The sequence below is a fragment of the Sarcophilus harrisii genome, chromosome 3 (genome assembly GCF_902635505.1).
Source record: "Sarcophilus harrisii chromosome 3, mSarHar1.11, whole genome shotgun sequence".
Taxonomy (NCBI): Eukaryota; Metazoa; Chordata; class Mammalia; order Dasyuromorphia; family Dasyuridae; genus Sarcophilus; species Sarcophilus harrisii.
In genome coordinates, this window is record NC_045428.1 from 166,652,419 (window position 1) to 166,906,246 (window position 253,828).

Sequence of the window (253,828 nt, forward strand, 5' to 3'; positions counted from 1 at the left end):
GAAAGAGATGTGGGAATTATCTGCTCCATATAGGGAAACAAGATTGTCAACTATAGAATCATGATCAGTCTTTCATTTTGTCTAGAGGATTGTTTGTACAAAGAGGAATATCATAAAACAAGCCTGAGAAGATATAGACTGTAGAAGACCTTAATTAATAGGCTAAGGAGTTTGTATTATTTTATAAACAATGGGGAACCCCTGAAGGCTCTGAGAAGGAGAAGAATGTCATCAGAACTACACATTTGGAAGATTACTTTAGATGTGGAGTATAGGATAGAACTAGGCAAAAAAAAAACAGAAGAAGAAAGCTAATTAAATCCATTTTTACTTTCTAGGTGAAATTCTTGACCTTTCATGATTAGTATTTTCTTTTTGCTCTACAAAATAATACTTTGGTAATTTGACTGATATGGTACTAAGTAAATTAATTTAGTTAGTACTGACATGTAGGATTTTTTTTTTTTCAGGAGGTAGAGGAAGAGAAGATAAGTTCTTGTTAATTGAAAAAAAGTGTTTATTTTTAAAAAATCTATTTTAATAGTTTAGGTGAAAGGTAAATAGAGACTGAATGAGGGTATTAGCAATGTGAGCTTAAAGGAGAGCAGAAATTGGACAAGTAATGCTGAAGAATCTAAATGATCTATAGTAGAGGCTGAGTCAGGAGAAGGAATCAGATATGCATGACTAACATCCAGCTGCTAGTGCCATCAATGGAAATTGTTAAATGTATGAGGACTAGGTTTTTTGGGAGAAGATGTGGAATGCCTAGCATGTAGAATTGGTAAGACATTTAAGTAGAGATGCTGCTGGGGATCTGAAGTTTGAGACTGAAGGAAGCCATAGGACTGAATAAGTTTTCCAAGAGAAAGTATAGAGAGAGAATTAAAGAAGGCTAAAGATGCTCGTTGAAGAGCACAGAAACATGGATTTTAGAGCTGAATAGGAGTATGGGTGAAGTGGTAACTTTCTTAAACTTCAGTCTGTATATGTGTGAAATGATGATGATGATGAAGATGATATAGCATAGTGGAAATTTGCAGTCATGAGGATGGATTCAAGTTCTAGTTCTAGCATTTATTACCTGTGTGACTGAATGATCTCTCTGAACCTCAGGTAATTCTTTAAGACCATTTATAAAAAATAGGTTTTCATTACTTTTTCTTGCACAGACTTTCCCCCTATATCCCTATATCTCCTTATAACAAAAACCTTTTAAAAAAAGAAACAAGAAAAAAAATCCAGCAAAACTGATCAAAACAATGAAAAAAATGTGATATTATATCAATGTTCCACATCTATGGAACTACTAAATAATATGTGAGGAGGGAGGTATCTTTTCTTGTGTGTTTTGTTTTTATTTCTTATTTGTGGCCAGTTTTTATTGTGGTTGTTCTTTTTTTTTTTATGTAATCATTATGTATTTATTTTTCCACAACTCTGAATTCTTTATTTTGCATCAGTTTATCTGTCTCTCCATGTATTCATTACATATGTTGTTTCTTACAGCAAAGTAACATTCCATTTCATTCATCTACCACAATTCTACTAGTCATCTCCCAATTAAAGGGCATCTACTTTGTTTCCAATTCTTTGCTGCCACAAAAAAAAATGCTATTGTAAATATTTTGATGCGTGTGAGTCTTTTCTTTTTTTGTCAATATTCCTTGAGGTTTGTGACTAAATTGGAACCCCCAGTATTCTTGATGTAATATTTGTCTACCTATCTCATAGGATTGGCACTTATTAGTGTAAGAGCTGTAAATATGTTATGATAGTTGGAAAAGATGAAAGACAAGAACAGTCAGATGAGGCAGAAGAACCAGGAGAGGTCAAAGTCAATTCAAGAACAGAGCATATCAACAGGACAGTGGTCAACCCGGTCAATTATGTCACATGTTGAAGAGGGGTTAAGGAAGATGAGGAATGTGAAAAGGTCATTGGGTTTGTCGGTTAGCTGATAATTAATGACCTTGGAGAGAGAGGTTCCCGTAGAGTTGGGGAGGAAAGCCAAATTGTATTTTTTTCTGAAAGAGGAAAAGAAAATTATTTTGAGGAGACAATATAAAGAATGGAGGTATTCTTTTGTTTCTGAGATTTTGGGAGACCTGAACATGATTGTTAAATAAGGAAAAAAGCCAAAATAGAAGAGTTTGAAGTTAAATGAAAGAGGGAATTGATAAGGGATTGATAAAAATTCTGGAGGAGATGGTTGGGAAGGGAAAGAATCATGGACGCAAATTGACATTGGCTAGGAAAGCTATTACTTTATCCTATCAGGCAACCAGCTAACCAATACACTCAACAGCGAGAGAAAAACATTTTTTTTTACTATGCTTTGTCTTCTAAGAGTCTATTAAATTGTTTAATTTGTCCAATATAAGTCCAGAAATTTGAGGGAGGGGTCAGTGCTTGCTAGTAGGCCAAAAGAGATTGGTGTAATCAGCATAAAATGGTCAAATGGTGAAATCACACTGGTTAAGTGGGAGTGTAATGCAGTAATGATATGTTGCCTATTCCCGGAGCCTTTGGTCTAGGAACCTCAAAGTATTTTGCAAACGTTAATTATGCATCACAATACCCGTGAGGGGGCAGGTAAATTTTTTTTTTTTTAAATCCCCATTTTATTGAGGCAAGGAGGGTGAGATCACGCTGCTGCGACAACCGCTGCCCCGTCTGGAACTGGACTCTGCAAGCCAGCCCGGTTTCTCGGCGCACCCCTCCCCCACCCAGTGCCGCCCCCCCCCCCCGATGGTTCTTTAGAGAGGTGAGCACATGGCCGAGACTCGATCCAGGGACACTAACGGGCTCCAAGGGGCCACCGGCCGCGGCCTGCCGCTCTCCCGGGCTCCTTTTCGGAAAGGCCGGTCCTCGGACGCGCGGGTGATAGCTTGGGACGGCGGCGGCGCGCAGGCCGCGGGGGCCGAGCGTGGGAGCGGGACGCGGGGCACGCTTTGCGGCGGGGCGTCCGTCGGGGCGCCCCGCGGAGCGCTGGCTCACTGCGGTGTTTTTTTCTCCTTGTGTTTTTCTCCAGAGCGCACCGCTCCGTACGACACACGGGTGTGTTTAATTTCCCGACTTTGACGTTTTGGCGCCGCGCGCTTCCCGCGCTCTCCGCTCTCTCCCCGGCAGAGCCAGACGCACCAACACATGCAAGCACGCACACCGAGCCCTCCGCGGGAGCCCAGCGCGGGGGCGGAGCAGAACTGGCGGGAGCGAGGGAGGGAGCGAGCCAAAGGCGCGAAAAAGCCGCGCAGGCGCGCCCGGCTCCCCGAGGCGGAGCGCGCGGGGGTGAAACTGACACTTTGGGCCAGTCTCTATGGGGCCGCTCGTGGCCGCACGTCACCGCGTTGCCGGCACGTCACGCCGGCTTGACGCTCCCAGTACAAAGTGTAAGTTTCAATTTTTTTTATCCCCCCCTTGGCCAACTCTCCCAATATTGTGGGGAGAAGTGGGAGCGAAGTCGAGGGGGAGGGGGGTCGGGGGAAAGAGAGTCCGGCCCCCGAGCTGCCGGAATCTACTCCCCTCCCCCGTGATCTCTCCCCTCCTCGGGTGCGCGGGGGCTGCAGCGGCGGGGCCGCGAGCTGCCCCGCTCCCCATCTCCACCTCCCCCCCACTTCCAACGCGCCTTCCCCCCCGCGGCGCGGGCGCCAGGACCCGGGCGAGCCAGGTGTGGGGCACAGAGCCGGCCTCGCGGGTTGGGGGCGCGTGCGCAAGCCCGTGCGGGGCCCTAGGAAAAAAAAAAGGGGGGGGCTTGCAGACGGGGGTGGGGGTTGGGGCGCAAGGATGTGACTAGGTTTGAAGCCACATGCGGGAGGATGGGGGGGTTCCCCCTGGAGCTCGGGAAGGATGGAGCTGGGGGATGGTGGAGGTCAGCTGGAGACTTGAGTTGTTGGAGGGGTTAGTTGCAGAGTTTGCGCTGGCCTGGGATGGGGGGGGGCGGTCAGGGAGCGGAGGTTGGCCGGCAGGGCCAGCCGCGGGGGATGGGGAACCCGTGCGGCCGGTCTGGTCCCCTGGGCGGGCCCCCCTCTGCCCTGCCCCCCGCCTCGCCTGTGTGTGGGCGCCGTGCACACGGCTTGGTGTCTCCTCGGGTCTCTTTTCCTGGTGCTGTGTGTGTGGGGTGTGTGTGTATGTGTGTGAGTGTTGCACATGTGCAGTGGATAAACCTTGCCTTCCCCCCTTTCCCATCCTTATTGCCCCTCACCCCCCCCACTCCACGCTGCTGCTCCTCTTCATTGTAGCCGCTGCAGTTGGCGGTGGGCTCCGGGGCTACGCTGCGCTCCTGGCCTGGCTTGGGGGGGGGGGGAGGGCACGGAGGGAAGGAAGACGCCTTCAGGTGAACTGACCCCCGGCTTGAGACGTGGGGTTCCAGGGAGGGGGGAGACGAGAAGGGGCCAGCATGGATGGAGGCTCTAGGGTGTTCACTCCTCTTCTGCCTTTGCAGATGGGGAAAGGACCCCGGGATGGGACATAGGGGAGTGGGGGATTCCCAGCTGGTGGAGGGGTGGTAGGCCGCTTTCCAGTCCCCCATCACCCCATCAGCATCGCTGTGCTTCCTTTGGGGAGCTGGATCCGATCGGGGAGGGTCAGGATGGCGCCTGTTGCCAGGGTGGTGCCCGGGTCTGGAGGGAAGGGTTGGGGAGGGGGGAGGCACAGGCCGGCGAGGCCGGGCTGGCGGGCTGGCGGGCGGGCGGGCGGCTGAGCTGCAGCTGCAGCTGCTGCTTGTGTCTGTCCACGGGGCCTGAGACGCGCCACCAGCTCCCTGAGCCCCAACGGCCTGGAGCTGCTCCGGCCTGCTCCAGCCAGTACCCTGCGGGAGTTCTCGGGAGGGTAGGGGGCTGGGGTAGCCCCTCCACCAACCCGAGTGCAGGGTGGAGAGCTCACTGCTGAGTTCTGGTGCTGGGGGCGTGGGGGGAGGTGTGGGGGAGGCTCTCCTTCCTCAGCCTGCAGTTCCCGAGGCCTAGTGACAGGTCAGGAAGATCTAGATCCCAGATGGACATGGGGCTTATGGAGTAGATCCTGGACTGAGTGCTGCTTTGTGGTCTGAGAGCAGTTACTTTAACCCTAGAGCTCCCTTGGAAACACACCTGTCAGAGTTATCAGCATGCTTTCAGGGTAGAGCTGGCAAGTGACTAGAAAGTAGGGGCAAAGTCCCCCCAATTCTCTTTTTTCATCTTTGTTTTTTTTTTTTTGGGGGGGTAGGAGGAATTGCATATCTATTTTATATATTTTTGGGCTGGCAGTAATAAGGTTGAATCCCTTCTGGATGTATATGTATGGGATATAAGTTGGTATGTATGTGCATGGCTAGTGGTTAGAGCTTTTACTTGTATCCATCATAGTCTCTTATGATGAGGTTTTATGTACATCATAGTCTTATTCTAGATATCTGTGGAAGATGATTATTGCCCTATGTCAGTAGTTTGGACTGGGATAAGCTTTTGAGGTATTGTTAGTAGGTTGAGGGAATAAGAGGTTACATATCTTGTTTGAATTATAAGACATTAACATTTGTTTATTACATGTCACTGGTCCCCTAAATTAATTTTAAAATAAGTAGCCAAGTTGTTTTTGTAGGTTCCTTTCAGAATTGAATACATATATGCATTCAGAAGGGGGAGGTACCTGATATCCCAAAGTACATTTTGCTTTGGAAGGGAGTACATTGACTTTGGAAATAGAAATGTATCAGTTTAGACTTAAGATACAATATTTTACCAACCACTGGCTTTCTCTGAATTTATGTCGTCTTTTACCCTTTTATTTACTAGAAGATTATTGTTTCTTCTCTGGAGAGTGAACATCTAAAGAATTGATTTCAAGGATCTGGTAACATGGCAAAAGATGTAAGTATATTTGCTTAATGTTAAATATAAATGCAATATTAATGCTTAGCTTTTTTTAGTCAAAGTAAAAATACTGTTGAACTTTATGTGATCTTGTTTATTTTAGGTTGATAATAAATTACATCAGCTTATGTTTTTAAGACTTATAACATGAAGAAAACATAATTTAGCTTAAAATGATCTTAGGGATTTTGACAACTGTTCAGGATTATAAAAAATTCTGCATTTTTGGTTTATTGCTCTAATATGTCCTTAATGATTACTTTAAGTTGTGTTGAAATGTTATTATTTTTACTTTATGACAAGACTTTGGGGTCCTTTTAAATCTTTTAATTGGAATTCTGTGCAGCAAGAGACAGGTAACTTTGATGACTGACAATTTGGGGGATTTATATCAAATATAAATTAAATATCATTGAACATTTTTGGAAAAATTGCTCAATTTGTTTGGAACAAAATTGATTAAATTAAGCAGTTTAATCAATAGAAATTGTGTTAGTAAGATGGCTCTTTTAAGATTTGATCCTCTCCACAATCCTTTGAGATGGTACTGATATCCCCATTTTACAGCAATGTAGATAGGTTCAGAGAGATTAACATAATCAAATAGATAGTAGGATTGAATTTGGGATTGGAAGCCAAATCTCACTGCCTCTCAGCTTCATTACCACTGCTATCCACAATTGTGATGTTCTTGTTTTACCACCTTGTTTTCTCCTCCTGAGGAGTGAATTGGAGATAGAGCTGGTCTTTGAGCCAGGAAGACCTGGGTTTAAGTCTTGCCATTGACATGCACAGTCTTGGTATGGCTATCCATTTCCAAAAAGATACCAAGCTGCATTGGTGAAGGGAGTTTCCCCACTTAGAAGTTTCTTTCCTTGATGAGCTGGGCTCCATTCCTATACTAATTTTTTTATCTTGCCTGCCTCTCCAAGTGAAAGAAAGTCATTGTGTTGATTGAATTTTATATTCATAAAATGAAGGATGGCAGATGTTTATTTAAATCCCATGTTTATCATGAAACATTTTTATATTTTGTTTTCTCTATCCTATTACTACTTGGGATCCTAAATCATTGGACTGTAGACCTAGAATAGAAGGGACCCACTTATCACCTAGTTCTGTCCTCATTTTATAGATGAGGAAACTGAATAACTAAAGTGATTTGTCTAAAGTCATACTAGTATGCGCATCACTAATAGCCTCTGACTCCATAGTGGGTACTTTGTTCTGTATCAGGCACATGAAGACATATTTTCAGTCTTAAATATGACTATTTCATTAATGCCTTATTTTCTAGGGTCATCATCATAAATAATTTTGGTCCATGGTGTTATACTTGGTTTCCAAGTGAATATTTTATTTTGTTAGAACACAGTCAAAAGATGGTTATCATATAGGGCATGTGGCCCTGCACTTTTAGAAGTATCATTGGAGAAGTTTTCTTTCCCTCAACATAACAAATATACATATATTTAGAATAGTTATACTTTGTTGCTGAGTTAATTATCCCTGGCATTTTAATTTTTTTTTTTTTTTTTTGAGACAATTGGGTTAAGTGACTTGCCCAGGATCACAGAGCTAAGAAATGTTAAGTGTCTGAGACCAGATTTGAACTCGGGTGCTCCTGACTTCAGGGCTGTTGCTCTATCCACTGCACCACCTAGCTGCCCCTCGCATTTTGATTTGTTGAAAGTTCTTTAATAAAGAAATGATGCTTACCAGTGTGCATGGAGCCATGCTTGATTGAACATTGTGAGTTATTGAAAGATACACGGTTCCTTGACCTTGAGAAACTTACACACACAAGTTGGAATAAGACCCCTGCAGGATAATAAATACCTCACATGATCTAGATATATTTTAACTAATTTATTCCTTTTCTTGCCCCTGCTATAATCTCTCAAGGATACCAATTGTAAATTAGACTAAATTAACAAATACATGTTGTAAGACATTGGGAATTTTGGTAGATAAAACAATCTTTGAATAAAAGCTCCTTGCCTCTTTGGTTGAAGAAAAAAAAAGAATCCTATTTTTTATAATTCTTCATCTCTGTTTTTAAACTATGTTTAAACTTAATGTTAAAGTTTCTCTTTAACCAATTGCTATCTCAGGTACAGATGAGGAATGTAAATTTCATCAGTGTCCAACTCTCTTATGTTTGAGGCACTGTGGTGTATTAGAAATACTAGATGTAGTTGTATCCAGTACTTGTGTGATCTCAAGTCATTTTTATATTTCTGGGCCTCAGCTTCTCTCACTTGGAAAATGAATGTGCCAGACTTACTGATTTCTTAAGTTTCTTTCAGTTTTATATCCTCTGATCCATGAACAATATAAAAATTTCCATCAAGGGATCCTAATCTATGTAATTCTTTTGAGAATGCAAATGTCTTAGTTTAAATTATAGCATAGGCCTTCTTTACCCATCTCTGTGTTTTAGAAGTTGGCTTAAGAGAAAGAGAACAGTTTTTTTGTATAGTACATATTTTCCAGACCTAAGGAAAAAAAAAACAAAAAAACTTCATCAGGCTGTAGATGCAGCATAATTCAATTCCTTTAGTACAACATCAAAATAATGATTACTTATTTGGGACCACATTTTGCAATTTGCCACATTCCTTACTATCCTCTGGTTTAGATCCATTTCACTATCATAAAATGCTTTAAAAAATTGAATTAGAGGAAGTCTGATGTTGAAGCTTTTACTGGTGTGTTGATTTAAGAAACATTGAGTACCTGCTGTGGGGAAGGTACAAGATATACATCGTAAGCGATAACAAACATGAATTTGATAAGATCCCTATTCTTAAGGAATGCTCATTTTAGTGAGGAAGATAATGTATACAAATTACTATTGCTTTGTGTCATTATTAGCACCATGAAACTATATTAAGCCAAATAATGTTATAGAAGGTTTAGAGGAATGAACACTGCCAAGACTTTTATATAAGCTTGGATAATTGTTGACCATTTTGATTTGAGTTAATCATTTGATTTTGCTTCACATTTGGTCTTCATAATTCTCTCTCTGGATGTAGATGTCACTTTCCATTCCAATTATATTGGAATTAGTTGAAAATTAGTTGAAAAGAGTCAAGTCCATCATTGTTGATCCTCACATAATCCTGTTGGAGTATGCAGTGTTTTCTTGGTTCTGCTCATTACACTCAACATCAGTTCATGTAAGTCTTTCCAGGATTTTCTGAAATTAGTCTGCTTTTCATTCTTATAGAACAATAATATAGAATAAATCATACCATAACTTATTTAGTCATTCCCAACTGATGGGCATCCATTCAGTTTCCATTTCCTTGCCACTACAAAAAGAACTACTACATGTTGCACATGTGGATCCTTTTCCTTCATTTATGGATAATCATAAATTTAGACCCCAAAGGGACTTCAGAAGCCAACTAGTCTTCAAACCCCTCATTTTATGGATGAGGAAACTGAGGTAGGCACAGGTTAAGTAACTTTCCCAGGGTCACATGATTAGTAAGTAATTTAAAGGCAGTATATAATCTCAGTTCTCCGATTCCAAGCTCAGTCCAGTCTATGTAGTACGGGGAGGTGAAGGTTTTGAATTAATTGATTTAGAGATTGTTTTATGTGTCTATTGTATGTCAAGGAGTAGTGCTTAGGTACTGTAATTCAGAGACAAAAAAAAATGTAGTAGTTCATTACTCTTAAGAACTGAAATTACTTAAAAAATATTTTTAGATATTAAAAACCTGCTAAGGCTAGGTTTAACTAATGTGTTGGAAAGTTTCTATAATAGTTTGCCATGAAGAAAGATGTCCATAATGGCTATGAGATTTTAAAAGTAAAAGCCCTGTCTTGCCCTCATCAGATGGAGAAATGCTGTTGTAACTATCATTGGAAACTGGTTAGAGCCTGATGGTCTTTATGGTAGAGGCATCTATTTCCTCACCACTACTGATGGATTCTGAGTGTCAGGAAGATGTCATTCTTGTGCTTTTGAAATGGTGAATGCAAAAAGATCTTAAGTGAAGGGGGAAGAAAGTGTTCTCTCAGTGCTTCATATAGCATTTGTGTTTTTGCCAAGAAACAGTGAAAAGGTAGTGATTTGAAATGAAAGCGGTAGTTCTTTCCTTTTCTCAGCCTGATGGTTTGTGATGTTTCTGACTAGGAGGTAAGGAAGTTAGGCAATTGTGATGATAGTCTGTGTAAGGTGCTATTATGTTCTGTATTACTGCCTCATAGTTGTGAAAGCTGTTCCTGTGAGGACAGCTTTGTATACTGTGTGATGAAAAAAATCCACAAAAAATGTGTTTTTATGGCATTATTTGAGAGCTGAATGACAGCACAGTAAATATAGCATCATGCTGAAATTTTTGGATTATAATATGATGAAACCAAGTCTATACAAATAGAAGGCTAGTGAACATATTTTTAAAAATATGTATGTGTGTATATACATACATAATAGTTTCAGTTAAGTTTGACTCTGTGACTCCATTTGGGATTTTCTTGGAATGGTTTGCCATTTCCATCTCCAGATCATTTTATAGATGAGGAAACTGAGGCAAATGGGGTTAAGTGACTTGCATAGGATCACACAACTAATAAGTGAGCCCACATTTGAATTCAGGAAAAAGAGTCTTTCTGACTTCAGACTTAGCACTAAAACCACTATACCACATAGCTGCCTTATATGTATGTATATAGAATATTAAATATCATTTTACTAGCCTCCGTAAGAGTATTGTATTTCTAGTCCTTTTAGGTTTAAACATTGAAGAAATCTTTTTGCTTAGTAAATTTACCGATTAATAAAACTTAATTGTTTTGGTAATAAAAATAGCTAACATTTATACAGTGCTTTTACAAAGCACTTTACATCTGTTATTTGACTTCATGATGAACTGATTCTGAATTAACTTTGAATGTGTTTGAAGCCACCAATGAAATTTGAAACCTGAAGGTTTCTCACAACATTAAAAAGCTGAGAATTGGTGATCATTGAAAAGGAGAGGTATATGTTTACAGTACCGCTTACCTTAAACTATTCATTGTTGGTATTTATTTTCATTTATATTTTTTAGTCATTTGATACTTTAAAGATTGTTTGAAAGTACTTTTTTTTTTTTTAACTTCTTGTGAAGCAATTTGTGACTGATATTTAATGAAGGAGAATTATTTTTTCGTCAGAGAGCAGAATTAGGAAGCAGTTTTTGATTCAGTGTGAGGAAAAATTTTCTACATATTAGACCTGCCCAAACAAATTGGATATCCTTACAAAGCAGTAGGGAGATTTCTATTACTGAAAGTCAAGGAGAGACTGAATGCTTTTTTATTAGGAATGTCATAGAATACATTCTGTCATTGGTTGGGAGGTTGTACTAAATGACCTGTAAGATTTATTCCAATTCATAAAGTTCTAATTTTGGTAATAGCTTTAAAATGTTACTAATTCTTGAAATTCCCTTTTGATCCCAAATTTGCTTGGGGAAATTTGTATAAATGTGTTTATTTATTTATGGTGGTTTTTAAATGTGACATGCTGCTAATGTAAAATACAGCTTTCATACTTGAATAAATTCATGAATTAAATGAGGTGAAGATAATTTTGATACTTTTGTCTTCTCATTACCCTCATAGTCAGAGAACAATAAAGTTTTTAGTTTGTGTAGTTTTAGTTTTTTGAGTTTCAAAATTATATTTTTGCTAACCATCATTTTAATTAAATTTTTAAAACTTTGTTTGGAAAAACTGTTGAATTATCTGCTACTATGCTTTTGATATCTTAACTGAAAATAGTTTGTACTCTGAAAATCTTGTGGTGAGGTCTCTGTACTCTGGAATTAGGTCTCCTTTGGAATAATGAGTTTAATATTTAAGGTACTTTTTTTTTCAGAAGAATGTTGAAACACTAGAGAGTAACCAGGATGGTGCCGAATGGAGAGAATAGAGAAGAAAAACCTTAGACAAGATAACTATTTGCTGGTATTTGAGGAAGTGTTAAATTTGTCTATCTTGGTGCTAGAGAGAATGGAAGATATAGATAGAGAGGCAGATTGAGGCATGGTAGAAGAAAAAGATTTCTATCAAGTATAATTGTCTGAAAGCATAATGTTTTGCCCTTGTCTGTAGGTAGCAGCTTCCCTCTTACCATAGCCCGTTAATTGAAGAGTAATTGAAGAGGAATTTCTTGTACAAGACAGCTACTGTCAGACATTCTTTCAAACATTGATTCTGGGACTCTGGATTCTTATAGCTTTGAATTAGGTTGATGCCCAACACTTTCCAATACCTCAAAACTTTTGACAGTTACATTTTGATCTTTGAAGTTTTAAACTTTCATTGTATATTATTCTAGTTTTCTATTTAAGAATTTTGCAAATTTCATTCCCTTCCCATGGATCAAAAAAAATGAAATAAAAGGCCAATGGAAAAAAGCAGCATATGATGGAGAAATTCTGCAAGAAGTTAGCACAAATCTGTTGGATCCCAAACCTGATCTCTGAGACGCTTCTTTTAGTTTCAAAGAACTCTACACTATCAGCAAAACTGTACTAGTGGAAGATCTCAACCTTGCTCTCTCAGAACTAGATAAATCGAACCACAAAATAAATAAGAAGTTAAGAGGTAAATAAACAATGTTAGAAAACTTAGGTATGATAGATCTTTGGAGACAAAGGAGTTTATTTTTTTCCTTGGTGGTTCATGGAACTATATAAAAATTGACCATGTATTAGGGCATAAAAACCTCAAATCAAATGCAGAACTCTACATTATTATGATATTTGGAGAGCATTCATGGAGTCCACCATCATGCTGGACTCCATATGGAAAAATTATGGAGTTACTTTTTTCCTCAATACTTCCAATCCAGCTGAATAATGAAACTTCTTTTCTGCCTGACCAAGACATGGTTTCTCTATGATTTTATTTAGAATGTTAAGGATAGAAGTAACTCAACAAATCTTAGGGAAAGGTTTCAAAAGGTATAGAATAGTTTGTCAGTAATATTGGAAATTCTCAGTTTTCTCCTTTCCTTTTTCTTTTCTGTGTCCCACATAACCAGAGTTCAGAAGACTAAAAAACACAGAATCATTCAGATAGGAGATTAGCCTAAATGTTTTTCTAATTTGTGCAGTGAAGATAAAGATAAAAATGGATATAGTCCCTGCTTTTAAAGGGCTTGCATTTTGCTGGGAGATATATAAATACAGAGTAATTTCATGAAAGACAGCACTGACAAGTGAGGGGAATAAAGAAAGTCATTCCATCCAAAGTGGGACCTGAGCTGATCCTTGAAGGAAGCCAGGAATTCTAAGAGACACAGGTGAAGAGGGGTAGAGGCATGGAAACAGGAGATGGCGTATTGAATTTGAGGAATAGACCAGTCTAATTAAAACAAAGAATGTAGAAAGGAAAGTAATATGAAATAAATCAGCATTGTGAGATGGAAGCCAGGTTGCAGAATGCTTTAAATATTAGTTTGAGGAGTTTGTACTATGTCCAAGGAGCCACTCAGGTTATCTGAGTAGGGAAATGACATGGTCCTATCTGTGATTTAAAAATATTAATTTGGTAGCTATTTGGGTTTGAAAGAGGAGAGGCTGGATACTAGAAGAGCAGGAGGCCATTACAATGTTGGGCAAGAGAGGATGGGGGTTTCTGATCTAGGAGTGGCTGCATGCATAAGGAGGCTTGAATGGTTGGCTGGGCAAGACAGATGAGCCAGTGTATATATAGTTTGGGAGTCGGCTACATAATAAATAATTCCCCGAACTTTGGTGAACTGAAGAATTCAACCAGACAAGGGGCAGAGAATAAGAACGGAAGAAAACTTTAGTAGAATCTTGGGAGTTACCTATATTTAATGGGTGTGAGTGACCAGACATCTAGGAAAAACCAAGAGAGAGCTGTTACAGAAACCAAAGGAAAAGAGAAAATTAAGATAAACATTTACTAAGCACAAATGAAAAAAAAAAAAAGAGTCCCTGCCCTCAAGAAACCTACAGCTGAAAAGGCTGGGGGGGGGGGGGGGGGGGGGGGGGGGGGGGGATGAGGAGTGCCAAGGTTACCTGACACAAGGGCATGATTAAGATGATGATGATGACATTGAAATGAAATAGCTGGTAGTAACTGAAGAGAGATGGCTGGGATTTTGAGCCTTCTGCAAATAAAGGCTGTGGGAGAAGTTTTTTGCTCTGCCCTTCTGCCTTGCAATTTTTTAGACAGAAGCAAATTAATCTATTAATGAGGTTTGAGTGGCAAATCTAAATTAAACTTTAAGATGGAATTTTCTGGTTAAGTGGTTGGGTTTAGTAGAATTTGGCTAGGCCAACTACATAAAGCTAAAATCTGGTGTTGTAGGGTGTGATAATGCATATCATGAAATAGGAACAGTTGGAAAGCTTGGGCATTTTGAGAAGGAATCATGTCTAATCAAATCCAGTGTACCTTGTGAGGGGAATACATGATTGTTTGTAATCCATCGACAGAGTTTTAAAAAAAATGATCCTTTTTGTGTACTTTAGAGGAAATTATGTGAACATAAGCTCAATGTAAAATGTTAGCATCCTGGACAATTCTTTGGCAGGTTTGTTTACTCATTGGTATTGGTGGCTTTTCCTTGACAACTGTGGAATCCTGAAGAGAAAGCAAACTAGGATAGATCAGCCAAAAAGTTGTGTCAATCACTTTTGAACAAAGATGGTCAACATTATGAGACTTTTTCCTGAGTGTAGAAAAGTTTTTGACCTTTTAAGCTGGAAATTTATGTCCACAGGAGAGGAGGGATCCCCTTCAATTTTTGATAATCTTTACCATGCTCTGCAAATCTACAAATGAGGAGAAGGGTGAAATAGATTTAAATTTTTTCTCTCATAGCTATTAAGACTCCCAAACTTAGTTTCTACTTTACATATATTAAAAGGAAGAATAAGCAAAACTTGCAAGGCAAAACTCATAATTTCAGCACAAGAGATAGTGAGAGAGATACTCATTGCCAATGTTTTAGTGGTACCATGAGATGTTGAAATCAGATCATCCATCACAGACTGTTGTAGAAGTAAGTAAAGGAGCTACTGAAGTGGAATTCTCAGCTACTAGTGGGATTATCACCAATGAGGAGGAATGAAAACAGGTTTAGTTTAAAAAAAAAAAAAGTAGGAAAGGTAATATTTTCAAGTTGAGAGATGAATGATCAATCCCTAAAAGTTGGAAACAGATCAAACTTTGTCAAGTCCTTCCCCAAAGACTTCATTCTGTTTACCTACTTTTTTGGGGGGAGGGGTGTGTGGCTCTTTTCCTTTCTTCAGCTGGTATGGCAGATATTTTTTTCCCCTTTCCTGGGTGATCAGATTTCTTTCTGAGAAATTTAGGCATCTTCTAGGTTCTTACTGTCTTTTTCCTTTCTAATTTATTTATTGTAAATTGTCAACTTCTGTTTTCTAGAATGCCCTGGTTACCCTGACCTGTTTTGCAAAAATGGGATTTTCCTGTATAATCAACTCTTATTAGACACAACCTAAGTTTAATCCAAACTAATCTTGACAAGTCTTGTCATGCTAACACCATTATTCAGAAAGCTTTAGTCCTATCACATTGTCTTTTTTGTAGCCTCCTTTGGCATTGAAAGCCCTCCATGATCTGACACTCTTCCACCTATATAGCCGTATTTTGTACTAGCCTCCTTCACATGTTTTATATTCCTCTAAACCAGAAGTCCAGCTGTTTCCTGATCTCTTCTTGACCTCTGTATATTTTTTTATGCCACTCCCCATGGCTGGAAGGGATTCCTTCATTTTTTAGCTGGTTGAGATCCCTTCTTTCCTGCCAGGCTCAGCTCAGGTGTCTCTTTCTCCATTAAACCTTCTAAGCTCCAAGTTAGGTAATTACTTTCTCCTCAGTTTCTCTGCTCTTGATTTGACCTCTCCATAATACTTTCTGGAATCAGAAGAACTGATTAAGATTCCATTCCTGGTGATTACTGCCTATCTTGACTACATCCCACAGTCCCTGTGAACCTGTTTTTTCATTTGTCAAGTGAAAGTTTAGACTAGTGAAAAAGCTCTAGATCTTTGATCCAGTAGTCCTTTTTATTCATCTCATGGTAATTAAAAAAAAATTTCTCTATAATTTTCCCTCTTCTTTTCTACTCAATCCACATGAGAGATTATATTTTCATCTTTTCACCTTTAGTACCTACCTAGCATTGCATGTTGTATACATTTGGTGCTTAACGAATGCTTGTTGAAAGTTGGCTTCTTTTGTCTTTAGCATAGTACTGGTTTGTCCTCTCTATCTACCATCCTTGTATATGCAGGGGGGGAATATAAACATTAAATTTGTATTAATAGCTTGTATTTACATAATGCCTACTATGTGCCTGGCACATAAACTAAGCACTTTACAAATATAATCTTGATTCATACTGGTAGGTAGGTGTTATATCCCTATTTTACAATAGAGGAAATTGAGTCAAGCCAGAAGTTGTCACTTGCAAAGAATCACACAATTAACAAAAGACTCATTTTGTATTTATATAGTCTAGCAAAACAAACTCCCACATTAGCTGTGTGAAAATGTATGCCTCTTTGTGCATTTAAATTTAAGTTTACCACACTTCTTTCAGGAGGTTAGTGCCATCTTTCCTTTTTATTCTTTTGGACTCATGGTATATCAGTTAAAAGGCTTTAAAAGTTGTTTTTGGCTATGATATTGTTATTATATGAATTGTTCCTCTGATTCTATTCACTTTGCTCTGCATCAGTTCATCAGGGTCTTCCCAGGTTCCTCTAAAAATGCCTATTTAATTATATCTTTTGGCACAATAACACTTTACTATATTCATATGCTACAATTTTTTTAGCCATTTTCTAATAAAAGAATTTATTATTTCCTTTTTCTTTGATTTCTTTGGGGGTATAAACTGTAGTAGTAGTAGTAGTAGTAGTGGTGGTGGTGGTGGTGGTGGTATAACTGGAGTCAAAGAATATGAATACTTTGGTAACTTTCTAAGCACTATCCCAAATTGCTTTTGAGAATAGGTAGATCAGTTCACAGCTCTTATCACCAGGGTACCAGTATACTTGTTTTTTTATGTCCCTTCCAACATTTGTTATTTTCTTCTTTCACTTTGTCAGGTTTGAGGTAGAATCTTCAAGTTGTTTTGAATTCACATTTCTCTAATGAATAAGTTTTTTAATATGGTGGTTGTGATTAGATTTTTTTCCTTTGAAAACTACCTCTCATTCTTTGACTATTTATTGTGAAAATGGCTCTTAGTCTCAATGTCAGTTTCTTATATCTTTTGGAAATGAGACCATTAGCAGAGAAAGTTATTGAAAATTATTCCTCAGTTGTTTATGTAGTAACTTTTATACAATCAAAATTGGCCATTTTGCCTTTTACAATCCTTTCTATCACTTATTTAGTCATTCTTTCTCTAGCCATAGGTGTGAAACATTTCTTCTTAGCCCCTCTAATTTACTTATAATTTTTTTTTTTGGATTTGCTTTTTAATATCAAAGTCATGTATCCATTTGAAGCCTATTTTGGTGTATAATTGGAGATGTTGTGTTAAACACAATTTCTGTAAGTCTTCTGTCCAGTTTTCTCAGTGGTTTTTGTTAGATATTAATCCTTCTCCCAGTAAATGAGGGCTTTGCAGTTACCAAACACTATAGTGCTATTTGTATGATTGTGTATGTTGCATATCTTATCTGTCTAAAAGATCAGCTTTTTAAACCTATTTTTTAGAAGTTGATCCTATAATTGCTTATAGATTCAATTCTCATATAAAAGTAATGAAAAACTTATATCCCTCTATATCACATATGGATTTCCTGAGGTCTCATAAAGAAGGTTTGAAAAATGATAAATCTGCCTTGTTGGTGGAAAAAAAAAAATTATTGAATTTGGAGTCAGGAACTGTATTTGACATAACAGCCTCCACTTTCTGTAAAATGAGATGTTTGGATTAGAAGAATTCTGTGTTATTTTCTGGCTCCAACTTTGAGTCTGTAAGTCTAAAATAAATGATTCTACTTTGCTATGTAAGAAGTAACCCATGTGGTAAAGATGTTTTAATTATTGTGGAAAGCGGAAATCTTTATTCTTAAAGGCATCAAGGTGTACCTTAGCATCTAGGAAAAAAAATCATGACACTGTCTTGCTCCAAGTTCCTCCAAGTTCCTATAAAACCTTCCTATAAGCTCCCCTTTTAGGAAAGCTTATACTCGATTGAGGCTCCCTTCTTCACACTAGTAGTGGTGGAAGTGGTAGTGGTGGTGGTGGTAGTAGTAGTAGTAGTAGTAGTAGTAGTAGTAGTAGTAGTAGTAGTAGAAGATTATAAGCAGTCATTAATTCTCAATAGTTTAATACTTTTGAACTTATAAATCTAAATTTTTAAAAAGCACATTTATTTACCTGCATATTAAAATAACAGAATCATACTGCTGCAGAAGTGTCTTAAAAATTGCTTTTATAAAACATTGCTATCTTTTGTTTTTACATCACCTTCCTCCTTTCCTCACTCAGAGAACCATCTCTTCTAGCAAAGAATTTTTTAAAAGTGTGTGCGTGTGTGTGTGTGGGGGGTAGTTCAGTAAAATGAACAAAAAAAAATCAGCCCAGTTTTTTTCAGTTTGTGTAGCAGCCTACTTTTGCCACTGTTATTCCTCCTTTATTTTCAAAGAAGACCAAAGACATCACTGACTTGTTCGTGATTTGTATTTTTAAGTGAGGCAAAGTTGCACAGAGTTGTCACACACTATCTCCTGAGTCATGGAAGTCCAAGAAACTGGAGCATATTTAGCAGCCATAACCTGGTAAAAACTCAAAGGTTTTCTTTTCTTTCTTTCTTTCTTTCTTTCTTTCTTTCTTTCTTTCTTTCTTTCTTTCTTTCTTTCTTTCTTTCTCTCTTTCTTTCTTTCTCTCTTTCTCTCTTTCTCTCTTTCTTTCTTTCTTTCTTTCTTTCTTTCTTTCTTTCTTTCTTTCTTTCTTTCTTTCTTTCTTTCTCTCTTTCTCTCTTTCTCTCTTTCTCTCTTTCTCTCTTTCTCTCTTCTCTCTCTCTCTCTCTCTCTCTCTCTCTCTTTCTCTCTTTCTCTCTTTCTCTCTTTCTCTCTTCTTTCTCTCTCTCTCTCTCTCTCTTTCTTTCTTTCTTTCTTTCTTTCTTTCTTTCTTTCTTTCTTTCTAAACAAAACTGCAGAGAAAGGTATATTCTTCTTTGGGACTGAGTTTAGCTGTTATAACATGTATTTGTTTTTTCATTTACTTTGTTAGTGTCATTGTATCTTTTCTTATTCTGTTTAAGGCTTCCCCTGCCTTAGTTGTCTCTAGATTAATAATCATTTTGGGTACAGTAATATTCATCATCATAATTGTTTGAAGTTACTGAATCTGGGACTTGTCCTTTCTTTCGAACACAAAAAGTACTGCTGCAAATATTTTGTTATTTATTGGATATTTTTCTCTTTTTGGCTTCTTTGGTTTATATATCTAATAGTAACTTCTGTCTGTAAAAGTGTATGGGTAGGTAATGGAATATTGTTCAATAAAAAATGATGAACAAACTGATTTTAGAAAGGCCTAGAAAGATTTATGTGAACTGATGTTGAACAAAACAAGTGGAACCAAGAAAATGCTGTATATAATAATAATAATAGTAAAAACATGTGATGATGAACTATGAAAGACTTGGAACTAACTTCTCAGTGATTCAGTGATTCAAAGCAATCCCAAAAGACTTTGGGCAGAAAATGTCATCTGCATCCAGAAAAAAGAACTAGGGTAACTGAATGTAAAGCAACACATGCTATGTTTACTTCTTTTTTCTGTTTTTTTTTTTTTTTTTTTTTTTAATTTCTCCTATGATTTTTCCTTTTTGCTCTGATTTTTCTCTCCCAACGTGATTTATAAAGCAATATGTATTAAAATATATATTTACTGGGGGGAAAAAAAAGTATGGGTATTTGGTCATCTAATTAGTGAAATTCTAAATTGCTTTCCAATTTACAGCTCTACTGTATTAGTGGACCTGTTAGAGCAGGTGTTTTTAACCTTGGTTTTGTAACATCTTTCTTAAGATGTGTTGAGAAATCAGAAATAAAATTTGAAAGCAAAATTAATTTTAAATTTTAAAACTAGATTCTAAGTAGTACCTTAGGAAGGGCTGTCATGAACCATGATTATTATAACTGCAAAGGGGTTTGACAATACTTGTCTGAGAACTTAGTTATTGACAGTGATATATTAAAAAGAGGAGAAAGCTATATGAATTTCCTTATTCTGTGTAACTTTTTTTTTATTCTATGTAACTTTGATCTTCCTACCCATAACCATTTAGCAACATCCCTGAAAATATTTTTTGCCGAGATATAAAGCTACACCTTACATTGCTTTTAGAATCTCCTTATCCAGCTGTTGGCAACCTGTGGAGTATGTAGAAATTTTGGATGATAGCAAAGATTTGGATCAACTTAGGAGTTGTAGGTAAGATTTAATAGGAGAGGTGGTAACATCCAAGCTTGGGATGTAACCTTTGGTTTAAAATTGGTGACATGTCTCTGATGCCATATTTGCTGATGGCTGGTTGTATCTTTCTTCTTGGCTTCTATAAATTCCCTGAGTCAGGTCTTTGCAAAACAGATCCTCAGAGAAAGAGTTTTAGAAATTCTAACCTGGGGATTCACTCATTTTGTTATGTGAGGAAAATAAAGTGCAGAGAAAAATGACATAATCAAAGTCACTCAGCTAATTAGTGATAGAAGCAGAAAATTTTATAAAATGTTCCAATGTCTTAAGAATGCTTATTGTCAGGAAATTTTGCTTTCCTCTAATCCAAGGTCGTTTGATGCATTTGGCCTTTGTGGTAAAGCACTTGGAAGTTTATTAGAGTGATTCTCCCCATCCTGCTCTGCTGATTAGTGGGAGGGTAGTTTTCCTTGCTCTGTTAGCAACATCCTGCTTCAGGTCTAACATTTAACCCAATGATTATATGACACTCAAACCAACATATTTGCTGTGAGGTTAATGAAGGTCATAGTAGCATTGATCCAATCTAAAATCCTTCATCTAGCATTGTAAAGCTTCTATTGTAATTATTTGGTTTGTGGTGTTCTGCTAAATTGACCACACAAATGAGTTGGATTTGAGAAGAAAGCAACTTGAGGTGTTAGCAAAGTTTTCTCACCTGTGCTTTTGACCAAGTTCAGAGAGCCTCATTAGCAGGTGGTCACAGAGTGATAGATGTTTTGGCCACAAAAATTTATAAATATCTACTAAGGTATAGAGGATTTGTGGTCTGCATTAGTGGTAGAGTGCTTATACCAGAGAAATCATGGATCCCTGAAGTGTTCTCTGCCTAAATTTTAATTAAATTAAGAAGATCCCACACATATTAGGAACTGTTGCCTGAAGAAGAATGCATCATATATTAAAAATTTTTTAGAGAATAGTGTAAAACCTAATGCAGCTGTTCTTTCTTAAATTATTTAGTGACAAAAATAACACCTGGTATTTTACCAGGTACTAACTACATATACATGGCAGTTTGATGGAATAAAGATAAAGCATGGGGGTCTTTCTCTGGAGAGTGATGTAAAGGATCATACCCCAGTATAGAAGTTTGCAGGTTTCATTGATATTTAATGTTAACTTTGGAAGTTCTAAGTGAAGGACATATTGTAATAAGTCATTATAATCCCTCAAAGATGGAAGTATTTTGAATTAGCAATTTAACATTTTTTTTTGTAAAGAAAACCATCAAAAAAAAAAAAGTAAAGAAAACTGTCATTTCTGAATTTTTAAGACTGTACTAGTTTGTTAATTTGCTTTCAGAATTTTTTCTAACATTATTTGTTTTCTGCATTCTTCAGATGAAATGTGATGATGTAAGGGATGTTAGGTTCACCAAGTAAAATTATATTAAGTCATAATGAGGAAAGAAAAACAATTTGTATCTTCAATATAACAATTTATATCTTCTTATGTGTTTTGTACAACTATGATACTGTTCCACTTTAGTAATATTTAGGGCTTGATGAAGAGGGAAATTTAAAAATGTTTTTATTCCATTTTCTTTTGGGCCTCTATCAATGATTTCTCAATAAACAACTCCCTCCCCATTACATTTCCAAAAAAAGTTATGCAATATCACTCCCATAGTAGTTGGGCTTGGAAATATATGTTATTTTCAGTGTTTGTAACTGTAGTTTGTTAAAATTTAATTATATGGAATCAACATTGTTTCTTTGATCTGTCCTGTTTTTCTGCCCATTTGAATGAACTTTCTCATTCTCATTGGCTATTTCATCAAATATGGCGTGCTCCCTAACTGTGTATTTTCCCAAAGGCTCTGTCCTACTCCCCTCATCTCTTCTATTCCTATACTATTTCTCCTGGTGTGACCTCCTATCCTTGTGATTCAATTAAATCTTTTCTCTGCAGATGACTCACAGACCTACATGTCCAGTCCTAGTCTTTCTCCTGATCCTCAGACCCCAAATCACTGGACATTTCAAATTCAACATATTAAAAAACTGAAATCATCTTCTCCACACCCCTTGCCTTTCAGACTTGACTATTTCTGTTGAAGAGATCATCATTCTTTTAGTCTCCTAGGTTTATAACCTCAGCATTTTTCTTCATCCTCACTCGTCTTTGCCCCAAACATATAATCGATTAATTGCCAGATTTTTTTCCTGTCTCTGTCTCTCTCACTCACATTCTTTTTAACCTTAGTTTTCTTAATTATTCTTCCTGTTTCCTCCTATTTGTGGATAAAGCACAGAATTTGGAGTCCAGGAAAATCTGGATTTGTTTTCTACCTCAGTTACTAGCAGTCTGATCCTGGGCAGATCTCTATCCCTCAGTTTCTCAATAATGGCTGGACTCATTGGCCTTTGAAATCCCTTTCAACTCCAGAACTGTGATCTACTTTGAACAGAGAAGCCAGATTTTTTTGAGATGCTGATTGGACCATGTTACTCCCCAGTTCACTGAACTGCATTGGCTCCTTGTTGCCTTAGGATAAAATAAAAATTTTTCTTGTTTGACATTTAAAGCCCTTTGTACTTAAGTCCTAACCTATTCTCCCAGACTCATTATGCATTACTCCCAACAATCCTGCCAAACTGGTCTTCTCTCTGTTCCTCCCATTAGGCACTCCATCTCCTAATTCTGTATCTTTGTTTTGGCCATCCCCCTTCCCTGGAATGTATTTGCAACTCACTTCTACCTCAGGATCCTTTTCTGTAAGACACAGCTCATGTACCACTTTAAAAAAAAAAAAAAAAAAAAAAGGTTTTCAAAATTCTGATTTTAAACTCTAAACATGAGAATTTACATATATATAATATCAAAAAAAGATTGTATGGGAAACAGAATCTTTATTATGTATTGATTAATTTTCTTTGAAATTGTATATTAAATTCAACTTGTAACATTCAACAAGCTGTCCCAATTGTGCATTTCTAACAAAAGATCCTTTCTCTTTTTTGAACTCTCCTGTTTTTCCTATTCATTTTCAAGTTGAGGGGAGAAAAGGGGAAAAAAACCACCTTATGACAAATCCCACATTCTACTTTCCATGTGAAACATTCTTACTCCCCATTTTCCCACAAAACCTACTTTTCTCATTCCTTTGCATTTTAAGGGGGGGAAGTTGTATATGTGTATGTGTGCATACATGCTTATGAATATATATATGTTACCTCTGTCTATAGAGCGGAAGCTCTATGAGGGTAGGGATCATTTCATTCTTTGTTTTTGAATCCCCGAGATCTAGTACACTACCTAATACATACAGTAATAAGTACTTAATAAATACTTATTGATATATTTGCTAAATAGTATTCATTACTATTCAATCACTATTCATTACTAGGTAAGACAGTGGATAGAGTGTCCAAATGGATAGAGTGTCCGCCATGTTTTTGGTAAGGCTCATCTTTCTGAATTCAGTTATGGCTTCAGATACTTATCTGTGTGACCTTGCACAAGTCACTTAACCCTTTCGCCTCAGTTTCCTCATATGTAAAATGAACTGGAGAAGGAAAAGACAAAGCACTCCAATATCTTTGGGGAATTGTTCTCTTGATTGTGTCAATTTTTGTCACTTTAGAGGTTTTAGATGTCAAATATTTAGCAGAAATATTTGATGTCAGAATTCTGATCAGCTCTGTAACGAATCATGACTTTAGAAGGCTGAGAGTGAAGTATTCCTATTGTCTCTTGGCAGAAGTGGTGGAGTACTGGTGCAGAATGATACAAACATTTTCAGACATGGCCAATGTATTGATGTTTTCCTTGATTATATTTATCTGTTACAAGGGCAGACTTCTATTACAAGGGAACTGTGAATTAATAGCAGTGGCAAACATACAAAAACAAAGAAAAGAGTACCAACAAACTTTTTTTTTTTTTTTTTCAGAAAATCAGGGGCTTTTTATTTGTTGAGAAGATATTTATAGACTTTTAAATTATTATTATAATAATTTTTTATTGACAGAACCCATTCCAGGATAATTTTTTACAACATTATCCCTTGCACTCACTTCTGTTCCGATTTTTCCCCTTTCTCCCTCCACAACCTCCCCTAGATGGCAAGCAGTCCTATATATGTTGAATATGTCGCAGTATATCCTAGATACAATATATGTATGCAGAACCAAACAGTTCTTTTGTTGCACAGGGAGAATTGGATTCAGAAGGTAAAAATAACCTGGGAAGAAAAACAAAAATGAAAACAGTTTACATTCATTTCCCAGTGTTCTTTCTTTGGGTGTAGCTGCTTCTGTCCATCACTGATCAATTGAAACTGAATTAGGTCTCTTTGTCAAAGAAATCCACTTCCATCAGAATACATCTTCATACAGTATCGTTGTTGAAGTATAAAATGATCTCCTGGTTCTGCTCATTTCATTTAGCATCAGTTCATGTAAGTCTCTCCAAGCCTCTCTGTATTCATCCTGCTGGTCATTTTTTACAGAACAGTAATATTCCATAACATTCATATACCACAATTTACCCAATCATTCTCCAATTGATGGGCATCCATTCATTTTCCAGTTTCTAGCCACTACAAACGGTGCTGCTACAAACATTTTGGCACATACAGGTCCCTTTCCTTCTTTAGTATCTCCTTGGGGTACAAGCCCAGTAGTAGCACTGCTGGGTCAAAGGGTATGTACAATTTGATAACATTTTGGGCATAATTCCAGATTGCTCTCCAGAATGGTTGGATTCGTTCACAACTCCACCAACAATGCATCAGTGTCCCAGTTTTCCCGCATCCCCTCCAACATTTGTCATTATTTTTTCCTGTCATCTTAGCCAATCTGACAGGTGTGTAGTGGTATCTCAGAGTTGTCTTAATTTGCATTTCTCTGATTAATAGTGATTTGGAACACTTTCATATGAGTGGTAATAATTTCAGTTTCAATTTCTGAAAATTGTCTGTTCATATCCTTTGACCATTTATCAATTGGAGAATGGCTTGAATTCTTATAAATTAGAGTCAGTTCTCTATATATTTTGGAAATGAGGCCTTTATCAGAACCTTTAACTGTGAAGATGTTTTCCCAGTTTGTTGCTTCCCTTCTAATCTTGTCTGCATTGATTTTGTTTGTACAAAAGCTTTTTAATTTGATGTAATTAAAATTTTCTATTTTGTGATCAATAATAGTTTCTAGTTCATCTTTGGTAACAAATTTCTTCTTCCTCCACAGGTCTGAGAGATAAATTATTCTATGTTCCTCTAATTTATTTATAATCTCGTTCTTTATGCCTAAATCATGGACTCATTTTGATCTTATCTTGGTATATGGTGTTAAGTGTGGGTCCATGCCTAATTTCTGCCATATTAATTTCCAGTTATCCCAGCAGTTTTTGTGAAATAATGAATTCTTATCCCAAAAGTTAGGATCTTTGGGTTTGTCACAAAACTTTTTTTAAAATAGAGAAAGTCTTTTAGAAAGGAAACAAAGCCAATTCTTGCACTGCTTTGTTAAATTGTACATAGATTTTTGAAACAGATGCACATAACAAGGTCATGGCAGCAAGCGGGTGCAATTGAGAGACCACTGAATCTAGAGCCAAAGAGTTCAAAAGATACTTCTTAGCTGTATAATACTAGGCAAGTCATTTAACCTATCTATCATTTTTCTCATTGTAAAAATGGAGATTATAATAGCACCTATCTCTCAGGGTTGTTGTGAGCATAAGATGAGATATTTATAGAGCACTTTGCAAACTTAAAGTAGTATATAAATACTAGTTATTATTACTGCTATTTTTTTATATCACAGAAGTATTCCATTACATCCAATTCATGGACACCCCTTTGAGTGTATCTCTTTCCTTCTTGATTTGTGTTTAGGACACCATATATTATAAAGGCAATGAAATTTGGTAGAAAGAGCCACTATATTTGGACTTCTACAAGCTCTCACCAGTACAACTCCTTTCATTTTTATAGATGAGGAAATTAACATCCTTGAGGGTCTAGTGACTCATCTGAAGTTCTACAGATTTAATAACATCAGAAGGAGGATTTGAAACTAGGCCTTTTTAGACAACCAATACACTTTATCTAATTTACACACCAAGTAAAAGATGTGTGGTTACTAATTTTTAATGTTTGTCGTCTTGGTCTTTACTATTTAGATGTTCTGTAGGTAGCCTAGCATATTTTAACATACACTAAAATTCACAATAGGAGAGAGTGAGAGTGAAAATAGGAGATGTGAATACCTTCATTTTATCTTTAAGAAAAATTCACTTGGAAACATGAGTAAGTCCAAGGTATGATAAGAATTGGATTTTGATTCTAGATAGCAGCATCTTCTGGATGTAATATATACTTAAGGAAATGATAAATGCCATTGCTGAATCACTTAAATTTGGCACTTGGTATGTAATAGATTAACAAAAATAATATAATACCTCTCATTCGATGTTTATTTATTGAACATCTACTGTGTTCATAACAGATATGCTGAATATGAGTGGAAATTTAAAAAAAGTTTTCGCTCTTTTGGAGTCTACAATCTAGCATTAAGAAAAGGATGACTTTTGTTTACTGAGATTACTTTTCTGGTACCTTTTTAATGGAGCAAGCAACACTGGCTAACAACCAAAGCAAGGTGGGAAAGACTTTGGTTTAGGGACACTCAAAGCTATAGAGACTATGCTGGGAGCATCCCCACCCCCTTTCTTCAGCCAGATAATATTTATTGCTCAACCATGAGAAGGAAAAGAAGCTGGGGCTGGGGAGAGCCAAGACAAGAATGAGGATTGTTATCATTTTAGGATGCTGCAGCAGGCCTAGAGATAAGAGGACTGGAAGGGGCCTTTCTTAGTCTCAGAGGTTACTTAGGTCACTGAACTTTCTATCTCCTAATGTCAGAAGACTGGGGCAGTCTTTTGTGGAATATAGTCCCAAGGAAACTGTTCACCAACAGAGACTGAGCGGAAAAAAACAGCTTTCTTAACAAATGAAAAAGGAAAGTGAACCAGTGTCTGAAATACAGAATAATATGGACTCCTGTGTCTAGAATAAAAGAAATTTAAGGATTATTCAGAAGATAAATAAACCTATAAAAGAAAAAATTAGGAATGAGAATAGAGTAATAGCTAGAGCTTTAAAAAGTATCAATTAGATTAGAAAAGCAAATGAATCCATGATAGAAAATATCTAAAGAAAGAAATGAAAAAAAAATCAGATTTTAAATGCAAAAATTAAGAAATAGATAAAAGTCTAGCAGAAGGAAAACAAAAGGCAACAGTGTTAAAAAACAAACCAACTTATGGATCCTTTTATAAGCTAAAGTGATTGATCCTGAGAAGAGACAAGTTAATTTTCAGAGATATCAGAGATTATAATACTAAACATATATGCACCAAGTGGTATAGCATCTAACTTCCTAAAGGAGAAGTTAAGAGAGTTGCAAGAAGAAATAGACAGCAAAACTATAATAGTGGGTAATCTCAACCTTGCACTCTCAGAATTAGACGAATCAAACCACAAAACAAATACGAGATATCAGAGATTATTTTAAAAGATAGTTTTATATATACATGATGTGCTACTTTTCAGTTTATAGAAATTATGTGTTTTTGTGAGGCAGTTGGGCTTAGGCAACTTGCCCCAGATTCACATAACTATATGTTAAGTGTCCCAGGCTGAATTTTAACTCAGATTTTTCTGACTTCAGGGCCTGTACTCTGTGCCATCTAATTGCCCCAATTTTCAAGAGATTTCCTATAATAATAATAATAATAATAATAATAATAATATTTATGTAGTGCTTGGTATGTACCAATTACTATCCTAAGCACTTTCCAATTATTATCTCATTTGATCAGTCCTGAGAGTTAGGTGCCATTATTATCCCCATTTTATAGAAAGGAAATTGAAGCAAATAATTAAGTGGTTTGTCCTGAGTCACATAGCTATTTAAGTGTCTGAAGGTAGATTTGAACTCAGGTCTTCTCATTCTAGGCTTTAGCACTTTGTCCACTGGGCCACTTAGTTGCCCATGAAAGAACACAACAAATCCAAAAATAAGGATATAATATGAGAAAATTGTCCCAAACTTCTAAATAAAATGACAACAAAATAAAAACAAGAGAATCAATAGATCCGATGTTTCACCTTTAGGAGAAGAAACATTCACACTTCAACCTCATCCATAATGGTTAAATTTAATAATATCAATGAAAAACATTTTCTAAGAAACTTAACAGAAAGACTTTAAAGGAGAAGCAATTCAGGCAACACAAGATTGTTTTAGATCTACAAAAAATTACAAAAAGGAATAGAATATTGTGCAATTCACATTGCAACTCAGAATAGCATACTCCTACAAACCTGAAACCTTATTGTTGAACAACAGATATCCATAGTTAACAAAAACAGGCATTTGAGAAAGTTCTGTGAAGATACACACATAGACTCACAAACACACTCTTATATTGATTGAGTATATCATGATTTTTTTGTTGTGGGGTCTCAACTGGATCCTTCTATGCTTTCTTGATTGTCTCTTCGTCCAATTTCCTTCAGCTTCTTTTCCAGACCTTCTCTTCTCAAACTACCCACATAAAAAATTGATATTATCAATTCTGAACGCCTTTTTCCCAATTGTGCATGCCACATCGTTTTAACATTGCTCCAGTTTCAGAGGAAGAGTTGTTGTTTAATTTTTTTTTAAAATAATAGATTTTACTGATTTATTTTTATATCATCAAGATTTCCCCCTGTGTCCTCAACCTTCTATATCATAGAGCTTACAATGAAGGATTTTTAAAAAGAAAGAGGAAACACATCAACAAAAATGGCCAGCACATTGAAACAACCTGATGTCTTATAATGTTCCTTGCCTGTGAACTTTCCACCCTTGCAAAAGAACAGAGTGATGTTTATTTAATGCCTATTTCTGATGTTTTTGGACGAGCTCTACCTTATTCTTTAGGAAAGGTCTGGGTTGGTCCTTTTGCTGTTTTTTTGATAGATGATGTCAGAATGTCAGGGACAGGCTGGGGACTTACTTGCAAATTTTCAAGACTTCAGAAGGGGCTGATACAGGGCAAAGTCTAATTGCACCTCCCCATGGTCTGAATAAGACTAGACTGCTGCTGGATTCAGTTCCTATCAGCTATATGGCAAACTCTCTTGGTTCAGAGTGATTAGATTTTTTGGTCTGGGTTTCCCTCTTTGTTTCTTTTCTTTTCTTTTCTTTTTTTTTTTTTTGGCCAAGGCAATTGGGGTTAAGTGACTTGCCCAGGATCACACAGCTAAAAGTGTTAAATGTCAGAACAGATTTGAACTCAGATCCTCCTGATTTCAGGGCTGGTGCTAATCCACTGCACCAACTAGCTGCCCCTTTGGTTATTCTTGTTTAGCAAACTCTACCTGTCTTTGATCCTGTCTTATTTCATCTCATGTGTAATCTTGGAGTCAGGAATTCTCATTTTGCCAAATTCAAATCTGGACTCTTCATGTCTGGATACTTGCTAGCTGTTTGATTTTGTGTAAGTCATTATCCTTATTTTCCTTAATTTCCTTATCTGTGAAATGATCTTGAGATGGAAGTGGCAAACCATTGCAGTATTTTTGCCAAGAAAACCCCAAATAGGGTCATGGAAAGTTGTACAAGTCTGAAAAATGATAGAAACTTCAGCTATTTTCAGTGTCTATCTATCTGTCTGTAACATATATATGTGGAATGTATATTCCATACACATTGGCACCTCTACTATGTTGCCACATATGTCTTCCTATGCTTAAAAAACATTCCCCTAAACCACAACCTTCTACTTGACCATATTTACATTTCTCCTGTTTCACAGCTTAACTTTATTCAATTAAAATTTTTTTTTGTTATGAACTTAATTTAGCCACTATATAAAATAGAACAAAAAATGAGATTGTATATAAAATCATGATCTTATATTTGATTTGTCAAAAAGTCTATGTAAATTTAATAAGTGATTGAATTGGCTTTATTTCCTTTTCTGAAGTCTCTTTCTTTGATTTAAAAACGTTTTATTGGTGTACTCTTTTCTTTTTTTTTGTCTCTGTCCATTAACTGTTAGTTCCTTTGCAAATAGGAGTTTTCTGTTGTAACAAATGAATTTAGTCAAGCAGAACCTTAATATGTTGGCCATGTTTGAAAAAAAAATCATTCTGCACCTATAGTCTACCATGTCTTATTAAGGGGCAGCAGGCACTCTTTATTATCTCCCTGCTAGGCCGTCATGGTGATCAAAGTTCTGTTGTTTTTCAAAGTTGTTTATTTTTATTGTTATCATGTCAATCAATTTCCTTGTTTTGCTTAAATTTTTTTTCTTATATTAAGAAAATATAACTCTTTTCAAGTTTTTTCAAGAAAAGTGCTATTAGTTCACAAATCATAATCCAGCCATTTCCCATTTGATAGAAATCCACTTTATTTTATCACTGGACTCAGAAACAATTGAGCATAGTGACATAATGTTCCTTAAACAAAGACACCAATTATTGTTATAAAGATTACCTACTTAAATAAGCAAAAACTAAAAAGATTCTTTTTTAAAATTTTATTTAAGCTTTTTATTTTCAAAACATGCATGGATAATTTTTCAACATTGACCTTTAAAAAACTTTATGTTCTAATTTTTCTTCCCTTTCCCCCACCCCCTGCCCTAGATGACAAGTAATCCAATATATGTTAAAAATGTGCAATTCTTTTATACATGTTTCTACAATTATTATGCTGCACAAGAAAAATCAAATCAAAAAGGAAAAAGAAAACAAAGTGTAAGCAACAACAACAAAAAGAGTGAAAATGCTATGTTGTGATCCACACTCAATTCCTACAGTCCTCTCTCTAGGTGCAGATGGCTCTCTCCATCACAAGATCATTGGAACTGTCCTCAATCATCTCATCTGGAAAACATTCTTGGCAGAAATTATTATACACCAGCATAAATAAGTTCCTAATATATAATGTAAAAATGTAACTAAATTTATAACTAAAAAAGTGTTATCATAAGCCTAGTAGAGAAGAAAGCAAAGATTTACTTTTTACAACAATGGTTAATGGAATAATTCTTATAAGTATGGGATAGAGGTGATCCTAGAAAACAGTGGATACTTTTGATTACTTTATGTTGAAAACCGTTCACACAAACAATCAGAATTAGAAGAAAAATAGTTAATTTTTGATTGTGAGCTTTTTGAGGGCAGGGTCTATATTTTGTCTCTCGGGTCAACTCTTAACACAGTGCTTATTAAATACTTACTGGTTGGCCAACTGTTATAAACTTTGCATAGATATCTGTTAATAAATAGGGAATTGATACAAATATGTAATAAAAATAACCATTTCCCAAAAGATAATGACCAGAGTATTTAATAAACAGGCAGAGTGCAAACTGCAAAGAGACATGTTGAGGAGCTGACTCAATGCTTTGCATCCCCATCTCCAACTTAACCAAGATGCTTCTTGCTTTGGCAGGAGATAGAACATTCAAGCATAAATGTATGTGATTAATGTCATAAAAAACTCTTCTGCATGATTGAGCAAGGTGTAGAGCATTTTATAATTTTGGAAAAATTAAATTCAGAAATGGAGAATAGATTATAGCAGGTATTTTTTGATGTTTTAGACATGTCTAAGACATATAGTGTCTTTTTGATGTCTAAGACATATAGTAGGTACTTAATAATAAATGCTTGCTATCTTGACAGCAAGGTTTATATTTAGCTCATAGGATTGTAGATTTATCTTTATCCAAACCAGATCCTCTAACTCCATATCCTGGCTTCTCTTCATTGCCATAGTCTTAAAATGTCAAACTTCAGAGCCTCCCATATGTACCTCTTTTGTGATCATAGAGCACAAGGGTCATCATTTTGAAAACTAGGGATCAGTTATAGAATATAGGTTTTCCACTAAAATGAGAGCAAATTCATTTCTTGTTAGTAGTAGATCTTTTCATCTTGGTCTATGGGTAAAACATATTTGGTCACTTAAATTAAAGTTTGATTTCAACTCAAAATTTAGCTATCTTTTCCCTAATAGGCCACAAGTCCATTATCCAATAAAAATGTTGGATAAAAATGTTGTACTTTACAGATGTTCTTAACATTTTCTTGTAAAGCCAGTATCTCTGTTGCTATTGATAAGTGGAAGAATGCCAGATCTAGAAATGAATTATTTTAAGAGTTTTAGAACGTTTAGTACAATATGCTTTTATGCCTGAACTGGACACTTCTAAAAAGAAACATAGAACAACTCTATAGGATAAAAATTAGGCAGTAGAATAAAGTAAGTTCAAGCAGTTTAAAAGAACTCACCTATAGTGAGATTGTTCTGGACATGCTTTTCCAATATTATACATTCAGCAAATAGTATAGATTACAATTTTTTCCAGTAATCTTGGACTATAAGGGAAAAGCTGTTTTTTTTCCCCCCCTGTTGCAGCCCTCCTTCCTCTTCCGTTTTCACATAATCCATATTCTGATGCAAGAAAACAAGTTATGGAAGTTGTCAGTTCTCCAGTAGTCATTGACTGAGCACTTAACCATGTGCCAAGCACTGGACTAAGCTCTGTGGACAAGTACAAATAGAAAGACAGTTGGTTCCTTCAAGGGGGTTAGCATTGCAATAGAGAAGGGAAGACACATCAAAAGAGGCTGAAAAGTTGGGGTGAGGATGTGTGGGGACAAAGGGACTTGGAGTCTATTCTGGAGAGCCAGGAGACTTGCGTGGCCTGGGTATCCTTCTTAAAATGGGAATTCTGGGAAGGAGACACCACTGGGAAAGAAGAAATGTTCATTTGATATGTTAATTCCAAGCTTGGAGTCAGCATTCCCATTGAAGACCTGGGTCATGGTGGAGGTTATCCTCAGGGAGGGAACCAGATGAAGGTTGATCTATGAAGCCGAAAATACATACTCTACCTGCCTGATGTACTCATGCATACATCTCTTGTATGTCTCACTGGATTTAAGGACACAGTGATGAACATTGCTTCATGTTGGTCAACTCACATGATTTCAGTGTCTCAGACACCCACAATGATTATCCCTCTAAATGTTCTTCCCTAATGTAGAATAGAAGTTACTTGAGAGCAGAAACTTTGTATTTAGAGTTTCAGCTTTTAGCAGATTCTTGGTTCCAGGGAGGGGCTTCAGAAATTTTCCTTCTCAGATCATAAAAACAATAAGTAAATTATATTGAAATTTCCCAAGAGATTCCCAGTGTCCCAAGAGATTCCACCTTGCAAATCAAGTTTAATTGATTTTAATTAAAACAAGATATTTTACAGTTAATATCAATATCTGGAGGTATGAGATTGTTTACAAATCCCATGTATAATAGAGAGTGGTCCAAGTGTTTTTTTTTTTTTTAAATTAAGTTTTTTTTTTTCCATTTTGAATTTTTTTAAAATAACTTTTTATTTACAAGTTATATGTATGCATGGGTAATTTTACAGCATCGACAAATCTTTTGTTCTAATTTTTCCCCTCCCTATCCCTTCCCCCAATGGCAGGTTGACCAATACATGTTAAATATGTTAAAGTATAAATTAAATACAATATAAGTATACATGTCCTAACAGTTAGATCCTAGTGTCTTAATAAATATTTAAATGATTGTCTATCAATAACTATCCATGGCCCAGAAAAGTATCTAGGCCATAGAAAATAATTGCCCCCAATTGATCTATCAAACCCAATATAAATCTGAATTTACTTTTAGAATAATTCTGTTACTTTTGTAACTCTAAATTCTTTTACTTCTAAATCATGTTTTATATGTCTTGATGGTATTGATAGTTCTAAATTTCTCTTTTCTTTACCTGATTCCATTTAATTACTTAGATAATAACAGCTAAATCTGAACACAATATTTAAAATTTAGCAAATAATTGAATTAAAATTTTTTTTAGTCTGATTTATGTGGCAGTTGGAAACAAAACAAAAAAAAAGGTACATTCCTCTTCTGAAATATTTCCTTTTTCATTTCTATAGTAAATGCAAAAGACTTTAGTTCCCAGGAGGAAGGATATAATTTAAATAGCTTTTGTCAGTGATTTACCTTGAATATAATTTCTTTCTATCTTATAGAGTAAAATGCTTTCTAATTTTAACTTCTCATTTAAAAATTAATCTCATGTTTTTGTATATGTATTTCTCTCTCTGTATATATTTGTATTTCTATCTATTTATGTATCTATATCTGAAATGAGATAAAAACAAACTCGTCAACATTTATACTCATTAACAAATGTAAGTGATAGGTCAATAGCAGAATTCAGTACCTGTCAAACTCTCAGTGCTAACTTGTTTATTTTTTAAAAATTCCTGAAGTTTCTATAGCAGATTATTTCTTGCTTCTCTCTCTCCCTTCTCCCCTCCCCTTTACTTACAAAATTTCTAGAGTAATCCTGTTATAAAGATAAGTTTTTGAAACTTAATGGATTTGAGAGTACAAATAAGTGGAGAACAAAATAACTTTTTTAAATAATAGCTTTTTATTTTCAAAATACATGCAAAGATAGTTTTCAACATTCACTCCTGCAAAACCTTGTGTCCCAAATTTTCTCCCTCCCTTCCCTCCACCCTCTCCCCTAGACAGCAAGTAGTGTAATATGTTAAACATGTACAATTTCTCTATATACATTTTCACATTTATCATGCTGCAGAAGAAAAATCAGATCAAAAAGGAGAAAAAAATGAGAAAGAAAGCAAAAAGCAAACAACAAAAAAAAGGTGAAAGTACTATTCTGTGATCCATACTCAGTCTCCACAATCCTCTTTCTGGATGCAGATGGCTCTCTCCATCATCACAAGTCCATTGGAACTGGCCTGAATCACCTCATTGTTGAAAAGAGTCATGTCCATCAGAATTGATCATTGTATAATCTTATTATTTCTGTGTACAGTGTTCTCTTGGTGCTACTTACTTCATTTAGTTCATGTAAGTCTCTCCAGGACTTACTGAAATTACCCAGAACAAAAATAACTTTAAAAATTAAATTTTACTATTGAATATTCTTAGTGGGTGACAGAAGAACCACGGTATTGGGCCTTGATGCTATGAATGTAATACCATGTACTTTGTGAAGAAGTACAATAGATTTGCAGTCTGAGGAGCTGGAATCAAACTGGAATTGCCCTTGTAATTATGGGCAACACACTTTATTTCTCTGAGTATTAATTTCCTCATCTGTAAAATGAAGAAATTGAGTAAATCTAAGCTGCTTTCCATTGTTAAATTTTTAATCTTATAATCCTAAAAGAAAGCCAGGAGAAGTGACTGTCAAAGCTAATACACATTGAAAAAATATGTGCTAGAGGTTTCATAACGTTGAAAACTGATGTATTGCTTTACAAGATATCTTGGAGGATTCCAAAAGAAGAATAGAAAAAAAATATTTCAAAGGGAATATTGACTAAGGACAAAAATGCCTTTTTCTTCTTTGTAAAATCTTTGAGAATGATTTATTTACTTATGGATCTTTAATAAAGATGAGAAATAAGTAGTCAGACTTTTGCACAAAATCCTCTATAGCAGACACTTAAGAATCATACAATTTGTGCAGAGAGTGTATAGTTCTGTTGTTTGTTAATTATCACTCCCCTTTTCCCCCTCCCCCTCAAAATAAGGCTGAATAAAACAGCTTGTCCTACTGCTGGGAATCATGCATAAATGTTAGTTAGGCTTACACAAGATTCCTTGATGTAGAGGACTATTCAGCAGGCCTTTCATTGGTATTCTCACACAAAGAATGTTAAAGGTGATCGTCTAATGGGAAGATTTTTTTTCTAGTGTCCTCATGAAGGAGAGATTTCTGCAAAATAAATCCTGGAGATAGTCTTGTTTGGAGTTAAGTGACTTGCTGAGGTAGTAAATACCTGAGATTGAATTTGAACTGGGATCTTCCTGACCTACCAAGTTACCTACCTGCATCCCATTGAAACCTCTTTGAGCAATTAGAAGGGTTGCATGTAGTGCCAACAGATTCCTTTCAGAGCCTTGATCTCTTCAAAAGGCAAAAACAGCACCTGTTTCTGCAGGTTTTAAGGGAGTAATATACCAATATAGAATATGGGAGAGGTGTGTATGTGTGGAACTGGAGAGATGGGAGAGAACACAAACCAGAGGAAGGAATTAGGAAGAATGAGCATCAAAGGAACCTCACTCTTATTGGAGGGGTAAATACACTCCCATGGAATGGAATATAGGAACATCCAACTCGGTAGGAAAAGAAGTGAGAATATGGAGGAGATTAGGATTAGTAAGGGAAAGAATAGGAGATTAAAAGGAGAAAAAAAAAAGGTTAGCTTTAAAGGGGTTTTTCTCAACTGGGGAATGTGCAGAGAAATCATTTATATTAAAGAAATGAAATATTATTGCAACAGGAACAAACAATAGGAGATTTTTAGTGTGAATTTTTCTTTTTTTTTAGCTTAAAAAAAGTACAATACCTGCTTAGCTCTCCTGGTGCATCGATATTTTGTCTGCTTGTGCCTTTTGGCTTTTTTGGCTCCCTTACCTTTCATTACATTTATCTCATGCACATCTCTCTTCAATACAAAAAAAAAAAACTTATTGAGGTCAGAGACTATGCTAGCTTTATCTTTTGCCTCTTCAGTGTCTTGTGTGTGTTTGTAAATGTATTTTAAATAAGTGACTTGGGAAAAGTTTTCAGAGTTCATGGAACAACTTGGACTAAAAATGTACCCTATGTTGAACTTTTTAGAAAATTTTTTATTTATATCTTTATCTTTATATCACAATTTGATTTGATTTATCATAATTTATGATATGATTTATCTTTATATCACCTATGTTCTCCTTCCCTCCCTCAGTCATTCCTTTAAACAAAGAAGAGAAAATAAAAGCAGTAAAACCATTCAAAACATGGACATAGTCTGAAACTGTAAACAACATTCAATAGCTACAGATCCCTGACTCTGCAGAGGAGGGAGGAAAGGAGATCTTTCCTCTTATTTTTTCTGAAGCAAAGTGTGGCCATTATAATTAGATTGTTTTGTTGTGGCTGTTCTTATCATTTATTTTGTAAACATTTTATGCTTTGTTTTCCTGATTACTAAATTCAGTTCTTATCAGTTTGTCTTTCCATGCTTATTTATATTCACCATGTCTGTAGTTTTATTAGAATACAGTAATATTTCATTATATTCATGTGCTGCAATTTGTTAAGCTACTCTCTAGTTGATGGGCATCTACTTGTTTCTAATTTGATCACAAAAGAGAAATATTCTGAATTTTTAACATATTTTCTATAACAGCTTTAACATTTGTTTTACATAGGAGGGAGGAATTACAACTGGTCAAAGATACGTGTGGTTGTTCTATTTCATGAAGCAAAGTATTTACTATGTGCCAGGCTGTGTGCTAAGCCTTAGGCATAGTAGGAGATGAATTCTCAGGCACTGAGAAAAGTTTTTGGGTGAAATAGCAACTTCAGCAAAGCTGTGTCTTTCCACAAAATGGAGGCTTAGGGAGGACTTCTTCAATGGGAGAAAATATTCTGGGGTGAGAAGGCCTTGATAATAGTTGTGCATTGCAAGGTAAAGAGGCCCCAGGCATTGAGGGGAGTTATGAAAAGGCAGCCCAGTCCTGGTTTTACATGCCAAAAGATAGGAAGAGAGCAGGGAGGGGAATGATATAGCATGCTTATTACTTATTACTAGAATAATTACCTCCTTACTGGAGATTTTGTAAAACTTGTAATAACAACTTTACATTTAAGCACATTTAAAAAATGATAGTAACATGACATAAAAAAAAAATTCTGTTACATGCTCTTGGAATCTCATAACGTTTAATATCAGTGGTGTTGAAACTTGTACTAAAATAGGAAAGGAAATGGGGGAAGACTACTTTTAAAAAGCTGGATGTGTTCAAAGGAACAGACTTAATAGATTGTAACCTAGTATGTTTTAATTATTGACCCTTACTGCAGAATCATTGTTTTTGAGAGGATGCAATAGAAGCTTGTCTTTGAAAAGTGGTAAGGGGTAGAGCATAATCCTGAGAAATTTTTTCTTTTTCTTTTACTTTTTTTTGGGAGGAAGGGGCAATCATATTCCTTTCTCCTCTTCCTCTCTACATTGGAAAAAAAAAAAGAAAAACTAACTAAATATAACAAATTGTCACAATAGGTGGGTCAGAAAATATATGTCTTATTTTGAATCTTGAGTTGGAATTTTTGATCTAGTTATTCTCAGTTTAAAAAATTACTATCATTTTATTTTCTAAGTTTCATGATTAGCTATATTATTATAGGCTATTGGCTAGTCTAGTCTGAATTTTTTTGGGAGGGAGGGGGGAGGAGAGGACATTAAAGTCAAAATTTTTAAAAAGGCACAATCCCTGCATGTCCTAATGACTTACTATTTTCTCCATATATTCTCCCTGTCATCTAGGAATCTTTTTCAGGTTAGTGTTATTTAATATTTATATTAATGGAAATTTACTTAAAGATGTTAATTACATAAAGATGTGAGGTCCTAAGTACTTCCAAAGAAATAGAACAAAGAACTTGTTGAAATGAAGTCATCTTTTGAAAAACAGAGTGAGTTTCTGCAGGAATTATTACAAAGTATTACTTAAGAATTTTTTAAAATGACATAAATAAGGTATGTAAATGGTAAAGTAGGTAAAGTACTAATTTTAAAGCCCAGAAGGCATGGGTTCTCTCCCATGTCACATTCTGGCTTTTTGACTGTGAAGAAGTCTCTTAACTTAGTGTTGGAGAAAACTCTCTTAAGACTATAAAATTACAGAGAAAGTGTTAACTTGCTTTTTATACTCAGTTTCCTCATATGAGAATTTACTTGATCAGTGCTATTACAGGCTCAGTCCTTATATTCTCTTTAAAAAAGAGAAAGATTTGTTATGACTGGTTAAATCCAAGTGGAATAATAAAAGACTTAGAAATATGTAGCATAGTTGTCCACAGGCTGGATGTGAGTCAGCTATGTTGTGCTCTTAAAGGGGGGGGGGGGGGGGGGACAAGTTGATATTAGGATGTTTTTAAACAGGAAGTTGACATTAATTTAGAATTAATCTCCTTTTATACTTAAACTTGGTTAGATCCTATTAAAATATTGTGTTATGGGCGTGGGCTTAACTATTTTAAGTAAAATTTGGAAAAAATAATAGAACAGCTACTTTAAAAAGTAGGAAAACACGGACAAGGAGGATATATTTGAGCTTTAGGATTTTATATTAGAACCACATTTTAACATGGTCCTTAGAGCTCATATTCTAGGATTATTTTATCATTGATGCTGGCTTTATTGTTCTTTGGATATTTCAATAAAATATACTGCACAAGGACTGTGACTGTAACTTCTCTTTAATCTCATTGTTATAATATTGTCAGTCAGTCTAATAGTTATTGAGAGCCTCCTTTGTGTCAGGTCCTGTACTAAATACCTGCCCTCAAAGAGTTCCATTTAATGGGGAGAGAAAACAAGTAAATATATACAAACAAACTATATATAGGATAAATAGAAAGTAATCAAGAGGAAAGGTGCTAGAATTAAGAAGGGTGTGGGAAAGGCTTCCTGTAAAAATGGGATTTTAGTGAGACTTGGAGGAAGTCAGTAGAAATAATGCATTCCAGAGAAAATGCCTGGAGCTGAGATAAGGAGTTTTTTTTTTTTTTTTTTTGAGAACAGCCTGGAGACCTAAAGGTGTAAGAAAACTGGAAAGGTAGGAGGAGGTTAGGTTATGAAGGACTTTGTACACCAGAGGATTTTGCATTTGTTCCTGGTGGTGGAATTCTTTGAGTAGCAGGAGGTGATATGATTGGACCAGTGTTTTAAGAAAATCATTTTAGAGGTTCAAAGGTGAATAAATTGGAGTGGGGAGAGACTTGAGCTAGGCAGACTCAGCATTCAGCCGGATCCTATTGGAATAATTAAGGAATGAGGTGTTGAGGGCCCCTGTGGAGTGGTGACAGTGTCAGGAGAGGAGGACCTGTATAAATGTATTTGAGAGATATTGCAAAAGGTGAAATCGGCAGTCCTTTTTAGCAGCTTAGATATAGAGGGTGAGAGAGTGGAGACTTATTACTCCCAAATTGCAAGCTTGAGCTACTGTTAAGGATGGTGTTGTTCTTTACAGTAATGGGAGGGAGTGGGGAAGGAAATGAGTTCTATTTTGGATATAACTAAGTTTAAGATGTCTCTTGGACATCCAGTTTAAGATGTCTGAAAGGGAACTAGTTCCTCTTGGAGATCTGCAGAGTTTTGGGCAGGACCGGAAGATTTGAGAACCATCAGTCTAGAAATGTCAATTAAATCTGAGGGAGCTGATGAGGTTACCACGTGAAGCAGTATTTAGAGAAAAGAGAAGCTGAACAGGACAGAACCCTGTGAAACACCTACAATTAACAGATTGTGATCTAGATGAGGATCTAGCAAAGGCAACAGAAAAATGATCAGATGGGTGGTAGGAGAACCAGATGTCCCAAAAACCTAGAGAAAAGATGGCATCATACTATGAACCGCTACATAGAATTCCCAATCCCTCTACCCTTGTCCTGCTGCATTTTTAATTTCCTTCACAGGCTAATGGTACACTATTCCAAAGTCCGATTCTTTTTGAACAGCAAAATAACTGTTTGGACATGTATACTAATATTGTATTTAATTTATACTTTAACATATTTAACATGTATTGGTCAACCTGCCATCTGGTGGAGGGGGTAGGGGGAAGCGAGAGGAAAAATTGGAACAAAAGATTTGGCAATTGTCAATGCTGTAAAATTACCCATGCTTGTAAATAAAAAGCTATAATAAATTAAAAAAAAGAAAAGAAAGATGGTGTCATGTAGGAGAAGGTGATCAATAGTTTAAATGGTGTCAGAGGCTATAGAGAGGTCAAGGAGAATGAGGATTAAGAAAAGGCTGCTGAATTTGGCAAAAAAGAAATCATTGTTAACTTTGGGGAGAGAGTAGTTCAGTACAGTGATAAGGACAGAAGTCAGGTTGTAAGAGGGGGAGAAGAAAGAAAGTGGAGGCACCTTTTGTGGATGGCTTTCTTAAGGAGTTTAGCCACAGAGGGTAGAAGAGATATAAGATTATTGCGTGAATGAATGGATTAAGTAGGGATTTTGCAGTGGGAAATGAGCTAGTAGACAGAGAAAAGATAAATCAGAATGGGGATGACAGAAGGGACAGTCTGTTGGAAGAGATGAAAGGGAATTGCTTGCACATATAGAGGGGTTGGCCATGGTTAGGAGTAAGGCCATGTCATCAGGTGAGATTAAGGTAAAAGGAGGAAAGAGAGTGGCAGAAAGCACTTGAAGTAATGGGAGAAGTGATAGACTCAATGTTTTCTGTAAAATATGAGGCACAGTTCTTAGCCCAGAGGATGAGGGGCAGGGAAAGCCATAGGAGATTTGAGGAGGGCTGAGGTGCTTTGGAAGAGCTGTGGAGAATGGGATAGTGAGTTGATAAGGGAGATTTAAGTAGGATTGTCTAGCAGCAGTGGGGGCCCAGTTGTGAGAGTGTAACAAAAAGTTGGGTGAATTCAATTGAATGGCTGAATGATTTTCTCCCCTTTTATTGAAGATTGCTGATGGTGGGAGTGATTCAAGGTGGAAGCATGGGATAGGGATTTAAGAGAAGCGGACAATGTAGACTTAAATTCATTCACCAGGAGTCATGATGGGGAAAAGAGGAGAGAATAGTTAACGTAGGGAACATAGCCTGGGAAAGAATTGAGAGGTCAAGTGATTGGAGATCATGCCGTAGAAGAAAAGCACAGTTTGGTAAGAGAAGGCAAAAAAAAGTGTGGCTGGATAAGGAGATTTTGAAATCCTTGAATATGAAAGTGGTACATTATGAGTGAGGGCAAATGTGACCATCTTTATGTGGGGCTGAAATGGAGTGGGGAGTAATAGATCATAAAAAGTAAGTAGTTTGAGAAACTGAGTGATTAGGGCATTTGAGCTTCCAAGAAAGAAGCTGTATGGTTATAATGTAAAATGTTAGCTGGAAAATGATTATTTGTGAGCTTATGAAGAGGTATTATAAGAGAGCATACATCTGTTCTTATCTCCTTTAAGAACAGAATAAGAAGTATATTTAAATTATGAGGGATTTAATTTAGACACAGGAAAAACTTGGCAGGAGGTAGTAAAACACTAAAATGTACTTATTGGGGCAAGTTGTGCCAATCTTTTTGGATATTTAAAACTATTAAAACATGTAGTCATGCTTGGAGGTATGAAGGGGTTAGATTTGTTGATCTCTGAAAAGCAATTTCTGTTTTTGATTTTTATCATTCTAATTGAGGTCTAAGTAGTCTAATAACAATGATCTTTCACTGGCAAACTAATGCATTGTTGGCAGAGCAGCAGCTTAGTACAGACATTCTGGAAATCAGTTTGGAAGTAAGTAAATAAAGAGTTTTCGTGTCCATACCCTTTGACTCAGAATCTGTGTATCCTAAGGAAGTCATTGACAAAAAGAAAATATCCATATATGTCAACATATTTATAGCAGTACTTATTTTGTTGGCAAAGAAGTGTTAGGGAGAAAAAAAATGATGCCTGTTGCTTGGGGAATGGCCAAATTGTTGTACATGATTGTAATGAAATACTACTATGCTGGGACATGACAACACGTGATGAATATAGAAAAGCAGGGAGTGAAGCATAAATGAACTGATGAAAAGAAGAATAAGAAAGCCATGAAAGCAACATTCACAATGCCTACTTCAGTGCAAAAGAGCAATAACTGCAAAGCATAGATAAAGTGAAGAAACTTAGCTTTGTTTTACTTATCTCTTTTGCATAGTTGGGACAGGTGTGTATGTGTGGTTCATGAGTGTGGACCATTTATATATGATATCAAATTAAAAAAAATATTGATCTTGGGGGGCAGCTAGTTGGCGCAGTGGATAGAGCACCAGCCCTGAAGTCAGGAGGACCTGAGTTCAAATTTGACCTCAGATACTTAATACTACATAGCTGTGTGACCCTGGGTAAGTCACTTACCCCCAATTATCTCAGCAAAACAAACAAAAAACCAAAAAAAAAAAATCTTAATCTTTTTTCATTTCTGGAAGAAAAATCACTTAATTTTTAACAATATATTTTTTTTTTTTGCTCACTAAATTTCTTTTTTAAAAATTAGCTTTTATTTTTTTCTCTATTCTGCCCCACTCCTCTATTGGACAAAAGGGGAACAAAAAAGGAAACCTTGGTAAATATCCTGACTCTATCATGTTTCTAAGCCATTGTCAATGTACCAATTCACCAGTTTCTCATTCTACATTTTGAATTCGTCCATGCTCTGGCAGGAGATGGTTGTGGTGTCTTTATCTTCAGTTCTGTGGGCTCCTGCTTTATCATTTGCATTTTCTCTGAAACTGACCTCATGACATTGTATTTGTATATCATAGTTTGTTTAGCCATTCTCTAATAGGAGAACATTCCCTTAAGCTTCCAATTTTTGGCTACTACAAAAAGCGCTATTATAAATGTTCTTCTCTCTGTTGGAACATTTCTAATATATTGATTAATGTTAGCAATTTTTTTTTTTCTTTTTTTGAAAAATAACAATGGATAGTTCTGTATGGGAAGGGGAGAGGCAAAAAGAAATGTATTTTTTGTGAAAAAAGATATTGTTAAAAAGAAAATGATTTGCTGTTACTTATTCTATTTTTTGAAGAAACATTCTTTTTTTAATGAATTTACTATACATATCTATGTATATCTACTATAGATTTAACACATCAACAAAGAACAGGAAAAGGATCATCAATTCAATTCAGTAAACATTTATGAAGCACCTGCTATGTACTAGGCATTGTGGTAATTGCTGGGGATACAGATAAGCAAAAGAGGACTGTCCCTATCATTTTAAGGAACAACTTAGAAGCTGGAAAATGGGGGGGCACTCTGGGTGTCCTGTGGAATTGAAACCAAGCAGAACTGCAGATGGAAATTGAAGTGGACCTTATGTGAAATTGTCAGCTTCTCTCTTTCCTTTTTCTTTTCTTGCTCCTAGAAAAGTGAACATCTATCCTTGTTTCTCTTCCCTTCTGTTCCCCTCACTTTCTTCTTAGGCCTCTGCAATATTATCATGCAATTGATACTTCTCTCTCCGAAGTTGTCAGTGTTCACTTAATTGCTATTTAATTGCCAGAGGCCTTTCTCAGAGTTCTCTCCTTTCTAGACCTGTCTGCAGTCCATTACACTGTTGGGTCACACTTTACCTTATCTGTTCTTGGTTTTGTTCTCTTCTGGATCCCCTCCTGTCTCCTCTCTTTTTTTTTTTTTTTTTTGTATCCCAGTCCGGGTCATTCCCACTATCCTTGAATGTCCCTTTGCTTTCCTGATTTTCTTTAAGTCTTAGCTAAAGTTCTTCCCTCTGCAAAAAATACCGTTATTAATCTCAAGGGCCTCCCCTGTCTATAGCTTGTTTGTACATAGGATTTTTGCATGTTGTCTTCCCCATTCAACTGAGGTCTATGAGAGCTGTTATTGTGGTTTTTTTTTTTTTTTTTTTTTGCCTTTTCTTTGTCTTCCCAGCGATTTGTGCAGTTCTTGGAGCACAGTAGGCAGTTAGTAAATGGCCGTTGACTGACTTGAAACATATGTTGAATTTAATAATGTAGTAATAAAACCGATCTGCTTGTCCTCACTCTGAACTTCATTCTTTTCTCATTTGTGCATTTAAAAAATACACTTATTTTTCATTGACACCTTTTCCTTTCTTCTCTTTGTGCATTACTCTAAATACCCACCATCTTCCCCACCCTTTAAGAAACTCTCCCTTGCAACTAATAAACGTGGTGAAACAAAACGAATCAGCATATTGACTATCCATTAATACTTTTTGTGTCTCCAGCCCAGAGAAATCTCTGCCAAGAGGTGGGAAGCGTGATTCCTTCTTCTGACATCTTGATTGGTTACTGTTTAGTGTTCTGAAGTCTTTCAGAGTTACTTTCCATTCTGTTATTGTTGTTCTCTTAAGCAATCTCCTGATTATGATTATTTCATTTTATATTCACTTCATTCATGTCTTCCTAGGTTTACTATATTCATCATTTTTCACAGTGCAGGAATATTCCATTCTGTTCCTGTAGCACAGTATCATCTTTAGCCATTTCCCCAATTGTTGGTAAATGACTTTATTTCCAGTAATTTTATATTACCAAAAATACTGCTATATTCTGTATGTGTGGACAAGTTTTTCACCATTGCCATCTCTGGGTTAAAGTGTATGACCACTTTAGTAAATTTTGGCATATACTTAGCTCTACTCTTTAAATGATGTTATTTATAATATAATTATGTAGTTTTGGTGTTATAACTTGATAATCAGACATCACAGGACTATAGGAGTTAATGCTGGAAGTGACTTTTAGAAATCATTTTCAATTCCTTTGTATTATAGAAGAGAAAACTGAGGATCAGAGATACTAAGTGCCTTGTCCAATTCACTGTCATATCTTAAACATTAGAACTTGTATTGCCTAGCCCCCCCCCAAAAAAAGGTCAGTGAAGCTGAGGTTTTTGGAAATACCTATTTTTTTATATAAAAATTGTTCTGCATCTTTGGGGCTTCTTCTGAATCTATTCTTTCACATCACTACAGAAGAGACATTTTGGGGGGATTGGGGGGAGGCAGAGGTATTCAGATTGCCCAGGATCATACAGCTAATAAGTTTTCCTAACTCCAGGATTGGTGCTCTCTCTTCTATACTACCTAGTTCCCTCTCTTCAAGACTTTTGGGACAGATCTCTTCTATGCTGATCTGAAAGAATTAGACTCAAATCAAGCATTTCCAAAACCTTAAATTTATTGAATATATTGTTGGCCAGGCAATACTAGTTTAAATGGTTTTGTTTGACTATGGTCTTTCAGGAAAAATCTCATTTCAGAGAAGTGACTGTTTCTGTACCCTATCTAATAAATTAAAAAAAAAAAATAACAGAAATCCTGAACAATTACATTTTTGAAGTATTTTTAAATTCCCTTTATGGAAATGAGAGTTTGTATTTCCTTTGTGGTTATGGTACAAATTATGTTATGTCATCATTTCTATGTCAGTAATGCTTTCTGTAGTTTAAAATATTTTGTTTAAGGTATGATAGTTTAAAAAAAAGATTAAAAAAACTACAGAATTATTTACCTTTTAGATGAAATAATCTGTTTTATATGCCTTATAATTTAATTGAAAAATAGGATAAATTAATTCATTTAGTATTTCTTTACTGTATAATGCTTGGCCCAATATTTTAGAAAAGTTACTTAATACCATTATAGTTGGTGTGTGTGTGTATGTGTATATATATATATATATATATATATATATATATATATATATATATATAAAATTGTATGGATGAGATAGATGTCTTCCTAGAAACTCTATTTCATAGTAGCACTTTGGAAGACTCTTAGGCATTTCTCTTTGTCATTGGCAGAACTTTAAGAAATAGTCAAAGCAGTGAAACAACATATACCATTGAACTAATGAACAATAGTTGTTCCTTTTATTATGGCTTATGGAATAAAGATTCTGAACCACAAGACAAGAGGAAAGGAAAAGTTGAAAGAGTCTTAAGAGTTTGACGTTCTGAATGTCTACAGCAAGATTTTACAGTAATTTTTGTCAGTGCTTGCATCAAAACATTAAGAGAAGATTGCTTTTTGATGGCTACTTCCTCCAAAGAAGGTATCTCAGTGCAAGATGGGAAGTACTTCAAAACAGTTTTTCAGGACCTCCTAAAGACAGAGTGGGAGTGGACCTAGTAATAGTGGAGTAGATTCTGCTTTCCTGGGAGATTAGCAATGGGAGTAGATAGAAGAGTTATAAAGATATTTCATTCTCAGTGGGTATTGAGAGTGTAATAGCTTCTGTTACCTGCAAGGATTCTGCTGGACTTTTTTACTTTTTTCCTTGGGCTATCATCAAATTTGTATCACTAAATAGAAATAAATTGGTCTTCCTATTAGAAGCAAAGGGCTAAGTTAACCTCCTTGGTTTATCTGTAAATAATACCAACAGTGATTCCATCTCTTCAGTGTGAAAAGACATCATGAGGAGAGGCAAAGAGGAGTGCAAAAGAATGGGTAATATGGAAATGTAGCTTAAGTCAGAGAGAAGAAAAGACCTGAAATGTTGAAACATTATGGTAGACATAAAGTGTCAATCTTGGGAGAAAGAACCTGAATTTTAAGAGGGAAAAGAAGCTTCATGTGCTTCGGGGTCATTATGAGGATCTAATGCTACTAGCAGTGTGAACAATATCTGTTACTTGTTGCAGAAAGAAGAAATGTATGATGTACATTAACTCCTGCAGGGTACAAAGGTAGTATAGGAGTTCATTGTTGCCATGATTAATCAGAAAGTATGTTATCTTCCTAGGATTCATGTCCAGGATACAAAGCTAAGAGTGTGTAGTTTTTGGAATGTTTGGAGCCATCTCATACCTAAATTTTGCATTTGCTCGCATATCAAAGCATTAGCAGGAGATTATTCATTAGATGACCATTTTACCCAAGAAGATAGCTCTAGAGCAAGATGAGAAGCTTCTAAAAGCAAACTTGATAATTAGTATATACTTCTGATGATATATATGTAGGAACAACTGAGTTCTAAGAAGAATATGGGAATTTTTATATGAAATCTTGGGTAGGCAACTGAAGAATTTGGTGGCATAAGAGGTTAATTTTAGTCACTGCTGCCAATTGCAAAAGTAGGGATTTTAGAAGACCAAAAAGGAACATATGCAAAACAAAATATTAGGCTGTGGACTACAGCCTAATTAAGATATTAGAATAAATAGACTTTTGGCAAGGGATACAGTATGCCTAATGAGGATGGGAAGAATTTACTTGGCTAGAGATTTGTTCATCTGTTCTAGAAGGGTTTACATTGAAAAAGGAGGTTGAGAAAGTTGCCAGAACAATAATAAAATAAAACAATAGTAATTTGTAAGAGAAGATAACTATGTAGTAGAAAAATAACAGTAGAATAGATCCCAGATCTTAAAGACCAGTGTCAGTAGGCTATCAGCATGCATTTATTTTGGACCTTATGTTCCAGGTACATGTTAATCACATGAAGAAAGTCAAAAGATGGTCAAGGAGTATATATTCTAATGAGGGAGATAGTATGTAAATAACTGAGTTATATATACAAAATATGCAGAATAAATGGAAGTCGATTTGGGAGAGAAAAGCAATAGAAGCTGGTGGGATGATATGTCCCTTGCAGAAATTTGGTTTTGAGCTCAATATTGAAGGAAGCTGGGTGAGAATAAGAGATAAAGGGCAGAGCAATACTAATGTTTCAGTCAATGTGTGCAATGGAATGGAGACAGAGGTAGAGTATTGTGTGCAAAATGGGCCTACTTAGATTGTGGATAAGAGTAAAGATTTAAAACCTTTAAAAACTCAAAGATGGGAAAGGACTGAGAATAAAGAGTTTAGAGATAATTAGAGATAATAGAGCATATGGGGCTGATCTGGTCAAACCTAACCTATAGGAAAAAAAAAAATCACCTTGGAAGTGAATGGAAAAGAGATTAATGTGGAAAGATTTGAGGCTGGGAGACCATTCCAGATGAGAGGTGAGATGAGTATTGGAAGTAGGTTTGTAGTTTTGTGTAGAGAAAAGGGTTGATGGTGGGCAGTATTGTGAAGGTAGAAATGGTAAGATTTAGCGACAGATTGGATATGTGGAGCGAGTCTCATAGAGAGATGAGATGACAATATTTTGAGCATAGGTGGTTGGGATGATGTGTGAGTAGCTCAGGAGAGAAACTAAGGTTGGATGTATAGACTTGGGAAAGATCTGATGGGACCATCAAATGAAAAGAGTATTTAAATAAAGTGAGTTAGAAAGAAAGAAAATAGGATCTCATTGGTAATTGTCAAGACAGGGTAGCATATAATTTGTGAATGGACCAATCATGATAATGGAAGACTCTTTAATATTCAAAAGGAACAGATTAAATTAAAAAGTGTGGAGTAGTAAGTAATCTGCTGGCTGGGAGAGGGAATGCATTGAAGATTTAATGAGTGATTAAAGGAAGAAGAAAAAGAAATAATGTAGTTAAAATGATCTTGGTTCAAGAGGGATAAAAAAAATCCCATGAGGGATACAGATTTGTAAAAATAACAATAGAACACTAGATTAGGAAACTGAGGATTTGGGTTTCTTACCTTGGCTCTGCTAATTATCAGTTTGATCATGGTAAATCCACTTAAACTTTTGGATTTTAATTTATTCCTCTGTAAAACTGGGTAAGGAAAGTTGGACAAGAGGATTCAACTTTAAATATTTGTATAATGGTCTAGACTAAACTCTCAAACAGCTTGCTCAGGAATGAGAATTGGGTTAAATGTTCCTATAGTATATAGTAATTGGCAAACCTAGTTTCATGACAGGACCTAGTTGTAATGGGTGATTTCATCTACCCAGATATTTGCTGAAGGTTTCTCTTTGTTAAAAGCAGAGCAACTGAAAATCAGTAGGTAATATAGACTAAAGACTGAATTCAGAGAGCCTGGTTTCAAATTATGTTTCAAAAATTGCATCGGACAATAAAATCAGGTTCCAAAAAGAGCTTGACAAGCCAGAATAAATGAGATGAATTTTAATAGAGACGAATGTAATGGCCTACATTTGGATGTTGAAAAATCAGTTTCACAAATATAAGTAAAGTAGCTAGACAGCAGTTTTCATGAAAAAGATCACTTTAAAGAGCTGAAAGCTTATTATGAATAAACAATGATATGGCAACAACAACAACAAAAAAAACCCAATTTAGTCCTGGATTAAAATAAAAGAGAGGCATACTTAAATGAAGGGGATGACAGTCTTACTGCACTCTGTCAACCAATTTCTTTTATACTGTTCTGGCTGCCATGTTTTAATAAAAAAGCATTTCAGGAAATGGAGCATATAAAGAGGAGCAGTGGGCTTAAGAGTTCAAGACCTTTCAAGCCCTGGTTGGGAATGTTTTAATGCTGAGAAGTGACGGTGAAGATGTAGTTCAAATCTTTAAGTAAAGAACTGTTATAGGGAAGACAGATTAGAAGTGCTGTAGAGGGCAGAGTAAGGAACTGTAAGTACAGTAGAGAATGTACTCAGGCTTCTTCTTAAAAAAGCTTCCTAGTGATCAGAATACTCAAAATTGAATAATTTAGGCCAGTAGAGAGAGGGTGGTATCACTAATTCTGGTTGAAGGTGGTACTGCTTTCTGGTCTTCTGAGAGTTCATAATATTATCTTGACTCTCACCCTCCATATCTGATGCTTTGCCAAATCTTGCTGTTTTACCATCTTTGACTTAAGTAATCTTCCTAATGAGGCCTGACCATATATTTCTGTGATTCCCCCCATTTCCTCAATAGATTTTGGTCTTGGTCTTGTTATCTCCATGATCAAATTTGGCTTTTAAATTAAGCCCTTCACTGTTTGGCCCTTTAAGTCTTTTCCAGTCTTACACTAAATTCTTCTGCATATATTCTAGGGAGCTTCTTCCATAGGACATACCATCTCTGCCCTTGATGACTTTTCACTACCTTCATTCATGCCTGGCGTACTTTTTTCACTCTTACCCTTGGCTTCTTTCAAGGCTCATCAGGTAAAATCCACCTTTTGCAAAAGTTTTTCCCATGACTTCCCCTCCATTCTTCAGCTCCCTCAACACAGAAGTCCCTTAGAAATTATTTCTTATTTATACTGTATCTATCTTAAATGTACATAGTTGTTATAGTTCGAACATTGTATCTTCACTAGAATGTGAGCTCCCTGAGGATGGTGGATCTGTTTTTGTCTTTGTATTCTCAGTGGAGAGCACATCAAAAACATTTAAATGCTTATGGTTGATGATAATGATGGGGTTTTACCCAAGGGAGTCTGACAACATATGCAGCTTGAACTATAATCTCCTATGTCTTCAATGAAAGGAGAGCATTCCATTTTCTCATCTCTCTTCAAAGCCAAGTTGGTTATTATAATTACAGTTTTTGCTTTCTTTTTCATATACATTGTTGTAGTCATTGTATATATACATAAAACACGTTTGTGTATGTATATGTGTGTGTCTACATATATATGTGTGTGTGTGTATGTGTGTGTGTGTGTATATATATATATATATAATTTTAGTCAATTCAGTAGATGTGAGGTGGCATCTCAAAAGTTGTTTTAACTTAAATTGCTGTGATCAATAGTGATTTAGAGCATTTTAAAATATGACTTTTTGATACCTTTGATCTCTTCTGAAAACTGCCTGTTCATATCCTTTGACCATTTATTAACTGGGGAGTGACTGGTTATTTTTTGTAAATTTGCTCAGTACCCTATATATTTAGGAAATTAAGTCTTTATCAGAGAAATGTGTTACAAAATTTACCCTCCTCAGTTTCATGTTTTCCTTCTGATCTTGGCTGCATTAATTTTGTTTGTGCAAAAGTTTTCAAATTTCATGTAATCAGAATTATCCATTTTATTTCCTGTTATTCTCTCTATTTCTTGTTTGGTCATAAAGTTATCCTTTATTCATAGATCTGACATACATTTTTCTAGGCTCCCCACATTTATCTACTGTATCACTCTTTATGTCTAAATCATTTATCCATTTTGACTTTATTGTTGTATATGGTGTGAGATATTGGTTTATGCCTAGTTTCTGTCAAACTGCTTTCCAATTTTCCTAGTAGTTTTTGTCTCATGTTGAGTTTTTGTCTCCAAAACTTAGATCTCTGGATTTATCAAATACTAGATTACTTGGTCATTTACTATTGTTTAATTGTATACCTATTCTATTCCACTGATCTACCATTTTGTTTTTTTAGCCAGTGTCAGATTGTTTTGATAGGCATAGATAGGTAGGCAATTCCTTCACATTTTTTTCATTGAATCTTTTGACTTTTTGTTCTTTCAGATGAATTTTTTTATTATTATTTTTTCCTGCTCCATAAAATAATTCTTTGGTAGTTTGGTATAGTATTGAATAGTTATTAACTTAGGTAGAATTGTCATTTTTATTTTATTGACTTTACATGAGCAATGAATATTTCTCCATTTGTATGAAAAGTGTTTGTAATTATGTTTGCATAGTCCTTGGATTTGTCTTGGCAGATAACCCTCCCTCCCCCCAAAGTATTTTATATTGTCTTCAGTTGTTTTAAATGGAATTTCTCCTATCTTTTCCCGGAGTTCTCTAAGAATACAATCATATCATTAACAAAAAGTTATAATTTTGTTTCCTCACCTCTCATTGCCTATTTTTTTAAAATCTCTTTTTCTTATTGCATTTTTATAGCTGCCCTACCCCTCTCCCTCGCTCCCTCCCTCCCTCCCTCCCTCTCTCTTTCTCTCTCTCTCTCACCACACACACACACACACACACACACACACACACACACAGAGCTATTTATTAATTTTATTAAAACTCTTAGTTTACAAAACATACTTGGGTAATTTTTCAACATTGACTCTTGCAAAACCTTCTGTTCCAAATTATCCCCTCCTTCCCCCACCCCCTCCCCTAGATGGCAGGTAGTCCAATACATGTTAAATATGTTAAAATATATGTTAAATCCAATATATGTATACATATTTATACAATTATCTTGCTGCACAAGAAAAATCGGATCAAGAAGGAAGGAAAAAAACTGAGAAAATAAAATGGAAGCAAACAACAATAGAAAGAGTGAGAATATAGCTGGCATTTCTAATAAAATGTTGAAAAATAATGGTGATAATGACTACACTTGCTTCTCTTCTGATGTTATTGGAAAGACTTTAAGTGTACCCCACTTAAAATAATGCTTGTTCTTGATTTTAGATAGATATTATTTATTATTTTAAGAAAAGCTCCATTTATTATTTTTTTCTAGTGTTTCTGACAGGAATGGATATTGTATTTTGTTAAACTTTTTCTGTATCAGAAAATCATGATTTTTTTGTTGCTTTTATTAGTATGGTACATTATACTGATAGTTTTCCTAATATTGAACCCACCCTGCGTTTCTGTTTTACATTTAGCCTGGCTGATCTTTGTATTACATTGCTAAAATCTCTTTTACTTCATCTAAAAATTTTCCATCAATGTTAGGGAATTAAGAAATTTGGCCTGTAATTTCCTTTTTTATGTTTTTATTTTCTGGACTTAAGTATCAAGACTATATTTGTTTCATATTGCTAGGATTCCTTTTTGTAACTGACTTTTTCAAAGAATTTATATATATATATATATATATATAAATTATGTAATATTGGAATTTAAAAAAATGTTTAATATAATTTATTTGTTTTTTCCCTCTGGGAGAAGTCATTTATAGCTTTCTCCTTTCCTTTTTTTCTAAGACAAGGTTATTAAATGTCTGGGCAAGTTACATTTTTTTGGTAAATATTCATCCATATCATTAAGATTTTAAGCTTTATTGGTATAGAACTGGACAAAATAACTACTAATAATAGCTGTTATTTCATCTTAAGTGATAATTAGTTTATCTTTTTTAGTATTGAATACTGACAATTTTATTTTTTGGGGGGACAATTTAATCATTTTATTAACAAGAAAAAAGAATGGTCATTTGGTCATCTCTTTTAGACCAAAAGCAAACACTTTATTAGTAGTTTCTTGGGACTTGGGAGACAATGTGAAAAGTAAAAAAAGGAAAAATGGAAGACAAAATGGCTTGATGAAAATCAAAGGGGGAAATCCCCTTTAGTAACATCGACAAATTGATTTTATTTTTTAAAAATCAAATTAATTGTTTATTTTATTCCCTCTCTTCCCCCCCAATTAGCTCCTAGTTTTTTTCGAGTTCAATTTTATAACCTTTCAATTTTGCTAATTTATTCTTGATTTTTTGAATTTATATTTTGATGTCTAATTGGGGCATTTTGAATTTGTTGATTTTCTAAATTTTTGATTGCCTGACCAATTCATCTGTGTTTTTCTTTTTTTATTGATGTAAATGTTTAGAGATGTAAGTTTTACCCTAACTACTCTTAGGCTGCTTTTAGAAAATTTTGGTGTGTTGTCTCATTGTTTTCCTTATTTTTAATGAAATTATTGATTGTTTCTATGAAATATTATTTGATTTACTCATAATTTAGGTTAGGTTATTTGTCAATTAATTTTATTCTGTGCTTCAAAGACCCTTTGTTAAATGTGATTTTTATTGCATTATAAAAGGATGCATTTAACCTTTATGCTTTTCTGCAAGATTTAAAAAAAAATTTTTTTTGTTTGCTTTTTATTGACAAAACATGCATGGGTAATTTTTCAACATTGACCCTTGCAGAAACTTCTGTACCAACTTTTCCTCTCCTTCCCTCCACCCACTCCCCTAGAATGCCAGGTGGTCCCATACATATTAAATGTTAAAGTATATGTTACATATTTGTAAAATTTTTATGCCCTAATACATGTGTCAGTTTTTGTGAAGCTGTCATGTACAGCTCTGAAAGTTATACTCTTTCTATTTCCATTCAGTATTCTCTATCATTTTATCATTTTATAAAATTAAAATAAAAAGTATTATTTTATAAAATTCTATTCATCTACTTAACTTTTTTCTTTTTATTTTATAATTAGATATATCTGTGGCTGAGAGGGATAAATGAGGACCCTCATTGTTAGTTTTACTTTGTGTTTCCTTCTGTAATTTAATTTTTCCTTTAAGAATTTGAGTGTTATTCTATTTGGTACATACATGTTCAATGTTGATATTAATTCATTGTCTATGATATATTTTAGTAAAATATAGTCCTGTTTGTCTTTTTAAATTAGGTCTGTTTTTTCTTTCTCTTTTTTTCGTGGGGGGGGGCGAGGGGAGGAGGGAAGGGCGGGGAATCATGATTGTCATGTCCTTTTAAATTTCAGCTAAAGCTTTTAAAGGGGCTTCAGCCCCTTATTTTAAGTGTATTTATCTTTCTGTTTCAAGTGTCCTTATAAATAACACATTGTTGGATTCTGGTTTCTAATTCATGTTGTCCTCTTCCATCTTTTGGATGAACTCATTTCAATCCTCTTCACAGTTATGATGGCTAACTCTGCATTTTCCTTCATTCTGTTCTATTCTATCATCTTTTTACTATCCCCTTTCTAAGAGTCTATTTTACTTCTGATTGCTGTCTCCCTTGATCTACCCTCTCTCATATTTCTTTTTATTTTTTTTTTTACCCATTAATTTTCTGTCCACCTTTTAAATATTAATTTAAATGCTGCATTGTCTATTTTTCTTTGTTTTTTACTGCTCTAATTAGCTTATTTTCATATTTGTTCAGTTATTTTTATTTCTTAGAATTTTTACTCTTTGTTTTTTTTTAAGTCTTATCTGATTGTCACTTTTATAAACATTTGGTCATGTCCCTGTATGGAGTCACCTTTTGGGTTATTGAAAATGAGTATTTGCTGTTACCAACAAGTTATTTCTTTCCAACCAAAGATGGAGAAACACTATAAAGTCAGTTAAATCAAGATCTGGAGCTGATTATCACTCAGATCATGGGGTTCTTATTGCATAATTCAGACTTAAATTTGGTATGACCTAGGTAATATCCATTATGAATATGAAGCAGAAATGAGGAATAGGTTTAAGGGATTAAATCTGGTAGATGCCTCAAGAACCATGAGCAGAGGTTTGCAATATTGAAAGAAAGCAGCAGCAAAAACAAAATTTAAAAAAAAATATCAAGAAAGCAAAAAGGTCTTCTGACAAAGTCTTTACAAACAGTTGAGAAAAGAAGGAAAGTGATAGATAAAGTAGAAATGGAAAAATATTCCCCAAATTAATGCAGAGAGTAGAAAAGAAATAGGAAGGGTTTTCTTAAATGATCAATGAAAAGAAATAGAAGAAAATAATAGAATGGCAAGGACAAGAAAATTAGAGGTAGCAAAGAAATATGGGTATTTCTTGAAACGAGTATGATAAAAGACAAAAAAAGATAGTTCTTAACAGAGTAGAAGAGATTAAGAAGTGGTTGTAATGCACAGAAGAACTATAAAGAAAGATCTTAACATTGTTGATTTTGAGAGTTATGTGGTTACTGGTCTGGAGCCAGAAATCTGGGAGAATGAATCAATCAGGTGAGCTTTAGGAAGCATTGCTTACAAGCTAGTGGAGATGATGGCATTACAACTGAATGATTTAAAATCCTAAAATGATGTTATAGAGCTGCACTCAATATGCCAGCAGATTTGAAGAACTCTTCAGCAGTCACTGAATTGAAAAAGATCAGTTTATGTCTCAGTCCTAAAGAAGAGCAATAGCAAAGGATTTTTAAATTACTAAATTTACTTGCCAATGAGATTGTGTTTACAAGCTAGGCTTCAGCAGTATGTGAGCCAAGAATTAACAGAAGAGTAGGTTGGTTTTCAGAGGGGCAGAGGAACTAGAAACCAAATTGCCAGCATTCTTTGGATTTATGGAGAGAGAACAAGGGAGTTCCAAAAAAAAACTTTTTTTTTTTTTTTTGCTTTTGCTTTGTTGACTACACTAAAGCCTTTGACTGTATGATCACAACAAAAATATGGCAAGTCCTCAAAGATATGACAACACCAGGTCATCTTACATGTCTCCTCAGGAACTTATACAGGCCAAGAAGCAACAGTTAGAACTGAATATGGAACAACTGATTGCTTCTAACATTGGAAAAATAGTATGACAAAGCTATATATTGTCACTTTATTTAATTAAGAAGCAGAATATGTTACCTGAAAACTGGATGGACAAATTAAAAGCTGGAATTAAAATTGCCAGGAGAAATATCAGCAATCTCGTATATGCAGATGATACTACTTTGATTTCAAACAGTGAAATAGAATTAAGAAGTCTCTTGATGAGGGCAAAAGAGGAGAATGTAAAAAAAAAAAAAAAAAAACTAGCTAACATGGCATCTGGGCCCATCACGTCCTGGCAAATAGATGGAGAAGAAATGAAAGCGATGTCAAATGTAGTATTCATGGGTTCCAAGATCATTGCTTTTATAGCAGCTGCAGCCATGAAATTAAAAGATGCTTGATTCTTGGAAGTAAAGTTATAGCAAACCTGGACAGCATATTAAAAAACACCTTTGTTACCTTGCTGACAAAGGTTTGTGTAGTCAATGCTAGGGTTTTTCCAGAAGCAATGTATGATTTTGATTGTTGCACTATAAAGAAAATTGAATGCCTCAGAATTGGTGCTCTCAAATTATGGTGCTGAAGAAGACTTTTGAGAATCTCTTGGACAATAAGGAGATTGACAATAGTTAAAGAAGCTAATTCAGATTATTTACTGGAAGATTAAATACTACAACTAAAACTTAAACACTTTGGTCATATAATGAGAAAACAGGACTCAGAAAAGATGTTGATGTTAAGAACGATTGGAGACAAAAGGAAAAGATGATGGCAGAGGGTGAAATAAATAGAAAGTGTCACGAAAATAGTGAATATGAGCATCTAAGACTTGATGAGATAGTAGAAGATAAAAGGAATGGAATGCTATATGGTCAAGGGTGTCACAAAGAGTCTGACACAACTGAATTGAACAACTGAATAACCAAAATACCCTTAGTAATAATATATAAACCCTGTGAAAGCAAGTATCAGGTCTTATTTCAGTTCGTCATTTCTAGCAAGGTGCTATGTACAGAAGCATATAATAAATATTTGTCAAATTTGAACATAAAAAATATATTGTTTATTCCTTAAACTATTGAAATTCTCTTTAGTTGGTTATTAAAGACCATATTCTTAAAAATTAATTTTCAGATGGCATTATTTTGTTATTAATGATGTTCAACAAGCTGCATATTCTCCTAAATATAAGCATAATTCTGGAGATATATTAGATTTCCAATAAATATTGATTTTTTTTCTTACTTTGAGTTATCTAATGAGTTGTGTAAATTTAAGAAATATTTTTGCAAAATGATGATTCAGTGAAATTCTCTTAAAATCAAATGACTGTTGAATCTTACTATTTTTATGTTTATGTTGGTTTAGTAAGATTTCATGTACTTTAACTTTGTAGCTTTTGTAGACAGTAAAAATATGCTTTATCTTATTTTGTAGGCCGGCTTAATTGAAGCAAATGGAGAGCTAAAGGTTTTTATAGACCAAAACCTCAGTCCTGGAAAAGGTAAGAAGTCCATTTTGAAGAAAATTAACATTAAAAATTAATTTATTAAATAACCTTTAAACTTCTTTTAGAGTTTTATATCAATGGTAATTAAAAGTAATTTAACTTTTATGTAATAATAGATATTTTGTGTAATATTCATTAATAACTGTCCCTTCTGTCATTGTTTTACATGCTAGAAATACAGATTCATTGAAATTCAGAATCGACCATTTCATTTTTAACAAATAGCTGTTCAGTGTTATGGACTGATGTCATTTCATTTAGTACCCTTTGGTAATCCCATGTTAGAGTGCATTTGTGCCACTTTCCCTGGACTTATGCAATATGCAGTTGGAAATACTAGCCTTACCCTAATGTCAGTTTTCACCAAGATTAAAGCTATGCCACCTTGGAATTGTCACTGGTCCGATCAAAATAGCATAATTTATCACTAGTACATTCAGTGTTGGAATTTCCTATTTTCTCTTATTTAAAAGTTTAATGATTCTATAATGTCATTATAGCTTAATCTATAGCTTAATCAATCCATATTGATTCTGGAATTTTGATAAATATATTTCTGAAAATTACTTTTTTAGGGAAGTTCCATATGTGCTGGTATAATAATGAAAAATGTTGAACTTGGAGTCATGAGAGACTTGGCATAACTCTAGGGAAGTCACTTAATCTTTGGTTCACTTGTTAAGTGAGAATAATGATATTTGCATACTAAGGTTGTGAAATGTTTTATGAACTTTATAATTCCATGTAAGTTTAGTTTTTATAATATGCAAATATCATTTATATTATTGATTTCCAATTTACTTTTAAAAACAACTCGTCAAGGATTTTATCAATACAAATGAACAGCATGGTGTGCTTTTTGAATATTATCTCATTTTAATCTCACTAGAACCCTATGAAGTAGCTGCAATTATTACAGCTGAAGAAACTGAGGTACTTACATATGTCTTCAGTGCTTAAAAGATCTGCTATTTCATCCATTTTCATACTATTGTAATTTTTTAACTCTTAAACTTTAATCTTTTTGAGTTTCTTGTATTGAAGACATTTATTACCTGGTGACCTACTTACTGATGATTAAGCCTTTTCCAGCTTGTTTGATCCTTAGATCAAGACAACAAGACAGTTTGTTGCTGGGCCTACATAGAAACTTTAAATCTTAATAGGAAATAAGAGCCCTTATGCTGCAAATTCTTCAAAAATTCAGTTGCCTCCACAAAAATGAGACATCAGAGAAGAATTTTAGTAGATTTCTTTCCATTTGTCACTAGCTTATCTCTTATTAGACTGAGCTCCTTTCTTTATATCTTTAGCACTCAACACAGTGTCTGGCACATAGTAAGAGATATAAAATAAATGCTTATTGACTTTCTCCCTATAATCTAAAACTGATGATTTCTGTTTTTTAATCATGTTTGTTAATTTGATGAATATGAAGTGAATTCTCAGATGTTTTGGTTTTTATTTTTTAGTGATATGGAATATTTTTTCATGTGGTTATTGATAAGAGTATCTTTCTTTGAAAACTTTGAAAACTTCCCTTTCCTTTGACTTCTTATTTACTGAGGAATTGGTTCTTTGATTTTATGTTAGCTTTTGTATTTTTATCAGATATTTGATGTAAATGTTTTCTCTCAAATTTAAAAATCTTTTCCTTTATTTATTTTTGAAAGATTTATTGCATCTCATTTGTTAAAAGTTGAAGAAAGAAAGGAAAAAAGTAGAAGGAAAGAAGTAGAAAGGAAAAAAAGAATTGCACATGCAATTGAATTCCTTATGTACAACTTGCTTTTTCTTTTAAGTGTAATCAATTTAGCAAGTAACTTTCAAAGTGATCCTATTTGTTTTAGGCTTCTTGATCCTTTTTATCCCTTATTGGTCATTAATGTTCCCCTGCTTTTGTTGTGAAAAGTAGTTTTTTTCTCCTTTTTTTGTTTATAATGTTACTTATGTATGTAAGATTTTTTTTTTTTAAATTTAAAATATATTATGTGGGTATGATGGGGTATATTCTTAACCTAATTTATGCCAGATTTCCCAGTTTTCCCAGGATTTTTTGTTATAAATTTCTTTTCTGGTAGTTGAGGTTTGTGGATTTATCAGATACTATGCTACTTTGTTCCCTCACTTCTATATTTTTATACCTAATCTCTTCCACTCATTTATCTCTCTGTTTCTTAATCACTACAATGTGGTTTTGATGATCCTGCTTTGCAGTTTTGAGATCCAGTTCTATTAGTAGCTAAATATGAAGGTGAAGTGGCTTTAGGAGTCTTTTGTTTCTCTAGATAATTTCATTAAATTTTTTTTAGCTCTTTTAATATAAATCTTCATTAATTTGACAGTTCTGAATTAAATAGATAAAATAATTTAGATTAAAAATAATGTCATTTTTATGTATTGGCACATTTCATCTTTAAGCAATTAATATTTCTCCAGAGGCAGCAAAGTGATGCTTTGGGTGGAATGTTGGCCTGGAATCAGAAAGGCCCGAGTTCAAATTTAGCCTGACATACTTACTAGCTATGATTCTGAAATTGTCCCTTAACCTGCCTTGGTTTTCTCAACTAAAAAATAAGGATGATAATAGCACCTACCTTGTGTGGTTGTTGTTAGATTAGAATGCGATAATATTTGTAAAACACTTAGCCTACTATCTGGCCCATAATGGGCAATCATTAATTGCTTATACAATTTTCCTTTTCTAGTTATTTTAGTTATGCCTTATTTTTGTAACGAATGATTTGTAGTTGTATTCCTCTTAAGTTCTAGTGTTTGGTAGGTGGACTCCCAAACATTTTATAAATTATATTTTTATTAGAATTCTCTATTTTTTTCCTCCCAACGTAATATACAGAATTGATGTGAGTTTATTTTATATTCAGTAAATTTACTATTTTAGTTATTTTTTAGTTAACTTTGTGTTCCCTAGAAAACTGTCATATAATTTCCAAAAAGATATAAAAAAAGAGAAAAGATTAGTGGTTTTTTTTTTTTTTTTTTTTGGTATTTATCTAGAAATATTTGTATTTTCTTTCCTAGCATACGTGTGCATTGTTAATTTTGTGATTTTTTTTTTCCTGACTGTAGTAGAATTCCGTACTACATATTTCATCTGTTGCTAAATGCCAATAATGTGGCATGTTTATTTTAAAGAAATATTTTTATATTTGAAAGATTTTCATAAGCATTTTCTCTACCAAAAATTCTTTAAAATTTTTAATGAACCTAAGATATAGCATGGTGAGGTGACTATATGATAATTTGTGAAAGCAGAAACCATATATTAGATCCCCCAGTTTATTTACTTTTGCTTTTACACTGGGTTAATCTTGTAACATCTGAGTTCCAGATAATCTGAAAAATTCTTGTCCTAGCTATTATATCATGAGATTGTCATAAAGACCAAATGGGATAAGTATGTGAAAGTACTTGTCAAATTTATAGTATTAGATAGGTGTCATAGTATGGGAACTCCCTTTACTATTACAGGAAATAATCCAGCTGTAATTTAGTAACTAAATCTTAAGAGAGCTGCCTCATGTTTTGAGTTTATAGGGTGCCTCAACCCAAGACAAGGTAGTATCTGAGGCTTGACTTGAACCCAGGTTTTTCTGACACAGGGCCCAGAATATCATCCAATTTTGCCCTTGCCTTTCATTAACAATAATGATAATAAACTGGTCATTTTTCTTTTTTCTTTCAGTATATATCTACTTTTATTAAATATTTTCCAGGTGTATGTGGGAAAAAAAAGTTTTAACATTTTTTTAAATTTTGAGTTCTAAATTCTCTTTCTTTCCACCATTCCCCCCCTCCTTGAGAAGGCAAGCAATTTGATATTATACATGTGAAGTGATGTGAAACATATTTCTATTTTAGTCAGGTTGCAAAAAGAAGACACTGACCAAAAAAGGAGGAAAAATAGAAAGTTAAAAAAAAAAAAAAAACAACAGATGAACTGGTAATTTGAAAAGATACTTTATTGAAGAGTTAGGAGAAGAAAACTTGAATTGGAATGGGGTTGGACAGTTTTCAAGGTGTAATTTATTTTCAGCATTTATTATATTATTTTATGTGAAATTCTTGAAATGAACACTATTTTTTTATTTTGCTAAGGACCCAGTGGTGCTCTTAACTCTGATTCTGAAGTGACATTGCAGTCACTTGTGAAGGAAAATTAACTGTCTGTCTACTGTAAAGTCCTGTGGAATTCTAGAGGAGTCTGGTCTAATTCAGAAATGGACCATCTTTTTTTAATTTTAAAGTTTTATTTTTATAAAATTCCTTCATTTCCAAATGTATCGCTCCTCTCGCTCTCTCTTTTTTTTTTTTTGTCAGTGATGAAAGAATGAAAAAAGAAAAGGTAGAAAAAGAAGTTTAGCATATTTCTCTCCATTTTTATCTTATATATTAAAGTTAGATATTTACTTTAAAATAGATTTCTTGGTGTTATTGTATCATTAGCTATTGTTTTTATGACTCGAGGCTTGATAGAAGCCAAAAATATTCCACTGTTTTGCAGTTTCAAGGGCAGTGTATGAGTATGCCTCCTTCTCTGTAACTGCCAGTTTTGAATTCTATCATCTCTGAGACTTCTTTCCTATTAGGCCTATAAATTCGGTTAGTCTGCCCCTTGATTATGCTGAGTCTTCAAAACTTCATGTCTTTGCATCACCCCATTTTTCATTCCTCATATCCCCTCCCCCAAGTGCTTTTCCTAACATTGACCTACCAAATCCCTTCCCTTTTATATATCTTTTTTTAGTCTAATAGTACACAAAGGGCTGGGCTTAGAGTCAGGAAGGCTGGGGATCAAATCCACTCTCAGACACTTAATAGTTGTGTGACCCTGGACAAGTCACTTAATCCTGTGTGCTTCAGTTTCCTCATCTGTAAAATGGGGGTCATAATGGCACCTACCTCTCAGGGTTGTGAGATAATTCCAAAAGGGTTTTACCCGGCACAAAGTAAGCCCTATATAAATGTCAGTTATTATCATGCTATGTCTATTTGTTTAAGTGACTTATTCTATTTCTTGACTGTAAGCTTCCTGATGGCAAGATTGTTGTTTTATTTATTTCTGAGTCTTGTGACCCCATTCAGGATTTTGTTGGCAGAGATACTGGAATGGTTTTCTGTTTCTTTCTCCAGCTCATTTTACCGATGAGGAAATTGAGGCAAACAGGGTTAAGTGACTTGCCCAGGGTCACACAGCTAGTAAGTATTTGAAGCCAGATTAAAACTCAGGAAGTCTTTCTGACTCTAGGCCCTGGCCTGCTGTGCCATCTAGCTGCTGTCCTGAAGGCAGACAGTGCCTTATTAATTTCCAGAATTTATCTTTCAGCATAGTCCCCTGCACACAGTTGGCACTTAATAAATGTTTGTTGTTTGAATTGTGTGTATGTGTATGGATTTGTATGTGAATGTGTGTGTGTGTGCGTGTGCGCGTGTGTGTAGGTATGTGTTTGTATATGTATGACAGTTTAATTGATGTAAATGGGACCCCAAACACTTTTGCTTGTGTTTTTCTTATTAGTGACACATATACATATATGTATCACTACACACACACACACACACACACACACAGAGTTTTACTCCAGGGGAAAAAACCAAAGAAACCAGAATTTCCCAAAAACAGATTCTAAGATTTTTGTTGTTGTTGTGTTTTTTTCAAGCCATCTGAAATTTATAAAGAATTAATACAAATATTCTAGTACATTGAGAGCAAGAGACAGAGAGAATGTGTATGTGTGTATATGTGTATAATTGAACTCATTTATCAATCTTTTCATTTGTTTAATGGCTACAATGGAAATAAATGTATTATTCCATTTTCTTTTATCTTTATTACAGACATTTAAAAAAAAATATTTAATTCCCTAATCTGGCTGGAACTTACTGTGGTATGTGTTTGGAACTGATCTATTTTTAATCCATATGTTGCTCTCTTGATTTCCTGGTGACATTTAAATAAGTATTTTCCTAGTTTTTACTTGCTACATTAATCAAAGAATTACCACTTGCATGTATATGTGTATCATCAATACACACATATGCTTCTTATCTCTATTTTCTTGTAGTTTGTTTTTCTGGTTTCACTCAGTTCTGTATAATTTTGATTATAACTTCTTTATTGTTTTAAAGTCTAAGAGGGTAAGACGTACCTTATGTGAAGAGTTAATCTGTCTCTATTAATGAGTATCACAGGATTTCCAGATGGAAGCAATTTTAGAGATTATCTAGTGCAGCTTCTTCATTTTACAAAAGAGGAAATCAAGTCCTAGAGAGATGAAGTATCTTCTTTGAGGTTAAACAGCAGCTACTCATCTGGTATTTGAATCTCAGGCCTTCAGACTCCCAATTTTAGTTTAAAGAAAAAAAGAAGGGAACTGTTGATAGTTTTGCCTGCTTATTTTTCTTAGCAAAAGACAGGCAATAAGACACTTTTATTTTATCCATATCATAAAGAAATTTTTATTGACATTTGTAAGTGAACTTAAAGACTATTTGCAATTCTTATTGGTTTTGTATATGTTTGAATTCCCATATGTGAACAATGAGTTTCTTTCAGATTATTTAATCCTTTCGTTATTTTTGTCATTGTAATTTTGTAGTTATCACTATGGGTTCATGGGGTTTAGAATTGGAGGGAACCTTAGAGAACATCAAATCCAACTCATTTTGCACATAAGGAAATGAAGCCTAGAATGACTTGCTAAGAGTTGAACAGTTGATTAATTGATAGTTAATATTTTTTGTTGTTGTACATTTGCAAAAAATATCTAGCTGCAGAGCTTAGACAATCTTTTATACTAGGATTGTTCCCCTTTTGGCTTGAATACCTTTACTGAGGTTTATGTCCTCAAAATACTCATTGCACTTTTGTATAGTTTTTATTGTTATAGGAAGTTGTTCCTTACATCAAGCCTAAATTTGTCTCTTTGGGACTTCCACCTATTGTTCCTAGTTTGGTCCTGTGGGGCTAAATAGAATAAATCTAATCTGTCTTCCAGATGACAATCTTCAGATATTTGAAAATATCTATCATACTCATCCACCCCTATTCTTCTTTAAGTGAAACACCTCATTTAATTTGTTTGCATATGACATGATCTTGAGGTCTGTATCTTTTCTGAACCATGGTATCTACATGGAAGAGGTAGGTGTAGAACAGGCCTATCTCTTTATTTCTGAATCCATTGGAACTATTGAGCCCAATGGTGTGGGCACATGTGTACCAACTTTTCTGTTTTCTGTACAAGTTGTTCTCTGATTACAGTTGAGATGGATCAATACCCTTGGTGAGCTTCTTTCATTGTTGTTTCTATCGGGGAAAAAACAGAAACTTCCTTCATATTATTCTTCAATAGTCATTAATGACTACTGAATTACATGTAATTACATGTAATGAATTACATTACAGACAGTGACTACTGAAGAATAACATGAAAGGGTAATTTTTTTTCTTTTAAATATTTTTTTTAAAGTTAAATTTAAAAAATTTTTAAAAATTTAAAAAATTAAATATTAATTTTTACTTAAGCTTTTAATAAGCAACCTAGTACAATTGAAGAAGTGCTTTGACTTCACAGTCAGAGGACCTGGTTCAACTTTTTGCCTTTAGCTCTTCTTGTTGAGTTTACTTTTCCCTTCCCCCCCCCACACACTTAGTAGTATCTTAATTTTTTCCAGTAACATGTCAAGAATAGTTTTCAACATTCACTTTTAAAAGATTTTGAGTTCCAGTTTTTTTCCTTCCTGCTTCCTCTTCCTCCTCCCCAGGACAGCAAACAATTTGATAGAGATAATACACGTACAATTATATTAATCATATTTCCACATTAGTCATGTTATAAAAGAAGAATCAGAAAAAAAGGGGAAAACCATGAGAAAGAAAAAACTAAAAAAACCAAAACAACAAAAAAGTGAAAATAGTATGCTTTGATCTGCATTCAGACATCATAGTTCTTTCTTTGAATGTGAATAGAATTTTCCATCATGTGAGTCTTTTGGAATTGTCTTTGGATAATTGTGTTGTTGAGAAATCTTTAATTCTATCACAGTTGATCATTAAATGTTTTTGTTATTTGGTACAATGTTCTGCTCACCTTATTCAGTAGCAGTTTCTGTTAAGTCTTTCCAGGTTTTTCAGAAATCTGCCTGCTCATTATTTCTGATAGCACATTATAGTATTCCATTATAGTCACATACCATGATTTATTCAACCATTCCTCACTTGATGGTGATTCCCTCAATTTCTAATTCTTTGCCATCACAGAAAGAGCTGTTATAAACATTTTTGTACATGTGGTATCTCTGGAAAATAGACATAATAATAATATTGCTGGATCAAAGTGTATGCACAATTTTATAGCCCTTTGGGTATAGTTTCAAATTGCTCTCCAGAATGGTTGTATCACTTCACAATTCCACCAACAGTGTGTTCAATTGTTTCTAGTCATGTCCAATATTTTGTGACCCTTTTTGAGATTTTCTTGGCAAAGATACTGGAGTAGTTTGCCATTTTCTTCACCAACTCGTTTCACAAGTTAGGAAAATAAGGCAAACAGGGTTAAATGACTTGCCCAGGATTTCACACATAGTAAGTATCTGAGGCTAGATTTGAATTTTTTAGATGAATTTTCCTGACTCCATCTGGAACTACCATCCTTACTTTTGTACAGTCTAACCATGGGCAAGCTGCTTAAATTTCATGGGTTTCATTTTTTTTATCTAAAAAAAATTGGATTGACTTGGTGTTCCCCGACACCTTCCAGTTTCAAGTCTTACTATGATGGTGAGGAGGAAGTTTCCAGAGTTATAATATTAAGAAAATCTCCATGGTATGAACCTGACCCATTGTTTTAGGGAAAGGCTCTGACAAGGAGTTACTTTCTTTTGTTTTTTTCTTTAACTGGAGTGAGACATTTTATTGAAGTCTAGGTCTATATCTGTTGAGATGAGTCATGTTATTTTTTTTCTTATTTGTATTGTTTCCCTTAATTTTCTTATAAATCCTTCTTGGGCAGCATGAAGATTATTTTAAAATCTGTATTTGATATTATTTTAGTATTCTAGCATTTTCATTCAAGATTTTAAACTGTAATTTCTTTTTTTAGTGGGAATTTTTCCAGGCTTTTAAAATAAAAATCATATTAGCTAATAAGTGCTCATTAATTATTTCTTCTATGTCCATATTTGCCCCACAGGAAAAAAAAATCATGTGAAGAGCTTCCAAACAACTATTTTCAAATCATCAAGGCCACTAGATGGGGCTTACTCTTTTATAACCCTCGATAGTCTTTGTTTCAATATGTGGCCCTTAAACAAATAAACGGTCTAATAACACATTGACCATGTCAGAGAATGCACATCTTACTGAATCTTTAGTTCATTATTTTTCTGTATTGTGAGAAAAAAAGTATTAATCAATGAACAGAACTAAATAAAAGAATAGGAGAAAAATGAGTTGTTTTGTTACTACCTTATTGCATACATATACATGTGGTGTGCATGTGTATGCTATGTCCCAAAAGACGGCACAGATTTAAGCTTTAACTTTGTGGCACCCATACACTACTATTTAAAGCTATATATAACAAAAGCTAACATTTTTCTTCTATAATCAGCACTCATTCAAGAGCAAGCATTAAAGCAAAAGTAAAATCATCTTTGGTCTGAAGGAAGTTATATTCTAACTAGAATCTACTTCAATCTACTCCACATTTACCTTATGAAAATTGGGTTAGCTATGGAAGGAATATGTTAATCTGCATTTATTAGGACAGTTCTTATGCAGAGTATTCTGGAGGAAGCCAGGGATTCGGAGAGGTGGAGGTAAGGAGGGCAACTTTCTAGGCAATGGGGGACAGTCAGTGTAGAGAAGTAGAGATAGGAAGATGAAGATTTGTGTTTAATTCCAAACAGGATAATATGAGATTATAAGGGTGAATATTGGGTATATTAATGCAGTTGAACCAAGAAAATAGTAAAAGGGCAAATTGAAGAGCTTTAAAAGCCAAAGCAGAGGAGTTCACCATTGATCCTGGGACTAACAGGGAACCATTGGAGTTTACTGAGAAGGGGGTCAAGTTTGACAATGTTTAGGAGAATGACATTGGCAGCTTCATAGAGGAATTGGAAAAGGCTCAAGGTAAGTGATCCAATTAAGAGTCTAGTTATGCAGCCTAAGAGAAGTTGGAAGATAAACATGTTAAACAATTGTGTGTTTGATTTGTAGGAAAGTAAGGATTGAAAAGATACTGAAGTTGGGAATCTGGCTAACTTGGGGCAGAGTTCTGGACTCGGAGTCAGCAAGACCTGAGTTCAAATATGCCTTTCAGACACTTAATAGCTCTCTGACTTTGGACCAGTGTCTTAGTCCTGTTTGTTTTGGTTTCCTCATCTGTACAGTGAGTTAGTGAAGGAAATGGAAAATTACTCTATTACCTTTGCCAAGAAAATCCCAAATGGGATCCCAAAGAATGGGGCATAACTGAAATGACTGAACAAAGTATTACAACATGGAGTGCTTAGAAGGTCATTAGGTGATGAAATGTCAGAGTTCTTCAATATGTGGGGGCTGTCAAGATCCAGGGTGGGTCATTTTTGCATGTAGTTGAGATTGGAGGGGAAGAGTAAGTTGTGGTAATAGGGTAGATAGAAGAAATGGGAAGTTTGAATATTTTACTGAATAGCAACATATATGTTGAAGTTGCCTTGGTGTCAAGAAAGGATTGAGGATGAAGCTTCTGTTCTTCTTTGTATACTGATATGTTTAGATTTGTTGATTTTGTTAGATTGACACTGAAAAGGGAAAATCAAAAAAAGAGAGCTATTCTTTCCAAGGGAAATTCTGATTCATGCAGCCTAGTTTTCATACCCTCCTGCTTTTTCTCTCATATTAGTGGATTATTCTTGTTCCCTACTTGTCCCCTAGCTTAATCTTTTAATTTTTCTCAATCTACTGATTTTTTCTTGGATAGCTAAAAATAGCATTGTCAACACCATCCTTGAAAAATCTTTACTGGACCCTATCCTCCTTAGTAGTTATCACCTTTCTGAGCCACTTTTAAAAAGCTGTTTTTTTCTTCACTTTACTCCACATTTCTTTATTCCCTCTCTTTAGTCTGACTTCTACTGCTCTTGACATCCCTTTGTGTGGGTAATTGTTTTTGACACAGGATAAGTCACTTAACTTTTCTGTGCCTCAGTTTTCCCCATCATGAAAATGAAAGTAAAAATGACATCTTCACAGTATTATTGTGGAGAACAAGTAAGTCTCAGTATTGAAAGAAATGGCTATGGAAAAATTAAAGCACTGTATAAATGCTAAGATAATAGTGATGACAATTCTTCTTTTTCATTTATTCTCTAGGATAATTCATTACCAAGGGTTTTGACCATGAATGTACTTTTGCCTTTATAATTTTCTGACTCAATTTTCTATATTCATCAGTTCAGCTAGATGTTAGTGGTCACCTACTAATTTTCAGGCATCATTCTAAGTTCAGGTGATAGGTGAACAAAACAAAAATGTTCTCTGTTCTTAAGAAACTTCTGTTCTACCAGGTGCAAAATAGCAAGTAATTCTTTGCTGCTTTGAATTCTTATTGTTTCTTTCTTTCTTCTTCTTCTTCTTCTTCTTTTTTTTAAAGTTACTTATCGTTCCTTAACAATGAGATAATATTCTTTTGCAGCATCTTGGTTAGTCATTCCTTAGTAAAGAAAAGGAGAATCTTTCCAAACTAAGAGATTGCTATAAAGGTCCTAGTGTAAATAGAATCTCCCTTTTTTGTCTTTTGTGGGGATATAAAGGCAGTGACCACCCTTGCCCACAGATCTGTTCTTCATCTCATTGTCCTTGAGAAACTAGAGACTACCAATGTTTTATTCTGGTCTTACTGCTTTCTCTTTCAGCAGGAAGACCAACTTTCATTTTATACATTTCTTAAAAACTTTTTTTATTGATATTATATTGCCTTCCTTTCCCAGTCTGTCACTTTTTCCCACCGTGGGAGTCACACCTCATAAAAAGGAATTAAAAAAAGAAAGAGGAAAAAAAGAAACCAGCCTACACATCAATCAAGTGTGACAGTGTATGCTATTCTGGCTTCTTTTGCAGAGTTGGGGGACTATGAAGGAAGGGGGCATTGGATTCTCATTTTCCTGGACCAGATTTGATGATGATTTTTATCACAATGTTCAGTTTGCATTTTTATTGCCTCTTCTGTTTACGTTTCCCACTCTCTTTTCCCCCACTCTCACTTTTTCTCTATCTCTGCTTTCCCCTTCTAAATCAAATGTGTGTGTTTGTATGTGTGTCACATATATAAATAGATATAGATATATAATCTCAGGTGTAACCTCCTACTGAAGCTACTGATTGCCAGAGTCGTACATACCAATCTTCCTCGGATACTCATGAAGACAAGCCAATGTTAAGGTGCCAAACAGTCTTTTCTTATTGGTAATCTCATCAGGGGTTAGCAGGAAGCAAGAGCAAGTGCAATTTGCTATCTGTGCAACTCTCTGCATCCCTGAATCTCTCTGCATCCTTCGCCTATGAACTCAAAGCTAGTTATTTATATTTACTCTGTGGGATTCCTCTGTGCCTAGCCCACTTAGCACTGCATAGGTAGATCTGCAGAGGGGAGATAACCTGGAGTTAGAGCTTCCTCCTAAAGCTCTAGCAAGAGGACACACCCCTTGCCATCTCAAGGAAACACCTGTAAGACACAATCTCCTGAAGCAGAGACCAAGCCCCTTTTTATCTCCTGGGTCCACCCTACCAGCTGACATGGCATACATGGCAAATCTCAGAAGGAAAGTCCATAACACTCAGGCCTCACTGTATTTTTCATAGTCATCATTTCTCAACTGTGTAATTGTTCTGCTCTATTCATGGATCACTGTTTACCTTAATTGATGATCATTTACTTTATTTTCAGCTTTATGTAGTACCATAAATGCTGCTAGAAATATTTCGGTACATCTGGGTCATTTCTATTTTTGTTCTCTTATTTAATATTAACATTTAAAATGCTTTGGATGTTTTAGTCAGTTCTTAGCCTGTCATGGCCCAGTAAATATAGAGAGTTGGTCCTGAAATCAGAAGAACTTGAGTTCAAGTCTTGCCTCTAATTCATAATAGGTGTTTGACTTTGGGTCAAGTTAGTTATTAATCTCTCAGTGAGGTAGGTAGACAACTTTATAAAACTGGGTTGCATTTGTAGACACCTGGGCATTCCTTAAATAATGAGTAAAGTCACAATATGATACTTACACTTTTTAAAATTTTATTTTATTTTATTTGCAATAGTATTTTATTTTTCTAAATACATGCAAAGATAGTTTTCAAGATTCCTCTGCAAAACCTTGTGTTCCAAAATTTTCTTCTTTTTCCCTTTTCCCTCTTCAATCCCTCTCAGCAAACAATCTGATATACTTAAATATGTGCAGTTTTTCTAAACAAATTTCCATATTCATCATGCTGTGCACGAAAATGAGATCCAAGAGGAAAAAACCATAAGAAAGAAAAACAACATGAAAATACTATGATCTGCATTTAGTCTGCTTAGTTCTCTTTCTGGATGTAGATGGCTCTTTCTATCACAAATCTATTGGAATTTTCTTGAAATCATCACATTGTTGAAAAGAGCCAAGTCCATCACAATTGATCATATAGTCTGATTATTACTGTCCTATATTATTTTAAACCCATTATTTTAAGTATATTGATTGACTCCTTCATTGTCTGACCAGTCTCCTTTTCTACATATTCTTTTCAGTTATAATCAGTTCTCATTGTAATAATTTATTATTATATTATATTATTTATATTATGGGAATTTTCTCTTATTAGTTATTTGGAGCAGTATTTTATGTTTGTTCATATCTTTTGATTTCTTGTTTGTTGGTGTTAGTATTTGTATTAGTTTCTTATGTATTTTGGAAATAAGACCTTATCAGAACCATTTGAGGCAAAGATTCCCTGCCTCCTGTCCCCATTAGCTATTTTCCTAATTTCATTGATTTTTGTTGATTCAAAAAGCTTTTAAATGACCTCTAATTGATATTTTTCTCTTGTGATTGCACTTATCTTTTGTTTAATAATTTGTCCCCTACTCATAACTGAAATGTACGTGATATGATTGTTTTGAAAATTTAAAAAAAAAAAAAAAACAATTAAATGGTGTGATTTTTTTTAAATATTTAGGTTACAGTCATTTTTACCTCATTGTCGTATGTGCATATGTTTACTTTGTTTCCTTTTTTAAAATCTTGCATATCTGCTTTTGAATTTACATTGTCAGAATCGTAAATAGGTTTGTCTTGTGTCCTTAGCTCCCTTAGACAACATATGTTAGATATTTTAAAAATTCGTTGATTGATATTCGTTGATTGATTATCGGAATATTCTTACATACTTGCTAAAGCTGAGACCATATTATTGGAGTCAGAAGGTACTTTAGGCATCAAGTCCAATTCATTCTCTCCCTCTCTGAAAAAATCCACTTTAGAGCCCACCTAATAGTTGTCTACCAAAGTAAAATAATCTTTCATGTCCCAAAGAACTTTTTTCTTTCATATTTTTTTCTGATTACATATAAAAATATTTAACATTCATTTTTCTTTTTTTTAATTTGAGTTCCAAATTCTCTCCATTCCTTCTCTTCTTGAAGAAAGCAAGCAATTTGATAGGTTATATACATGTAGTACCATCACAGTATATTTCCATATTAGTTATGTTGTTTAAAAAAAAAAAACCAAACAAGAAAAACAAAGTTTAAAAAAAATCTGTTTCAATCTGCATTCAGACTTCAGTTCTTTGTCTGGAAGGGGGATAGCATTTTTCATGAATCCTTTGCCTTAGATCACTGTTGCTGAGAATAGCGAATTCATTCACAGTTGATTTGTCTTATAGTGTTGCTGTTACTGTGTACAATGTTGTTCTGGTTCTTTGCATCAGAACATCTTCTCAATTTCCACCTTTTACACTTCTGTTATAATTCTAATCAGAAACCCTATGTTTGCCTCCTTGAAACGTTCAGTGCCCTTAATTCTATTTTGTTTGATCTGATTCCCACTCAATCCCTACCTGCTGTGTTAAATGTTGCTGATATAAATAAGATAAAGAACGATCCTGCCCTCAAGAGTCTTATTGTTTAATTGGAGAAGACAACACTCAAAAAAAAAAGAAGCTAGAAAGTAGGAGGAGATTACACCAAGGTGGGTATATGTTGGAGTTGAAACCTGGCAGAGCTTTAGCTGCTGAGTAGACTGGAATTTCTATAGGAGGAAGGCTTTGAGAGGGACTTGGTACTCCATCCTCCAGCCCTCTAATCGGGAGAAAAAGCTGAAGGAAGGAGCCTCCCAGGTTTGCATTAGTATTGTGGCAATGGGATTAGAGATGATGAGCATCTTGTTCCCTGGAGTTGAAACAAGTTAGAATTGCAGATGGAAAGAAAAGTCTGGTCTAAGGCCATTCTCAGTTCTTTTTTATCAGACATCAGTCACTGATTTTTTCTTTCCTTCATTTTCTATCTTAGTGTTTGGTATGTGCATATGATGATCTCAGATAAAATTTAAAGTAAGTAACAGGCCCTTCTTTCACAAAGCTTTTTTTTCTCCTAATAGGATTAAGGGGGAGGGGCATGGTAACATTAATTCAGATAAGTTTAATTAAAAGAACTTCACAGGGTAAATTCATAAGATGAAGTAGTTATATAAAAACTAAGGGGGAAATTGACAAAGTTTTCTGAAGACTAGGACTACTTTTTACTGTACTATCTTAAGCACATTATTATGCATATTGGTGTTTAATATTGTTTTTATTGGGTTGGATTGGTTTGGCCAGGATAGCTGATTCCCCTCTTCTCCCTCTTCCCCCCTCCCCGAGCAGTTGGGATTAAGTGATTTTCCCAGGGTCACACAGCTAGGAAGTGTTAAGTGTCTTGAGACCAAATTTGAACTCCGGTCCTCCTGACTTTGGAACTGGTACTCTATCCATTGTGCCACTTAGCTGCCCTGACTTTTTCTTTTTTCAACAGTGTTAAAAACCCAAGTAAAGATTTACCTAGATTTTAGCAAAACACTTGCAATGCTAATTTTAACACCGGGAGAAAAATTAAGTTCACTTTTATGATATTCTTCTGGGAAAGGAACTTACTTGAGTTAGATGATAATAAAGCTGGTGGATTTAGAATTGCTTCTAAGACCTAAGAGGTTGTGGATTCAACATCGGCTTAGATCTGCAATAAAGTGTCTCTGGTTCCTGTGTTATTGCACACTTTTATTAGTCTCTTGGATAAAGAAATGGATAACATGCTTATTATATAAGTATACAAAGGACCCAAAGCTGGGAGAGATAGCTAACATACTGAATAACAGTCAAGATCTATATCAGAGGCCCAGGGGTGGGGAGTGCTGGACTTTGAAACCGCAAGACCTAGATTCAAATAAAACTTTTCGATAGTTATCTATGTGACCTTGCACAAATCCCTTAGGTGATGCATTGGATAGAGCTCAGGATCTGGAGTCAGGAAGACTCATCTTCCTGGTACAAATCTAGGCTCAGACTCTAATGGGTGACCTTGGGCAAGTCACTTAAACCTGTTTACCTCAGTTACTCATCTGTAAAATAAGCTGGAAAAGGAAATGGCAAAACAGGCTGGAATCTTTGCCAAGAAAACCCCTAATTTGATCATGAAGAATCTGATACAATTACTGAACAACAACAATATGAATTATATTAACCTGTATACCAAGTGTTGTTCTAACACTAAAGCTAGGTAACATAAGTAAAGTGCTTTGTAAGACTTAAACTATGATAAAATAATGTGTTTTTGGTGTAAAAGTAAAATAAATTTGTTATTTTAAACCTGGCATCCCTGCTTGCCTAGTTTATAAAAACAGGTGAGAAATAGAATAATCATTTTCCTTAAGATTCCATTTTTAAGGAGAAAGGAGTTAAAAACAAACAAGTCTTATTTGTTTTTTGTTTTTTCCCCCAATCTCATAACCTTTAATTTCCTTTTCTATTGTAAAGCTTTTTTTTTTTATTTTCCAAACATGTAGTTTTCAACATTCACTCTTGCAAAACCTTGTGTTCCAAAATTTTTTCTCCCTCCCACCATCTCCTCCCCTAGATGACAAGTGATCCAATATATGTTGAACATGTGTAATTCTTCTATACACATTTCCATATCTATAATGCTGCACAAGAAAAAAAAGATCAAAAAGGAAAGAAAATGAGAGAGAAAAAAATATAAGCAAACAACAATAAAAAAGTGAAAATACTATATTGTGATCCATAATCAGTCCCCATAGTGCTCTTTGTGAGTGTAAATGGCTCTCTTCATCACAAGACCATCGGAACTGGCCTGAATCACCTCATTGTTGAAAAGGGCTTCAGAATTGATCATCACATAATCATCTTGTTGCTATGTACATTGTTCTCTTGGATCTACTCATTTGGCATCAGATCATGTACGTCTCCAGGCCATTCTGAAATCATCCTGCTGATTGTTTCTTATAGTACAATAATAGTCTATAATATTCATATACCATAACTTATTCATCCATTCTCCAGCTGATGGGCATCCATGGTTTCTTATAGAACAATAATAGTCTATAACATTCATATATCATAACTTATTCATCCATTCTCCACCTGATGGGCATCCATTCAGTTTCTTGTTCTTTCCCATTATAAAAAAGGCTGCTTCAAACATTTTTAATAAACAAGTCTTAAGGTAGTTTCATCATATTGTCATTTTTCTTTTGCGTCCTATTCTTAGCTTCATTTGGAGTTTTCTTAGCAAAGTACTGAAGTGGTTTTCCATTTCCTTCTTTAGCTCATTTTGCAGATGAGGAAATTGAGGCACCCAGGGATAAATGACTTGCCTAGAGTCTCATAGACACATGTGTTTTATGTCAAACACATGTCAGTGTCTGACGTAAGATTTGAACTCAGAAGAGTCTTTCTGAGTTCAGTACTCTATCCACTGTGCTCTAGTGTACCTAAAGCAGTTACCATTAGTAAAATTTAAGTATTAGTATTAGTTATTAGGCAAGGGAAAGAATTGCTGTTTTAGTTTGAAAGTTACAACTTAATGTTAGTATTTGCTATAACTACCATATATTCAGTAATATTTTTTTCTGGCATTCTCATTCATATTTGAAACTCTAAAAAAGAGTTTAGCTCCCTTTCCCCAAATTAAATGATAGCTATCGCCACTATATTGACTAATGTAAGCTAACTCAATGTTGAGAATAATAAAATCATAGATTTTGTATTACTTATTTCATTAAAAAAAATTCACCTCATTTTATCATTTTTAATTTATCAACTTATCTTTTCAACATATACTGTTTTATATATACTCATTTCATTTATTATCTGTTATTATCTACTAATTATCTCTTTTCATCTGCAAGCAAAAATATAAAATTGGACAACTATCATGGAAACACAATATACTCTTTAGTGTGATCACTGCTCATTTTGAAAACATTTATTGCTTAACTTGGCTTAAAATGTGCTCTAAAGCAAAAACCAAAACAACCAAAAAACCATAACATAAAATAGTTTATTTTAATGTGCAATTATATCTTTAATACAAGGTTTAGATTTACATCATTAGTTTATTATCCATTTCCTCCATCATCCCAGGTAGTCTGTGGTATATTTTGATTATGATGTCACATTTCTTTTTACTTCTATTAGAATCCATAAATTCTACTATTCTTCTTGAGGTTGTGGTCTTTTAAAAGTAGTTAGTGTGCCTTGTTGCTATACTACATGACCCTGCTATTCCCATTACTTGTTGTGTATCCTTCCCTCCTCCTTCTCCCTCCCTAACCCCCCCAGTTTCTTTCATGAGGTTGGCCTTTTGCTATGAGGTCACATTTATTTATGTCCTTATGTTGAAATGTCTTGTTCACCTTTTAAAAATTATACATACCTATTTTGAGCATAGCAGGTGTGAACGCCATTTCTTCCCTTTACTTATTTTTTCATCCTCTGACTTTCTAGACCCCATTTTTCCCTGCTTTCATTGCTTTTCTTTCTATGACTGCCTGCTGCTCTTTGCTATATTTGCTTTAATATTTGAAACTTTGCAATTTTCCCCCACTGCTTTCATTTGTATTTTTAAGGGGCTCTTAATAAGATTTGCAAAGGTGTGTGTGTGTGTGTGTGTGTGTGTGTGTGTGTGTGTGTGTGTGTGTATGAATGAATATGAGAGTCAGAGACAGAGAGAGAGAGATTCTTAGTTTATTTTTATATCTTAAGACATAGTCCAGAAAACTAAATCCTCTTTTCTGATGCTGCCTAATTAGAAAATTAATCACTTTTAGGGCATTCTGTTCTTCTGCAAACTACCTATGTTCCACTAGCAGTAGTCTTTACGTATAGAAGAAGTATTAATAGATTTGGAAAAAGAGGATGTAGGTTCAAATCCTAGCTCTGCAACTTGCTATCTGTATTGCTTTGACCTCATGTAAAATGAAGATTGGACTGTTACTCTAGCACCTCTTCCCATTCATAACATATGGTGTTATGATATTTAACCTTGCATACAAGGTCTTTTCTGTAATCTAGCACTAACCTATTTTTCTAGCTTTGTTTCTCATTATTCTTTGTGAATTTTCCATTCTAGGAAAAAAAACAAACCAATAACTTTCTTAAACTTTATCTTGTAGTATCTTTGATATCCTTTTCTGCCCACTTATTCTAACCCATCTAAAATCTGGCTCAGATAGCATTTTGGGGGAAGCTTTCCCTGTCTATTGGACAGAGAGAAATTATCTCTTTAAAAAGTGAAGAATAAAGAATAATACTGTGTGGAACTCTGAGACGCTGACTGAAAAATCATATTTTATGTTAAAAATAATTAAAATTTAAAATTATTGATTTAATTGGTTATATTAAAGCTCAATATTAAATTTATTATAAAAATCAATAAAACAAATATTCATTCCCTTCTTGAAATATTGCCATCTTATACCATTCAACACATCATTTAGTATTCTTGTATTTTTTGAAAAATGCAACATCACTGTTTACAGTGCAAAAACTTCTAGAGGACATAAACTGTCGGAATTTTTAAAGCACCATTGCTTTCCATGAAAGTTTGTATTAATTGTTTGATTAGATGTTATTGTATCCTATCTGCATTCTGGTTCTACCTAGAATAGTTTGGGGGTTTTCAGCATTGCTTCCTTTTTTGTTTCCCATCTATTAGAAGTTTCCTTTATTATTTTCTTTCCCTTCTGTGCCAATGCATTCCTAACAGATTTAGATCTGGAAAGCTTTAAAAAGTACATTGTAGGTACTTTTTAAGATCACTGTTAATGAGATCTTGAGGGTTGTCTCAATGGATTGTGTCAATGGTCCCTCAATTGGCCTCCCTGGTCAAGTCTTCGCACACAGCTGCGGAAGTAATTTTCCTCAAGTAGAGATTTTAAAACTCTAATGATATCCTTTTTCTTTTCAGACAGGTATTCTTAACTTGGAGCCTTTGGGTCGCTTGAAGGGTTTTTGTATTTGTTAGAAAACCATTACATCTTTAATTGAAAAGTAGCATTTTCTTTAATTAAGAGTTTTAAAAGCATTCATCTGAGAAAAGGGTCCACAGGCTTCACTGCCTGCCACAGGGGTCCATGACAACCCATAAGGATAGAAAGCAGACCCCTCCAGGTAGCTCCTGAAGCCCTTCACAACCTTGGCAGCCTGGCCATACTGGCCTTCCTTCTTCTCTAGTGGTGAGTGCCTGGCAAAAAGTAGGCGCTAAAAATTCTAGCAGGCTCAACTTCACTAAATAAAAAAGGTGTTTTTATTTTTTCTATATGGGAATGCACTCAGAAAGTCATGACTTTTGCAAGATGACACCTATCCTGGAAGAGTGGAAATGCCAGGGGCTATCCCATTACCCATCAGGAAGAAGAGAGGACCCCAAGAGGGAAGGAGCAGAGCAGCAGGGAGGAGGAAGCAGTGGTACCAAGCCCCGCCCTGCAGCTGCCTGGTCACATGATCCCAGACCCTGCTTGCCCTAGTGCTGACCCTGCAGCTCCTCCCCTTAGGCTCTGCTTCTATTATAAAAGCCGAAGGTCTGGATTCCTTTTCCCAGAGTCAAGCCAGGTTTGAACTAAGAAGGTTGTGTTCTCCTAACTTTAGAAAACGGCCTCCTGAGGCCAGTCACCATGATCCGTTTTGACGTATCATTCTGGCTGGAGCTGAGTAGGCACAAGGGTGAGTCATGGATGGCTCCCATTGCCAGCCCTGCAGGTTGCCGAGGTGTCCCCTGGACCTGCCCTGGATAGGGTGTTACCTTGTGGGACGTTCATTTCAGAAGAAGGTTCTGGACCCGAAGCTTCATCCCTTTGCTTTCTGGCCCCTGGAGCTGCTTTTCATTTTGGTTGGGAAAGCTTTTCCCTAGCTAGACTAATCAGCTTTCAGAAGTTTTCAGTTTAATTCAACAAGAGTTTGCTAAGTTCTAGTACCACCTGCTAGACATGTCAAGACTAAAACTAAGCAGGCCCTGCCCTCAAGGAATTTACATTCTACTGGAACCATTTTTTAGAGTAGAAGCACTTTATTTTTTTACAGAGGCAACAATGAATACAACTTGGACACCCACCATATGCCCCATCCACTCAGAGATGAATGGCTGTTCTCTGGATGGATTTCATTGTGCATTTTTTTTAATCATGGGGATAAAATTATTGTATCACCAAATGCTTAATAATGAGGTTGTAGTAGTTATTCAAATAAAGGAAAGCCAAGTAGACAAGTAAAAAAATGCTTTTTACCTACATTGTTTTATTGAAAAGACTTTGTAAAAGTGAGGGAGGAACATGCTACTACTCTGTTGTAGTGTAGTTGGAGGAAGATGCATATAATACTTAATTACCATTAATTTATATTTTTATTTTAGGTTAATCTAGAGTCCTAGATTTTTGAGCAAAGATTTGAAACTTTAAGGAAGGTCTATTACCAGTAGGTGGCACAGTTACAGTGACATAAGAAATGAGAATACTTCTTGAACACATTAGAACATCACCTCCATTCATAATCAATTTAGTTTGACCAAAAAAAAAATAGTGAAGTTTTGGTATTGAAGGTTTTTTATGCATGTGGCATGCACATATACCACTCGAGCTAATTTCCACTACTTTCCTTTCATTGCCTTTTTGGTGGGTAGAGAGTGATATTTATAGAACTGCTAATGTTTGGATTTGGAAATTTTAGAATAGGATTTGTTCTCTTTGAATAAAATGAAATTCTTAATTCAGTGCCAATATGCTTTCAGAGAACATTACTTTTTTGATTTAATAATTTTCATTTTGCTTTTCAGTACTTCACACAAACATTTGCAAATAGCGTTGTATGACATAGTTGTACAGGGTAGAATCTAGGATACCAGCCATGCAGTAAGAATTATTAAGGTTTTTCCTTTGTTAGAATAGCAAAATAATCACAAGATAGGTAGATTTATGATGAAACATATAAACCAGACTTTGCTTTTATGTTTTCTCTTAAAGATAAAACATTTAGACATGACATTTGCAGGTTTTAAAAGAAAATAGTGTAGTATTAATATACTGTGGAAGATCTTGCTTTAGTGGTCATGTATTTTTTAATACATGTATTAAATACGAGTATTTTAATAAGCCTGAAGACCAGCATGAGTATGTATAGTATTTATAGATTTTTGTCAAAATTATTATTTTTAAAATGAACTTCTAAAAAACTTTTTATTTTAAATTTAATTTTTTCTCCTAATCTGATAATCTTGCATTTATTTATTTTTAAAGTAGTCATTTATACAATGAATATATAGGGGATTGGTTCCAACAGCTCAGACTGCTTACCATTGGTTCTCACAAGTTGAGCAAGTGGAGCAAGCTGATGTTTCAGTTGATCCCAAATGTCTTTTTCTTTGGCTTCCTTTTTCTTCTGATCATTTTTCTTTACCTCTTTCAGGAAGCTACTTCTACTCTTAGAATGTTTAATATGCTCAATATGCATATTAATTCTCTCAGCTAGAGTCTTGCCCTTAACTTGTTTGTTAAAGTAACATTATAGACCCGGTCTTGCCATGGTAACATTTGTGAGGCTTACCTTGCTGAATGAACTATGCCCATATACTTGATTTCTACAATATTCCCTTTCTTGTATATTCCCCTTATACATAGCTAAAGGGACAATACCATGCTTTCGAAGGGGTTTAGAAAACATGTATCGTGTCCCTCTTCTTTGAATATAGCATAACCAGTAAAAAAGCTAAAAAATCATTTTTTTAAAAAATTTAAAAAAATTTAGTACTTTATATTCATTTGAAATTGTTTATGTTTTTGTTCTCAAGTCAATCAGCAAACATTTATAAAGCATAAGAAAGTGTTCTTGGCACTGGGAATATAATATAAAGAAAAAAATGAAACTATCTCAATTTGGGAAGATAACTTGAACTTTTACATACCTACAGATTAGAATTAAGTATGTGTGGGTATGATACATGTAAGACAAAATAAATACATGGTAGTTAAATACAAAGTCATTGCAGAGAGAAATTTCAGTTTAAGAGGTCATAGATCAGAGTTGAAAAAGAACTTGAGAGACTATTTGAATCCATTTCAATCAAGACCCAAAGAAAAATTCCTCTCACAACATAATCAACAAGTAGATATTCAGCCTTTACTCGAATTCTTCCATTTAGGGAAACCCACTCTGTCCTGGAGCATTTGCCCATTAGATGGTCTCCCTGTACACTCATTCTTTCTCATTCTTCCTGCTATAGTCATCCTCGAGCATTTGTTTAATGCCTGACATTTTATGTGCCTGAGAAGCAGAAAAAGTTTAATCCCTCTTCTTTGGGATGGTTTTCCTTAAAGCTTTATTTCTCTAGGGCCCAGTTCTTTCCTCACATAGCAAGGTCTTGAAATTTTGCAGCATTTGTTAATATCCTTTTCTATATATTCTTAGTTTAGTACTATGTTTGAGGGTGGGGAGTGGGTGAAACAAACTGGATTAAATGACTTGTCACACAGTAAGTGTCAAGTGCCTGAGGCTGGATTTGAACTTCAGACCAGTGCTGTATCCATGGGGCCATCTAGCTGCTCCAACAATATCTTTTAGAAATGTGATAAAGAAACAGATAGTAATACTTTATATATGGGCTTACCCTAAGCAAAATACAGTGGGACTATTGACTTCCTTGGAATTTATGCCTGTCTCTGTGCAGTCGCATGGCAATAATCTTATTGACTCTTCTGTCATGCTTCTAGCTCAAATTTAGCTTTCAGTCTTTTGAAATCTTTATAATCTTTTTTGGGTGAACAGTTATCTTATAACCTTTCCCATATTAGACCTATGGACTTGATTTTTTTTTTTTTTAAGTTTAAGGGAAATGCTTTTATTTAAACCTATCAAATTTCATTTTAGTCGCTTGAACCCTAACATTTTCATTCAGCATGTTAGTTAAGTTTTCTAGTTATGTGTCATTAAAATTTTTGATTTGGATAGCATTTATACTTTTGTTCAAGTCATTGATGAACACGAACCTCTCCAGGAATGATTTCTTTCCAAAGGAGCATTGAACTATTCTAGTCATTAGGACCTAATGTGAGAGAAGCCTGTTTGATAGTGTAACAAAATGAAACACTCGGTTTAACATTTGCCATTATATTTAACAGTTTGAAAAAATAAAATTTATTCAAGAAGGAAATTTAGTAGGGGTACAGAAAGTTGATTTCAGCTGATTTAAGTTTCTCTGTCTGAAGTGTCCATGGTGTTAAGTCATCCAAACATCAGACCTCTCTCCTAGAGCTCTTCATGACTGTTTTGTACCAAAACAACAAAAGTGATGTCAGTAACCAGTTTGCACCAATCATGTACCTAAGATGCTTCTGATACCTTTTATGGGAGAAAACGGACAAAATAAAAAACCCAACTAGCCTAATTTACATGATGGGAAGGGATATTTCTTTTCCACAGAAAGTGAGAGTTTGCTTCAGTAAAAGAGATTACTAAGAACTTTTTAGACAAGTATTATAGTACATAAAGAGAGTCTTTGGGACAGAGCCTATCCATCTGTGGCAACAGTATGGAAAAGAGGTAAAGAATATAAAGAATTAATAAAATACTCTTGAATTTAGTAATTAAAATATTATTTTAATCTTGGAAAATACAATTTTTTATGAGTGGTTGGGTTTGGAAGCTACATTGCCATGGGATTGAGAAATGAGTAGAAGATGAGAAAGTGAAGAAAATGAAAACTTTTCTTAAGAGTTTTCTATGAAAGAGAGGAAAGAGGAAGCTAAAGCTACTAATTAGGAATAACAATGTTAAGTGAAGATTTTTAAGGAATGGAAATGTCTTTATATACTTGGAAGCAAGAGAAGAAATGAAAACTTTTTTCCTATTTTTTGTTCCCTTCTGTTTCTCCATATATGCAGTTGCATATAATATTGTATACTGGAGATGGGAAGGGATGAAATCAGGGATACAGTTAGAGAAGTTGACCTTTACAAGAAAGAGATCGAGGCCAAAAGGAAAGAATGATAGTTGGGTAGAGTGATTTTGAGATGGAAAATAAAAAAAGCAGAGGGAACTTGGGGTAAAGGTTGTCTTTTGTTTCCTTGGTTTAAAAAAAAAAAAAGGCAGGATACCTTACAGTGTAAACAAAGTAGTCATCTAGGAAGCCTGAGAAGAGAAGTTTGGAACAGCTATTTAGGGAATGCTATGGAATATCCATCTGCAAAGAAAAAAGAGATTGTTATAGTATTGAGAGCCCAGAAAAAACTCTTAAGTGGACCTAGTACAGTTGTGTGAATTTTGTTGATGACAATCAACAGTTGATTTAAAATTTCCCAGCTTTCTCTGAAAGCATCCTTTTCATTATTATTAGGATGGGATAATATTCTATTTATATAGTATAATTTGACCAACCATTGCCCAGTTAATGGGTGACCCCTTTAACTTTTAATTTTTTGCTCTGATAAAAAGAGCTGTTAGGAATATTTTTTATGCATGTGGATCCTTTTCTGATATTTAGGCCTAGTACTGGTATTCCTGGGTCAAAGGATATATACACAGTTTAATGACTTTGGACATAGTTTCAAATTCTTTTCCAGAATGACTAGACCAGAACCCCAAAAGATGTTTTAATTTGTATTTCTTTAATTACTAGGGATTTGGAGCATTTTAAAATGGTTGTCGATTGCTTGACTTTCTTCCTTTGAAAGCTGCCTGTTCACCTCTGTCTGTTAGGGAATGGCTAGCATTCTTATTTATTTCAGTTTGCTTCTTGTATATTTTTAGATACTAGGTCTTTATCAGAGCCTCTCGCTCAAAAGATTTATCAGTTAACCATTTCTTTGCTTATTTTAGCTGAATTGCTTGTTTGTGTGGAAAATTTTCAATTTTATGTAATGAAAAATAGCCATTTTATTGTATATTCCTTTCTGTCTCTTAACTGATCATGAACTCTTACTCTATCAGTAGTTGCAAAAAGTATTTTTCCCTCCTTGTTTTTCCAATTTTATGATGTGAGTTTTTGTGTCTGAGTGACAAATATAATCATTTGTAGCCTATTGTGATGTAGGATGTGTGAAATGTTGGTTGAAATCTTATTTTTGCCAGATGGCTTTCCAGTTTTCTTAACAGTTATTTTGCAGATGGAGAACTGTTTCTATGATAGTTGAATTAATTGAACATCATACTATTAAATTTATTCTCTTCTCCATGTTATATACTTTATTTCTGTAGAGGTTCTTGACCTTTTATTCCGCAAAATGAATTTTAACTATTATTAAAAAACTTTCTAAGGTAAACCTTTAGTAGTTTGCCTGTGTAAAACTGAGTGAGCATTTTGGTAAAGAGTATATTTGATTCACATTTTCTTTCAACATTAGGTGTTTTTCATTTGATGAATCTGTATTAAGGATTTATGTGATTTTATCATTCCTTTAAGTATAATGCCATTTCTTTTTTTTTTATTTTAAATTTTTAAAAAAAAATTATCTTTATTTTGTTAAATATTTCCCTGTTACATGTAAAAAATATCACTCGTTAAAAATTTTTTTATGTTCCAAATTCTTTCTCTTCTTCCCTCCTCTACCCATGAAAAAAAAAAGCAATTTGATATTGGTTATACATGTGAATTCATGGAAAACATTTCCATATTACCTGTGCTGCAAAAATAAATAAACAAACAAACAAATAAATAAATAAAAGCAGAGTGAAAGGAGTGTGCTTCACTTTACATTGATAGTTCATCAGCTCTCTTTCTGGAAGCAGATGGCATCTTTGATCATGGATCCTTTAGAAATGCCTTGGATCATTGTTTTGATCAGAGTAGCTAAGTGTCTCACAGTTGTTTGCTGTTATTGTGTCCTCCTGATTCTGCTTATTTCACTTTGCAACAGTTCATAAGTCTTGGTAGTTTTTTCTAAAACTATCCTGCATGTCATTTCTAACAGTATTGATAGTTCTGATAGATTCCAACACAGTTATATACCACAGTGTTTAGCCATTCCCCAACTGATGGGCATCCCTTCAATTTCCAATTCTTTGCCAACACAAAAAGAGTTGCTATAATAAATATTTTTGTATAAGTAAATCTTTTCTCCTTTTCTTTGATTTTTTTTTGGGGGGGGGGGCAGAGGTAGAGTATGCACATCTAGCAATGTGTGGTATTGCTAGGTCAAAGAGTATGCCCAGTTTTATAGCTTGTTGTGCTTAGTTTCAAATTTTTTTTCAGAGTGGGTGGACTAGACCACAACTTTACCAGCAGTGAATTAGTGTCTTTATTTTTTCTGTCTCTCTTCTAGCATTTGTCATTTCCCTTTTCTGTCATGTTAGCCAATCTAATAGATATAAGATAGCATCTCAGAGTTGTTTTAATTTGCATTTCTCTAATAAGTAGTCATTTAGAGCATTTTTAAAAAATATAGTTATTGATGGGTATGATTTTTTTCTGAAAATTGCCTGTTCATATCCTTTGACCATTTATTAACTGAGTAATACCTTTTATTGTTATAAATATGGCTCAGTTCTCTATATTTTAGAAGTGGGGCCTCTGTCAGAGACATGTGCAATTCTCTTTTCTTAGCTTACTGTTTTCCATCAAATTTTGGCTGCATTAATGATATTTGTGCAAGAGCTTTTTAATTTCATGTAATCAGAATTATCTATTTTACTTTAGTCCTATCTTTTGTTTAGTGAATTTTATTTAGTTTATTTGTAGACCTGACAGGTACATTTTCTAGGTTTCCTTTATTTTTGATATAACCTAAATATGTCTAAATCATTTATTTTTGATCATATCTTGGTGTATGGTGTGAGATGTGGGTCTGGTTTCTGCCAAACTGCTTTCCAATTTTCCCAGCAATTTTTGTCCAATGGTGAGTCCTTACCCCACAGTTTGCCTCTTGGAGATTATAAAACACTAGATTACTATGGCAACTCACTACTGTGTATCATGCACCTAATCCAATTTTCTGATCCACCACTCTTATTCTCTCCCCCCCCCCCCCCCCCCACTCTATTTCTTAACCAATATCAGATTGGTGATTATTACATTGTCATTTGGAATCTGAAACTGCTAGGCCATTTGTTTCCTTATATTTTTTTCCATTGATTTCCTAGATATTCTTGACCTTTTGTTCTTCCCAGATGAATTTTATTACTATTTTTTTGTAACTTTATAAATATTTGGTAGTTTGATTGGTATAACAAGGTAGAATTATGGTTTTTTATTATATTGGCCTGGCCTACTTAGTCCTCCAATTGTTTTAGATCACTAAAAAGTGTTTTGTAATTGTGTTCATATAATCTCTGGATTTGTCTTGGCAGATAGACCTAAGTATTTTATGTTGTCTGTAGTTATTTTAAATGGAGTTTCTCCTTTCTATCACTGCTTGCATGGGTTTGTTGGTAGTATATAGCTGATGATTTGTGTAGGTTTATTTTACATCCTACAACTTTACTAAAACTTTAAATTATTTCAACTAGGTTTTTACTTGATTCTCGAGTTCTCTAAGTATACCACCATATTATCTACAAAGAATGATAGTTTTGTTTCCTCATTGCTTATTTTATTTTATTTTATTTTATTTTTTTGCTGAGGCAATTGGGGTTAAGTGACTTGCCCAGAGTTACACAGCTAGGATGTGTTAAGTGTCTGAGACCAGATTTGAACTCAGGTTCTCCTGGTTTCAGGGCTGGTGCTCTATCCATTGTAATACCTAGCTGCCCCTATTTATATTCTATCAATTTATTTTTCTTGTCTTAATGATATAGTTAGCAATTTTATATCAATTTTGAATAATAGTGATAGTAGGCATCCTTGCTTCATCACTGATTTTATTGGGAAGGCTTCACTTTTTTTTTTTTAATTAAAGCTTTTTATTTTCAAAATGTATTTATGGATAATTTTTCAACACTGACCCTTGCAAGACCTTTTGTTCCAAATTTCCCCGCTTTCCCCCAACTCCTCTAAATGGCAATTAAACCAATATATGTGAAACATGTTAAAAATATGTTAAATTCAATAAATGTATACATATTTATACAATTATCTTGCTGCCCAAGAAAAATCAGATCAAAAAAGGGAAAAAAGTGATAAAGAAAACAAAATGTAAGCAAATAACAAAAAGAGTGAAAATGCTAAATTGTGATCTACACTCAGTTCTCATAGTCCTGTTTCTGGGTGTAGATGGCTCTCTTCATCACAACTGGCTTGAATTATCTCATTGTTGAAAAGAGCCATGTCCATCAGAATTGATCATCGTATAATCTTGTTGCTGTGTACAGTGGTCTTCTGGTTCTGCTCATTTCACTTAGTTCATATAATTAGTTCATATAAGTCTCTCCAGGCCTCTCTGAAATCATCCTGCTGATCATTTCTTATAGATCAATAATATTCCATAACATTCATATTTCATAACTTTATTCAGCCATTCTCCAACTGATGGGCATCCACTTAGTTTCCAGTTTCTTGCCACTACAAAAAGGACTGCCACAAACATTTTTGCACATATGGATCCCTTTCCTTTCTTTATGATCTCTTTGAGACACAAGACTAGTTGAAACACTGCTGGATCAAAGGGTATGCACATTTTGATAAAGGCTTTACATTTTATTACAGAAAATCTTGCTCTTAACTCTTTAACATACTTTTGATCATTTTAAGGATGGCTACTTTTTTTTTAGTTCTTTAGTGTTTTTGAGAAGAATGGGTGTTGTAGTTTGTCAAAGGATTTTTTTGTAACTATTGATAATAAAAATATTTTTGTTAATGGTCAGTTATGTTGATAGTTTTCCTAATATTGAGCCAGCCAATTGTATGTTCCTGATATAAATCCAACCTGTCATAGTATGTACCCTTTGTAATATAGTACTATAATTGTAATCACTTTACTAGTATTTTCTTTAAATTTTTTGCATGTTGATTCATTAGGAAATTGGTGCATGCTTGTTTTTTGTTGTTGTTGTTTGTTTGTTTGTTTTTGCTCTTCCTGGTTTAGGGTATTAGAACCATAATTGTGTTATAAGAGAAATTTTTCTTTACCCCTTTTTCCCCATATAGTTTATGTAGTATTGAGATCAATTGTTCCTAAAATATTTCATAGAATTCACTTGAAAATCCATCTACTTGGGGCAGCTAGATGGTGTAGCCCTGAAGACAGGAGGACCTGAGTTCAAATATGGTTTCAGATACTTTAACAATTACTACTTGTGTGACCCTAGGCAAGTCACTTAACCCCAATTGTCTCACCAAAAAAGAAAAAAAAAAAAGAAAATACATCTACTTGTGACTATTTTTGTTAGAGAGCTTGTTGATGATTTATTCAGTTTCTTTTTTTAAGGGTTATTTAAATATTCTGTTTCCTTTTCTATTAATCTGGACAATTTACATTTTTGTTAATATCCATTTCCCTTAGATTGTTGAAACTGGCATATTTGGACAAAATAATTCCTAATAATTTTATTGTTATTAGCATTCACCCTTTCTGTTACTGTCAAATTGGTTTTCTTTTTTTTCCCAATTAAGTTAGTCCAAGGTTTATCTATTTTATTGATTTTTTTTCCATAAAACTAACTTCTAGTTTTAATGATTTTCTTGTATTCAGTTTTATAATATCTTTTATTATCAGGATTTCCATGTTGAAATTTAATTGAGGATTTAAAACTTTCTACAGCCCTTTATCATATGTAATTTTTTTTTTTTTTTTTTTTTTTGCATTATGGTCTGAAAAGGATATATTTGATATTTCTCCTTTTCTGAATCTGTGATGTTTTTATGTCCTTATAAATGGTCAGTTTTTGCAAAAAAAGATAAACACCTTTCTATTTCCATTCACTTTCCCCCAGAAGTTTTGTCACGTCTTACTTTTCTAGGATTTTCTAGGATTTTCTTGACTTTCTTATTTATTTTATAGTTAGATTTGTCTAATTCTAAGAGCAAAAAAATTGTGGTCTTCCATCAGTATAAAATTTTTCCTCTCTGTTTTTGCCTACGATTCATTTAATTTCTCCATTAAGAATTTTGATTTTGTGCTGTTTGGTGTATCTATGTTTAGTACTCATGTTCCTTCATTGTCGATATGTTTTTGTTTTTTTTTAACAAATTATTGCTGCTTTGCATATTCCTTTTAATTAAATCTAATTTTACCCTCTAAGATAATTATTGCTACTTCTACCTTTGTAACTTCAGTTGAAGCTTAATAGAGTCAGCTCTACCCTTTCTCTTTTTAAAATATATTTCTTTTTTTTTTTTTTTCTTGTTCTTTTTTGCTGAGGAAATTGGGGTTAAGTGACTTCGCCTAGGGGTACACAGCTAGGAAGTGTTAAGTGTCTGAGGCCAGATTTGAGCTAAAGTCTTCCTAAGTTCAGGGTTGGTGCTCTATGCACTAACTGTCCCAAAATGTGTTTCTTATAAGCAACACATTATTGGATTCTGCTTTCTCATCCACTCTTCTTTTTACTCTGTTTTGTGGGTGAGTTCATCCCATTCACATTCATGATTATGTTTACTAACTGGATTTCCCCTCATCTATTCTTCTGTCCTTTTTTCTATCTTTATTCTGTACCCTTTTTCAGGTACAGGCTTCTCTCAAGCCTGTTTTGCTTCTGACCACTGCCCTCTCTCCTTATCACACTCTTTTCTCTCCTTACCCCTATTTTCTGCTTCTTTAGTACGTTTTACTCTTTAGTAACTTTTTATAACTATTAAGTATTTGTTTATTCTCTCTCTCTCTCTCTCTCTCTCACATACACACACACACACACACACACACACACACACACACATCAAACTAGTTTATGAGTGAGATGCAAACATTGATTGTTCTGTTTTCCTCTTTGTTGTAAAAGCTCTTCTTTGTGCTTCTCTTTTATATGAAATAATTTCCCCCATTCTTCCTTTTCCATTTCTTAGGGGATCCCTAACCTTCTCTTCCCCCCATCATCCCAACATAATTGACTCACTCCTGTACCCTCTTTTTATTTAGATTTTTTTCTAAGTACTTTGATAGTGATAAAGTTTCTTAGAAGATACATATATCATCTTTCCATATGGAAAGATAAAGTTTAATTAAAACACCTTCATGTTTACTTCTTTATGTTTCTCTTGAGTCTTGTGTTTGAAAATTAAATTTCCCATTTAACTCTGATCTTTTCATCAGAAATGATTGAAAGTTCTTTATTTCATTAAATATTCATTTTCCCCCTCAAAGAATTATATTTATTTTTTGTAGGTGCTATGCCTCAGTTTCCCTGAATTGTCCTGCTTCAGTTTCCCTTTTTGGCAACCTCCCCACTCCTGGCCATTAGGACTGAGATACTTAGGCCTGTGGAGCTCTGCACTCTAGCATTCCAAAGAGTCATAAAACAACCGATAGCTTATCTCAAATGTTTGGGCATCTTTCTGGCTCAGACATCCTGTCTCCTAGCTTCTTTACCCACAACCTGTCAGAATTTAAAAAATTATGATTCTTCCTGGAGTTCTGCTCACCAGTGCTCTGCTACCCCTTTGCCTTTGTTTCCCTGATAGCTGGAGCCCTATAAGAATCTCTGGAATCCCTTACTCATTGTTGGATGCTTTGAGACAAGAGTCCCAGACAGCCAGCTGACCTAAGACAATGATTAGTATGACTGCCTGTCCAAACTCTGCATTATTAAAATATTAAAACCTAATTAATGATAATTAAAACCCCCTGATCTCTGTCTTGCCTCAGTTTCTTCAGCATTACAATAGGTAGGTTATTTTTGGTTTCCTCTCCTGTTTCTTAATTTGCAACTTTGTGTTAAACTTGGGCTCTTCCTCGTGGGGCCCCATCTCAAGTTTCAGGCTTTTTCAATGCTTTTCTGTTGGAAAGGGGGCTCCTAAAGTTTGGGATAATAGACCTGTATGGAGAGGTGTCTCAAAAGAATTTTCAGGCTTGAACCCATCTCCTTAGCCAAGGAGCAGAGTTTATTGTAATGCCATTACAAAGCAAGCTGAATTTCCAAAAGAAATTAGCAGAGAAACAGTAGCAAGGAGAAACATTTATCTAGCTTTCTATCATTGATAGACTAATTCTATGGCTCATAGGTAGGCAGCAGGAGTGGTCTCTGGAATTTGGTTCTCCCTGACCAACAGATTATCATTATTGTCTCAGGAGTTAAGGCCAGAACCTATCTGATAGTGAGCAATGAATTCAAAATCAGATAGATTGTTGTTCTTAAAGTGGGTATTGAGAAGTTCTTGAGGCGGACTCTACAGCTGGAAGATTTAGGATTACTGATTTATTGTATTTTATTATTACATCAGTCTGAACTCTGGTTCTTTCCCCTACATAAAGTGCTCTTTCTTATCCTTAAACTGTGACACAGAAATGGGTATAGACAGTGGAGTTACCAAACATTTGCCTCTTAGGGCTTCCACTTCTTGATAGTGTTGCTTCCTGTCTATGATCCAGAGTAGCTATAGGCAGTAGAGTTGCCAAACAGTTCCTGGTCCTATGTTTAGTGCCAGCACAGGAGTCTTCTGTAGTTCCTTTCTGACTAATTACCAGGTCTCCTTGCTAGCTCTTGCTTGATAGCTTCTGATGCTGCTGCCACCTCTTCTGTCATGACCAGGTTCCACCACTGGAGTTTTATCCAGCCTCCATCCTCATGTCACATATCTTGCCGAGCTTCTGTGTTGTTGATAAGGTTTAGATTTAGGGAACCAAAAAGAGATTAGGGTTTCTGGTGGGCAGGGAGTTAAATGATAAGGTCTAATGACAGGTTTGGGGTTCAGGGAACCAAATAAAGAGGTTTGGCTCCTCTGGAACTCTTTGGGATTTGACACAAGGGTAGGGAGTTTTGGGGACTCCCTTCTGGTGGCACAGAAGTTCTCTGAAGTGGCACTTCTCTCTCTGAAGAATTTGCAGACCCAAAAACCTAGATTGATAAAAGGGTTTATTATGGGGATTGGAAGTAAGGCTAGAAATCCTGACAGAAAGGCATAAAATCTGATCACAAAAATAGGCGAGGGTAAAGAGAGGATGGCACTGGAAGGAATATTCCAGTGGACAAAGGCTCTTGGCATCCCAAGCATGGTATAACATGGCATGTTTGGAACCTCTGCAAAAAGAGGGTTTTAGTTTGGTTCTTTTATAATTGGAGCTTTGGCTACAAGCTGAAGGGGCCTTGTGGCTGGAGTCCCAAGTTGGCTCCTTGATGGGTTTCAGTTTGAGCTGGAATTTGAATTGAATTCAATGAGTTGCAGGACTGAGCCAACCCCACCCAGATAACAAGGATGAAACTGTTTGTCCCTTGGGGTGGGGTCCCTCACTGAGGCAGAGTTGGAGATTTTCTCCTTTAAGGATTTTGAGTTTCAGTGTCCCCTCTTCATTGTCTTGGGCTGAATAATGGATGATGTCTTACTTTGACCTTTTGTTCATTCTATCACTCCAGAATTCTACTTAGGAATTATTTTAATGTTGATTAAAGGAGAATGTTGGGAGATATCCACTGAATGCTTCTCTATTCCTATATTTTGGCTCCACCTGTCAGAAGTCTGCTGTTTATTTTTTAATATCCAGTATTTTTTTTATTAGTGCCTTGTCTGAGATCATCTTCTTTTAAGTTACTGAAGTATTACAGATTTTAGTTCAGCTTTTTATTTTTATTATGTAAATCCTTTTTCAATTTTTCTAAGACATTCTGCTATTTTTTATTTTGTGGATGATTTTATGCTTTTTATGTTCACATTTATGATTGTTAATTTTGCATTTTCTTTCATCCTATTCTTGTATATTTTTCTTTTTGCCACATTCAGGCTTTCTTTTTTCCCCCCCTTCATTTTGGGAACATAGAGGGTTTTTTTTTTTCATTGTTCCATATTTTATTTTTCCCTAGTTACATGTAAAATAATTTTTGTAATATTGTTGTTACTTTATACTTAATGCATTTCATTTTTGCATGAATTTATGGAAGTTTTTCTAATTTTTTTCTGACAGCACCCTGCTCATTATTTCTTATATAGCACAATAGTAATCCATCATAATCACATATCCCAAATTGTTCATCCATTTCCCAAATTGATGGGCATCCCCTCCATTTCCAATTCTTTGCCCTGAGAAAAGAGCTGCTATAAATATTTTTGTACATATAAGTCTTTTTCCTTTAAAAAAAAAAATCTCTTTTAGAATATTTATGGATCAGTGGTATTGCTAGGTCAAAGGATGTGCAAGGTTTTATAGCCCTTTGGATGTAGTTCTAAATTTCTCTACAGAATGATTGAGTCATAGTTGTACCAACAATGCATTTTTCCCACATTCCCTGTTCCCCCCAACATTTATCATTCTCCTTTTCTGGCCTATTAGCAAATCTAGTAGGTATGAGGCACTACTTAGAATTGCTTTGATTACTTCATTTGAAAATTATTCCTATCTTTTGGTAATTTATCGATTGGGGAATGGCTTTTATTCTTATAAATCTGATTCAGTTCCCTATACATTTGAGAAATGAAGACTTTATCAGAGAAACTAACTTCAAAATTGTTTTCACAGTAACTATTGCTAATTGTATTCCTCCCACTCTGTTTATTCCATTCTCTGTCTTTTTTATCCTGTCCCTTCTTGAAAGTGTTTTGCTTCTGACTACCCCTCTCCTATATGCCCCCCACTTTATCATTCTCCCTCTTGCTTGTATCCCCTTCCCCTCCTACTTTTCAGTAGGGTAAGAGAAATTTTTATATCTAATTGAGTATGTATGTTTGAGCCAATTCTGATGAGAGTATGGTTTACTTATTTTCTTTCCCATCTCCTTCTTCCCCTTCATTGCAAAAGCTTTTTCTTGTCTCTTTCATGGCAGATAATTTAGTCCATCCTACTTTTCCCTTTCCCTTTCTCTCAGCCCAATCCTCTCTCATCTTGCGAGATTTCATTTTATTTTTAGATATTATCCCTTCATATTCAACTTGCACCTGTCCCCTCTGTCCAATATGTATTCCTTCTAGTTGTCTTAATAATGAGAAAGTTCTTATGAGTTACAAGTATCATCTTCCTATGTAGGAAGGTAAGTCTCTTGTGATTTCCCTTTCCTGATTACTTTTTTATAATTCTCTTGAATTTTGTATTTGAAAATCAAAATTTTCATGAAGCTCTGGTTTTTTCATCAAAGTCATGTCTCCCTCCTCACCCTCACCCCCTTCCCTCTGCAAGGATTATGCTCAGTTTTTATGGGTAGGTGATTCTTGGTTGTAAAATCCTACCAGAATATCATATTCCAAGTCCCCAATCTTTAAATGTAGAAGTTGCTAAATCTTGTGTGGTCCTGACTGTGCCTCCACAGAAATTTGGATTGTTTCTTGCCTGCTTGCAATATTTTCTCCTTGACCCTTGAGCTTTGGAACTTGGCTGTGATATTACTGGGAATTTTCATTTTGGAGTCTCAGTGGGTGATGGGTAGAGTCAGTTTTTATTTTATCTTCTGGTTCTAGAATATCAGGACAGTTTCCTTGACAATTTCTTGAAAAATGGTCTAAATTCTTTTTTTTGATGATGGCTTTTAAGTAGTGTAATGATTTTTAAATTATCTCTCCTGGATCTATTTTCCTGGTGGGTTGTTACACACACAACCCTCCCCTCAATGAGATATTTCACATTGTTTTCCCTTTTTTCTTCCTTTTGGTTTTGGCCACATCTCTCTTTACAAAGAAAAGACTATTGAAAGAAAATTGTGCTCTGCACTAATGCTGGTTGTTTGATGTAGTTTTGTTCTGCCACAATCTCTCATTCCTTCACTTCCCTCTTCTCTCTCTGTGTGTCATTTCTGTGGCTCTCTCCCCATTTCCTCATCATAAATTCTTAATCTTGTTTTCTTTTCCTTTTACTAATTTCATGCTTCACCCTTTAATTTGGAATTTGTTTTGCTTAGTATTAATTCCTTCCTCTTACTTCCTCTTTCCCCACTGAGACAGAGAGAGAGAGAGAGAGAGAGAGAGAGAGAGAGAGAGAGAGAGAGAGAGAGAGAGAGAGAGAGAGAGAGAGAGAAGAGACTGACTGTCTAAGTCACTGACTATATTTTCATATTTTCAATCCTTTGTTCATTTTGTTCATTTCAGATGAAAATAAGGTTCATATGTAGACGACTTCCTTCACTCTCTTCACATATTAATAGTCTTTTCATGAACTCTGATAATATGAACTACTAACTTTCACTTTTTTCCTCCCTTTTCTCTCTTCCCTTAACTCTTTTCTCTTCAGATTGTTAAGAATATCATAAAATTGATCCCAGTCCTTCTCTTACTCGAATCCCTTCATTACCCTTGGAGACTACTAAAGTCAAAATACTAAATTTTGAGAGCATACTTGTTTTTTCACAAATTAGAATTTAAATGTTGGAATATCAACCCTGCATCATTGAGTAGTCCTTTGAAATGACTCCTGTTCATTTACCTTTTTGTGTTTATTTCAACTTTTGTTTTCAATTTAAAGTCTTTCTCTAGCTTGTCTCTATCTTTTGTGTTCTAGAATAGGAGTCAGCAAACTACATTAAAAATTGTATTTAAAAGTTTAATAACTATTCTTAAGCTCATGGACCATACAGAAATTAGTAATAGGCCAGATGTTTACTGTAGTTTGCTGACCCCTGTCTTGTTCTACACTTACCTTTATAATTGTAACCTACAGGTTTAAAGTCATCCTAACTAGTTCCTTGATAGCTGAACTCTTTCTTTCTGACTTAGTGCAGTTTTTCTTTGACTTGAAAGCTCTGATTTTGATTGATAATCCTGCGAGTTTTCTTTTTTTGGATTTTAGGAGGTAAAATCAGACATTATTGATGCCACATGAGAACATTTAGTCTAGAGAAGAGGAGAGTGAGGGGGGACATGGTATCTTCAAGTATTTGAAAGTCTTATTAGAGGAGATGAAATTTGTTTTCTTAGGCCTTAGGGGAGGCAGAACATGGGTGGAATCTGCAAAGAAGCAGATTTAGATATGATGGGGGAAGGGCTTTCCAAAAGAACCAGAAGTTGATTGCATCAGGAAAAAAAAACTGGGGAGAATAATAGGGGAAACAGTAACTTTCCCCAACTCCTAGAAGTAGCAAGAGTAGGAGAGATTAGAAACAACTGTATGCTGTTGCAAACTGGGAAATAACATTGAAAACATAAAAAGAAAGCCCACAAAGAAGACAGCATAAAGAATAACACATTTGCTTTTTAAAAGTAATGTGAGAAAATATATGCAAAGTAGTTTGCAAACTTCATATTACTGCACAATGTCAGCTCTTATTATTTCGGCGTTTGTCTAGTTTTGTCTCTTGGGGGGAGCTTATTTAAGTTCTTGTTTCAAAGTAAGTTAATTTTAAATGCTTTCAAAATGTTCAGTTTCATGATGGATTGGTATCAAAGTTAACACCTTTGCTTTTAGATTGTAAACAGGATGATTAGCTGATTAAGTGGACTGAGTAGAAACTTAGTATTTTAAAAATTGAAATAATTGTACAAAAGCTCTGATTTTATTTTCCCAAACATTGAGTTGAGGCACATTTTTTGCTATATGATTGACCTATATCTGGATAAGGATGCTATTTCTAAAGGATAACAATATACTATAGATTTAACAGCCAGCAACAAAATATTTTGCTGAAAATAGGATTCTGTCACAGCAAATGTCCAGCGATAATATGTTGTATTTTTTTATGTTATTGAAAGAAAATGTTATTCTTTATCTTGTTTAATAACTAACACCCATTTTTTTGTTAATGTTAATTATGTCAATAAACCTTTTGTGAATTGAAAGAGATCTTTTTCTTTTAAATCATATCTAAAGTAAAATGAATTATTATATTTCTGAACTATTTTTTCACTAAGGTAATCAGGAATGCCTAGATTAAAATGTTTATTTTTGTTTTATTATGTATTACTTGTACTAAGGGCACATTTGAATTGAAATTCATGTGAGAAGAGACTTGAGACCATCTAGTCTAACCTCCTTCAGGAGGTTAACATTTGGAAGCTGAGACTCAGAAACATTAAAGACATATTGAGGGTTTGCGGTTAGAACTGGTTTCACTGTATTTTCCTACACTCTGGTAAGAAAGATATGGAACCTTAAGACAGAAGCAAATAAGCCTTTTACAATTCAACTTTTATTAAAAGCTAAGCTCCAAAATGACTTTTGAAAAAGAGTTCCCAGTTGTGTCATTCATATAAATGAATATTATTTAACAGCCTCAGAGCAAACTCTAAAAAGCAGCCAGTCAGGCAACAGTAAGAAAAATTTTATAATCACATCTCTTTGATTCTAAAAAGATTTTGGGGGAAGGTGGGAGAGGGGCGGAGAAGACATAGTATGTGTATATGTGTGGGATGGGGGAGGATTAGATTTTAATTCTTACTGAAAAAGATAACTGCTTTCTGACTTTTTTGTTTGTTTGTATCCTAGGAGTTGTTTCATTAGTAGCTGTTCATCCTTCTACAGTTAGTGCTGTTGGGAAGCAACTCTTGCCAAAAACTTTTGGACAGTCTAATGTCAACATTACCCAGCAAGTGGTAAGGAGCACTTTGGTGGAGGGTGGAATATTACTTTGACATATATGTTGGATTCATTAGAGATAAATTAGCCTGAGAATTAGTCTTTACATTGGTGAATTTGATATGGCCCTTTTTATCTTTATAGAATTCAGTATAATATTCTTTCTCAAATGTGGACTATAAAGACTTAATTTCTTTGAAAAAGAGTTTGTGTTTTTATTTGTTGGCTTTCTCTCCAAGATACTGTGGTTACACTGTAATGCTTTGTACTTATGTGATGCTTCATATTTCTCAAAGTATTTTTGACATCTCATCTTTTAGTTTTAATGTCCACAATAGCTCCAGGAAGGATTTAGGTCAGATATTGTTATTGCTATGTGATGGATGCAGATCTAGAGACAGAGGTAGGGTGAGGGACGCTGGTTAGGAACAGAACTTGAGGATTCCAAAGGACAATTTGTCTTCCTTTCCAGGATTCTTTACACTATTCTACACTTGACTCAGTTAACTTTTCATGGATCTACTTTGCTATTCCCAAACATGTTTTGAGTTCCTTTTTTGATCTCTGATAATTTCCTGCTTTTGAATTAATGAATATTTGTTGTGCATTTATAATATGTTATGGATTGTTTTGCACAAAGGACATACTAATTAATTTTATTGATATCAAGAGGGAGAACTAGCAGTAGTTTGAAGTTGATATGATTTATTTGAACAAGTGATAGACAAATATTAAAGATACTTTCAAGTAAGCAGGAAACTTCTTTCAGTCCCTGAATTATGGAAAAATACCAGGGGTGGAGATGGAAATAGAGAAAGAAACAGGTCTGTTAGAATCCAGTGGAGAGTTGATTTAGGCTTCAGGAGTCAGATGGAATGTGAGTAATTTCAAGTTGTGGATAACATTAGAAAACCCTTGAATGATTCTGATCAAAGTTTCAAAGAGAGAGATTATTTTTGCCTTTTGCTACATGATTTAAAGGAAAACAGGAAAAAATCAATTATAATATTGTGAAGAGAAAAGCAATTGCTTTCAAAATATCTGCTTATTTCAATAATTATTATTTTTCTTTGTGGTAAATTGTTTTTGCTGATGTCTTTTTTATTTCCTTTGACATTCAGTTTCTTTGTCTTTTCTACCACTTAGAACATATAAGTAGTCTATCTCGGAATTAAGTGGGCCTACAATACTTATTTTTCCTAATCTGTTTTATAAACATCTTGCCTTATATAATCCTTGTGTTGTTTATCTTTCAATAAAATCATGGCATACCTGCTCCATTTTCATATTCTTTAAGAAAAATTTCTATCTATAGCTCTTTCCATGCTGCTTTTTGTTCCAGCTCTTCCTTCATAGCTTTTTTTATCTCCAGCTATCTGTTTTATGCCTATCATGTCCACAGACTGCTTAGAGCTCTCAAAACATAGGCACTTTGTTAATTCCCTTTATTTTTAAATTTTATATTTCTGTACTTTTTAAAATATAGGTTGAATATTTGTTTTATTCATAGTTTTCTTAAATTAGCCTAACTTGCAGTTTGTATTTGTCTGTGAAGTAATGAGTCAAAGTTTAGTTTATAATTTTCAGTAACAAATTCAGGTTTTCATTCCTGTAGCAGTTCTGTTATATTTGTCAATATAAATAGATAGAAACATTTTCATTGTTGAAAGGACTCTTTGTGTCAAATAATTTTAAGTTTAGCATTTTGAAGTTTTTCACAACTGTTTGATTTGTTTGATCTTATATAGTTTATATCCAGGAAGATCCCATGATTATGGATTAAAACAAACAAACAAACAAAACAGAAAAACAATAAACTGTCCTAAGTCTTTTAATGTTCAACAGCCAGAGATTTGTTGATTCCGGATTAGAAGTGAGGTGGTAAACCCTTATTTTTAACAGAAAGTTGTGGTTGTCCAGTGAGCTAGTGTTTTCAGTTTTCCCTATGAGTGATCATTCCTTGTGGGGATTTACATAAGAAGCCAGTTTCCGACAATGAATTTGGTTATTCTTGGAGTGTTCAATATTGACAAACTTGAACTATTATACTTCTTAGTAGAGTTCCTGATACATAGCAGATGATTAATGGGAATTAATTTGATCTCTTAGGGCTTGATAATATTAGGGAATCTGTAAAATAACTGTTAAATTTTTGCTTTCTTCTCAAGACACAAGATATTACTTCTCTCAATTCAGTTATTAGCAATTCAGGAATGCGGAGGGAAAAACCTACTGTATTCAAAAGCCATTATTTTTGAACTTTGCTCTAAATTATTTGCTATTTATATGACCTCAGGATGCTGTGATTTCTGTTCATATGTTGCCCTTAGCCATACCCTGAAATGAAATGATGATATTGTTTCCCAAGCTCATAAATTGTATATTTGTAACAGTTTTATTTCTCTCACTTTTCTTCTCCACTTTTGGGCATATTTCCTTCACTCTCTTCATCTCCTCCTCTGTTCATTTTCCTTGAAACTGCTACACTCTATCTAAAATATCACACTTAACTATTGGAACTAAAGAAAAATGAAAATATAACATAAAAGATACAATTCATTTTCTCTCTCTCTCTCTCTCTCTCTCTCTCTCTCTCTCTCTCTCTCTCTCTCTCTCTCTCTCTCTCCCTCTCTCCCTCTCTCCCTCTCTCCCTCTCTCCCCTTGCCCCCCACAGTTGATGTTAAGTGACTTGTCCCACACAGCTTTTAAGTATTAAAGTGTCTGAAGTCTATCTACTAGGCCATCTAGGTGCCCCTATATTAGAATCTTTTGACCAAATATATAGAATACCTCAAGTCAGCTTCGTTCTGGAATCCTGTGAAGAAGGAATTAAGCAAACAAGATGTCTATACAACCCCTTTAAATATGACTAAAGCTATAATCCAGGGATTTGGATTCCAGGTCTTTATGCTGTATCATAGAAACAGTCAGCTAAAGGGAGAGAAAAGTAATGTGATATTCACTTTGAGAGATATAATTATTGGCAGCCTAGTAAATGATGGAATATATAGGAAACTATTAAAAAAAAAATAGCCACAAATAAGTGGAGTTGATGCAAAGAAAAAATCATTCTTTAGCAATATAAAGCTTCTGAGGGGCATCACTGCTTGCATTATAACATAGCAGATGAATTGACTCTTGTAAAAATCATTAAGGTAGTAATGAAGAAAATTGTTAATCTTGTTAAAGGCAGGAGGTATGTAATATATCTTAAGAATCTAGAATAGCTAATTTTTGTAATGATGATTTGATGCTTTAAGGGATAAACTCTGAACTATTTGGAAAACCTGTCAGTCTAAAAAACAAGGCTTCTGAACATTTTTTGGTTCCTTTTGTAAATCTGGTGAAAACTGTTTTTAAATGCATAAAATAAAAAAAAAGGTTACTAAGGGGAAACCAAGTTCAAATTTAGTTGTCAAAATATTTTTAAATGTAAAACTTTCAGCACAGTACCTTGCAGGTTGTAAATATATATTGATATTGTTTTCATTGTCATTGTATGAAAAATGAGTTCACTGATCCATCCTCTCCCTGAAATCTATTCATGGACCTCTGTTATAGAGTAAGACATTTCCTGCTAATCCTTTTAGCCTAAAAGTTTACAGTTTCTTTGGGGTTCGGTGTTTTATTATCTCAAATGAAAAATTATGAGGATACTAAAATTGTATACATGGATGGTATTTTGTCCTAACTTTTGTAAGTGGGTGCTTAGTAAATGCACAGTAGTTAAATTTGTTTAGTTCAGTACTGTATGCATAAGGTTAGGGGTGTTAGCTTTTTAAACAAAACTGAGTTTTTATAATATTCAAAGTAGATTTTCCCAAAAATGTCTGCCTAAGAATAAATATTAATTTTTATTCATAAACATGCACATTTCCATTATGTATTCCTGCATAATTTAAAATGTATATTAACTTAATGTGCAGAATTTCAAGTGGAACATTATGAATCGGTGTTAAACCAAGAAAGGCAATAAAAACAGGATCCCTTTGTTCCTGAATTCAAAATGTATTGCTTATAAGAGATAAGTAAGTTATTTTCTAAGCCCAAGGAACAGACACTTTAGTGTAGATTGCAAAGTTTATCTTTAAAGTTTAGTATTTAGATGAAATGAATGTTGCTTGTGTGTATTCAGAAGAGCTCACAAGTACTACAAAGGTGTCCTTAGTGGGAAAGCTCTTTAGATTACCACCTTATTGAAAGTGTTTGCTCATTTTGTTAATGAAAGTAACTAATATAAATTTATTTTATTTATAAATTTAGCATAAAATTAGACTTTAACAGCTCAGGGGATAACTATATATTATTAAGAATTTAAGTACTCTTTAAAGTAAACGAGTGAAAGTTCATTTCAGCTTATTCTCCTTTCATGGACCATAGCTTGATGTGTGAACCATTAACATTGAATGAGGTCACCTGGACTTAAGGAAGATAATTTTAAAAACTCTTCTGTCAGCTATTAATGGTGTCATATTAGGTAATGCATTTATCCAGTTAAGAAGGGGAACAAAAGGGGATAGCAAGCTTAAAATAACTCAAGATATTACCTATGGTGAATCTTTTTGACAATATATTCTTTCTTGAATGTTGGGTGTTTTTTGTTTTGTTTTGTTTTGTTTTACTTCAGTGTCTAACATTTTGCTGAAGTTTTTCAATACATTGACTACAGTTTATAGCTGTATGATTAAATTTAACTCTGGGTGTAATTGAATCTTTTATTCAGAAATGTTTGAGAATAACAGTCTTTATCTAAAAAACGGCAAAATTGTAATTGCGTTAATGGATTGCACCATTTGTTACAAATCAATTAGTGGCTTAATGATAATATGTAACTTCAGTGATTATCAAAGGACATAAAATTATTTGTTCATTTGCTATACTATGTTAAGGGCAGATGGGGGGGGGTATGAGAAGTGTGTATGTGTGTATGTGAAACTAAGAAAATTTTACTATGTTACTTTTAAACCATTGTTTTTTGTTTGTTAACTTCATTTGGGGTATGAATGTATGAAAATGGGGTATATATTTGAGCCTGACAATGTGATTATATAGTGTACATAAAAGCATAATTTAATCTTTTGACAACATGGTTAATTGCTCTTCTCTTGTTTCCTTGTCAGCTTCATTGTCTGCTCTTTCTTTTTTTCTGTCTCAGTTTAGGCATTCTCCAAAGTTCCATTGTTATCCTTATGACTTGAGCTGTTCACCTCTGTACAGGTGGATGGTGCCCAAATCTAGTGTTAGCCTTGTCCTGTGCCCTGAATCACAATTTTGCATTTCTTATTGCCTGCAGGATATTGCAACCTAAACCACTCTAGTATCTTAAATTCTACATATCTAGAATTGAATACATCATTTTCCTCTTAAAATGGATTCCTTCTAAATACCTCTTTCTACTATTATTATTCTAGTCACCCTGCTTGAAGTGTTTAGTCCTTTAGTCTCTTGCCCTCTACTTAATCATTTAACAAGTCTTGTTTGAGTCTCTTCTTTTTTCCCATTTTATCTCTTCTCTTTATTCCCACTGTTACAGTTCCAATTTAATTTATCTTATATGGACTACTAGGACTGTGTAGTGGTGAAATGAATACAGTATTTGAAAAGAGAAGGCTTAGCATTGAATCTGGGCTGTCATTTTGTGCTTTTGTGACTCTGATCAAGCTATCTTCCCAGGCTTCAGTTTCCTTATCTTTAGAATGAAGAATTAAATTAGGTGATCTAAGATTCTTTCTAGTTTTAAGGCCATTCAGAGGTGCAGGGGACTTAAGATCAGGAAGACCTGAGTTTGGATCTTTCTTTAGATACTTAGGAACTGTGTGATGTTGGCAGAGTCGCTTAATGGCTTTCTCTTCTCCAAAATGGGTATTAGACCACCACCTCACAGAGTTATTGTGAGGATTAAATGGAATAAATTTGTAAAGAACCAGAAAAATATTAGCTATAATCATTATTATTAAATCTTTTGGTCTTCCTGCCTCCAGCTTAATCTTTTCAATGTGTATTGCTCAGATCACATCTGAAATCTTTAGTAGTTCCTGGCAGTATACAGACTAATAAATTAGTCCTTTGTTAGCTTTCAGTCTACCTTTGAAGCCTTTCCCCCCTCCCTGTGCTTCATTTTATAAGTTTTATGCTTCTTCCAAATTTATTGAAATACTAACAATCCTTCAAGACCTACCTACCTCAAATGCCATTTTTTTCAAATAATTTTCCCTTATTTAAAATACACAGACCCCCTCCCCCCATACATACATACATTCTCTTCTCTCCCCCCCCCCCCCCCCCCCCCCACTTTTCAGCTTTGTATCTCTTGGTTTTTATTGTATTTGTGTACATAGTTATTACAATCTTGTTGAATTGGAGCCTGCAAGCTATGGCCTTGTGGACCAAATTTGACCCTGTAGATTGAAGAATGATTTTTATGGTTTTTAAATAGAATAAAACTTTATCTAAAAATGCAAAAAAAAAAAAAAAAACCTACCCCCAAATCCCAAAAAACCACAAAACATTTTTTATTCTTATATGGGTCTCTGAGAAAAATATGCTAGCCCCTAGTCTAGATTATAAACTAGGTTGGGAATGTGTCCTCTTTATCTTTGCATTGTTCTTGAACTGCTCCTATCCATGCATAGAGTTGTCTTTATGTTATTTTGGAGAGAATTTTCACTGTTTGCCTTTTTTTTTAGTATTGTTAAAACTACTGAAGTATTCCTCCCACCTCACCCTACCTGCACACATATAATAAAGACAGTGTATTTTAGGAACTAATTTGCTAATTTCCCCCCCAGCAATTGACTATCCCTCTTTAACAAATAAAATGATTTTAATTTATTATTTTATTCACGTATGACTTGTGTGTTATTTTATTTTTGGTTTGTTTAGACTCAGCTTATTTTTGCTTTTTATTTAAAGGGGTTCAGGATTTAAGACTAAAGAAGGAAAAATAAGTTTGTTTTTAGAAGAGATGGGTTTGTCATTTCTTAAGAGTCAGCTGTGAATGCTTGCTTATTCTCAGCAATTCTTTAGTTTAAATTAAGTAGCTCTAGATGATTAATAAGCTATAAAAAATGACATCTTCATAACATGGGAGATTTCTAATTCTATTTCGAATTGTCTTTTTTAACTGTAGGTAATTGGTACACCTCAGAGATCTGCTGCGCCAAATACTATCCTTGTAGGAAGTCCACATACGCCTAACACACATTTTGTATCACAGAACCAGACTTCAGACTCCTCACCTTGGTCGGCGGGGTGAGCAATATTCCTCTCAAATATTAGAAGTTTAAAGAATTTCTCAGGATTATAATCATAAGTTTCTTTGTCTTGGCTAAATGAGCTGTGTAGTCTTGCAACTAAACCAAGCTTCCGTTTAAATTTATTTTTCAGAGATCTTATTACTTTAAAATACTGAAGAAATTTCAAATCCTTTCCAGCATAGATATATAATCATGAACATACTCTCACTTTAGCATCTAAGAAATCAGGCTGTTGGGATAGCAGTCTAATACTTCTATCTACATTAATATTATAGTAACACTTTAGAAGTTTATCATTGTTGGCTGAAGATGAGGAATTGAGATATCTTTACCAATGCAACTATGGTAATTTTGAAACTTTTCATTCTTTGTACCAGAAGATGACACCTTAGGAAGTTCAGTACCAATTCATTGACTTATAAACCTTTTAGAATGAGATAATGATATCCTATGTTACATAACACACTTCTGTTTTTAACTTAAGCTATACTCTTCCTGAAATAATCTTTTTACTTTAAGTAAAAGGTCACTTAAATAGGCTTTTAAGTAGAATTGCCTTAGGATGTCTCATGTGTCTTCCTTACAAAATATGTGTGCATCCCTGTGTTTCAGGCTTATTTTGAGACAGAAAAGCAAATGATTATATTTTATTAAATTCTTCCTACTTAAAAAAATTCAAAACTTCTTTTCCTAATTTGATATAAAATATTAGAAATTTTCTTTAATAGTTGTGAATTTTATTTCTTTTTACAAGGTAGATAGTAATCATTCATCTTACCTTGTAGATAGATATCACTCTATTGATGACATTTATTCATAATTTATGTTTTCTTTCTTGATATTTTGTTCAGATGAGTAAAACTTTTAATTAGATGGTGTCTTCAAAAAGTTTAATATAATATGCAGCTTTTACCATTTAAGATTTCTCATGGTATTTTAACAATATAAAAGTTATGAAGGTGAAATTTGGCTTCTTAAAATGTTAATTCTCTGCCCTTGGAAAAAAAAAACCTTCAAATTTCCCTGTTATACCTAATAGTTTTCTACCTTGATATAATGAAGTATGGTTCAAGTTGTGGCTCTCTGTTATGATTCTCTTGCTCTAGTTGCACTTGTGTCTTATAAATAGTTATTTCATTTTTAGATAAGGACATATTTTAGTTGAAGGTTGATTTTAAGTAATATTATTTTTCTTTGTATTTTTAAGGAAGCGCAATAGAAAAGGAGAGAAGAATGGCAAGGGATTAAGACATTTTTCAATGAAGGTTTGTGAGAAGGTACAGAGGAAAGGAACTACTTCATATAATGAAGTAGCAGATGAGTTGGTTGCAGAGTTCAGTGCTGCTGATAACCACATTTTACCAAATGAATCAGTAAGTATGATGTACATAAATTTGTGTTTTCTAAGGGACCTGAGAGTTTCCCTTTGGGAATTTTAAGAGTGTTTTCTTTCAAGGGCTGTCAGGTTAATTATAATCAAGGTTTTTGGACAGATCAATAACCTTGTTAATGTATTGATACTCTTTCAGGTTTACTCTTTTGGGAATTTGGTTTTTCCTTATCAGTGGGCACAGTGAGGGATATGATGAACTATTTTTACTAGTCTACTGCATAAAACAAAGTTGATTTCATCTCCTTTTGAATTTGTTCATCTCCTGCTATGTGTCTTTAAACACCAATTTCGTGAAGCTTTTTTTTTTCTAATGCATAATGTCTTCAGCAGGCTTATGACCAGAAGAATATAAGACGAAGAGTCTATGATGCCTTAAATGTCTTAATGGCCATGAATATTATCTCAAAGGAGAAGAAGGAAATAAAATGGATTGGTCTTCCAACTAACTCAGCTCAAGAATGTCAGAATTTAGAGGTATGAATGATGAAAAACTTATTTTCCCCTAATTAATTTTAACCTGATTCAAGTCTATTTATATATATTTATATATAAATATTTATATATAATATTTAAAAGGATAGAAATCTCTTAGATATTTTTATATTTTTATTGACATTATCTAAACATTTACTAATCATTTCTTATTGACTTTCCTTGCTATGTGAAACAAATTACACAGGCAGCATCCATATCAGGATATTATTTTGTAGAATTTTTTATTCTGAGATGGTGGAGAAGGGTCATCTTTATTTCTTTTTTGTTAACCTACCTTTCCCCATCCACTTATCAATTCAGCTATTTGTCCTTCCATAACTAATTATAATATGTGCAGATATATAATTAAGGAGCTCTGTTATTGGGCAATCAATAATTGTGTGGTTGATTTTCAAATTTTAATTGAAAACATGAATCACTTGAATTTTTTGGAGTTAAAAACCATTTTTGGAAGCGCATAATTGTATCTTTGCCTTTAATATAATCCTTATGTAGATCATCAGAGTCTATATGACTCAGCATTTGAATCTGCCTGTTTGGTTCTTCACTTTACTCTCTCTGTTCAGTATGTTCTTTATAATTCTGGAAGAGACAAAAACCATCCTCATTGCCCCACCCCTACAATCTTTTTAGTTTTTATGAGTAATTATTTCACTTAGTTGGAATCAGTGCCCTCTAGCTGCCAGTAGATATTGGTTTTACTTTTAACAGTGAGCATGCCAAAGCTTCAGCTTTATTCTTGGGAAAATAACGAGAATTTGCTTTGTCGGCTGTTTAACTAGATGAGTTCACATTTGTTAAGGGTAATAGAATCAGGTACAATATGAGATTATGGCTACTGCAAGGCCATTGGTTGTGAAGAGGCATGATATCTTATCTTTAACTTTTAATAGGAATGGATGTTGGATTTTATCAAATGCTTTTTCTGCATCTATTGAGATGATCATATGGTTTTTGTTAATTTGGTTATTAACATGGCCAATTATATTGATAGTTTTCCTCATCTTTAACTTTTAAAGAGGGTTTCCCTTCATTGTTTACATAGCTTTCAGGCTCTGAGTCAGAGAATTGAGCTCAACTGTATGGAGCCAAATCTTTTTTTTTTTAAATTACTTGCTTTTTTTTTTTCCCCCGGTCACACATGCATATTAACTTTTAAAATACATATTTCTTTATAAATCATGTTAGAAGAGAAAAATCAGAACAAAAGGGAAAAACTGAGAGGAAGAAAAACATACATTAGATATATGTTAAATTAAATGCATTATACATTAAATTAAATACATCATTAAAATATTCATTGAATACATTAGAATCTGAATTTTAATGAGGATAGTTGTCCTTCCATTTTAAAGATAATTGTTAATTTTACCAGGAAATTATTACCTCCAATATAATAGGAAAGTGAATCTTTTCCTGTTTTCCCTTTCCATGGAGTTTTATCTACAGAAATAATGTCTCTTTAATGAATATTGCAAGACCCACAGACTAAAAGTCTGACACTTTAGGAGTTTTATGACTCTTGAATAGAAAAGTCAACTTAAAAAAAATAAAATTAATATTTGGCAGATATTTAAAGGCTGAATGAAGGATTGTAGAATATACATTAGAAAGTCTCTGGAGTCAAGAATTTTATTTTTTCCATATAATTGGTGTTAGTTTATAAAAAATTATTATTTTGCTTTGGAATCCTGATATTACATGTTCATCTGTAACTTCTTGAGGGTGATTCTATGAGATGATTTTTGTATGTGTCTTATTTTTAAAGGTAGAGAGGCAGAGAAGACTTGAGAGAATAAAACAAAAGCAGTCTCAGCTTCAAGAACTTATTCTACAGGTAATGCAATATTTCTCTGGAAGGGGGATAACAATTTCTGTTCCCTGTATTTGTTTAATATCTTTCAAAATAACAATATACATATTAGCTTTAAGTAATAACATCTAAGTAATACAATTTTGTATAGAGTGGCAAACTTGGTTTATAGTTCAGTTCTAGTTACTTGCCATATGACCCTGGGCTTAACTCCTTAATTCCTTAACCTCCTTTTTTCACTTTTATAAAAAGAAATAAAATAAAAATACTATCTACAATAGATTGCTAGATTACTCCCACTGTTGTCCCCACATTCTTACCTTCAAACTCCTTCCCTGCTGCAGTGGTCTCCTCCATCACTAAAAAATAATACTCTTACTTGATCCTGCTGTTCCTAATAGTTATCATCCTACTGGTCTCCTCCCCTTCTTGGCTAAAAACTCTGAGAAAGATTTATAAATGTTTTTTAGATCCTTCTATTTATCTCAACTCCCATTCGATTATAAACCCTTTTTATATTTCCTTCTGACACCATCATCTAATTGAAATTTCCTTCTCCAAAGTTGCCATTGATCTCTTAATTTCCAAATTTCCTGGCCTTTTCTTAGTCCCTATCCTTCTTGACCTCTCTGAGGTGTTTGACAATATCAGTTACCTCCTCTAGATGGTTTCCCCTCCTTTGGTTTTCATGATATCTTTCTTGGTTCTTTTTTAGTCTGCTTTGTTTGCTGTTTCTTTTTCCATCCACTATGGGTGCCCTCTGCATTATTTCAGTTTATAATCCCATCTCCTATCTCTATGAAGATGATTCCCAAATCTATATTAACCAAGTCTTAATTGTCTAATGTCTGGTTCCTCCTCATGAACTGCCTTTTGGACATGTGGCATTGAATTTCCTGGAGGCAGCTTGGACTCGCTCTATCCAAAGCATAATCCATTGTCTTTCCCTTCTCATCCCTTCCTATTTTCAGCTTCCCAGCTTGCTAGAGTACAATTATCCTCCTAGTCACACAGCTTGCAACCATAGTGTTAAACTTTACTCCTCACTCAATATAATCAGTGTATTGCCAAATTTTATCCCTTCTTAAAATATCTCTCAATAGACTTCCTATTACACACACACACACACACGCAGGTGTGCAACCCTAGTTCAGGTTCTCATCTCTTCTCACTTGAATCATCAAAGTAGCTGTCCAGCTGCTCTTCTTACTGTTAGATCTCTCTCTATTAAAAAAATAAGTTTGGCACAGAATGAATTATAAAGAACAATTGTGGCTTTACTACATACTTCTCATTGAGCTCCAATAATTCCCTGTTAACTCCAGAATCATATGTAAACTCCTTTGTGTGGAATTGTAGCTCTTCAGAACCTACCTTCTTCCAGCCTTTCCTGTCTTGAACATGTTCGTTTCCTTTACACACTTAGCTCTCCAGCAGCACTGGCCTATTTGAAGTGCATCAAATCTGATATCATCTCCTCTTTCAGGGCTTTTGCATTAACTGTCCCCCCTGTGTTTTGATTACTCTGCTCCCTCAGTAACAACAGTTTGTTGCCCTAGCTTCTTTCAAGACTCCGTTCAGATCTTACCTGCTTCAGAAAAACTGCTAATTCTTTCCCCCAAAAGAACTAATTGTATCATCCTTTTGGTTCCATATTGTCTTATTCATTAAAATGTAAGCTCCAGGGGCAGGTAGGTGGCGCAATAGAGCACCAGCCCTGAAGTCAGAAGAACCTGAGTTTAAATCTGACCTCAGTCAGTCACTTAACACTTCTTAGCTGTGTGACCCTGGGCATGTCACTTAACACCAATTGTCTCTGCCAGGGGGAGCAGGAGGAGAATGTAAGCTGCTTGGGAGGAGGGGCTGTCTTTTCTGCCCTTCTTTGTTTCCTCTTGCAAAAAAATAATGCATGGCAACATTATAAGTACATCATAAATGCTTGTTCAATTGACTTTGACTTACCTCACAGGCTTGTTGTGGAAATAAAAGCCTTTAATGAACTTTAAAACATTGTATAAGTGCAAGGTACTTTTATTCATAATATTAATATGTTAAAATACTGATTATTTTAGTTCTTAATGGATTGTTTGTCAGAAGAGACCTTTTCCTCTCTTTGTCTGCATTTGAAATTTTCACTATTGAGGGAACTACTGTACTTGATGTAAGGAAATTAAAATAAATTATATTTCTTGAAATTTACAAGTTTGTTATGTAATAGAGAAGATTAAATAAGTATGTAAATAACTATAATATGCTATAAGGAGTTTTGATCATGCTATGATGGTGGCTATTCTGTTGAGTGGAGAATTGAGGAAAGCTTTGTAGAAGAGACATTACTTTTGATCTATGCCTTAAAAGTTCACTAAGATCTTATACTAGATATAAAGAATAATAAGTTCATTCAGAAGGAAAAATATTTTAAATCTAGTCTTACAGGCAGGAAATATTGGGTACTATGGATAGTTTGGTTGAACTTTAAGGAAGTAATAGTATAGGGCATCTGGACAGGATGTGAAATTTTTGGATTGGTATGGCTAGAACTGTGCAGTTTCACTTAATAGCAATAACACCTCATCTTTATATAAATGTAATATGATGGCAGACATTTTCTCATTTGATCTTCACGACGACTTTGTAAGTTATCTGTTGCAACATTTTACAGCTGAGATAATAGGCTTAGTAAGGTTGAATTTCTTGACCGTCATAGCAAGGCTAGTAAATTGAGGTGAGAGTTTGAAACCACGGTTTCTTTTGAGTGAGTCCTGTACTCTTTGTAATGGTCAGTGATTTGAAAATTAACCTGTCATTGTTATGAGTTGGGAAAAGATTAGAATCAGGGCAAACTGAAACAAACTATTGGGCTTGTTTAGGAGGAAAGTAATGGATGCCTAAACTTTGGTTCTGACTGTGGGATTGGAGTGCCTACGCATTTGGAAAGGTAGAAGGTATAGGCCCTGACAACTGGTTGAATGCAATAACCAAAGAGAAGTTGAAGGTGACATTGTAAGTAATAGGGAAAAGCATAAAATGAGCTGGTTTTGGGAAACAAGATCTGTTGTGTATAAGCTCACTTTTGGGATAGTGCTGATATACCCAGGAGCAGGTGTCCTTTAGGCCTCTGGAAAATGTAGAATCAGAATGATGGAAAAAGAAGAGTAGGTTAGAAAGGGAGATTTGAATATCTGCCATCATGAAAGTGATACTGAGGTTGTGATCTTCATTGTCAACAATGTGATGTGTTTGTATTAATCGTAGCTTAAGTCTTGCAATGGAGGGAGGTGGTACTCTTCCTGTTTTCTGCCCTTGATAGATAGTTATTATTAATTTAGAATATTGTGTACATTTTTAAGAGTCACAAAAGGATTTTTAACAAATTACTATGCTTCAAAAGAGGGTGAACAGGATGATAAAAGACTTAAAGCCATATACTGTAAAGATATGTTAAAAGAACTTGGAATGTTTATGAGAAGACTTGGGGTGGTGGAGTTATCATTATTATATAATAATTATTATTAAGATATGTCTGTAGGTTTTTGAAGGCTTGTTAAAGGAAGAAACCGAGCATCTGAGCATTGGAAGGAATTTTTATAGATTTTTTTTTTTTAAAACTAGGAAAAGAAAAGAGATAGGGAGATGTAACTGACAGCTGACTTCAAGTGTTTACTGATCCTGAATCAGGGCTCAGACTGGTTTGGGTGGCTTTGGATGGCCAGAGGAGGAGCAGAGAGTGAAATGTGTACAGAAGTAGATTTTAGCTCAGTAAATGGAAGTGTGACATAGTGAATAGAGTGCTGAACTAGGAGGCAAGAACATCTCCCATCTCATATTTTCTCCCCATGATATGGTGTTGATGCTTGCATTTATTTCACAGGCTTGTTGCAAAGCTCAAATGAGATCATAGCTATAAAATAGTCTGCAAAACTTAAGACATTATATGGTTATGGGCAGCTGTTAGAATTAGAACTGGGAGATAGTGCACTCCCTGAACTTTTGTAAGGATAAAGGTGTGGTAAAAGAATGCCTACTCAGACTAGTATACATGGACATGAAGCGTCCTTTCTAAACTCCGAAACTGATTTTAAAAAGAGAAGACAAAGAAGAAATGGGCTTTGAGAGAAAAAAGGAAGTAATTAAGGACCAAGGTTTCGGTAAAAAAAAAAAAAGGGGGGGGGGGAGGAACAAGGGAAAATGGTTAAGGGTGGGGATGAGGTAGGAAGATGGAATCTGGAGAGTAACCTCCTATGAATTTTAATGTTTTCCTTTATATTTTCAGGAAAAAGATGATAAAAGCAAAAAATTAAATTCTGTTTGAAACATTTGTATGCAGAATTGTGATCTGCAGGATGGTTTTCTCCTGCAGTTGTACTTTATCTTTGCATATAACCTTTTAGGTTTGATTTCCTGGTCAGACTATTTTTTCCCCTTAATATATGATCTAATCAATACCAAATAAAAGTTTTTCAATTAACCATCACTTAAGTATCTCACTAAATTCATATTAGGTGAGGTATTAAAAACTAAGATTTGTTCTTATGAAAGTGTTTTGAAGGATAGATTACAAATAGAGAGGCCTTTGAATGTTCAAATTTGTGGATAACATGTTAAGATTCCCCCCCCCCCCCAAATTTTAGAACTCCTGTGATGAAAATCATAGCCACCTAAAAGAATATGGGCCAATTATTCACTCAAGAAAATGCAAACATTGTAAGACTACTTGGTTTCCAGACTATGACATTTAGTTTGATAGTTGCCCATTAAAACTTGTGTATTATTATAGATTTGTGAGCAGACACTGCAAATCGATTCTGAGTGAGGCCCAAGGAGAAGAGTGCAAAAAAAAAAAAAAAAAAGAAAAGTAAATTATAGTGCTTCTTAGTGAGCTGACGTTATCACTTAAAAAAGAATCCCTTCCCCCCCCCCTTTTTTTTTTTTTTTTTTTTTTTTGAGGCAATTGGGGTTAAGTGGCTTGCCCAGGGTCACACAGCTGGGACGTGTTAAGTGTCTGAGACCAGATTTGAACTGAGGTTCTCCTGATTACAGGACTGGTGCTCTATTCACTGCGCCATTTATTTGCCCCAATGAACGCCCATATTTTAAATATCAATAATCCTACTGTTGTCATTGTATGTCTGCAAGTCACAAATGTTATAATCTCCAAAGAAATAAAATTAAATATCCCTTCAAGTGTGAAGGAGGAGCTCACAGTGGTTATAGGCCAGTTACAAAACATAAGAAATACAGAATTACCAAGGATTGTAACAGAATATTTTCAGAGAAATGAACAAAAAAGAAGACGGGACTATTCATGTGTCAAGACTGGGGGATAGTCATTGGATAACTAGCTCTTTTGCTTCTCTCATATCCTTGTCATGTGAGGAAAAAGCTAGAAATAACCCTCCACAATGAGTGGACACTCTATGGTGAATTTATGAAAGGAAAGGAATAAGAATCACACAGGCTACATGTGTCATTGGAGGGATCACTCAAATTAATTAGAAATTAAGATTATAACCTCTGGAAGATGTTAGATTTCACTTATCTGGGATGTTTTTACATATGAGTTTGGTTAGTGTTGTGTGTGGGCCACCTGAATGATTCTAAACTTTTAAATTTTAGAATTTTAGGACCTTGCAATTAGCTAATGTATACAATGAAAAATTTTCCCTTCAATTATGTGCTGGTATAGCTGTGAGTGTGTTGGGATGGGTGAGAGGTAGAGCCCTGGAATGAGCTGTGAAATTAAAAAAATATATCAAAAATTTTTTTCATACACATATTTTATACATAGATTTCAGTTCTAGTTCGGCTCTGAGGCTCTCTAGTTGTGTGCTCTTGGATGAATTGCTTCACTTCTGCCTTTCACCTTCTGCATATATGAAATATGAGGGTTGAACTGTATAGGCTTGAAGATATCTGTCAGCTCTGACCTAGCGTCTTTTACCTCACAGTGATGTTTGTATGAATATTTTTCTAGAGGAAGATAATACATTTCTGGATGAGGTCAAGATAAATTTAGTATCAAAAATTACTAACATGGTGAGTCTATAAGTTGGTATATCTTATTTCAGCAAATTGCCTTCAAGAATTTGGTGCAGAGAAATCGTCAAGTAGAACAGCAAGCCAGCCGACCACCACCTTCTAACTCTGTCATACACCTACCTTTTATCATTGTGAACACCAGCAAGAAGACAGTGATTGACTGCAGTATTTCTAACGACAAGTAGGTTGTTCATGGAAAAGAGAAGTTTTCCATCCGCCTTTTTGCTTCAGCTGTGAGTTTCAAATAAAAAATGAAGAAATCTCATAATTGGTTTTGTTAAAAACAAAATATTCATATACCATCTCCTTCAGTTAATTTTTTTAGTTAGGGATGGGTTTAAGAACCAGACCTGTGATTTTTCTGATAAGAGGGAGTACTGATAGTCAGTGTTTCCTCTGTAGCTTGCCTGGGGTCGCAGAACACAGATGCCTTCGCAGTACCAGGAATTGATTTCGGGTCTTCTTGGCTCCCAAAGTGGCTATATCATTCTAGTTCTATTACTTTTTGTTACTAAATACAATCCAGTGACATTTCCCTGTTTTTATTATTAAAGCATATATTATGCCCTTTTTTTTTTTTTTTTTTTTGCCTATAGGCTAATTATTTCAAAGAAAAATTAACTTGAAAATGCTATAGATATTTAAAATACTAGAGGAAGCATAATATAGTGAACAGTGAGCAGGTTTCCACCTTGGAGGAGCTGTCCAAGTCCAACTTCTTATGTATACTTATTTTGTTATCCTGGGCAAGTCATTTAATCCACTGGGTTTTTTGGGTAACTATGTAAAACTATTACAGGTAGAATAGTTGCTCATTCTCATTGATGTAAGGGAGCTTTTCTCCCCAGGATATCTGAGATCCCTGTTCCAGTAATTTTAAGCATTAAAGAAATAATTCTAGTTTTTTGGGGGGAGGATGGAGTGTTTCATCAAAGCTAAGGGAATAGAAATGATTATCAGTTTTCAGAGATTGTACTGGAGAAGGAGAGAAATCAATTCTGTTAGTTTTAGGGATTAGACATACAGCTTCTACATCTAGTTCCTGGGCAGTAGATTCTTTGCCTCATGGACACTAGACTATTTCTTTTGTTGCTGAATTTCCTTCACTTTCAAGAGCAATGGTCCTCTCAGCCAGGCATGTGTGGTGTGTGCTCATCAACTGGATATCTTCATAATCTTGATTTTTTAATAATTAAATCTTCCCTTTCAGATTTGAGTATCTATTTAATTTTGACAACACATTTGAAATCCACGATGACATAGAAGTATTAAAGCGAATGGGGATGGCTTGTGGGCTAGAATCTGGAAGCTGTTCTGCAGAAGACCTAAAAATGGCAAGAAGTTTGGTACCTAAAGCTCTGGAACCTTATGTGACAGGTCAGTGAGATAGTATTTTAATTGCCAAGTTGCTGTTTACATTTGACAGTGTGCAAAGATATACTTTTAAAAGTTACAACAAACTTTAAAGTTGTTTATCCCTCTTCTATTTGAAAGTGTGTTTCTTTGAAGGATTCCTAATACAAAATACCCATGGATAATAATGAAATGAAAAGACTGGGCATAAAATCAGAAACTAAGAGATGTTGAGAATTGTCAGATTTATTGAGCAGGTAGCACAAATTCAGTTCTCTTACTTAACATCATTTCAAACCCATGTATCCAGTAAAATGTAACATGTTTCTCTGATGACTGGTTGAGTATATTAGCATATGGTAGCTTGAAGAGAGAAAAATTATGATTGAAAATCCTTTTCTGAGAAGTTTGACCTGTTGTCCTTGGAAGTGTGTTTTGAATGTGTTCTTTTACAATATAGATTGGAGAATCCTGATAGAATCATGAAGAATGTTTCTTTCCCTATCACATCAGATAATTTAAAAGCCCCAAATTTAGAAAACTTGGCTGTTTTCAGCTGAAGATAAGTGAAAGAACCTGGCACAGAAAATTCTTACAAAGAAATAGCTTCTGAAGACATTAGCCAGTCTAATGTCCTGGACTCTTTTTCTACCCTTCCTATTCTTGTCCTCCCCAGCTAATTTTGTGTCAACATCCTAGTGGAAATGCTAGTCTAGGGGTGCTTGAAGTCTTTCAATCAGGACAGCCTGAGTCTGGAGAAGTTGGAAAGGAAATGATCATGAAGGGGATTGCAGAGTTTGGGAGAGAAAATATAGGGAAGAAACCATAAATTCTATGCTGAAGAAAATTGATTAATATAGCATAGGGAAAAAAAAGAAAAAAGGTGTCAGGAGAAAGCATAAGAAGGGGGGGGGTATAAGAAGATACATTTCAGAGGCTTCCCAGAGTCATTCTGTGGGACCTTTTTCCCACTCCACATCTCTTAACACCTTCACAAGCTTCTATGGTGAGAGGGATTTCATTTTTCATAAAGAATGATGTAACACAGAAAAGTAAGACTGGTAAAGGTGGATAATGGATAGTGGACACTAAGTTTCCTTGTATCGGTATCCCCTTTATCCTCAGGGAGCTGATTTGAAAGGATTGTCAGGGCTGAGGGAAAGGACATAAGAACATTAGGCCTAATGAGAGGAGATGATTAATGACTAACACATTTCTAGCAAGAATACCATAAAAACGTCAGCAAAGTCATTGTTTAAGAGCTAATTGAGGAGGAGAAATGTGAAAATGTTTGAAGAAAAGAAAAGTGAATGAGTACTTTATTAAAAAAAATTGATTTCAGTCATTTGAGGAATGTGAAAAGAGCTCAACAAATTCTGCATGACCCTTTTTAAATAACTGAAGCGACTTCAAGAATGCCTAGAATGGCTCAGAAGAGCAACTTAACAATTAGTTTATGTATAAAAGAATTAAAAGCAGAAAAACTAAGTTGACAATTAGAACATAAAAATAAAGCTCCAACAGGAAAAAATGATGAATTAGAATTTTAAAAAGAAAAATAATTATACTGGAAAGGAGAGCTCTGCAAAACAACTTGAAAATAGGTTCTGTTGGATTTTAAAAATAAAAAAATGACATGTTGAGAGGAAGAAAGCAGAAAGAATATTAATAGTGACAATTCAAGGAATAAAACGCAGGAAAAATTAGAAGAGAAAAAAATTCTATATAGTTGGTAAGATAATACAAAGAAATTTGTTCAGCACTGATGAGGAGAAGGAGAGGAGAATTTTTCAGTTCTTTCCTCTGCCTTTGGAGAGTTATCATTGAGGGACAAAATACAGAGGGAAAAAATGGGATTTAGGTATAGCCAGCAAAAAGAAAATATATGGCATCATCATGAGGTGATCCCAAGGAGATAGGCTGAAGGGAGCAGAAAAGGATCTTGGAGTGAATTGTGCTGTGGAGAACTTGGATACTTCAGAAAATATCTTCTGAAGGGGCTGAGTCAAGATGGCAGAGAGCAGACAGGACTTTACCTGAGCTCTTCCTGGCTTCCCTCAGAATCAGTACCAGATCAAGCCTCTCAATTGATTTTGGAGTGACAACTCACAAATTTTTGGAGTGTAACAAATTTCCAGCAGAAAATATCTTGGAAGGACTTCAGGAAAGGTCTGCCTCAGTTGGGAGCAGGGGACATAATCCAGCTCAGGGAGGCCCCACGTGAAGAATCTAGTGGAAAGCTCTTAGCCAAAATAGAGTAGCATTCATTACTGTGTTCTGGTTCAGAAGCCAGTGGATCAGCAGACTACAAAACACAGCTACATAAAGCAAATAGTGAACTGATTAACCCCAGAATAACAGGCAGGAATAGTCCTTGGTTAACCAACTTGGGGAGAAATCCTGTAGCATCACTAGCCCCAAGGCATTGTAAAATGAGCAAAAAAGCAAAAAAAGAGTTCTGACTATAGATAGCTATTATGGGAAGAATCAACTTAAAACCCTGAGAACACTAAAGGCAAAATGCCCCCCAGATGAAGACTCAAAGGGAGATATGAATTAGTCTTCTACTCAAAAGGCTCTCTTAGGAAAATTTAAAAAAGATCTTAAATGAGAGAAGAAAAGTGGGAAAAGGAAATGAAAGTTTGGAAAAGGAAACAGGAAACACTGAGGAAAACAACTCTTTAGAAAATATATTTGGCGAAATGGAAAAAAATATACTGAAGAAGACCGCATCTTAAAGATTAGATTTGGTGAAATGGAAAAAAGAAAATAACTCCTTCAAAAATCAAATTTATGAAATAGAAAAAAAAAAAAATCTAATGAATGAACAAAACGCTTGTAAAAGTTCAGTTGGCCAAATGCAAAAGGTGGTTAAAAAAAAGCTAACTGAAGAAAATAATTCTCTAAAAATTAGAATTGGACAAATGGAAATAAATGATTCAATGAGACTTCAAGAATCAAACAAAACCAAATAAAAAAGAAAGAAAGGAAAGAAAGAAAGAAGAACATGTAAAAAATCTTATTGAAAAAACAACTGACCCAGAAAATAGATCCATGGGAGACGATCTAAGAATTACTGGACCACCTGAAAACCAGGATTAAAAAAAAAGAGCCTGGACAACATCTTTCAAGAAATTATCAAGGAAAATTGCCCTGATATCCTAGAACTAAAAGGGTAAAATAGCCATTGAAAGAATCTTAACAATCACCTCCTGAAAGAGATCCTCAAAGGAGGAAAACTCCAAGGAATATTGTAGTTAAATTCCAGAATGATCAGTTCAAAGAGAAAATACTGCAGGCAGCCAAAAAGAAACAATTCAGATATCGAGGAGCCACTGTCAGGATTACCCAGGATCTAGCAGCTTCTACTTTAAAGGATCAAAGGGCCTAGAATATGATATTCCAGAGGATAAAGGAGCTTGGACTGCAGCTAAGAATCAACTACTCAGCAAAACTGGGGAAAAGATGGACACCCAATGAAATAGATGATTTTCAATTATTTTTTATGAAAAGACTAGAACTGAACAGAAAATTTTATCTTCAAATAGAGAACTTAAGCATAAGAAGGTAAAAAAGGGAAGGGGGAAAAACTTTTTTAAAAGATTAAAATATTTGGTGCAGTAGATAGAGCACCAGCCCTGAAGTAAGGAAGACCTAAGTTCAAATCTGGCCCCAGACACTTCCTAGTTGTGTGACCCTAGGCAAGTCACTTAATTCCAATTGCCTTAGCTTTAAAAAAAAAAGATTAAAATGTTTAAATCCCTACATTGGGAGATAATGTATTACTCTTAACAACTGTATCTTTATTAGAGGTATACTTAGAGGGTGTAAGTTGACTTTAATGTGATGATATAAAAAAGAAACTAGAGTTAGAAAAGGGATTGAATTGGAAGGAGGAAAGGGGAGATAAAATGAGGTAAATTATAAATAGCACCATATGAAGAGGCAAAAAAGAATTATAGTTGAGAGAAAAAAAGGGAAGGAATGAGCATTGTTTGAGAAAATATCTTCTATAAGACAGAGAGATGCATTTCAGTACTTCTTTCTACTGTTAAAGAGAAGATTTTTGAATATTCTGGAAAGATAGACTTGAGAGGAGCTAGAACTGCACTGCATAAATTTAAAAAAGAGAAATAATTAGGAAAAACAACAAAAGTTAGGATGAATCCTGCTTCCAAACCCCTCATGATTACTGAGTACTTTACTGAGGATGTATATGTATACATTTGTATATGAACATTAAGCAGTTAGTGGAGGATAACACAATTTTAATAATTTGAGGACTACACAAAATGGATAAGAAAATAAAACCCAAACAATTTGTCTCTTACAAGAAATTAATGGAGAAATTAAATGGAGAAAAAAAAATAATAGTATAGAACAAAGCTGTTATACTTCAGCTGTTAAGAAAAAAGAGAGTCCTTGGGGAGCTCCTCCAGGCTGTTAGATGATACAGTAGATAGAGCTCCTGCACTGAAGTTAGGAGGATCTGAATTCAAATCCAACCTCAGATCCTTAATACTTCCTAGCTGTGTGACCCTGGGCAAATCACTTAACCCTAATTGCTTCACCCCAAAAAAAATTAATAAAAAAAAGGGAGTCCAAGTTCTGCTCTCAGATGGACAGAGAGACTTTAATGCTTAAAGGTATCAAAGATGTTTTGGGATATTGTCAATATTTTACTTACACACACACAAAACACATACACACACACACACACACAATACATACATACATACGTACATGAAATGATTTAGCAATTAAATTCTTAAAAGAGGAATTAAGTAAATTGTAAAAAGACAGTGAGAGTAACAATCATTTAGTATACCTTTAAGAGTGAAAAGGATAAGGTTACCTGACCATTGTTAAATAACATACATGTATTTCAGTATGTACAAGACAACTTTATAAAGTTGATCATATGCTAGAATAGAGATCATACATGACCTTGCTTTAGAATAAGATGTCACTAATCCTTAATTTTATATCTATACATATCAGCTCCATAGGTTTGTTTTTTTTTCTCTTAATCTTGAAAAAAATTTCTTTACAACATTATCCCTTGCACTCACTTCTGTTCCAGCTTTTCCCCTCCCTCCCTCCACCCCCTCCCCCAGATGGCACGCAGTCCTGTACATGTTAAATATGTCACAGTATACCCTAGATACAATATATGTGTGCAGAACCACAGTTCTTATTGCACAGGAAGAATTGGATTAAGAAAATAAAAATAACCTAGGAAGAAAAACAAAAATGCAAATAGTTTACATTCATTTCCCAGTATTCTTTCTTTGGGTGTAGCTGCTTCTGTCCACCATTGATCAATTGAAACCAAGTTAGATCTTCTCTTTGTCAAAGAAATCCACTTCCATCAGAATACATCCTCATACAGTATCGTTGTTGAAGTGTATAATGATCTCCTGGTTCTGCTCATTTCACTTAGTATCAATTCATATAAGTCTCTCCAAGCCTCTCTGTATTCATTTTGCTGGTCATTTTTTACAGAACAATAATATTCCATAACATTCATATACCACAATTTACCCAACCATTCTCCAATTGATGGGCATCCATTCATTTTCCAGTTTTTAGCCACTACAAACAGGGCTGCCACAAACATTTTGGCACATACAGGTCCCTTTCCCTTCTTTAGTATCTCTTTAGGGTATAAACCCAGTAGTAGCACTGCTGGATCAAAGGGTATGCACAGTTTGATAACTTTTTGGGCATAATTCCAGATTGCTCTCCTGAATGGTTGGATTCGTTCACAACTCCTAATTCTTAATGTTTTGCCAAAAGCGGGGAGAAATCTGAGACAAATGTATTTATAATTGAACGTTTTCAGACATTTAAAGAGTTGGTACTTATGCACCAAAAGCATTCTTTAAAATAAAAGCAAGAAAGTGCATCACTAAATTTAAAAAAAAAAAATTTCTTTTTTTACCATATATATCACCTACATTGTCCATTTTGTGTCCCTAACTCCAACTCTCAGCAGAGACCATCTCTTAAGAAGAAAAATAGTTCAGCAAAAATGAACCTACATATTGGAAAGTCTGTTATGATCAATGCTTCACATCCTTGAAAACTTCTGCCACCCCCAACTTCTGCAAAGGAGGGCAAGGAGAGATTTCGTATTTTATAACTTCTTAGAATCCTAACTTGATCATTATAATTTTACATCATTCAGTCTTAGCCATTTGCTGTTTTGTTCTTTTCATTTATTTTGTTATAATTAGAGACAGAAATGGTACTGATAGCCAAAGAACAAAAAAAAGTAGAAGATAACTATAAATTAGTCTTGTGAATGTAAAGTTTTAAATAAAATCATAAAAAAATAATTCAGTATGACCAAGCTGGGTTTATACCTGCAATGCGTAGTTGGTTTAATGTGAAGAAAATATAATATTGTTGATGATTTAAACCACAGATGCAAGAAAAAAACATGATTTTTCCATGGCTGCAGAAAATTTTGACTGAATATTGCACTTATTTAGAATTCTAGGTTAGCTATAGTTGTGAGAGAACAAAATGAAATGTACAAAGAAGAGGCAAAACTGCTGACAGCATGATGATATGATTAGAAAATTCTAAAGAATCAAGAGAGATTGATAAGATTAATAGATGCAATAATAATAAATAGTAAATAGAAAATAAATCCATAATAATCATCAGCATTTTTACATACAATGCTAACAAAAACTAGGAAGAAATGATGATGAGAAATTTCACTGAAAATAAATGTAAAATACACTATATATGTAGGCATTAATCTATCAAGAATCATATAAGATTTACATAATTAGAACAGTATTATATAATGCAAACAGGTTTTACTGTCAGGAGACTTGGGTTCAGATTTTGCGTCTTACTTATGAAACTTGAAAAACTACCTAACTTCCTCCGGCTTGTCATTTTCTTCATGAGGAAAATGGATTAGTTAGCTTCTGAAGTTCCCCGTGTGTTCTAAATGCTTCAAAAATAATGAGAGACAAAGAGATTTTAAAGAAGGTAAAGGGACCTGTATGTGCACGAATGTTTGTGGCAGCCCTCTTTGTAGTGGCCAGAAACTGGAAACTGAGTAGATGCCCATCAATTGGAGAATGGCTGAATAAATTGTGGTTTATGAATATTATGAAATATTATTGTTCTGTAAGACATGACCAGCAGGATGATTTCAGAAAGGCCTGGAGAGACTTACACGAACTGATGCTGAGTGAAATGAGCAGGACCAGGAGATCATTATATACTTCAACAACAATACTATATGATGATTAATTATGATGGATGTGGCCCTCTTCAACAAGGTGACAACCAAATCAATTCCAATAGAGTAGTAATGAATTGAACCAGCTATACCCAACGAAAGAACTCCGGGAGATAACTATGAACCACTATATAGAATTCCCAGTCCTTCTGTATTTGTCCACCTGCATTTTTGATTTCCTTTACAGGCTAATTGTACACTATTTCAAAGTCCCATTCTTTTTGCACAGCAAAATAACTGTATGGACATGTATACATATATTGTCTTTAACTTATGCTTTAACATATTTTACATATATTGGTCAATCTGCCATCTTGGGGAGAGGGTGGGAGGAAGGAGGGGAAAAATTGCAACAAAAGATTTTGTAATTATCAATGCTGAAAAATTACCCATGCATATATCTTGTAAATAAAAAAGCTATAAATAAAAGAAAGAAAGAAATAATGGGAGACTAACAAAAATGAAGATAGATTTCATTGCCCAAGCCTGGGCTACGTAATGATAAGAATGACAATTTCCTGAATTAATTTGCAGATTTATTGCTTTACCATGCTTTATAAAGGAGTTATTTTCTTGGAACTAGACCAAAAAAATGATAAAATTCATTTGATAAAACACAGTTCTGGAATCTTAAGGGAAATAACAAGAAAAGACACAAATGAAATAAATATTGTGTTGCCACGCCATGATCTTTGATGTTATAAGATAGTAATAATCAAATCTATTTGGTTAAAAAAAAAAAACCAGATAAATGCATCAGTGGAACAGACTAGATAAGCAAAAAAAAAAAAAAAATGGTATGACCTGAAATATATATATATATATATATATATATATATATATGTGTGTGTGTGTGTGTGTGTGTGTGTGTATATCATATGATTAAGAAGAAAGAAGGAAATGAAATAAGGTTGGGAAGGAATTAAGCAGGGCTTAGAGGAGAAGTATATGTATGTGATAATCATGAGTATGAAATTAAAAAGCATTTGCATAATGAAAAGAACTTCTGGTGTAATTAGAAGAAAAATAATAGAGTGAGCAAAATATTTGCTTTAGATATCATTGATTCAAATCTGATACTCCACATATACAGGAAATTATACCAAGTGGCATTCCCCAATTAATGATCAAATTATTTGAACAGTTGGCAAAAGAATTGCAGGCTCTAAATGACAATTAAAAAATATAATCCGTATGCCCAAAGTGCTATCAAAGTGTGCATACCTTTTGATCCAGCTTGTATCCCAAAGAGGTCATAAAGAAGGAGAAAGGACCCACATGTGCAAAAATGTTTGTAGCAGCCCTTTTTGTAGTGGCAAGAAATTGGAAACTGAATGGATGCCTTTTGATTGGGGAATGGCTGAATAAATTATGGCGTATGAATGTTATAGAATATTATTGTTCTATAAGAAACAATCAGCAGGATGATTAGAGAAGCTTGGAGAGGCTTAACATGAACTGATGTTAAGCAAAATGAGCAGAACCAAGAGATCATTATACATGGCAAGAAGAAGATTATATGATGATCAATTCTGATGGATGTGGCTCTCTTCAACAATGAGATGATTCACACTAATTCCAATTGTTCAGTGATGAAGAGAGCCATCTACACCCAGAGAGAATACTATGGGAACTGAGTGTGGACTACAACATAGTATTTTCACTTTTTTGTTGTTGCTTGCTTGTATTTTGTTTTCTTTTTAATTTTTTTTTTCTTTTTGATCTGATTTTTCTTGTGCACCATGATAATTGTGGAAATAAGTAAAGAAGAATTACACATATTTAGCATATAGGGTTACTTGCCATCTGGGGAGCGGTTGGAGAGAAGGGAGGGAACAAAATTTGAGAGCACAAGGTTTTGCAAAGGTGAATGTTAAAAATTATGCATATGTTTTGAAAATAAAAAGCTTTAATAAAAAAAGAAAATGTTCCAAATTATTAGTTATAATAATAAAGTTTAAAAGTTTGAGTCTTTGTCTTCCACTAAGTAGATGGGCAAAGATGAGAATATTATTGGAGAGGCTTTTGCAGCTCTTGCACACTTGTGAAATGAGCTAACCATTCTCACTCTTAATTTGTAATCCTGTCAATAAAGTATCTAAATGTCCACTGAGTAATGGCATATGCCCCAAGGAGATCAAAGACAAAAACAGTTGTCAAGTAAATATTTGATAAATATACCAGAGTATCCCTAAATAGCAACATTTATGGTAGCAAATACCTATAAACACCAATGAATACTCAACTGGGGAATTGCTGAAAATATGGTAAATGAATATAATGAAATATTTTACATATAAATTAATATGAGGAATTAAAAGAAATGTGGGGATGTTTAACAAACCTGTATTGGATAAAATAGCAGAATGAAGAAGAGTATACACAGTGACTGTGGCAGTGTAAATGAACAGATCACTTGAAAAAAGTTGAATTCAAATCAGTGAAAGGTCCCAAAGAAGAGAGATAATGAAATATACTTCTTACCTCATGGCAGAGAAGTCAGTGTTGGTCAAGATATAATAGAATATACAGGGTCTTCATATGGAATGTTTTTAATTCATTGGGTTTTTTGTTCATTTGTGAGATTTTAGTCTAAGAGAAAAGAGTGAGAAATGATTGATATGGAGGCAAACTTATCAATAAAACATTTTTTTAAAGGCATCAATTGGCAAAGAATATGAGAATTAGTTTATTGCTTACCATTGAACAGAAGTTAACCACATCATCTTAGAGAAAGCAAAATATATTTTCCAAATAGTGAAATACTATTGTTCCTTTCTCTTTGACTTCCTGGCTTATTTATATTTTTGCTGCAGTGTGGTTATTTTAATCCAACTTTCTTCTCTTCTGTTCTTGGTAGATATTAGGAACAATTGTTGATCATCATTCATATAATTCCTTACATCTGTGGAGTGTCTCTCATTAAGCTTCCACATCTTAGCCTTTTCTTTTCTTTTTTTTTTTTCTTTTCTTTCTTTTTTTTTTTTTTAATGTGTGAATAATCTGTTTCCTTTGCCTTTGCACATTTCTTGTCTATTTGATTTTTTTTCTTTAAATTATTAAGTGACTTATTTTCTTTCTATTTTTCAGAAATGGCTCAGGGATCAATCAGCAGTGTATATGTCACATCATCATCAGGTTCAACTTCAAGTGGCACAAGGTTTTCTGCCAGGTGAAACCACTTTATAAAATTAATACAAAAGAACATAACTTTAAAAAACACTTTCATTTTTTATTTTCAACATGTTTGGGTACTTTTAAGTGCAAAATTGACATACTAGTTAAACAGGAGTAATTTATCCAGCTGTGCTACATCAACAAATTAGATTCCAATTAGATAATATGGTTATCATATAACTTGCCTATGTTACTTATATTACTTTCTTATATTATTTATATTACTTTCTTTTCCTAAAAAATTTCCCTTAAGTTGGGTTCTCTCAGGCTGGTCTCTTAAGGAATTTAGGACTTTACTTGTTGTGATAATAGTTATTCACATTTATGCAGCATTTTATGGGTTACCATGGCCAAAAAATTCATCACCAAAGTGGTTAAAAATGGTGATTTGCTATTTTCTACTTAACTGGTCCTTGGACTATCTATTACTTGGTCTGTAATAGAGCTATTTTAAAGCTTATTAATTTACATATAATGCTTTCAAGAAATTGGGATTATCTCCACACCATGACAAATACATCTGAGAAGAATTTGAGGGAAGATATTCTTACTTCATGTGAAAACAGAAGAAAGAAGGGAATTTCACCCTAAGTGGAAAGATGCCTCATGTGCCTACAAAAAGCAGTTGAAGAAATGGGCTTGATCATACAAAGGAAGTAAGAAACATTACCATGTGTGGAATATCATGAATTACAGTATTAATAAATATTTACCAAATAAGATCACCACAGAATTACAACTTATATATATTTACACCCACACACATGCATGCACACATACCCAGAACTCAGATTTGTTAAGAATGGAGAAGATACCACCTAATTAAATCAACATATTCTCTGACTTAAGTGCAAAAGTAAGAAAGGTGAGGATGCAGAAAAATGCATGGAGAAACATAATTCAGTAAAAAGGAATGAGAAACACTAAAGACTTAAACTGGAGGAAGCTAGATGGTGCAGTGGATCGAGTGCTGGCCCTGAAGTCAGGAGGACCCGAGTTCAAATCCGGTCTCAGATACTTAATGCTTTCTAGCTTTATGACCTTGGGCAAGTCATTTAACCTCAGTTGCCTCAAGAGAAAATAAAAGACTTAAACTGACGTTTCATACTTTTATCGTTACCACTTTATTTGAGAAATGATTGGATATTGTTAGACAGTACCAAATAACTAAAAAATCCTAAAAAATTTAAATTCCTAAAAAAATTAAATCAGGGATAGTTTAGCAGAAAAGAAGACTTGTTTTTGATGTTGAAGTTATCCATGCCTGAAGATCTAGACCATTGACTTGTGACTATTAAACTTGGAGTAAGTATAAAAACCAAGAAGAAGAAATAATAGTGAGAAAAAATATATACTATGAAATTGAAACAACTGAATCCTGGTAATCAAAAATTATTAAAGTGACATAAAATAGAAATGAATAAATACTGAGTATAATAAAAAATAAATCAATGAGACCAGAATGTCAAAAACTACTAAGTTATATGCTAATTCATTTATATACATCTTTGTGATAGTCATCTAACATGATTGAAGAACATCTCAATGGAGGTTTTAATTGGCAACAAATGGGCTTTTATAGTTAACCATTCAGTGGTGGAACCATTTTACAATTGACTCAAAAATGTAGAGAATATAAGATTGTGTTTATTATTAATTACACTTTTGCTTGGCTTCTTTGCACATCTCTCCTTTTTTCACTCCCAAAAAACATTTTAGTACCTGGCACACAGTAGGCACTCAGTACACTCTTGGGTTTGATTTTGTTATAACAAAATACCATTATATGGGCCCTTCTTTGACATGATATATACTATCTGTTTATTAAAATCATCCCAGATTCCCTAAAAAATATAATAAAAGTAGTTTCCTTGCTGATATCATTTGAAGCATAAACTAGGAAAGTTTAAGGTGATATATGAGATTCAGCACAAAGTAAAAACTGAAGTGGAATTCCCTCTGGATGATGTCTCTTACATGTTCCTTTTGATGGTTGGCATTGTGTTGATTACATCAAACTCTAAAGTACTGCTTCCTAGAAAAAATATGTAATTAGAAGAATTTGGGTTGACTGTCTCCATAGGAAAAATCTATGGGTGAAGAATGTCCATTGGCCCAGATTAAAATTTGTATTTGGATGAGCTCTCTAGAAAGTTAGGTATATATGTGGCAGATCTTACAGATGTGTATGTTAAGCCCTTTTTAGAATGCGGGGAGGAAATTGGACAATAATTAGAGTTCTTGTAATTGCCCCAAAGCCTCATCTTTTTAATACTGCTAGCAGTAATGCTTGGAACATGAAAGGTTCTAAATAATGTCACAAAGAAAAATCACAAGAGGCTAGGCATTTCAGATTTTTGCTACTATCTCCCCTCAGACAATCCCTTATGGGGGCAAACCAGGACCTTGAACCCAAGAACCCCCAGAATGGCAATGGTCCTCCCCATCCATTTTCCTGCATATTTCCCAGCCCACAGTCTCTAATTCTAGTCCAGCCTCGTCAACCATGATCTAGGAAATCAATCCTTGTAGAGATATGAACTAATGACTATTTCTGTAGTGGCCTTATCTTATCAAGAGTCCATAGCTACTGAAGACTCGGCAATGAAGTTCTTACCATCAGTCTATGGCACTATCAGTTGGTTCAGTTCATCATAAGAAATGTCATTTTTACCATGAAAATGACATTAAAGAAATTGTCCCACCAAATCTGCTTTGCCACCGCACCCTAACCTGTTCCCCTGATCTGCAGCTAAAACTTGCTAAAATATATGTATATGATATCTTAATAAAATATGTTTCTTGAGAGCAGGGACTATCTTGCTTTTCTGTTTGTATTCCTGGGGATTTGCACACAGGAATGATTTTTAAAACTAATTTTTAGAATTATTCCTGGAATGATTCCTGGAATCACAGGAATGAGTGATTTTGATTCATTTCATTCATCTGTATCTAATTCTTTAGAGATGGATGTTCCATACATCCATCATTATTTAAAAAATATTTGTGTTTAAATGATAGATCTTTGCACCAGGAAAGGGCTTGCATCCCACAAGCCTTGTGCAATTTCACAAATGCAATCTAAACTCCTTTCTTTTTTACCTAGAAAAATCTAGCCCCTATGAATGTGGGTTTGACCCCCTAGGCTCTGCCTGACTCCCATTCTCAATAAAATTCTTCCTAATTGCTATTATATTTCTCCTATTCGACCTAGAAATTGCCCTCCTTTTACTACTACCCTGAGCCATCCAGTTACCAACAACCAATACTGTGCTTGCCCTATCATACTCAGTTCTCATCATCCTACTCACAGGTGGTCTAGTATACAAGTGATTCCAAAAAGGTCTTGAATGAATCGGTTTTTTTAATCTAATTAAGATAATTAATTTCGATTCAATAAATCATGGTTCTACCCCATGAATACCTTATGCTTCCTATTAACCTAAACCTAATTGTGGCTTTCCTGCTAGCCCTTATAGGAGTCCTAATCTATCAATCCCATCTAATATCTACCCTCTTAAGCCTAGAGGGTATAATATTGTCTCTGTCCATCCTTATAACCCTCCTAATTACCCACTTCCACATATTCTCAATATCCATAACCCCTCTAATCCTACTGGTCTTTTCAGCTTGTGAGGCAGGTGTTGGCTTTGTGCTACTGGTCAAAATCTCTGGCACTCACAGTAACGGCTACATTCAAAACCTCAACCTGCTGCAGTGCTAAAAATCCTTTGATTCTTAGTTCCAGCTCATTGTCCACCTAACTCCTTGATAAAGAATATTATTGATAGATCAGTTTAATGGACTACCTGTTCAGTTTCAAATCACAGTGTAGACAGTGGTCGTTGTCCAACCATCTTGATTTTTCTTTGTGGATTATTAGACTGAACTATTTTGGTTAGTTGTGCATCTCATTGAGAAGATTTCAGTGCTTGCTGTATCTAGCACAGGAATGTCCACTATAGGAATATCAAGTAGATTTCTCTATAGAAATAATCTGGGTTCTGTTTGGATTCTGTGTAGCACACATAATTCTTGATAGTGGTGAACACCTTTACTTAAGTACACTCTTACTTGTTTTATGGCTTCTTTGATAATATGTCAAGGAATCTGGTATGATCTTAACATGTACATGAGATATACCTTGTTAGAAAAAAAGTCTTTAAAAGCCCAACAAATTTAAATATGTGGACTTTGTGAAGTGGTGGAGGAGGGGGCAGGCAGCAGTTATAAGCATTTAATTTTCACCATTTCTTTGAGATGCCTGATTTCTGTAGAACAGTTGCCCCAACAAGAAGATCAAAATAGTCTCAAAGACCACTGCAGTATGTATTTGATTTCCTGGCTAAGCAGACAAATATGGAGCCATAAATAACACTAATTTTTAATATAAAAGCATTTACAAAACACATTGAGTGAGGATTACTGAAGATAGAGTTATCACATTTCAAAACAATAGATGATAAAACAGCTAGAATTTTTTATGAAAACCAACTTAGCAAATCAAACTTGATAAAGTTGAAAATGTAAAGCATAATGACACAAAATTGAATGGGTTTGCCATCCTTGACATAATGATCTTTACTTATCTTTTTCAATGGAATCAGTAAGACATTTGAAATTAGAGCAATTTGACCATAAGAAGAAGAAATCTGTTTTTTGCAGTGACAAAGTTTTGAAGGGATTTGAGCATCAACTTTCAGACTATCCCAAGGAGAGGGGAAAAAATGAAGAGAGAAAACATCCAGACAGTATTATTAAGGAAGAAAAAACAGCTAAGAAAATAATCAAGTATTTAACACATAGACTTTTTTTTTCCTATTTCTATGACCTAAACTAAAGGTATTCTTGAGGATCCCTCACGAAAAGAGCACGTATATTTTTTTCTTTGATATCTTCACTAATCTCATAATTTCTATATCTCTGGAGTCACATAATTGCCTAAAAAATATAAAGAACATTTGATGATTAAAAGAAATCATTTGACTTGCTTACTTGAAATGTAGCCTATAAAACTAAAACAAGGTTTCCTTTATGCATATAAATGATACAGTTCATCAATCCATTTTATACAAAAAGTGATAGGACTAGATTCTAATCTTACATTTGTGTTTGAGACCTCTAACCATGAGGAAGTCCTCAGCTTCATTCAAGTTTCTTCATTCATAAAATGAGGTTGAAAATATTACCTAACTGGATTGTTGTGAGAGTCAAATAGGACAGGTGTCAGGTGCTTTGCCAGATCTTGAAGGCTATGTGAATGTTATCTGCTAAAATTATCAGGATCAAGGAAATTATATCATGAAAGAAGGGTTAGATATTTCAGGTCTTTTTCAGATATTCTATGTATCTAGTGTTTCCAGAATCTTACTGAGGCCTTTCCAACCATAGCCAATTAAAATGTTTCGACATAATGATCTACAGAGGGGAAGGAAAAAAAAGAAAAATGGACAAAATGGAAAAACAAAAATAAACAGACAAAGAAAACCTATTGCTCAACGTATGGCATGCACTTGGATGGAAGGCCAGTGAGTTTTCTGAATACATGTCTAAATGGGAATTACATGTGACTTATGTGAAGAATTACATGAAAGCAAACAGAATGTATTATACTTGGGACAATAATGCATTGTTTTCAACAGTCCCAACCATCTCCATAATCCACAAAAATTTTTTTAAAACATCATTATTCTCTTCATGAATATGACTTTCAGTCATGGAGCACCATGAGCTAGTAAATTGAAATTTTAGTTGACTGAAAGGGTATGGGAGAAAGCACATCTCACTATATTTTCTCATATTGCTAACCATAATTTATATGCAAGAAGCAGCTTCAAAACCATCATCAACAAATTATTGGAGATTAGCCTTGTAGGAATGAGAAATGAACACTTCAACACCTGCAGTGGTACCCACAAAATGCTAAGAGACTAGAAGTTCTCCATTGTATGAGGTAAATCCCCAATAAAGCATTTATATAAGCACGTGGACAAGAATCTTAATGACAAGGTATAAGTAGGTTGCAATTTGTAATTAGAGAAGTTACTTACCTAATGATACTATGTAATCATCACTATAAACAAACAAGCTTAGCGATAAATCATTTTAATAGATCCATATTTGTTCATGTCTTGTGGTTAAAGCAGTGGTTTTATAGAAAAAGAAACACTGGAAGTCAAAAGAGCCTGCTTTGAATGCTTGATTTTGCTGCTTATGATTATTATCATTACCAATTAAAATTTATTAAGCATTTAGCATCTTTTGCAGTATGTGCAAAGTGCCATATATTTGTATTTTGGGGGCCTACCAAATGCTTGCACTTATTAAAGTTTCTGGGTTTGTTTGATTTTTTAAAAAAATGCTAATTGTTAGTGTTATTTAGTTAACAGACATCCTGGGTAGCTTGCCAGAATGACTGGAGGATATCAAAGTTGTCCCAGTATAAATGATTAGCTGCTTTGGGCATAACTTACAATTTCTTGGCCAAATTGGGTCCATGGATCTTTTTGATCTGGGACATGTTCTTGGGTTCTAGTTTGAACAAAATACATTGAAAACTCAGAAATGCTCCAGAAACACTCCCATATGGGGAGGTCCTATTGATAGGAAAGTGTGTAGTTGTCAAGTAAATGTAGAATAGTATCTCCTATTTTAGCCTTGTCATTACATATATCATGAGAAATTAAGTGGGACAGTAATTAGAGTGCTAGAATTGGAGTCAGGGACTCCACTTTCTCAGCCACTTTTTAGTCACCTTGCATAGGTCACTTAATATAGGTTATTCTTGAATATCAAATTATCAGATATGTTGATTCCCAGCAAATATTGGTTGTTTTTTTTAAACCTATTACACAAATTGACCCATTCATTATTTGTGCTCCTTGTGAGAAGGTGTCATTTAGATGCCATTGCTATTTTGATTACTATGTAATCTTGAATAAATCACAGATCTTTAGAGTTTTGTTTCATAACCTGTCATCCTAGTCTTCAAAAGAATATTGTAAGAATAAATATGTCATTATAAATAAAAGTTCCTGGAGGGTAACAGGTTCTAAGTCAGTGGCAAGTGATCTATGTGTTTACATTTCAATGTTCACTATAAACATGTTCCTCCTGCTCTTCTTAAGCCATGATTTAGTGGGTAAAAAAAAAAATTCATCTTGGGAACTACAATGACAGATGTTATTTTTCACCCTCTAGTGATTTTACCAATGGTACAGATGGAATGTTGGCAACAAGTTCCAATGGCTCTCAGTACAGTGGCTCCAGAGTTGAAACTCCAGTATCTTATGTTGGGGAAGATGATGATGATGATGATGACTTTAATGAAAATGACGACGAAGACTGATTTCTTGGCCTGTAGACGTTTCCCTCCCTTCAAATTCAGCTTCAGGAATAAATTGTTCTAGGGAAGAGAACTTTTTAAAAAAAAAAAATGTGGATTTTTATTTTTATTTTTGATCCTACCCCTAAGGAAATATTGGTAAGCTGTTGAATTTAGAGAGCACGGCTCAGATAAGCAAGCAAGGATTGTTTTTCGTAGGATTTTTAAAATGTGGTGTGAATGTGTGTTTTGATACCAGTGTGCTAATGCAGATCCTTTATTTACTCGGTAGGATTTTGTTTTGTTTTCTAATATTTTTTTACTTGAAGGAATGTCCATTTTGCCCCATAACAATTCTCGCTGAATTTGTTGAAGAAATTGTACTTCATCCACATCAATGAAAATAAAAGGCTATCCTTTTGTGGAAAATGGTTCACTGAATGGCCATTTATTTGAAGAGTGTTTTGAGTGGTGCCACTAGTTGATGGATAGCAAGATGATATGTTTTTATTTTGCTAAATCATGCAATGTCCAAAGAACCAAACAAAAAAAAATTTACTTTTTTAAACATTAAGCTCCATAAATGTTATGAATTTATTTCCCTTAAATTATATTTACTGTTGTAATTCCATCAAGTTTATATAATTTTCCTCTCTATGTTGGTATGTATGGATTAAAAGGTTTAAAAAAAAAGTTTTTGTTTGGCAAAAGTTTACTGCCATGCTGGTGCAGCTATATAAAATATCTTGAAGGTTTGGAATGATTTATTGCTTATGTAAAATTTGCCTGATTTCTTACAGGCAGACTTTGGAAACTTTTTATTATATAGTTGTTTACATACTTATAAGTCTATCATTTAAAGACATGTACAGAAACAAATGTTTGTATTTGTTTCGTAAGCATCTTCCTGTAATCTATTATAAAGTTGAAATTAAATATAGAAAATGTTTTAACAGTTTTTTAACTCAAAATTTGTCAATCATTTTTAATAGTTCATTTTTTTATTAAAAAAAAGGCATTTCAGGCAGGCGGTGTAGTCTCTTTTTAAATTTATTCACAAAGCAAAATTAACTGCAGAAATGCTGTCAGCTGCCTGTTCAAAGACAATAGTCTTTTTATTGAAACACAAATAAACTTTTCTGTAATATTTTATGGAATTTAAAGAGACTTTAATTGTTTGACTTGTTTAACTTGGCACTGTTAGTTTTTGTTAATAAAACGCGCATGGGCATTTTAAACAAGCTCTGTGTTTTTCTAATTCAGGATCATTCTGTCTAGAATTTTTTTGGCCTGGCTTTGCTTTAAAAATTGAGTGGAATTTTATTGCCAGGACCTAAATTACATAACCTGGTGATAAACTTTTGTGACTCCCTTAACTCCCAGCATTGCCTGATTTTGCATTTATGAAGGTTGTTTCTTGGCCTCCCATGCTGATTATACCTGGCTGTAGTACTCACCTGTATGGAGGTGATAGGGCCAGAAGAACCCCCTGGCTAATTTGTAGAAGATTGAATAAGATAAATAATAATATGTATAACATAAAAAAAGACTTTATTTTCTGGTAGACAGTAACTTTTACAGTGCCCTAATAATTGGGACAAGTTTTCCTCCCATCCTCATAGTAATAATGACTTAGAAATTTTGAAATAAGAAATAATGAAATAGGTTAATGAAATTCAGAAAAAAAAGTCTCAAAAATTACCCACGTAGACAAATATACAGTCAACTTTAGGTCATTCAAATTAAATCTCATATATATAACACCTATCTTTTGTTTATATGTCTTCTGACAAGTCTACTTATAAACTTGTTTAAGGAAATGAATAGGGAAAAATGAAAATCAAATTAGTAATCTAATTAGTTAATTCTAGTACAGTGGGTAAAGAAGTTGGAAAAAATTAACCTAATGAACTTTATATGTGTTTATCTACACTATTCTATTCCCCTCCCTTCTTGCTATATACATAATTGAGACTTAACTACTTATGCATTCCTTCTGTCATCAAAAAAACCTCTCATATTTTTTAAACCACATCTTTGTATCCAGTAACACAATGGACTCAACCATTCAAGAAAATATTTTCTATAACAATTAAATATCAGTGACACCTTGTGCTTTACATTTTAGAGATTAGTCACAAAAATTATGTTTTCTAACCAATATATCTACCAGTTCTTTACTATTTATGCAATTGGAAGGGAAAAGTAGAGTAGAAAATTCAAAATAATTTTAGAATATTTGTTTGACTTTGAAGTATAAAGGTTTTTGCATACACACTGAAGTATAAAGGTTTGCATACACACTGAAGTATAAAGGTTTGCATACACACTGTCTGTCATTCACAATCCAGATATCAGTTAAGTTGAATTCTGTATCTCTTTGAGCATTATCTTGATGGATGTAATGGAGAATACAAAAGGACACTGTGGAAATTCTCATCTTGCGTCTTTGTGGATTATCTACAATCAAAAGAGTCTCCTACATTGAAGTTAGGACCGTTAGTCATTGGGTATTTGCAACTATATATAGCTCTTAAATTTGGGAGATAGACTTAACCACTGCACTTTCAAAGTGATCTGTAAAGTTGGACTGTAGATTTGATTTAGGTAAACTATTTTTATTGTTGCATTATTTTTTTTATCAGTGAATGAATGAAGACGCAGATATTTAGTTAAGTGGTTTATAGGTCAACAATATTAAAGCTAAATATTTGGGACTAGTTTTCATGTCGTGGAAAATTGGCAAGGGTCACTCCCAAAAGAATGTAGAGTTAAATTATTGTGCCACTTCATATGAGATTGATGCCTTATTAGTTGTTTGTTTCTGATTATTGTTTCTCTAGCTCTTCCTCAGGTACTTGATAATAAGTCAAGATAGTGGTAATCTTTACTGAAAGAGAATATATGGTCTGGTCAAAAGAATCTTGACTCAGAATTTTAGTTATAGTTCAGTTGTTTACTTCTTCTTCTGTGACCTTGGCCTAGTGACTTAATCATTCTGTGCATCCACCAAACTGTGGCAATTATGCCTTTGCTTTTCATAGACTTTGCTTAAAGAAGAAACATCTTGTGGTGGTAACAGTGAGCATCTGTGGACATAGTGGCTGTTTTCTAGTGCTAGAAAGGCTGACTTCTGGGAAATGTAATAAATCATGCTTGATCCAAGAGAACTTCAAGAATAAATGAGTACAAGTTACACTGAGATATTTCAGCCTATTTTAAGGAAATACCTACTAACATCAAAAGGAATCTAAAAGTGAGAGGCAGTAAAATGTAATGGAAAGATCATTGGACTTGGAGACCTTTAGAACAGTGATGTTAAAATCAAATAGAAATAAGGGCCACTAATCTGTACATAAGGATCCCTTCAGGCTGCCTGTTGACTTAATTTGCAAATGTGATGTTTCCATGATTTAGTGTATTTCTATTTATTTTTTTTTCCAGTTATATTTTAATCTGATTGACGCTACATTTGACTGATGTTGGCCACATGTTTAATACCTCTATTCAAGAGGACTTGAATTCATATCCTGATTTTATTTGTAAAATGAGGAGCTCAGTGATATTTAAGGATTCTTATAACTCCAAAGCTGTAATTTTATGAAATAGATTGTCAGTCATGTTTAAGTACTGCATTTTTTACTGAACTTTTGGGACCTGGTTATATACATACATACATACATACATACATATATATATATGTATGTATCTCCATGATCCAAAGACCAGACCTTAAAAAGTAGAAACATCATTACCAGAGGGATTGCATGATAAATATCTTTATCTTCAGCAATTTAGAGAGACAGCCAATGAAGGTGTGGATAATTACAACCAGGAATAGAGGAAAAAGAGATACCATCAATGTTATGGTGGACTCTGGAAGTGTTTGTTTTTGCAAATTTGCTGTTATGGATTAATTGGGGTCTGGGAGTCACTTTTTAACTTCTTTAAAGTAGGGGGAAGAGGCCCTACCAAAGCCAAATCATGTAGTATTTAATTAGTCAGCCACTTGTTTTTGAACTCTGCATATCTGTGTACAAAGCTATATGATGAATTTTTAATGGTTAATATTTATGTTTTCTAATTCTCCAAAAATCTTTTAAACCCATAAAATAATACACATAAAATTTATAGATAGATGTCCAGTTAAAGAAAAATGTATTCTTGTTACTTTAAGAATAATCCAGATATATCACTTAATATTTCATCTCATTACTAAAAGCAAGAAAACAGAATGTTTCATTATAAGCCATTTTATGACACATGCTTAATAGCTTTTACATTAATCTGATAATTGTTAACAGTAGAAAAATACACAGAATTATACTAAGGAAAGTGACTACAAAGATAAAGAAGCCAGTCATAATGTCCTTCACTAAAAGATTTCTGAATAAGGGTTGCTATAATACATGAACAAATCTTTACTGTGACCATGAAACCTAGCTAATGGAGCTGGGGAATTCTGGATGTCATAGAAAATACCCTGGTTTTCACCCATGTGCCTCTTATAAATTGACATTGAGAGAGAAAAAAATTATAGCCAATTTTCATTTGGGTTGGAAGCAAATCAGTACAAAACCATCAACAGTTCACAATTTTCTGAATGTCGACCAGCCTTCTTGAAAATCTTCATCTGAAGTACAAAAAGTGCTTGTTTCACTTCTGAATTTTTAGTTTGAACTCCACTTTTCCTTCATATGGGTCATGGGGATTGTCGAAACTTACATTCTCTGCAATGATTTTACACACTATGATAACCTCTTTATTCTTGGGAATGTTGAGGAATTTGGCTGCTACTAGTGGGTTGCTATAGTGGGGCTGGAAGGGAAGCACAAAATAAATAATTATTTTTAGGATTCCTGAAGTAGTTGTTGTTTTTATTTGCTTAAGTAACAAATGTAAAGAAAGTAAATTATTTTAGTGAGGTTGGTGTTGCAAACAATCCCTCTTCAGGAGAATCATGTCATGTTCCTCCACAAAACTGAATGCTATTGTGAGAGACCATGCTTTTATACATCTAACCCTTCTCAGAGTTATTTTAGCAGCATTCATTAGATGCATGCAGGAACAATTAGATATAGTTCTTGTGAGATAAATATACTTAAAGCAAGATTTAGAATTTAGAAAGTAGCCAACTGATTTCTAAAAGTTTGTTATCTATTTTTTTTACAACTAAGGAAAGGAGTGATTTAGAAGTTATATAAGGATTGATAGGGAAGCATTGGATTCCTTGATAAAGGTTAGATAGAATAATGCCTTTTGTTTTTCTACTGTTTTTTTTTTTATCTGACAAAAGAGTCTACACCAGTAGTTAATAGTTCAATTCCTCAAAACATTTATTAACCACCAATTATCTGCTTATGAAGAGATATAAGATTCTGGCACTGTGTTGATGTTCTGAACTAATCTGGAGATAATGACGTATATAATAAAAGATGGTACATTACATAAGCATACCAGGTAAGAAAATCCCTGTCCTTGAAGAGCTTACAATTTAGCCTGGAGAATATATGAAAAAAGGTGGGAAAGGTTATGGTGATGTGGGATATTTTAAAGAAGATGTATTTGAATTGGGCTCTAGAGAACAAATGAAAATTAATAATAATAGTAATAGGTGCAAAACCCATATATGAGGAGGAAATGAGTTGTAATGAAGACATCCAGGGTAGGCAATTTGTCTGATAGTAGATAGTAAAGGGGATAAGCTTAGATGAAAGATGAAAATGGACCTTGTTCCCTTCTTGCAGAGGTAGGTAGATTGGTTGTAGACTAGTATATATGCATTGTCTGACTATTGGTAAAAATAAATTTTGCTAAATCATTTATTTTTTTGTTTTTGTCTGTTAGGGATGGCCTATTATGTGAAAGAAAGGGAGACGATACAGTCAAATGAAGATGATGTAAATACAAGATTAAGGTTTTTTTTTTAAAGCCAGTGGAAGGCATTTTTAGGATTACAATGACCCAGATATTTGTAGACAATGGGAAGGACCGGAAGGGAAGAAATTATTGCTTGAATAGGAAAGTATGTGATCAAAGGCCCAGTTAAGGAATTATTGTTTGTCTTCCTCTGGTCAGAGGAGGAGAGGAATAGATACTGATGTGAATTTCTGAGAAGTAGGGGAGGGTTATTGGGGAGGCTTCAGTATTTTCAGTGAAATAAGGCTAAATCATCTGCTAAATATGGAGGTGCAATTGAAGATGTGACAAAGAGTTTTGTAGCATTCGTTGGAGAATGCCAATAAGAATAGAACATGAGCACGTTGAAGAGCTGTATGTCATCAATGTGAACAATTTTCATAGATCTTTAACAAGTTTATGGTTGATAGCTTTGCCTGAAGCCAGAGACTTGCCTATGGCCTCACAGCTAATAAATGTTATAGTTGTGATTCTGACTGAAGTCTTCCTTATTCCAAACTCTATCTGCTGTGTCAGCTGCATCTCTAAGAATACAGTGATATCAGGATAATAGAAAAATATGAATTGAATAACATACCTGCGCTTTCTTCCCATAATAAGGGAAGTAGTGTAGACTAAAAGTACCATTGGATGGGTAGTAGTCCACTTCTAGAGGTGTGAAGTCTTTGTGGTTCTCTTCCTGAGGGTAAGAAATGAACCTTTAATCCAATTATTTTGGGTTGTGACAAATTATAGTACAGCTTATAAGATAAGTGATAATATAAATATTGAATCATTCCTGTAAATTATTTAATCTTTATAATCAACTTGTCCTGTGCTAAGTATATATTCCTTAGTAAATTGCTTGAAGAGAACTTATATTTTATCTTCCTGAGGTGTGTTCATAAGCACAGAAATTGTTTGCTTTTCTGCATTTAGGAATGAGAACTAGTATGTTTTGTTGCTACATGGAAGACCAAAATGTGATAGTTTTCTTTTCATATCTTTTTCAGAATTCATCAATAACTACCTGATTTGTTTTTGTTAACAGGACCAGCAAATTATCTAGTTCTGGATCTAAAATTTGGAGGAAAAAAGGTTGAAAGATATTTATATATCTAAGTTCTAAAACTGGGCTTTTTTTGTGTAGGGATATTTTATTTTCAACCAATATACACAAAATTTTTAGTTTAAGAATAAATGTTCCAGGTTTTTAAAGAAGTTGATAAATAAGACTTTCCTAGAATTAAATATGAATATATTATTGGCTCTTAATATCATTCGATATACTTACTGATATTAAGTTGATAGTGTGTGGTATTACTGGTAAGGTGAATTCAATGAAACCCCATTTTCATAATCATTTAACAAAAATTAAGCGCTATTAATTAATGTATTAAGCTTAGCATATTAACAGTAATATTACATTAATATTATAATTATATGATACCACAATTAGGGCATTATGTAATAATAGATATTAATGTTAATAATATGTTAATTAACCAGAAGTAAAATGGTATCTGCTATCAAGGTGTTTGCATTCTAAAGTAGAGAACCAACATGAATATATAAGTATATACAAAATGTATACAAATATACAAAATGATTATGATATCCTATCAAGAGGAAGTATTTTGAGTATTTCTAAGTGATTCTATCATTTGCTAAATAAGGTAACAGTAGCCAGGTTTTGCTCTCATCATTCATAGATTTTTATCCCCCTTTAACTAACCTACCTTGAAACAATATATATTGTAAAGCTTTTTAAAATTGCTTTAGTAAACAAAAGGATAGGTACAGGGAATGCGAATTATCACAAATTTGATTTTCTAATAGTTTAAACATTTACAACTTTCAAGAAAACTAATTCCTAGTAGCTCCTATTAAAAAACTGCTTTTTTTCCCTAAAAGATATCACTGAAATTGTTGAATTTCAGTTGGAAGAGCCATCAAACATATCTTATCCAAATCTAACATATATTTCCTGACAAATGATTATATAACCTGTTTGAGAGCAGGCTGGGGTACGTCTCACTAGAACATCTATTTACTAATTTCTTTGCAGCCTAGAGCCAATTAAAACATGTCCAATCCCTCTTGCACAAGACATAATAAGTTGACAATAGTTATGTATATCCTCCTCACCTCCCAAGCCTTCCCTTTTCCAAGTTAATGTATCCTTTATTAAGGTTGCTTTATTTTTTAACCAAAAATCTGCTTCCCAACCCCCCAACTGAAAAAACAACTCTATAACAAACATGCATAATCAAGGAAAACATTCTGTAATCTTTTGTGTACTTAAATACACAAATAAATATTGTGCATACACACACATTTGTATGATATATACATATATGTTTCTATCTTCACTTTTATGTCCTTCACTTCTCTATCAGGAGATGAGTAGCATGTTTCATCATGAGTCCTCTGTAAACATGGTTGTAATTGGGCTGATCATAACTCTTGCAATGATTTATGTCTTTACAATATTGTATAAATTGTTCTCCTGGTTCTGCTCACTTTATTCTATGTCATTGTATGAATCTTCCCAGGTTTTTCCGTGCTTTCAGCATGCACAATTGTATTCTATGACATTCATTTACTGAAACTTGTTCAGCTATTCCCCAGTTGATGGGCTTTCCAATTCTTTCAGTTTCCAGTTCTTTGCCAACACAAAAAGAGTTACTTTAAATATTTTGGTACATCTTTAGAGTTTGTTTTGCTTAGGTGTAATCCCTTCCCATATACAACCTTAGTTTTAGATTCCAACCTTACCACTACCCTGGCTGCCATTCTCTTAATGTATTGCAGTCTGCTGACAACCTTTCCAAAATATGGTGTCCAGATGTGAACATAGTTGTCCTGTGGTCTATCTAGAACTATCACCTCTCTTGTTTTCAACAGTATTTTGATTATTGTAACCATTGGTCTCATTATTGTATTATTCTTCTAGTTATATTCTTCACTCATCGAGCTTGCATTTTATATTTAGTTTATTATCAGTCAACAAGAATGTTTTAAATGTCTGCTGTTTGTGAGTATTGTATTGGTACTAATTATTGTAGAAATAGGTCTGAAATAGGACTCTTTAGTCATACTTACTAGAAATGTACAGTCCACCCTAGGAGCTGTATTGTTGTTGCTAGGGAGAAAATTGACTATCTGGGAAAGAAAAAGACATTTCAGTTAAACACATTGAAAAGAAGCTTCTTCCTCCTCTTAGTTTATTATTTTTATTAATTCTTCATGTAAGTTTTAAAAAAAAATTTAATCCGTCTTCATTATACCTTTCCCCATTGAGCAGCAACTTTTAAAAAACTGACAAAATATTGTAAAAATTCCTGAATGGTTAGCTGAATAATATGACAAAGCAAATTCTCATGTTAGTCATTGTCTCTTGCATTTTTAAGTTTATCTCCTTCCCTGAATAAGTAGTGCATTTCATTTTCATCCTTTTGCACATGTGTTTTATTTATATTTGCATTAACTAATCTAACATCTTTCAAAATTATTTTTCTCTGTAGTATCTTTAAGTGAATTGTTCTCCAAATTTCTCTATTTGCTCTGTGTGGCTAGGGGGCACAGTGAATAGAGTGAAGTCAGGAAAACTCATCTTCCTGAATTTAAATCTGGCCTTTGGACATTTACTTAGCTGTATGACTGTGAACAAGTCACTTAACCATGTTTGCCTCAGTTTGCCCATCTGTAAAACGAGTTGGACAAGGAAATGGTAAATCATTCCAGAATGTTTGCCAAGAAAACCCCATATGGGATCACAAAAAGTCAGATATTTCTCTGGAATTGTCCATTTCATCATTTCTTGTGGCACAATAACATTCCATTATATTTATATGCCACAACTGTTTAGGGTTAGCTCTTCCCCTTAATTTATAGTTTTTGATTGCCAAGAGAAGAGTGCTATAAGAATTTTTATACATATACATCTTTCCCTTTGATTTCTTTGAGGTTTAGGCCTGATAGTGGAATAACTGGGTCAAAGGGTATATACATGGTCTAGGAAGAAAGTAAGTTTTTTGTTTTGTTTTTAAATTTATTGTGCATCCAGGAATTTGGACATTTCTATATTAGTATGAAAGTTATACTGTTATAAAAGTCATTTTATTTGTAATTATAGGAAGAAAAACTCTAAATTGCCTAGAATGACTCTTTGAGGAGATCTTAAAATACATAATATTTACGTATTTGGGTATTTTGTGTTGAAGTTAAGTTTCACCAACTTATTTACATGTGGTTTTTAATGAGTAATAATGTTTTATTTTTAAATTCTGAGCTTTACAAAGACCATAGTAATGATTAATTAATTTCACTTTTGTTGAATTATTTGTTTTCCAAATAGTGAATTAATGAATAACTACCAAACCAGCCTTCAATGGTTAATCACTATCCATGAGACAATGTGTACTTAGGTATTGCAACTCCTTAAAAACTCTGAAAAAAATCCCAACTGTCCTCTATACCCACTTCTCACTGCTCTGGGCTCAGCAGCCAACTTGCTATCTCTTGATAACATAGATTTTCCTACACTTTTATTTTTTCTCATTCCTCAAATACTCCCCATTCTATTACTCCATGCAAAATTCCATCTATTGGAACTCCAACTATCCTGCAGGGCCCCCCTCATATTTTAAGCCTATATGAAGCCTTTCTTGATCTCCCCAGGAAGAAATGACCCATCCTTTTTCGGCTTGTATTGCCCATCTCACTGGTACACATTTAATCTATCAGGAGGTCTTATATATAGTGTGTAACAGAGAGAGCTCCAGTCTGGAAAGTCATGAGTATGGACAAGTCTTTTAGCTTATACATGTTTATCACATTCTGGCATAATCAAAGAACATCAAATGTTAATGCTGGTAAATGAATTAGATTTGGCAGTTTTCTAAGGTCTTTTCCAGCTCCAAAAAATCTCTGCTTTTTTGATTCTGTAGACCATGCTTCTTTGAATTGTTATTCATAAGCATTATATTCCCAATTAGATCTTAAATTTCTGAAAGGAAAAAAAAATGTTAAAGTTGGAGCTAGGAAACTGGGTTCAAATCCTAGCCTACACACTTGTGTAAAATATATGTAGCCTCAGTTTCTCAGCTGTAAAATCTTAGTACATAATTCAGGAAAGGGAGGAAAGTGATTTATAAATTTTAAAGCACAATTTAAAATGTCACAGGTGTAACCAGAGGCAAATCACTTTTCCTTCTCAATCTCAGTTTCTTTATAGACTTAGAAGGCCTGAGCCAAAAATATCTAAAGTTCCTTCTACTGCTAACATTTTATTACCTATTATTGTTGTTTTGTCATTTTCAGTCATGTTCCATTTGTGACCCCACTTCTTAACAGAGATATTGGAGTGGTTTCTCATTGCCTTCTCCAGCTTATTTTATATTTGGGGAAACTGATGCAAGGAAAAACAAGCATCACACAGCTAGTGTCCGAGGAGCAGATTTGAACTCAAGAAGATGAATTTTCCTGATTCCAAATGCAGTGCTTCATCTACAGCATGACTTAGCTACCTATTATTATCTCTCATAAAACTTATTTGTATCCCCCACAATGTTGACTTTCATACATATACATAAATATGTATGTATATATATATACATATATATGGGTTATCACATTTAAATATGTGTTATATCTCACAAAAGAGATAGGGACATACATAGTTTTTAAACTTACTGTGTTAGTCTTTTGTGGAATGGTTTTATAAGGGACTAAACATGTTTTTTTTCTTTATGAAATAATGATTTTGAGAAATTTTCTCTTTGTAGTTTCCAACAGTGTCTACCACACAGTACAGTATCTTGCACATAATGGGCACAGGATAATCATTTGTTGATTTTGTTCTTTCATAACAAAAAGATGAAAAAAGCAATGTAAGAGGAGGATCTTCCTGACAGGAATATGCTTTAAATTGGGGATAGGTTAGATCTGAGGATTCCCATTATTCCATTAACTACCTCTGTCTTAAGGGAAGAAATTATACTTGAAATTGAATCTTAACATTCATTGTTAGCACCAGCCTTTTGGAAACGGTACTTACCCTATTCATTTTGATGATAAAGCATGGTTTTCCTTCCTCAAATCCAAAATTAGGATCTGTTAGACCTGAGCAGTTTTGGAGCATATCTGCTGTAAACTTGCAGGAAAACTTGGTGTGGTTTGGAGCACGAAATTCTTTCTGAATGAAGTACTGTTCAAATGAACAGTTTATATTTTCCTCTTGTGCAGCTGGAGTGTAACCTGTAGTAGAGTAACAATTTGGCAAACAGTGAATTTCACCAGTCTCGGCAAAATGGAATGACCCATCTTGCCTATTTCACCATTTTCTCAATTTACTACTTTCACTTAGAAATTTCTGTCTTAGCTCATTGAGTAGGAAGGATTTTCAGTCAGAGAAACATTAAATTTCACATCATGTGAAATTGGCCTGGGAACCTTGCAATTGAGATTTCCTTTTGTTCCTCCACCAATGATGCAGATATGTGCCTACTCAGCACTGAGAATTAAAAAAAAAATTCTCTGTGAGGTCACAGAGAAAATCAAATCCATCTAAAGACAAATCAAGTCATAGTGGACTATTAATTGGATTTCACTAAATCTTCTCTCCTCTTGAGGTCCTGAAGATGGTTGGGTCCCCCTTTTATAAATAGAAGGATTTGCCCCAAATCACAAAGTGAGTCATTGAAAGATCAATGATCAATACAGGTCTATATGTGTACACAAATATAGACATAATGTTTATGTTTGACTGCATGTGCAAAGCAAATGAAACAATATCTGTATAATCCAGGCCAAAAAAAGTCCCCCCAACAGTTTCCTGAAATATTCTGATTATTAGGGTAATTCCAAGGGAGAAAAATAGCTCAATATGTTACATGGTCATGTGAAGTCAAGAGTCTAAAGAGAAGGTGGTAGGACACCAGACCTGGTGGTCCTAGGGATCTGGATATTGAAGTTCTTAGCTATTGATAGACTTTGGACTAATGATCAAGTCATATATTCTCTCAACCTCAGTTTTCCTTATCTATAAACTTGGAATAAACATGTGCTATAAATTTGGCTGCTTTATTTTCCTTCTTGGAAAGTCAAGTGTCAAATAAAAAAGATGCTTTTGTTTTTGTTCATTTTTTTTTTTTTTTTTTTTCACTTTACCTGACAGAAACGTGTGAAGGGTCTGGGTAAGGTCTTTCCAAGAAGTTTTATCAGAAACATTGTAGAAGATTTCTAGACCTCTTTCACCATAAACATCTGGTCTTAATGTCACCCCTGAGGGGAAAAAGAAAAAGCTCAACATTTTTGAACTCAGTAATCTAAGCTTACACCAATATAAGAGGGAAAGATAGCAAATAGTGACGCACTTCTTTTCTTGATGAAGATATATAATTCACATAGATTGGACAAAGTTATGCAATAATCATCAGTGGAAGCTGGGGTAAAAACCAGAGCACCACCTGAGAGACAGTTGTATGTATGCCTGTAAACCAGGCTTCCTCTCTTTAAATGTTTCAGGGGATTTAATTAGATTTAAAGACAATGTGGCCACAGCTTGATTGAGACAGTGTTTAATTCTTAAAGAACAATGTAAATATGAGTTATTATGTATCATTCCTATGGAGATAGGTGACACAGTAGACAGAGTTGCACCCAGAGTCAGAAAGATCTGAGTTCAAGTTCAAATTCTGATTCAGATACTTCCTACCTGAGTGATTCTGGGTGAATCATGTAACCTCTCAGTGCCTCAGTTTACTTGTCTGTAAAATGGTGATTATAGTAGCGCCCATTTTTCAGGGTTATTATGAGGATCAAGTAAGACAATATGTAAAATGCTTTCCATATCTCAAAGTGGCATATAAATGCAACAAAGTTATCACAATGACCAGTAGATGTGTGGAGTAGTAAGTGACTATAGGGATGGCCTGGGTGAAGCATATGACAGATCAATACAACTTTAAATAAACGTAAAGCTATTTCTGGGCCTGAGGTCTGTTCATTCCTTACAGAGCCACTGAGAGAACACATTCCATATAGTTAAATCTTCTCAACTGTTTGTGGAATAGACTTGACCACATCTTCCTTCCTTGCTGCCTCTGGAATGTCCCCATTTCCACTTATCTTAATCTACTCTGGACTGGTAATGGGATTTGCAAGAAGAGTAGTTGGCAGCATTTAGGGAGGAGGGAATGCCTTCTAATTCACTAAACTCTCTTAAGTGACTGTTTCTGTTCATTTTTCAGTCATTTCTGACTATGATCCCGTTGGGGTTTTCTTGACAAAGATAATGGGGTCATTTGCCATTTTCTTCTTCATCTCATTTTATGGATGAGGTATCCAAGGCAGAGTTCCAAGGTGACACAGCTTGTGAGTCTGAGGCCAGGATTGAACTTGGGAAGATGAGTCTTTCTGACACCAGGCCCAACATTCATTCTATAAACTGGGCCTCCTAGTTGCCCCTAAGTGACCCCTAAATTCAGACTTCAAATCCTACTTTAGACAGTTCTTAGCTGTGTGACCCTGGGAGAAAAATTTATTTATTATTCCTAATAAATGCAAGAAGCATCTACTATGTGCCAGGTCACAGGCACATATGATAGGTACAGGTGAATATAACGATAAAAACAAAACAATTCTGGCTTTCAGTAGTAAAAATGGCACATATTTATACAGTGCTTTAATGTTTGCACGGTGTTTTGTGTTATTGTGTTTTAAAGACCTGTGGGATAGGTGCAATCATCTCTCTTTTACAGGTGATGTCTTTGTGCCTCAGTTTCCTTATCTGCAAAATGAAGGCAGAGTGAGTCAAATGGATTCTAAGGTCCCTTCTAGTTCAAAATTTATAATCATATTACTTGCCTTCAATTACATAAGAAATGTCTGGGGCAACAGTTGAACCAGGTCTTCCTGATTTCATGCCCATGCTGTCATACCTTGCAGCTTACCTGCATCTCCTGCCAGTTTCCATAATGTTGAAGCAAAGCAGAATGGATACAGATAAATACTAGGTAGCATAGTGAGTAGAGCACCAGGCCTGCCTCAGAGCTGTGTGACCTTGGGCAAGTCACTAAGCCCTCATGTTTCCTCATGTGTAAAAATAGCTAGAAAAGGAAATGGCAAATCTCTCCAGCATCATTGCTAAGAAAACCCCAAATGATTGAACAGCAGCAACAACATGAAAGAGGGACAACATAAATACAAAGTAATTTAAGATGATTAGAGGAAGCACCAACTATTGGAAAATCAGACATGGCCTCTTCTAGGAGGTTCCACTTTCAGTACTCCCATTGATTTTATTCTAGCCATCATCTGGTTCCTTGGTCCCCTACCCTAAGATCCTTCTTAAGTCTCTATGCTCCCTCAAATCCTGTTGTATATTTTAATTATGATCTGTTTAACCAATATTACCTATTATACTTTAAAACTTGAAACTTAATGGATCTCTCTTTATTAGAAATTTTAACAAGAAACATCCACAGGGTTTTCAGTTCTATATGAACATCTTATTGCTCGCAACAGTTTTTTTCTTGCCCTGTATCAGTTAACCAATCCTTGGTATACTTTGACGTCCCAGATTCCACCTTCTCTTGGCAATAAACCTGGGTAGGAATATGGGTCTAATTTATGAGATATGGGTTTTCCCTAATTTTTTTTTTCATATTGGATAATAACATTAATAACTGGAATTTACACAGTGCTTTAAAATTTGCAAAGTACTTTATATACATAACCTTATCTCATTTGTTGTTCACAAAAATTCTGGGAAGTAGATGTAATTGTTAGTCTGATTTTTCAGATGAAGAAATTAAAGTATAATAAACAGTTTATTAAGTAACTTGCCCAGGATCACATCTAGGAATTGTCTGAGGCAGGACTTGAACTCAGATCTGCTTAAGTTCACGCCACTACCTAGAAGCCCAAATGGATAAATTCCTTTTTCTTTCTTTCTATTTTCTTTTTATTTTTAGTTTTTTTTTCTTTATAAAAGAGGAGTGATGGCTTGTGGTCTTCTCCCACCATAAAATTAAGTAATAGGTTTTTAAAGTATACAATAGAGCTTTTTGATGACATGAAATCAGAGAAATGCAAATAAAAAATGACTGAGGTTCATACTCATCAAAACTGACCAAGATGACAGAAGATGGGACTGGTCAGTGTTGGAGGAACTGTGTCAATATGTTGTTGATGGAGTGATGAATGAATTTGAAATTGTGTGTGTGTGTGTGTGTGTGCCCATGGGTGCATGCATGTGTGCATTTGGGGATGGATGGGGAGAGAAATGACTAAAATGTTCATACATTGATCTTTTTGAGGTAGCTTTTTAGCTAAGTCTTTTCTTCATTAATATATCCCTGCTGTCCATTTTCTTCTTTCTTCAAATCATCCTTTACATCACTGCCAAAACAAATCTTCTAAAGCCCAAACCCTTAGTTCCTTTCCATTACCTTTAGTATAAAAATAGAAACTCCTTAGGCCGGCATTTAAAGTCCTTCATAATGTGCTTCCAGATTGCCTTTCCAGATTTACTTCTTACTGCTCACCTTCACTTATATCATGTTCTAATGAAACAGCCTTACTTGCTCTTTCTCAGCTCTGCTGAACTTTTTTGATTATCCTGCCCTCCTTATGCCTGAAAAAAATTTCCTCCTCACTTCCCCCTTGTAGAATCTTGCTTCTTTTAATGCTCAAGTGATGTGTGGTCTTCTAATAGACATCCTTTCATAATTCTCTTAAATTTTGTTATTTTTTTCATCAAATAATCATATGCCTGTTGGAATGTCATATTTATCCCCAGTATATTTTAAACTCTTTGATAATAATAAAAACTTTCTTCCCCATATTATCTCCAGCTCATAATACAGAATACTGCACATGGTAAGTCCTTAATAAATACTTGTTACTAAGGTGTAAAAGAATTGCATTCTGCTTGTATAGGGAATTCTCATCACACCAAAACAATCTCAGATTGATCATAGGACCAAGAGTCTACAGCTGTGAAGAGATATCAGAGATTATCTAATTAAACCCTCTCTTTTTACAGATGGAGAAACTGAAGCACAGGGACATGAAATGGTTTAGCCAAAGGTACACAAGTTGTAAGCATCAGTGGTCGGATCCTTGAAACATTTGACTGTGAAAGTGTTAAAAGGTGATGATAAAGTAGAATAGAATTTGCAAAAGATTTTTCCATTGAATCAATTTCCATTGCCCATGTGACTTTAACCTAGATACCTTCTCTGGGCCCATATTCTTATCTGAAAAATTAAGTGGTTGAAACAGGTAATACATTCATCTCTATATCCTAGGACCCCATGAAAACCAAGCAAAGAACTATGAAAAAATTGAGGAAGGAGGGATAGGTTACTTTGGATTGGTAGGATGAGAAGGCTGCTTTGTGCATAGTCTGGATATTTCTGTTTTGTTAATTAGGTGACTACTCACTTGCTCTTCATCTGTGTTTTCTTGCTTTTAACTACTATATTTATAGATAACATGCTTAGAGGTTTTGGAAATGGGGAAGAGAACCTTAGAGAATGTCTTGACCTTCCCCTTACTTTTATAAATGAGGAGATTAAGGCCCAAAAATGCGTGAGGATTTGTGCTATTTGTTGGAGTCAAAGATGAAAATGGGCATAATGCCTGCCTTAAGTTTATAAAAAGGTGATTGAGGTTTCAGGGGAAGGAGTGTAGAATGGGGAGATATAACAGCTACATGACACAAAAATGGAACATCATAGGAGCAAAGGAGAAGCAGCAAGAAGACATAGAAAGAACACTGAATGTTGCATCGGAGGACCTGGGTTCAAATACCATCTCAGCTGTTTACTGTTGGTTTGGCCTAGTTCACTGAATCTCAGTTTCCTTATCTATAAAAATGAAAGGGTTGGACTAGGTAATCTCATAAGGCATTTCTAGCAGTAGTGCCTATGGGAGCCAAGCAAGTGGGAGGATGTCCACATTTTGAGAAAGCTCAGAGGATCCCAGATTAGATTTGAACAGGACCCCAAGGACCATCTAGTCAAATTCCCTGATTTTGCAGATAAGGAAATTAAGATCCAGAGATCCTGATTTGCCCAATGTCACACCATTAGTTAGCAGCAGAGTCAAGAACTAAACCTCTGACTTCAAATCCATTGCCCTTCCCACCAACTGGAGAGGTCACCTTCAGAGGTGAGGGTGTATATGTGTGTGTAGGAGCTGTTAAGAGACGTATGTTTTGTGCATAGTTCAGTTATCTCTATGATAAGTCTTTCTATAGATTTGTTTAACTAATAGCTAGCATTTATATAGTGCTTTAAAGTTTGCAAAGAGCTTTATAAATATTAACTCATTTTATCTTCACAAGATAAAAGGAGGTAGATGTTATTATCCTCATTTTTCAGGTAATAAATTGAGGCAAATCAGTTAAGTGACTTTCCAAGGGTCATAGCTAGCAAGGGCTTTGAAGTCAGATTTGAACTCATGGCCTGACTACAGATTCAGCACTCTTGACTGCACAAATATGATACAGTTTACTGTGATGTGTTATATAATGTGATATATATATATATGTATATATACATAATATGAGTATATACTTTAATATATATTGGTCTCCCTGCCATCTAGGGGAGGGGGTGGGGGGTAGGAGGGGAAAAGTTGGAACAGAAGGTTTTGCAAGGGTCAATACTGAAAAATTACTCATGCCTATGTCTTGTAAATAAAGAGCTATAATAAAATAAATAAATGAATGAATAAAAATAAAATATATATAGTGTGTATATATAATATGTTATTATATATATAATATAATAAAATAAGGCTATTTTTATGAGGTAAAAAAATAGTTATATGGTATAACAGAAATAGTGTTGAACTTTTAAGTCATGATCCTTGAGTTCTCGTCCAACTAGCTGTAACTAGTTACTTTTTTTGGAAAGGACTGCCTCTGGTGTATACCTTGTGATTTTGAGTAAGTCATGTAGCCTCTCTAGGTCTCAGTTTCCTCATTTGTAAAATGATATCGCTTTAAAATCTCTTTCATACAGTCTGTCCTTTAACTAGGAACTGGACCTTAGTTTTCTTATCAGAAAAATGGGGAAATTGGTTAAAATGGTCTCCAAAGTCTGTTCCAACTCTAACAATCCTAGGCTTTTATATCTCTGTAAACTCTGAATTTTGTGGTATTGAGTGAAGCAGTATCATGCTGGAGATGCTGGGGAGAAGGAGGGAGAAGAGCACAAAGGTGAGCAGCTCATAAAATGTCCCAAAGTATTAACTTTCCATTATAGGGTAACTGGTGATGTTCACGATCCAGTATGAGTCATTGTAAATCCCCTGTTGGTTGACTGTGCTATTAAAATAAGATGTGATTCCAGTGTCCAAAATTAGAGTTTCTCTACAAAATCTTTTTAAAATTTATCTTCAAATAAGTGAAGGGAGGAGAAAGCTATGAGTGATATACTGTCTATTATCAACTGACAAATTTTGGTCAGTTGAACGAACCATTGTCTTCTCATTTTTATTTTTTGTTTAAGTGTTTGTTTTCTGGAAAGGCAAAGTAGAAGGACATATTGGGAAATGTGGATGATATATAAAAACATTTATCAATAAAACATTTTTTAAAAGATCATATTTGAAACTTCTTTGGGGGCCATGTTTAACCTGCTTTGCAGATTAAAACGGGATACTTTGAAATAACTTTTTTTTTTTTTTTTTTTAAGAATAAGTAGAATTAAAAACAGGCCTTAGAATGGAGTGATTCCAAGAGAATGGAATATCCTGGGAAGCTTCCCTTATCACTGTGTGCAACATTTTATTGATGATTTGATGAAATCATTAGTATTATAATATCCAAAATGAGATTTTATTCCCAGAAGTCTGCAGCAATAATCAGTGTTAGATAACTGTCACTGTCAGTTGATCTCCCCTTTTCTAACCTTTAGTATTTATATTCTCTGTCTTATTATTTATTTGCTTTCCTAACATTATTGTTTTCTCCCCTGCTCTAGGAGAATATGAGGCATATAGACTTTTTATTTCTCCTATTATACCCAATTTGCTTGTTTGTTTTTTGTTTTTTGTTTTTCATATAACCTCCTTAAAATGTGAGCAAGAAGAGATCAGAAACCAGGAACTGCTGGGACTGAATTAATGGTGCTGGGTACATAGTTGCTACATTATAAATATTCGTTTGACAAATTGATTGATATTTTGGATCAAACTGGATGTGATTTTTTTTTTTAACAAGGAAAACCGGAAGCTAAGTTCTGCTTCTACTGTCAACTTTGCTATGAGGGTAAACATCTGAGTTGTTTAGACAATGTAAATCATGTATTTTTGATATTGGGTTGAAGCAAGTCAAATCATCATATTTACCTGGTGATTTTAATTGATCTTGGTAGTCTGGTGTGTATGGATCTATTGTGCACATTAATGTGTAGATGGCAAGGGCAAACAACCCACTCATCACCACATAGAAAGCCACATAGTAGAGACTAATCCACACTGTGAAGAGAAAAAAATAAGGTTAAGATTAGCCAGCCCTATTAATTTGATCCCTGTTGCTTTGTTAGGCAACTATGGAATTAGCTAGGTAAATGTGCTAAAATCACCTAGTTGAATAATGTTTTACACTTTGTAAAGATTTTTCTCTCTAATAATTGTAGGAGCAGTTAATTCAATAACTCCATTTTACAGATGAGGAAATGAAGGCTAAGCTGATAGTCACTTAGCTGACAGAGATGGAATATGAATCCATCTTTCTTCCCCCAACACCATGTTACTGTCTACCCTTAAAGAGTGTCCTTGAATTGGTTGTATGTTAACTCAATGCCAACTCAAGGGGACATAACTTAAAGGAATGTCAAAGTGGCATCTACAAATATAATAAGGGGATTTTGTCCTAGGCAGACTAGTTTGGTATATACCCACCAGCCTTTGGAATTATCTGGAATTTTTGTCCTTTTCCAGAGGAGAGGAAGAAAACAATAGGTACATAACACCCTGGAAACTTTGGCATCCTGAACATTTGCTCAACCTGCTTTATGGATTTCATCCAACTCTGCTTAAAGTGTGGAGAAGAAGATGAGCCCGCACTCTGATATTTCAAAAGAGAAAATAATACATAAGGATTTGATTTTCCTGTTTCTTAAACTATCCAGATGAGTAGATTGGGAGCGTTTTTGTTTTTGTTTTTCATTCTCTTGGCTTAATGACTAAATTCTTATCATTTAGTTACTTGGGATGGTTGTTCCTATATCTTAATATATTTAAATAAATAAAAACATTGTGTTAAAGCAGAAATCATTTTTTTTCTCCAAAAACTCTGAATCTTCATGTGGTAGAACATGATTTTCTGTTTGTTTTAATTTTCTAGATAAGGTAATAAAAGGACTCCAAGCTTTTTTTTTTCCTTCATAAATTGCCATGTAAATGGATGTAGACACCAGTCAGTGACTCAGTCTCTCTAATGCTCCAGAGGCCAGGAGCCAAATGAATGAAAGTTTGGGAGGAAGTAAAAGAAGCAGGACAAATGAGCAGAAACTTGAAAAATATATTTTTAAAGCCTGTGTTTGTATTCTGGTTCTACTCCCCTAACTGGCTGGTCAACTCCCATATTTGTCTGGACCTCATCTGTGTTTTCTCATCTGTGATGTGGGGATCAAAATACCAATCTGTCTCAGATTATTTATCACATTGTGAAAAGGAACTATAAACTATTTGTCACAGAAATGTTGATCAATAACCCTAATAGCTTCTCCAGTCAGTTCTACTTAGCAAACACTTATTAAATGCCTCCCATATGCCAGATCCTATTCTGGCTAACTACAAAGAGACAAAAATAAAACTATCACTGCACTCAAGGAATTTATATCTAAAATATCGTAATTACTTTGTTCTTCAGAGTCATGTACAAAGGTAGACTTTTCATATCTTCCTCAGATCAGAATATAATCTTGAGAGCAATGAGTCATTTTTTTTTTTTGTCTTTCTGTGCCAATGCCTTGCACATAGTAGGCAGTTTATAAATGCTTATTGATTGATTGATTGATTTGGCCAATCTTTGATCTTCTAGCCTAAACCCTGTCTTGATTTTGTGCCCAGGAATGTTACTTTCAATTTATTTGTTGGACTGTTACCAATTTTTATGAAACATGTAAGTCTCCCTTTAAGGATATCTCAGTTTAGTTATGGCAAGGGACTAGGAAAAGAAGAGAATTTTGATTACTTGAGAATTAATATAGATTATTTTCAGAATTGTGACAGATTAGGATTAAATAATTCATCTGATCATAAAACGAGATTTGTAGCTGGAAGGAATGGTAGAGAAAGAACATCTATTTTGTAGATGAGGAATTGAGGTCTAGAAAGACTAAGTCACTTACCCATGGGTATATGGCAAAATTTGAGCCCAGATCCTTTGCTCCCAAATCTAATTGCCTTTTCAACAATAAGGTGATTTAGGTCAGTCCCAAGTCAGTTCATCCTATTTGCCTCAGTCCCTCATCTGTAAAATGAGCCGGAGGAAGAAAGGCATACTATTCTAGTGACTTTGCCAAGAAAACTTAAAATGGGGTCACAAAGAATCAAAAATGACTGAAATGACTGAACAACAAAAAAGCAGAAAAAAAGGGAGGGAGAAAAAGGAAAAAAAGAAAAAATGACTGAGCATTTTAAAAAAATGAATAGAAAAGACAAGAAGTAACCAGAAAGTTACAAACAAGCAGGGGAGTTTTGAAAGTTACATTCTGAATTTATTATATATTTTAAAAGAAAAGAGCTCTACGTAAGAGATTCATAGTTTCATTCACATATAGAAATGTTCATTTTATTGCATATTTAAGTTTAGAGGGAAAATAGGAACAGATAATTTTTTAAAGGAGGAAAGGAAAAATGTGACCAACAAGTGGGTCTCCCAATGGCATAGGTTCTTAGACCTATAATATCATTGGTATAACTGATACCTGAACAAAGAAACTCACTTCATCATTCATAATCTTAATTTCTTGGAGCACTGAGAAATTAAATAACTTCCCCAGAGGCACACTGCTAGTGTGTGTCAGAGATGTATCAGTGTCTTCCTGGTTCTAAGATCTATTCAACTTGTCTCTCTCTGTATCCCATTAGATGATTGTCTCTAAAATACACCAAGAGATGAGATCCAGTTCTCTTCAAATGAAGAGATATGTGTCCTATGTCCAAAGAAACAACTGTTTTCAGTCATATCTGACTCTTTATGGCCCCATTTGGGGTTTTATGGCAAAGATGCTGGAATAGTTAACCATTCCCTTCTCCAACTCATTTTACAGATGGGGAAATTGAGGCAAACAGAGTTAAATGACTTGCCCAGAGTCACAGCTCAAGTGTCCCAGGCCAGATTTGACTTCCTGGCTCTAAACACTCTCCCCATTGCCCAAAGAAACATAAAGAACATTTTAATCAAAAGATTACCTATTTGAGGATAGAAAAGTCTTTTTTCTTTCATATTATATTTTCTTTTTTACTCAATCAATAGAAAGAATGCTAGGTGTGAAGTAAGAGGACCTGGGTTAAGATACTAACTCTACCAAGTACAATCTTTGTAACCTTCAATAGGTCATTTCCCTTTCCAAGGCTTCATATGCCTTATCTGTAAAATGAGGGGGTTGGACTAAGTGTCCTTCTATGGTCCCTTCCCGCTCTGTGTTGAGCCCTGAGTTAGGCAATGGGACCCAGAATTAAAATTTAAATTGCATTTTCCTTGGCCACAGATTTAGTAACCCATCCTCAGTCTCATTTCACTCTGAGAATGTTTCCACCAGAAACATTCAGGCTGGGCCTGCCCTGCAGAGCACTCTATTCCAGACCAGCAGCTGGACATAAGTTTAGCTTCCCATGACTTTTCAATGGGAGTGCCCCATACCTTGAGGCGTTTGATCAATTTAACCCACATTTTCAGGAATTGTCTGGTAGTGGCTCTGCCTCTGAGGGAGGGAGAACAGCTTCTTCTTGTGTAGCTGAGCAGCTGTCTCTAGGGGCTGACCTCAGATCACATCACCCCGGGGAACTAATCTGCAAATGGCTGCCAGCTCGTTTAGATGAGCTCAACCCTTCTTTAAATAACAACTCTAGTCAAGAGATAATTCCCTTTTCTACCCTCCCCTTCCCGTCTCCCTCCATCCTGATGAGAGGATGTGAGGTGAAAGGAGGCCGAAGGCTCGCTGTGCAAAGGTCACCTAAAGTCTATAAGCTAAAGGGGAAATTAATTCATTTTTAAATAAAAGGAAGAACAATTCCTAGAAGTTTGTGGCAGAAATGGCTCTTCCTAATTCCATATTCTAACTGGGATGTAAAGAGCTTCTGAGGGATTTTGTTTAGCACAGTGCCATTTGTATAGTTGGCAACAAAAGTTTACCAAATTCAATTCCAATAATCTTAGGATGGAAAATGCCAGTCATATCTAGAGAGAGAACTGTGGAGACTATAGATTAAAGTATTTTCTCCTTTTTGTTTGTTTGTTTCACTTTTTTCCCCCTTTAGTTTTATTTTTCTTGCATGACATGACAAATATGGAAATATGTTTTAAAGGATTGCACATATTTAACCTATATCAGATTGCTTATTGTCTTGAGGAGAGGATAAGGAAAGGAGAGAGAAAAATTTAGAACACGAAGTTTTCTAAAAGTGAATATTAAAAACTATTTTTACATGTGTTTGGAAAAATAAAATACTATTAAGTAAAAAATAAAGAGACAAAAAAAGTTTGCCAAATTATTGAATTCAAATTAGGAATCCCATTCCTAAATCATAATTATTATATGGTCCAAATCCTGTTGTTTAAAGGCAGTGGGGAATAATGCTTAAAAAAAACAAAACAAACAAACAAAAAAAAAAAACTTAAACCAGCACATAAAACACCAGCACAGGCTAAGTGATTCTGGGCAAATTGTTTAAGTTCTTGATGGCCGGGCACCATTGCAAAATTCTAAATTGCAGAGAAGCTGCTGGCTTGCTTTGGTAAATGTTCCTCATCCAGGAGTTCTTGATAGAATGGAATCACTGGTCCAATTTGTATCTCCTCTGTTTAATTTTTTTGCCTAATTCCAAGGACTTGAAAGTGGTTTCTACTATGAACAAGCTCAGTTTCCTCACCTGTAAAAGGAAACTTGTACAGCTTTTGCTCAACATGCATTGCCCTTCCTCACCCCCACACAGAATGCCTCCATTAACCCTGTGTCTTTATGAAGAAAAACTGCTAGCAGTTGCACATACCCCACTTAGACAAGGTCCTTCCCAAAAGCTGCCCCGTGTCTGGATTCCAGCAGTAGTGGCGGAATTCTTCCATACGTTGACTGCAGGTCTTTTTTTCTTGCAAAGCTGCCATTTTCCCCAACCTGAGGAGTTCCCCACTCTGTGATAATTAATGTCCTAAGAATCAGAAAAGAAAAGTCCTTTCTTTGATTTATATAGTCTCCTTTTCTGGAGGTCAAAGGAATTGTGGGTAATTTTTACCCATAGCACCTGAAAGGACCTGAAAGGGGTTATCATCCCTGCCTCAGCTATCGTCCTGGACAAACATTGGTGATACTGTACTGCATGCCTGTAGGCACTGAAAAGCTAAATTGCCATCTCATGCCCTTTTCTATTCTCCTCCATTTCTCTTTGTGTGTAGTTATATATTCAGTTCTGTGCACCTACCGTTTGCTATGCCCTTGGCCAGCCTAATCAATTCAATGGTTTCCAGAATGAGTAAGAAAAAAAGTTGGGTTTTTTTTCCTTTGACTGATGGAACCATCTGTGGCTCAGGCTTTATTCACTTCTATTCATTGACTGGATTTGGACAAGAAATAGTTCTTTTTTCTTTTCTGCAGCTGCTGTAAAATCAAGTCCAAAAAGACAGACGGCATTTAGTTTACACTCTCATGTAGCACTTTATATGTAGACTTTTATTCCATTTTGTATTGCATTGTATATGCATTATATTCAGTCCTCCTAGGTTAAAAGTTCTAGGAATGCAAGGGTTGTGTCTTATTCACCTTTGTCTTCTCTAATGTCTAGAACAGTATTTTGCCCCTCTGTCATAAGCAATTCCCAAAAGTTTCTTGACTCAAGCATAATTCTATAATATTATATTTGTGACTCTGTGAGATGTAGAAATCCTCCAGGGCTTTTTGCCATTTAAAACAAACTTTTCCTAATTACCTAGTTATTAGTGTCTCCCTCTATCACTGTGTATTTTGTGGGGTACATATGCTATATTTATTTATCTGTGAACATGTATCCTTGTGGTAGAATGTCCAGTGTTCATCTTTCATTTTGCCAGATTTTTTGTATACCTGTATGTGACATATTTCTCCTGACAGAATGGAAGACCCTTGAGGGCAGGGACTGTCTCACTTTTGTCTGGCACTGTGTCTGGCATGGCACCTGACACGTAGTAGATGCTCAATATATGCTTGTGGATCAGTTGATAACTTCTTCCCCCTCCAGATTGACATGATGATGACTTGTACAACCTAGTTTAAGAAAAAAAATTCTTAATGCCTCTTCTGTGATCCTCAAATTCTTGGTCTTCCACAGTCTATTTATAAACAGGATCAATGTTATGTGGCTCATCTGCCTGCTCACAGGAGATTTGATTCAGTTCATTTATTTTGTTGTTTAGTTGTCCAATCAGGTTTGACTCTTCATGATCCCATTTGGGGTTTTCTTGGCAATGATGCTGGAATGGTTTACTATTCTCTAGCTTACTTTACAAATTAAGAAACTAAGACTAACAATGAAGTAACTTGCCTAGGGTCACTCAGCTAATAAATGTCTGAAGTTGGATTTTAATTCAGTTCTTCCTCACTGTACCACTTAGTTGTCCTCAACATTTATTTAAGCACCTATTATGAGTAAGATACTATGTAGATTTATGGGATACAGACAAAATAGAGTCCCTGTCCTCAAGAATCTTACATTTTCTTGGATTGACTCAAGAGCAACACAAGTATAACATGGGAAAAATTGAGTGATCAGGAAAGGATTCAAAAGAAGGTGCCCCCAAAGTGAGTCTTGAAGGAAACCAGAATTTATGAGATGATGAGAGGAGTAAAGTACATTGTAGGTACTTGGGAGTAGTTTGTGTGAATACATGTTGGCATGAGAAACAGTAATGAATTCAGGAACAGCTAATAATCCAGTTTAGCTGGTATATAGAGTTTATGAATGGAAGCAGTATAAAATAAGATTGGAAAAGATAATTGGGGGCCAGATTATAGAGAAGCGTCATATTTTATCCTACAGGCAATGTGGAGTGACACAATTCAGTCTATGCTTTAGGAAGATTATTTTGGCATCTCTGTACAGTAAGTCGGAAGGGAAGAGATTAGAAGCAAAAAGATCAATTAAGAAACTAATACAATAGTGAGAGGTGATGCAGATGACTAGGATAGTGGTTATATGATTGGAGGGAAGGAGACAGATCAAGAAATATGAAGAAGATAGAATTGATAACATTTAACAACTAGTTAGGTATGGGTATAGGGTATCGTTGATGGACAGTCACACTTAATTCTGGGTTTTTATGAGATTATGAGCCTGGGACCCTGGAAGGATCCTACTTTGATATTGGGAACCTGAGGACAGATTTACAAGAAAAACAATCAGTTCTATTTTAGATATACTGTATTTGAGATACCCTTCAGAGATCGAATCAATTGATAATATATGACTAGAATTCAGAAAAAATAAATTGACTAGATATATAGATTTGGGAGACATATGCATGGAGACAATGCTTGAATTTATGGGAACGGATGATTTTCCTAAGAAAGAGAATGTAGAGAGAGAAAAGAAGGAGGACCAAATTAGAGCCTTGGAGAATATCCATCCGAAGGGGGAAGGAAATAATTGATGATTCAGCCAAGGAGGTTGAGAAAGTTCATTCAGAAAGTAAGGAAAAGAACCAGGAGAGAATATATCATGGAAACCAAGGGAATAAAGAGCATCTAAGAAGAAGGGTAAGGACAAGAGTATCAAAAGCCACAGAAAAGTCAAGGAGGATAAGGATTGAGAAAAGCCCAATAGATTTAGTAGATCACAGGTAACTTTGTAGAAACTAGTTTCAGTTGAGTGGTGGGATCAGAAGCTAGATTGTAAAAAACTTAAATGAGTGTTGAGAAAGGGGAGACTTTAAATGGAAATAATTTTCCCCAGCACTTTGGAAGTTAAGGGGGAAGATAGAAATAAAATCTTAGCTTGAGAAGGTGGTAAGAACAAGAAGTTTTTTAAGATTAAAGTAGACCTGGACACTGTTGTAGTGGTAGGAAGGGAAGGCAGAGACAGAGAGAAAAAGAAACTGAAGACAAAAGAAAATTAAGAAGAGTGTGTGTGTGTTGGGGGGGGGGGGAGAGGGGGAAGGAGGGAGGGAGAGGGAGTAAGAGAGAGAGAGAAGGAAGAAGAAAGGGAGAAGGTGGAGAGAGAGAGATGGGGAATGGGAGGTTGGGGGTGAGGAGGATTTGATCAAAGATAATGATCCCTTTCTCACAAATGAGTGAAGGAAGAAATGATGAGTCAGGATAGAGGAGGGTTTTGAGGTATACAATCGGAGGGAGTACTGACAGATGGCCTTGTTTTCTCAGCAAAATAGGAGGTAAAGACATCTGCTGAGAGAAGGAATGGAAGAAGCACTGAGAATGTGATAGAAGAAAAAACTTGGAATGACTGGTGAGAGGAATTGGATAGATAATAACTTTAAGATTAAAAGTATGGCTTGCTGAGTTATTTCCTCTTGAATTATATGCAGTAATGGCATATAAAGGTAAATAAGTCAAACTCCCTATGAAATTACTAGAATATTGAAAATACAAAGAACTCTTTTTATAGAATAGTATTTTATTTTTTCAAATACATGGAAATATAGTTTCTAGCATTCACCTTTGCAAACCCTTGTTTTCCAAATTTTTCTCCCTTTCTCCCTCCCTCCTTACCAAGACAGCAAACAATTTGATATTTGTTAAATATGTGAAATTCTTTAAAATGTATTTCCATATTTGACATCTTGTACAATAGAAATCAGCTCAAAAGAGGGAAAAAGCCACAAGAACAACAACAAAAAAAAAAGGCAAGCAACAATTGTAACCCCAAAAAAGTGAAAATACTATGTTTTGATCCACATTCAGTCTCCATAGTTTTTTCTTTGGATGCAAATGGCACTTTCCATCCCAAATCTAATAGAACTACCTTGAATCATTGCATTGCTGAAAAGAGCCAAGTCCATCATTGTTCTTACTGTGTACAGTGTTCTCTTGGTTCTGCTCACTTCACTCAGCATCAGTTCATATAAATCACAAAGAACTTTTAATATTATTCATTCTCACCACCTCCACATCTTCCTTTGATTTATCTATTGACGAATTAATCTGGGAAGAGAGATCCCACAAATCTTCAGAGGTAATTATCATTTATTTTTCCTTAGGAGATTTAATATATTACAGCACATTTAAGTGGCTGCTTTAAAGTTGAAATGGAATTAATCTGATAGAATTACAGGTGAATAGATGAGGAAGGGATTTCAGAAAGCATCTAGTCTAATTCCCTCACTTTTCCAGATATAGAAACTAAAGTCCAGGTAATTTAAGTGATTTGTCAAGGTCACAAAGGTATTAAGTCTTTAAACAGTATTTGAACCCAAGTCGAATGGACCAGCACTATCTCATTGTATAATAGGGATCTTTTAATTTCCCAGTATGTCAAAATAGCTATTCATTTCTTCAGGTATTATTTTTATGCTCTTGAAATTTGTTTGGAATCATTCTATACACAGATGAAAAGGGGAAAGCATTGAACTCTGTTAGTACCAATCTCAGGGTTAAGGAGTTCAGCATTTTAATGTTGTGTGGTCAAGTGTAATCTATACAGCCTTTGTCTGTTCTCTCATATGCATGGACATTGCAAGAGTGCTCATGAAATTGAAGGTTGCCAGAAGAAACCCTAAGGGCAGAATTAAGCCCCAGAAAGCCAATATACTGATGTGTAAAGCACAAGGACTTTCCGGTTCTCTGATCCTATGACTCGGTTGTTTTCCATCAATGAGAGTCTACTTTCAATAGCTGAAAAGCTAATGTCAACATCCTTCTCTTGCTCCTAGGAGAAACATTCTCTCTAAGTCTTTTTTGTTCTAAGCAAAACATGCCCAGATTCTTCAACGAATATATTATGATTTAGAATCCTTGCCATCTTATTTGCTGAATATCTAGGCTGTGTTGCCCTAACAGGTGCCTAGAACTGGTTACAATACCCCAAATGAGATGTGACCAAAGAAAAATTCAGCAGGACTACTTGTCTATCGCCTCCCTCCAAATGTCAGACTGCAGCTCTTCAGGTATAATGAATTGTCTTCTTTGTTGGAGAAACCCACTCTGTGCTGGTTCAGTACTCGAGGAAAAAGGCATTAATCTCCAAAGTCAATGTCACCCCTTTCTTCTTGGCTCTCTAGGGCCTACTTATTAACTTCGCCTTTAGAATCCTAGATGTACACACTGTGTGTGCTGATCGTTATTCAGAGTTATCAAAATGACCTTGTTTCTTTCAGGAATTTCATATGAAAGGAGAGACAGAAAAGGAATGATGACTTTGAAACATGCTATTTCCTCCTGGTTTCTCTAGCCTACATAGAGCAAGAGTTAGATTAGCAAAGGGAGAGCCTTTTTGTGATCATAGAACTCATAATCTGATTTCCTGGTAAAATAGCATTTGAGCCTTCCCTTTCCTTCCACTGGGTTATTAGCCCTTTTCTTCTTTCTTCTTCTTTTTTCTTCTTCTTCTCCTTCTTTTTCTTCTTCTTCCTTTCTTTTTTTATTACTATAGATTTTTATTTACAAAACATATGCATGGGTAATTTTTCAACACTGACCCTTGCAAAACCTTCTGTTCCAAATTTTCCCCTCCTTCTCCCACCCCCTCCCCTAGATGACAGGTATTCCAATATATGTTAAAATATATGTTAAATCCAATATATGTCTACATATCCATAGTTATCTTGATGCACAAGAAAAATCAGACCTAGAAAGATATTAGCCCTTTTCAACAATTAGTGCCTGCAAACTTCCTCTACTTTAGGTCATTTTACAGATTAGGAAACTGAGGATAGAGAGCCTAACTGACTTCCCCGTGTCACACAGTTAATAGGTTTAAGTATTACTTCTAGGCCAGTTTACGAATCATTTTCAAATATATGATTTCATTTTATTGGAGGCAGCTCTAGCATCTTAATTCAGGTTCAATGTTGGAATGAGATGTGGCATTTACAAGTCATTAAATAATTAACAAAAGGAAATTTTCTTTCCCCAATATAGCCAGGATATTCAGCAAAGATATAATAACACTAGGCTTCTTTCCTCCCTATTGAAATGCATTTGGTTATCAGAGCATGGTGACTTACATGGCTTTTGGAAATCAATCAAATTGGAAGGATCTGACTACAATGTGTGGAACTGGTTAGGCCCTTAAGTTTATAAAGAAACGTGTTTCCTCTTTGTCTCTTTTTAAGGAAAATTGACATAGTGTATGATAGGGAGCCAGGCCTGAAATCAGAAAGACACATTTTCCCAAGTTCAGATCCATCCTTTGATATTTACTAGCTGTATGATCTTGGATAGGTCATTTAATCTTATTTGCCTCAGTTTCCTCATCTTTAAAATAAACTGGAAAAAGAAATGGCAAACCAAACTTCAAATGGGATCCTGAAGAGTTTGACATGACTGAAAAACAAATGAACAAGGAAGGATCAATCTAACCTACCCAGGTAGAAAAATATTTGTAGATTTTGGTACTATCATAATTTGATATTCATCACAACTTGTAAGTTAGAAAGAACATAACTTATTATTCCCATTTTATAGATGAGAGAATGGAGGATGGGAAGTTACTTCATAATTGGCAGAAATAAGGCTAGAAACTAGATTTTTCTGACTCCAGTGGACTTTCCAATATACCTTTTCTTATGCCCCTTATAATAATAATAATTACATGATACTTCAAAGTTTGCAAAATGCTGTATATCTGTTCTCTCATTTAATCCAGACAATGGCTTGGTGAGGTAAGTGCTATTATTATCCCCATTTTATAGATGAGAAGGTTGAGGCTCAGAGAGATTTGTTCTTGCTCCTGGCTAGGATTACAGGCTTTGTTTGAACTTAGAATTGCCTGTCTCCCAAGTCCCATAACCCTTTCTGCCAAATCATACCACCTCATCAGCCTGTTATAGAGAAATGTGAAAAATCAAAGGAACTTTCATTTCTAATTATGGTAAAAGAGTTCTGATTAAAGGTTTAGTGCTGATTAAAATAGGTGACTAAACTGAGTTGGGTGTGTGTATATGTGTGTGTGTGTGTGTGTGTGTTAATATAAGTGCATTTATATAACCCATGCTATTTTCCAGCCAACTCATGTATAATTATAGCTTTGACATCATTTGATGATGAGTTATATCTCCTCTTAATTTATATTCCTAAACCAGCAGGGTGGCCTAATGTCCATACATAGCATTGGACTTGGAATCAGAAACATCTGAATTCAAATCATGTGACAAAAACCTATCAGCTTTATGATCCTGAACAAGTTATTTAACTCCCGTGCTTCAGTTTCCCCATCTGTAAAACAAGATTAAACTTGACCCTTATGGTCTTTTTCAACTCCCAAACTATGATTCTGTGATCAGAAGGACTTTGCAGGAAACTAGTTTCAGAGGTGAAATGATATAATCAGGGCTTTTTTTTACTCTTTCACTTTTGAAAAGTTTAGAAAGAAATATAAATTTAAATTGTTGTACAGTTGTGTATGACTCTTTATGATCCCATTTCAAGTTTTCTTTGCAAAAATAGTGAGGTAGTTTGTCATTTCCTTTTCCAGTTTATTTTACATATGAGAGAACTGAGATAAACAGGATTAAGTGACTTGGCCAGCTAGTAATTGCCCCTGGCCAGATTTGAATTTGGGAAAAAGAGTTTTTCTGATTCCAGGCTTGGCACTACACTGCAGCATCTAATTTGCCAAATCCAAATACTTATTATGCTATGGTCTCCCAGCTATCTCCATCTGTTCAAATTCCTTCCTTTTAAGACCCAGATCAGGTGTCATCATCTTTACCATGAAGCCTTCCTTTATTTCCCCAGTTGCAAGTGATCTTTGCTTTTCCCATTTTTTTAAACTATGCTATTTGGATCTCTTCTCTACATTTATCATGCACAAAAATATCTGTGATTTCATTAATATAAGAAAATCCCTAGTTAGAAATTTTTATCATCACAAAAAATTTGCAACTCATCTGGGATTAGTGGAGTCCTAGAAAGTTATTTGAAGCACAAAGAATCCTAGAGGTTTTTTAGTTATTTTACTTGGTTGTTATTTTCATATGAGATAACCTACTGAAAGCATTTTTCTAACACTAGTTCCAATTTTTAAAATCACCTATAAAACTCATTCCTCACAACATCCATAAAAATATTATTATCCTCATTTTATAGATTATAAGATCAGAGATTTGTTGTTGTAAGAGAACTTGGGCTTCTAATCCAAACCCATTATTTTACAAGGGTAAAAGCTAAGGCTCAGAGTAGTTAAGTGTTTTTTCCAAGGTCACATAGTAAGTGATGGGGGCCAGAATTCAGTCATGGGCCTCCTGATTCTTAGGAGTCAATAACTCAGCTGGTCTTGCCACTATCAATAAACCTCTATAAAGTGTCTATGTGTTAGGCACTGTGCTAAAAGCTTGAGCATTATGCTTTGCCTTTAAATTCAGGATATTTCCAAGAAGTAGTTTTATATATTTTTTTTTCTACATCCTTCTTATCATTTGTTTTTCTTTTCATTTACTTCTCTCTTATAAAAGTAAAGTGAAGAAATAAAAATCCAATTGGACATGGGTTCTGATTAATTATGTTAATATCTCATTAATTGGATTTTTTTGCATTGAGGTATTTAATCTTCTGTGTTTATTTAACACTCCTTCTCCAATGGGAGGAGGCTAAACAAGTTTCAAATATACTATCATTCTTTCAACTGGAACAGCTAGATAGGAGACCAATTTATTTTTCCAGGCAGAATGCAGAATTGAAGGGACAAATTGGTAGTTTCTGATTCTTTAGTATCTCTTAAGTGGCCTTGCAGGGAATATTACCCAAAGTATTCAGAATTTTCTAGACAACAGAATAAATATGATCTCAAAGAGAGAGGGAGGCAAGAATAATTATCTGCCTAATCAGATAAGAATGTTACAAGAGATGATGACTCAGGAGGATTATCTTTTTCTGTACCTTGTTCAATAAATCTAATTCAACCTCTACCTATATCTGAGGATCGCAGGGATTAGTATTGGTGCTGATCTTGCACATTTCCCAGGACCCTGGGGATCTGTTTGCTTTTTGCAGTGCTTCTCCCTTGATCATTGCACTGGACAGGACATCTCCCTAGTCCCTGTGAGGGCAAGAGAGTGCCACAGGCCAAGGGCAACAGGTCAATCCCTGAAAACCGGTTCTCGGGATTCTGATCAACTCTTACAAATTCATCTTTAAATCATGACTTCTCACGCGTGAGCCTAGTGACTGAAGAGCCCGCGGGATGGATTTTGGATCTTTGGAGACTGTTGTGGCCAATTCTGCCTTCATAGCTGCCCGGGGCAGCTTCGATGCAAGTGGTAGTTCCCACTTAGCCCGGGACAAGAAATACTTTTCAAAGCTCAAACTTCCTCCTCTCTCCAAATGTGAATCCCTACGGAACACTCTTAACTTAGACTTTGAAAACATTTGCTCTGAGCAGCCTATTGGCAAGCGCCTCTTTCAGCAGTTCCTAAAGAATGAGGAGCAACATGTCCCCGCGGTGGAGTTATGGAGAGACATTGAAGATTACGACACTGCTGATAATGATTTTCGCCTTCAGAAAGCCCAGGCCATCCTTGCTGGCTACCTGGACCCCAACGCCAAGCTTTTCTGCAGCTTCCTAGAAGAGGGGATGATTGAGAAGGTCAAGGAGAAACACTCAAGCATCCCCAATGGACTATTCCAGCCTCTTCTTCAAGCAACCCTGGGCTACCTGAGCGAAGCTCCCTTCCGAGAGTACTTGGAGAGTTTGTATTTCATGAGATTCCTGCAGTGGAAATGGCTGGAAGCCCAGCCCATCGGGGAAGACTGGTTTTTGGACTTCAGGGTCTTGGGAAAAGGGGGTTTTGGGGAGGTTTCAGGTTGCCAGATGAAAGCCTCAGGCAAGATGTACGCCTGTAAAAAACTGAATAAGAAGAGGCTGAAGAAAAGAAAAGGGTATCAAGTAAGCAGCAGCAAATAGGTCCCAGCAAGTCCAAAGCAAATGCCTTTGAGATTCCCAAGGTGGGGTAGAGGTCGAAGGTGGCAAGGTTGTGGGAAAAGGGGAATGGTAGTAAATTAATTAGGATGTTGAAATTCTGTCACTCTATATAATTCTAACACTGAGTCAAGGTGGCTGACTTGAATTTTGGGGATAGAAAAGCCTGACTTGGAGCAGTAGCCAAATACAAAGCAACCATGATGTAGTAGTGATAGAGAGCTTTGACTTTGAATCAGGACAACCTGGATTCAAATCCCACTCCTGATACATACTGGCTATGAGACTCTAGGCAAGCCATTTAACCTCTTAGTGCCCCAAACAGCATTTTAGATTAGTTGCTAGTCTATACTAGAAGAAGGAATCTTCCCATCTGGGAGCTCCCTATACAGAAGAAATCACAGCTCCAGATCAAAAAATAGTTATTATATCATTAAAATGGGTTATCTGTACCTGGTGGCACAGGAGCTGAATTCTGATGTTTTATGAGACTAAAAACTAGATCACTGAGGAGGAGAACGGATCATATGACCTCTTAACACCCCTTGTAATCCAGTGATTATATTGTTCACCTCCAGTTGTGTTGTAATTAATACCAGTCATAGCAAAATTAAACTGGGCATTCTCAGATTCTCCTTTGTAGCCAACTCATAGGATATATTGACAGATGTTATCTTATATTTTGCTTTTGTTTTAAACCACCACCACTAAAATACAGCTCTAGGAATGTCTCTTTTTTCCTGGCTTTTGGGAATATGTCCAGCACAATAGTAACTTACATTCTAAAAAGAGTGCCACAGCTTCCCATGGGGACCAGGGCCTGGACCTGTGAATTCATCAGAATAGGAAAACCCTGCATGAAGAAATTCCCTCTTAACAATACAGATTAGCACCTTTTCTGAAACTTAAAATTTATTTTCCTAGAACATTGGAGGATTAAGTAATTTGCCCACAGTCACAAAACCAGTATATGTCGCAGTAGAACTTGAATCCATGTCTGCCTCTTACAGATGTCAGGACCAAATATATATTGGCTTGAGTGAGACCCCCCCTACCCCCTCATAATATTGTAGTGGAAGAGCAACACTAACCTTCACCTTATAGGAAATAGACATTGCATTGTAGCTTTTAAACAGTGTAGTTGTGCCATGTGATGATGGGGTCCTAACCTGGGGTTCACTCTACCTTCACTTATGCCAGTGTTCCATTTGAGAAAATCTGTGTAAACTGCTCTAAAATGACTTGTAAACACGTTTGTGGCTTTCCCATTGACTTTATTACATACCTGACCAAATGAGATGCTCTATTTCCCCCAGAGATTGTACCATCACTGAGGCACATTTCAAATGAAAGAAATTTGTAAGTGGAATCAGTCTGTCACTTGTTTAAAGAAAGAAATAGAATATAATCCACTAGTGTAGGGAGGACAGTTTGAGATTGTTTTTGGTAGTAGTGAAGACAGTCCCTCTTTCTAGTAGCAACTTCAAGGTTAACAGAACAAAAATTTAAAGATATATTTAAATAGAAAGTAAAAGAAAATAAAGATATTAAACTATTTGGGAGGACACTGACCAGTTGCTCTCCATCTCTGCAGAGGCCTGAACAAGAGGAAATGGGCTGACATTGCAGCAAGAGAGAGTTCGGTTAGACATAAGGAAGAACTACTTGACTGTAAGGGGATTAAACACTGCAACAGGCTATCAAGGGAGGTTGTGGGATTATCATTTCTGGCTATCTTTTAAAAACAGAATGCAGTATCTTCTAACCTGGCTACTTTAGACATTAACCTCTATGGAAGCAGAGGATTAGATAAGGTGACCTCTTCAAGTCCCTTGTATCTTTATGATTTTATGAGGTGTAAGTTTTTCCATCTATGGAATGAGGCTAGTATGTATTGATGAAGTTCTTTGAGATTTGCTTGTTGCTAACTAAAGGCTAAGTATTTTTGATTATTGCCAGTGTTTCTCCTATCTAAATTACATAAATATTTATATGCTTCAAAAGAATGATTTGGAAGGAGGTGGGGTTACATGATATATAAATATTACTTTGTTTTACTGAGTTTGGGAATTTGTTGAGGATATATGTATGTTTTTCAGTCTAAAATGTGTGTACTTATTTGAAATTTTGATTTCTAGGGTGCAATTGTAGAGAAGAGAATTCTAAGCAAGGTCCATAGCAGATTTATAGTCTCTTTGGCCTATGCATTTGAAACCAAAACTGACCTCTGTTTGGTGATGACAATCATGAATGGAGGAGACTTAAGGTAAATTGAACCCTTGGTATCAAAGAGGTAGGGTTGGGATGGGCCAAAGTGATATGACAGTACCTTTCTCTGAAAAGTAGTCTTCATTAGTAAAATGCAAACCAATCATACAACATAGTAGAAAACTGTCTCTGTAGTGTCATTTGACATAGCTAGGAAGAGATAAGAATGGGGTGGAGAGAAGTGGCAATGCAGGTTGGTACCTTTTCTTTAACTTGCATTCTTAAAGAGATACCTGAACTAGTGAAAGATTTGTCCACAGTCAGATAGCCAGGATGTGTCAAAGGTAGGTTAATTCTTCCTAGTTCTCTAACAACTCCATCATGTTTCTTTTTCCTCAGGACTTCTTAAACTTTTTCCACTCATGACCCCTTTTTACCTGGGTATATAGATATATACATCAAACATTTACAATAACAAATCATAATTTCACAACCCCCACAATCAGTTATGAGACCCGTTTTGGGGTCGTGAATCACAGTTTAGGAAGCTTTGCTCTGGCTAAAAAAGGACAAACCAAAATATATCTCTTTTTGCCTTTTTCTGTTGCCTGGAATTTTACTATAAGAAGATTATGAGCTTCAGTCAGTTATGGATCTCACAATCTGAGATTCTGACAAATTCAACAACAAAATACTAGGCTAGCCTAGTAATGATTCTAGCATATCTTTCAAAGTTATTGTTGTTGTTCATTCTTTTCAATTGTGTCTGAAAGAAGGAAAGAAGGAAGGAAGGAAGGGAGGAGAAAAGGAAGGAAGAAAGGAAGGAAAGAAAAAAGGAAGGAAGGAAAGAGATGTGTGTGTTGGAATAATACGAGAATAAAAGCTTGGTGATATGTAACACAGGATATTGCTAATAAATGACAATAGAAGTAAAGTAATAGAAGAAGTAAAATGAAGTCACCTAATAAATGAAAGGTCAGAATGATTATTGTTCTAGTTCAGGGGAGGAGAAAGAAACAAATTCCAGACACTATGGTAAGCAATTTACAAACATTCTCTCATTTTATCCCCATTTCACAGTTGACAAAACTGAGGCAGGTGGAAACTAAGTGACTTGCCACACAGGTAGTAAGTGTTTGAGTTGATATTTGAATTTATAGCTTTCTGACTCCAAGCTAAATGCTTTGATCACTGTATCTTCTAGCTGCTTTAGAGTGCCACTTAATTCCTAAATGGGTTTAGCAAATCACTTAAATTCTCTGGGCCATGGGATTCTTCATGTACAAAATGAGGAACGGTGGATAAAATGAGTTTCAGTCAGTTATGGATCTCACAATCTGAGATTCTGACAAGTTCAACAAACCAATGCTTCTTGGTATTTCTGGCTAATGGCTGTTTTAGGAAGAAGCTGAAATGAGGTCTTGGGATTATCTATAGCTTTTGTTCAATTTGTCTGTGTTCTTCATTCCTGTGGGTGACTGAAAATTGGGATAAAAACTGAATAAAATATTTTTTAAACATATCCCATAGTGAGACATAGTATTTTCCCCTAAATGTAGTGATGATTCCTTGCTGATAATTTTGCTTTTTATTTAAATTGTGGACATTCACTAGCTGTGTAACCCTGGGCACGCCACAGCCTCTCCTGGACTCAGTTTCTTCATCTGTAAAATGAGGGAAAATAATAATACTTACTTCATAGGGTTGTTATGAGAATCAAATAAAATAATCTCTCACAAAGCACTTTGTGAATCTTATAAAATATCAGTTATTAATATGATTGTAGGTAGGGCCATGAAGTACCCATTTCTTCCAAAGTATTCTGCTCTGCCAGGTATCACATCTACAATGTTAATGAGGAGAATCCTGGTTTTGAGGAAGCAAGAGCCATCTTTTACATTGCTCAGATCATCTGTGGCATGGAACATCTCCATCAGAAGAGGATTGTGTATCGGGATCTCAAACCAGAGAATGTCCTATTGGATAATGATGGTAAGTGGGCCCTGCCTTGTGCAACCAACCAGTCTGTCTATTACTTTCTGCTCTTCAATGTGTTCTTCTCAAATTTGGGATAATAAGGCATCAAAATGATGGATCCAGGGAAGGGAGGTCTCTTTTCCAATCAACATTTTGAATTTGTGTGTCTAATTGATTTATAGAATTTTTAGGAGTGGACTAATATTTTGGCACACTATTAAAGGATATTGATTTGTACCTTAAGTTTGATTTGTAGTCCAGGCTTTCGTCTTGAAACAAAATGAAACAATTTTTTCAGATGGGCATCTCACCCATCATTTTTACCAAAGTCGAGTGAAATTGGAAAGATAGATACAGGTTTCAAAAATATGATTTAACTGTGTGAAGTCTTCATTTCACAGAAACACTTGTTGTGCAGTTAATTCAATCATATCTGATTCTTTGTGACCCCATTTTGGGGTTTTCCTGGCAGACATACAGGCATGATTTGCCATTTCCTTCCATCTCTTTTCAGATGAGGAACTGAAGCAAATAGAGTTAACTGATTTGCACAGGGTCATAGCACTAATAAGTGTTTGAGACTGGGTTTGAACTCAGAAAGATGAATCTGCCTGATTCTAGACCTGGTGTTCTATCTGAGATGCTACCTATCTGTCCCATATAGAATCACTAATGAATATTTATGATTTAATGGTCAAATTCCTATCAAATGTTTTTACTTTCTGCCTATGATGTGTAATTATAATTGCCAATGTCTCCCCTTTATAGATACCTTCTGTCTACTCTATATTTATATTGTGTATGTTTTAATTAGGTATATGCTATCTGCCCTATTTGACTGTAAATTCCTTGAAGACAAGGACTTTTTGCCTTACATCCTCAGCATTTAGCACAATCTGATATATATATATATATACACATATATATATAGTATGTATAAAGAGAATAAATAAATATATAAACAGAACTTATTGATCACTAATAAGTGGATTTTTATTAAGACTTACACCAGAGAGCTCTTAAAATGCAGTCCTAAACATATACAGAATCAGTTTGACTTCCTTTTAACTAATTTCTTTCTGCAATTATGGCATACTTGTTCTGTGGATGTAGGGACTGTTTCATTTATTGTTTTGGTATCAGTAACTAGTGTCATGATCAAGACATTTAATAAATATTTATTGAATCGAGTAATTATTAATAAGCCATGTACTTAAATCCATATGGAAATTCAGGAATGGGGCAAATATCAAGTTTTGGGGAGAAATTCCCAAATTTTAGTTGATTGTGAGGACTTGAAGCTCAGCTTTACTTTTATTTGCACATGGTTGCGGTCTGGCTGGTGGAGAGAAGTAGAAGTTGTTTTGGAGTTGGGTATGACCTTAGCCTGCTGATTACCTTCCAGGGCGGGGTATGTACAGAGGGCTACATGGTGGCTCCAGCAAGGTGCTGGGTATGCCAGCTTCCTTTATTATCTTCAGCCTCATCTGACCACTTCTGGTGTTTGCTTTTCAGGCAATGTCCGTATTTCTGATCTTGGCCTTGCTGTGGAACTGAAGGAAGGAGAGACAAAGACAAAAGGTTATGCAGGCACCCCAGGTAAATGCCTGTGAATCTGTAGGGGATAGAATGGGAGAGAGAGACCGCTTAGCCAAGTTCTGCCTTAGGGAGAAACCAAGAGTTACTCCCTTCATAATGAGGGGAGAATGTCAATTTGTTTGGTCAATATAGAAATTGTAGCTTTCTTTTTTTTAAAATAATATTTTATTATTTATTCTTACATTTGTTTTATCAAGACTTTTGTTCCAAAAATTTCCTCCCTCCCTCCCTTACCTCTTCCCTTCTCAAGACTGCAAGTTATCAGATACAGGTTAAATATGTGCCGAAATTGTAGCTTTCTTAAAGAAGCAAGGCATAATACAGTTGAACCAATATCTTTCCAAATCAGGTTGTAGGATCATAACTTTAGGCTTGGAATGAACAAAAAAAATGAGTGAAAATAAGTTTATTAAGATGAGCCAAGCACTGTGCTAAAGTTCTGAGGATGCAAAAAAGAAAAGACAAGGCAGTCTTTGCTCTAACTCAGCATTTGTAAAAGAATTCAGCAATCAACACAAGATCTCCACTAGTGGATGTGTCTTCCTGCCTGGCTGCCCCATAGGTTTGGAAAGGACAATTGAGGCTGACCAGTTCATCCCTCTCAATTAAGAAAAATTGAAGCCATTGAGAGTGAACCACTTAGGAGAATTGGGGGAAGAAATGGAGTGCTCCCTTGGGACAGTGGAAGAGTGGGGGGAACAGAAAACTGTGCTTGTAGGAAGGTAGCTGGTGGTTCCTCTACCAATCTGTTACTGCTCCAATCTTAATCTTTCCAGTAATCATTATATCATTGATCTCATTGTATCCTCCAATAGTAATAATAACAATAGATATTTATATAGCATCTGAAGGCTTGAAAATGCTTCACATATATAATGTCATTTGATATTCACAACAATCCTGATAGGATCCATTATAATCCATATTTTACAGATGAGGAAATTGAGGCTGAGAGGGATTAAATGACTTGTTCTGGGTTTACATAGCTTGTAAATCCCCTGAGGCAGCATTTATACTCAAATCTTCTTGGTTCCAGTTCAGTGCTTTATTGATTATGCCATCTACCTGTCATAAAATAATCTTGATCTGTAATCGATTTGCTGATGCCTTGTTAGCTGAGAGACTCTATATCTTTCCTTATGTGGTAATCAGCAAATATTTATTTAGTGCCTATTATGTAAAAGGCATTAGTGCTAGGTACTTGGGTCCCTGCTATCGATGAGACTTTTTTCTGATAACTTTGAAGATGAGAGCCTGGCAATTCTAATAGACTTAGTATGGAAAGTGCCATCTACATCCAGAGAGAAAACTATAAAGGCTGAATGTGGATTCAGAATAGTATTTTCACCTTTTTTGTTCTTTGTTTCTTGTTTTTTTTCTTTTCCCTCTTTTGATCTGATTTTTCTTGCACAGCATGAAGAATATGGAAATAAGTTTAGAAGAATTGCACATGTTTAATCTATATTGGATTGCTTGCTGTCTTGGGGATAGAGGGAAGAAAAGGGAGAAAAATCTGAAACACAAGGTTTTGCAAAAGTGAATGTTGAAAACTATTTTTGCATGTATTTAAAAAAATTAAATACTATTGGGGAAAAAAAAAGAAAAACAGGCCAGTTCCAGGGGTCTCATGATGAGAGCCATCTGTACCCAGAGAGAGGACTGTGGGGACTGATTGTAGATCACAACATAGTATTTTCACTTTTTGTTGTTGTTTGCTTGCATTTTATTTTCTTTCTCATTTTTTCCCCTTTTGATCTGATTTGTGTGTGTGTGTGTGTGTGTGTGTGTGTGTGTGTGTGTAGCATGATAGTTGTGGAAATATGTATAAAAGAATTGCACATATTTAACATATATTGGATTACTTTCTGTCTAGGGGAGGGGTTAGAGGGAAGAGAGGAAGAAAAAAATTTGGAGCACAAGATTTTGCAGCGATGAATGTTGAAAACTATTTATGCATGTGTTTTAAAAGTAAAAAGCTTTAAAAAAAGAAAAAAATAAAAAGATGAGAGCCTGGAATCTGGCAATTAATTTCCAGATATATATTTTTTGAAAACATAATGGTTTGGGTCATTTGTTCATTTAAAGTTTTTGTATTGAGAATGTTCCTTGAACAGTATGGCTATGGCTTTAAGTGGGGCTTTCTTTAAATGGGAAGGAAGTTAATATAATTTAAAGCAATAAGTTAGTCTTCTTCCCCAAGACCATTAAGCTTATGTTGCTGTTAGGTGATTATGCAATACCCTTCAATAATTACAAAATACAGCAAAATCCTTTAGATTTGGTTATATTAAGATATGTGAAAAGGCAGGTAGGTGGCACACTGAATAGACCAGTGGGTTTGGAATCAAGAAATTCATCTTCATGAGTTCAAATACAGCTTCAGACAGTTATTAACTGTGTGATCCTGGGTAAGTCATTTAACCCTGTTTACCTGGGTTTCCTTATCTCTAAGATCAGCTGGAGAAGGAAAAAGCAAACCATTTCATTATTTTTGCCAAGAAAACCCCAAACGGAGTCACAAAGAATTGAACATGACTGAAATGACAACAAAAAACATATGAAATCATGTGATCACTTGTCACCTGAGAACATATAATCTGGGGTTTGTTCATCATTTATTCAATTCAATTATAAAAACATGACAGTGCTGAGGATGAGATCAAAATGAGGCCATCTTGATAGCTTGGTTTATATTTTCATTTTGCCCTAATCTCAGTTTATTACATGAGCCCTTATTCTTACTTGGGTCTTCATGTAACTCACCCATAAACTGTGAAATGTGAAATGTGAAAGTCAACATTTTTTTCCTCTTCCATAACTAGATGATCTCTGAGGTCCCTTCCAAATCTAGATTTATGATCTTATTGTCCTACTATGAAGACTTGAGTCAAGCATTTTATGAGACTCAAAACACAAATGATTCTATGATCTCATTCATTTGGAAGTTCTTTTCAAAAACACACCACCTCCAATTCTTCCTATTGCGATTAACTTTTGTTCTTGTTTTCCCAAAAGTTCATTAAAGGAGACCTGCCCAATATGCTTATAGGTTTTTTTTCTTGCTTTCTAACTTTCATGTAGTATTGAAAACACTCTGGTCACATAACCATTCCTCCTCCTCCTCCTCCTCCTCCTCCTCCTCCTCCTCCTCCTCCTCCTCCTCCTCCTTTTTCCCCTTCTCCTTCTTCCCCTTCTCCTTCTTCATTTCTCTGATGACCTCTTTTATCCCAGTGCTTATAAGATTGTAGCTTTAGAGCTAGAAGGAATCTCAGAGGCTATGTAATCCGTCTTCCTCATTTTACAGATGAGTAAACCAAGACCCAGGAAGGTGAAACAATTTGTCTGAGGTCATATATGTAGTTAGTGTCAAAGGTGAAATTTGAACCAAATCTTCTGAGTTAGTATACTCTGTACTTTAATAGTTTCTTCTTCAAAGTCCCTTATTTGGAATTATTTGGGTTTTTGCAGCCACCATATGCCTCTCCATTGTCCCATTGCCTCATTGCCCCATTGAATGATACTGAATTTTAATTCTTGAGACTGTAGCATACTGTGACTTGGGTCCATGCATTACAAATTGAATCTTATATCAAAAGAGCAAGGCTTGTTTTAGAGAGAAGAAGATTAGAGGATTACTAAAAGAATCTTTAATTTCCCCAAAGTAATCCAGTCCATTTGCTTCCTTCTATTTAAAACATTTGAAGGGATAGAAATAGAGAAAGAGACTAGACCTGTGATTTTTTTTTGTCCTAGGGAACTTTGAATTAAGGAATCTCTCTGGTAGTACAGGTTAACAATGAATAGTCTCAGAGAATAGTCTAAATCAGTAGTGCCAAACTGAAATAAAAACTAGTACCACTAAACCATACATAAAAATCCCTGAAAGCTGCATATTAACTTAGAAAATTACATACTTTTATATATTCCTTTTTTGTTATTATTACTACTATATCAACACCTTCCAATATATAGGAACTACATTTTTCTCTGCTTAAGATCAGAGAGAATGTTGTGGACCACAGGCAGCTTATGGGTGGTATGATTGGCCCTTCTGACCTAAAACACTCAGAACTCAAATGATTTGCCCAGGATCACACAACTAATGTGTTTTAGGCTCCCTGTCCTTTATGCCTATATTATTTACATATTATTTCAGAAAAATAATTGCTTGACAGAAAAATGCTATACAATTTAATGAAATTTTAATTTAAATGCAATTTAATAAAAATGAAATTAAATACAATTTAATAAAAATCTCAAATGTTGAGATGGCATTTGAACCCCATCATTCTGGCAGTGAATAAAGACATGATTTTGCTCATCATAGTAAAAGGCATGACCACTAGAGGGCCCCCCTGTCATTGCCATGAAAAGAAACACTAATGTTTTCATTTGGATAAATGCTATATATTTCATAAAATAGAATGTCAGAGTCAGAAGGGACTTCAGAGAACATCTTCTCCAATTCCTATATTTTACAGATGGGGAAGATGAATGGATGGTACGCAACAAATCATTTCACTTCTCAGCCTCAGTTTCCTTATCTGGAATAAAAGAATTTATCTCATGGGATTGTTGTAAAAATCAAATGAGATAGCATGAATTAAGACTTTGTAAATCTTAAAGCACTATCTAAATCCTATCTTTATTATTGTTGTTTTTATTTTTATTATTAGAATGGAATGGGGAAGATTCTTCTGCCCAGTTATTATATATACTTTTCATGCAATGAAAATACAATTTGTTACTGTTAAAATACAATGAGATACGTTTGGAACTTATTATATTTCAGTCTAAGTTTATTCATCATGGAGGTGTAGGGCTGAGGAAAATCATCTTTGTGAGCTCTTAACATTTTTTATATAAGAGAAATTTGGGTCAAATGGATATCCCTGACTATCTTGAAAAAGAAAAGGAGATATTTGAAGAAAGGACCACATGAAGTGCTATGTGGAAATAAATTGTAATGAGGGGGCTAGTTTTCCCCTCCCTTTTTCTGCTAATTAAATACCCCTTGTTTAATACTCTTTCCCCTTCTCCAAACTCTCTTAAAGCACCCCTTTTCTAGACTGCTTCCTTTTCTTCTAAAGTAGCCTGGCGTTGTACATAGTTCCCTTAGGGAGCCACTGCATGGTTTCTCCAAAGCACGAGACCCGAGACTAGGGCCTGGAATTGCTGCTATTATTGACTATTCTTTTATGGGTATATAAAAAAAAATCAAGATGAAGTTACTTCTTAAACCAAACATAGGACAAACGAACTTTTTTTTTTTTTTTTTTGGTATTTCTATATATTCCCACTGGTTAGCATAGTGCCTGGCATATCTGTTTAAGAAATGTTTATTGACTATTTACTATATCTTCTTCAGTGACAGATTCCCAATGCATTGTAGCTGATACATAGAAAGGAGGAAATTTCCTTGTTTCCAGTGGATTGTGGTGTAACATTGCTGTCATTTCTTCATTACTTTTACATATAAAAGTGGGGCAATGGGAATTTACATCATGTCTTCTACTCTGCGTGGTTTCATTAAAACATCATTTCCATGATTGCAAATCTCAGGATAAGTTCTTGCAGCTAGTACAACTGCAATCTCTGGATTTGGCATTCAGTTGGTGCTAATGTCTTTGCAGGTTTCATGGCGCCAGAATTGCTTCAGAGTGAGGAATACGATTTCTCTGTGGACTACTTTGCCTTGGGGGTTACATTATATGAGATGATTGCAGCCAGGGGACCTTTTCGAGCCAGAGGAGAAAAGGTATTAGAATTAGCTCTCCTGGCAAGGTGCATTTATGATTACACTGACAGTCATTTGGTACTGAATCTTATTTACAGTGGTGGTAATGGAGGATGAGGATGGAGAGAGGATTGTATGTCAGGCAAAGAGACACCTCCATGTATTCTGGGATTGCATCTTCAGCTTTTGAAGACATTTCTATTTTAAATTTTGTTTCTAATTAAAACTTTGCTCTTTTCCCTGCTTCTTGCCCTATCACTAAAAAGAGTAGGAAAAAAAAATCCTCATTATAAACATACAAAGTCAAGCAAAACAAATTCTTAGATTAGCTGTGTCCAAGAAATATATGCCTCAAACAACACCTTAGTTCCCTCTCTGTCAAGAGGTGGGGAGCAAACTTCATCACTGGTCCTCTGGAATCATGGTTGGTCATTTCGTCAATTAACCAGAATTCTTAAGTCTTCAAAGTTGTCTTTACAATGCTGTTATTGATTAGTTATTCTATGATATTGTTATTGCTGCGCCTGTAGTCAGGAAGACACTTACTAGTTGTGTGACCCTTGGCAAATCATTTAATCCTGCTTGCCTCAGTTTCCTCATCTGTAAAATGAGCTGGAAAAGGAAATGACTTTGTCAGTATCTTTGTCAAGAAAATCTCAAATGGGGTCACACAGAGTCGGACATGACTGAAAAATGACTTAAGAACAAAAATTGTAACTGTGTAAATTATTCTCCTGGTTCTGCTCACTTTACACTGTATCAATTCATAGTTCTCTGAAACTGTGTCAGGGTCTTGTTTCTTTATGTTAGTGTTTACTCTTTCTAAGTATCTGAAACAATATTGAAACTTAATGTCTCAGAATAGTTCTTGGAACAACAGACAACTTCTGGTATAAAGCATCTTCAGATAACTTGCACATCCTTGTACTTCTCTAAGTTTCAATAAATTTCAACCCTGAACTCCATTTATGCCTTTCTCTGCACCTCAGTCCCACTAAATTTTTATTGGTTTGCCCAAACCTGAGACCACCTTCAGGTACTTAATTTTTATTAATTACCATCTCATACCATGAAACAAGATTTAAATTATATTCATTTCCCATTATCTTTCCCTCATTCTTCAAAAAGTTGTCTTAACTTCTACTTTTGGGCAAGACTTATAGAGGATTTGGAACTAGAATTTGAAAGATGAATAGGATTTGAATAGGCATAAAAGATTAGGGGATAGAGTGAGATTTTCACCATAAGAGTTTTCTCCAACTCTATCTAGTAAAAGAATCAGAAAATAAAACCTCAAATTAATGACTCAATCCTTGTTACTTTTGAAGATGGGATTCTAGGGCCCTGTTCTTTATCTTGCGGCTTAGCCTATTTGTTCTTATAGCATATGGATCTTAAACTGAAAAATAAGATTCCCTTGAAGTGGAACTTCTGCTAACCAGAAAGAAACTCCTCAAATTTTACAATGAGGATCTAAATCTCTGGTCATAGAAGTAATAAAAGCCAAAACAACTTTTTCCCTTTGTAAAAGCAAAGAAACAAATCTTATTTCTCTGACCACCAAAGTTATCTAGTTGCTTCTTTAATAGTTGTTGACTTCCAGTATTGGCAATCAACAAGTATTAAAGAAGCAACTAGTTTTCTTTCAGGTTCCAATTTATAGGGATCAGTCTTTTAACATCTCTACTGGACAAATTTCTTCAGGGCAGATTTTAGAGTTTAACCAACTAGATTTTAGATTTTAGATTTTAGAGTTTAACCAACTGTTTTTCTCCCCTTAGATTGAAAACAAAGAGCTCAAACAAAGAATTATTTCTGATCCTGTGACATACTCGGAGAAATTTAGCAAGGCTAGCAAGGACTTCTGTGAAGGTCTTCTTGAAAAAAATCCAGAGAAACGCCTTGGATTCAAAAATGGCAACTGTGATGAGCTCCGAGCCAATGTCCTCTTCAAGGACATTAATTGGAGGCAGCTAGAAGCTGGTACTGTACCAAGGACTTAATGTACTTGGGGAAAAAAAATAGTAATAATAGTTGACTTGTGCATAGCACTCTAGACTATGCAAAGAGCTTTACAGGTAATCTCCTTTGATCATTATTCATGAGTTTAACAAGCAATTTCTTATATCCATTATTAGCCAGGCACTGTTCTAAACACTGGGGATACAAATACTTAAATAAAATTATATGCCCTCAAAGAATTTATATTTCTGGTATGTTGGGAGAGATCATATGTAGACAACATATGAACAGATAAATATTGATATCCCAAAAATCTTAGTGCATTTATACACATACACAACATACATCCCAGCTTAATAATTGTTATATAAATTATAATAACTGTTTGTTATTATTTAAATATGAATAATGTTTAATAACAAATTTTAATAGCTTAAAATGTACTAAGACTTTTGGGACACCATATGTAAATACACACACACACACACATACACATATAGAGTCATTTTCAGTCTTGTCCAATTCTTTGTAATTCTATTTGTGGTTTTCTTGGCAGAAATATTGGAATGGTTTGCCATTTCTTTTTCAGAAGCTCATTTTTCAGAAGAGGAAACTGAAACAATTAAGTGACTTGCCCAGAAGCACAAAGGTAGTATATGTCTAAGGCTGAATTTAAATTCCAGTCCAAGTGACTTCAAGCCTGGTATGTAGTCCCACGGAGTGCTTCTTAAACTTTTTTCAAGAAATTTTTACATATATAAGTACATAAAATTTACTGATAATAAATCATAATTTCATGACCCTTATATTCAGAATATATCACAAACCACAGTTTAAGAGTCTGGAGTCTCCAATATTTAAGATGTATGCAAATAAATAGGATACAAGACAGTATGAAAGCTGCTGTTCAGTCAAGAATGATTTATTAAGGACTTATTATGTGTCAGACACTGGGCTAAACCCTGGGAGAAAAATATAAGCAAAAAGGACAGTCCCTGCCCTCAAGGAGCTTACATAAGAATGGGGGATAAAGGAAGATAACATATATAAGGAAATTGAAGAATAGGGGATGTTGGGAGGGGACAAGGGTATCCATCTTAAACTGGGGTATGGTAGAAAGTCTGAAGTACAGCCTGGTAAGACATGAAGACATGGCTGGTCTGCATGCCCTCCTGAAATGTAGGATCTGGAAGGAACCATCTAATCAGAGGTACTAGGGTGCCTACAGAAGCAGTACATACTTTCCAGGGTGAATTTCAACAGCTGCAGGATTTCTTTTACTTCTCAGAATGAAGGGCTTTCAGGAGGCATGGTAGAGAATTCCAATGTGCAGACTGGTGAGAAATGAAGATTTTTGAATAGTAGATTCAAAATGTTATAATAAATATAAAAATTGAGACCCAGAATGGATGATCAAGTTTTTAAGGAAGAGGTAGCATTTAAACTGAGGATATGAGAAATATTTCATATTGAGGGATATGAAAGATGAATGGATTTAGAGGGTAGAATATTTGAAGTAAATTGCCAGCATAAGTAAACATGTAAAAGTGGAGAAAAGAGCACTAAATTGAGTAGATTAGAGCTTTTATGTAGTAGGAGATAAGCCTGGAAAAGTAAAATTTCAAACTATGGAGGTCTTTGAATGCCAGACTGAGAAGTTTAGGGAGCCACTGGAATGTGGGGAGGCCAGTTGAGAATTTTATACACTTGTCTGGGTAAGAGGTAACGAGAACATAATTGTACATACATTCACATTCTTATATTTTAGAATCCGAAGCTGTGTTTGGGGCTCTGCAGTGTTCCAAACCTAATCTTGCAAATTACATAAAAAAAAATTCAAATTCATTTATCACATGTTCATTGAGAAACTAGGTCAGGTGCTAGATCTGAAATCAGGAAGACCCAAGTTCAAATTTGAAATCAGTTTAACCCTGGGCAAGTCAATTAATGCTCTTTGCCTCAGTTTTCTCATCTGTAAAATAAGCTGGAGAATGAAATAGAAAACCATTCCAGTATCTTTGCCAACAAAACCCAAAATGGGACTATGAAGAGTGAGACACAACTAAAATGACTGAACAACCATAACAAAAAGAAGATTAAGTAACTACAATATGTCCTACATTATACTTGTAACTCTGGACCATACAAAGAAGTACGAGATACAGTGCCTGTACTCAGAGAATTTCTGATTTTGGTGAACATGCTTTACTTTCTCTACTAGATATGAGGTAATATCTCTATTATTGTAGTTATTTGGAATTCAATATAATTTTTAGTTTATTTCTCCTTTGCTTAACTGTCTATTCCTTTCCTTACCTTATCTTGGCCCACCTATTTTTTCTTATTTTTTTCCTCCAACAGGTACATTGGAACCTCCTTTTATTCCTGACTCTAGAACTGTCTATGCAAAAAACATTCAGGATGTTGGTGCCTTTTCCACTGTTAAAGGGATTGTCTTTGATAAAACAGATACAGAGTTCTTTCAGGAATTTGCAACTGGAAATTGTCCCATACCCTGGCAGGAAGAGATGATTGAAATGGGAATTTTTGGGGACCTGAATGTGTGGCGTGCTGATGGCCAGATGCCTGATGACATGAAGGGGACAGCTGTGGAAGAGCCATCCTCATCATCTAAGTCAGGAATGTGTTTGATCTCCTAGAGAAAAGCTCACCGAAGGCCTGAGAATCTTTTTCATAGTTGTAACACTGGGAGACCAGGCCAAAAAAGGAAGAGAAGACCAGTCTACTTAGTAAAACCAAATAATGATGATTTAAAAATCTGGGAATCTCAGCTATATCAGTTCATTTAATTGATGATTAATATCTCTTCTTAAGCAAGTAGGCTTTGTCTGCTCTAGGCTGCCCCTAATACAATGGATTGTCTCCTTAGCAATGTAGCTAATCGCTCAAACAAAGAACAAAGCAAAGGAAAGGAGTTAGTGATAAAGGGTGGCCATGATGTACTGAAGTGTATAACTATCTATTCTATAAAAATTGGTTTCGTTTGCCCTCATACTGAATCAGAATGGACAAGAAAGAATGATTAACAAAGCCTTTACTAGCAACTCTGATACCTGGGGTCTAAGACCTTGAGAACTAGATCTTATAGTGAGGAAAGACCCTGAAACATCACACCACTGGGAGAAAATGGAGACCTTGAATTGCTGTTGGGGTGGCTACTTGAGGTGTATGGTGAGGTATGGGAAAAAGTGGAAATGAGCATGTGGAAGTGAGATGTGGAAGCTATGATCTGGAGCTAGCAAAGGACCAAAACATATGTTGGAGGAGGAAAAGACTATTTTAATTATATTTTAATATAATTTTAAATATATAACACCCTGGGTCAAAGTTTTTCTTGTACCTCTTTAGTTATGGCTCAAAATGCAACCTGATGATTGAGGGACAATTTTTGACAATCATAGAAAGATTTGGAGAGAATACCTTGATGTTTTGTTACTGGCATGTTATTAATATCTGTAGCAGAACAGATTAGCTGATGGAACTCCGAGTGGCATTTCTGCTCTTTGTTAATGAATCATCTCCTTTACAATAAAAAACCTGGGATTTTTTTTTTTTTTTTGTAGACTGACTTTGTGTTGCTGTTCATGGGATTGTCTAGAAGTTTTTCATCAAAATCCTCCAAACCTGCATTTCTTATAATAAATATTTAATGACTTAGCTTAAGTCAGAAGTCTCAGAAAGCTGGGGGTGGGGAGGGCATTTCTCCTACTGATCCCTATGCTCCATGCCTTACTTGTGTTGGACATGGCTATTTGCACTTTTCATTTCTGGTAGGATACCAAAATACTTTAGCATTTTAACTTTATGGGTTCAATTTCTTTATTATCAGCTCCTGAGAAATGTCTACTTCTAAGTAAATATGGCAATTTTGATTTCTCCACAAGTCTTATCATTGAGAGGGATAGAGAGTTTCTTATGGCTCAAAGTTTTGATCAGAGGGAAGAGGAAGAATATTATCAGCCATATTGCTGTTGGAAATACTCTCAATATCTTTGTTGGAAATACTCTCAAATCAAGAGGGCTATCCTCTCATTCCTTCCTGCATGGAATCTCAGAAGGCCAGGAAGAAGATGGCATAACCTGAAACCTGACTGATGGATGATAAATGGATGTGGAAGGGAACCTTGCACTCATGATTTTCAGAAGAGCAGGTCTTTCTGTAAAGGTTGAAATCTGGTTTTGCCCTTTACTGTTCAGAGGTGTCTTAGATGTCATATAACTTCTGGAAAACAATTTGGAAATATGATCTAAAACTTATTTAATTGAGCATACCCTTGATCCAGTGATATTACTACTAGACAAATACTCCAAAGAAATCATAGAAAGAGAAAAAAAGTACCTTTCTACATAACAGTATTTAGAGCATCTCTTCATGTAATGGCAAAGAACTAGAAACCAAGGGGGTGCCCATCAATTAAGGAAGTGATGAACAAATAGTGGTAAATTAATGTGTTATAAGAAATGTTGAAAATGAGTGTTTTCACAAAAACCTGGGAAGACTTGTATGAACTCATGCAGAATGAAGGGAGCAGCCCCAGGAGAACAGTTTATACAATAACAACATGATAATGATGGACAAAGTTGAAGGATTAAGATCTGTGATCAATGCAATGACCAATCATAATTCTAGGGAACCAATGATTCATACATGCTACCTACCTCCTGACAGAGAAGTGATGTGACATAGACTTTACTAGGTGAAACATATATTTTTAGATCTGGTCAATATGGCAATTTGTTTTACTTGAATATGCATATTCATAGTCATGCTTTCCTTTTTCTTTCTTTTTTGTTTTTATTTTATTTTTTCAAGAGGAGGGATGGTGGGAGAGGAAATGAATGGCAGTTGAAAAAAATGAAATAATAAGAGATGTCATGTAGCTGTACATGGACATCTCATTCAACCACTTGTTATATATAGCAGACATTTCTCTCTTTCCCTCCCTCTATCTGTAACTGTTGTTTATATGTGTATGTTTTTCACACACATACACAATCATTACCACTCTCCCACCCCATCTATGCACAAGAAAACAAGGGATTGGATCCATGACATGCAATGTTTGTAAGTCTGTCAACCATTTACACCGATTTCCTAGGGACCCTGCTATTTCCAGTTCAGATTGTACACAACTGGAATTGTCAAGCTTTAGTCAAAGCCATTGAAAGAAAGACTACCTAATCCCTTAAGTAGCTATTACTTAGTACAGCAGCTGTTTTGAGGGAAACAGCAATATTTTCCTTTGAAAATTAATGTATGTATTTAAATAGTGAGGTCTCATATGAGGGTATATGTCATTTTAGAACTAGAATTGTATACATGATGGCTTTATCATGAAATGCATCTTGAACCACTGAAATAAACTATATCAAAAATACCTTTCTTAACTCTAATCCTGTTTTTGTTTTTTCTTTCTTTGTCTAATAAGTTTTTGTTTGGCAACTTAAAATAGGGAACAGGAGAGGGATTTGTCTTAGCTATACAAATTTCAAGTCTATTAGGATAGAGAATAACTTGTCTACGTTTTTTAGCCTTAGAAGGTGAGCTGGATTTCATTGAAAAGCCAGTTTAGTTAGTCAGCAAGCATGTTATTCAACTTTACTAGGGGTACAAAGAAAAATGAAGCATTCCCTATTCTCAAGAAGCATACATTGTAAAGGAAAAACATATATACATTAGCTACTCTAAGTATCTTTTAAATATTCTTAATGTTTTGTAGTACAGCAGATGTAAAGTATTTTTATATATTTTTATTTTTGTCTTTATATCTCTTGCACCTAGCACAGTGCCTTAGACATGAAGTCAATTAATAAAATTTTGCTACATGAATAAATGAATAGGAAATCCCCAGGTATGGTAGTATATGTGATGAGACACCATAAGGAATGTTTAAGAGTGGTGGTTTGGGGAGTTTATAGACCTGAATTCAAGTCTCAGCTTTGACACCCATCAGATATACAATCTTGGGCAAATTCCTTATCTTCTCTTAACCTCAGATCTTAGTCTCTAAAATGGTGACAATAATATCTATACTGTTGATTCCACTGGTTTATTGTGAAGAAAACAATGTACTATCCTAAATTGTGGCCCAAATAATTTATCCTTACAATCTCTTTTCCTAGAAATCACAAACTTTGGCATCGACAAACATGGTTTATTGGAAAAAAGAGTCTAGGCTCTGGAATTACATATCATCTCTGATGATTGTTATTTATTTAAAAAAAATAAATCAAAACCTTTCTTTTGGTTTGAACTAAGATATCTCACGACCACCATTCTATTTTCTGATATATTCTAATTTGCATAACATCTCCAATTTCTGTTTATTATTTGCTTAGATAAAAAAGTTTAATCATTATTCACTATATGTGATGGTCTTTTGGGTAATCAACCTTTGGCAAGAAGTCAAACTGGTAAGTATATGCTAACAAGGAATGAGCCTTTTGTTCTCAATCAAAACGTGTCCCTAAATCATCTACAATTAGGGAACATATAGATATGCAATATACTTATAGAATGAAAGACAGAGCATCCAGCGTGACCCTCCTCTTACTCCCCTCAAGGCAGGAATTATAATCTCTCTTGGAAATGGGTGGGCAAGATTTCAGAGTTATGAGTCAGTTTTCTTCCATGAGCTTCATTTAGACAAGTTAGATGCACTAACATCACCTCAGTTCTATTCCTACATCAGATACTTATTAGCATCTTGGTACCTAGAAAGTAACTTTACCTTTCTCAGTCTCTGCACCAGTAAAATGGGGAAGATAATAGCATCTCCTTTACAGAGTTGTGAAGATCAAATGATAACATGTACTTTGTAAACCTTAAGGTACTGTATAAATGCTAGCTGTTATTATTATTAATGATAATGATTGTTACTGTTATACTTGTATATATTTTTCAGCTCCTTACATATATATGCTTTCCCCCATTAAAATATAGGATTCTTGATGATAGGGACTTCATCTTTGTTTTTGTATTTGGATCCTCAATACTAATCAGGTTTTATAACTTGTAAGCACTTAATAAACGCTCTTTTATTCATTCACAATTTCTTTTTAGCTCTAGATTTAAGGTCCTATGAATAAGCTCTGATGTGGCAGAGAGAATGAGTTTAAAATGGTGGAATAGAAATGAAAAACTTTGTATCCTATTTCTTTCACTGCTGATTTTGACTTTCTCCAGATTTGCTTCCACAAGAATCTAAAGGGAGGGAGATTGGGACGTCCTCAATAAGATGTTAATTCTTCTGGTCTACTAACTGCTATTAGAAAGCTTATGGGTTGAATGATTTTTTTCATACTTGAATGGAATTCAGATTGGATATTGTAGGTCATGCTGGCAGAGAATGTTAATGATTGAGCAGTCTAAGAACACTTAAAGGACTTGTAAGGCAATCTAGATGTCAGCTGACTGGGGAGTAATGTCCTCAGTTTGAAGTGAAAAGAGAATCCTTCACCTTGTCCTGCCAAAGTAGAAAACTATTGTATTCATTTTTTAAGGAAATGCAACAGAAAAAAAGGAAAAAAACAGTATAATCCTCACTTTGCTAAAATTTTATTAGGCAGTTAGAGGTAGTTTTGTGGTTTAGTGAATAGAATGCTGGACTTGAAACCAAAATAAATTCAAACTCTGGGCCAATCACTTAATGTCTGTCTGCCTCAGTTTCCTCATCTGTAAAATAAGGATAATGATAACATGACTCCCAAGGTTGTGAGGATAAAATGAGATAATATTTATAGAACATTTTATATAAACTTTAAAGAACTATGAATGTTAGTCATTAACAATAATCAAAATTAAAGTCATCTAAATTTTTCTATAAATAGAGGAAAGAGGAATTCAATTAAGAACACTGCATTTATACATATATTGTATTTAATATATACTTTAACATATTTAACATGCATGGGACTACCTGTCATCTAGGGAAGGGGGTGGAGGGAAGGAGGGGAAAAGCTGAAACAAGTTTTTGCAAGGGTCAATGTTGAAAAATTACCCATGCATATGTTTTATATATAAAAAGCTATAAAAAAGAATACACTACATTTGTTTGAGTATATACTTTTGTTTCCTAGTCAATTTATTTATTTTTAATACACATTGTTTTATGAATCATGTCAGGAGAAAAAAAATCAGAGCAAAAGGGAGAAACCATGGGAGAGATAAAAAATTAAAACCCCAGAAAAAAAGAAGTGAACATAGCATGTGTTGATTTGACATTCAGTCTCCTTAGTTCTTTTTCTGGATGCAGATGGCATTTTTTATCCAAAGTCTATTGGGATTGCTTTGGATTTGAGTATATATATATATATATATATATATATATATATATTTAAATTTAGGTCTCTCTGCTCCAAAGAATTGGACCAGGATTTCTTAACATGGGGCCCACAGACCACCCCCCAAAGAGCTTATGGATAGATTTTATGATGTTTGCAAACTTGAATGGGAGAAAATGACACTTGCATTTTCACTAAATCTGTAACTGAAATTTAACATTTTTTTCAGCTATTCAAAAATGTTCTGAAAAGGTTCTATGTGCTTTACCAGACTGTCAAAAGGGCCCATGACATAGAAATGATGCAATAACCTGTGATTATGAAAGGGGGAAAGAGACCTTAGTCAATTATTAAGAGGAGTGAATTGGAGAAGTAAAGAAAAAAGCAGGAATAAAGAATATTTTCATGTGTACTACCATTTCTTCTTTACCTATCAAATGAACTTCTCTCATTGCTGACTCAGGGGTCTCTCTCTCTTTGTCTAACCTTATGGACTAGAATATCCCCTGTAACAAATGGGTAAGGTCTCCTTTTCTGAGAATGCTTATCTAAAGGCAAGAAGGTCACTGGGATGGATGGGTGGACTGGATCATTGAAATGGATTTAATAAAGTCCTGCTGGAAGGCAAGAACATGAGATTAATGACCTGAGAAAGCTCAATAAATGTGAATTAGGCACTAACCTTTCAAGGTTTCTTTCAGGTCTTTTCTACTACCTTCGAGGGAACCAGAAGTCTTAAGATGGGGATCTTTGTCCAAGAAACTCCTGAAAGTCTGTGGGGTCACTGGGGATTGCAGTGCATTATGGGCCAAATGAATTTAAAGAGAGGATGAATGACTGGAGAATGGACAAGGTTTGAAAAGCTTGGAAAGGGTACTACCAGTGGCTTGGGAGGAGACCACATATGTCATTTTTTTTTGGGGGGGGAACTGTTTTCTTGGGGGGGAACTGTTTTCTTGGGGGAAGCGATCCAGAGCTACAAAGGAATTTAGAAAACATCTAATCCCACCCCTTTCATTTTACATATGAGTAATTGAGGCCCAGGGAGGTGGAAAGATTTGTGGGGAGAACCTATGGAAATAAGGTTTTTTAAATAGATGAAGCAATAGTCTTTGGGGGTGGGGGAGTGAAGATGGGGAAAAGGAGAGAGAAAAATTTGGAACACATAGTTTTGGAAAGGTGAATGTTGAAAATTATCTTTGCATTCATTTGGAAAAATAAAAAAGTTATTATGAAAAAGAAAGTGATTAAGAAGTTAATAATGCAGATAAAAGTTTAAAAAATAAATTAAGCAAAAATAATTTAAGAAATAATTTCTTTAAAGAGGATGGATTTTTTTTAAAAATTCAGAAAAAAGATAGCCAGATTAGAAATAAAGATAAAAAATATAACTCTAACTCTTACAATTTTACATGTAAATGGATTAAATAATCCAAATAGAATGAAAGTTATAAATTGCATTTTAAAACCCCCCAAATCTGTTATCAGTTTTGTTGAGTTTTTTCTCTCTTCATTTTTTTTTCTTTAAAAAATAGTCTTATATGGAATGAGTCTCATGAAGGGAAAGGTACAAGAAATTAGGCAATGTAACAAAAAATCATATCAATAAAAATTTTAAAAGAAAAAAAGGATTTGTCTCAAATATTAAACATCTGAAATATAAATGTGATTTTCTGACTTAAGAATTAATGAGTCTTGCACTAGACCATAATTATGTATTTTACCTAGAGAACTATAGGATTGTGATTTCATTGTAGCTCCTGATATAGGAACTTCCTCTACCAAATTAGATTCCAAATTGATCTATATTTTGACAGACTTAGGAACCTGAGGTACATAAAAGTTAAATCCAGAGCTACATAGCTAGCAAGTGTGAAAAATGAGATCTATATAACCAAGTCTTTCTGACTTCAAGTTCAGCATACTTTGCTGAGGGTTGAACTAATTGATCTGTAAGATTACTTTCAAGTATAAATATACGACCTTGTGATCTTATGTAGATCAATGCTTACAGAGATAATATTTGAAATCCAACAGCATCATTTTCAGAATTTGGAAGAAAGAAGCCTGCTCAAGGCATTTTGACAATGCTAAAAACAGCTGAGATATGAATCAAGCTTGAGTCTATAGGTTGCTTTTTAGGATTCTCAGAATGGACCTGATATAACAGCAAATTTGGAAAGATAAGAAAATAATATTTGAAACTTATGTTGCATATAAATGGGTGTGACACACATATCTCTTTATCTTGAAATCCAAAACTGAACTGGAAGAAGCAAAAAGATCCTGGAAACCACAGAAGGTATTTAAGAGATAGTTTGATAGAGAGTTCATACCAAAGGATTATGGAAGGAAAGACTGAAAAAGTCATTTATGACTAGATTGTAGAGAGACCAAAAAGCTAGAACTTTATTATTTCTAAGTAAATCAGTGCCCTGAGGGAGAAAAGAGACAGTTCTATCACTGTTAGGAGTATGAGAGAGTGATATGCAATGGAGAAGGAAGGCAGAAGCAGTCTCAGTAGTTCTAATAACAGCCCCAACTTGTCTCTTGTTCTGAGATTGTCTGCAGATCAAAAATAAGATCAGGGTGACTTAGAACCTCTGGGCTGGTGTTTCTTGCACATACCTGATATTAAAAAACTGATTGTCTTGACAGAAAAGTGAGCAAGAGAGATCAATGAGTCTTTTTCATATCAGAGCAATAGTTTCAGGAACCAGTAGATGACCAGTAGATATTAAATATATTAAAGTATAAATTAGATACACAATAAGTATACATGACCAAACTGTTATTTTGCTGTACAAAAAAGAATCAGATTCTGAAATATTGTACAATTAGCCTGTGAAGGAAATCCAAAATGCAGGCAGGCAAAAATATAGAGATTGGGAATTTAATGTAATGGTTCTTAGTCATCTCCCAGAGTTCTTTCGCTGGGTGTAGCTGGTTCAGTTCATTACTGCTCTATTGGAACTGATTTGGTTCATCTCATTGCTGAAGATGGCCGGGTCCATCAGAATTGATCATCATATAGTATTGTTGTTGAAGTATATAATGATCTCCTGGCCCTGCTCGTTTCACTCAGCATCAGTTCGTGTAAGTCTCTCCAGGCCTTTCTGAAATCATCCTGCTGGTCATTTCTTAAAGAATAATAATATTCCATAATATTCATATCCCACAATTTATTCAGCCATTCTCCAATTGATGGGAATCTCTTCAGTTTCCAGTTTCTGGCCAGGTAGTTTCTGTTCTTGAAAGAGTGTCAGGGTAGGGGAGAATACCTTGAATTGAGCAATTCTTGTGTCAGAGAGAAGCTGGTTTCTGAGGTATTACCAGTCTTTTACAAGCTGAATTCCTAGTACTATCACAGAAAATAGGATGCTACAGTTTCAACTTTAGCCATATGTCACAAGTAGAGAATTCTGACTCCTAAATGCTATTTTGACCTGGAAGAAGGCATTGCTAGTCCATAAGCATTTGTCAAGTGCTTACTAATGTTAAGGACAATATTTCAGAAGGGAGTATGTGAAAAGTTTCAGAATGAGGAATACACATTTCTCAAGTTGTCCTGACAGATCTATAAAAGAATAAAATATAATAATACAATAAAACTATAATAAGATATTTCCTGGAAGTCAAAGTGAATTCAGGGCTCAAAAGAGTGCGTGTTTCTGACAAGCAAGAGAAGTAGAGCCCATGAAATTAGGGGGAAGTGATCAAGGACAAAATTCTCAGGGTTGGCAACATATGGCATACCAATATCTATCTTTAGAACTCAAGGATATGAGGAAGTTATGATTTGCTTTTTACTTCATCAGCCACAGTTATGTCCTTCCTAACATTTTCTGATCTCTTCCATAGTCTTACAGATGTACTTGTGTCAGAACCCATGGAATCCTGACATAAGAAAAGCTTATTGTATAAGCCAAAATCAACTCCAACTTGCCATCTTCCATTTTGTTCACTGGGATGTGCTGATTGATTGAATGATGTCCCCACATGATAGGTTATTATAAGTTGTTATTACTGAATTGTGTCAGTTTATGTCCAACATTTTGTGACCCCATTTGGGGTTTTTTTGGCAAAAATACTGGAGTGGTTTGCCATTTCCTTTTCCAATCCATTTTACAGATGAGAAAACTGAGGCAAAAGGTGAAGTGATTTATCCAGGATCACACAGCTAGTAAATATATGAGGCCATATTTGAATTCATGAAGATGCATTTCCTTGATTCCAAGCCTAGTACTCTATTCACTGTGCCACCTACTTGCCTATCTGGTGATGAGAAAGGTGTTCAAATACCAATAGGGTCCAATAGAGCAGTTGTTGAGTCTGAATTTCCATCTTTCCTTTCAGAAGATTAGGAGTTCTTTGAGCTTTCCCACTCCTTTAAGAGGTCTGATAACCATAGACAATGACTTATGTGAAAGGTTTTAAATATCTGCTATATGAGTTTTTTTTCACATAGTAAATTTGAAAATCTAGAGGCACAGTTATTGATAATAATTATTAAAATCTCCTCTCTCCTCCAAGGTACTTTGTCTGATTAATAGCTTTTGAGGTGCTCAGCATTTTGGGGCATGACATAATGTCCTAAAAGGGTTGTTTGTAGACATCACTCTTACACTTTAGACTTTTTTCAGAATTATTCATCCTGAAAGTGATAATTACATCAGTATGGGGGAACCAATTATCCCAAGATTGACTCTTCAAGCAATTAATAATTATTTAAATGAGCCGTGATTCTCCTTGACAGTAGGATGTTGTTGGGTTGTTTTTTTTTTTTTTTTAATTCCTCAATTGGAAAATGAACTTGGAACAGACCAAAGATGACGTACTTATTGGTCAGGACTTGCTGGAGATTTTTTGCCTAGCTGAGCTCTGAGCTAAGCTCTGTCTATACCCTCTATGCATTGCCAGGGTACAGATGCCCCAGAAAGCCATTTATTAGAGTTGATCTTTTAAAAAATTTCCAACTGTGGAGTTGTGAACGAATCCAACCATTTTGGAGAGTAGTTTGGAACTATGCTCAAAAAGTTATCAAACTGTGCATACCCTTTGATCCAGCAGTGTTACTACTGGGCTTATATCCCAAAGAGATTATAAAGAAGGGAAAGGGACCTGTATGTGCACGAATGTTTGTGGCAGCCCTTTTTGTAGTGGCTAGAAACTGGAAACTGAATGGATGTCCATCAGTTGGAGAATGGCTGAATAAATTGTGGTATATGAATATTATGGAATATTACTGTTCTGTAAGAAATGACCAACAGGATGATTTCAGAAAGGCCTGGAGAGACTTACAAGAACTGATGCTGAGTGAAATGAGCAGGACCAAGAGATCATTATATACTTCAACAACAATACTATATGATGACCAGTTCTGATGGACCTGGCCATCCTCAGCAACGAGATCAACCAAATCATTTCCAATGGAGCAGTAATGAACTGAACCAACTATGCCCAGAGAAAGAACTTTGGGAGATAACTAAAAACCATTACATTGAATTCCCAATCCCTATATTTATACCCACCTGCATTTTTTATTTCCTTCACAAGCTAATTGTACAATATTTCAGAGTCTGATTCTTTTTATACAGCAAAATAATGTTTTGGTCATATATACTTACTGTGTATCTAATTTATATTTTAATGTATTTAACATCTACTGGTCATCCTGGCATCTAGGGGAGGGGGTGGGGGGTAAAAGGTGAAAAATTGTAACAAGAGGTTTGGCAGTTGTTAACGCTGTAAAGTTATCCATGCATATAACCTATAAATAAAGGGCTATTAAATAAAAATAAAAAAAAATAAAAATTTTCCAACTTCAAGCCTTCTTGAAAAGTTTAACTGTTTTTCAAGTGTGCCATCCTGTTAAAATGAGATCATTTAGCATATTTTTCTAAAAATTACTTGAAAAGGAAGGCAATTGTTTGTGCTTTGCAAAAAAAAAAAAAAAAGAAAGAAAGAAAAGAAATCGAATGTCCAAATTTACATCTAAAAGAATTTTTGTTTTCCTGATATTATGAACATATTGCTATGACCCAGGATTCCATGCCATTTTCTGATTCATTTTATGATATGTTACCTAGAACCATGACCTCTACTCCTCCCTCCCCCCCCCCCAATAACCTAGATGCTGCTTTTGGATCTCTTGTCTCTGATAAATTAGCTTCTGCCATTTTTTATTAGCTCCAGGACCCTCTGGTACTTCTGGACAATTTCAAGCCAAATTGTTATTGAATATTCTTCCCCTTACATTCAGAGGATTCAGAGGATTCATATTTCAGGGAGCAGCTGGACAAGATCACCAGTGAGATTCTATCCTATTCCAAAAAAATAAGCTTAAAAACAATATGCATGAAAATGGGGGTGCATTTCTTGAAATCCCCAATTGAAAAAGGCTCCAGTGGAGCTTTCCATAAAGTCAGTTCATGCTTAAAAAAAAAAAAAAGTTCAATTTGGTTGTTTATTTTCATCTTTCTGACAGAGTTAAACGCTTTATGACAAAGCTAATCTGGGCTAGGGCTTTGGACTTTGGAATTGAGTAACAAATGCCATCTTTGCAGTTAAATACCTGAGTATGATTCCTGTTTTAAAAGGCAGATCAACTGTCCTTTTATGCTTATGGTGACAAAGAGCTTCTAAAATTCATAGTGAGACTGTAATGTTCATGAAGGTAAGGACTATTTGGTTTTTGTTTGTTTTGTCTTTTGCCTTTTGTTACCAAGCATGATTCTTAGTACATCATAGCAACTTAGTAAAGTTTGTTGAATTGAACTATAATTCAAGTGTAGTGACAAAACTGAATATCTTTGCACTAGATGGATGTAGAGGATAATCAGCCATATTGCTACTGGTGGGAAAGATGAGAAAGGACTCTGGCAGTTTAGAAGGATATAATATATTAAATCTGGAAATAATTTGAGTTTATCTGGACCAACCCCTTTGGTTTACTCTGGAAGAGAAAGTGAGTCTCATGATTGAGCTTACAAGTCAAGATGTTGCCCTTATAATATTGGCCCTTTTTGAGGATGAAGGATGAACAACAATAAAAAAAAATAGGATTCATGTAAACTTAAAACTTTTTTCACAAGCTCAGCATTTTAAAAATTAATTTCTTATAATGAAGCAATATAAAAATATGTGGAGTCAAAGTAAAAACTCACTCCTGTAGCACAGGTTACCACTTATCTATGGTTAGATAAACTTAGAAAAAATACTTGAGGCACAGAAAAGTTGAAAAGACTTGATTGGTAAAAGTCTGAGGTGTGACAAATCCGGGTCTTTTAACTCTTAAGTTCACTATGTCATGAAGCTTCTGATGAAGCAATAACTAAAATTTGCCACTTGACTAAGCCTAAGTTCTCAAAAGTTTAATATTTATTTAGGTATATATTTAGGTCATGGAAGGACTTCCTTGTAACTGAAGGAAGAACATCAGGTCTAGCTATATAATCCTACAGCACACAGAATTGGAGTTCTTTAGACATATATTAATTAGTCTAAAGAGTCTAAAGAGAAGATCTTTAGCATGAATGATATTCAGGCTCTTGACATTTTATTGAATTAGAGTGGTATCATCATTGTACCATGTTTAACCTTTATCAGATTGCTTACTGTCTTGAGGAGGGAGAAGGAAAGAGAAAAATTTGGAACACAAAGTTTTGCAAACTATCTTGAATACTATCTTTGTATGTATTTGGAAGAATAAAATACTATTAAAAATATGCAAGCTCTTGGGAAGAAGGGACTGTTTGGTTTCTCTCTTTTATGTCCCTAGTGCCTGGCACACAATAAGCAGTTAATAAATATTTGTTGATGGATAGCTATGCTTCAAGATTTTTCAGTTGAAAATAATCTTTTGCATGGCTCTTTTCAATAATAAGATGATTCAGACCAGTTCCAATGATCTTGTCACGAAGAGAGCCGTCTACAACCAGAGAGAGGACTGTGGGAACTGATTGTGGATCACAACATAGCATTCTCACTCTTTTTGTTGTTATTTGCTTGCATTTTATTTTCTTTCTCTTTTTTTTTTTCGTTTTGATTTGGTTGGAGTCAGTATAGATGTTCACTCTCATTTCCTTCCCCCGTTCCAAATCTCTGATTAGGGCAGTGAGTTCAGCTTTCTGGGCAGAAGTCCCAGGGGGCATTGACTTAGCTTCCAGGGTTCTATTGAGGGGAAGGCTTACCCCCTGATAAGCCACTGATGCTCTTTGACTTCCAAAATGCTCTGGTGTCCTAGGATAAATTTTGAGGCTTTTCCTCTAAGGCACAAGAGCCATTCTAGGGAAACTGAGTCTAGTTTCTTTGAGAAATAGGCAATGGGTCTGGGATCCCCCAGGAGAATTTTTTTTGCCTTTTTGGACTGTAGATCAAGATAAGATTGTAGTTAAGTGGCTCCAAATCTCTTAACTCTTTAGTTAAAAATTTGTGTTTAAAAAATTTCTCAATCCTGACTAAGGCTGGAATGACCCAAACAGAGGAATCTATTTTCTCCCAGATTTCAGAGGGAATATAGGAGGGCTTTGAGAGCAGCACAAAAAGACCATCTGGAGGTCTGAGAAGAGAAAATTGGGTTCCCAATTTCACCATTAAATTATGCCCCAATAAGGGAGCAGGATAGGAGGGAATAATAAGAAATGAGCATTTAAATAATAGGTCACCAAATTGGCAAGGCATAGGAAAAGTCTCAAAACAGTTCTTAAATTCCCCTTTTACTCCCATTCTATGGGGAGAGGGGCAAGTGAGATCAGAGTGCCAGATGGAGAATGAAGGAGAAGTCCCCATAGCAAAGAGACATTCACTGGTCTTACTGGCCACATCTGGGGAAAGCCAGGGTTCCACTGTCGTGGTGGAACGAGGGTGAGCTTGACCAGGACCCAAACTCCTGCCAGAGGGCAAGGAATTGGGGGGCAGCTTGTCCTCTGTAGTCAGTCTCTCCTCCAGTGCCCCTGGTTGCACTCAGGGAAAGGACTGGGGACTTTCTTTGTCAGACAGTTTTGGCCCATAGCTCAATTCATGACACCTAAAGCACAAACTCCTAGGTCTCCCAGAAATGTCAGTAGCTAAAATATGGGACTGTTCTCCATCTCTTGCTTTAACTCTGTGGTCTTTTTCCTCTGCTGCAGTTTGGTCCCTGTTAATAAAGACTCCAACAGCTGTTTCTAACAGCTGAGTGGGAGAAATTTGAGGGCCCAAAGCTGGCTTCTGCAGCTTCTTCCGTATATCTGGGGCAGACTGTTTAATATTAACACCTTCCCAGGAGAGATCAAGGAGGGCATTGGCCTTGGATGCCTCAAAAAGCTGGGTGGGGTCCTCAGAGTAATGGTCAGGTCTTTTCTTAGTCTGGGAGAGATTTGACATTGAAAAAGGCACCTTTGCTCTGAATGTCTTTCCCTGAGAGTCTGCTGCTTCTCTCAGGGGACAGAGGTTAGAAGGGGCTGAGTCCTGAGTATCCTGAGGAGGGGAAAAAGAGGTCCCACTTTTTGTATGAGAAGAACAGGAGAAGGGTGGGAAGTCTCAGGATCTGGTTCAGGTGAGGGGATAGAATTAAAGAAATATTGTCGGACATAAGGTCCTGTTCTGGAAAGGATTCAGAAACCTCTTGATAAGGATTGCAGAAGGGTGCAGAGGAGGGATCCCGTGTCCCTAGAGGAGCAAGAAGGAGGGAGTTATTTAAAAGTTTTGATTTCCCTCCAGCAAATTTAAGCAGCATCCTGCAGTGCTGTTTTATTTTAAGCTTTTTAGTTTTGAGATCTTTTAAGCTGATGTTTTTTAAGAGACTGTCAAGGAATAATCCTTAGGGATAGAGACAGAGACAGATTGTCCCATTTTGCCACAAGCCTTAGATTTCCCATATTCTATAGCACCTCGTTCTCTCTTAGCATCCCCAGAGAGAGAGAGATGACAGAAGTTCTCTGAATTCTATTAGAATACAGGAATTCCCAGTCTGAGCTTCCCCAGTCAGGGAAATCTGGATTGTTGGGTGGGCCATCAGCATCCTCAAGGCAGCCCACAGATGGGATCTGATGCATTATTTACAAATGCCCCATTCCCAAATGTCACCATCTCCGTCCTGGATACCACCCCCTTTTAACCTGTTTGTGAGATTTGTTTCCTCCAGACTCCAAGCTACGAACTTTCAACTGCTCATTCAGTCTAGAGATCATGGGACAACATCCCTTAGATGCAGCTGCTGTTGTCTTCAGAAATCATACTTCCCCTCCTGGCCTGAACCTTCATTGAACATAGGGACAACTCTATGACCCTTGTCAGCTTGGAGCAGCTACAGAAGATGAGACCTTCATCCCATTGCCCCAAATGAATTTGGGGTGACTGCCTGAGGGGGAACATGGTGTAAACTGTGTTCCCTTTAATCTTTGGGGGTCCTGAAATAAACTGTGCCCCCTTTATAGGGGAAGGGGGGCTCATGACTCAAACACTTCTGGCCACTGGGAAGGGCTACAGCCATTCATGAGGGAAACTCCCAGATAAGTGATCTCATTCTATTGGAAATCTCAGTCCAGAGCATAGTCAACTCCTCTATTGAGTTGAAGAATAGTCCCATCTTGGGCCAAGGCAAACCCAATAAAACCTAAGCTCTGTCAATCCATCTTTGCTAATTCCTAATCAGAAGTTTGCCTTCTAAGAAAGCTGTTTTCTTAGCGTAAATAAACCCACTCTTGCCACAAACCTTGAGCCTGTGTTCATTCAGGTTTTCGAATTCTTTCACAAAGCCTGCCACCTGCCAAAGGGGATCCCATTGATGTCAGGGGATCTCTCAAGCCTCAGTTCTCACATCTCATCAATAACACTTGATTTACTTATTTTGAGGTTGTTTAATGAATGAAAAACAATAATTAAACATTTAATACCTTCTAGACACTGGGTTAAGCTGGAGACACAAAGATAGAAAGCAGGAGGTCTTTGCCTTCAAGGGTATATATTCTAACTGAAGAGAGCAATAAAGCAGCTGTGGCTAGGTAAGGGTTTAGGATAGTCTCTGTGTTCTTGATTGGAGTCAGAGGACCATTGATTGACATGTCCTTTCCAAGGATGGCTGTGCTGTTCTCAGAGCTAGAGATGGAATAAGGGAAAGGGGGTAAGTTTGGTGGCTTGGCATGAATGTGGAATTAGATTGGGCTAAAACCTGGTTAAGGGCTAAAGTGCCAGGTGAGAGATGGAAGCTAGAATGAAAAAACATGGAGGCAAGGAAAATGCTATATAACTCTTTAAATGTACTGTATAAATTCATTGTTCATTGCTATCATGTGGGATATTGGGATGCCTTAAACTTTAACGAGTCATGAGTTTATTGTCTCGCTGTCCCAACTCAGGTCTCATTACTAATATTGTAAAAGACTTTGTTGGCTGGTGTATTGGTGTCTCTGACTCCTTGGATGTCTGTTTCCTGTTGTTTTCTCATTAAACAATCATCATAATTCTCTTTCTGAGTATCCCTCAATAAGAGAATCAATAAAGTGTGTTCTATTTCAAGGATAATGAGACAATGGAATCAATGAAGGTATTCCATTGAAAAGCCAGTGAAAACACTGTCTGGAAGTTTTATGTTGAAGGAACTGGGAAAGTTTAACCTAGAAGAGACAAGAATTAAAGGGGAAATATTCACAGCTTTCAAGTGGATTAAGGGTTGTCATATGAGAAAGGAATTATATTTGTTCTATTAGGACCCAAGGTATAATACTAGGAGTAGAAATTATAGATGGAAATTGTAATGCTACTAATATTCGGTAGAAGTTGTAGAAAGATAGTTTTAGATTCAACTTGAGGGAAAACTTCCTATTTAGAATTGTAATTTTATTATTATTTTTTTTATTGAAGCCTTTTATTTTCAACACATAAGCAAGGATAATTTTTCAACATTGACCACTGCAGAACCTTATGTTCCAATTTCTTCCTCTTTCTCCCCACCACCTCCCCTATATGACAATTAATCAATATATGTTAAACATGGTAAAAATATATGTAAATCCAATATAGGCATACATATTTATACAATTGCTGCACAAGAAAAATGGGGGAAAAAAGAGAAAGAAAATAAAATCCAAGCAAACAACAACAAAAGAAGTGAAAATGCTTTTGTGATCCAAACTCAGTTCCCATGGACGTCTCTCTGGATGTAGATGGCTTTCATCATTATAAGATCATCAGAATGGGCCTGAATCATCTCATTGTTGAGAAAAGCCACATGCATCAGAACTGATAATCTTGCTGTTGCCTATGTACAATAGTTCTGCTCCTTTCACTTAGCATCACTTCATTTAAGTCTTTCCAGGATTCTCTGAAATCATCCTGCTGATCATTTTTATAGAGTAATAAATAACATTCATGTACCATAATTGTTCAGCTATTCTTTAACTGTTGGACATCCACTCAGTTTCCAGTTTCTTGCCACTATAAAAAGGACTGCCACAAACATTTTTGCACATGTGGGTCCTTTTCCCTCTGAATCAAAAGATAGGCATAATTTGATAATCTTTTGAGCATAGTTCCAAATTGCTCTCCAGAATGGTTTGATCCAGAACTGAAATTTTCTACTTCATGAAGTAGTAGGTTTGCTACCTTTTGGGAGATTTCTTCTGTTATATTGTAGAGGGGATTGCTATTCAGATGTGAGTTAGACTAGGTGGGTTCTGAGGTTCCTTTCAAAGGAGATTCGGTCTGAATATGTTTGACTAAATGACTTCTGAGAGATTTTCTGATTCTGAGATGCTATGAATGTGTGACTAACTGAGCTGAAATTGGAAAAAATGAAATGCACAAAAAGACTAAAATCATCCCCAAAACATTTGCTAAGGTTAGGAGCTTTCATAGAAATGAACTTCAACTAAAATATTATCAAAGACCAGAGAAGATAGATGAACTAAGATAATTCCTAAAATACTCAGTTCTAAACACAAATTATAGAAGACCTTTGTTTTTCCTTTGTTTCATTCTGATAAAAGTTCCCTAATGATCCTTGAGCAAAACCTGGGGGGAGTTGGAACTGAAGAACCATTTACGTTTAACCTTTTAGTAATCTTACAGCTTTTAACTGTTTCATATACTCTCTTTGTATTTATCCAGCAGTAATAGAAAAATTCTTTTTGTATAAAAACTAACATTGCACCTAGTATCATAAGCTTTATGCAACATGCAGTTGCCATGGGTAATTTTTCAAATGTCTGTAATTTCCGCATGCTTCCAAATTAATTGGTTTTGGAAAGGCATCAGTGGACTCATGGACTCATTGATAATAATAAAATCTTTATTCTTATTAAAGATAATAAAAACAGATCTTTGGGGGACTTGGAAGTTTGGAATCTTCCAACCAGACAAAGTTGACCTCAAATTTAGGAATTTGTTGATAGCAGGAAGGGAAAGACACCTTAAAGTAGAGTCATTTATTTGGCTTTTTTTTGTTTGCTTGTTTTGGAGGCAACTGGGCTTAAATGACTTGCTTGAGTGTCTTAAGCTGCTAACTCTATCCACTGTACCAGTTGAGCTGCTCCCAATTCATTTACATTTAGAAATAAAAATGAAAATGTTACTGATTTCAGAGCTATCTGAAAGCTATACATATGTGAACTATTATTGTTATTCTATTTCCATTTTAAATTGACCTGTTATCTCCCTAATGGATATTTGCATTTTAAGCCTTACATCTCTTTGAGAAATGACATTTCATCCTTTTACAAAAAACATCAAGCCATTCACTATAGGGAGGAAATTGCAGCTCAGGGAACTTCCTTTCTTTGGAGTCATACTGTGTCACCTACAGGTAGACCTGCTTGACCTTCTCTTAGCAAACTGATCCATTTAGCCAGGAATTAATTCCTGCCTTGATCTCTTAAGGAGGCAATGAACTGGAAGAGGGAAGATGAAGAGCCTGAGAAACAGAAGAGAATTGAGTTATAAATAGCTTTTTTAGCTCCATAGCTGGAGAATGGTTTTCAAGAAGTCGTGACCTAAGGTTTGTGGGTGGGCTGTGCATTTCTGTGGGGATAAAAAAGCTTAGCAAAGGTTATTGACTTTGTTCAAAGAAATTCTCAGAAGAATTACAGAGGCTGTGAGAATCATGCTTGAGCACTCTGATCTCCAGCTTAGCTCAGGAAAATTTGCCAGGCCTAACAATAGCCCTGATTGATTTTGCCCACTAGGATAATGGCTCATTTTTCAAGGTATGTCTCTAGGTAAGACTCTGAGAGGTCAGTTATGAGAAGGATCACCCAGGAGGTAACAAGATTGTTTTCCTTGGAAAGGGTTGATATCTGTCTTCTTGAGCCAAACACCAGTCTGCTTTACAGTGTTGACTAGGAACCAATCTAGGGAGGAATGCATTATTCAGGCAAGCCAAAAAGAGAGAAAATAAGACTTAGAAAATTAGAGGTAGTCTATTAAAAACACACACACACACAATACTTTGAAAACTATGTAAATATAATGCCTATTTAATTAGGAGACGGAGCCGTTTTCTTCTCTCACCTATGTAAACACATCGAAGGAAATCTTGGCATTTACTTTTGTGTCAGAGGAAGAATCAGGTCTATTGAAAATCAGAGTAAATTATCATAGACTTTCATGGTAGTGTTTGGGGACTTCCTATGGTGAAAACATATATTCAGAGGTTCTGCACATCCAGCTCTGGTTTATCTGTACTGCTTTTGAGTCTGAGAGGCAATGGACTTTGATTTAGAAACACACTCCTAAGGGGGATTTGGAAAGACCAAATTAAGCACAAGAGGCATGTTGTAATACTAGTTTAGTGTTCAAAACCACATTCATGTCATAGAAGAGTCTGGAAAAGTATCTTCTTTTTCTGTTTCTTCCCAAATAGTATTTATAATATTAAAATTAATTATTCTTGGCACAAATTTGTAAAATTTACTTATAAATCCATCTGGAGTTTTTTTTTTTTTCTTTAGAAGTTCAATTTCTTCTGATATTTAATTATTTAAATAATCTCCTTATGCTACTGTTAACCTTGGGATTTTGTATTTTTGTAAGTATTCATTTCATCTAAGTTATCTGTCTGGTTGCCTTGTAATTGGGCAAAATACTTTCTGAAATCTTTCCCTTATTTTCTTTTCAGGTTTTTTTTTTCATTTTTGATGTGAAAAATTTCATTTCTTCTCATTTTAAAACAAAATTAGCTATTTATTTCATTCAACAATTCTTGCTTTTTCTTTCAATTTTGTTCTTTTTAATTTTCAGAACTTATACTTAGGTGTTTAGTTGAGGTTTTTTGATCTGTTGCTTTTCTAGATTTTTTTTTTAGTTGCATGACCAATTTCTTGACCTATTCTCTTTTGTTGATGGAGAGATACAAATTAAAGATACAAATAAATGAGATATCTCTTTATAGCTCTTAATTAATTTAGAGATCTAAATTTTCACTCGTGGATTGCTTTATTGGAATCTCATAAATTTTGGTGTTTTGTCTCCCTGTTGTCATTTTATCTGATTAAATTTTCTGTTAATTTCTTCTTTTATCTACCAATTCTTTCAAATTGTTATTTATTCTCTATTATTAATTCTTTTTTAAAAAGCTCTTTTTTGAATACAGTTTTATTTATTCTTGCTTTTTAAAAAAATTATCCCTTCAAATTCCTTATTTGACGTTGTAGTTTTGATTATGTGTTTCTTTACCTATGCTCTTCCTCTTAAAATAACTTCTCCCCCACATATTTCTCTATTGAATTTAATGTGTATCTAATCATATTTTATCTTTGTTTATCTGTTTCTTCTATATTTGTCTGGTTCAAATGAAAGTGTGGTTTATTAGATGCCTGTTTCCTCTATCCCTTTTTTCACATATGAATTTTTTTCTTATGTGCCTCTATTCTGCAATCTAAATTCCTTCTCCTTCTTCCCTTTGTTCCCAGTATAGTCTCTCATTTCTCCTATTTGTCTTCTCCTAAGATCATCAAAGCATGACAAATACTCTTCTGAACTTTTTTTTTCAATGACTCTAACACACAAAAATTCTGAAAAGACATTCTGAAAAGACAGTTTCTTGTCCCTCTATTTTCTTATAAATAATTCATCCCTACTTACTCCCATTCAAGTTGATCAAATGTGTGTAACTATGCCTTTTGATTCCCATTTCAAAGTACCTACTCAGCTTTGCCCTTTTCTTAAGAAATTCTTGGAAATTTTCTATTTCATCAAAGATCTAATTTCTCCCTGTAGGTTCGTATTCTGTTTTTCCCACAGATTATTATGGGTTACAAGCTTTTATCATTTTCAAATATTGTATTCTAAGCTTTCCTGTTCTTTATATAAGCAGATGATATCACTTATATGATCCTGACTATGCTTTCTTGGCATTTGCATTTTCTTTTTGAGTGCCTTTATTTTGGATGGTTTTATTTTTCTTTGATTTGAAGGTCAGAAATTTTTTACTTAATTTTTTCCAATTATATATAAAAATAATTCTCAACATTCATTTTCCAAGTTTTTGATTTTGAATTCCAATTTTTTTCTCCCTTTCTCCTTGTCCTCCTACCTCCCCAAGATAGCAAACAATCTAATATAAGTTATACCTGTACAATCAGGTTAAAAATATTTCCATATTAGTCATGTTGTGAAAAAAAAATCAGAACAAAAGGGGAAAAGCATGAGGAAAAAAATTTAAGTGAAAATAATATACCTTGATCTGCATTCAGATTACAAAGCTCTTTACCTAAATGTGGATGGCATTTTCCATCTCAAGTCTTTTGGAATTGTTTTGGATCTCTGAATTGCTGAGGTGATCTAAGCTATCATGATCCACTTCACTCAATTTCAATTCATGTAATTCTTCCCAGGTTTTTCTGAAATCATCCTGCTCATTATTTCTTATAAAACAATAATGTTCTATTACATTCTTGTACCACTTGTCCAGCAGCCATTCCCCAATTGATGAGCATCCCCTCAATTTCCAGTTCTTTGCCATAAATATTTTGTACTTGTGGGTATTTTTGAAGGGTCAGAATTTTGGCTATGATTTTCTTGGAAGTTTTCATTTTGAAGTTGTTGTTTTTTTTCCAGGAGATTTCCACTTTCACTTTGTCACATGATTCTAATAGGTCTGAGTAGTTTTCATTTCTGATTTATTGAAATATGATGTTGACCTTTTGTTTGTTTCAATTTTGAGACAGTTTGATGATTCTTAGATTCTTTCTCTCCTTGTTCTATTTTTCAGGACTTATACTGATATTATATTATTTATACTGTTTTTCATTATTTATATTGTGTTTTCCATATTTCTTATTTCATTGTTTTCTGTTTGGCACATTCTAATTTTCAGGGTATTAAATTTTTGGATAACCATTATCTATTCTAAATTGTTAATTCTCTTTGTCATTCTTTCATCTTTAGCTAGTCCATTTTTAAATGTCTTGTTTTCTTTCTTCCACATATGCTTCAAATCTTTATAAGGACATATATGATATATGCATATAAATGTATATACATACACACATGTATATATAGACTCTGTTTCAAAATGTAGAGTTATTTTTCTTCTTATGAGTTCATTCCTTGGACATCTTAGCCCAAGGTATTTCTTTATTGTGCTTGGAATTTCTCATGTTCGCTCATATCTCTGGCATCAATTTTTGGGTTGGGGATTTATTCTGAGGTTAAATTCTGTTCCCACATTTTTGAATGGTGTGGACAGCTCCTGCCCGGTCCTGAATATGGCCTTGAAGCCATATTTGAATCTCTAGGTGCTGACTGCCATTGTTTCCTGCTGCGGTTTTAGGCTGTCTGAACGCTCCTTTGGGCTTGGTCTCTCTGAATATTGTTCTCTGTCTTGTTTCATGCAAAATCACCCTGTGCTGTCTGTTTCTCAGAGCCTTTCTTCTGCTGAGGGTTTGGGGTTATTTGCAGTATGAGACCAGCCTCCTTTGAACTATATTTTCCTACTATCCTGCCTTATCTATATTCATTGTTTCTACAGGATTTTGCCATGTGTGTGCACATGTAATTTTGATTTACAAGAAAGATTTCATAATTTGATTCCCTTTGTTTTCTTTATCATTGTTATCAATGTTGTTTATCATTGCCATCAAGTGTGGATGGCCCTCCACACTCATCTGTGTTGTTAATGAGAACCGTGCAGTTTAACACTTTAGAAAAATCCAGCTAGAGGTCATAATGGCCATTAGGTGGTGCAGTAGGGCAGCTAGATGGCACTGCAATGGCTAGTGTGCTAGGCCTGGAGTTAGGAAGACTCATTTTCTTGAGTCTTAGGAAGACTCAAGAAAATTTTCTGCCAAGAAAATTCCAAATCAAATCACGAAGAATCAGACAGAATTGAAAATGACTAAACAACAATAACAGAATTCATAATAGATAGGAGGTTCCAGGAGTGACCATATATAATTTATACCCTATAATATGTACAAATAAAAGCTTATTTAAGAAAGAAAAAAAAATCATGGACTGCATTATTATTATTATCTAATAAAGCAATCAAGAGAATATTCATAATTATGAACTCACATTTTCTATTTTGTCATCTCTATAATTCTTTATAAGAATGATCTACACATATCAAACAAGAATTATTTATTATACATCTTCTATGTTCAAGCTATTCTGTCAGGCTCCGGGATTACAAAGACAAATAATGGAAACCTCTACTGTTTAGGAGTTTATATCCTATTGGATGAGATATCATGCATAAATATAAATAAAGATCAATGCTTTTAGAAAACATACACAATAAGTATAAAGTAATTAAATAAAACAGAGTTGGAGAGGAAGATCCTTGTAGTTGTACCTTGAAAGATGTAAGTGCTTTTATGAAATGGGGGATGTTGTGAAGGAGCTGATATATTTCAGGGTCAGTTAGCACAAAGGCATTATGGGCTGTGGAGTGTTATGAGTGTGAGAGAAGAACAGTTTGGTTGGATATAAAGCATAGAAGGAGTTATATACACTGAAGCTAGGAAAATAAGTCAGGATCAAGTTATAAAGGGTTTCAATAGTCAGAGGAGCTTATATTTTATCTTAGAGGCAATGAGTCCCTGAAATTTATTGAATAGGGGTCAGATATTTGTTTAAGAAAAAGCAGTTTAATGGCTATGTGAAAGATGGATTAAGGTGACAAAAAAAAGGAAGGTGACTTAGATCAATCTAGGTGAATACCCTTAAAGAAATTGACAGGCTTTCACAAGTGATATTATATAGGTGACCACATTTTTAGAACTACAAAATTGACTGAAAGATATAAAATTTTCAATATTTGTGAAGTCTGGGTTAGCATCCTGGATGCCTTAGAATCAGCCGGAGTCAGGATAAGCAAAAGTCCTTGGTCTTTATTCTTGGTCTTTAGGGGAAGAAGTGAAGGGAATGGACACAAGCTCTCCACAACCTCCCTTCTCTTCGTCCACCACAAAAGTGACTCTGGCTTGTCTTACTCCACCCCCCAATCCTTCCTACAATTCTCTGTATACATCAAAAGGTCAAGCCAGCACCTTAGTGCTGTGGAAAGGGCCATTTTTCAAGCATATACTAATAGAATATTGTCTAATCACTAATTAGCCTTAAGTGCTCAGTTGTCTGATTCCAGTGCACGTACTGAGAGTTTCAGCCCTTTACAAATACTGTCTTGTATATTTGAGTCATTCATTATTAAAAAAAAAATACCAAAAAATAACATTAAAAACCCTAAAACATGACCTAAAAGATTCTTTTTCACAATGGTCATTAAAACCATTTGGTACTAGCTAAGAAATAAGAGTAGTTGGTCAGTGGAATAGGTTAGATTCACAAGACACAATGGTCAATGACAATAATAATGTAGTATTTGATAATTCTGAAGACCTCAACTTCTGGGATAAGAAACTCACTATCTGACAAAAATTGCTGGGAAAATTGGAAATCTGTATGGCAAAAATTAGGCATTAGCCCACACATCCTGTACCAAGATAAGGTCAAAATAGGTTCATGATTTATTCATAAAGAATGATACCATAAGCAAATTAGAAAAACAAAGAATAGTCTACTTCTCATATGTGTGGAGAAGGAAGGAATTTGTGACCAAAGAAGAACTAGAGTACACTATGGAATGTAAAGTAGATAATAATGATTATATTAAGTTTAAAAGTTTTTGTACAAACAAAATCAATGGAGACAAGATTATAAGGGAAGCAGTAAACTGGGAAAAAAGTTTTATCTCCGAGGATTCTGATAAAGGACTCATTTCTAAAATATATAGGGAATTGACTCAAATTTATAAGATTACAAGCCATTCTCCAGTTGATAAATGGTGAAAGGCTATGAACAGACAATTTTCAGATAAAAAAATTAAAACCATTTCTACTTATATGAAAAAAATTCTCTAAATCATTTTTGATCAGAGAAATGCAAACTTTGAGGTACCACTATACATCTCTCAGATTGGCTAAGATGACAGGAAAAGATAATGATGAATGTTGAAGGGTATGTGGGAAAACTGGAACACTAATGCATTTTTAAAAAAAAAATTTCTGATTTCATGAAGTTACTGATACAGTTCCTCCTACAATTTTTTCTTTACTTTTACCTGATTTTTTTGGGAAGTTTTTTATTTTTACACATTGCTATATGAATCATGTGGGAAAGAAAAATCAGAGCAAACGGGAAAAACACCAGTAGAGATTAAAAAACAGAAAAAGAAGTGAACATAGGATGTGTTGATTTTCATTCAGTCTCCTTAGTTCTTTTTCTGGATGCAAGATGGCATTTTCTGTCCAAAGTCTATTGGGATTGCATTGGATCACTGAGCTGCTTAGAAGAACCAAGCCTTTCACAGTTGATCATCACTTAATCTTGTTGCTATGTATAATGTTCTCTTGGTTTTATGTTGGAATCTTTACAAAGTGTTAAGCCATTAGAGTTGATAGAGACAAAATGAAACAGGAGTTTTTACTCCTTTTGTGGTTGAAAAAATTCCCATCAATCTGTGGGGAAGAGACATTTTACAGCAGATAGGATTACAATTAAATATTTCGGCTTTTTAGGCAAGGCTGCTGTTGAAGGCCTGCCAGCACTCTCACCTGTTCCTATTCAGTGGAAAACTGATAGACCAGTGTGGGTAAAACAGTGGCCCTTAACAAGAGATAAAATTCAGGACTCTGATGTCATTGATCAACAGAAAAGCAATCAGGATTACAGTTGGAGAGTATACAGATTTTTCAACCCAACAGGGCAGTGTCCAGTGCAAACAGCTCCAATGTAATTACCAGGTGATGAAGAGAAATCCCCAAAGTGGTAAACAGAAGAGACTATTTCAAGTTCTTCAAAACAAAAGAGAAGATTCAAGAAACATCTGATACTGAAAGAGCATGGCTGATAATTAGACTATTAAAATAACTTTAAAATCTTCATGAATCATTGGATTTCTAACACCAGATGAGACTATTTCAAGTTGTTGAAAAACCAGCAAGAATCATTGGATTTCTTGAGATGAAAAAAAAAAAAAATGATGAGACTATTGCAGTACTTCAGAGCTTACAGGAATTATTGGATTCCTGGCATATGAACTAATGGACAATGGATTCCTTTGGACTATTTTTATGACTTATGGAGATGTATAATTCTGTATGTTGATTCATGTTATGAAAAATTGTTTACTTCAAAGCTTACAGGAATTATTGAATTCCTGGCACATGAACTAATGGACAATGGGTTCCTTTTGGACTATTTCTAGGACTTATGGACATGTGTAAATTCTTCATGTTGATTTATGTTATTTGTTAACATTACTACTAGCCTGTGTTATTTTGCTATGTGCTTATATAATTATGTGTAATGCCTCCCATACTGGTGGATTTATGTACACCTTGTTTCATACCTGTTTCAAGTGAGCCCCTTTAGAAACCCCCTAATGTGATTTGACTTTCTATTTCCTTTGGTATTTTCATCTCCCTTCCTGAGATGTCAGGGAAGGTGTGATCATCTTTTTGGAGTTCTTACCTCCTTAAGTCAAGGAGGTTATAATCGCCTATATTCTAAATCAAAAGAAAAGGGGAGAATTTGGAATCTTTACAAAGTGTTAAGCCATTAGAGTTGATAGAGACAAAATGAAGCAGGAGTTTTTACTCCTGTTTTTTACTCCTTTTGTGGTTGAAAAAGCCCTATCTTCGAGGCAAGAGATTCATTGCATTTTCCAACTTGGTGCTGGCTGGAGGCTGAAGAAAGCAGAGGCTGAAGCCAAGGACAAAGCTGCAAGAGCTCTTGGAACCAGGCAGAGAGATAGGCCTGAGCTAACCGGGCTATATTGAAGGACACAATAAAAGTTCAGATGTTTTATCAGCTGGCTGCGATTTTGGAGTAATTATTTCAACTGAGACTAAGGCTGCCTGTTGGAATCTTTACAAAGAGACCTATCTCTCTGCTTGAGCTCTTGCAGCTTTGTCCTTGGCTTCTGCCTCTGCTTTCTTCAGCTTCCAGCCAGCACCAAGGTAAAAGATGCAATGAATCTCTTGCCTCGAAGATAGGGCTTGTAGGCTTTCTTCCAGAGTGCTCTGTCTCCGACCCCCTGTCAATGTTCCAGAGAAATTCCCCATAGCTCTGAGAGCTTCCTCCATATATATATCATCTCCCGAAAGTTAACTCCTCCTTCTCGAGGCAGGAATTATGGGTTATCTCCCAGAGTGCTCTCTGGTCCTAAGAACTTCAAGGGAGGTGTGAATTCGGACTAAGCCCTACTAATCCCTGCATCCTCCCAAACGTGTGAACTCCGTTGAGTACTTAGATACTTGTGAGCTCTCTAGAGGTGTGAACACAAGCATTGTTTCTATCAGTTCCACCTAGTACCTTGTTTCAAGTTCTGGCCCAAAATATCTCTTTCTAAGATCAAATCAACTCCAATGGCTTAACACTTTGTAAAGATTCCAACAGCTGCCTCCAGAAAACCTCTCCCAAAAACCTGCTTTCTCCCAGAGAGAACTATTATTATTATTTTAAAGAAGAGAAAAACACCAACACTTTTACTCACTTTGCTCAGCATCAGTTCAAGTAAATCTTTCCAGGTCTTTCTATAATCATCTTGTTCATCATTTTTTATATTCCAATATCTTCATGTATCATAGCTTGTTCAGCCATTTCCCAAATGATGGGCATCCACTCCTTTTCCAATTCTTTGGGGACTGAGTATGGATCACAACATATTTTCACTTTTTGATTGTAATTTGCTTTCATTTTGTGTTCTTTCTCATTTTTCCTTTTTTGATCTGATTTTTCTTGGGCAGATGATAATTGTGGAAATATGTATAGAAGAATTGCACATGTTTAACATATATTGGATTACTTGCTATTAGGGAAGGGGGTGAGGGAGAAAAAAATTTGGAATACAAGGTTTTGCAAGGGTAAATGTTGAAAATTATGTGTATGTTTTGACAATAATAAGCTTTAATTAAAAAAAAAAGACTCTCCTTCAATAAAGGTAATTCTGTTTGACTTTTTATAAGTCATTTAATATCTCTGGGCCTCAATTTCTTTATCTGTAAATGAGAGGATTAGACTTGAAAGTCTCTGAAGTCCCTAATGTATGATCCTATGATCATGTGTCCAAAGTGTCAGAGACAGAATTTGAACCCAGTTTCAGGGCTCTCTATTATACAATACTTACAACACTCATTCATTCTGTCCAAATAAAACAAGAACTCTTGATAGATAAAAGATAGCTTTGTTCAACAATTTTCTAATTATCATCACTATTGAGTCATAAAATAAGTAGACAAATACTTTTTTTTATTATAGTTTTTTTATTTACAAGTTATATGCATGGGTAATTTTACAGCATTGACAATTGCCAAACCTTTTGTTCCAATTTTTCTCCTCCTTCCCCCCACCCCCTCCCCTAGATAGCAGGATGACCAATACATGTTAAATATATTAAAGTATAAATTAAATACAAAATAAGTTTACATAGTCATATACTTTTAATAGTATTTTGTTTTTCCAAATACATGCAAAGATAATTTTCAACATTTACCTTTGAAATTTTTTCTCCCTCTTTTCCCCCCTTCTTTCTCCTTAAGACAGCAATCAATCCAATATAGGTAAAAGTACAATTTTCTAAATATATTTCCATAGTCATCATACTGAGTAAAAAAAAAAAGAAATCAGGTTAAAAGGGGAAAAAAGATGAAAAAAGAAAAAAACAAGCAAACAACAATAGCAAAAAGATGAAAATACTATGCTTTGATCCACATTCAATCTCTATGATTCTCTCTCTGGATGTGGATGACATATCCCAAGTCTATTGGAATTGCCTTGAATCACCTCATTGCTGAAAAGAGTCATTAGACATTTTTGAAAGACATTTTGACTTTTTTGGAGGATTTTCTATGCAGAACCTAAATGTTCAGGGATTCTTTATATGTCTTCTTAGTAGATAACACTTATGTAAAGTCCCACAAACCTTTCTCAGTAAGATATATGACCACTTAAAAGAAGTCCTATTAATAGTCCACAAATTGAAAAGCCAAATGGATGAAGGATACTTATTCTAGACTATGACATTAGGTTATATATTTTAATGAGTTAGTCCTTGAGTTCAGTAATTTCAAATGGACAGTGAGTTGTACCTGGAACTCAATTGGAGAATGTGAAGGTTGAATTGTATTTAGTAAAATTATATAGCACTTTCAATGATCCCAAATTGTTCCTTGACACACAAACCTATCTTTGAAACACTTTTGTTCTTCTGGCAATATGCAATATGTGACTGCAAAATCTTGGAACAAACTTTAAAAATTCAAATTTGTATGATGCAAAGGGCATTGGGAACTCATAATGAACATATTTTTTTCTGTTTATTTAAAAAAAAGAATAGAAAAAAGAAAGACAGAAAAGAAAAATAAAACAAAGCAAAACAAAAACAAAACAGAACATTGTCATGTGCCTAGCAGAACATCGGGGGAATTCAAAACGTATAACAATAAATTTCTAATTCAAGAAAGGATATATAAAAATAGAATAAATGAAATTATATTCCTGAATGTCCATCTTTTCTTGACTTTTTGTAGGTTATTCTTTTGCTCTCTACTGTGCACTTTTTTCTTTTTGATTCGGGGGTTTCAAAATTTGACAGTAACATTTTTATATGTTTTCCACAAAGGATCTCTTTGAGGTGGTGATCAGTGAATTTTTTTTATTTCTACTTTTCTCTCATGTTCTATAACTTCAGGACAAATTTCTTGGATTATTTATTACATTGTATTGTCAAAGTTCTTTTTTTTTTTTTTTGGTCACAACTTACAGGTAGTCCAATTATTCTTATATTCTCTCTTCTTCATCTGTTCTTCAGATCTGTTTTTTGTTTTATAAGATTTCACACTCTGTTCTATTTTTTCATTTTTTTATATTCTGTTTTGTTATTTCTTTATCTCTTATAGTTTCACTGGATTCCCCTTGCCCAATCCTAATTTTCGAAGAATTATTTTCATCTTTAAGACTTTGCATCTCCTTTTCTAATTAATAACTTTAAAAAATATTTTGTTTTTCTTACATGGTTTTATTTATTCATTTATTAGTTTTTCCTCATTGTCTTTTATTTGATTTTAAAATTCCTTTTAAAGTGCTTCTATAAATTATCTTTGGGCAGGGAGCCATTTAATACTCTTTGGGGTAGAAGCTTTTTTTACTTCAATGTCCTCCTCTGAAATTGAATCTTGGTCTTTCCTTTTTCCATAGTAAATTTTTGTGGCTGGGTTCTTTTTTTTTGGGGGGGGGTTCATTTTTTAAAAATGAGAAGTATTAGTGTAAATACCTCTAACCATGGGTTGGGGGGATGGTGGCTCTAGCTTCACTTTGGCTCTCTTCCCCAAACCAAAAGCTGCAAGTTCTAGCCCCATTACTTCTGTGCTCACCAGATGTGCTGATTCCTTCTCACCCAAGGCTCAGTAGCACAGCTGGGGTTTCTAATCAGCCAGTTTTCTGGAACTCAGACCTTCCTTTGCTATTCTGTTCACTAGGTGAAAGTTTCTGTGGTTCCTGCTCAGGCACTGGTCAAACCCAGTTTGCCCCAGGGGTCTCCATTTTGTGTTTCTGCAGAGTTAGTTAGGTTTTGCACTTCTCACTGGTTAATCTGATTGCCATTTCTTTCCCCAGGAGATTCTGTATATATCCCAGTAACTCTGTTAGTTTCTGAAATAAACTACATCCTTTGGAATTTTAAATTTCTGTTATAAGTAGGAATGTATAGCAGGTGTAGTTGAATTATATATTCATCTGCCGCTTTGATATAGAAATTATCTAAATCATGCAAATCAGGACAGCAGATTTCATTCTTTTAATGCTAACTTGACAATCAGCAAGCATTTATTGAGCACATCTGTGCCAGGCACTGTGCCAAGTGATAATTGCCCAAATATAAAAATTGATAAATGGTTAAAGAAAATGAACAATTTTCAGATGAAGAAATTAAAGCCATTTCTAGTCATATGAAAAAATGCACTAAATCACTAATGCAAATTAAGACAACTCTGAGGTACCATCTCACACCTCTCAGACTGGCTAAGATGATAGGAAAAGATAATGATAAATGTTGGAGATTTGAGAAAACTGGGACACTAATGCATTGTTGGTGGAGTTGTGAAATGATCTAAACATTCTGGAGAACAATTTGGAACTATGTCCAAAGGGCTATAAAACTGCATACCTTTTGATTCAGTTGTGTCATTACTGAGTCTGTATCCTAAAGAGATAATAAAAAGGGAAAAGGATCCCCATGTACAAAATATTTGTGGTAGTAAGGAATTGGAAAATAAGTGGATGGCCATCAGTTGGGGAATAGTTGAATAAGTCATGGTATATGAATGTAATGGAATATTATGTTCTATTAGAAATGATGAGCAGGTTGATTTCAGAAAAGCCTCGAAAGACCTACATGAACTGATGATGAGTAAAATAAGCAGAACCAGGAGAAGATTGTACAAAATAATGAGATTATATGAAGGTCAACTGTGATGAACTTGTACAGTGATTCAAGGCAATTCTAATATCCATGAAATGGAAAATGCCAATCGCATCCAGAGAGATAATTGTAGAGACTGAATGTGGATTAATGCATAGTATTTTCACTTTTTGTTTGTTTGTTGGCTTTTCATGGCTCCTGATTTTTTCTTATGCAACATGACATATGGAAATATGTTTAAAAGAATTGCATATATGTAACCTATATCACATTGCTTGCTGTCTTGAGGAGGGAGCAGGTAAGGGAGGTAGGGACAAAAATTTAGAACACAAAGTCTTACAAAAATGAATGTTGAAAACTATTTTTACATATATTTGGAAAAATAAAATAATATTGAGAAAAAAATGAAACAGTCCCTGTCATCAAAATGCTTTCAATCTAGGGGAGAGATACAACAAAGATGGTGGCCAACAAATGGAGCTTTAGTCTAGGGGCAGTCAAAAGAATTGTGAGGAAAGTCAGAGGATAGCAGATTGTCATATTTCTAGAAGTAATGGTATGATTAATTATGTTTTCTGAGTAAAAGGTGAAAAACTTGACAAAGATGTTGAAGGGGACATAAAAGGTGACAGAGCAAATAGCAAGATACCCTATCTGCATTGATTCTATTTTGTTATATGGCTGAACCTGATAAGAAATGGTCTGGATGTCAGAGGGCAGCTAGAAAAAAATGACTCAGCTAAGTGTTAATATATTGATCTTCTAATCTGGCAACTCCACTAGTTGATGAAAGGATAAGCTTCTTTGAGTGAGGAAGCAAATTTTCTAGAGGTTCCTAATCTGAATGTTGCTATTCCTCATGGTAATAAGAGTGCGTATGGTAAAATGAATGCCCTGCTGCCCTGGGGGAGGAAGGAAGATTACATAAATCCTGGTCTGGGGCCAGTTAAGATTGACTCATTCTCTAATTTAGGCAACAATATCCTGGAAGAGCCTGCAAACTGAGTGCATGATTGATGGGCAGGGAATGGTCTCTGGGGGTCTGGGTACAGATGGCTTCCGTTCCTAATGGAGAAGGGTGGGCAGCGGCAGAGTAGATGACAATCCACAATTAAAATGATTTCCATATTAACATTTTTGTTTATTTCTTAGTCAAATCAAAAAAGTGGTGAAAATAAAAGATGAATGAATGAAAAAGCATTTATTATGTGTCACATGCTCTACTAAGTACTGAGGGTATGAGTATAAAAATCAGTCATCTGTTAGGCAGCCTATTATATTCTGGGAACTAAACAAAAGGCAAAACACAATTTTTTCTCTCAAGAAGCTCACATTCTAGTTAGGGAAGACGACACATAGAGTGGAGTGAAAGCCAGATAGAAGAGTTTTGGAATGGCAAGTCAAAGGGACGGTGACTGGCTTCATAAGACAATTGAGTGCCACTTTTTACAATTCTGTTTATGGAACTTTGTTGAAACTTATGGAATAATATGGGAGTTTATTTTCTGTACAATGCTATACAATGTCCTGGTATTATAAGGTGTTAAAAATCTAGATTTAGATCTAGAAGAGAACTTGGAGGTTATGGCACACAGCTTTCCTATCCCCATAGTTCAGATGAGACACTAGGGCCCAGAGAGATAAAGTGATTGACATGATTTGAACTCAGACCTTTGACTCCAAAATCCAGTGGTCATGAATTAATTTCTTCTGTACCCCCATAGCCTTTCCATCAAAAAAGGGACCAAAAAGATCGAAGGCTGGGCCAAGTGGCACTTCTTTTATAGGACTGAAAATATTGATTTGATTATTGTTTAGAAAGTAGTATGTAGAAAGTATTGGAGAGGAGAATGACGAGAAGATGGAATGAAAGCAACATGGTGGGTCTGAGCCCGATATACTGAAACATGGTGAATTCTCCCCAATAGACCCAGTAGCAGTACCTAAAATAACTGTAGGTGGAGTATAGCAGCATGCCAGAATCGTGCCCAGAAAGAAAAAAAAAAGAAAGAGGGCTAAATACTTTGATTCTGACATAATTGCTTTGCAATTAGAATGTTTTTGGCACAAGAGGCCCGCTCCACCACGCTTGTAACTCCCTCCTCTACTTTTTTCTGCCTCCAGGACATGGTTCAAAATGTTCTCCACTAATTTCTTCCTTCTATTCTTAATGGCCCAAATTCTCCCCATTCACTGTGTCCCACCAGAAGAAGACACATTTTTTCTTTTTTTTTCTCCTGCTCTATTCTGGGAAAATAGTTCACAACCCTGCCTTTGGTATTTATGAGGGGTTTGCAGCAGCAAAATTCACAAAGGGAAGTAAAGATGATCAAGTAAGAAGTATGCAAAACTGTTGTTCTTTAGTCATTTTTAGTCATGTGCGACTCTTTATGACACCATTTGGGATTTTCTTGGCAAAGATACTGGAGTGCTTTACCATTTCCTTCTTTGGCTCATTTTGTAGGTAAAAAACGGAGGCAAACAAGATTAAACAACTTGCCCGATGTCACACAGCTAATAAGTGTCTGAGGCCAGATTTGATCTCACAAGATGAATCTTTCTGAATCCAAGCCTAGCATTTACTCTATCCACTCTGTCACCTTGCTGCCCCATTGCATCCCTACTCCCATGGTCCTGCAGAGTACCAGACACACTAATGTTACTTAATATTTACTGATTGATAAATCATACACTTTCCCCAAAGCTTGGGCCTCCAGTGACATTGTATCTGTGACAAATGAGTTTCTTTTATCCCTGTATTTTTTTCTACTCATTAATCCAAAAGCTTAGCACTTTGAAGCAAAAAAAAAAAAAAAAAAAAAAAAAAAAAAAAATTGGATAAATAGTACATTACACTGGAGAAATCAGACATTTTGAGTAGGTGATAGTACTGTGCAAGGTAAATGAATGCATTTGATGAACAATTATGGAGACATTATGTGGAACTCTGATATATATATATATATATATATATATATATATATATATATATATATATATCATGTTCAAATTGGTCTGGGTCTTTATTCCTGTAATTACCAAAAATAACAATTCACTGATGGACTTAAAATTTTCTTGCAGAGCCATAAAACATTAGTATGAGGAAACAGCACAAAATAGTATTAGATATTGGCTGAGAAGTTCAAAGCTAGAGTCATTGTTTGAAGTTTAAGCAATGTAAGAGTCAGTAATGTATCACTGTGGGCTGAATAAGGGTTTCCTGTTAAGGTAGGATGGGGAATCATGTTCTCTTAGGTTGTTTAATGTATCGCTGGCAGGATGTATTACAGGAAAAAAAGAATTTTGGCTTGTCTCCTAGCTTCAGAATATTTATATGTTTTTTTTGGTACTGGCCCTTTTTCCCCCCTTCTTTTATCAATGTATACATAGGCTGTTAAAATCTCCATGGGGTATCCTGAATTTCTCCTGATTGCCTACCACATCCTTTGCTGGACCAGTACATGAGCTGAACAGAAGTGAATAGTTCTTTGTTCTGGAAAAGGTCAGATACTAGCATTCATGGTAATCATCATGGAAGGATCATGAGACCTATCTCATATTTTGTTTATGGAACTTGTTGAAACTTATGGAATAATATGGGAGTTTATTTATGCTGTACAATGTCCTGGTATTATAAGGTGTTAAAAATCTAGATTCAGGTACAGTGTGTGTTCTAAAAAACTCTCCCCATGTGGCGAGAACCAAGTTAAAATGTAATTGGAAATTATTTAATCAAATAAAAATACAATACAACATAATGTTAATTTATTAGCAGAGGTTGATCTCTGACCACTGACACCAACCAAAGTTGATAAGTGATGATGACTTCACTGGGTTCTTTGCTTCTTAAACTTTCACCAATTACTAATTCTTTGAGGTGTGTTCAAGTCAGAGGTGGGCAGCTTGATTGATGCAGTGAATAGAGCACTGGGTGTAGAATTAGTAAGACCTGAGTTCAAATCTGGATGTTTGCCACATGCTTACTAGCTTTATGACCCTATGCAAGTCACTTAATCCTGTTTACCTTAGTTTCCTCTGAAGAAGTCAGATATATTTCTTAAATTGGGGAAAAAGAAATTCCCACAATCCTCTTTTTTTCTTTCCCCCCTTAGGACTCCATCAATCAACCTACAAGTATGTTAAGCACTGCTATGTGCTAGTACATTGTACTACGTTTTGTCGCTACAAAGACAAAAAAGAGGTAGATCAAAATCTGGGGAAATATAATATGACCACAGATAAATACAAGATTTATACAAAACAAACTGATTTGGGGAAGGGTAGGAGAGGACAGCAAGACATTAGCAACCATAGGAATCAGAATGGCTTCTTGAAGACACTGAAATGATCTGAGTCAAGAAGGTAGTTGTTCAGTCATGTCTAACTCTTTATGATTCCACTTGGGTTTTGTTTTTTTTTTTTTGGCAAAAATATCGGAGCTGTTTGCCATTTTCTTCTCTAGCTCATTTTATAGTTTGAGGCAAACAGGGTTAAGTGACTTGCTCAAAGTTACCCAATGACTTTAAATGTCTGAGGTGGATTTGAACTCTTCCTGATTTCTATTTTTTTTGCATCATCTAGCTGTTCCAGAAGATAGCTTAGTAGATCTAAAAGACAAAGGCAAGAGAGATTTTACAGACATGGAGATGGCAAATTGAATGTGTATGGGGAACAGTAAGTAAGTTAATTTTGTTGGATCGTAGAGTTCACAAAGGGGAATGAGAATATGCAATCAACTTAAAAAGATTGTTGAGAGCAAAATTGCAAAAAGCTTTAAATGACAAACAGAAGAATATATATTTTTTTCCTGATAGCTATGGAGAGTCACTAAATTTATTGAACAGAGGAGTGACATGGCCAGATCAGCACTTTAGGAATGAATTAATCAATTAATTAATGAAAATATTGATTAAATATTTATTATATGCCAAGCACAATGCAGAGTACTGCTGATACAAATGAAAAAAAAAAGACAGCAAGCAATCTGATACAGGTTATACATGTACAATCCTTTTAAATGTATTTCCATATTAGACATGTTGTGAAAGAAAAATCAGAACAAAAGGGAAAAACCACACAAAAAAAGCAAGCAACAAAGGGGGTGAAAATAATTTTCATTCAATCTCCATTAATTCTTTCTCTGGATATGGATTGCATTTTCCATTCCAAGTCTATTGAAATTATTGAAAAGAGCTAAGTCTGTCATATTTGATCATCATATAATCTTGCTGTTACTATGAACAATGTTTAAAGAGCTCATAATTTAAATAGGGGAGACAACACATAAAATAAAGTTCAGCTGCAGGACAGATTGGAAATTCTAATGGCACAGGATGGAGTGACTGGCAGGTATCTTTAGATTATATAAATAGGTCAGATGACAGTTCAAGGGAATTGAAGGAAATAGAGATGGGACAGATGATAAGGAGGACCTTAGGCAAAAGTGTGAAAGCAATTAGGTAAAGCCTGGTGCTCCTCCATCTCATTGGAAAGAATAGAATTGTTGACTTCCGTTTCATCCAAGCCACCGTGGAGAAGGAAAAAAAACCTCTGGTCATGGAAGACCTTTACATTTGTTGGGGATGAGGAGATAGTTCATAAAGGGGTAAGACAGGATTTAGGCAGACCAATTAAGAAGCTAGTACAAGTAAGAAATGATAAGAGCCTGAATCAGGTTAGTTGTTATGTGAGACTCATTTGAGAATTTTGAAGTGATGAAATAGACAACACTTGGCAACTGATTGGATATGTAAGGTGAGCAAGAATAAAGACTTGAAGTGATATCTAGGTTATGAATCTGCAAGAGAAGTGGTTATCAGGACAGGAAGAGGAAAAATAGGAGAAGTAAGTTTAGGAAAACTGCACCAGTTTTGGACAAGTTGAGTTTGAGATACTTATAGGAAGGAGTGTGCTGATACTTACCAATCAACTCTCCAAAACAAAAACTGAACAAATAAAATGTCATATAGATATATTTTAGGTTTAATTTGCCATTATTGATATTTCCTCAAGTCTAGACAATTAACAAAACAATAAAGCAAGCTATGATTTGTAATGTTTACCGATTTCCAAGCTATAAAATTTACTTTGAAATTTTAATAGTCGGTTCTCATGAGTTGGCTGAAGACCTGGAGCTTAAGGGAAAGAGGACTCTTATCTATCTATCTATCTGTCTGTCTGTCTGTCTATGAATCATTTTATAGAGATATTTATAAGAATTATTTTATAGATGCATCTAAAGAACTGATTGAAGCAGTTAGGTGGTATAGTGGATCAAGTTCTAGGTCTGGGTTCAGGAAGACCTGGATTCAAATCTGTTCTGAAATGCTCACTAGCTATGTGACTTTATGCAAATCACTTAAACCTCTTTCTGCTTTAGTTTCTTCAATTGTAAAATAGGGATAATTATATCACTTTTCAGCGATGTTGTTGAAATTTTGAGGAAAAAATATAATGTGGGATCCACAGTTATATTTCCATGGTTATTATTTGGATCAGATGAGATAGTATTTGTAAAGTGATTTTCACACTGCCTGGCACATAATAACAATTATATAAATATTGGCTCTTATTGGTGAAGTCACTGAAATAGTGTAGAAAGAAGAGAAGAGGACCCAGAACAGATCTTGGGTTTATACATGTACACATGGGAAAAGGACATGAACTATCAATTAGGTAGGAAGAGAACCATTACAAATAGTGACATGAAAACTCAAGGAGGAGAGATTATCTATCAGGAAGGGGTGGTTAAATACAGAAAAGATCAAGAAGGATGAAGACCAAGAAAGGACCATTGGATTTGGCTAAAAGGAAATAATTGTTGACCTTGGATGGAGTGAGCTAAAAAGCATTGAGCTGCTCTTCCATCAAGGTAATAAATGAGTATGTGATGTGAAAGGGGTGTCCAGTCAGTACAGAAAGCATAGCAGAGTCAGGTAATGGAGGAGCAGGAGAATGTACCTGTATTTGGTCCAAGCAAGGAAGTTAAAACAAGGAATCTGGGTGAAGGATCAGCCCAGTTTTGTGAGTGACATTCAGCAATTTGATTCTGTTGGGACTCCTGACATCACATATTCTGGTCCTAGAGCTACCCTATTAATTTTTCCTTTTTAGATTTTTAGATGCTGTATCAAAAACAGAAATAATTGGATACACTATACCTTGACCCCAATATAATGATGTCATTTTGGTCCTCTTCAAGAACAAAGGACAACCATCAAATGCAATTTTTATCTATAGCACAAAACTATTTTGGATAATGATATAAATTCTAAATAAAGTATTAAATTGAAAAAAGATTGTATAAAGAAGCCTAAAGGTAATTATTTTAAAGCAACTTTTCAGGGATGTTTTGAAACTTTGAGGAAAAAAATATAATGTAGGATGCACAGTTATATTTTCAATTAAAACTCCTGTTTTGTAACATGAACACACTCTCTATCAGTTTTATATTCATTTTATATTCCTGTATGATTCTTAACCTTTTAAGGTATTTATCTATTTACTCACTTATTATTTGATTTGTTTTTATAAAGTAATTTGTTTTGAGGACTTGAGTTACTTTCAAATTTTTGAAACTTTGAAATATAGACCCAATTTGTTGTTATTTTGGACCTAATTTGTATACCTGGGAGAAGCTTGTCTTTGAGAATTCTCAAATTCTGATTTAGTCTCTCAATGAGTAGAGATTCCACAGTGACATGTCTCTATGTAAGCAGCTACTTGGTGCTATGGATAGAATATTGGTCTGACTTGGGTTCAAATATGGACTTAGACACTATGTCTGTGACCTGGACAAGTCACTTTTGATTTTATTTCCTCATCTGCAAAATGCAAATGAGGTTTTTGTGAGCATAAAATGAAGTAATATTATGTAAAGTACATTGCAAACCTTAAAGTTCTAAATAAATGGAACTATTTATTTTTATAAAATATATAAAACTATTTTCTAAATAGAATTATGATGATGGTGATTATGATGACAATGATGATGGCTATTTTAATCTTTTCTTGGAATAGCTGATAAATTATAGAAGTGGGACCTCCTATTTTAGGGAAAAACTGCCCATCCATCAAGATCTACTCTCCTTAAGCTTTCGCTCTCCATGACTTCCTGTCTCCTGGAGGAGTCAGGAGTAAATGTATATTGCTGTTACCATAATCATTTCTCCTTCCCGTGGTAGCCTATGGGTCCTCACTCTTCCTCCTGTGGGTAATATGTATATATGCCCTCAAAGATGGCATCCAATAGAATGTCAGTGAAGATTGTGATAGACTGTATATGCTTCTAATATTTTCATTCCTTTATAGTTCTATAGGAAATAAGGAAGGCAACATGGAGATTGAAAAGAATGCTGACTCTCCATTTATAGGATCCAGATAAAAATCCCACTTCTGACACTTATTACATGTATGGTCTTTGAATGTTTTTCTAACTTTCCTGGGATCTCAATTTCCTCATCTGTAAAATGAGCTAAATTGAATAGATACTTCTAAGGTCCTTTCACTGATATTAATACTATTTGTTAATATGGTAAATATATGATCCTAACTCTATTCAGTGTATGGGCCAGTTGTCTATATTAAAGGGTTTAAGGAGTATTGGGAAAACCCCTTATCTCCAAAATATCTTCATCTAAATATTATAGTAACTAAAGCTTCACTGCTATGAAAGAATGAAGAAACCTCAGAATGACTTGAATTTGCATTGCTCTGATTATTTTTGCATTGGATGTTTAATACAGTTCCTTGTCAATGGGTACCAATTAAGAATTCTCCAAAGTAAAGTGGTAGGGCATATGTTTCACAGTAAAAAATAGTTTGCATATGTACCTCCATGAAAAATGCCTTCTATTGTATAGACTAATATGTCTATTCCAGAATCCCATTAAATGTATAGGAATATGTGGTTGTTTTTATGTTAAGTGACTTGCCCAGGGTCACACAGCCAGGAAGTATCTGAGGCTAGATTTGTGCTCAGATCTTCTTGACTTCAGGCTACTGTACCACTTAATTGCTTCTGGGTATGTGGTATAACATTTTTTGACACTTCCGTTATCCTGATACATCCTTCTATCTCTAAAGAAAGAATTGTTTGTGGAGTGAGGGACAAGGGGAACAAGGAAACAAAGCAAATTTTAAAAATCATTAAAACTTTTTATCTAGTCATTTTTGTCAAGATAGTTATTTAAAAACATTATCCTCAGCCAATATTTGTTTCAATATTCTCCCTTCTTCCATGCCAACAAAACTTTGCCCCAAAAATCTTCTTTTGGATTATTAATATTGTTGCTATCTCCATAAGCACTTGGCAAAAATGACTCCATCTACATCACCACTGAAAGTTTGTTCATTACATGATTCATGGTTACCAAACAGTTTTTTTATCTTGCAGGGTTTTGTACCTTCTGGGGAGAAAACCATCCACTTCTGGGAGTGTTTATGTACATAAATGGGGCAAATTGAGCACCAAAAGAGATTATAGACATCACATCCTCTAACAGGAGGGATAACAATTTTCCCTTAGGACAATTGAAAGCATGAAATCCTCCCCCCCCTCCCAAAAAGGGAAAAAAATGGATACTTGGGCTGTTTTTTAAACTTATCCTAAATGAATGGAATAAAGATTAATTTGATTTTTAAATAAGCCAAACACCAATCTCTCTATGTAAGAGGGAGGAAAACTTATGGAAGTCCAAGCTGTTCATTTTCAAGATAAATGAGTGGAAGGCATGGGTTCAGGTATCAATTTTTTAAAAGCAAAAAGAGATGAGCTAAGTTTGGGGTTTAATGAAAACAAGCTTGTAATCCTGCCTGGCAATAAAACCATTCTGAGCAGAACAAACAGCTCCATTGTCTTTGTTTATTTCTTTGTTTCTGTCACAGCTTCTGGAAAGAGTAAAAGGCCACTCCCTTTTCTTTTCTACTTCACTGTTTCATCTGAGCCTCAAATGCAAGTTCAAAACAACAACAAAGCCAGATCCAGTTTCCTAAACTGCAAAAGGTCACAATTCTCCTCTTTCAATAAGGTAATGAAAAGAGGATGATGGACAAAACCTTCACCGCCAGTGCACATGAGTGGGCTGTGGTTCCCCTATTTTAGAAGCATCCATTTGTTCAGCCCATTATTTTTTACCAACCAATTTCCAAAGTCAAATGTGGAGCATAAAGTTCCTATTGTCCATGGGAATTGGGCTCCAGAAAATAAGTTTTTTATTTTTTATACTTTACATTAGTCAGGAGTCAAGATGCTTTGCTTTTCAAATTTGAGATGCAGAGGCCATGAGCTTACCTTTCTGCTAATGTTCATCAGAGAAAGGAGATCATGATTACAAATGTCTTTTAGCAATGCTCTTAGAGTGCCATAGTATGTGGATTTTTTTCTTAAATTCATGTAGCTCAGAAATTCTTCCCTCCCCATTGCACCCTCCCCCACCCCATCTGTCCATTTCCTTAATTGCAGAGTCTACATTATTTATTTCCCAGACTTAATTTCATTGGTTATTTGGTTACAAGCTGGGGTCATATTTTACCAGCAGAACACCAAGTGTTCTGAGCCTGAGAACTAGTCTTTAGAAAGGATTTGTGTTTAAGAGAATTCTCTCCCTTCCCTCCAGAGGATGACATGGGACAGGGTACTTGGGAATGGACAAAATAGAGCAAGTTAGAAATGTGGCTGGACAAATTGGTATTTTTACTTACGAAATTATTTAAATTAATGGATTTCTATTGGAAACCTCCCTTTTCTTAGAAAAGCCTGCATCTGTTTCAGTACTTCATTGGATTGGTAATTTCAATAAGAATACTTCCACTCTCCAAGCCTTGTTCTTGTGACAGCCACTATGCCTGTGACCTTGACCAAGTCCTTTAACCTGTAACCCACTTGGATGTTTCTAATCCATAAAATGAGGAATTAGGTACATGTGACACAGTTATATGTCTTAGAACCTCAAAATCTCGGTGGGGTAAAAGTTGTGGATGACCCTAAGGGCAATGGAAATATATGTACATGTACACATGTATATATATATATATATATATATATATATATATATACATACACACACATATGCATGTACACATGTATATACACATTATATACATGTACAAGTACACATATATGCATGTGTATGTGTAATATGTATGTATATTCAAGTGTATACCAAGATTTGAGAATACTGTGTAAGCTTGCACTGATTTTCATGGTTAAAACTAAATGGGCAGAATGTGATAGAGAGAGCCATCTGCATTCAGAGAGAGGACTATGGGAACTGAATGTGGATCACAAAATAGTGTTTTTACCTTTTTTATTGTTGTTGGCTTGCTTGTTTTTTCTACTTCATTTTTTTCTTTTTGATCTGATTTTTTTCTTGTGCAACATGATAAATGTGGGAATACATTTAGAAGAATTGCACATGTTTATATGCAAAAATGTTTGTGGCAGCTCTTTTTATAGTGGCAAGAAACTGGAAATTGAATGGATGCCCATCAGCTAAAGAATGGCTGAATAAGTTATGGTATATGAATGTTATGGAATATTATTATTCTGTAAGAAATCACCAGCAGGGAAAAACTGGAAATTAGTATGGCAGAAATTAGGCATGGACCCACACTTAACACTGTATATCAAGATAAGATCAAAATGGGCCCATGATTTAGGCATAAAGAACGAGATTAAAAATAAATTAGAGGAAGATAGGATAGTTTATCTCTCAGACTTGTGGAGGAGGAAGAAATTTGTGACCAAAGATGAACTAGAGAGCATTATTGATCACAAAATAGAAAATTTTGATTATATCAAATTAAAAAGCCTTTGTACAAACAAAACTAATGCAGACAAGATTAGAAGGGAAGCAACAAACTGGGAAAACATTTTCACAGTTAAAGGTTCTGATAAAGGCCTTATTTCCAAAATATATAGAGAATTGACTCTAATTTATAAGAAATCAAGCCATTCTCCAATTGATAAATGGTCAAAGGATATGAACAGACAATTTTCAGATGATGAAATTGAAACTATTTCCACTCATATGAAAGAGTATTCCAAATCACTATTGATCAGAGAAATGCAAATTAAGACAACTCTGAGATAGCACTACACACCTGTCAGATTGGCTAAGATGACAGGAAAAAATAATGAAGAATGTTAGAGGGGATGTGGGAAAACTGGGACACTGATGCATTGTTGGTGGAGTTGTGAACGAATCCAACCATTCTGGAGAGCAATCTGGAATTATGCCAAAAAGTTATCAAACTGTGCATACCCTTTGATCCAGCAGTGCTACTACTGAGCTTTTACCCCAAAAAGATACTAAAGAAGGGAAAGGGACTTGTATGTGCCAAAATGTTTGTGGCAGCCCTGTTTGTAGTGGCTAGAAACTGGAAAATGAATGGATGCCCATCAATTGGAGAATGGTTGGGTAAATTGTGGTGTATAAATGTTATGGAATATTATTGTTCTGTAAAAAATGACCAGCAGGATGAATACAGAGAGACTTGGAGAGAATTACATGAACTGATGCTGAGTGAAATGAGCATAACCAGGAGATCATTATATACCTCAACAACAATACTGTATGAGGATATATTCTGATGGAAGTGGATTTCTTCAACAAAGACAAGATCCAACTGAGTTTCAATTGATCAAGGATGGACAGAAGCAGCTACACCCAAAGAAAGAACACTGGGAAATGATTGCAAACTGTTTGCATTTTTGTTTTTCTTCCTAGGTTATTTTTACCTTCTGAACAAAATCTTCCTGTGCAACAAGAGAACTGTTCGGTTCTGCACACATATATTGTATCTAGGATATACTGTGACATATTTAACATGTATAGGACTGCTTGCCCTCTGGGGGAGAGGGTGGAGGGAGGAAGGGGAAAAATCGGAACAGAAGTGAGTGCAAGGGATAATGTTGAAAAAATTATCCAGGCATGGGCTTTGTCAATAAAAAGTTATAATTATTAAAAAAAAAAAAAAGAAAGAAAGAAAAGAAATGACCAGCAGGATAATTTCAGAGAAGTCTGGAGAGATTTATATGAACTGATGCTAAGTGAAATGAGCAGGACCAGGAGATCATTATACACAGCAACAACAAGATTGTATGATGATCAATTCTGATGGACAAGGCTCTTTTCAGCAATGAGATGACTGAGGCCAGTGCCAATGATCTTGTGATGAAGAGAACCATCTACACCCAGAGAGAGGACTGTGAGAACTGAGGGTGGACCACAACATAGCATTTTCACTTTTATTGTTGTTTGTTTGCATTTTGTTTTCCTTCTCATTTTTTCCCCTTTTTAGTGATTTTTCTTGTGCAGCATGATAATTGTATCAATATGTATACATATATTAGATTTAACATATATATGTTTATATATATATATATATATATATCTTTTAACATGTTTAACATATATCAGATTATTTGCTATCTAGGGGGAAGGAAGGGAAAAATTTGGAACACAAGGTTTTGCAAGAACCAATGTTGAAATATTATCCATGTATATGCTTTGAAAAAAAAATAATAAAATTTTAAAAAAAAGAATTGTACATGTTCAACCTATATTGGATTATTTGTTGTCTAGGAGAAAGAAGGAGAAAAATTTGGAACATGAGGCTTTGTAAGGAAAAATGTTGAAAATTATCTTTGCATGTATTTTGAAAAATACGCAAAAAAGCTAAATGGGTAGAATGTTGGCTCCAGGGTCCAAAGAAGTGTGTTGTGTTTTATTCTTTCCCTAGCACTGAAACAGGTTGTAGCTTAAAGCTTAAGTGACCCAAAAGTTAACACATATAATAATGTGACTTTCTTATAGCCAAGCCTGATACTGACAGAGGGTTATGAATGTGTGTCCCTCCAAATACTCCCTTTCATCTTCTACATCTATTTTTAAAAAAGTTTTATTTCATCTTTTTCCTGGAAACATTTATATGAACTGATGCTGAGTGAAGTAAGAAGACCAAGAGAACACATGAAATGATCAATTTTACTCTTTTCAGCAATGTGGGAAATCAAGACAATTCCAAGAGACTTGGAATGGAATGCCATCTACATCCAGAAAGAGAGCTATGGAGACTGAATGCGGATTGAAACACAGTATTTTCAGCTTTTGTTTATTTATTTGGGTTTTTTCTCATTGGTTTCTTCCCTTTTGGTCTGATTTTTCTTGCACAACATGACAAATATGGAAATATATTTGAAAGGATTGCATATATTCAATCTATATCACATTGGTTGCTGTCTTATACATCTAATTATTTTCTAGTTCTTGGATGTTTACAATAAGGGAAGCTGACATTCTTTTTGATAATATGCCTATATTTGATTTGCACACTTGTGGACTTACAAATCCATATCTCATTCATGAGCCATTTTTCTTTTTAGCAACTCTGAACACTTTCTAAAGATATTCTCAAAAGTCCACAGTTATCCAAGCAAATCTGAAATGCAAAAGAATTTCTATTGGCTATAGATGTTTCCCAATTTGGGCCACAGGTGTGTTTTTAAGATGGTGTAAATAAGTTGAATTTTTTGTAAGATGAATTATGTGTAGATAGCTTAATTTTTTAGAAGAATCCTATAAAGAAAATTATTTTGAATTTTGGAAACTTTTAAGAAAATTCCTCCCCTCACTGACAGATTGAAATTTGTGTCTATATAAAGAGAATAGTTATCTCTTAAGTTACCAGTTTTGTACATAGTTGACTATAACTTAATTGAGAGCAAGAACTATTTAAATTTTTTGTCTCTATATCCCAAGAGCCTTACACCTTGCCCTGTGCATGGTAAGTCCTTAATGTTTGTAAGGATGAATTATAAAATTAGCTTTTTATATATGGAAAAGCTTTTGGGTGCATGTAGGACTCATTCATCCTGGAAGAGCTGGGCAAATAAGTGTAAAGCATTTACTACCATGGTAGTACCTCCTGCAATAGTGGCCACAGTAATTATTCATGAGGAAAGAAGAGGGAGCTAGAATTTGGAGTTAAACAAGGAGAATGGGGGGCAAAAAGAAAGGATATAAATAAGTCAATTTAGAGTTAGTTTCCCAAACTACATGGTAGCTATTAAGAAGTTTCTGTGATTAGTGATGTCTTTGTAAAAACACCAATTTACTGCATTTTCTTTTCAATATGCATAGGAGAAACAACAATCAATATAAACAAATCAGGAGAACTAGACCTACCTCATTTTTCCAAGTCTAGAGAACAAAAGGAAAATGAATTTGACTCTTGAGACTTCCATTTTTTTATATTTCTGAATTCTCTAGTTTTTCTCTTTCTCTTTATTCAAGTAATGCAGAGAAAATCAAAACTTCATGTTTATAACTATAACAATAATTACAATAATAATATTTATATAACACTTTGTAAAGCAAAATATATTTATTAAACATCCACTATGTGCAAGGCATTATGGAAAGATATGTGAGATAACAAGATAAAGCCTTCCCTTAAGGTCTTTATAATTTGATTATTTCAAATAAATGAAAATGTTAATTTATAAAGGCAATGGAAGATTTGGAATTATAACATAATTTTACCATCTGATGACTAAAAATTTTCATCTAGCTAAGACAAAAAGTACAGTTCCTTTTCTCATAGAAATAAAACTAATTAGAGTCACCAGCTTCAAAAGCACTGAATTAGAAGTTTATTGACACATAGCTATGAGTTCCAACCAGCAAAATAACGTGTAATACAGATGTCTCTCAATTTATAGACAAAGTGCTTTCCAAGAATTTATTTGAGAACCATTTATTTAGAATTTGTAATAGATGTTTGTCTGATACCTCAGATACATCCAAGAGGAATCACTAATATGACCACCATTTATGACTTAGAGATGAACCTTGAACAAAGCAAATTATCATTTCCATTGACCATGAACCCTTATTTCCATTTCTCTCCACCATCCTATTCTATTCCTATTTTTAAAACTAGATTAACCCTACTTTTAAGGGATTTGATAGGTCTCTACTTTTGAACTTAGCTTAAACTTTGAAGCTGACCCAAGTTACTATCTGACCTTCCTTAGTTTGTCAACAACATCAAAGTCTTATCTACTTTGATGAACCATTCCTGTTTTATTCTCCAACTTCCAACATTCAACCTTGTTCATATTTTTACTTATTTTCTTTATTAGATGTGGACTGAGCCCTACACCTACTGCACAAATGCTTATTTAATTTAATTCTTAATTTCATTAGTTGTAATGTTATAGAACTACACCTATCTATGGTGAAATGTATTTTTGTGTTCTGGCTTAAAAAACCAGGTACACGCATTTCTTCTCCACTGCACTAAACCTGACGAGAAAAGCTGGAATGACACTCATGGAGACTCCCACAACATCTCACTGAGTGGGAGGCAAAGAGGGATGAAATCTAGCAGAGTAAGTATTGGTGCATGGGCTCCCATAGGAACTTTAGTCAAGGAGGTGTAGGGCAAGAGTTGCAGCAGTAATTTATTTGTATGGGTCATTCAAAAGATGGATATTCATAAGTCAGATTGTTAGAACTGGAAAAGACCTTAAAGATTATCTAATTCAACTCCCTCGTTTTATAGAATAAAATCGAGACTCTGTAAGGAATTTTTTAAAAAAATAAAATTTACCAAGTAAATAATAGAAGCAATGATAATAATTAACTAATGTTTATATAGGGCCTAAAGTTTATAAAGCACTTTACATATTTTATTTCATTTGATATGAAGTATAGCCTATATAGACATTTGTTAAGTGCTTAGTATAAGGCACTTCATAAATGCCTCTTTCCTTCCATTTAGATTTTAGTATCATCTTTCTCAATTCCATTTTAAAAAATGATTCAGATTCAAGTCTAGCTGGTTAACTGGATTATGACAGGAATGTTTAGAAAGCATTAAGCTTTTATCCTCAGAAAGTAAAATATCTAGTTGAGGAAAGCATTCTTCTGCTCCATTATCAATTTTAGCTCTCTTTTATATGTTATTATTTCTCATTAGAAAAAAAGACAGGAATTACCTTTCTTTTTACATTTTATAAATTTTTATTTTATATTTATATTTAAATCATATATAGATATATGCATATGATTTAGTATTTATAGAATAAATGTTAGCACTTAGAAAAATGTTTAGCAGGTATCTAGTAAATTTTTGGTAATTACTTTTATCTAGTCTCTTAATCCTACTGCACTTTCAGTTGACCAGGTGCCATGAGATGTTCAAGGTCTACACTTCATCCTCAAGTAGGCAGATATTTCCAGTTTCCTAGTATCTTGTTCTATCCTCTCCCTCTTACCCCTCACAAATGCAATTTTTCTTTGGAATTGAGCCACATGGGTATTATAACTTTGGGAATAGAGGAAAGCTCTATTTGCCACATCTCACCAGTAGGCCCATTCCTTTTCACCAGTGTTATTTATAACATAACCTTAGAAAAGTCATGTAACCATTCTCCTACCACAGATCTTATCATTAATTCACATTCTAAGTTTCACCTAAGAAATATTTAGAAATTTTGCTTTCCATTTTTAGAGCAAAAAAATGCAGAGTTTCTTGTTTCAGATAAACAAAGTATAGAGCAGATATATACTATATATCTATATATCTATAGTAGATAAATAGAGTATGTGCAGAAACGTGAGCTAGGAAAATGGAGGCAATAACTTTATCTTGATTAGTTTAGTCTTGCTCAACTTCATTTTTATTACAATCAATGAAGCTTCCACATAGCTCCTATGGCTTAGTGATGGTGATGGTGATGGTGGTAGTGGTGATAGTGATATTAATAGCAGTAATAATAGTAGTAATTGTTGTTGTTGTCCTTTTGTTCTTTTGACAAAACCTCCAAAATAGATTTTAAGGGAATGGAATTCTTATCAGATGGTAATATGGGATTTTATAACCATATATCAGATAATTGTCTGGAGCTATAGACTAAAAAAAATCAGCATCAAACATAGGAAGTCGAAAGAATAGACTGATCTTGACTTAGGATAGTCTGATGGTCTTTTGCTAGCTATTCTTAGCTAAATGTTATCAGAGAAAGAATTTTTAATTACTGTACCTTAGTGTAAAGTAGCCAAGAGTCCAGAAAAAGCCCTAAAGAGTTGAAGCCCAAATGCTCTTATCAGAGAGAAGCTCATTGACCACAAGTTGATAAGAAAACATGAAGTCCAGAAGAGAGCAGCAAAATATCACCAGAAGACGTTTACTAAGAAGATATAGCAAGAACAAAATTGTACAAGCACATTTTCCCTAACCAGAGTGCTCTTTCCTCTATGCCATATTGGGTTTTAAGGATGGTGAACTCACACTTAGTGTGATGACTACAAACCATTTGCCCAAGTAAGTTTGCTTATAAATGTGTCAAGGAATGACTGAGTTGGGGAGGGTCACCTCCACCCAGAGGCTTAGGGTATTTTGTCTTCCTCATTGTATTGTAGCTGAGAAACAAACACTAATTTTGCTAAATAATGTCTTTTTCCACACAGACTCAGTAGTGCCTCAGTGGCCAACAAAAAAGCTCATCATGTAATAAGTAGACAGCTGGCATAGAATAGCTATACATACTATAAAATCTATGTGGGATATTATGAGGCAGAACAGGCCACATTGGTTCGTAAAGACTGCACTCTTATTGGCTAGTCCCTCGTTATGTTAAAAAAAAAAAAAGCCCCAGTATGTAAAATCTGCAATTTTAAATTTTAAGTTTTAAAATCTGCATTGTGAAGTAGAGTTTTTTGGGATAAGCAGATTTGTGGAGTCACAATGACTGAAGAAGTTGGATGGAATATTATCATGCCATAAAAATGATGAACAGTTAGGTTTCAGAAAAATCTTGGAAGGCCTATATTAATTGATACAAAGTGAAGTAAAAAGAATCAGGAGAATATTGTACACAGTAACAGCAATATTGTAATCATGATCAGCTGTGAAAAGCAACTATTCTGATCAGTACAATGATCCAAGACAACTCTGAAGAATGCATGGTTAAAAATGCTATCCAACCAAAAGAGAATTGTTGAACTCTGAGTGCAAATTGAAATATAACTTTCTCATTTAATTTTTTTTGTCTAATTAGTGCCAGTGAGAGCAAATTGCTAAATTTTCAGTATGAGAATTTATATTTCAGAAATTAGCAAGGATTCACTATGAACTTTATTGTTTTGTTAATCATCTAGACTTAGGAAAATGTAAATGCACATTAAACTTTAAAATGTATGTCCAATTTTTTTTTGGGGGGGGGCACGCCTAAATGTTAAACCTTTACCATTATACTTCTATTAATGCCAGATGTCATATCATCAAAGAATTTGTTGGGCATTATTTTTCTCATCTGTAAAATGAGAACATCAAATTAGTTTAAGATCCCTATTCATCCTAATAGTCTCTGTAGCTAACTTTAAGCTGACCTGTCTTCTCTGTGAAACTGGATTATTTGGAATACTTTGTATTCAAATCCTGATTCAATATAGTTCTCTATAGACATTTATGCCTTGACTTGTATGGAGTTTTATCCTTGTGATCAGGGTTCAGTGTTTTTCAAGTGTAGCGTTGTTCTTAAGTCTGATTTACTGGTGTATATCATTGCTTCTGGTGATGGAACACAAAATAATATAGACAGAGGATTTCACTATAATTTGCAACAAATCCACCAAATTAGTAATAACAAAAGATCATACTGGAAAAAATGTGGACAAAGGGAAATAATACTTGTTTAATCCAAAATTCAACTCTACTTAAAAGATCCCAGGAAGGTTGTTCTTTTAGGAAATTCATTGTCCTCTCCCCTTTTTCATCTCTCTGGGATACTTGCTTTGTGGTTATCAAAGATGCATCATTGATCATGACTAGGCTGGCAATACCAAGTTTTGGATGACTTCTTCATGAACTGGTTTTTCAAGGGAAGCTGATATTCCCAAAATAGAAAAACTGAAAGGCATGTCTGGACAGCAATTGACTTCCTAAGATGTCAGTGATGATGTTGCTGACAGAATGAATTTGATCCTCGAGAAATGCAGGAATCCAATTACCCTACTTTTGTGAAGCATTTATGTAGAATGAGCTGGAAGCATCCACCTGCCTTCTCCCTCAATCAGTCAACTCTGTGCCAGAGATACTTTTCATCTCTGTCATGAGCTATTCTGTGGGGAGCAGGCTCTGTTAAAAGAGCCCTGGAGCCTGTTCTGACCAAAGGCCAAGGAAGCACAGAGCTAGTTTCTGCAATGGGATGGGACATTAGACTAGACATATATTTTTAGAGCTAGAAGAAACTTTAGAAATGATCCAATTCAACCTTCTCATTTTCCAAATGATTAAACCAAGAGCCAGAAGACAAAGTCATTTGTCCAAAAGCTTTCAGTTAGTAAATGGCAGAGCCATGTCTTAAATTCAGAACTGTTAACTTCAAATCTAGCTCTCTTTCTACTCTACTGGTCTAAGATTGACTTTTATTCTGAGATTCTATTATTCTTTAAATCTAATTTGGATCCATGACTTTTATTTGGTTTAGTAAAGAGAAATATTACATTCAATCTCTGAGTCAGTATTAATGTCTTTGTTAATATAGCATACTAAAGTGTCTTTTAATGCCACCTAAAATGACATTAAATTTGGGGTTCTAGGAAAAGAAATCTTATTGCCACTATAAGTGAATGATCAAGCACCAGATAAGCACAGATTAAATTTGTTGCTGTTGTTCAGTCATGTCTGACTCTTTATGATGCCATTTCGGGTTTTCTTGGCAGAAATACAAGTGGTTTGCCTTATCCTTTTCCAGCTCTTTTTACAGACGAGAAACTGAGGCAAACAGGGTTAACTCACTTGCTTAGAGTCACACAGCTAGTGTCTGAGACCAAATTTGAACTCCAGAAGTTGAGTCTTCTTAATTTCAGGCTTAGCCCTCTAATCACTGTGTCATTTAGCTGTCCTCCACAAGTTGTTCAGTCATTTTTCAGACTGCATGACTTCCTGAGACCCTCATTGGGGATTTCTTAGCAAAAATACTGGAGTGGCTTTCCATTTCCTTCTCCAATTAATTCTTTAAAAATTGTTTCTTTATTTTTGACATTCGTTTTTTAAAAATTTGAGTTCTAAATTCTCTCCTTCCCATCCATTCTCCATCCATTGAGAAAGCAAACACCATGATATCAGTTCTACAGGTTCAATCATGCAAAGTATATTTCCATATTAGCCATTTCACAAAAAAACCCAAGAAAAATAAAATAAAATAAATATGATTCAGTCTGCCCTCAGAGTTTATCATTGTTCTTTTTGGAGGTAAAGAGCACTCTTTGTCATGAGTCTTTTGGGAACTGTCTTGAATCTTTGTCTTGATCAGAGTAACTAAATCTTTTACAGTTGTTCATTCTTACCTTATTGCTATTACTGTAAAAGTCATGTTGTGAAAGCAAATATTGATCTCTCCCCTGCTCTGCCCCCAGAAAAACAACCCTCAAGAAAAAACATGTACTTCAATCTGTATTCGGACACAATCAGTTCTTTTCTCTGGTATGGATAGCATTTTTCATGTGTCCTTCAGAGTAGTCCTGGATAATTGTATTGCTGAGAATGGCAAAGTCATTCACAACTGATCATCCCACAACTTCTGTTGCTCAATTTTTCACTCCGTATAGGAGTTTGTATGACTTTTATGACCATCTTTACAATGGGTACAAATCTACTTTTCAATGTTATCCCACTGGATCATTCCCCAGGAAGATTTTAGCTGTTTTATATAGGAATGCTACTAACCATATGATAGCAACTTGTGTTATCTCTCTCTTCTGCTGCCTATATCACCTGGTATCACTTCTTTCCACTCATTTACCCCTTCAACTAATTGGTTGTTATTGTTGTTGAGTTACATTCATGATTGACTCTTCATGACCCCATTTGGAATTTTCTTAACAAAAATACTGGAGAGGTTTGTCATTTCTTTCTCCAACTGATTTTGCAAATGAGAAAACTAAGGCAAACAGGGTTAAGTGACTTGTCCAAGGTTACACAGCTATTATGTGTTTGATGTTACACTGGAACTCAGGAAGGTGAATCTTCTTGACTCCAAGCTTGGTATTCTATCTACCATATCATCTATAGCTTCTTGTTCTCACCTACTTTATTTATCACTAATCCCTTTAAAATTTTTTTTAATAGTATCTTATTTTTCCAAATACATATAAAGGTAATTTTCAAGATTTTGTGTTCCAAATTTTTCTCTCTCCCTCCCTTACTACCTCCCTCCCCAAGACAGTAAGTAATCTGATATAGGTTAAATATGTACCACTTTTGTGGTGAGATGGGGACTTATAACGATATAGCCATATAATCCATATAAGCCAATTTATAACTGGTTGTATGCCAAAATGTTATTTGTTATTTGTAACTTTAACTGTTTGAAACAGGAATGCCTTGTCTCACAAAAGTGCTATTATAAAGGATAATTAAATTCCCATGCCATTTCACAAAAAAGCTAAAACAAAAAACCTATCAAACAGTACTATCAGGTTTGTACCATTTTCTTTTTGTCCAGACCTGTGATTTCATTTGTGTATGAAACACTGTTGGAAACAAAATCCTGAACTCCAAATAAGGATGCAGTTAATGAAGAACCTCAGGATGAGTGAAGTAGTTTAAACTTTTAATACATTCCTGCAGGAATGGGTGTGAAGACTCAAAATGAGCTCACACACACTTTTCAGGAGTAAGAACATAGTCTTTTATTTCTGATCTCACTTGCAAAATCCCTCCCCCTTCTCCCCAATCCTCCTACAACATATACCCCTTAATATGTCCCTCTTCCTACTACATACATTGCATGGCCATTAAAATGCATTAAAATGAGCCTTAGCTCCTCCAGGGAAGAAGAAGTTAATATTTATGAAATAATTAACCATGGGCACTCTAGCTAAGCTATGACTTTGTCCTACTTTCAGCTTCTTCTTCTTCTTCTTCTTCTTCTTCTTCCTTCTCCTCTTCCTTCTTCTTCTTCTACTACACAACTAGTTCTGTCCAGTTTTACCTCGTTTCAGGTTTTAGGAGCTCCCCTCCTCTGGACTACTTCTGGTTTCACACTTTCAGTTTCCTCTACTATAGGAAAATAGCTGTTTATTGTTTCTCACAATACTTTTTTTTTTTTTTTTAATAGCCTTTAATTTACAGGATAATACATGGGTAACTTTACAGCATTAACAATTGCCAAACCTCTTGTTCCAATTTTCACCTCTTACCCCCCTCCCTAAATGGCAGGATGACCAGTAGATTAAATATATTAAAATATAACTTAGATCACAATAAGTATACATGACCAAAACATTATTTTGCTGTACAAAAAGAATCAGACTCTGAATTATTGTACAATTAGCTTGTGAAGGAAATCAAAGATGCAGGTGTGCATAAATATAGGGACTGGGAATTCAATGTAATGGTTTTAGTCATCTCCCAGAGTTCTTTTCTGGGTATAGCTAGTTCAGTTCATTACTGCTCCATTAGAAATGATTTGGTTGATCTCAGTTGCTGAGGATGGCCCTGATCCATCAGGACTGGTCATCATCTAGTATTGTTGTTGAAGTATATAATGATCTCCTGGTCCTGCTCATTTCACTAGCATCAGTTCAGTGTAAGTCTCTCCAGGCCTTTCTGAAATCATCCTGTTGGTCATTTCTTACAGAACAGTAATATTCCATAATTTTCATATCACAATTTATTCAGCCATTCTCCAACTGATGGACATCCATTCAGTTTCAGTTTCTAGCCACTACAAAAAGGGCTGCCACAAACATTCGTGCACATACAGGTCCCTTTCCCTTCTTTATAATCTCTTTGGGATATAATCCCAGTAGTAACACTGCTGGATCAAAGGGTATGCACAGTTTCTCACAATACTTTTTAAAAAAACTTTTTTATTAAAGTCTTTTATTTACAAAACATATGCATGGGTAATTTACCAACACTGACCCTTGCAAAACCTTCTGTTCCAAATTTTCTCTTTCTTCTCCCTCACCCCCTCCCCTAGATGGCAGGTAGTCCAATACATTAAATATGTTAAAATATATGTTAAATCCAATATATGTATATATATTTATACAATTATTTTGCTGCACAAGAAAAATCAAATTATGAAGGAAGAAAAAACTGCAAAAGAAAACAAAATGCAAGCAAACAACAACAGAAAGAGTGAGAATGCTATGTGGTGGTCCACACTCAGTTTCCAAGGTTCTCTCTCTGGGTGTAGATGGCTCTCTTCATCACTGAACAAGTGGAACTGGTTTGAATCATCTCATTGTTGAAGAGAGCCACATACATTAGAATTGATTGTTGTATAGTTTTTTTGTTGCCATGTATAATAATCTCCTGCTTTTGCTCATTTTACTTAGCATCAGTTCATGTAATTCTCTCCAGGCTCTATGAAATCATCCTGCTGATCATTTCTTATAGAACAATAATATTTCATAACATTCATATTCATAACTTATTCATCCATTCTCCAACTGATGGGCATCTACTCAATTTCCAGTTTCTTGCCACTGCAAAAAGAGCTGCCACAAACATTTTTGCACATGTCTCACAATACTTTTTAAGGAAACTCCTTTTTCCATTGCAAATAGTATTTGCTTAGCAATTTCTACTTAAAGTCAGCCTGGTTATTGAGATCTTCAATGACTTGTTCAAAAATAACACAGCCGGTATGAATCAAAGGAGAGTCTTCTTGACTCTCATTGTATCCTCTGTGTCATGAGCTACTTAATTTAATTTAACAAGCATTTATCAAGTGCCTAGCATATGCAAGAAGGAATAGTTAGTTCCATCACACATTAGATAGAGTACTAGGTCTGGAGCCTTGAAGACTCATCTTCCTGGGTTCAATTTGACCTCAGATACTTAGCTGTGTGACTCTGGACAAGTCACCTAACCCTATTTGCCTGAAATTTTCCTCCATTGTAAAATGAGTTGGAGAAAGAAATGGAAAATCACTTCAGCATCTCTGCCAAAAAATAAATAAATAAATAGGGTCATAAACAGTCAGACAAGACTGGGAAAAAAAACTGAATAACTACAATAACAAAGTATATACAAGACAAAATTTAGATAATTCCTTCCCCTCAATATTATAATTATACTAGCAAGCAGGCATTTATTAAACACATAATAAATATGCAAGTTTCTACCCTTTAAATGCCTATATTATAGTAGTGATTGTACTATTTTAATTACATCATGGATTTGTAAAATCTACTCTAAGAATCTAATGTAATAGAATCTAATCTAACATTGATTCTATGGGAAGTAGGTTTTGCCATATGAGGTAAGGAGGCAAGAAGCCAGTGTGATTGATTTTCACCATAAAAGGACTGAAGTGTCTTGGGAAATACTTCTTCCTCTCCTCTCACTGAAGGTTATAGGTTGTTTGCTCGTACAAGTGATATGAAATCGAGGAATGACTATGTTGAGTATGTTTATATGTATTTATAATGCAGGAGGGCAGTGTGGTATACAAGCAAAAATCTTTAACTTAAGGACAGCTAGATGATGCAGTGGATAGAGTACCAGCCCTGGAATCAGGACTTGAGTTGAACTCCTTACTCAGACACATAAGACTTTCTAGCTATGTGACACTAGGCAAGTCATTTAATCCCAAATGCCTCTCAATCTCCTCCCCCCCAAATGAACCTTAACCTAGATTCAGGAGACCCAGGTTCTTTGTGTGAGTCTGAGGGGGTGGTCTTCATACATAAAAGAACAAAGTTGAATTAGGTTCTGGTGCTGTTTAGTGAGAGTGGGACTGAGTTCTAGCATCCCTTCTAGCTTTAAATCTTATGTCTGTGTGTGATTATGTTTGTTTTCATGTGATATTTTGAGGCAGAAAGTCCTATCCCAAATCCTGTCAAATGGTATCTTATTGATAATGACTTTACCCAACCTAGAAAAGAAGGAAATATCTTTTTATTAAGCACATTGCTAGACACTGTGCCAAGTCTTTTACAAAAATTATTTCACTTGACTTTACCAGAGTCACACAGCTATTAAATGTCTAAGGCCAAATTTGAACTCAAATCTTCCTGACTGTTGGCCCAGAATTCTATTTAGTCAAGTCAGTAAATAAGCATTTATTAAGTGCCAACTAAATTCCAAGCTATGTGCTAAGTAATGCCTGACTACCTATCCACTAGGCTACCAAGCTGCCTGGCTCTGATTATGTCTGTGTATGTGGATTCTCAATCGCTAAATTAAGATCAGATAATTAGGCATCCAATTTTCCCTTCAGCAAGTGTCAGAACAAATGTGATGGCTAGTTTGTGCCTTTCCTGATTCCTTTCATTGAAAATGATCCTTAGCAATTTACATTTTTCATGGCATTTTGAACTTGTCCTTTATACTTTCATTCTGCTTTATACTATTTTGTCATTATTTGTATGTGTGTTATCTCCCTTATTAAATTTAAGCCCCTTGATTTTTTTATTCCACTTTTGTATTCCCATATATAATGTTGTGCTTCCTTGCTTATAGTAGGTACTTAATAAATGTCTGTTGACATTTAATTGAATTACTCCTGACTATGTGGCACAGGAACGACTGAGGACTATAAGTCTGGACTGAGGGACCCACAGGTGCCATGGATTAGTGGGATTTGGTCCTGGGTCTGGGCATGTCTTTATATAAAGTACTTACTCATTCTCAGAGGAGCTAAAAGTTCTGGTTTACTCCAGAATCATAGAACAGTTTGAAAGCTCTAAGAATGAAGGTTTTTAGAACTAATTTATCCTCTTCTACTTCATCCCTTTCCAGAGAATCCTTTTGATCCAGGGAACTGGTTGCAGTGGGGAGAAAGAAAAGGTCTGATGATAATGCTCAGAAATCTGATTTGTTACATATCTCTATTATAATTATAATACATAGCTATATTATAATATAATCCAGTATATATTGATCTTAGTGGTTCCCTAGTGCCTCCAAGGGTATTAGAGAGTGTTTGATAGCCAACCTGAGTGTAATATATATATTCCTTCTCTCTTCTCCTCCTCCCTCCATTTTGGCTTCCCCACCAGCTAGCTACTGTCCTCTTTTCTCTCCTTGCTCCAGCTGGTATTGACTTCTTTTTGGCAACATCATGATGGGGGCAGGAGTAGAGTCAGATAGCAGTCACTGATGAAGGTACATTCTCTAAGCCTCTAAACATTGGCTCAGAGATTGTTCTGTGGCAAATGGGAACCTATGTGTCACAGATGGCTAAATTAAAATGTTTGAGAACTAAATTGCAAATTTGTCATATCTCTTCATTTCTCCTCAATATTTGAAAAGAACTTGATTCCAGAAATGTAAATGTTCATAATTTCTCTCTATCCAGTGTGGTGGAAATCACTATATTCTCATCTCTACCTTCTGCAATATCTGGTTTCCTTCCATACAAAGCATCATCTTCTAAATGAAGGTTCTCTTCCTCCCAGGAACTGGTATCATCCCTTTCAAAACTATCCTGTGTTTATTTATGGATGTGCTTATGTACATTTATGTTAGTTCCTCCATTAGAATGTAAGTTTCTTGAGAACAGGGACTCTGACTTTTTATTTTTGTATCCTTAATGCTTAACACAGTGCAGGCCTATTGTAGACACTTAATAAATGCGTATTGATTGATTGATACAATTCAGAAGATTCAGGTTTCAATCTAAGCTCTGATATTTACAACTTTTGTGAACGTAAAACAGCTTGCTGTCTTTTTTTTTTAAGAGGGTGCAATAAAATTTAATATTCATCAAATGAATTTTTAAAAGTCAGAGCTAAATAACCCTAATAGACAAAGCAAAAATAAAATGCATTTCTTGCATACAATATATATAGTGAACCAATATCAATAATAAATATTGATACAATAATAAATAAGATAATATTGATACAATAATATTGATTGATTGATTGATACAATAAATATTGATACAATAATAAATAAGATACATCAAAATGTATCTATTTTCAAAGCTTTTTATTTTCAAAATATATGCACAGATAATTTTTCAATATTGACCCTTGTATAGAACCTTGTGTTTCCGATTTTTCTCTCCTTCCCTGCATCCCTCCCCTAGATGGCAAGCAATCCAATATATGTTATACATGTTAAAGTATATGCTAAATGCAATATGTGTAAACATATTTATATAATTTTCTTGCTGCACAAGAAAAATCAGATCAAAAAGGAAAGTGAGTAAGAAAACAAAATGCAAGCAAACAACAACAAAAAGAGTGAGAATACAATTTTCCCAATTTAGGTTTCTAAATACAAAATGAAAGCGTTGACTTAGAAGATTTCCAGGGTTCCTTCTAAACTATAATTCTCATCTTTCTGTCTATGAAGGAATCATATGTAATTTTGTTACACATCTTTTAAAATAACTTATTAGGTCAGCTAAGTGGGACAGTGGATAGAGCACTAGGATTGGAATGAGGAAGACTTACTTTCATGAGTTCAAATCTGGTGTCAGATACTTACTAGCTGTGTGACCCTAGGCAAATCACTTAACTCTGCTTCAGTTTCCTCATCTGTAAAATGAGTTCGAGAAGTAAATGGCAAACTACTCCAATATCTTTACCAAGAAAACCTCAAATTGGGTCACAAAGAGTTGGAATAATTAAAACAACTCAACAACACGTTTGTTTTTTTGCTTTTATGGGTCAGTCATTCTCAGATTTCTTCATTTTATAGATAAGACCCAAGAGCTTTAATGGTATTTGTTAATTTCACCAACTCTCTTCTCCCTAGATGTGATTTTACTAATATAACAACTCTGTAGCTATTCCTTCTAACAATGCAAATCTATACCTGCTTTGCAATATTATATATCTGGGAGAATTGCTTGGGATATTATGGAGCCCTTTCCTATCCTGATCCCTTTTAAAGCTGGTGCATTCTCTCTGGTAATTATCTCCAATTTATCTCATATCTGTGTTATACATAGTATATATGTACATAGATATGTATATATCTTGTTATATGTATATATGTATTTTTGCTTGTTTATATCTCTGTAAGTAGTTGTTTGCATTTATATTCCCTTACCTCCTCCTCATCATATTATTAGTTTCTTGAAACAGGAACTTTCTTTTACCTTTCTTTGTATCTTAGAGCAAAGGTTAGACCATCCTTAGATAGGGTCAGAAAGGATGGTGAAATGGATGCCTTCCTTGATGTCTCTAGTTGAAAATTATATCTTCTAATTAATATTTTTCATGGCACTTTATCTGGACCTCTCCTTTACATTCTGCTTTAAAGTACACTGTTAATTTGTGTATACCTTTTATCTCCCTTATTAGATTGCAAACTCCTTGATAGTAGGGATTGTGTTTTATTTCACTTTTGTACCTTCAGGCCTTAACACAGAATCTGGCATCCAGTAGGAGTTTATTAAATGCTTGTTGACTGACTTTGAGGTGGTGACTCACTGAGGATCATATAGCCAATGAATATCTTAGGTGGGAGATGAAACCAGGTCTTCTTGTTTCCTAGGCTAGCTCTCTACCTCACATTTCTCATTAATTAATTAATTTATTAATTAACTTGCATAAATTATTAATCTATTCCAGAAAGTAAAATAAAGATGCCTTCATATTCTAAATATTTATACTGTATTTTTTTCACATTCCCTCTCCCTTTGCATTTCTTTTTCTTTCATTTTAAGGAAAAAATAAATGATTCATTATCTGGAATAGAATTTTTTTCCTCTACTGTGATTGCAACAATATTATTTGAAAGTTTGGCAAGAGCTGTTAAATAGGTATGCATGATGCTGTTCTAAATAAAAGGAAATTATTTAATCATTACTCCAAAATCTTTCACTGATCTTAGTAAGATTCCAAAAATGTCATAATGAAAAAAAAAAAATCTGTTCTTGATGATCCTCAAAAAACTTTTTCTTCAGTGTAAGGGAATTATAGAACTAGAAGGGGCATTGGGAGCATTTTATCCAAATAATTTTCTGAATTATTCACTATAGCTGAATTTCCTTGTAATTCTTGGCTCCAAGGCCATTTGTTTAAGGGATTCCTCATTAATGGAGCATCTTCACCAGAATGAAGGGAGGAATTGGTGAGAACTTAAAATTACAGAGGTATTGGTCTTCTGGCTCCTAATTTGCAGATAAAAGATACAGAATTTTACTACCAACGCTCCCCTTCCCAAGGAAAAAAGGATATTGTATAAGTAAGTAGAATCCTATAAGAGAGCAGTAGAATGGATTATTTAGAAGATTAGTGAAAAGTCAGCAAACTGTAAATCATACTTTTAATACTATTAGCTATTATTAATACTATTTTAGCTAAGTCTTTAAACTTTTAGTTCAGAAGTACCAATGTCTAACCAGATTAAAATGTAATTGGGATTTTCAAAAAATATACTCCTAGTTTTATTTATTAATTCAATGAATTTCTTACTCAATTTTATTAATCTCACATTTAATTTTAAGAATTTCCAATTTAGTGTTTAATTGAGGATTTTTAATTTGTGCTTTTTCTAGTTTATAAAATTGTATATGCAATATGTTCTGTTTTTTCTCTATTTTGTTGAGAGATATAAATTTAGAGAGATAAATTTTTCTCCAATTACTACTTAAACTGTATCCCATAGGTTTTATGTTTTCTCATTATGGTCATTCTCTTTAATGAAATTATTGATAAATATTTAACAAAATAAATATTAATTCAATAAAACTTAAATAATGTTAAAATTTAGATAATATACATAGATAATTTAGTTTTCAAAGTCAATATGTGGCCCTTAGGAATCCTTTTTTATTTGAGTTTGATACTGCCATGCAAGTTGTGGAGAAAGTGCTCACCTGAATTGGTAGAAGAATTTCCTCATCTGAGAATTTCTGAAACCTATGAAAATCACATATCTCCCTCCAGGTGAAAAGGTCAGTATTTCCTTTCCTCTAATTCTCCCTCCCCTGCCTAATACATCTTTATAAATCAGACTTGGAGTTACATAGGAGTTATAGAAGGATAAATAAGCATTCTAGAATTAGAATATAAAGTTGAGAACAGTGACTTCCCTACTAACAACAAATTATAACTCTTCCTCTTTAGTTCTCTGTCTCTAATTGATATTTACTCTTCCAAAAAATCTTCCAAAAGATAGTAGGAATACAATGGGTACAGTTCTGTGTTGCAACCTTATAGTGATGTGACTTTAGGCAAGTCATTTATCTTTTCTACAAGGGATAATTTTTCATTACTGTTACAAATTATTCTATCTCATAAAAATGAGAATGTATGACAATAATGAAGGCAAAAATACTATGTAAAAGTAAAATGCTCCTTTGATTCTTTATTGCGTCATGGGATTGTATGTCAGCAGAGCTCAAGTGATGGTGAATTTTACTATTTTGGAAAGACATTGAGTAAAGTTCTAGATTCAGATTATGTCTTTTTTTGAGGGCTATCTTAGTTAAAAGCAGAGAAACTCATTGCCATTAGGCTAGTCATTTGGTAATGTGGTTATGGCAACCCATGAAAGACATTAATAAAAAAAGATTCTCAGTTCTGTATAGTTTCCTCACACTTCTCTAGTGACAGGGGCAAGATGATGATGACACTATTTTTAGAATGTTTATAAGCATTAATTGCTGGTTTTCTAAATATGAAAACCTTATTTATTGACCCACTTGTCATATTCCTGAAGGAACTCAGTAATAGTCAATCTGGTAATTTGTACTACAAATGAAACCAGAGACAAGGGGTAGTTGAATTGGAATTGATTGGAAATAAATCTCACAAAGTTCTCTTTGGAATTGATTGAATTAGTTTTGTTGTATATCCAAAGGCAACAAGAAATATTTTATAGAACATTTGGTTATCTTATGTTATAGTTTGCATAAAGGCCACTATGAAGATGATTGTGGTTTGGGTGACAAAATCTATTACAAAGGATGAGGAGGGAGAAGAATTTTTGAATAAGAAATAAACCTCCAAATAAAATCAACATATACTTTTAATGAGGTTTGGTGCAGAGAAGTGACTGTGGGAACCCCTTCTGGTTAGTGTAGGTCCTTTGTAAAAGAATTTACGAACCCAAAAAGTTAGACTCACAAAAAGAAGTTTATTGACACTGAGAAGTCAGTTTGCTAGGAACTGAATTCCCCAGTGACAAGGTCCTGTCAGAAAAGTAAAGGTCTAGCAGAGGAATCCTGGCAAAGAGATAAAGAGGGATTAATGCTGAGAAAAAGGTATCTTCTCAGCAAGCAGGGGGTCCTGCTTTGGGCCTCTGCCAGGTCCTGACAGAGAAGTAGGTAAGAAGGATAAAGAGGGATTAACGCTGAAAAGAGAATGTCTTCTCAATGGGCAGGGGGTCCTCGAAGGCAACTATGCCAAGGAGAGGTCCCTTGGCCTGGCATGGTCCTGCTTTTAGGTCCTTTCCAAAGAAATGAGTGAACAGAAACCTATTTTATCTTGGCTAGGGACTAGGGGCAGTATGAGTTGCAATCAGACTGAAATCTTCAAATTGAATAGAAGATTTCCATTTGAATGAGTGTCCCTAGACTAATCTTCAACTCAATAGAGGATGTAACAGAATGAAACTATTTATCTTGATTCCCTGGCACTGGTCTTTTGCAGGGGAGAGCTTCTCAACCTTTCAAGGAGAATTTCTCAAGTGTTCCCCCACAAGTCAGAGGACAGCTTCAGGGTTCCTCCCATCAATATCTTCAAGAAAAGATATTGGGAAGCAGCAGACATGGTGAGTACTAAGAAGTATTGAAATAAAAAACAGCTTATATTTTGACAGAAAACAATTGGGCATAGAATTGAAATTATTTCCAAATCAGGTGTTTGTGTATAGTCAAACTACTGACTTGTTAGTCTAATGATTTAAAACAGTTTATGTGAGAAGAAAAATTAAAATGAAAATTAAGCTATGACACACAGTTGAGCCAGCTGCAAACTAACTTATTTGAGTGGGATATTGAAGGTGAAAATTGGAATTGGATAAAAGAACAGACATCAATATAGTTAACCTTCTACAATTTCCTAAGGAAGTTTAAGTCAAAGTATATCATTTGCTGCAGTAAAGACTCCACTCAACTAGCAAATATTTGCACTTCTTGCCAAATAGAAAAATCTGGTAGCCAAGGGAAATAATAGGATATAAACTTGTTCACAACCTCCTAAAAGGGACAATAGTAGAATATTATAAGATCTCTTGCTCAAAAAACAATGAGATGCAATGAAGAAAAAAAAAATAAGTTTATAGAAAGCTTGGTGAAAAATGAAATTAAACCAAACCAACTTGAAGTTATGAGAAGGTACTTTTTAATCTTGCCACTGAAATAGATGAGATAGTTGTCATCTCATTATGTTCACTCATTAGACTTTCACAATACAGAAGCAAAAGTGTCTCATTCCTTAATGGATTCAAATGAAAATTGCCATTAAAAATAGATATAACGCAAGAGAAGAGAGTAGAGAAGGACTGCTCTGGGCTTATAAAGAACATCTGGAACAATATGCACATATTTGTTTTGTATCAGATTCTTGATAAGAAGTATATGCTACACTTCTTTACAATTTTAGAAATTGTTAAGGTGCAGATATTTTAAAAGATTATTTTTAAGAATTTGTTTCTACTCTGTTATTTTCATAGATTGAGTTGATGAGTTCAGTAATAAAGAAATATGGAATATATTTTAAATTAACTTAATTTACATATCTGTGTAGTAATTGTATATTTGAAGTTATATTGTAAGAGACTATGACCATTATGAATCATGTTATTAGTCTGGGAGTCCAGGAGAGCTGGATTCAAATCCTGACTGAAATACTAGTTATGTTTCCTTAAGACTCAAAGTCACTTAGCCTCTGAATTTGTTCCCTCCTTGTATAAAAGAGAGATAAAGAGAGCACCAACTCTCTAGCTTTTGTTTGTTTGTTTGTTTGTTTTTTTGTTTTGATGAGGATAAAATAATATAATTCACAATATGATTTGCAAGCTTTCAGCACTTCATAATCATGAACTGTCTCATACAGTTTGTGTGTGACTATGTACTCATCAAAGGCACAGTTAGAAGTAATCTATTAACTCACTGCTTATTTTACTAGAGATAAACTGTTTTGTTCCATATTGTTGAGATAGTAATTCCTGATATTAACGTATATTTAGAGAATCAAATCATTATAGGATAGGAACTGGGTTTTGGGTGAATGACTACTCAAATTGTTTGTTGATGATGCAGTTCTGCTAATAAAGGGTTTTTATGTAAAACAAACAAAATAAACCTAGAAAGAATGTCCCAAACAGATGAAAAATGTAAATATTTCTATTGTTGTGACACAGTTCTCTTTTGATGTCCTGACCTAATTTCCTCATTGTCCTATCTGGCTTACTTATAAGTGAGTTTGATAGGATAAAGGTCTTACATCTTAGACTTTAGGCTATACTTATTCCTTCTTAATGTTTAATGGGATAAAGGTCTTTATCCATTTTAGACATCATTAGAATAAATCTCCAGTATCTCCCATTATGTCATCCTAGGTGCCTCCCCCCATTAGGTTATCCCCATCCAGGTACCTCCCCCATTATGTCATTGTTCTTGTTATCCTATAAAAAAGATTGCTGTCTGATACTTAGGGCTGAATTCTTTGAGATGATAGTCTCATCCAGCCCTGCGACCACATGGATCCATTTGGTCCCAGTATATCTCTCCATTTAGTAAACTATTAAATTGGTCTCTAATCTCCATCTTGCTCAGTTTCTCTGGTATTATACTATAGCAAGTCCTTTTATCTATGACAATGGATTTTAATATTATAGTACCTAGTGTGTTTCCTATATAAAAAAGTAGAACTGGCCTTAAGTAAAACAAAGGCAGGAAGAAGAGCTAAACTAAATTAAGGACAGATAGAAAAGGGCTGCACTGGAGGTTACATAATTTTAAGGGCAATTAGGAATTGATTCTTGATATATCTTGAAATATGGTAAAATGAGAAATATTTTCTTGAAAAATATCTTGGGTCATAATATACATATATACACACATATATGTATAGATAAATATGCATGTGTATGTATATATATATATATATATACACAGAAACACATACACACAAATACAAATATATATGCATACATACAGATAGATATATAGATAGATACTGCTGTACTAAAAAGTGATCAAAGCTTTGGATATAGATGATGTTCCTTGAGAAAGGCATGATTGGTGACTGAGATGGGAGGGGAGAATTTCTTTCAACATAAAAACTTTCTGATTCTTCTTGTTCATATGATTGGGACAAAGAAGTAATGAGGTCTAGATACGGGGTGCCTAAA

At 34.8% G+C, this 253,828-nt stretch overlaps 3 protein-coding genes and 1 pseudogene across 4 annotated transcripts; 2 read left to right on the forward strand and 2 right to left on the reverse strand.

Moving 5' to 3' along the window:
- Positions 1 to 3,305: 3,305 nt before the first annotated feature.
- On the forward strand, positions 3,306 to 135,880 carry TFDP1 (transcription factor Dp-1). Of its 2 annotated transcripts, none has more exons than XM_023500469.2 (12): positions 3,306 to 3,392; positions 5,772 to 5,846; positions 58,421 to 58,487; positions 98,433 to 98,539; positions 105,652 to 105,773; positions 106,986 to 107,151; positions 107,499 to 107,645; positions 109,435 to 109,503; positions 115,548 to 115,699; positions 116,729 to 116,895; positions 127,229 to 127,310; positions 134,516 to 135,880. In XM_023500469.2, the coding sequence occupies exons 2-12, from the start codon at positions 5,835 to 5,837 to the stop codon at positions 134,661 to 134,663; spliced, it is 1,239 nt and encodes a 412-aa protein (XP_023356237.1). In that variant the 5' UTR covers positions 3,306 to 3,392; positions 5,772 to 5,834; the 3' UTR covers positions 134,664 to 135,880. The 2 variants fall into 2 exon arrangements, with proteins under 2 accessions (XP_023356237.1, XP_012401656.1); XM_012546202.3 differs by having other exon boundaries at positions 107,502 to 107,645.
- On the reverse strand, positions 81,328 to 82,307 carry LOC105750001 (annotated as a pseudogene).
- Positions 135,881 to 139,133: 3,253 nt separating the features above from the next.
- Positions 139,134 to 159,894, reverse strand: ATP4B (ATPase H+/K+ transporting subunit beta). Its single transcript, XM_003765707.2, has 7 exons — positions 159,783 to 159,894; positions 154,908 to 155,036; positions 147,711 to 147,824; positions 146,599 to 146,798; positions 143,643 to 143,702; positions 141,136 to 141,237; positions 139,134 to 139,457 (listed from the first exon to the last, which is right to left on the reverse strand). The coding sequence occupies exons 1-7, from the start codon at positions 159,892 to 159,894 to the stop codon at positions 139,296 to 139,298; spliced, it is 879 nt and encodes a 292-aa protein (XP_003765755.1). The 3' UTR covers positions 139,134 to 139,295.
- A 9,218-nt stretch (positions 159,895 to 169,112) lies between these two features.
- Positions 169,113 to 186,669, forward strand: GRK1 (G protein-coupled receptor kinase 1). The gene is made up of 7 exons (XM_003765706.2): positions 169,113 to 169,814; positions 171,986 to 172,113; positions 173,890 to 174,047; positions 175,548 to 175,631; positions 181,265 to 181,389; positions 183,150 to 183,351; positions 185,692 to 186,669. Exons 1-7 carry the CDS (start codon positions 169,113 to 169,115, stop codon positions 185,988 to 185,990), a joined length of 1,698 nt encoding a protein of 565 aa, XP_003765754.1. The 3' UTR covers positions 185,991 to 186,669.
- Positions 186,670 to 253,828: the final 67,159 nt, after the last annotated feature.

What these genes read in the sequence shown, in the direction of transcription:
- GRK1 (XM_003765706.2), top strand. Translation starts at nt 169,113, where the DNA reads ATGGATTTTGGATCTTTGGAGACTGTTGTGGCCAATTCTGCCTTCATA. An exon ending in ATGAATGGAGGAGACTTAAG is followed by an intron (nt 172,114 to 173,889) that starts GTAAATTGAACC and finishes CTGCTCTGCCAG; the next exon opens with GTATCACATCTACAATGTTA. An exon ending in TTGGAGGCAGCTAGAAGCTG is followed by an intron (nt 183,352 to 185,691) that starts GTACTGTACCAA and finishes TTCCTCCAACAG; the next exon opens with GTACATTGGAACCTCCTTTT.
- ATP4B (XM_003765707.2), bottom strand. Translation starts at nt 159,894, where the DNA reads ATGGCAGCTTTGCAAGAAAAAAAGACCTGCAGTCAACGTATGGAAGAA. An exon ending in AGATCAATTAAAATCACCAG is followed by an intron (nt 147,825 to 154,907) that starts GTAAATATGATG and finishes TTTTCCCCTCAG; the next exon opens with GGGTGACATTAAGACCAGAT. An exon ending in TTATCATCAAAATGAATAGG is followed by an intron (nt 143,703 to 146,598) that starts GTAAGTACCGTT and finishes TTTCTTTCCCAG; the next exon opens with ATAGTCAATTTTCTCCCTAG.
- TFDP1 (XM_023500469.2), top strand. An exon ending in TGCAGTATTTCTAACGACAA is followed by an intron (nt 115,700 to 116,728) that starts GTAGGTTGTTCA and finishes CTTCCCTTTCAG; the next exon opens with ATTTGAGTATCTATTTAATT. An exon ending in GGCACAAGGTTTTCTGCCAG is followed by an intron (nt 127,311 to 134,515) that starts GTGAAACCACTT and finishes TTCACCCTCTAG; the next exon opens with TGATTTTACCAATGGTACAG.